Consider the following 242268-nt stretch of genomic DNA (forward strand, 5'->3'; position numbering starts at 1 on the left):
TGAGGTAGATAGGGCCCCTACGTGTCCCTGGGGCCAGGAGCTGGAATGAGTGACTGGGTGCCAGCAGCTGGAGAGCCCCGGGGGAGTGACCAGGATTACTGTCCCCTAGGGCAGAGCAGCAGCCAGAAGCCCTCATGTCAGTGGTGCCAGGAGGGAGTGAGAGTGACAGCGTTAGTTACAATCCAGCTGGACTTCGTTGTGGGAAGGTCCTGTGCCCTGAGAGCCAGGGAGGGGGAGAGGATGGCTCATCTCTAATGGGAAAAGCACAGCAGGAGCTGGGTTAGGCTGGGAATACATTCTTGACCTCCCTTCACTTGGACCTGGGAGCGTGGAGTTGCATCAGCCTCGCCTCTCCCTGGGCTGATGGATCTGGCCTGATTCCTCCAACATAAACACCAAATATTTCCCTTTATGGGGGAGTGCTGTAGCCCCAGACCAGCAGGTAAGTGGGGAACAGCAGATGCAGTCACTGCCATGCTTTGTAGAATAACTTTTTAAGATTATAGCCTTGAACCCTGAATTTATGAAAATACATTACTGGCAGAAAAGTTCCAGATAGTTTTTCTGTCCCTATTTTGAGATACTGGCAAACTCCATGCATTGATAGAAAAGCACAGGCTGGCAGAGGAGTTCTCTGGACCATTTATCCTGATTTTGTAAATTCTGGAGCTGCATTTCCAAAGCCAGGTACAGAGGACTTAAAGTGTTGGCATATCAATTAACTAAATTAAGTGCTTAAAAGAAACAACAACAACCAAAAAAAAAACCCCAAGTAATATATAAATACTGGCACAACACTTGTTGTTATCTGCTGGAAGGGCTCCACTGGTACAAATGTTATTTTCAAATCAGTGTAAATGGTCCAGAAAAGTCCTTTGCCTGCTAAGTTAAACAGCAGACAAATGAAGATTTAAAACATGAGTTTGTTCAGAGGGAATGGGCTCTCCTCAGGGCCCTGGGGAAGAATACTGATGCTATGATGCTCTGAAGATGATCTGTTCCCTGTTTTTTTTTTAATCTGACCCCCACCCCACAGAGGAAAATCCTTTCTCTCTCTACTGCTTATGAATTTTATTTTCCAACCACACCTCTAGCCCTAGGAGGGCTATCACTGGAGCCTTGTGTTTTTCAAACAGTTGATGCACACATTATCTGAATTTCTTTAAAAGGAAGGGCTGCTGAAGGGTGAGTCCCAAAGCTGCACATGAGAGGAAAGAATATGATGTGAAGAAAAATAAAACACAAGTGCACAGATGCACTCCTAGCAACAACTCTTACAGTAATATAACAGTAAACACTTGCCTTTCTGCCTGAAAGAACTAGGCTCTGTGCAGATGTTTATATTTACAAGATACAAGTCATTTCTTGCAGTCTTTCCTCAGAGACTTAGCATTAATGTATCTGGAACTAGACTGGAATAGAAATTATTTTCCACAGCAGTAAAAGTGGCTTTAAAAATGCTTACCTTGAGGTAACATCATAATTTTCTACATTTTTAACAATGTGATTGATTCCTCCTATATGTTTAACAGCAAATTTCCTTAGTAGAACACAAACCAAGCTGTTTGACAAGATTTGAGCACGACAGAACTGCCTCCAGAACAAGCCAGCATTTTTTAACCCTCAGAGAAACCAGCCACCAGGGAGATGCAAGAGCAATCTGGTCTGAGCTTACCTTTCAGTAATTCTAGCATTGGCAAACATAATAAGCTAAGTCAAAGGTTTGAGCCTGAACCTTTTTTGGAGCTGAGCAGACTGATAAAACATGAAAAAAAGTGGCTAGATTGAGGAAAAGAGGCAGATCTTTCCAGTGATTTGGAAATGCATAGATGTGTTTCATTGCTGCTTTTATCCTCATGTCTAAGTTTATAGCAAATTCAAGAGGATTCTGGGATGGAGAATTGCAAAGAATCTTCCATGTCAGTGCTGCACCATTTATTTTCATGGAGACAGTCTGGATAACTCCACTGAAGATGGCTGCATGAGAAGCACATGGATGCTGAAGGAGATTCCCCAAAAGACAGGGGAACAGCAAGGAATGTGGGAGACATCACATGCCCTGGCCAAGGAAAATCAGGCCAGAGTTAATCAGGGCCTATGCCAATATTGCCACTCCAGTAACCCTGTCTGATGTCAAATGTAGGGTCCTCTGTTCCAGGCAACCAGATTTCTGCAAACTGATTAAACATCATTTTAAAGCCAATTGTGATTATTGACCTGCTGTGATTATTGCCCTGCTAGCTTCTCTTTATTTATTTACGTTTTTTTACTATGGCCAGTGAAGATCATTTGATTTTTGAGAGATCAATAGAAAGCTTCAGGCAGGAAGCAACTCTGTGCCACTTATCAAGATGATGCAGATCAGATTACTTCCAGCTTTTGTTTCATCTGAACTGTGGTTCCTTCAGTGAAGGAAGTGTCAATTATGTCAATGAGATACGATGGGAAAAAACCCCAACAACCACAAAAAGCAACCCAAAACCACAAAAAGAGAGTCTGAACAGCAGCCTCAGTTTTGTGTAACATGAGCTCCCAAATAATTTTTAATAAAGAAATTTGCCCTTCCAAGTGCACACATGCCCACTCATCTCCTACATTTTCCTGCCATATATCTCAAACTAAACCCAGGGCTCTCAGCTGAAGTTGGTTTCTTCTTTTTTCTCTTCTCCTTCCTGAACCTGGTGCAAACTCATGTTCCCATGGGGTATTTCTTACCCTTCAGCACCCAAAGAACATTAAAAAAAAAATAAGAAGAGCAGCCATGCCACACTGTCATCAGGACCTGCTGTGAGGTTGCTATCCAGAAAATTCAGATTCATCTATTTGGTGTGCAACAAGCCAGTAATTGTACACTTGAGAGGGACATTGATTATTTACTTATTTTGGAGTTGCACAAGCCTGGGTGCCTGGTGGTATTTCACAAATCAAGCACAGCCCACTGGACTTTCCATGCCATTATTTACACACCGAAATGTTGTGTTAGTAACCTCCCAAGTGTGATTTGTAATAATTACCATACAACTGCATAGTCCCACCAGGCTCCTTCAGGGGAAGGATCTTCACCTAGACAGGGATCTTTTCTGACCTGGAGGTGTGATTCTTAATATTGCAATGAAGGTAGTTCAAGTATATCCAGGTGTGTTTAAGAGGCACCTGGATCTGACCCTTCATGATGTGCTTTTGTGGTTTAGGGGTTACAGTGATAGTGCCAAGTTAGACTGGTTCATCTTAAAAGGTCTCTTCCAACCCTGATTTTAGGATTCTACAGGATGCTTTAAGGCTTTAAACCTTTTGCCAAGTTGGCAATATATACATCAACACCTTGATTTACTTCATTCATAGAGCGTGTTTGCTACAGGACGTCCTTGATAAGGGGTGCTAACCACTTACCGGGTTCTACTGACACACATTCATTTTAATGCCAACTGTGATTATTGACCTGCTGTGACCCTGTCTCTTGTTTTATTTTATGAAAGACGGGAAACCTAGGTTGGATATTAGCAAGGAATTCCCCGCTGTGAGCACGGCGAGGCACAGGAACAGGCTGCCCAGGGAAGCTGCCCATGCCTGGAAAGCGCTCAAGGCCAGGCTGGACGGAGCTCTGACTACACCATCTCTAAGGCCCCCGTAACGTTCTGTGACCCTTGGGGCTTGCTGCCCGCCATCTGTCCCACCGATAACACCCGGGTAAGGAGCAGGGGAAGCCCACACAAGGGAACAGAGCCCCGGAGGGCGCTGCCGCGGCCGCCCCGCCCTCGCCGCCGAAGGCGCGGGCGCCGCCCCGCCCGCCGCTCATGAGGGGCCGCGTGTGGGCAGCGCCCTTCGGCGAGGCCATGGCGCGGCGCGGCGGCTACCGCAGCGCCTTCTCCTGCTTCGTGCACGACCAGCTGCCCGAGCTGGAGCGGCGCGGGCTGCCCGTGGCCCGTGTGGCGGACGCCGTCCCCTACTGCTCGCAGGCGTGGGAGGTGAGGGCGGGATGCCGGCGGCGCCTTCCCGGGAGGGTGGGCTCGGCGCCATTTCGGTGCCGTGCTGCCCTCAGCTCTGGTCCGTGTGCTGGAGGGGTGGCGGTGCTGGCATCCCCGGCCGGCAGGAATGGTTGCAGGAGGTCGCTTGTTTGTGGCTTGCCCTCACTCGGAGGCGCTTCACCCTCGCCTTGCTGGGTGTTTGTAATCATACTTATTAGGAAAAAAAGCGCCTGGGAGTGTTTGAGTGAGTCTTGGCAGCCATCAGTAATGTCCTTTGGAAGTGCAGGAGTAATTTCTTACACGTGGGGTTTGTTGGTTTGTGGGACTACTAGAAAAAGGTAGAAACCTATTTATAACAGCTAATTTTCCTTCAAGTCCCTGACAGAGGAAGAGAAGACGGTGTATACAGAGAAGGCGCGTAAATGGAATAGCAAGAAGCACTCTCAGAAGGCCGTAAAGGAGGTAAATGCTGACAATGGAAGGCCCTCAGTAAGAAGGAGGAGTAATCGGTATCTGGCTCTGTGCTCAGTTCCTTAGGATGCTGTGCAGTTTCCACCTGCTCTCCACATCCTCCAGCCTCTGGAGGGTAGGGCTGCATTAGTAATACCTGTAATTACATGATTTATGCAGGTAATTGTTCTGGCTTCAATTGAAGGTGAGGATACTTGATACCTCTTTAAGCCATCACAGCTTGTTCCTTTCGTCCGTTTTACCAAGTAAAATGTAGTTCTCTAACACTCTAGCTTTATGTTTAACAGTATTTTGCAGTGCCTGACTCAATTTTAAAATATTTTTAAAATTTATACTGTAAATTGCTGTTACTTCTTGTTATAAGTTCATGTTGGTTTTGCTTTTTGGGTGTCATTGGTTTAGGTAGTTCTTGTCTGATGGCCTGAAAGCACATCTTAGAAGCAGCTGATTTGTTGGTCTGGAGGAGCTGTGTGGTGAGCCAGGTCAATGAAATGTGGCCTGTGCACAAATAGAATAATTACACCCTGGCATTATTTTTAGGTTGGTTGGATGTGGGAGGAGAGTAGTAATATTGTTGTGGAGAACAATGTAGAAGTAGGCAGTTTGAGTGTTTATGCTTGTGTCTGAAATGGTGCTAAACAGATAATTTCTGCTATTTACTGCCTTGAAAAGGTGTTTGTCCCATTTGTTTCTCTTTTCCTCTCCCAGCACTTCTCTGAAGCAGAGTTACTTAAGAGTTTGAACTATGTGCGGTGTCAGCTTATTTTATTTCGTTGTAGTCTTTGTTGGTAGTGTAAGAACTTGTGTGTCCGAGGAAAGAAAGTCACATTTACTGTCTGAGTAAATGAATAATACTGCATTTACTTCTTAATGCTCTCTTACTACATAATGACTGTGAACTGTGAATTAATGGCGAGGATAAATTCCAGGGCTTCAAAACACTTACACGGTGATAGAGGGAATGACAGGATGGTCGTAGTTTGGAGTAACTAGTGAAAAATGGATTCATTAAATTAGTCAGTCTAGACTAGAAGGGAGGTGTTAGGCACTGTTTTCTGGTTTTGGGGGCCCGCATGTCTGGGAAAAAGCTGTTTAAAATGTGATCATCCTTGTGTTGTGTGGCAGGCTGAGTGTGTGTAATTAATGAAACTCCATTTTTATGTGTCAGGGAGAACTAAGTGAAATGGCAGACAAATCACAAATGGAGCCTTCTGTGTTTCCTTCCACAAGTTGCAGCATTTTAGAAGATTGTAATCAGGGAGAGGAATGAATAATTGCTTTACCAGAGTAAAGATCACCATCTTTAATGTGTCTGGAAATAGGCAAATATGGATATGTGAGATTGTGTGCTCTTGTTTTATTAATCCCACTCCTGTACACAGACAACCACGGTCACTTGGTGTGGTGGAAGCCCATGTTCCTCTTTTGGAGGTGGCCAAGATGGGAATAATTCCTCATTTTGTTTTAGACAGTTCAAACTGATAACCAATTAACTTTGGCTGAGATGGTCATCTGCAATCAGTGTACCTGGGTGTGGATGTTATTCCCAATTTGTTTGAGGGATCAGATTCTGTAAGGCTGCCAGGTTTCTTTTCCCATCCTATTAAAAGCTTATTGTTCATGAATGGATTTTCAGAGCAGTCCAATGACTTCCTTAAGGCTTTATCAGCTTTTCATGAACCTGTTTCCTAGTCAAAGACAACTAACATATGTGCCAGGTGCTTTTTTCATAAAACTTATGGAGAAAAGTTTTAAATTCTAGTTTGAAGAGTGCTTTGCCTGTGGCAAGCGGTTGAATTTAAGAAAATACTTATTTTTCTTTTTTTTTTTAAATTACATTTTGTAAATTTATCTGTAGTTCTTTAAAGCAGTAATGGGTTGACAAAGGTACTGAAGAGAAATCTTGCTTTCCTGGCCTGCAAGTGTACAGGGACTTTAATATATTAAACTTTTGTATCTAAGCACAACTTTTACTGGATATTGCATTTTCTTCTCCTATAAGGAGCTGAAGGACTTTATATGGGGTGAGAAGACTTCTGTTGTTGTTGTTTTTTTTTTAACTTTCTCATCTTTTCCAGACTTGTAACGTGCCTGATCCAGTTCCTGCTCCTCTGCCCACAAAGATGCCCAGTGTTACTCCTTTGCCAGATGCCTCTGCTCTGTCTTGGAAGAATGATCAGGGTATGGTGATTTTAAAGCAGTTGGTCCTGGCAGATGAGAGCTTGCCCTTTGAGGATATTCTCAGTGGTACCTGTGCAAGGACTGTTTACATTTTGCTAAAAGCCATCTGTGTCAGGTGTTTTACACTACTGGGCTACTGCTGTAAAAGGCAGAGGGACATCATGGAAAATACCATTCCCCCCAACCTCCAAGAATTGTCTTCTGGTTTTTAGCTCAATGGGAGTATAGCCACTAAAAGTTTCTTAGCAGTTATTTCAGGGTTTTTAAGGAAAAGGTAGTTGTTCGAGTCCTACATTGATGATTTGACAAGACCTAATCCAAGTTCAGCATAAAAGAATATTTGTATTGATTTCAAAGGGTTAAGAATTGCTACAGATCAATGTTCAAAATTGGTGTGATAGAGGTATTAAATAAAATAAGGGCCTGGCCTCACTGGGACAATAGAAGAGGGAATATGCACTCTTTATAACATCCTGACTTGCTTTCTTGTTGAAAGAACTCTTGAAAACAAAACATTTCTAACCTGTACCTGTCTCCAAATGGTTGTTCTAATTAGAGCTGGGTAGTGACCACATTTGTAATCTTCTACCCAATGAATATTATGTTATTCTGAAAAATGATGAAAGGTGCTGCTTACAAGGTATGTCAAGAAGCCAGTTCATGTGAGCTGTATCTGCTGTGTGGTTAAGTCTCATCTCCAGCTTTTTACCTCAGTCTCTTGAACTGTTTTCATGTTGTCATGGTTATGGGGGAGCAAGAAACAGTAGCTGCATAAAAAGTGAAATGCTTATTAGTGCCCTCTTTGCCAGGGGTCATGCCCCCCTGTCATTGTGATGCAGATTTGATTGGGCTGATCATGCTGGCTGGCTTGAGTTGGCACAGTTCATCTTCTAGCTGAATGGGAGGCATAATGATAAAGGATAATTGAGATACATTTCATGATGCTGCTCTTAATATTTCTCAGTTAAAGTTCTGTATGGTTCCCTGGAGCTATATCCATTTTTTCATAAGGAAGGAGAGGTGTCTTTCCTATGACCCCTGAGCTCATACAGTTTAAGACCTGCATAAGGGAGCATGACCATTCAGGCTTAGGGCAGCTGGTGTTAAATGTCCTAAAGACTGGCATACAAAATTATTTGTGTGTGAAGACAGTTACACATCTCTAGTAGAGCAAGTAGGACTTTTTTGATGAGGGGCAGTAGTAAAGAGTAAGGATTAAATAGCTGTGTTAAACTTTACTGAGGACATTGTGATGGTCGTGAAGAGAAAGGATTAAGGTGTATTGTAAAATATTTGTCATAGCTGGATACTTTTTAATTAGTGAATGATAAATCTGTTCCTTAACATTTGTGTTGGGTATTCTTGCCACTTTCTTTGGGAGCTCATTTGATGGAGAAGCAATGCTTTCAGTTAGCAGACTTCTCATCTTCTTGCCCCACAGGATTACTACCAACTCGTTTAAGTGGTGTAGGCTGTCAAATTTAGCTCATGAGGCTGTTTTGCAGCTACTGATTTGGCTTTTCCCTAACCTTATTTTATGAAAGGGCAAAGAGACCTATCCTTAAAAAAATAGTCGTTCCTGTTGGATTGCAGGCCTCTTAACATCACGTGGGTTTGGAGGTTGGCTTTTTTTTTTAGTTGCTTGTATTTGGGGTTTTTGCCCCATTTCTGCACACAGCAGGATCTCTGGAAAGTGTATCAGCACTACCAATGTGCCTGACTTCTGCATAAGTGTTATGTTTTCATCTTGGATACAGAGAAAGCTCTGTGTGTTTTGCTTGGTTGTTACCCTTCTTCACTCAGTCATAGGAGAAAGCTCACCAAAGCTTTCCCTGGATGAGGGGAGACCAGCATGGCTTCTGTAACCTCTGGTGGCTTGCCTGAAGATGGTTTTGTTCTTTTTCTTTCAGATGTGGTTGCAGACATCTTCTACTTCCTGGACATTTACAGCTACGGGAAGCTGCCACCGCACTGCGAGCAGCGCTTCCTTCCCTGTGAGATTGGGTGTGTCAGGTACTCCCTGCAAGATGGCATCGTGGCTGATTTCCACCACTTCATAGATCCAGGTGAGTTCCAGGAAAGTCAGAGAAGTGCTGGATTGAGAGGGAAGCTTTCTGGGGGTCAGTGCTGCCCGGGTTACACTTCTGGTATTAAGACAAGTTCATTTCTTTGATTAGAGATGGTCAGACCTCTTAAAATATCAGAGCTTGTTTCTGAAGAGAATTAGTGTCAGAGCTTCATGTAACTCCCAAGAGGGTAGGCTAAACCCAGGAGGACCTGCACGTGTTTGTGCTTTGTGTTTCATGTCAATGAATGTTTCTCTTGGTTGGACCTAAACACACCCTACAATGCACTTTGTTTTCTAAAATGCATAGAACTGAAAATAACTTTTCCAAAAATAGCTGAGACATGTTCACAAGGCCTCAAGGGAAGATGAAGCTGTTCCTTTCTGTGTGTGAAGGTGTGGTGTGTAGTGGGGAGTTAAGGATCTCTCCTTGGTGGTGTTGGATGATGATTGTGCTTTCTCCTGTTTTTTGCAGAAGTACCACCGCGTGGTTTTCGGTACCACTGCCAGGCTGCTGGTGAGTATTAATGGAGAAGAAGAATGGTGTGCAAAGGTGTGCAGTTTTAGACTCAGCTTATCTGACCTCTGTCCAAATGTTTTGTAAGTCTTGGTGGTCCTTGTGTGTCTTGGTGGTCCTTGTGTGTATCTTCAGCATGAAGTGCTCATTAACAACAGGGTAACTCAAAGATACTACTTTATATTTAAAAGTTATGTTTAGCAGCTTGGCATATATTAACAAAATTAAAATATCTCCGCCATTGTTGTGTCTGGCTTGGCCTGCCTCTGTTTCCTTTGTGACTCTCAGTAATGTTTATAGACTCCAGTTTGTTTCTATTAGGACACTTCCTCCCCTTGTGTACAGAGGGAACAGACTTGGCCTGTGTACATCTAATACTTGGATAATGGCCTTGTAAAAGGGGCAGGAGGGTGAGTGTTTGCTCACTGCCCAGAGCTGCTGACAGAAGCAAGGTTTTGGTAGCTTAAACACAGACCCTGTCTGTGGAGAGGAGCGTGTGTGTGTTTGAGTGCACATATATATATATATATATATATATATACAGAAAGATAAAAAGGAGGAGGGAACTGTATCTCTTAAGGAAACTGTACTTCTCACAATTTTGTCTTTTTTTGTTGTTTTGTTGGTTTTTTTCTCCTGTCCCCCTTCCCCCCTCCATTAGGTGATGAAACCCATAAGATCCCAATATCTGGATTTCACCTTCCTCGTTCTTGTTACGCAGTTGTGCTTCGGGAACTTGCTGAGTTTGCCCAGCCAGCCAGAGGTGCTCAGCCTCGCTTCTTCTGCAGGGTATGGCCAAGGTCAAAGCTCTAAATCCCCACTTCTGCTCTCACTCCTCTTGGGTGACTAAGGACATACTTCACTCTGAAACCTAACCAGTGTGCATATAAGTGGGGAAAGACACTTTTTCCAGAGTGTCCCAGTTCCATGCAGGAAGAAATGGCCTCTAGAAGCCAGCCTTTTTATAAAGCAGAGACCTAATTTTCTGCCTTTTTATTTTCAGCCTGCACTTCTGGCTCTAATCTACTGATGAACAGGGTCTTTTGTTCTCTGACATTGTTATGACTTTGGTTAAGGGCTCCTAAGATTTGACTTAAATTGGATGTGCTCAATAATAGTCATAAATCCTGCTTTTTTGAAAGGATATTTTTACGTTTTCGTGACTCTTTTCCCCATGAGAGTAACACGTGTCTTAAATTTTTGCTCAAGTTTCATTTTCCAGGCAACAGAACAAAATGTTAGGATTCAGAGGTGTTTAAGTTTCATAACAGGTCTATTATGTTTCAATTCAAACCTAATGTTAATCCTTAAAAAGTAGGGAGGGACACGATACTGGGTTCATCCATAAACACAGGGCTCTGAAGAAGTACGCATGAAATTTGGGTCCTCTTCAAGATAGTCATCAGGTTGATTGTGCATTCAGTGCCACAAAAAATTTTGGTTTGGAGGTGCCTTTTTCAGACCTGGACAGAAGTCATGGAAGTGTCAGAATTCTGTACTGTACTCCCTTGAGATGACAGAAATCTTTTTTCCTCCAGTCTAATGACAGATTCCGAATTAACTGGTGTCTTGGTCGAATGGCCAGCATAACAGGTAGGGAATGGATAATTTTTATCCATCCTTTTCCCCTCCTACCCCCAGAAATAAGGGATGTGTATTCATGGACAGCTGCATTTGTCTGAAAAGCATGTCTCAGTTTTCATAAAACCTGGTTCTGATAGCTAGAACTCCTTTGCATGCTCTTTCCTCCTCCTTTCCCCCACCACTTTCTAGGAAGCCAGGTTTTATTATAACTGCTGGTGGAATATCTTTGAGCTTTGATGCTGTGATAAGAGGCTGGGCAGTGAACAGGGACTGACTGAGAAATGAGCTGAGCAGGATATTCAGTGACTCCTGTTCTCCTGGCCTGGATTTTCACTGAACTGTAGGCATTGAGAGCCACTGGGAGCTTTTTGCAGTAGAAGACCTGATAATGAAACTGTACCAGAAGAAACACCAAAAGGAGCCATCCAAGATCTGGGTGTATAGAAAACTGGATGTCTGTCTGTGGGATTTCTCCAGTAATACCAGGTGTGTTGGGTGGTTCTTTGTGTAAATGTGCCTGCTTTCAGGTTCTTCTGTGTTGGTGCAAAAAGTGATATTTGCTTGCAGTGCTGCAGGAGCATATGCAGTTAATTTAGAAATAGACTCTAGTGCTTCCTCTGCAAATAATTTAAGAAAATAACCAATAATATTATCTTAAATTTCAGTAGATTTTAAAAAAACTATGTAAATTATTCTAGGAAGTGTGCTTGGAATATGGATTTTAAGATCCATTGGGTTCATCATTGTAATTTTGTCTTTTTATAGTCAGGCAGTTTTGTGTTCCTATGAGTGTCCTCACCCTAGGGGAGGACCTTAAGGAGGATGGAAGAATGTACTCTAAAAGACAGGTTTGGAGAGGAAAGTGAGGATGTTTATGCTAGGAGGAGCTATTTCACATTAATGGGAAGCTTGAAATGGTTCAAATGGTTTAAATTCCATTTGTCTCTTAGGGTTCTCTTTTCTCCCTGCCCCCCACCTCAGCATGAAGTAGATTGCCTGATAAGCAGACCTCTAAACTCTGCATAAACTACTTAGGGCAAAGCTGTTGAACTCTGTGAAATTTTAAAGGTACTGCATGATCACTGCAACAAAAAGTTACCATTTTTAACATTTGTTCTGTACATCTGGCCAGATCAACTGTTCTTGTTGCTTAACAATGTAGGTGCTTCTGAAATAAGCCTGAACTTTGTTTGATGTAGGTGCAAGTGGCATGAGGAGAATGATATAATCTGCTGTGCTCTGGCATCCTGTAAGAAAATGGGGTGAGTGTTGCTTGAGGAGCTGACTCCAGAATTATGGCTTTTATTTTGTTAGCATTGCAATGGTGAGAAAAGTGTTCATCACATTAGAATTCACTGTTTGATTTCAGAGGTATTCTCATTATGCTCTGGCATATCTCTGCTTTGGAGACTTCTATACTGCCTGACATATAATGTAGATACATAAGGTTCTGTGATCTTTTTGGTGGGGAGAAAGGAAAAGTAAATAGTTTGGAAACGAAGAAATACCATGATCTCTCTTGGCAGCAGTAGTGGCACTTAGAGAGACAATAATAAATAGGCTTTCATTGAAAAAACTCATCATGGACTGCTATGCCCCCCCCAAAAAAAAAAAGTTGCTTTTCACACTTCTACGTGCTACATTTGATAATGTGGGGAAGCAGTTTGTTTTTATTTTGTGTGTAGTTGTTCAGCAGACTGGTGGTCTTGGAAGGAAGCAGGGATGCTGGCAGAAAGTCCTTCTGCCCTCTGGTATCTGTTCTGTGCATCTCAGGCTTTGGCTGCTTTTGTTTGCCAGCTGAAGAACATAAAATGCTGTGCTTCCATACATCAGCATTCCAGCCCTCTTAGCCAAACCTTTCTTGTTTTCCTTTTGTTCTTGGTCCAGTTACTGCATCAGTAAATCCTTTGCTAGTGTGTATGGAGTCCCACTAACAGCAGCTCACCTCCCTCTGCAAGACTCTGATTGTGATCAAAGCACAACTACCAGGACTGTAAAACTGGATGCTGGACATACCCAGGTCAGATTTTTTCAATTGATACCCTGATTTATTTCCAGTTGCCAATTTCACATGAGCTGTTTTGTCTTTGGATGCTGTCCTTTGTGACATATGTTGGGCAGACTGATGAGCTTGCAGGGTTTTGACCACGATTCATAGGTTTGATGAATAGTGGTGTATGTTTCATGTTAGCAGATACATGTACCTTATTTTGAATATTTATTTTTTTTTAATACAGAAAATGAAAGCTGAGAGTTCTGGATACAACAAACCTATGGGTTCTCCAAGACAGGATCAAGAGTTTGTCCCTTCTAATTGTGAGTTTGAAACGTCCACATTTTTTTAGTGGAAAGAGCTCTTTAAACTTAATCCAGTTGTTACTTTTTCAAATTTCTGGGCTTAGATGTTGCCTGGAAGTGGTGCACAGCTCACACACTGAAGACTCGAGCAGGAAGAGCTGGGCTTTTCTTACTGGACAGAATCTTAGGGTCAAAAACATCTCTCAAAATTCAGTTTTTCTTAGAAATGTTGCTCTCTGATTTATGCTTTTCTGTTACCTGAAGCCATGCCCAGGTGCTTTGAGGCAGGGCAATGTTTAAAATAGTCTCCATGCTCTTTTTTCATTGTATGTACAGACTGAGCTGGTCCTTGTTGCAGATGTTCTTTTTTTAAAGTCTCTTTTTGCAGAAGGGCCTCTGAGCTCAGTTCATCTGGGCATTTCATGGCTAACCTTCAGAGGAACAGTTTGCAAAATAAATAAGAATTCTGAGTTTGCAGCTTGATATTTTATGCATAAGATCCATGCTGAATTAAACTTTGTTTCACCTGGAAATCATGATCTTATGGTCTTGGTGTTTGTGGAGGACACGACCTGCCTGGCTTTTTGTATCAGAGCTGTTGAATAGGTTCAGCTTCACAGCATGAACAGCAATTCCATTAATTTATGCAAGCTTTAAAGGCTGATTTGATGTGCAAACTGTATTTAATTTATTAGGTGATTCTCCATGTGGTGTGAAGACCTCCTCTTGTGGAGCAAGTGTTGTACAAGGAAGAGGAGTTATTCGATTGCTGAGAAGTGCATCTGATCTATCCAAGTCTTTCAGTATTTGAAAATCTCTTTCACATCCAGGACAGCTGTAAATTCTAATTTTCTTTGTTTCCCTAAGATAAACTGCACTCTGGAGAAACTACTAGTTTTCATCTTCTGTGCAAACCTTGACAGTTGAAGTTCTTGTTAGAATGATAAAACTATTGAGGGGATTTAAGAATCTTGTTCATTATCTACAGGAAGACTTACTTTGAAGGGACCTGACAGTCACATCTTTAAAACTGCATGCTGTACTGCTTGTATTTCTTAATGAATAGAGTGCAAATTCAAGATTGATTAATCAATATAATTGAATTAGAAGAACTCTTTATCGACCAGAGTGTAAACAATTTAAACCTTCTGCTTCATTTCTTTTTTCAATAGCCTTCCCATCTCCTGCATGTGGAAGATGGAATTTCAGTGTGCAACAGTCTTGCTTCAAAAACTGATACAGGGGAGAAAGCATTGAAGGTGTGAAGGGCTGCCCTAGGGGAATTAATTTAAAGTCAGGAGTCCCAAAAGTTTGCTGTAATATATCAGTTTTAGCCATGAAAAATTTGAGTGGTCTTTCAAGGCAAAAAAGCAGATTTTATATAAAATGTCTTGAAAGAAATACTGTGGCAAATTTATCTGTTAATATTCTTAGAGGGACAGGCTGTATTATGTACATCAGGGACAAGTACAGCATAGATTTTTTTTTTTTAATTTGCATCAGTTTGCTTTTTAAGAAATGCATGTCCCTCAAACTTAGAGACTGAAGAAAAGTGTTATGGGGCTGGTTTGTTAGGTTTTTTGTTTGTTTGGGTTTTTTTTGGAAAGAGTATCAAATTCAAACTGATATATTTCACAGGAGTTTAGTCAGGCTGGGTAGATACCAGTCATAATTATTTAGGGGCATAAAAAAAAGTGGGACACTGTCTTGACATTTTCTAGGGAAGTTAGATGTTCCTTTTATGGAGCCAGTGCTTGGAGTAATCCCCAAAAAGTTGTCTGTCTGTGCATTGTGCTTAGTCCATGTGTCTTCTAAGCAAGTGATTCTGAGAAATAAGAGCTTATTTTGTTAAGTTGTTCCTAGATTTTGTACCAACAGATGTCCAGTTTTGAAATACTATTTCCATAGCAACTAACTGTGTGAAGATTTCATTCCTTGTAGGTACTGAAACTCAAGATGAGGTGGCTCGTTCCCTTCAATAAGGAAAAAAACCAACAAAACAAATGCAAGCAAAACCCAAAATGCAGTCCAAAAAAGAGGTTTATTTGAGCATGCTGATCAGTGTGTCACAAAAGGCCAAGTGCTGGTTTAGTTGGAAACCTGTTACAGTTGCTGTAAGGCCAATTGAACCCTTTCTTCCAGTGTTTTAGGATCACTGAAACATTTCTATTCTTACATAACTGTTCACCTTTATCACTGAGTTTCCTCAATTGATTCTGTATTTCCTTCCTTGGAGGCTGCTGTCCTGCCTGCTGATTTTCACTAAATAAGGAGCATTAAAGCTGTAAGGCTGAAATTTACCAAAGAAGCACCTGGGAATGTTGTAACTGACAGTGACTGGCAGTGTCTGTCAAGTAGTGCTAAAGGCCTTTCTGCATTTGTATGGACTTGTCCAAGTTCCTTAACTGACAGCCACAATGTACAGAACTATTGTTTTTGAAGTATTTTCAGAGTTCACTGTTGCAATAAAAGTTGTTTCAGTTCTTATGTAGACGAGAATTAATTAAAAAATATTGTTAAAACACTTATTCAGTGTTAAGTGCATAAGCCTAAGAACATTTTTTTTTTACTAAACTTAATGTATTACATATCAAGAGTGAGATAAAGAATGTGAGCAGAAGTGGGAAAATGCTATTAGGATTCCATGGCATATCTGTACCTTGCCACCTGTAAATTAAAATAGCACATAAAATGTAGAAGATCTAATTATGTGCTGTAGGCAGTAGGCTGTTAACTGGGGCAGTAACTAGAGGGTTTTTGTAGTGAAAATCATAATATCTGTGCCATTAGAATGAGTACACTAACTTAAAGTAGCCTATTTCATACTGTTATTCTGCATTTATTGAGGGGGAGCCCTAACAGCTGTTGAAGGATGATAGAAAATTCTTTCATTTTGGAGCTCTGCTTCCCTGGCTGTTCTGCAGCTTGCAACTCTTGACTTCTGGAAAAATAAATTCTGAAAACCAAGCACAATAAAGTAATGCTTCTCTCCTTTAAGTAAAGATGCAAGGAGTAGTACTGGTAAGGCACAAACTGTGTCAAAATCAGGCCAAACTTCTCTCCACTTGCATAACCAAATTCTCAAGGGGACACAAAACCAAGACAGGGCAGAATGGCTCTTGCGCAGAGTTTGAGTGGTGCAGACCTTCCACAGGATGAAACGTAATGGTGACAACACTCTGCATGTGGGTGTTTGGTAGCACATCTGTTGAACTGGCTGAAGAGCTGGTTTTGTGAAGGAGACATCTGGTAGATTCTATCAGACCTGGCTTTCTGCCCTCCTGTTAGAGCAGCTGACTCTCTCCAGTGACAGCAATGAGTAAAAAGTCATCCTGGTTTAACACACACATTGCAAAGTTATTGGGTATTTTTGCTCTTGTTATAATAGTAGTAGACAAGTGGTTAATTGTACATTGCTGCTCTAAAGGTTTTGGACAGAACAGTTGTCTGAGGATCATGAAAGTAATAGCTGTAGTGACAGCTCTGCTGATGTAGTCTACATCAGCACATTGACCTCTAATCATGTTCTTTTACATTCTATTTAGAGTATGTTTAACATAGAGTAAGCAGCAGTTGCTGCTGCTTCTGATTTAACTGTTACTGCTGGCTTGTCCACCTTCTCCTTCCAGTGAACTGCGGGAACCAGGGACATGGCAGAAGTTCCATTCTCTCAGAAGCACACATACCTACTGTAGATACAGCAAAACCTGGTTTTGACATCTTTAATTTGAATGTTGCTTTGGAAGGCTGATCTTACCATTAAAGCTTGAGGTGAATGTGGCCTTAGCCTGCCCCTTCCCACTCAGGTGCACCCACAGCAATCCTTTTTTGCCCTCTATGTGTTTTGCCAGATGCAGCTTTGAGTGTGCTTTGGCTTTCCTGTCCCTATACCTGCACACACACAGCACCTCTGTGTTTGTGTTTCTCCCCAGGCACTTGTCCCTGCTGCTCTCTCCTGTGTGTTTCCTTTTCAGGGGTGAGTTCTGTCAGGAGCTCTTTGGTCAACCCTACTTGCTTTGCTGTTTGTCTGGGAGGAGGTGATACTTGAGAAATCCCCAGGCTCACCTGGACCTCTTTCCAGCCCTGTGTGCCACAGGAGTCTTCCAAGCAGATTTCTGAACAAGGCCAAGGACTGCTCTCCTGAACTCCAGGGCTGTGATGCTGCTTTTTGCTGTTTTCCTGCCTCTTTGGATCCATGACTCCACTATCTCATGGTTACTGAAGCTAAATTTCTGGCCTTCACATCCCTGACCAGTTATTGTCCATAAGGATGAGATCCAGCAGGGGCCACCTTGGCTCCTTGGTCACTTCTGAGTGTCAGGCTCCTCACAGGTGTCTGAAGAATGCCTTGAGAGCTTCCCTATGGCAGGGCTATCTGCAGCAGACATCCCCTGGAATGTCACCCCTGTTGGCCTGTCCTCTGTGTCCAACCCAAGAGCTTCAACTGGCTCATTGTTCCCGGGTGGAGCTCTGCATTCCACCTGCTTTCTCACCTCCCAAGTGTGAGAAAAGAAGCTGGACAGTGTGTGATGTGTGGGAAGGGAAGCCACACTCCCTCTTGATTCTTGATGCCTGTATCAATTCTGAGATCTGCATTATAACTGTTAAGTTATCAGAGAGGGTTTGGCGTGTCTAAGGTAAAATAAATCTTTATTGCATCCTTAGCAATGTGTCACTGATCCAAATCCTAAAAGATAGAAACTAGGCAGCAGTTTGGTGGGGATTTTCTGTGTGGGGGATCTGCCAGGAGTCAGGCTGGAGGAAGCAGTGCTGTGATCCTGGATAACAGCAACAGCTGATACTCTTCCATGGGGTGTGTCCTGTGCCAGCTGCCTACAGTGAGGTCCATGCTGAGTCATTCTCCATGAGGAAGCTTGCTGCCATTTCAGGGATTCTGGATCTCGAGCTGTCACAGTCAAGTGGTGGTGTGCTGAAGGTCAGATTCTTCTGAACAAGTCTGGGTTGAATGAAAGCCTCTATTCTACGAAACCCTGTTTGGATTTTCTTGTAAAATAGTTGTATTTTTCTTTTTTGATAAGTTTTAAAAAAACCTGCATAATTCTCATAGAGGGGCTATGCTTTTGGACCTGTTAGTTTAATTAAAAAGTTCTAACCCTTCCTGCTAGCAAGGATTTCAGACTTTGCCCAAAAGTGAAGTCACTCAAGTGTATGTGTGAAACTGGGTTTATTTTCTGGTTGATAGATAGAAGTGGCTGCAGCTGACTGCAAAGACTTTAACAACATCATTCCTTTTGGCAGAGTAAATGTTCTGTGGTGGAGCAGGAGAAAAACAAGTTTGTTATCTGGTTTCTGCCCTCCTGATGACTTCTGCAGGATTATCGTCCCTCACTGTCACCCCACAGTGGCCAGCCAATACATTTTATTGCAATGATTTAGTAAAATGAAGAAATTGGCAAACACTTCTATTAATCTAACCCTGCATTATCTCTGCTCCCTCACTTTTCTGTGGTTCTGTCTTAGAGGTTCCCATTAAACTTCTCTGCCATTTTGAAATAATTCCCTTCAATCCCTAGTGAACAGGTGAAGTGCAGCAGAAGTTACAAATTCCCTGATGTTGGGCTGCAATAATTTTAGTAGAGCTGCAACGCATCCAGAATTAATCTTGGAGGTTTGATCATTGTATTGTGAACTTCATCAGCCAGAACATTGCCACGGTGTCTTTCCTGGAACACTTGGTACATATAAACAGAAAAGGAGTGCAGTTGCTCTAGCAACAAGGATGCTGAGATAATTAACTCCTGTCTTCCTGACAAGTTGTGAATTGTGCACTGTACTGAATCTTGAAGTGGCTGTGGCAGCACCAGCTTTTGTGTGTCTGTAATACTGGAAATACTTCCCAAGATCCTGAGAAGAGTGGGGAAGGCAGTGAGAGCAGATCTTGGTGGTTGTGTAGGAAATGGGGAGGGGTGGAATCCCTGGTGCCAGCTCTGTGGGGTAAAGGAGCATTAAGGTTGGCAGTTCATTGAGGACAGTGTCTCCCAAACACAAGAGCAATTCAGGAATGCAGGGAGATTGATTGGGAAGACTCTCTTGCCTTCACTGGGATCTTGTGGCTGCATCCTGGTGCAGTGTAAGGAAGGGAGAAGCAGGTGTGGACTCCAAAGGAAGAATCCCTAAACACTGGCCAGGGCAGTAGGGATATTGTTTGGAAAGCAGATCTGTTCTCAAGAAGGGCTCAGGGATGAGAACAGCAGCACTGGGAGTTCCAGACCCATGCAGTCCCACCAGGCAGATGTGCTGCATCCCAGGATGCTGAGGAAGCTGGCACCTTTTTGAGGCTGTTCTCTCACCTTTGAAGGTCACAGAGAGCACAGGCAATCCACACAAATACTGCAACCAGCTGTCAAAAGGGTGATCTAGGAAAGCCTGGGCTGCTCAGTTCCAGTACACTCCTTGGAAAAACCGTGGAGCAAGCCCTCTTGGAATGTGTTCTTGGGTACATAGAAGTAGGGGACTGGAGTGAGTCAGCATGGATTTGCTGATTCTAAATCATGCCTGACCAGCCTGTCTGCTTCTGTGATAAGTTTGTGAATAAAGTTGAACATAACTAAACAGTAGTTTACTGTAGATTGCTATGTAAAAAAAAGAATTAAGTAGGAATTTACTTTTCTACCTGGTCATACATTTTCTCCCTCCTTCCTGCCTTTTGAGGGAAGTCGTTATTGAAGTTCAGTATACATACATTACATCTTTTCAATTAGTTAAGTATCACTAGCTTAATTTATCTTCCCTCCAAATTGATTAGTGCTGGTTTAATTTTGCATAAGGTTTTGGCTATGCTAGAGGTAACTCTTGGAGTTACTCCTTTTTCAAAAGACATACAAGACAGGCAGGACATTAATTCAGTCACAGGAAAACCCTGGAAGAAGGCATGAGTTTCAATATGTGTATTCCTGGCTGACGGAGTAGAACAAATTGGTTGAGGAAAAACACATAAAGCATTCTAATAAATGCACTACTTCCAAGGTATTTTCAAAAAGGTAAAAAATGATGCAGCACTGAATTACCTCAGCCATATCTCCATGTGATATCACTTAGTTGATTTCTCAGTGCAGAAGTGAGCTTAGCATTGCAGAACTTGAAGTAGTTCTGTTTTAAATGTTGTCATGTTGGACTCTTGTTTGTCCTCTGCTAGTTCTTATGGAATCTGCTTGCAGAGAATTAAATTCATGGATTTGGGGGTCATTTTGTAAACACCTCTGTATTTTGTGGCTGGTTTCTTTAGACAACTTAGTGCAGTTGCTTACTGCTATTTTCCTTCATGCCTAAACTGACCACTGTGCATGTGTCAATTGAAGACTTCACCTGACAAACAGCAATTAAGCTTCACCTATCCTCAAAGTGAAGAGTGTGGGACAGGTAGCAGAGTACCACCAGGGTTTAGTGGCCACTGCCAGTTTCTGGCTATATTCTGGCATTATTCTGGTGATAAATTTCAAGTCCTTTCACTGGACTTTCCGTTTATGATCTTTGAGAATCCACACTGTTATCCCTCACTGTTATTCCTGGTGGAGGAAACAGGTTGTGCTGACTGATGTCTGTAACATTTATAAAAGAAATAGCTTTTGTTTCACAGTAGAAATATGTTACAATGGTAATTAGATAATTCACACTATCCTTGCTTGTTACAATGAGACTGGAATACATACCAGCTCTGCTTCTGAGCTATGCACCAATTTTTTTTATCTGTCTTCAGCTTCTCTGTGAAATGTTCTTTTTTAGCCATCCATTTTTGCAAAGTTTTCTCCTGTATCATGAGAAGAGGTTCTTAGAATGTCTTGCATTTCAGGTTATCCATTGCCAGAGAGATTTGGGTTTGTGTGTTCTTTGTAAAGAACTCCTGTTGTTGGTCTTTGCAGTTGTTATTACTACAAATGAGTAATTGTATTTTAAGTATTATGTAAAACAAAGGCAGTCAGAAAGCAAGCCAGAATTACAGTTCTGGTAGGGTGGCTTTCATAGTTTGAAATCTAGAAAATACTGGTCCTATGTGGGAGGATGGCTGGTTCTTCTTTGAAGTTAAATTTTAGATTTTTATTACAGTAACTGTTTGGGGGTAAAGGGTATGTGGGAGGCATTGCTGAAACTCCCAAAGTTGAAGATTCAGTAAGGAGTTTTGAAAGGATAAATATTTTACTGCAAAAGTATCTTAAAAAAAAAAGCTTTTAATTAGCTTTAATACCTATTAAACTGTCCTTGGGGATGGACAGTCCATTCTCTTCCAAAGATACCAGTGGTAGGATTTCCCTCCATGTTTGCACACATCTTGCACATAAAATGCAGTGCTTCTGACTAAATTGTTACAGTTTTGAACAAAAAAGTTATTTTTCCTTTTTCCTTCCACTCCCCCCCCACTTTTTTTTTAATTAAGGATGTAGTTGCCATGTACATGCTCTCACATTGTCATTTTTTCAGAAGCAGCAGGAGCAATGGACTCTTTCTGACTTGCCCATGCAACAATCAGCAGGAAAAAGTAATGTACTGAAAATTAGGAGCTCTGGGAGCTTGAACTCAGAAATTCAAGAGTCTTGGCAGTAAATAAGCTGCTGGAGTGTTTCTAGTTCTTATCAGCTGCCTATCTAAGTTCTTACCTTATCTGTGACATTATTATGCACTGTTGTCCCAAATAGGAGACTCACTGGTCATGAATGTTTGGGGTTTTTTTCCATATATTTATTTATATGTGCATGTATAATGCATACAAAAAAATACATTTAACAAAATGTCTTTAAAAATCATCTTGCTTCAACCTCCTTAAAAACAGTTCCTGTGTTGAACAGTGGTGGAAGCTGTGACATTTGCATGACTCAGTAAACAAGACCACCCTTCCTTGATGAAATGCAATTGGTGACCTTCAAACCTTTCTTGGATCTGGAGATACATCAGCAGCTTTGTTTCTCTGTTCTCCAAATAGACCTGATAGTTTCTTTTTTCAGAAAGTTGGAAGTCTGGTTATTTTTGGATGACTGGGTGCAGCAGTGCTCCACATGCATTTTTCTGCTATGAGAGTGTGTGTTATTGTTCACTGTACATCAAGCACTTATTTCCAGGGAAGCAAGAATGTTCTCTCCCAGAACTTGAAGGCAGAGTCTTTGGCTTTCATTTTATAATTCAACTTCTTGCAGTAAGAAAGAGGGGTTGATTTCTTTTCTACAGTGATGTCTGTGCCTCAGCAGATCCTGGAGATGGCAGTGGTTTCTTCGTTCATTCATTCTCCACATCCTCCCCTACGCTCTCATGCCTTGTTGGCATCTGCCTGGAGGGTTCGTTTCTGTCCTCTTGCGCCCTAAAACATTGTTTGGGAGTAGAGATGTTAAAACCAGCCAGAAATCTTGCTGAAGAGATTTCGTGTTAGGATACTTTTAAACTGCTCTAAGCTGATCTAGAACTGCACCCAGCTGAAGTCCACAACTTCAGTCTTGCTGGTGATGCAAGAGATGTGGGAGCTACTTGTTTATTTTTCATAGCATGTGGGCTAATTCACATCCAAGGTTTGAATAATTTGGTTCTGTCCAGAGACACAAAGGTGTCTGGGATTCCTGGGCATCTCCCATGAGGAGAGATGGGAGCCACTGGGGTGGACACTGAAAAAGGAAAGCAGCGTATGCTTTCCCAGATTTCTTTCTCCCTAGATTTCCACTCCCACCTGTTGATGCTGAAGGGAGAAGGAGAACCCTTCATGTGTGCCATTCACTGCTGTAGGGAGAGGTACTCACGTCATCTCATAGTCAGTGTCCTTGCTCTCCCGGCAGCAGCAGCAATAGGCAATGATCCCAATCACCACAATGGCAGCAACAACTCCCCCAATGATGCCAGCATACAGAGCTATGTTCATGGATGCTGTGTGGGAAGGGAGGAGTTAGCAGGGGCAATGATGTCAAAGGGGATCAGCACAATCTGCACTTCAAACCCCCCCACCAGACCCAGGCTGAGTGGAAGCCACATTTGTTTGACTACAGGAAAGGGAAATAATTCTGTACTGGGTAGTACAGGAGCAGTTGGCTACTGACAGGGAGGAGCCCCTGGATCTGAACAACTGCTCTTCTTTGTCTATAAAGTTTTGTTTCAGACAATGCAAATTCAGTGCTGTCTGACTCTACGAGCTTTGTCACTTTTTGAACTAACCCAATGCGTTGGTGAGTGCTCTACCAGCATGTAAACCAGTGGAGAGGGTCTCTCTTAAAGGTATTCAGAAACCAGATGATAACATTCCCCTCCTTGAATGCTTTGACTCTGAGCTAAGATGTTCTCCCTGGTGCTTCTCCTCCCCAAGGCAGCCCCATCTCTTACGTGGCACAACGCTGACTGTCATGTTGCAAAATTCCGTTCCCACAATATTTGTTGAAGTGCAGATGTAAAAGCCAGAGGTGTCTGCTGAGATGTTCTTCAGAGTTATTAGTTGCCCTGTTGTGAGACACAGATCAGGCAAAAAAAGATAAGAATAAAAGCAGGGAAGGAAGTAGCAACATCAGCCCTCCAGTTCCAGCCCAGGGTGGCTGGAGTGATGAGAGGTTATTAAAGCTGATGGATTGCTCTGTCTTGCTTGGGAGCTGCCATGCTCATCCTTAGGCTTTAGAGTGATTTGTGGGAGGATAAACAGAAGTGTGCTGTTTTGATTACAGGGAGCATGTGCTATTTGAACATTCCTTTTAGCAGGAAAATTGTAGGTGGAGGGTAGAGAAGTGTCTGTGCTTAGAGAAAGCTTTTTTTTTTTTCTTCTGGATTTTGAGAAATGTCAGATGCCCAAATCAGGACCTGGCTCTGAGAACTGGCCATTTTGATGAATTAACTTGTTCAACAAGAGAAAGCTCTTCAGTCCTGCAGCTCTTAGGATTTCAGATATGAATTATTTAGCAGTGGGGAGAAAAGTTTTCTGGTCTGTGAGAAGCCATGCAGGCTGTGTAAATAAGCAAAGAACTCTAGTGCCAGGATTGCAGTGATGCTGATGCTTTCTGTCCAGCCTCACACAGCTCAGAAGCACAGGTGGAGCTCAGCTCTGTCTGCTCAGGCAGTTTGTTACATCTCCAGCTGATATGGGTATGTGTAGTCCGTGCTTTTTCCTAGTGAGAGAGGTCCAGATCCCTGCTCTGAAAGAAGACTGAATACTTTTTCATGACTTTCCTGTTTCCCTGGGATCTCACTTTTTTATATTTAGGATTTGCTGGCACCTAGTGCCAGATAGTAGAAGAGCATGCAAACTGAGAAATGACAGGCGAGATGCTTGCTTGATTGATTTTTAATTTTAATTTTCTTTTAGTCTCTACATACTCCTTGTATTTACTTGTCTCTCCCTTTTTTTTTTTTTTTTTTTGGTGGGGGGGTGTGTGTATGACGTTTGTAGCTCTCAAAGTCTCAGTCTAGAAGTAGAATTTAAATGCTCCTAATAAATCAAAAGTGATGGAGTGAAATGGGGAAAAATGGGGTCAGGTACTGTGAGCTCTGAAGTGTCTCCTGAGGGGTTCTGCACACTTTGCAGCAGTGGGACTTGCTTAGCACAGAAGGCAATTACCTGTAGTGACAACAGGGCACCCAGCCAGCCTGGAGCACCTGGGGACAATCGGCACAGGGCTTGGCCATGGGAGCTCCGATGACAGCAGGAATGGGGTGGGAATGGGCCAGCAGAGACTCCTGTCCCGGGAAGAACAGGGTGATAGCAGAAGCTGCTGCTGTGACAGGTCCCCCTGTGCTCAGGGCTGTGCGCGATGCACTGGCACCACTTAGTGGCCAGTGAAATGAATTAAGTTCCTGCCCCTGGTGATGCGTATTTTGTGCAAGAATGGGCTTGTGGTTGTGGAATGTCCTGTGGAGTCTCATCATCTTTAGTTACTTCCCTCAAACCAGGAAGGGTAGGTACAGACACTTAGTCTTCCTGAAGCTGGGCAGGCCAGGAAAAAACAAAGTTGTTGAATGAAATAAATCTGAGTCTTCTGTCACTATGCACTTAGGAGAGAATTAAACCCTAATTTCTGTATAAATAGTTCTGTCAAGGTCCTGTTGTGAAAATTCAGCTCTTTTTTTCTTCCAGGTTTTGACTTAAAATGAAAGCAAATAAAATATTAGGGCCTGTATGTCAGTCCTAAAGAACCATCATTGCTCAAAGTAGCAATGATGTAACTTTCTCATACCCCCTTCCTCTAGGTGAGGGGTCGTCTCTGGAAGAAAGCTTCCAGAGCCAGCTTTTGTTTCCTTCAGTTTAGAAAAAGATCTGCTCATGGTCAAGCAAGCTGGAATGTAAAGACAGTTAAAAAACTCAGTGTTGTTCCTCGCCTTACTCCCACAAACTGAGAAATAATTATTTCTGGCTGCTTCCAGAGCCATCCAGCTGTCTCACTAGGGGAGAGATGAAGTTAAAGCATTTCTGACCATTCTTACTTCAGGTAAGAGTCCTTTTGCCCATGCTAAGTTACTCCTGAGCATGTCTTGTATCAAAAAGACAACTTTTCAAACTCTGGTTCAGAGAACATCCTAGAATAAGCCTTAAGAATGTTTTTGTATTTGCATTTTAGAATCTTTCTAGCCCTCAACTGCAGAGACCTCAACGCCCTGATGTCTTTGGATTTGTCATACCTTCTGTGTATGGTAGCAAACGGGGCTCATTTTGCACACTGTAGCTTTTCCAGGTGTATTTGGGCGCTGGGGAGCCCTCATGAGAAGCACAGGTCAGGTTGATTGTCTGTCCATATTCTGGTGTCCCCAGAATCTTGCATTCAGGCTTGGATGGTGCAACTGAAGGAAGGAAAGAGGAAGTATATTAATCAGTAGTTTCTTGTTTCAGCCCATCTACATCTGTGGTTTTTATTCTTGCAAGCACAGGCTTGTCTTCAACCTGCCACATTCTTCTTAAAGGAACTCAAAGTGAATTTGGATCTAATTTGTTTCTAATTTGTATTTCCCTTTTTGGCACTGGAAAAAAATTTTTTTTTGGCAAATCCCCTTTTGGCACTTTTTGGCGTTTCTTCCTCTTGCCACTTGGATTTGCTTCTCAGGTGCTTCCACAGTGAGGGCATGAGCAGACACCAGAACTAGGAAGAGAATAAATGCTTTTTGGGATGTGCCTAATAGTGTTAGGTGACCCATCCTTTGGTGACTGGAGTAGGACAGGCCCCAGGGGGGATGAGGAAAGCCCTGTATTGATGGATTATTAGGAAAGTGAGCTGTACAGCTCTAAAGGCTGTATCCTACAGCTGGGTGTCTGAGGGAGTTGCGTGCATCTACACATTCCTGTGGAAGGGCACATACAAGCGCCCTTCCACAGGAGTACAAAAAGACCAAAGTGGAATTGGCGATGACAACTATTTTTTTTTTGCTATTAGAAAATCTGTTTAAGCCAACGTGGACACTAGAGGAGGGGCAGGTGTGTCTAACAGGGCTGTGGCACTGCCTGCGCCGCCTCACCGAGGACGAAGAGATCCAGGAGCGCGGACTCGCGGGGCGGGTCGTCGCGAAGGCGCACGCTGCAGACGTAGGTGCCGTTGTCCTCCATGGTGACAGCACCAATGGTGATGCTGATGTCCCCACTGTCAATGTCGCCACTGAACTGGATGCGGTGGTCGTAGCCCTCCCCGTACTGCACGAGCCCGTCGAAGTAGCGCGTCACAGCGTCAACCTGGCGCACAGGGAGGGGATGGCATCAGTCCCTGTTTCTGCTGCCATCTAACTCTATTAACCTGCCCACTCTTAAAGAGCAGCTTGGAAAAGAGAACCTTCAACTGCAGCAGTTTGGGAAAAAGCCAAGAAAAGTGTAGAAATTCAAAAGGATCTCTGTTTCCAGCTGGAATCCCCTTCTCACACCTTATCTGAAATCGGAGACAACTGATTTCTTTTGCTGGGGCTTATTCGCCTTTCCTCACCACGAGGAGAGGACAGCCCAAGACTTGTCTGAGACCCACGTCAGTCAAACTGCCCTATGGTTACACAAACTCCCCCAGCAAGGATCTCCAGAGAAGAAACCCTTGGCAGTTCTTGTAAGGAGATCTCCAAAGGCCGCTTCCCCTCTCACTAATTCCCAAGCAGTCGAGGAGAACTTTAAAAGTTTCTTACCCTTCCATACTTCAAATGGATGTAGGAGACCTCAAGAATCTCTCCATGTACTGTTATCATCAACTTAAACTTTTTATATTGTGTCACAGATATGTGTGTTAGACATATACACATATATATACATATATTTTTAGTAATTATCTGAGTGTTTCACATGTTTTAATAGATGTAAACCCCACAGTACATATAGTGATGTATCCTCAGTAAACAGTTGTAAGAGGGGTGGGGGCTTGCCTAGTGTTGTGCAGTAGATTTGGGATGAATTGCATCTAGACTCAGCATTTCTGTTTGCACAGTTCTGGGATTAAAAAAAAGTCTGGAGGAAGTATTTTTCTTCCAATATCCATTGCCGCTGACAGCTTCCATCTCCTGCCCCTTCCAGGATGCCCTCTCATCTGTTTCTTTATGCAGCTCAGTTTACCTTGCTATTGATTTTCTTCCAGACAACCAGGTCTCCTCTGTCAATGGCTGCGCTTGTTCTAAAATTACAGCGCAGGGTAGCGTTTCTTCCTCTTGCCACTTGGATTTGCTTCTCAGGTGCTTCCACAGTGAGGGCTTGAGCAGACACCAGAACTAGGAAGAGAATAAATGCTGCACTCAGCAAAAATGACAACATCTGGATTCCGTGGTAGTCTCTTTGGCTTCCTTAGATGCCACAAGAACCCCTCATTCCCTGTCACCCAGGACATTCCCCACTGAGCAGGAGGTGATGTGTGCTGGGGCTGATTGGCTCTGGGAAGCTGCTGCACAGGATGGCTTAGAGCTAAACTCTGCTCTCTGTTCCTTGCTTCCCTCTTCTTCACCTACTCGTATATTGCCATGGAGTTTAGAAAGATGCTTTATTTTTTTCCTGAGCCCACCTTCAGTGTGACTGACACCCTTTGACAGTTCAGAATGTACAGAGGGAGACAGATAAACAGATACTACAAGTGCATCAACAGTCTTAAGGATTCGGGCTAAACTAACAAACTGATATTGTCAAATTTCAAGGATCAGGAAAACTGTCAAATATCTTGCCTCGATCCAAATCCATAGAAAAGTGACATTTTGTGCTAGGGAATCAAAACCTGTTCATGTTTTTCATCCCTGAAAATAGAAAAACCTAGAGAAGCAAAGAGTGGTTGAAAGAAACAAGGGAAGAATAACTCTTAGTTTTTTCTAAAAATGAGTAAGGTAGTAGTCACCTTTGCTCAAGAACTCCAGCTCCTGCCTCTAGAGCATAGGAGTAGCTGAGAGCTGAATAAAACAGAAATCCCTCTGCCCTGGGGAAGCACGCAGGGCACAGGGCAGGTGGTTTTTTTACACTGAATTCCCTCTGACTTGCTCTTAATTCATCATGTCTGATCATTGCCTCGTGGGCAGGTTTTTATTATTCTCAGAATTGAGCTGGACATTTATGTCTGCCCTGCCACAGGTGACCTTCATGCCTGCAGGAATTCATGGTTAAAAACACCTGCTTTCTGCTCACAGTTTGTGTGGGTTCTGTGTTTGGGTTTGTTGCTTTGAGGTTTTGGTTTTGTTTCTTTTTTAACGGCACTGTAATTTTAGAAAACATTTGGGGAAAAGGTAAATGGCAAGGAAGGAAGTGCTGCTCAGAGGTGCTCCCATGGCAAGGAGGAAGGTGGTGCAGTAAGGAGGAAAGAGGAGGAGGGCTTCACCCATGAGGGGCATGCTGCATGTGGTGGTGAAGGTTCCCTGGAGAGGATTCATCTGAGAAGTTGCCACCTAATAAATATTGGGTCCTCATTCTGCCATATCTTTGTCCAGGTTAGATTTATAAGTGTAATGGGAGAGAGCAAAGGATTTCTATTTTGCACCTTGAGTTGCAAACTGGTTGTGAATACCCACTTTTTTTAGACAGGAAGAGCACACAGCCCCCTGCACTAGGTCAGTAAGTGAATGGCATTGGCAAGCTGAGCACTGCCACATCCTTGACTAGCAGTGAACAAGAGTCCCTTAGAAAATGAGTGTTGGGACCCAAAGGGTTGTGTTGTCACTGCATTAAGAACCTGGGGTGACAGTTCAGGTAATTGCGCAGGGTGCCATGGGACAGTTGGCACAGGGATCTGCTTTTAGCCTAAATTCCCATCTTTCTGCATTCTCTCAGTGACCAAGTTCTGTGGGCTCCCACAGTTATTAGCAAGGTGTGTGTGTTCACCTCTTCCTCTGTGAGGTGGCAGGAGTGGCTTCTGTTCTCTTGGGGATTATTTCATTTACAACTGCTGACAGTTATGAGAAGGAAACCAGGGCAAAGTATTTCTAGCATGCTTTTATTGCTGCCACTCCCAGATCTTTCCTGCCCTGGAGCACCCAGGGCAAAGCCCATGTTTGCATAGCCCTGGGGCTCTTTCTGACTGCTGTTTTCATATGCCCTCCGTATGAGAGACACCTGTGAAAGCTTTCTCCTTGCTTGTTGTGACTGGATAGAGATGCTTTCCTGCATTTAGGTGAAAAGCACCACTGTCTGTACTAGGAGATTGAGCAAAACCCATTTCCTGATCTTTTTGTCACTCAGAAACTGGTTCCACTGGACTGGGGTTCACTGACAGGTCATAAACACAGCCCTGAGGCAGAGAAGAAACGACCCAACCCTAAGACTTCTTTTCCTTCTTCCAATTGGATGAGTCAAATCCTACAATAAATGAGATCTTTTCTTCAGACATGTTTGGTGCAGAGTTGGGGAGCAGCTGAACCCAACACTGCATGTGAGGCACAGCCTGTAACACATTTATTCATCTGTTGCTGTCACCCTCATGTCCCACTGCTTCTGGTGCTCTTAATTTGTCACCCACATCTTTTTCTGCATCCCAGAAGGAGCTTCATTCTGGGATGTCACTGACTCAGGCTCATTTCCTCCTTCCCACTTCTCACCATGTTTCACTTCATAGTCAGCACATTTCTTAGTTGTGGTTTACTCTTCGAAGGTTGGGGGATCTTTTTCTGAGCAGAAACAGAATCTATTCAAAATATGGCTGAAGGTAGGGGAAGCAAATTCTAAAAGAACTCCAGAAAAGGAGAGAGGACAAATAGCTTACATACTACTAGAGAGACAGTGTCACCTGATTTAAGCCCTAGAGTTACTTTTTTGTGTGTTATCACTTTGCAATAATGTGTTTATAACATTTTAAAAAATGTGAGAGACATTTTGTATGTTTGTAACATTTTAAAAAATGAGAATGGTTTTCTCTCCCTCTGCTTAGAGATTTGTACTTGTACAAAGGAAGAAGAAAATCAAAGTGACATTTCTACTTCCACATCCCTTACTGAGTAATTGTTAACAGACTGAAGGGCAATTAATACAATTACAGGAATATTTTGTTTGCTGAAATAAATTGAGATCTGATCAAGCAAAAAAAAAAAAGGCATACTTTGCGTAGCATGAAAGATGAGAATAATGAAAAATGAGAGTGAATACAAATGGCATTGCAAAAGTTACATAATGATCATCAAACCATGACCCAAGTCACATTTGTTGCATGTCGAGCCCATCCACTTTTTCTGATTACTTTAAACTTTATGAATTTCCTTTTTGTGGGTCTAATTGTTGAAGTGAGGTTTTCAGGATTTTTAGTTAAAAAACCCCAAGCAATTTCTATGTGTGTAGCTCTTGTCTGAAGCCTGGAATGAGGTGTAGGAACATTGATATAAGAATATGAGACAGGATAAAAAGCAGTGAAACTGAGACTTCCAGAGAAGAAAGTTCCTTTTTCAGGGATAAATATTGTATTAACAGAAACCAAGAAAACTGTTTATGAAAAATACTTTCCAGCTTCATGAAGAACAGCATTTTTTCCCACTCGTAACAGTTTTGGGAGATGCCCGTGTGTGTGGACATTCAGCACAGAGATGGTACACACACTTGTCTGGCCATATGCACAGAGGAACCTTCACTAAACAAAAGAGAGACACACAAAGTGCACTGGAGTCCTTGTGCTTTGAGGTGCTGTTTCCTTCCACCCAGCCCTTGAGGACATAACCAAATTAGTACTCACTTGCACCGAAAATGAACAGCCCAAGTCCTTTCGTTGCCATCCCCCTCATCTCTCCTTTGTTTCACCTCAGGGTGCTCTTCCTTGTAATCTCCAGGAGGCTGGGTAGGTAATGGGCTTTCCCACAGGGCTGCTTTGCAGTGGCATCGCAGGTTCACTTCCTTAGTCTCTTATAAAAGTGCTACTGCCCCAGCCTGCCCCTCCCTTCCCTCAGAATGACAAGCCACATCACCAGTAGGCTTTGACATCACTTGTAAACTCTGTAAACTTGTGAGCTCCTTCCCCAGTTGTGAACTTTCTCCCACAATTAAATGGCCTTTCCCTGTTTCTCCCAACACGCAGGTGCACAGAGCAAGGGACGGGTGTGGTGGGACTACAGGTGGAGTGTGCAGTGCAGCTGAAGTCATGCATGTGATGACAGGCAACTAGGGGAGGATAAACCTCATTTTTCTCCAATATTTATTAAGGAAGATGTAGGAACCCAGGACATCTCTCTGGATGCCCTGGATCTCTCAAAGCCCTGGCAGGGGCTCGGAGACCCTGGCAGGAAGCCAAAGACACCTGGAAATTCGACCTTAATTCATGGAGCAAATTGCCAACCTGATATGAAGAATTACAGGTCACAAAAGTTTAAGTAGCATAGTAGTAGCAATCACATGGTGAAGGGAAAAACTTTGGAGCACTGTACAGGGAGTTTTTGTATGTTGTACAGGGGGGTCTGGAATCCTGTACATGGGGGTCAGGAGTCCCAAGATGGAGGGATTTGGGCATGCCCTGTCCTTCTTCTTTCTTCTCCTTGGCATCCATGTTCAGGATGATGTTGGCATGTGTGGATTGGTTCATGGTGAAGGTACACTTGCCAACAAGGGTGAAAAGTATTGGAAATAGAAGGTAAATATCTAATACGTAGTTTTCACTATAAAAGAGACAACCGCCCCGTGGGCAGGAGAGAGTGCCCTTGGCTGTCTTGCTGATCAGACCTCGGCTGGACAGACAGAAAAACTTTGTAGATAAGGAACAATAAACTCAAGACCGAAAAGCAAGAGTCCAGACTCCTTCTTCAAAGCGCAGCCTGCCCAGAACCACCTTTTCCCATGCAAGGGCAGAGACAACTGACAGCCGACAGCAACAGGAAGAGAGTTAAAAAGGTATTAGAGAGTTTCGCAATCCAGACAGCAGCCCACATCCAGACCACATCCAACTCACTTTCAGGCTGTCAAAGTGTGTCCCCATCTAAATGGGGACATCATGTTCTTAGATATCATTTTGAGATGCAATTAGTCATATAATGCAGTATATTATTGATGAACTTTGTTGAGGATTTTGAAAAAGGCTTCCTCAAAAGTAGTTGTTGACACTGGATAGCCGTGTTTAGTGCAGTAAAGCAGATCTGTATCTTGCTCTCGTGCTGACCTGAGGCTTGTGTGATAAATCTGCCAAAAGCCACATTGAAGATTTGCCTTTTCATCTATAGGGCAGTGGTTCAAAATGTCCAAGACAATGAAACTTAGGAATGACTGGAAATCCAATCCCTCTGATAGTAAGGACCGTCTATCCATACTTCTGTGCTTGATGCATAACCTCAGTTCTCTTCAGACTGTTAGCACAAACCAAAATAAAGCACATAAAAGTACAGAAACTTTATTCTTCAGGAATCTTCCAAATGAGGACAGCTGGTAGGAAAATTCATTCTGTTGTGTCTCATCTTTGACTGGCTGCAGGAGATGGCAAGGACCCTGCAAAGAGAAGGGGAGACATTTTCCAAAAACAGCTTGTTAACTAACCTCAGAATGTTAACTGTAAATTACTTCAGATGTAAACAAAGCTGGAGCAAGGTCAGTAGTCTCCTTTCTTGTCTTTGGAGCCCACAAGGATTAGGTTCCTCACAAGGATGAGTTTCTTAAATGTTTACCTTCCTTAAAGATGGCAGGAAGAGACATGCAGGATCTTTACTCCAGCTTCCGCTTTTGATTTTGCTCCCATTTAATATTGTGAGTCTGATGAACAGAGGTAGTGACAGAAATGCTATCACTGTACACCATCTGCCCACACTTCCAGTGTTAATTCTCAGTTCTTCACATAACCAAAGGAAGTTAGTAAAGTGCAGAGACCAACTTGGTCAGCTTGCTGTTATCCTCTTCACAGGATCATTTATACAACCTCTCTTTCCTCTCTTCTTCCCAGTAACTTCAAAACCCACTTCACTGATTTCAGTTGAATTTGGTGGACAGATGGCAGTCTTAAAGATGGGAAGTTCTTTCTGTCTCTTTCTGTCTCTAAAAATCAGTAATCCCAATCATTTGGGGTAAGAGAGAAATCTAAATGGTACCTCTTAGGCATTAATACTTGTCTTCCGTTCCAGTAATCTGTGGTTTCACAACATGATGGGTCTCACTTTGTGCAGCCAGGCAGTCAGGGAAATGTGGTAGAGTGGGTAGTTACAGAGACTGCCTCGTCTCGTGTTGGTATGAAAGTGATTCACTGCTGGGGAGATTTTTACCCTGCCTCTGTCAGCCACTCTGATGCATCACAAGTAAATAAGTTGGCACTGAGATGGATTATATTCTGTTGTTTTGGAGACTTGGCTAAGACTGGTTTCCTAGGTATTGTGGAGAACGTATGCTTCAGCACCCGATACTTACAGAAATCTGATATTAGGATACTTGTTTTAGATGCTCTGTATTTATAGCTTTTGTTCATTATTTAAGCCTAGATTGGGAAAGGTATCTAGGCACTTTTATCCTATCACTTTTCCCTGACAGCTCTCATTGGGGTCTCAGGAGCAGACTGCTTTAATGTGGGCAATTTTAAGAGATTTTATATTTGTTTCTGGGTTGATTTTCTTTCCCTGTCTGGCATGAGCTGCCGAAGCTCACAAGCATTGGCACCACAGCTAAAAGAGCTGCCACAGGTATCAGCAACACTGCCAAAGCTTTGCATATCAACTTCTTTGTCCCTCACCTGTGGGCAATGCAAACCCTTGAAGTATTATTTTTGCTGATGGCTGCAGCTCTGGGGAATCTTTTTGCTGATATATAGGATTTTTAGGGGATATTATTATGTTATTTAAATAAAACTGCCATTGACATGAAAAGCTTCAGTACGAAACCAGGGTGACTTCATTGGGTTGCCAAAAGTACACACTCTGATAATGCCTGCCTGTGAAAGCCAATGAGGAATATGCACAGGTAGCAGCGTGCTAACACTGTAAATCTTTGTACTTCCTGCCAGAAAAGAGAAGTAGGAACATCTAATCCCACCTTTCCCTCTTAAGAGGACAGCACCTGTTTGTGTTCAGTTCAGGTTCATCTATGAATGAATATATTAATCACCAATGGCAGATGCCCAGCCACTTACAGCTCTTTTTGCTACATTTGCATATACAATCGGTCATTAGCAAAGATTTCTGTCATCTTTGCCTCTGCCTCTGCTCTGTATGGTCACCTCGATCCCAAAACCCAACAACCTGTGGCCAGCAGCAAGGAGGAGCTGCCAGGCTGCCTGCTCTGAGTATTCTCTACAATCTGTAACCTGCAGGGTCCTCTCGACATCTCTGCATCTGAAGGGTTGCAGTGGGCATGGGAGGGCCTTCACCATCCTTGGCTGCACTTGTATCCTAAAGATTCACAAGCAGGATTTTTGGATGCAGCTCAGTGACTTTTAAAAGCATCTGTTCTTGTTGGATATGTTGCCAGTTGTATTTGTGCTCCCACAACATTTAGGTCCTTTAAAAGCTGTGCTCTCCAATATAAAGCAGTCTATAAGCAAATATCTTGAGACCACTTCTCGCCACAATTAGCAGTAATTAACAAGAACACGTGGTCACTGCATTGCAGAAGCAGCTAGAAATTACATTGCCCATAGAAGGAATCTACAGGATTAACACAATTCATCCTCTTTTTGTGCATGAAACTGTTGGGATGTCTTCAAGCCCTAATCAGCCATCCCTTCCTCCCCTTGCTGTGACACCCAAGATTCAGTATACCACCTTCTCTTTTCCCTGCTCACTCACCCCTGTACCTGCATCAACACAAGTCTGGGCTGTGAGCACACCAAGACTTGAGTGGCTGTGTCACAGCTGTTCCTTGCCATGATGTGGCGTCCCTACAGACAGCTCCCATGCCCCCGGGAGGAAGTGGCACTCAAGCAAGAAGGAAGGAGGTGTGCAGGCTCATCATGACACAGCACCAGAAGAAGAGGCAGGTGGGTTTGTGGTAAGACGCAGCTTCCACTTCCTTTCTGGTTTGCTTGTTTTTGCCAAGAGAATGTGGAATGTTTCTGCATGACTCAAAACTGGAGCCCCCAGTACAGATAAACAGACTTTAATCTGATTCTGTCCTGGGCCAGCCTGGCCCATGAGCTTTCCTGAGAGGTCAGGAGGTGGGAACTAGAGGCTTCCTTTTTGAAAAGATGTCAGAAAAGACACAGTGTGGATCAGTCCTAGCTCTTCTAAGAACAAAAATCAGCTGGTCTTACAACCACAGAATCATTTGGGTCTGAAGGGATCTTTAAAGATTATCCAGCTGAAGCTCCCTTCCACAAGCAGGAACATTTTTCACCAGACCAGGTTTCTCAAAACCCCACCCACCCTGGCCTTGGACACTTGAGGGATGGGGCATCCACAATTTCTCTGGGCAATCTGTTCCAGTGCCTCACCATGCTCATGAAGAAGTTCTTCCTTGTATTTAATCTAGATCTACCTTCTTGTTTAAATTCATTGCCCTTTGTTCCATCACTACAGGCCCGGGTAAAATGTCTTTCTCCCTCTTGGTTATAAAATCCTCTTTAAGTACAGAAAGGCTGCATTAAGATCTCCCTAGAACCTTCTCCAGGATGAACAGACATGACTCTCTCAGCCTTTCTCCACAAAAGTGTTCCAGCCTTCTGATCAACTTTTAGCCCTCCTGTGGACCCTCTCCAAGAGGTCTGTGTTTTGTGCTAGGGGCTGCAGAGCTGAATGTTGTACTCCAGGTGGGGTTTCACAGGAGCAGAGTGGGACAATCCCCTCTCCTGACCTGCTGGTCACACTTCTGAAGTACTTCTGATGCATATGGTTGGCATTATGGGCTGCAGGTGCACCTGGGTCATATTCAATTGTTCATCCACCAGTATTCCCAAATCCCTTTCCTCCAGGCTGCTCTGGATCCATTCATCCCCAGCCTGTACTGATATTGAGGACTACCCCAAGCCAGGTTTAGCACTTGGCCCTGTTGAATTTAGTGAGGTTTACATGGGTCCACTTCTCTGTATGGCATCCCTGCCCCTGCTGAATCCAGGGCACCACTCAGCCTGGTGTCCTCTGAGGAATTCCTGAGCGTGACTCAGTCTCACTCTCTGTGTCATTATTAAAGATACTGAGCAGTACTGGTCCCAGTGCTGGATCTTGAGGGACACCACTTGTTGACAATCCCCATTGGGATGCTGAGCCATTGACTGTATTTGGATCCCATCCAGCCACTTCTTTATCCATCAAATACTCCATCAATCAAATCCACCTCTCTCCAAATTAGAGGTAAGACTGTTGTGTTGGACCATGCCAAAGTCAATACAGAAGTCCAGGTAGTTGACAGGTAGCTTACTTTCCCTTAGGTTGGAGTGGGTTCAGCCTGCCCTGCATTTCCCAAGGATATCAGAGGTCATACCTGCATTTCAGTTTGTGCCTGGTGGGATCCCCCTTGCCTGGAGGCTCTCTGCAGGCACAGGTCCAGCCTTGCTGGCTCTGGACTCTTTCCTGCAACTGAGAAACGGTCCAGCCCACGGCAGGGAAGGAGTTAAGTGCTTGACCAGCTGCTGTCTGTGAGGCACTGAATTCCTTCTCCGTGCAATCCAGCAGCCAGTGTCAGGACAGCTATATTTAGAAAGCTGATAAAGGTTTGGTGCCAACAGTTGTCCTGCCCCTCGATGAAGAAGCAGTAGAGAGACTGAGAAGGGGGCAGCTGGTTGCTTTCCCCCCCAGTACCGCTCCTTGCTGTCTTCAGTGGACTCCTTTGCCGTGCTGCCAGCAGGGACCCCCAGTGGAGCCATCAGGCACAGGGGTAAGTTCCCTTTCCTTGCTCACCCTTCTCCCTGCTCACTGCCCTGTGAGTGACCACGCGGCCGCCATCCTCCGGCCTGAGCCCGTGGGAGCTGCCGCCGCTCCTGTGGCACTGAGGCAAGCGTCCCTCTGCCTGGGCCAGGGCAAGTGTTGGCTGCGGTGTTTCCACGTTCCTCACTGAGCTGTGGTGCCCTCACCCAGTGTAAGAACAGCAGCCTCCACACAAATGATTACAAGGACAAAGTCCCAAGCCTCCAAGCTCCTTTGGCCTTAAGCGTTAGGAGCATTTCATTTTGGGGACACGAGGTCTCATGTTTCTTGCCCCTGACCCTCCTTCCAGCCTGGCTCTGGCTGTGTACAGCTCCTTCCAGCCACCACACGCAGTCAGGCGAGTATAGAGTTTCTGCCCTGCCACCCCTTCCTTCCTGGCCTTCCAGCACCCTTACTCATAGGCAAAAGAGCATTGGAGCTCGCTGGGCAGCAGCCAGGGAGCTGCATGAGGCCCTGGGAATGGCAGGAGCCCTGGAAGAGGAGCCAGTGCAGCCCTTGTGGAAAGGGTTCCTCACAGGAGCCAAGTGTGGGAGCCCTTCTGCTGCACCCCCCTGCCCCTTGTGCCCCAGAGCCAGGGAACGGCCTCCTGTGCAGCCCTGTGTAATGGCTCTCCCTGCTGCCCTGCTCCTTGTAGGGGTCCCCAGCGGCCGCCATGGCCAGCGGCAGAGATTCGGACAGCGAGCCGGCGGTGCCCGAGGAGCAGGAGGCGGAGGGCCCGGACGTGAGGGCCGTGCAGGCCCACTACCTGCGCAGCCCCTCGCCCAGCCGGTGAGTCCACAGGCACTGCCACGGCTCCTGGCAGCACGTGGGAGCTGCTGCCCTCCCCTGCTTCCCTTCCTTCCTCTCCTCCACCCTGGCGCTTGGGCCAAGCTGAGCCCGGGGATTCCCTGCCCTCCCTGAGGTGGGGTCAGTGTGCCAGCTCAGACAGAGCCTGCAGAGACAGGATTCCTGCACTAATTAATCCACCCTGCTGGGAGAGTGCACAGCAGGGATAAACTGCAGGAAGGATTACTGTGGGCTGGTGCTGTCCCTCTTCCCTGTCTCACCCTCTCATACCCCTAAGCTGAAACTTCCGATCCAATTTCAACTCTTTGCAAATTCAGCTTCATCTTTATGTCCATTATAAGGACTTGTGGATTTACTGAATGCTGATATTAGGCTTTGCCAGCTGCAGAAAGACCAAGGGTCTTGGGATTTGGGTCTGATTCAGAACCAACTTTAGCTACAGGCTTCAGGCACTGAACAGGAGGCTGTCACAGCACAAGCAGAAATTGAGTTACCTCAAGCAAAACAAGCATGATTGGATGTGTTTTCTCCCAATACAAGGAAAAATACACCCCTTTGTTCTCTTTTCCTATAGCAAAATGCTCTGCAGGGCTTTCTGTAACCTTTGAGATGCTTTAGCTGAAAGCAAGGAGTAGGTATAGAGTTTGATAAGAACCTTCCCCAGTGTCCCTCAACAAGTAGGAGGTTATGAAATGTTTCCTGCTAACTGTGGGACACTGCAGAAAAATTGAGTACTTATTTCATTTAACCACATGTATTTCAAAATTGTTTAGGAAGATCACTGAGCTCACATAAAGTAAAATTATGTATTGTAAAATTATGTATTGAGCTCTCTCCTACTGCTCATCAGTCACTCAAAATGAACAGAAACATCTCTCCAGTTTATTCCCTTCCCTTCCCTTCCCTTCCCTTCCCTTCCCTTCCCTTCCCTTCCCTTCCCTTCCCTTCCCTTCCCTTCCCTTCCCTTCCCTTCCCTTCCCTTCCCTTCCCTTCCCTTCCCTTCCCTTCCCTTCCCTTCCCTTCCCTTCCCTTCCCTTCCCTTCCCTTCCCTTCCCTTCCCTTCCCTTCCCTTCCCTTCCCTTCCCTTCCCTTCCCTTCCCTTCCCTTCCCTTCCCTTCCCTTCCCTTCCCTTCCCTTCCCGTTCCTTTTTTTCTCCCTTTTTTCTTGCTGTCAGTAGCAAAACAGAGTGATGAAAATGGCAAGCTCCTTCCCAGCCAGAAGGGGGTCCTTGAAAGACCCAGGCTTGGGCAGATCTGTGTTTCACAGATGCCCAGGGCAGCTGCAGGTAAAATGTGTTGAGCCTGTGGTGGCAGATTATTGCCAACTGTTACCTTTTTATTGAGCTTGGAGGCAACCTTTACAGCAAAAGGAATCGAAGGCAGGGCATAGCTGCAAATTTGTGTCAGCTCCTGTAAATGAGACTGAGACTCCCCTCGCTCATCTCGTAAACTCCTTTGAAGAACTAGAAAAGGATTACTTTCAGTCACGGTTGACAAGTGCTGGAACTCAACTAAATGACCTGGATGAGCCTGTTAAGTGGTTTCCGATGGCTGTGCCCTCTGTTTGGATTCTGGAGCCTGAAAGCAGTTCAGCTCTCCAGACACTGCTGCACCCTGACTGAATATTAATCACCCTCCCTCTCCTGCTTTAATTAAACAAAAACAAACAGTGTATTGCAAGTCTGCAAGCCTTGCATTGCCAGAGAGCTTCTGTGATGGCAGCAAACTTGTCTAGTGATTTGTACCATCTATTTGGAAGGAAGTGTATAGGGTATATATCAGGGAAAAAGCTCTGTAAAATATTTTGTTAAGGTGGTCTAACTGAGAGACTGAATTTTCTTGGACTGTATAGGTGGACCCAGAAGGAAATATACTTGTTTTTAAGGTTGTGGCCTTTTTTGCTTAACAAAAACTTATTACACTATGTTAAATAACTCACTTCAAAGGTGTTTGTGGGTGTCATAGTGGTTTCTGACCCACAGTTACACAACACTGAGTGAGTGGAGAGACTGACCACAGATTCATGCTCTGAAGTGCCCAAGGTACAAAGTACTGAGGGAGAGATTCATGGGCTTCAGTCTCAGTGTTTGCACTGCAGCTTGTGGTAACTCAAAGGATGCTTGCAGGCAATTAACTGGCAGGAAGAAAACCCAACAGTTATTTAGCACAACCTGTTTTGAATTACTCAATAAATTCTAGTTAGGACCATGTTTATGTCTGTCTGTCTAACTGGGAGTTACTTGTGAGACTATTTTGTGTGATCCATCCCCCTTCCAGCCTCAAACCAGACACTGATCTTCTCTATCCATAAACTCCTCCACCAGGCAATTTGATTGCACTCCCAGCCCACTGCAGCTTCTCCCCATGGGACCTGCCTACGTCCTGCAAACACTGGATGCCAAGGCATCTTTGAAGCCTGCAGTGCCATGCTAGAGATCGGGGTGGGAATGAGATGTGGGAGAAGAGCTGGGACTTCCCTTCTACAGCCAAAGAATCCTCCCTGCTCCAGTTCCCCACTGTACCCCTTTGGAATGGGTGAAGAGGGCTAAAGTCCTGGGGATGGGATCCCAGTGGAGGGCATTTGCCTAACTGGCAGTGTGGTTGGTTGGCAGGTATTCAGTGATATCAGACACTGATACAGAGAGCATCCTCATGGAGCCAATCCATCTGTCATCTGCTGTAGCTGCCAAACAAATCATCAGTGAAGGTAAGAGACTATATAAGTTACAGAGACCTGAAATTGCACTTGTTTTGCCTTTCTCATCTACAGATCATAAATCATAAAAAAGCCCTTATGAGAAAGCTCCATCTGAAGTAGAGAAAGAAAGAATAACTTACAGAAAGGTTTGGTGACTTCCTTTGAAGCTGGGCAATGAATCTGTGGCGGAATTGTGTACTACAGGGGCAAAAGTTTGAGTGCTGGTTGCTTGCTGCAACAAACTAAATTAGAGTAGAATGGAATAGAACAGAACAAAATGGAGTATTTCAGTTTAAAGGACATACGTGATCATCTAAGTCCAACTATCAGGGCTGACCAAAAGTTAAATCATATTATTAAGGCACTGTCCAACATCTCTTAAACACTGTTAAGGATGGGGCATTAACCATCTCCCTTGGAAGCCTGTTCCAGTGTTTGACCACCCTCTCAGAGAAAAAGTGGTTCTCTATGTCCAGTCTGAATCTCCCCATCTCAGCTTTGAACCATTCCCACATGTCTGATCACTGGATACCAGGGAGAGGAGCCCAGCAGCTCCCTCTCCACTTCCCCTCTTCTGGGCCTGGAATAAGGGTGCCCTTGACTCCCAGGCCTTTGGCCAGTGTGGGGCTGAGTGCAATGTGTCCTTCTCATTGCTGATTACCCCGAGGCAGTTCCTAGGTGAACACGTACCTGCCTACACTGCAGACAGAACAGGGGGGTATTTCTGGGGAGCAAAAGCCACAAGGCTTGTCCCAGGCACAGGTAATGATAGCTCATACATTTGCGTTGTTTTTGTGTGCTTTTAGTTACAATGTCAGTTTATTCCAGAGCTGAAGACAAAGGACGTCAGGGTGGACTCGGTGTGTCCCAGGATGTTGGAGTCTGCGCAGCAGCTGATGGTGGAAGACCTGTACAACCGAGTTAAGGAAAAGATTGATGACACCAGCTTGTTTAACACGCCGTGTGTGATGGACTTGCAGAGGGCACTTGTGAAGGACAGGCTGGAGACCCCCAGGGACGCTGTGGATGAAGTCTGGCCTAATGTCTTCATAGCAGAAAAGTGAGTGTCGGCTTCTGTCATCAAGTTGCACAAGATTCCCAGTAAAGGGTCAAATGGAACCATTGAAGGCATAACATGTATTACATGCATCTAATACCTTTCATCCCTAGAGAGCCCTAAAGTGTTTTTCAGACTGTGCTCACAGAAATCTCTATGCACAGGAAAGTAAATACTTCTGGAATAGAATCAGCAGCTTTCCTATGCTGTTTAGATGCTTCAACAGTTTAAGAGAGGCAAAGACAAATAAGCCCAAATCCCACTGTTCTGATTGGAATTTGGCCCTAAAATTGGAACTAAAGTCTTTGGTATGTAAAAGGGAGTTTAAAAGGTAATGCCAAAGCAAATGTCAAGTAAACATGACTAGGTCTCTTGTACCATGGTTCAGCTGTCTGAGGTACCTGTGTATGTGACTAGACAGAATTAGAAGGGGATATAGGGTAAAGCATGGATTATGGAGTGATAAAAATGGATAAATAAGTACATGGCCTGAACCTAGGATGGCAGTATGAGTTTCAAACCAAGCTGAAGTGGAAACAGAGCGTATGGCCCTACAGGTGAATGCAGGCTTCTTGTTTTCTTTTAACAGTGAGTATTGGAAAGAGATACCTGTAGAACTCTCAAAGGACATTAAGGTCTGAGTGGTGCCTCATGCTGAATGAGTTACATGGACAGGGAGTTATGTAGGCCTTGTAGCATGCAGCTGTTTTCCCACCTAAAATAAGGGCACTGATATCTAACATGTTTTTTCCTTTTCTGCAGAAGCGTTGCAGTGAACAAAAGCCGTTTGAAGAGACTGGGGATCACCCATGTCCTGAATGCAGCTCATGGCACAGGTGTCTATACAGGGCCCAGTTTCTACAATGGTCTCAATATCCAGTACCTGGGCATTGAAGTGGATGATTTTCCAGATACAGATATCTCCAAACACTTCCGCCCAGCTGCAGAGTTCCTTGACGAAGCCCTGCTGACTTACAGAGGTAAGAGGAGAAGATTGAAGTGGTTCCAGGTTGCTTGGGAATTAGCAGGGGGAAACCTTACTCTGATAAACTGATATGCCACATTTGTCATGGGGTAAAAGGCAGAGCCTTTGCCCTCTGCATGACAGTGAACACTTCCTGCCTGTTTCTGCCCAGCCTCATGCAAAACAGGAGGGAGCAAACTGGTAAGGGGAGGCAGCCCAGCAGCCCCATGGCTTCAGGTTCAAAGTGGCTGCAAGTCAGCTCCTGCAGCTGATTTGAAAGAACCTAACTATAGCAAAGAGTAGAACCCCTGCTCTAATACATTTTTAAAAATATTGATACTCTATAATACTATATATATAGAGAGATAGATATATTCCTGTACCCTGCACGGTTCAGTTTCAGCATGATGCAAAAAAATTTACTAAAACAATCCAAGTGGCTGAGTTGAGCCTTTGGGTGTCTACACCCAGGCTGCTGTCAGGTTTGCTGGACTTCAATTCCATGTCAACTGTTATTCTGTGGACCTCCAGTGCACACTGGTCATTTTGTTGCAAATTCAGTGGACAGTTAGAAATGTCTTTTTGCAGTTCAGTATTGAAAGAAGCACCAGGGTCTGTGATATCACTGACATTCTTCATAGAAGTTGTCAATTAATCTAATTTCTGTAGAGAGGCAACAGATTACCTCCTAGCAGTAGTGACAGAAGAAAAGGGTAAAGTTTTGTTAGTATGCAAGGAACGTTGAGCCAGTTTTAATAGCTCAACATGAGGAGGATGCACCAAGGCTGACAAGCCTTGGAAGAAATGAAAGGAAGGAGATTTCCCCCTCTTGGTGAGCTGTTAAATTGGCTTAGCTGGCTGGTAAAACACTTGGAAGGCAACCAACACTTTTGATGCTAAGGTATTAAAGAGATTTCAGGATTGTAGGAAGAGGTTCATTAGGTAAACCTCTTGTGGTAACATATCAGCAGTTAGAAAGATGATGCTTAAATTGGCTTCATTAAGTTTCAGTGCAAACAGATTGATTAAACTGGAGTTTATCACACATTTAGAAACAGTAATTTCAGTTGTTTGCCAGCTAGCAAAGCCTCATTTACACTCTCTTCGTATTTACAAGCTTTTCTTTAGCTGTAATTTGCCATACAAGTAACTTAAACCCCAAACAATTTGTCTGTGCCAAAGCTTGGTTTTCTGCAAGAGGTAGTAAATGCTATAAAATAAAGCAGATCCTCAGTTTTGATTCTTGCTTATACAGTTACTGGTGCAGGACAGTGGGTCCCAGTAGTTTGAAGCATCTGGATCAGTTTGTCAGAGTCAAAATCAGCCCTTTTCTGATAGTTGCGTGGTTCTGCTCTTGTAAGTTATAACAGGACTTTGGCCTCCAGTCAGTCTTCAATGCAGTTGTTTGAGGGTACCCTCAAAACCAATCTAGATTCTAGCAAAAATACAATTAAATTAATATATAATTGTTATTTAAGTCCTAGAATGTCCCTTATAGAAAAAATATGTTACTTGCTTATCCTCCTAATACCTTCCTGGAGGCTCATGCTAATATCTCACTTTTTACATATTGAGAAAAAAGCATGGAAAGCTTAAATGTCTGACCCTATGTCAGCCAGCAAGTAAAGAATATCTCACTTGCCTTTCTAATACCTATCATAAGCTTTTTTATGATTTGAGTAAGTGAAGCGTGTAGGCGAAAATACAAACACTATTTAGATTGTTTGGAAATGTGCCTGCCCACAGTTTTTGAGACTAATGTGCTTTTTATTTGTATGTATCCAGATTTTTATTTATGTAAAGCTTGTGAATATTTAGTGTTGGTTTCAGTCTCTGAAGCATATAATGGGTGCAGTCTTTAACACTATTCAGAGAATGCTTTTGAGCTGCCTACCAGAGCATCCTGTCTGTTCTTGGAAATGGCTGATGCCTTTCATGTTCACTGTCTGTAGGCAGAATCCTTGTCAGCAGTGAGATGGGGATCAGCCGCTCCGCTGTGCTGGTGGCTGCCTACCTGATGATCTACCACCACATGACCGTTCTGGAGGCTCTGATGACGCTGAGGAAGAAACGCGCCATCTACCCCAACGACGGCTTCCTGAAGCAGCTGCGGGAGCTCAATGAGCAGCTCTTGGAGGAGCGAGAGCTGGAGCGTGCTGGAGATGAGGACGTGACTCCAAGCCAAAGCCCTCTGGCCTATGCGGGGACTTCTTCACGGCTGTCTGGAGCTGGGGACTCAGGGAGCATCAAGGGAGCCAAAGCTCACTCCATCACAGTAGAAGAAGAGGACACCAGCAGCATTCTGGGTAGTTTTATGAGCTCTTCATCCGTGGAAAAAACTAGCTGGGTTTCCAAACACTCCACCCTGATCACTGAGGAGGAAGAGGAACAATTGTATGAGGAATGGAGGAGGAAACAAGGCCTATCTACAAAGGAAGCAGGAGTTCACCATGAAAGAACATCTCCAAAGCATCTGGATCAGGAAGAGGAACAATCTGATGAGGATGTGGAACGGAGGATCCATGATTGGCAGCGCAGAAATGAGAAATACCAGATGTCAGGTACAGCCAGGGAGGAGGATGGTGAATGCAGCATGGGAGGAAGACCCTACCCATCAGGTGAATTCAGTGATGTTGAGAGTGTGAGCAGTTTTGAGATCCGAACCCTAAAAAAGCAGCTGGAAGCCAGTAGCTTTAGCAGGATGAGGAGGAGCCGCACAGACTCTACATCTTCTGAGAGCACCTGGGACATGTGGAATCAGAGGCTTCTGGAGATTGAGAAAGAAGCTGCTCAGAGGTATCATTCTAGGAATAAAAGCTGTGGGGAGAGACAATCCCCAGAAACGGGAAGAAAGGAGAGGGATGTGGATGAGGAGAGTGTGTTTTCAGACTCCTCCTGTAGCTCCTTCTACAATTTCTGCCAAAAGAACAAGGACAAGTTGACTCCTCTAGAAAGGTGGAAGGTCAAGAGGATCCAGTTTGGCTTTCACAAGAAGGATTTAGAACCATCATCTGCACCATCTCCAGCAGAGGATGGCAGCCAGGCAGGTCAGGAGGAAACAGAAGGGAGGAGTTTGTCAGATATTGATCTGACTGCTTACCAGGCTTGGAAAATGAAGCGGCAGAAGAAGGTAGGCAGTGAAAGCAGCAAGGAGGAATTTGTGGAATTTGCCAAAACTGAGGATTCTGCTTCAGCTAAAAAGAAGCAGAGGCGTATAGAGCTCCTTGAACGTTCAAAGAAAATTTTAGAAGAAAGCCAGTCCATGTGCAGCTGGGAGACAGAGAGTACAATGAGTGGGAGTATTCCCCTCTCAGCTTTCTGGTCTTCAGCGCCTTCTGCAAACGGTGCCGACGATGCAGCTTCTGCCCTGAGCATGCAGACAAATCATTCATCTTTGTCACAGGCCAGGAGTTGTGCTGGAGCAATGCAGATGCCAAATATACCCCTTCCCAATCTCACAGTTGGCCCAGGTGACACGATATCCATGGCAAGCATTCAGAACTGGATCGCTAACGTGGTCAGTGAAACCATTGCTCAAAAGCAAAATGAGATCCTGATGCTGTCCCGGCCATCGTCCGCCATGGCCTCCCTGTCAGGAGACCTTGGCAGGCGTGCAGATGATGACAAGGTTTCTCTTCTCAGTGCTCAGAGTGGCTCATCCCTCGCTGCCTCCCAGCTCCACCAGCAGGACCTGCGCAGGGCTGAGTCTCAGTCTGTGCTGTCTTGCAACACGTCCGTGAGCGCAAGGACAGAAGGGACTACTTCAAACTTGAAGACCCAGACAAGCAAACCACTGTACAGCCTCTTTGCTGATGATGTTGACCTAAAGAAGCTAAGGAGGAAGGAGAAGGAGATGCAAATGGAAATGAGAGAAAAAATGTCAGACTATCAAATTGAAAAGGTGATTAGAGACAATAAACGCAGCACTTTATTCAAAAAAAAGGTGACCAAAGCAGAGGAAAATGAAACAGAAGATGACAGAGAGAGTACAACAAACAGCCACAGGCGTCCCTTGCAAGCAGATTTTGACAGAACTGATGCAGTCTTTGATCTGTCCAGTCAACCTGGAACCTCAGGTGTACCAAAGTCAGAGGTAGATACTGATATTACCAAGTGGCTGAACGGCCTCAAAGCAGAAAGAGAACCACCATCATATTATGATCAGACTGAGAACGCTAGAGAGAAATATAGCAGATCATCCAGAGTTAGACAGATGGATTCTGAGACATCCAGTTACAGATTCTGCAGATCCCAAAGAAAAGAGCTAGATAGCTGTTCTTCCTACGAGTCAACAGGAGATTCACTGAGAACCATGTCAAGATTTTCCTCTGCTTCTGCAAAAGAGGACAAAAAGATGTACAAGTTCACAAGGTCCAGGGTCAGTGAGACAAGTTCCAGAGGAAACAGCCCAGAGCTGCATGTTTTCAACCAGTCACCTGAACCACCCTTTGACTCTGAATCCCCTGAAACATCTACACAGAGCCGAGTTAGAGCTCATCATGTGGAGGCATGTGAAGAGGAGGCCAGGTCAGACGTGTCAGAATGTGGAGCAAAGAGAAAGTTCACCCAGAGCTTTTCAAAGTCTGAAGAGGATGGGAAGAAGGAGGCAAAAGTGGAGCAAAGTGAAGAAAGGTTTGCGTCTAGGCAGGTCTCTCAGTACAGGCGAAGCACACGTAAAGAAGAGGAAGAGGAGATGGATGATGATGCCATTATTGCTGCTTGGAGAAGCCGACTAGAAGAAACTACAGCAAAGCTCCAGCGGAGAAGGGAAGAGTGACCAAGATCAGACTACAGGAACACAAGCAGAGCCACACAGTCCCTGAATCACTCATCATTATACTTTTGATAATCCTTTGTGGTTTGTAGGGCATTTCCTGCAGCTAGTTCTCTTCTTAATCAAAAGCGATGAAGGGAAGAGGTCAAGTTCTGCAAGTGTTTGTGGTTTGTCAGAAAGAAGATGCTGGTATTAAATGATCAATGTAGGTAGGAACACAATGTTAGAAGCCATTAGGAGCCAGACGATGTTTCAGCAGCAAAAGCAGGTAACGGTGACACCTCAAGTCAAAAGACCAATCACATCCCATTTTGGTTATTTCAATTTCCTAGTGTCGTTAAAGACTGGACATGTTTTTTTCTAGGATCTTTTTGATCATAAATGGAAGAAGCCAACAGCCTTTTCTAGGAACTTAAAGACTGTTTTTCTCTTAATCAGTTTTACTTTATACGACTGAGAAGATATTACCAGGTAGGCTCCATTTTCTGCACCAGCCTTACAAATGTCTAGAGAAATAAGACAGTTCAGGGGAATATGTGTTCTGTTTTACTTTACTAAGTAGCAGAAGCAAAATGGAATACTGGAAAAAAGAAGATGCCTCCTGTTTAAAAGTTCAGTGCAGTAATGAATGTATTCATTGTTTTCTATTAGATGGAGTCATCTCTGCTCCAGTATGGTTGGTTCCTCCAAATAACTTAAGGTCAACAAAGGAAAAATGCAGTAATATTAACAGCCATCCAAAAATCATTTTTTGATGTAGTTAAAGAGATAGAGTTAGGATTAGTGTTAGTGTAGGCTGGGTTTCTGAGTGTTGACTTCACTTTGGCTTATGTATGCAGCTCAGCTAAGTTGGTGCTTTTGTATTTATAGTCATTAATTTTCAACATGATTACCTTGAAAGAAAGGAGCAATACACAAACTGACCTCATAATAAAATTGTTTAATTAGACCATAGGTGTAAGGTATCGTGCACCTAAGGAGAAATTGTGTCTGTGAAGGTGGCACCTGGAAGCTTGTTTTTAGGAGGCAGTGGTAGGTTCAAATGGCATCTTACAGCTAAAGTGTTCTTTGTATCCTGAGCTACACAGGAAGAAGCCCAGCCTCCATGGTAACTGAGTACTCCAGGTTAAGAGCCTTGGGTCTTTCCATGCCCTGCAGAGCCTTGTGAGCTTGTGTGAAACAACCCACTAGCTTGCCACAGCATCACTTGTGTGTCTTTGCACACCACAGCACCCAACCCTCACCTGTCAACATCCTCCACCTCTCTCTTACAAGCACATAGGGCAGTTTCTACTGACTTTGACTCTGGAATTATCAGTCCCCTCTTCTGTACAGACTGTATTTTGAACCAACAAAGCCCTCTGGCAGAGCTGAATCTAAAACAACAATGGAGGGATGATGCAGTAGTGCTCTCTCACAGGAAGTTTGTCTTTTTCTTGTAATCTCTTCTCCCTCCCACTGTGATGCTTAGAGCTCACCATTACCATTATGCTAGTACCTCTCCCTATTTTAATTGTGTAATACAGACAGCAAGCTCCACAGGGCAAGGGCCTGCTCTTTGTCCCTGTCTGTATGGAGCTACACACATCAGCAATGCTATCTAAATAATGGTTACTGATAACAAAATGCAGCTGGCAATTTTCCTAAACTTAGAATCATTTCTCTCAACTATAACTCACTGATCAGACATTATCCCTGCTTTTCTGAAGATAAAGATGATTTTTTCTGACAGCCAGGACTGGGGTAAATGATAGCTACTTATTGTCAGGTGAATGGAGTCTCACAATCAGGTGATTAACCAGTAACAAAGGTAGAAAAAATAAGAGAAATCACTTACTTGTGTGAGTTGTTTCGGGGTTTTGGTTTTTTTTTTTTTTAGTAAACTCAGATTACATTTCTGAAATACATAAGGAACATGGTTGTGTTTATGTTTCAGGCATGCAGAGATACTCAATGGTTTATATTGCTCATCTGCTATAAAATAATATATAATACAATGCATCCCTTGTTTCTGCATATTTCTGTGAGTTGTTATTTTTAAAGTAGTGAAATTTCAGGCCTTGGGCCACATTCTGAGAATTTATATTGAATTTCTGCAGTGTGTGTTAGGATAGGCAGTTCCCTATTTTCTTCATCCCTGGTAAAGTTGCTCCGCAGAAAACAGCTCTGCATAGACATATTTGGAGCTTGCTTTAATTTCATCCTAGAAAAGGTCTTAAGTTTTGATGGATCAAAGTGGAAGTGTGCAATACCTTCTGGCACTGAATTTACTTTTTTATCAAAGGCTGATTTCCTCTGAAAAATCCCTCTCCTGCTTCCTGTGCCTGGATGTTCCCAGCAGACAAGCCTGTCCTCTGCAGTACTGCAGGGGGCATCTCGCGCTGTAAAAGACGAGCAGTAGATGATGTAGTAATTGGTTTCATTTTGCACTGTACAGCACAGCCTTTGTTTGGGCAGCATTTTGATTTAAACACTAATCTAGGTCTGCTGCACAAATAAATTATTCAAGACCGAGGGGCAGAATATGGTTCTGTAACAAGTCTGAGCCAGACCGTCCTGATAGCGAGTTTTGACCCTTGTGAGAAAGGGTTAAGTGGGTTCTGCTGACTCATTGAGGTAGGTGGCTTATTAGTTCACTTGTGTAAAAGGGAGATAAAAATGGTTTGCTGGGGAGAGGCCATCTAAGATGCTGGCTGAGCAGCCATGAGGGAGAAGCCTTAGAAATAGCTGAACTTTATTTTCTTATTGCTTATATCCTTGTTAATAAAGCCAAACCCCCAAAGCAATAAGGGGGTGGGGATCATTTTGGACTCCATGCAGTATATGGCCAGTGCTTGAAAGCAAGATGGGAAAGGCTCCAGCTCACAGGTATAAATTACATGAAACAGTGACATAAAGACCTTGCATGGTGAAAATATTAAAGCATTCAGTCATAAGACCAATAACCAGGAGAGACAGAAATGGAGGGGTTGAAGGCAGGCTAGAAAGTCAGGTTTTAAGATGAGAATTTAGAAGGAGATAAGGAATTGCTGAAAGGGGAGAGGTCTGCACAGATTGTTTCAGGTGACCAGAGCTGCAGAGTGAATGGTTTTTCAGCAATGACACCAGTCTGACAGTAGATTAAAAGAGTAAATAAGTACCCAAATTTATCTAGGAAGGATTTTTCAGCAAAGATGTGCTGGGACTGATATATTTTTTTCCCTCTCAGTTTGCTGCTGTAGGGAGGAGGGGTTTTCTGGCATTGTATAGTGGAAGGTGAAAGTGAAAGGAGCATCCATACGGTCAGTTAAGAATATAAACACAAGAACATAAGAAAGGCTGTGTGGGGTCAGACCAAAGGTCCATCTGGCTCAATATCCTGTCTCTGATAGAGAACAACAGCGAATACCTAGGGAAGAATATATACAGTGATAAAAGTGTTATTTCCCCAGCATGATCTTCCAGCTTCTAATCATTAGCAACTCAAGGACTTCCTAAGCCAGGTGTGATATTTTTGTATTTAGTAGCCCTTAATAGGTTTTCCTTCTATGGAAGTGCCTAGTAATTTTTGAGTTATAACCACTATAGCCTCGTACCCGCTAGCCTCTGTGTCCTCTTGTGTCCCACAAGTTACTGCACACAAAATGCTAAGCCATCTTCTTTCTGCCTCTTCTGAGCCCTCTGCCCACTAGCCTTCAATTCCAACACAGTATCTGTTTAGTATTTACATGTCCCACGAGATTCTACTCCCCCCCTGCAGTCGTTCTGTCCCATCCTTAATTCCCTGGTTTTTCACCTGAGTTACTTATTCCTTATATAAGGGCTGCCCCATGTCTCTTCATTGTCCTGGCCAGTCTTCTCTGATCCCTTTCTAGTTCTGCTTTGTCATGTTTGAGATGAGGGACCAAATCCTCACACAGTGTCCGGGGTGCAGGTGTGGCAGGGATTTATCCTATGGCATACTGACCTTTTTTTCCTCTTTTCTATTCCTTCCCTATTGACTGCTAACAGTCTGCACGTTTCTTTGGCTGTCGCTGAGCACCAGAGTGATGTTTTCATAGAACTATTTATTGTGTACACCAAATTTTGTTGGATGGCAATGGTCACCTCTGAGATCATCATTTTATATGTTAAGTTTTCTTATTTGTAATGTTTTACATTTATTAGCCTTGAGTTTCATCTGCCATCTTCTCAGTCTCTCTGTTGCATTAAGTCCTTCTGCATTTTTCCACAGCCATCCTCCCATTTCTACTGCTCTGTTTCCTTAATGTCCTTTGAGCAAGGTAGAAACTCAGAGGACGTGGGAAGCAGAGAAGTTAAGGAGGGATAGATGAGAGAGAAACCCATTTGATGTTGATCTGCTTGAAGTAAGAAATAAGAAAGTGATGAAAGTCAGAGAGCTGGGAGATAAATGTTCAAAAAGAGATCTGAAGACAATAGGCAAATTGAGAAGGGAACCTACAGTGGTCAGAGACAGGAAGATACAAATGTAAGCCAAAGAGGCCAGTGCAAAATATTAATTTGTTTAGATGTATCAATGTCTGGGAAAAGGTTAGGGGCAACATCTGTGGGAAGAAAGGAGATATAAAGGAGTTAAAAGTCTGTAAGAAATGTGAAGGGGACTGGGAGAAATGGAAAGAGTGAGAGACATTGGTGGGACACTGATGATAAAATGACATCGGTGCTGGATTGGGAATTCAGTGTGGTACAAGCAAGTTTGAAGGAAACGGAAATGTGCCAGAAATATGTTATTCCTACTGTAAGAGCTGCATTTTGCATTGTAATACTGATAGCTGTGGGGCCATGGCCCATTTCCCCCATCTAGGAATTCCAGGACAATGTGATTTATTGCGTTCAGCACTAGCTTAGACTGGATAATTTTAAAAGGAGTTTAGCACCATTTCCTTCCTTTACAGCTCCTTGAGAAATGCTTACACATTAGCTGTGGTGGAGGGCTAGGTGAATTATGAGAGAAAAAGTTTTATTTGGGGAGGCTGTGTTGCATTGCCTGCCTTTCCTTAAAGGGTGTAGCTGGAATACATTCAATATAGACATTATAATGTGAAAACACAACATCCATGACCTTCCTAAATTTATAGACAATCCAACAAAGGTACTGAAAGCATGTGATTAATATAGTCTAGGGCTTGGAAACAGACACTGCATACTCATGTAATCCAGCAAAATCTCTTTGAGAGCTACCTACCTATTCTCTGGAATTTCACTTGTCATGTAGAAAAATGAAAGTGGGTCTGATCTCTGGCTGTTCTAATTGTGAAGACATCTTCCAGAATGGGAAGTGTGTGCAAAAAATAAACTGTTCTCTAGAGAGGTGAGAGCATAGGTCTAAATGGTGCGTGAATTGCCCCAGTCATTTCAGCAAGGTTCTAACTTATTTGCCCAGAAGTAATAATTTAAATGCCAATAATATTTTTCACCCTGTACTTCATGTAATAAATTGAAAAAGGTTCAAAGTGCATGTATTTAGCTTGTGTATTGCCAATACCAGCATAATCTGCTTGAATGAGCACCCTGTCATTGTGGTTGGTTTTGTTGTTTTCTGGTTTGTTTTTTTTTCCTTTTGCTTAGGCTGCCTTTTGTTCTTTGGTACATTTCAACATATTCAGGAGCTGATTTCTGTTGTTTCTAGCTATCCTCCTGTTACAACCACTCAGTAGCTTCTGAGCTTGGTGTTTTCATGTGACTGCTGTACCTCTGCCACAGGCTGCACACACACACAAAAACACAGAGATATAAAGAGAAAACATTATTTGTGACTTATAAAAGCAGGCAACAATATGAATTCAGTTCTTCCCAGGACTATCCAAGTGTGGTGATGTGAAAACTGTCTTAGAGAGCTGGAGAAGGGACATCCTGTTTGTGCTTTGAACCTTCCCCTCTGGATTGCATTTCATTTTTATTTGCATGTATCTTTAAAACAGACAATTTTAATCCTTAGACAAGAGCATAACTGCTTCCACATCTGATTCATATCTGCAGGTAGACTGGTTTGCTTTTAGTTAAGATCTGTGTGCCCAGGAGGACACAAATGTGTGTAATAGAAAACTAGCTTAATTGTTAGCTATGAAGAGAACATTGTCTCTACATAATCAATCAATCAATCAATCAATCAATCAATCAATCACTTTTTTTTTTTCCAGTGCACCCTTCATGCCAACATGCCTGAGTGCTTTATGGTCATTAAATTAAATCAAAGAACACACCACAGAATGGACAAGGCCAGATCAATAAATCTTAAAACCTGATTCAAAGTTACCAAGGACTCTGCACAAGTAACCATGACAGGAAGGATGACTCCAGTCAGGAGGGCATGTGTGTGGGCATAAAACTGAAACAAGACTTAGGTGATACTAATTAGAAGACAGAACCATTTAAAGGAACTGTAATTTTTATAGCATCACCCAGCTGCCCACAGCATCAACCTGCAGCTTCATGTTTTAAGGGTATTTTCAGATGTATGAGTGATATAAGAAAATAACAATGGCAGCAAGATCTTTTTACAGTTTTTACAGCTGTATGCTTCAGGGCACCTCTTGCCTAATTTTAAAGATTTGCCTATTTGTGATCTCTTCATTTGATTATTGAAGGGCACCATATTAAAGAAAGATGCAGTAAACACCAGCTGGCAATAACCACAGTGTGACTGCTCTGTCTTCATGGAGCATCCCAGCAATTTCATCTTTGAAATGACTCCATGCTGAACTCAGATCCAGTCAGAAGTCATCCATTAGTTGGGCAGAACATTTCTCCCTCCTTGCTTGAGAGGAGAGCTTTATGAAACTGCAATACCTTTTATGAAACTGCCAATTAATGGGGAGCTTTGTACATTTTGCTCATAGAAATATCCCAGTAGCTGTCACAACCTATGGAGGTTCATTCCCAAAGCACATAAAATGACCACAGGCCTAACTACGTTCAAAACTAAAAGCAAACCCCAGTTCTTCAACTTAAACTTCCCTCCCTCAATAATGTCGAGGCATGTGCTCCTCAGTCTGTGAATTGGATCAAAAATATTGCCTAGAGGCACAGGGTCAGAGGAGATTCCACTTATGAAAAACAGGAGGCCCTCAAAAGGGTGCAACCTCAGTTGCTGAACAGACACCACAAATAGGATGGATAAAAGCCCACATGAGACTGGTATGTGAGCAAGCAGAAGCTGACAGTTGCCCCTCAGGAATAGAGTATAAAGCTTTCAGTTCTGCAGGAGATGTGATCTGAAAGTCTGCTTCCTGGAAGCAATCGCACCTGAACTGTTGCATGGTGCTGCAGTTGCATAATTTAATAGTTGTCATGTTTCATTCCAAGGTGAGTGTTCTTGGTGGTAGTGTACATAAAAAATTTGTATGTCATTAGGGATAAAAGGGTCTATGCCAGACAAGGTCAGATATTATCCTCATGAGTGGTAGAAGAGGTCCATATTAAAACAAAGAAGGTGTTTGATTTCTTTTTGAACGTGGGCAGATGATTCAGACCCACGTGCCCTTCATATGCTCTGTCTCTCCCCTTCCTATCTCCTTTCTTTTGAAACAGATTTAAGTCCATCTACTTTTATATTTTCAAACAAAACCCATAAAAGGGCCATAAATATCATGACTCGCTAAAATGAAAGCTGTTTTCTTCTTCTCCCAGGAGACTCCTGCCTGAGAGAGAGACAGAAAGAGTTCACCTCTTTGAAAATTTCCTCCTCTGTCGAAGTAAAGCTGGTATCTAAAAGCAGCTTTCAAGGCTTTGTTCTTATCATCTTGACCTGGCTTTGTACTGGCTTCTCTCTGTATTGCTTGTGGAAGTGTGAAGGACGGGGCTAGGGGAAGGAGTTTTGGCTATCACTGGCAGAGCAAGGGTCATGCTTGGAAAGGGATTTCATTGTGGTTTCAGAAAACATTATAAAACTCAGTGCAGTGGCAGAAAGAATGAAGAAACTCATTCCCCTCCTGGATCAGACCAGTGATCCACCCTTTGTGTCTCTGATGTTGGCCAGAACCAGATTCACCTCAGAAGATGTAAAGAAAGTTTAAGTGGGTAATTATGGAATAACCTGCCCTGAGTAAAATTTTCTCCCCTTCTGGCCCAAAGCCCTCCTTCATCTCTCCTCCTTGGTTAGAGTTCAACTCTATGCCCTGAAGCATGACGGCTTCTCTCCCTTCCAAACCGCTTTTCATCCTGGCCTGTCTCATGTAACTGCCTATGACAGTGATGGGATGTATAGGTCTTGTCCACTGAGAGTCTGTGACAGATCATAGCCTTATTGGAAAGAGAGGCAGAGAGGCTGAAGAGAAGGCGAGGGAGGAGAGCATAAACTCAGATGAAATATCCATCAGGAAGATGGAAAGAAGAGTGAGTGCCTGGGAAACTAATTGCTGCCTGCTGATCTGGGCTGTGGAGATAGCTTGCAAGTGAGCATTTTTAGTTTTCAGAGATTTCAGCCTGGAGCACACTAGGAACGTCAACTCTTGGTTGAAATTACTAATCATCAATATTTCCCTTTTTATACATATATTTTTAATTTTTTTTAAGCTGTAGAAGTATGAAGTAGTCCTAAGAAAACAATTCCATTATAATCTAAGGGTGCTTTTTCTTCCACTGCAGTTCACTACTCATTTCTGAAAAGGTATTGGCATAATTTGGGGTTCTTAGACACTGAACATGGATTAAAATCAGGCTATTTTTCTACTGCCCAAAAACTATTTAGGAATCCAAAGTTAGATATTCCTGCCTAGGTCCTTATCCCTATCACAGAGAGATGGCTGCTCATAATCCTGAGTAGAGCAAAGCCCAGCTTCCGTGGATTTGTTTGGCCATCGCATAGGGCATCAAAATTTATGTGACATAATGCCAGATGCCCCAAGGTAATGATTAGAATTGTTTAGCACATGAAAGCTCTTGACTTTTTAGATATTGTCAACATTATCGCAGGTGATAATATACCACAAAAAGTATTAACAAACTTCCAAGGATTGCTTAAATGTATTTTCCAGATGGACACTTTCCAGTTGTATGCGGGTTGAATGACAGCTTTCACTTATTTGTCAACAATTCCTAGGGAGAGGGAAAGAAGAGCTAGGTTTTGGATTGTATCCAAGTCTCAGTAATGATTAATTTCACTCCCATAGTATCCATTGTTTCCCATATTCCTTTCCCTCAAAAGTGTGGCGAAGGGATCTGGAGTTTTCCAAGTGATGGGTGTTGAAATCACACCCAGTCTCCTGGATACCACGCTGAGGTGTTCAAAGCATCCTGCTGGTGTTGGCTGAGCACAGGAGATTGTTCATTAAGAAAAATGACTGTATCATTCATACTAGGCACAGCTGCAGTGAGCAGCTCAGTGGCAGTGTTCAAGGCTCTGTAATCTCCTGTTAGTTGCCACTTGCCATTAGATTTTTTTACTGGCCATAAAGGAGAATTGTAGGGGAAATGAGACGTGACGATAATTCCCTGTTCTTCCAGCTCCTTTATCAATTCAGTAACAGGACAAATAGCAGCAGAAGGTAATGTGTATTGTGGAATATTAACTGCCTTACTATGGGGCAAAGGAGCAGCTGTTTGCAACAGATTAGCAGTTAGAAATGCATCTGTAGGAGATAAACTCGGGGACAGAAAGGGCGATGTCCCTCTTTCCCGTTTTCCCCACAACTGACCCTTCAGTACATCCTTGCCCAGTATATTAAGGGCACCCAAAAGTGAGGTCAGGTGGATTGCCTGTCCCTTAGACAGAATCAGCTTTGCCCCGACCAGAGGGTGGTGGGTGGGTTTCCCATTATGGCCTGCCATAGAAACTTGACTGCTTGCAAAGCAGAGGCTGCCCTTTGTAAGTGTCCTTACGTACCGTGGATATCCAGATTCCTGTGTCAGTGAGGAATGTTGTAGGGTAGGGATGGATCATTAATTTGGGAGCATCATCTTGGGACTGAGATCCTCAGCAGTGGGAGTAGCACCCACCTTAATTTCCTAAATATCCAGTCTAGGTTTAGTGCTGGTAGGTTTGGATATATCCCTGAGCTTACAGCACTTGCATGCTCTATCCCTTTGAACCATATGGTGTCACCCCATCTCCAAACACAGATCCCAGAGGGTTATGAGAAGTAAATGAGGAAAACTTGTCTATTGCTACAAAAGGAAAGTTGGCATTTCGGAGACAGCTCTTTCCCTAAACATATTTTCCATCATCTTTTACACTCAGGAGTAACTGACCAGGTTTCTCAATTTCTGCTTTTGTCTTTCACACGGAGGCAGGCTCGGCTCTTTTACATTTTCTCTAGCTGAGGATCTCTCTTGGTTTTTACCCTCTGGGATGTATAGTGGTATATCTGCCAGCCTACACTGAAGGACATCTTGGAGAGTAATACCGTTTAAGCTGTCTTAATGGCCAGTGCTAAAGATTCCCACACCCCCCCAGCTTCCATTAGACACCATCAGAAGTGTGCAGGCTCCCAAATTACCTCCCAAGGATGCAGTTCTGCTGGGAGGGGTTGTCAGGCTCCTGGAGTAAGGGGTGCTGTTCCATCTAATTCAGCTAAAATCACTGTTTTCACCATGGCTGCATAAAGGCCCTTTGGTTCTTCCTGGCCACCTGTCCTGTCTACCTGACTCTGCTTCAATCCAATGCTGCTGCTTGCAGCACACATCAGGCCTTAGCATGAGCTGGGCTGGCCAAACCAGGAGCCTGAGTCCCAGAAAGGCCAGGGTCTTAAGCAAACAAACAAAAACAAACAAAAGGGCTTGGTTTTTTTTTATTATTATTATTATTAATCAGGAAATGTAGTGATAGAAAGTGGGGTAACCATTTTAAACTGAAAAAGTGTAGCTTTATATTAAATAATGGGGTAGATTTATATTAAATATTGGGAAGAAATTCCTTACTGTGAGGGTGGTGAGGCCCTGGCACAGGTTGCCCAGGGAAGTTGTGGATGCCCCGCACCTGGAAGTGTTCAAGGCCAGGTTGGATGGGGCTCTGAGCAACCTGGTCTGATGGAAAGTGTCCCTGCCCATGGCAGGGGGGTGGGAACTGGATGGCCTTTATGGTCACATCCAACCCAAAACATTATATGGTTCTATGACTGTTTTTTCTATTCCACTTACAAAGTGCCACTTTGTAAGGGTGATAAGAATATTAATTCACTGAACTGACCTTATACATGTGTCCACAACTTGGTCTGATGATGCTTACACACTGTAGGATAATCCCTTATTTCTGTGGCAAATCTCTCTTGTGTCGACAATTAAGTACCCTTTATAATTCCATTTTTGGCTATGATTACAGCAACATAGCTATTACAAATGTATAGAAAATGTAAATAACTTACCTGATATTTTTCCTAGCCACCTTTCTCCTTGCCTCTCCTTCAGTTATGAATGCCTTGGAGAAGAGATCATTCTTGCTTAGTGCCTGAAAATGCCTGAGCTTCTAGAGGGAGCTACAGTAAATAAAAAAAAATTATGCTGGATTCTATTTTCACTAAAAGAAAAAAAGAAAGGCATGTTATAACCCTGATTTGGTGTGATTATACTGTAAATAGGCCATAAACAGTCAAAGGGAAAATAACCTACAATATTCACACCTTTGAGAGACTGTGAGGTGGTAATCGCTATTCTTCCCTGCTGTTCAAAATATTTTCCAAGTGTCCTCGAAACTGCATTGGCAGCAGAATGTGGCCCAATTCAAGGGCTTTAATGCTACTGCTAAGTAGAAATGATTTTTGTCCTCGAAATTTTCAGTGGAATAGTCTGTATTTTGCAAAAGAAAAAGCATAGTTATTCACTGCAAAAGCACTAAGAAAAAAGGCAGAGACCATCAGAAACCTTTCTGACAAGACAATTCCATGTTTTTAAAAAAAATATTTGTGCAATTAAGGAAAAAGTACAAATGTTGAATTTCAAAAATAGGCATGTTCCATATGAAGATGACAGAGAATTTCAGTGTTGCTTGCTGAAGTTAATAGGGAGCATAATGTCCACTTTGTACATGGGGAAACAGGAACAGAGATTTGCCTTCAGCTCATTTTTTCACTTTTCCCCAAGAACTGTTGCACTTTCCATGCCACACACAGAACGGGCATTTTAAACGGGTGGTGTAGCTTACCTTTAAGACCACAACCCTTCTTTACAAGCAGCATGGCTACCTCTGCCTGTCACAATGCCACAGAAGAGCTCTGCCAGAGAATCATTCCAAAACCTTGCAGGGAGATGCTGTGCTTTTCCTGCCCTTTGTGGTGAGAATGTTTTTCATCTTACATCCGTGCCCATACTAAACACTTTAAAATCTTTCACCATTATGACCTGTTATTTCTCAGCATCTTTTTGGGCTGATAGATAGCTAACGATATAGATATTTACTGTCACTCCATTAATATCCAGAGGTCTTAACTAGCACCAGGACCCACTGCAGCACATACAGCATGCAGCACAATTCTAGTTGTTCTCACCCTAAAAGACTTGCAAGTTAAATGAATGAAACAGACACAGGCTGGGAGAAAGAGATTGCATCTGTAAGTGTGTTTGAGACCCAGAAACTGAGCCCAGTGTTGTACATGGATACTGCAGCAGCAGAAGTCTGCAGGAAATTTCAAACGATAGGGCTAAATTCATCTTGCTAACAAACATTCTCCATCAGCAATCACTCACCTCTCTGTGGTGCAATTAAACACTCACTGGCCTCCAGAGAGCACAAGAACAACTTTCTAAACTGGTGATTAAGGCCTTTGTCTGTGAGGAGCAGACATATGTTTCAGGCCTTTTTCCACAGAGTGTGTGATGTGAAAGAGTATAGCATTTATCAGTGCAGGCTCTTCCCCTCCCAAGTCATGGCTCCTGGCTGCTACCTTGCAAAGCAGCATTTTTGGCCCAAAGAATACTTAAATAACCATTTCAAAAGGAAATAGTTGATATGAGACTCTTTAACAGAATAATCAACAGCACAGGGAAAGAGCCTGGCACTTCCTTGGATGCATTCAGATTTTCTGAGTGAGTTAAAATGCTGGCTTCTGAGATGGCCTGAACACTGAGCTACTGAGTTGAAAAGGGCCCCCCTCTGCCTTTTGTCACCTGCTGCTTATGGGCTGTGTCTTGTCTGTGGGTAAGGTTGGTGTTACAACTGAAGGTAACTTCAGGTCTGTGAGCACAGGCTGGGGAGAAATTCCTCAGTGCAGTTTCATATTTATCCATCATAACCCAGGGTAATTGCAGACTGTCCCTAAAATATGCTGCTCTGAATTTTGCAGTGCTTCAATCATCTTTTGGATCTGGGTCACACTGATGGTACAGGTGGTTTCAAATATAAATACAGGCCATCACATGATGGGACATACACCCCTGGCAAAACCGGGAGCTTTACCTGTGTTTTTCTGTTTGAGAAGTGATTCAGAAACAATCACATTGGTTCTGGCTCTGTGTGGCAGATTGCACTTGAGCATGCAGCAGCCTCCTAGCCAGCAGAAATCTGGGCTAAATCACCCACTGGAAGTACAAGCCTGCTTTAGCATTTAACACTTCCTTAGCATTTAACAGTGAAACTCAGCAAAACGTCAGCTTTTATTTTTGCGTTGTCCTAGGCTCAAAGGCTCCCAAGGCTCAAAAGATTGCAAATGCCTCTGGAGTATCAAAGCTTCAAATCCAATGTAGCCTGGCTATTATTCCCTTCAGCATGGGCAGTTACAGAGATGGGATGAATGCTCCCCAGCTAGATAATTTAAAACCTGTGTTTAGCATTAATTCTGTCAGTTTGGAAAGCAGCAGCTTATAACACAGGGTGATGCAGTGCCCTGGGCTTCTGCTGGACTTGCACGTGGTAATGGAATGGGAGGGGTTGAGGTGAGATTAGTGAATGGGCAGAAGAACCCGCTCTGAGGGAAAGGTCTTGCCAAGATTCATGCAGGCAGTGGCATCAGAAAGGTGCTGCATGTGGCACGTTACAATGGACACACTGAAAGTCTTCCTATTCCCTTATTCTACCATATGGACTGAGTTACTGTGAAAATCATGTTCCCTGCACAAAGGGGCAGAATAAAATACTGTTTGGCTTAAACCTATTCCTGCTTGTGAATGTAAATTAAATCTGTTCTCCTTCAAATTTCTTTTGTTCTGCTGCTTTTATCTTTGTGGAAATTTTCTTTGGTGACTCCTCTGTTGTTGTCAGCCTCGCCCTTACAGGTGAAAATCATGAACCTTTCTGAAGTTACAAGCTCTAGGAACATGTCCTAGAGGCAACATGGAGTTACAGAACCCCAGCCAGAGTGCACTATTACATTGGCTTTTCCTGCCCTCCTCTGTGCAATTATTTGGGAGAAAGTTCTGTAGGCCAGAGAAACTATATTCATGACATCCACTATTTAAGCCTCTCACTTGGATTTCTTCCTTGACATACTGTCAAAGTTGACAGCACTATGCCAGTTTATTGCACCAGAAGACCTGGCTTTTCCTTTCCTCCCATCTGCAGAGCTTGGCTGCTCCCATTATATGAACCCTTTCTCACTCCTGCCCCTAATAAAATCTCCATGCTTCACATGCTCCCTCAGCCTCCCTTTGATTCGTGCTCCCAGAGTCTTCCTCGCTGCTGACGTCGGGAGCCTGCACAGCTCTGTAATTTCCCGACAGCCCTTTTCAAACACTGCCTTTTAATCAGGTGCTGTGTTTTACCAGCACTTCCTTCTCTCACTGAACGCCTTTGAAGCGAGGCTGCCAGCGCTGGTGGGGTTCCTTCTCCACTGCCCTTTTTTGTTGTTTCCACACAGAATGCTAGGACAGAATTTTGTCGCTTTTTAGATGCTCTGATTTTTTTAATTTTTTTTTCTGTGTTGTGATCCTAATTTCCTGCAGGATTTCTTCTTCCTCTCCTGGGAAATTTGTCTCTATTTCTGGCATCTGTCCTTCCTAACCCTTCCCACGTTTCTTCCCTTCTAAAGACAGGGGAAAAGAATCCATTTAATATTTTTCTGTAGTAACGTCTATCTCATCTGTCAATAAATTACCCTTTGCCATCTCTGGGAGACCCCTTTGTCTCCCTTCACTGACCTTATTCTGTACCTTGCCTTTTTTTTTTTTAAGGGAGGATGCAATATCCCTGGGCTGTCATTCCATGAAGAACAGCTGTCATTCCTCCCATAGTGTATGCGAATGTGTTTGAGGAGGGAGGAGAAAGGGAGGGGGGAATTAGGGGAGGATGGGGTTCTGCTGTTGGGAAATATGACGGTCCTATTCAGAGTGGTAAATATTTTTTCATTCATGATATTCCACTGCAATTCTGTCTTTTTCTTCAGTGGTTTTAGACATTCATTTTCTTATTAATCTAACACTCATCTATCTAGACATATAACTACAAGAATATTTATTAAAGATCTTTTTAAAACTATGTATGCATTTTATAAATGTCTAATTTCTGCAGTCTCTGCAACTGTGAATGCTATCTCACCGTCAGAGCTGCTGTCTAATACTACAGAGGTGGATTCAGAAAGCATTTTCTGTGCCTTAAAAACATGAGTTTGCCATATATTTTCAGTGCTACAAACTGAAATGCTCACTGAGAGGGTTAAAGAACATGGTACAGTCCTGCATGTAACTAGCTAGCTGTGCAGACCTGCAGAAGGAAGAGACAGATTCATGAATCCAGCAATTCCTGCCCTGTTCTTATTCTTCCTTGTGTTTTTGAAGCACTGCAGACTCCCAGATAACTCATCACAGAGCATTCCCTGTGTTTCTCGTGGTCCAAGGGCTTTGTGCATAGCACAGGAACAAGCTCCTTTCTGCCTGCTTGTGCTCCCACACACAATCTAACCACAAATTAGTACAGTTTGAAAAAGCAAATATTAGTTTTGGTCAAATTCTACCAATGTATTTTAAGAAACAAAGGAAGTAAATGCACCAAAGATGCTCTCACCTCTGTACCTTCTGGCAATTACACTACTTAATGCATTTCTTTTCACAATATGGGCGTGAAATAAGGAAATGCAGTTGTTATCTATGGTGTGCATAGAAACACCAAAGCGACCTCAAGGCACAAGACACAGCACATGCAGGGGCCCTTATTCTCTGAGTACCTGCATCAAAAACCTGGTGAAACACACTGTGAGTCTTGTTTGATCCAGCCTTGGGGTTTGCTTTGTTTGGAAACCAGCAAGAGGCACCATGTTTGTGTCACAGGCCAGGTCCAGGCATGGCCTCTGGACCTGTGAGCTCAGGGATGTTCCAAAGGCCCAGATTAGCAACACTAGAGGGAGACTGAAGAATTTAAGTCAAAAAGAATGTCTAGGTACAACATACATGCCAAGCTCCTCACTTCCTTGTCCTGTGCTAGCAGGACATCAGCAGAACATCTTTTCTCTTAAAAGCACTATAGTAGTTGTTTTATAACTGTTTTGTGATTGATGTCCACTCTGGCCCTTTCTCTCTCATCTGATGGCTCTGGCAGTCCCTGCTTGATTTAGCCATCCCAGCTGAAAAGGTAACCCATCTCCACAACTAGAAGTAATAAATTCTTTAGCCACCACAGCAAAATACATTGATATCATCTTGAATTAAATCACTCATGTCTGCAGTCCTCAGTCGAGGATATCACAGTAAATTGGTATCAGCTGAAATAAAATTTACATTAGTAAATGTATCAGGCTCTGAGCTGACCAGTTTGCACTGGCCACACCACTCGTTCAGCCACCTCTTCTTTGGGATAACTCCTTCCATCACCTTAGTAATGCAGCCAGCTGAACAGTGATATCAAACTTCTCCAGGGGGAATCACTGGGGCTTGGGAACCAGAGCCATTACTTCCCTATAAAAAATCTGTGCCTTCAAGGACTAAGGCTCTGTCTGCATATGGAAATCAAGTTTTCAAATGTATTCAAATGTTGGTAATACCAACCCTGCTCCAGCACCAGGAAGAAGGTGTGGAGTCTGCTGAAGAATGGCTCTTGGCTACTGCCATCTTCAGGACTATCCCATGTTAATTATTCAGGTCTCTTGTAAAAAGACACCTGTGGTAACTGGCAGAGTATCTGCACAAGCATTAGCAGCCTTGAGGCTGAGAAACTGTTAAATAGCCTTAGTAATAGAATATTAAAACCTTGATGATGAGCAAGCTAGCGTGGGTGGAATAATTGTCTGCTCAGAAAGAGGTGCCTTTTTCTCATTCTGTTCCTGTTGTTGAATCCTTATCTCCTGGATAAATAAAAACAAACTCCCCAGTTATTGTTCTCGTTCACCTTTTGACTCTTGATTAGATTTACTGCAGATACATCCCTTTGGCAATGAAAATGGAATCAACACATTTCTGATGCACTCCAGTGGAATTCTCAGCCCCTTCTCCACCCTCAGACCACCAAGGTCCTCGTTTTCTGAATGGCAGTTAATTACCTGTCCTTCTAGCACATGCATGAGATACAGCTGTCAGAGAGACCACGTGCCCTGAGTAACAGACTGCTCTGTTTCACTTTGAATCTTTATCTTATTTTTAATCCTCAGCACTTGGAGCCAAACCTGATACCTTTCTGAAGAAAGAAACTCGTGGTGATGCAAGCTGCCTTGCTGGGCTGCTTCCCCTTTCTATATTTTTTAGTGTTTTCCCAGATGAGGCCCCAGGATTATTGCAAACGAGTCCCAGGAAGAAATGCTGCTCAATTAGGCGAAAAGAAACTCGAAGGAAAAAAGGAGTAGAGCCAGCAAATTGCTTGAGATAACAATCTCCCCCCACCCGTGTGTCTCTGTAACTAAGAGGATTAGCTGAACTTTCTGTGTCACACCAAAACTGACAATAAGCAACAGTGACTTCCCCCCGCTGGCACTTGTACCTTCACATGTTTCATTTTCTTGCCCACACTACTGCCTTGCCCCTTGCTGATTGTATGACAAACTTGGGGATGAACATGATGGCTCTTTCCTTTCCTTTAAGATTTATGACTCAAAGCCAAATAAAACCCAACTCAAGTTATTACATGCTCTGTTTCCTCCTAACAACAACTCACTTTTAACAGTGTAAGCTAAGCAAGGAAACATGGAAATATGGTCTCCTTGATCTCACCTGATCCATCTGCTGCTGGAGATGCAAACAGCAGCCTCGGGTCTGCCAACACGGGAGCAGGCATAAAGACGTCCCTTGGGAGCAGGACCAAACGTCTGGAATATATAAAGAAGAAGTCCCATCAAAATTCAAAGTAACTGGGGTACTGTGTAGATACAGCACTGCCAGCAAGGAGCTGGATGTTTATTTCAAGTTAAGATTTATCATTCTTTGGTAGGAGGACTACCTAGGGTAGTCTTGCAGTGAAAAGAAATAAACTTTGTTAAAGGACTCTCACCAGTTACGGAATCAGCCCCATGTTCCTCTGACAGTGGTGTACACCTGATGAAAAGAATATGGCTTGTGGCTGAAGATGATCAAACATCAAATTATTCCAGTTTCTAAAGTAAACTAATTCCTTTTGCTGACCTGTGTAGAACATCACTCCAAACCTGGTGAACAACTCCTTTCCCTGAGCCTGCCAGAGAATGTGTACAGAGAGACGAAGTTCTATGAGACAAGGCAAAGCAGGAGCACCCTCCCAACCCACACGTGCTCCCTCCCTTCTCTTCCCTGAGTTTCCACAAAGACCACAGCAGAAGGTGGTGAAAAATCTGAAAGATGAATGCTTCTGATACCTGAAGGGCTACACACAGGCACACTGACTAACTAAGCACCGGGCCACAGTGAAGAAGGAAGTTGAAAGCAAGAAGGAGGCAAGAGAATTAGAAATGATTTCACACTGATGTAAAGCAGATACCAACACACAAAAAGGGAATGTTGGGATAAAACGAGTTGGGATGTGGGACTCGGGTGATCACCACCAGTGTAAGGATTGAGGGGAAATGATGACACAGCAAAAACTGCAGCAAGTATTAGGGTTGGGTCATAAAATGCACGGGACTTGCCAGTTCTTGTAAAGCATTTTACTGAACTAGGCATCTGTGCTGTGTGCCCTCTCATTGCTACACAACTCCCTGGACCTAAATTAAATCACTATGGCACTTCTGCCATGTTAAACGGTCCGAGCAGGTACTCTCAGGCCACATAAATTCAGTGAAGTAGTGTTTTGGGTGTCCCTGTACAGCTTTATTTGTGATCAAAGGGTATGGTGTTGTGGGGGAGAAATACTTCCAGACAGATTTAGACTTTTACTCCAAAAATCTGTTCAGACTGAGAGGCATTGTAAAAACTGCCCGGTGTATTGCCACGGGGCAAGACAGCCTTGTCACTCTGTAGCAACCCCTGTCTCGCCTACATGGAGCAGCAGTTTTAGTTCAAAGGGATCCAGGTCCATTCTCTTTCCCCATTTACATGAAATGGGACTAGAGTGGAGCGTGGCAGCCTATTAACAGTGCCCCACAGCACTGCAAGAGTTCTGCCTAGAGAGTGAAGGACACCGTGTCCAATTGAAATTACAGAGGAATTTGGGGTAGGCAGAATGTAATTACACAATTGGAATTTAAACTGTGAAATTAAAAGGAAATATTCAAGGATGAAGGGGCAGAGAGAATCCCTAATCTCCAGCCAGGCTAGGCTGTGTGACAGAAAAGTCCCTTTCTGAAGAGGGAATAAGCAAAGAGCTGTCCTGGAAGAAAGGGAGGTAGAGAATAAAGACAATGTTTTCAAAAGCACCCTAACTCCAGCTGTGTGTTTGTTTCATAGGCTATGTCTATTCTACAGAAAACCTTGCGGTTGCTAAAAGGCATCAGATGTGTCCCTCTTGGCCCCCTCTTCACTGAGGTCAAAAACAATTTGGTTCCTCATGTAAGCAGCACCAAAGCATTCCCAAGGTCTACAGCAGAAAGCGTGCTGTACAACTGGTCAGAAAAAGGAGTTCAGCCTTGGTTTTCACATAGGTACAAACCAGAATTTGCCCTTCTACCCAAGTTTGTCACACTGCTGGCAGTCTTGCTTTAGTATCTGAGCTTTTCCCAAGTCTTAGTTAGTAATCATCCCAACAAAAACCAGGTATTTTTGAGAGTTTTGCTGTAGCAAGGGGAGGAAGAGAAAAACGCTGAAAGCAGATCTGTGACAGTTTTGAGTGGCAACTCGAATCAGGCAATTGCAAATCCCACTCCTCAGAGATCTGAATCAAGTTGTAGGACCTCGTTGTTGTCCCTCTCAGAGCAGAGAAACAGGTAAAGATGCAGCCAGCCTTGTGGGTCTCTGGGAGAGGAACAATACTGAATAGGGTCCTTCAATCAAGGCACAAGAGAGAGAACTGGGGGCTCATCTTCCTGCTACACATGCAACCGAAGACAAGTTTCTTAATTTCTCTGCTTTAGTTTACCATTGCTAAAAAAGCACAGCAATAATTTTCTAAATCCTTAAAGCTGGTGATTTGTAAGATGTAACTGGTAAAAATTGGAAGGTTCAGAAGCTGCATTGATGACAACTATTGAAATGCATACAAAAAACTGAGCTAGAGCTAAAGTAAGTGCAGGCAAAGCAGCAGAGAGTGAGAAATAGATTGAAAAACCCACCTGAAAAGATAAGTGTCCTTTTAGTAATTACCTCTCCCTTTCCTGAGGATGTGTGAAGGTTCTGAATTACAGGGCTTTTTTTCAAATATGAAAATGAAAAACATGCTTCTTTTTGTCCCTGCTCCTTATCTCCAAAAAAGCAGTTAGCTGCACTTGGGAGGGGCAGAGTATTATGAGATGGTACAACTTTCCTGCTATAATTTCATTATCTTTAAGAGTCAGAGGAATGGCGACAACTCTGAGAAATAAGAGATTCAGGGTCACCCTTTCTCCAGTCCAGAGACAACAGAATAGGGTCAGAACGAAAGGCAGAAAGCAATCTGGTCAAAGGCAGCCAGAGGAGTGTGCAAGGGGAAAAAAAACCAGCCAATATATGCAGTGGACAGTCTCCATTTCTCTTCTGCTGTTCGTGCTCAGCACTCACAAGGTGCGTAGGAAGGAGATCTGAAGAGGGGGAAAAGTATAATAATGTAAAGACACATTACTGGTGGGTCCCAAGCCTTGGGGATAAGGGTGGACTCTTTTCCATGCTTGGGAACAGGAGGAGGGCGGGGAGCAACGCGGGAGAGAAAGGAAAACCAGCTTTGTGGTTAAAGTACTGAACTGCACAGCCTCCGAGCACCCAGGTGTGAGTCTGTGTCCCACTAATGTCGGCTGTGACACTGGAGGGACTATGCACAGTCCTTACGTTGCTTTTCTTCACTTCTCCTCAATCAAGAAGGTACTAATCCTATTTTTTTCCTCATTTTTTCCCCTGCCAGCTCTCTAAATTGTAAGCTTTTTGAGACGTAGTGTCTTTTGCTATCGACAGCGTGTTCAAAAAATAACACTGTAGCAGGGAGGCTGCCGGTTCCTCTGTCAGGTTGTGTATGACGATGAGAAATAGGAAACAGACAGAAGCACACAGATAAGTTTAATTAAATGTGAGACAATCTGTGCAGTCCCCAAGTAAAAGGAATACAGAGGTTTCTGACGATCTATGTCTGAAAACACAAGGGGCAAAGAATGACTGTTTTGAGGCAGAAGCCTCTAATTATCTGGATGACCAAAGGGAAAGCAGAAGTAAACGTGATTCTAGTAACAGGCCCTTCTATAGGAGAGAAATCTCATGTGAAGAAAACAGGATAGAGAGAAGGGGGACATCGTGTGAGAAAAGCAGCATCTGGGATTCACATCTGAGTGGCACGGTGGAATTGGAGCAGAGCAGATAAGTTTGCTCTTAATTTCCTTATACACTAGAGCTGTTTCATGAAAAGGATAATTTCCCTCCCAATGTGCTTTTTGCTTAAATACTGTGATTTGTGTTTCTTTTGCTCCCTGCCTTCCTGCCTCATGTTTCTTTTGTCCTCTGCCTCCCTACCTTAAAAACAATTGTCTGTGAAACACCACTGAATTAATTCTAGCAGGAGATAGAAAATTCAGAAGGTCACATAGCAATCAAAGAAAATTTGGGGTTATGGGCACAAGTCAAGCAGGCCAATTAGGGTTAGGAATTAAGAGGTATCTGGTTCAACATCTAAACAATGGATGCAGATACGCTGCAGAGCTTTAAAGGATCCTCAGATACCATTTCTTCCCTTTACATGTGGTGTTGATTTTGAACACTGTATTGTTTTTCACCAGAAAATCTTTTTAAAGCAAAATCCCTGTGAGAGGCAATTCTGTGTGGCTGACAAGTCCAGCCAGAGAACAGAATCACAGGGTCCTGCTCGCTGCTTTGGGCTGTGTTTCAGCACATACTTCACCACCAGTGTGAGCCCAGTCTCACTGACTGCAGCTGAACAACCAACTTTCTTATGTCTTTTTGTGAAATGAATCCAGGGTGCTCAGCTCCTCGCAGGACTAAGCCTTGTATCATCTTTGTGTCCAATTATCTCAAATTTCAAGTGTTTCCAGCAAGTTGCTCATGAGTAAGACACCAATCAGGCACTATGTGGCACTCACAATTGAAAGAGAGGTAAAATTTATCTGATAAATTATTCATCACTAATGATTTGGCCAGCTTTCCTGGATATATAGCCACAGGGATGTATGACACCTTGGGGAAGGCATCAGATAGAGATGCATTCAAAGAAAACTAGAGGAGAGGATGCAGACATAGATCCAGACTAATCTTTACAGGGAGAGGGAAAGCACCTATGTGGCTTGAGTGAATTAAGTTCTCTTTATAGGCGGTCAATTAGAAAACACAGAGCAGATTAATAACCCTCAGAAAATGACCAAAAAAAAAGCCCCAAGAAACAAACAAACAAAAAACCCCCACCAAAAATAAAAACACCAAACCACTAGCAACTACTTGTTTTCAGACATCTTTTCTGCGGTAGCTGTGGGTTCCAGCTAAGTGTGCAGAAGCTGAGCGAGAGCAAAGGCTAAATCAGGTGTGGTAATGGGAGCAAATTCTCCCCAGCAAGAAGCTGCTGGGATCAGGGAAGAGGTTACTGGGAAGTGGCATGCCGGACTGAGAGGAGTCTTTGGGTGAGATAGGGAGATAGGGGGAGAGAATATTCAGCGTAGGCAGGATTAGAGCTGTGCAGAGTCTTAATCTAGGCAGCCCTTTCTCTACACGTTTATCTGTCCTGGTGCAGCCCCCACGTGCTGCAGTGCTGGTATAACCTGGCCATAAAACTGGATTAACTGGCCCGCGAGGATCATGGCTGAACTGAAGAGGAGCACGACAATATGCCTTTGTTTACATGTTCGCTCCTGTGAGTGCAACACAGATCTTCAGGAGACAAAGTGCTTAATTGCTGGTTTAGGGTGTCAGCAAATGAATGTGCATGAGTGGGACTGGTGTTAGGGGAAGGTTTTCGCTCTTTCACAGTGCAGTCCATTTCTGCTAGTGTTTTCTGCAATAACAAGAGGTTATTTTATAGGATGGCAAGGAAAAAAAATCCCATTACCAGAGGACCTTATTTTTAAATAAAAATGACAAAATTACCTTTCTGATTCCCCTCTTGGAGATACACCCTGCTGTCTCCCTCATTCAGCCTCCCCTTTTTGGCTCTCTCCTACCAATGAAAAAAAATCTAGTGGCTGTCTCTGATACGACTCCTGATTTCTTCAGCAACAGCATGCAAGAACAGATCCCCGACAGTTCCTCTTACTCCACGATGTTTTGCACCCCAGAAGAAAATCCGGCTTGGACTCTGACCCATCTGAGTTAATGACTCTTGGAAAACGTTAAGACCGAGACCTTAATGAATGCCATTCTACACCAGCCTCCCTTTCTTATTTTCTGGAAGTACATTACAAAGCTCAGGGATAACATGTATTTACGTAATATTAAAATGTGAGTAAGTTTTGTTTTTACGCTGCCAAATCTGTCAGGAATTAACAAAGTTTTGCTGCTCTGGCTAATTGTTCGTCCTGATTTGGAAGCTTTGAATCTAAAGCTAATTTTATTTGTTGGTCCCTCTGGTCTCATATTTACTCCCCTTTAACGAGGGAGGCATGAAACCCGACTCCCCTTCCAGGACAATTTGATGCGGGAAGTGTAAGAGGATAAAGTATTTGAGAAAAGCACCCCAGGAGCATTGGGCTGCCCAGAACGAGGGAATGTTGGGGTGGGGTTTTCTGAACAGAGGAGAATCGCTACTGTGCAATCGCCCTTTTCTGGAGGAAAACCAGACCCTCGCTCAGGCACCTTCCTCCATGGGAACCACAGGTTCTGCGGTTCCATTTTCCCTGGATGCAATTCCTCTTTATTCCTCAGTCCTGCCCTGGCTCGGGCAGTACCTGGGTGCAGGTGCAGTCCAGACAGGTATTTATTTCCACACCACCACTCTCAGACACAGTGGTCGTTCACCGGGAGGCTCCTGACAGGCACCTGTCCCCCATGGATTATTCCCAGCTTTAACCCCCAAAAATCTTCCTACCTTCCTACTGATTACCTCAGTTTACCTCAAAAATCTTCCTTCTCTCCCCTATAGATTACCTCAGATTTTACCTCCAAAATATTAATGTTGTCCCTGATAATTACCTAGATGACCCAGCATGAAAATCCAATGGCTACATTTACTTTACCCCCAAATTGTTCATTCTTTCCCTAAAGATTCAGATTTTTCCTACAAAATACTTCTTCTTCCTTACAGATGACCTCAAGTTTTCCCCCCAGATTTTTCCCTGTCACGAGTGATTACCTCATTTTTACCTCAATATGTCCATTCTCTCCACTAGAGATCATCTCAAGTTTTAGCCCCACAATTTTCCCTTCCCATCCACTACTGACAAACAGCTTTGGTTTTACCTCAATATGTCACTTCCCTCCCCTACAGATTAACTCACATTTTACCCACCAAATTTCCTCTTCCTGTCCACTCCTGACTACCTCAATTTTACCTCAAAATGTCCATTCTCTCCCCTCAAGTTTTATCCCCAAAACCTTCCCTTCCTGCCCACTACAGATAAGCTTGTTTTTTCCCCAACACGTCCATTCTCTCCCTCCCACCTCATTTTTCCCCCCAAAACATTCAATTTGTCCCCTGTAAATTACCTAGATTTTACAACCATTAAAAAAAAAAAAAACTAATGACCACAGGGAGGATCTTTTTTTTTTTTTTTTTTTTTTTTGGGGGGGGGGGGGGTCGGACCGCCCCGTGCCCTGAGGGGGCGCGCGGGGGGCGCCTCAGTGCGCACGCGCCTCCCCCCACCGCCCGCCGGCGGCCTGAGGGGGGAGCGAGACGGTCCCGCCGCGCTGCGCATGCGCGGCGCCGCTCCGCGCCCTGGCCGGGAAAGCGGCCGAGGAGAAGGGAGGGGAGGGGGGAGCGCAGAGCTCGGGGCGCATGCGCGGAGCGGCGGCGGCGGCGCGGGCAGGGAGGGAGGAGAGAGGGAGGGGAAGGGGAGGGGGGAGGGTTTATCGCGCGGCCGATTTTTGGTTAAAATATTCAAAATGGCGGACGGAGGAGCAGCGAGTCAAGATGAGAGTTCGGCGGCGGCGGTGGCGGCGGCGGCAGGTAATCATTACTGCGTTTTACATATTCATATTCATACTCGCGCGCGCGGGGCGCACCCCCCCCCCCCCGCCCGCCCGCCCGGCCCCGCTTAGCATAATTTATTAGTACTCAGGATTATTATAATTAACGGCACAGGAGGGAGCGGGGGGGGGGAAGGAGAAGGAGAAGCAGAGCAGCCTCCCCGCGCTGGGGAGACACACACGCACACGCACACACCGTCCCTCCCGCACACGGAGCCCTCTCGCCGGGGCACCGGCCATGGGGGCGATGGGCGGCGGCGGCGCGGCGAGGCGGAGGGGTCGGGGCGGGAGGGAGGGAAGGAGGGAGGGAGGGAGGGGGGACACACACACGCCGGGAGGGAGGGAGGGGGGAGGCAGCCCCACACCCAAAAGCGTTCGGGGGTGGCTCGGCCGCCACCCGGCCCGCACGCCCACAATAAACCCGCTTTACATATTCATGGGGTGGGGGGGGGATGCTGGAGGAGCGATCCCGGCGGGTCGCCCGAGTGGGGCAGGGTCCCCCCGGCGGCGGGGCGGAGGGGGCCGGGGGTGCCGGCCCCTGGCTGGGGCCTGGGGAGGCGGGTAGGCTCGGTTTCCTTAGCAGTCCCCTCGTTGCCCCCCTTCCCCGCGGCCCAGCCTGCCCCCACCCCCCCCAAGCCGGGGTTTATTTCCCCAGAGCCCGGGCCTTGCGGCGTGGGGTGGGTGGGTGCGGGGAGCGGGGCAGGAGCGGAGCGCGGTTCGGCTTTTTCATTTAAAGCTCCCCCCCTCCCCTCGCCAGGGGCGGGTTCGGCGGGGGGTGACGGCGGGGTGCAGGGGCAGAGCCCCCCCGAGCCTTTCTCCGGCGGCAGAGGCACCCCCCGAGCGCCGGGCTTGCCCCCCAGCCCCGGGGGCCGGATCTGCCCCGGCGGGGTTTGCCCCGCTCCCCCTTTGCCCCAGGGCACGGCCGTGCCGGTCCCGTCCCTCTCTCCCCCGCGCTCTCCCTCTCTTCCCTCTCTCTCCTTCTCATTTGAATAATGTCTAATTCGGGGAGGTTTATATTATTGAAATGGCCGCCCGGCTTTCCCCGCCTCTCATGTTTAGTAATTCAGACCTTTAATAACAGCCACTCAGAGCCCAACGCCGTGTTTATATTTTACATTCGCCCCATGTGCTTTTGTGGTTCAATATGATTCTTCTTTCTCGCTCTCTGGCTTTTTTTTTTTTAAATTTTCTTGGCAAACCCACAGGGCCCCGAGATCAAACCCAGGCTGTGTGAGGAGAGGAGGGGGAGAGCCAGGCCCCGGCTCCTCTGGCAAGCGCCTAGGCCTCACTCTGCTGCTTGATTTATTTACTAATAACCAAAATGACCCCCCCATCTCCACTCCACCCCTGCCAGCAAAAACAAAACCCTCCTGGGGCTTGAGCAGCATCAGATCTGCTCATAGATTCTCAAACACTCATGTCTTTTAAATAAGGAGCTTATTTTTAATTTATAGCAACTCAAGACTGTAAAGCTGTTCCTTTCATATCTGCTTTTCAGAGGCTTGGGCATTTTTGGTCCCTTTGTCCTTGATTCTTTTCCTTAAAGGAGAGTTGCTTCTAATTTACGTTTCCTGGCACTGAGAGGGCTATAGAAGACACACTCAAAATCTAAACAGCTTTCCTCCTCCCTCTGAACACAAACAGAATTGAATACATTGAAGATAATCTTATTCACCTTCTTTTTGCTTAATGTGGATGAGGTCTAACAGTGCACTGTGTCAGATGCTTTTGTCACTGCTTGTATCTTTGACTGTTCTGGGTTGAGGTTTTTTTTTTTTCCCCCTCTCTTTCATTTAGATTTTTCTTTCAAGACAGAAGATACCACTAGGCAGTACAGGGTCTAGAAAGGAAGATAAGTTTTCTGTGATTGTGTCATAAGAACGCCAAGTGAAAATTGAAATTAATCCTCTTAAATTGTCTAGAGTAATTCAGTTTTAAACCAGATATTAGTCCACTTAGAAATAAAACAAATGGACTACTTGATTAGGGGGCAGCAGTAATTTAAAATAAAAAATATTTATGCAGGGATGGGTTTCAAATGAAACTGTGTAGGTTTTCATTAGTGACCATTGTTTTCACCCTGTGGAGAAAAAGGACCGAACAGCAGGGTACTTCAGAGTAGCAGTGCCAGATTAGCATGTAAACATCTTTGAAACACTACTAGGAAGAGCGTTCACGTGCAAGTGCAGATGGCGTATTTCGTAGTTTGGTTCTAAATTTAATTTGTCACAAAATACTGCACTGCAGCTAATGAAAAGCATTTTGATTTAAAAAAATAACGACTCAGATTATTTACCCTTTTTTCTTCACCCTCGGCAAAGACAGGCCTTGAATACAAGAGGAAAAAAAAAAGCTGTAGAAGCTGTAATGAGACTGTTCAGGTGACTGACTGTTTCACAGACCAACAGCACAAGGCTGGCTGGACAAAAAGCAGTAATATGATTTCATGCCTTAAATAGCATATGTTTTTGCACTCGCTTCACAAGATGTGGTCAAGCCGATGATGTCATTGGCCAGAGGACAAGGTGCAGTTAATTTGATTTATTGACCTGGGGTGAGGTGTAGCACTGAAACCTTCTCATAGGGAAACCATTTATCTGAGGACAATTTCCTTTATAGCAGCAATTTAACCACTGCTGAGACTGTAGATATTTTATCCAGCATGATAAAAATGTACATTGCATCTTGCAAGCAAAATTTCTTTGTCACTGGCGTTTTAGTAATTTTTATAGAATGGCGTACTGGACAGTGGCCTTGTGCAGTCTTATGGCTGAGCTGGGGTTTGTAATGCTGAATTCAGATATCTACACGCCAAAATATAGATGTGCTTCTCTCAAACACAAGAGCTGCCTGTTTTGCTGCTTAAAATTTTACTGGAATATGCTGGGGATAGAAATGTGTCCTCACCAGTGAAGCCCATAGGTAACATGTTAGCATAATGCACCTTTTCCCAAACCTTGGCATCACCTTCACTTGTCAGAAGGTGCCCTGACTGCTGTGTGGGTATTACTGCTCAGTCCTGAGCGTTTGTCTGAGTCTCAGACTTCTGTGTTAGTTTGTCACAGGCAGGTGTGAGATTTTAAGCTGCTCCTTGGACCATCTTTGTGTGTGTTTGGTCAGAGAATAAGAGAAACTTTTTTTTCTCTATTGTCTGCCTGGCTGTTATGAGAATGTAGGGTTGTGCTACTGTTACAGTGCTTCCTATTTATTATCCGGAGAATATACTCTATTTTGGCTGTCTTTTCAGCTTTTAGTGTATTAGAGACAGAAGGAAGTGTCCTCCTGTGAAACAGTTCCACCGCCTGATTACATCTACCTGCTTATTAAGGTGATGCTGCATTTTTTATCTTACCTTTTTTTTTCTTCTCTTTTTCAAAACTGACCAAGACGTAGCGGTCTGACAGCTGCTTGGAAAACAGGCCAGGCTATGCCAGTAGCCATGCTGCTGCATGTGAAGCAGAATTGGGAAGGTGTGTGTCGGGATGGTTTTAAAACAGGAGAAACTAGATCTTTCCTCTTGCTTCCCAGAAGGAAGGGGGGAAAATCTAAGCTTCCCACCTTGTTATTTAAATAGGAAAAAAAAAAAATCTCAGGTTTGCTGTCACTATCAATTTCTCCAAGACTAGCCTGCAGCCGTAATTCAAGCAGTAGATGTTCATAGTGGCTCCCTGATGCTGGATGTGGATGCCTTGTGCGTGCTTGTCTTGGTGAGCGGCGGTGGCGATGTCTGGAGGTGCCTCGTTTGACGGGATCGGTGTGGTTGCTTTCACCTTGGTCTGTCTGTTAAGCCCAAGGAAGCACCAGCATACTCTGTGTTGGGAGTCCCTTGTATGTGAAGAACTGCTGTTCCTTCTTTGGCTTGATCATAATAATTTATTGCCCAGAAAAATGAGGTTTGGAATACCATTGTCACTGAAATAGTAGTTGTCAGATTTCAAGCGGTAAATTCCACATTTAGAGTAGCACACTTTTCCTGTTTTTTTATTATCTAGATGAGTGAGGATGCAAAGAGTTCTGGAGTAAATTTTTTTCCCATGCCCTCCATGATGTTTTTGTTGGGTTGATCTGTCATCCAGTTTCTTGCTGTTAAATAGGGTGCAAGTCCCTCTTAGGCAGGTTTGTTTACTCTCCTGGTTCTCTGGCAAATTAGCAGTAGTTTTTTGTAGCATGCACTGAGTTTTCATTTGCTTTCCTTAAATTTTGACTCCTGTGGAGTTCAAGGTTTCAAAACAGGTTGCAGCATCATCTTCTATTCCTCTTAAACTCTTGTTGCCCTCAGGACAATAATCTTGATATTTCTACTTTATACAGCTGACAATTAGGCAGCCCCTGCTCCTTGCACTTACAGCTTTATTATTTTTATCTTGAGAGAATCAGTGACAGTCCTGGCAAATGACTGTCTTTTTTGACATACGTATTTTGAGTCTTGGTGACAAAGCCGTTGTCAAAAGAAGGTGTTGAACAAAATTAAGTATGACTTGAGCGTCCCAAATGTGATGTGCTTGGCTGTGCTTAAGCTGGAATGTGAATGAAAGACTACCTCGTGTTGCTGGATAGACTTACAGTGCTGGCTGTTCACTACTGCAGAGATTTGCTTCTGTGTTAACAAATCTCCCCCTTTTCCAAATGTGCTTCATTGTTATACACAGCAAGTTAAGTGTGGGAATTGTTGGGCTAAGTGTAGGAGATGAATTTAAGGGAAGATACTGGTCTCAGGGTGTATTAAATAATTGCTGGCATTTCACATGAAATGGGTTTACAATGGAAATCTGAAGGAAAAAGGATCTGTAGATATATTTTCCTTTCTGTAGCTCTTTGCATTAAATTTCTTGAATTGTATGAATAGGCCCTCATGCTGCTTCATGTGCACTTATTTTTCTCTACAGAAAAGGAAATAATTACTTAAGATCTCAGTATTATTCCTTTCCCTAGTTTCTTATTTCACAACTATCTAGGAAATACCTACATTTGTTAACTGTATTATATATGTGATCTTTATAGTGCATTAGAAAGTCTTTGCAAAAGGAGTTTTTTATGGACTGCTACTGACTAATTGAATTCGTTTAGGGTTAATAACACAGTTGAGTGATGAAGTGTTGGTTTGGTGTAGAGGATTTACTGGGTTCCAATCCTGAGTTTGTCACCAATTTTGCTTGCTTTGCTGTTCTGGGCTAAATCTGTGCAATGGGAATTATAGGGCACATTTTCACAGGGGTGTTGCTGGGAGAGAAATTAGCTAATGTTTCCTAGTGTCTCTGAGGGTAAGAGAGCTGTGATTCTTCTGCTTTTACACGCAATCATCCAGGCTGGTGCCCAGGTCGAACTTTGCCGAGGATGTTTCAGTGCTGGCACTGTTGGCACACTCCTGTCAGCGATGGAGGCCTCCCGTCGTACAGGCACAGATTACTGTCAGTTCTAACTATGGTGTGATGCAGATCTGCTCCAGGGTATGTGGTTCAGTGACAGCTTAAATCAGCCCCAGCCTGTCCTCATCTCCCTGTGTGTTCCTGCCTCCTTCCCTGCACTGGTGCAGATGCTTGCTGGATTCCTTTGCTGAGCTAGTTCAGGGAATTAAATTGGCAGAAAACAAGCCTCGCCAAAAATAATGAATAGGTTTTTTGATGGTTTAGCTCTTTGAACTGGCTTACAGTGAGATTAGACAAATAGCAGTACCAATCAAGGAAGGGAACAAGAAGCACACGTGTTGACCCAAGTCTTCTCATAATTTCATTCTCTCTGATGGCTTTCCTGTTGGCATAAATGGGCACTCATGCTGTCAGCAATGTGATCCTGCCATTTACTTGGCACCTGTCCTAGGACTTAACTGCATTCCAGGATGCTCCCGGTTAACTTGCTAACCTGGTGGAAAACTAGCCCCAGATCGTTTTACATCTTTGGTTTGTGAAATTGGCTCCAGAAAGACCTTCAAGTGCAAGCAAGGGGGTAGGAAGAGCCATTGAGTGAAAGTGGAGGAAAGGAAAAGAAGGAAGGGGAAGGAAGCTTCCTCCTTTCAAAAGCAGCAGTATTCTGATTAGCTTCGTTATACAGGTTTGCTCTTAGATTGCTATAAACCACTGTGAAAGCACATTTGATTGAGTTGATGAGCTGCACTTGATTTAAAATGGTACTGGCCGAAGGGAAGCGGTGGGAATGGACAGCTGTGGGCACCTTCTCTTCTAGCAGTAGGCTGTATATAGATCATGGAAGCCAGAGATGGAACTGCACTTAAGTAGAATAGGAGCTTTGAAACCAATAGATGCTGAAAATTTGGTGTGGTTTGTACTGTCATAGGTATGATTGCATTAATGGTAGCAAGGGCAGAAACTCCAATAAAAATAGTGGATGAGACCGTTAAGTAGTTCCCATTATTTTAGTGCTGCTTATAGTGCGACACGTCTCTAGAAAGGACTGTGGCTTTAAAGGACATATTGACAAAAGTACTTGGGAAATTACAGACACCATTACTTCTGCTAAATTTTGGTCTGACATCCTTGTAAAGCAACCTTAAAAAAGCCCCCGCCAAACCCAAGCATAAGTGCTTCAGCCATTTAATATGATCACTCCAAGGCAGATTTATCTTTTCTATAAATTGTAATATTGTGACAAGAAACCTTTTGCTCATCATTGCTTTTATTTTTTTCTTCCCAGAAATCTGATTTGGCTGTATAGAGATGAAGTAGCATATATAGCATGTTTGACACTGTATGACAGGGCATGAAGCTTTGGAAAAGGAAGATATGAACATCTGAGTTCTAAAATAGTAAATACAGTTGAAGACTTAAAAATAAGTGTAGAAAAACCTGTTGAATCAGGCTGGAGGTGTAGCTTGCTTCTTTTTCATCCTTTTCGTTGAGGGCTGCTAGGAAGTCACCATCTTTTTTGCAGTGAGCTCCTTCGCTGTTTGTTCTCTTTGTCCTTTCGATGATTCAGTTTTATTTGAAAAATACCACGTGACTTAGTAATTTGTGCCTGACCATACCAGTGTGAAGTTGTGGCTTTATACTACTTGGCTGCAGCAGAGGGAGAGGAGTGTACAGTGAATACAGGTAGAAATGATTCACATTTGAATCACTTGCTTCTACATTATTAGTTAATACAGTCTACTGAATGGAAAATGAGATTCAAGTTTCTTTCAGGAATTCTGTTGGCAAAGATTTGTTTCTAAGTATTCATGATTTTGTTTCTTACCTGCTGATCTTTAGTAGGTTATTGCTTTTATTTGAATTTTCAAATGTAAGTTTAAATAGACACTTGAATTTTTCTAAGGCTGCAGAGAGATGGATACGCCAGTAAATGCTGCCTCCCCTCCCTACCAGCTCCTCTGGGAGCATTTCCCACCCCATCTTCCGATGCATGTACACACACCTGCATGCACATATGCTTTGGAAAAAGCAACAGCAAGCTTGGGCTGGGGACAGCTTCTTCTAGCCCTGGTTGGAGTAGTAGGAGACCTTACTGCTTCTGATTGTTGGTGTTTCCTGTTCCTCTGCACCTGTTAGTAGGTATTTCCATTTGGGTGCTTTTCAATCCATTTCAATTAAAATCAGCTGAGTTGTTAAAGGCTGTGATTTGAATTGCCTAAAGTAGCCCAGATCATTCAGATTGAAACCTATGAGGGATGCTTGGAGTTGCTTTGTCATCACACCTGAGAGTACAGATCATGTTACACTTAGTCCAATTGAAGAGTGGGCTGCTGCCCAAAAGAAGAGGGAACATAAGCATGGTAAGTATTTGGCCATGACTCTGTGGACAGCTGTCCCTTTTGATAGACTCTGTAAAACTCTGTCCTGGCTTCTTGCAGAAGTGTGTTGGGATTGTATGCGGAGATGGGAGGTAGGAGTGCAGAGGGAACAGTATCTTTCCACTAGTAGCATTTGTTTCTGAATGGAGGTATCTGTTGGCAGTGTTGGAAATGTGTGGCCCTTTTAAGGTATTACTGACTTTGCAATGATACTTTGCTGTTTTTTAATGAATTTATGTTGATCTGAACTACACAATTTAAATTGTTTTATTTCCAGTATCCCAAGCGAAGCACGGAACTTAAAAGTAATTTCCCTTAAATGGATTTTATAATAAGAATGTCTTTACCTGCTGTTCCATTTCAGTCCCATTACAGATATTTTAGACAGCTTATGGTAGCAAAGGTAGCTAAACTTGGGAGTTCAGAAGTATCTTTTGGAACAATGGAAAACTTATATATTTATTTAAATATGTCTATTTAGTCTGAACTTTAGTAGCTTCTGAGTTCAAATCAGTCACACATCCTAACTTGAATCTCTTCATCACTGACCTTAATTCAGCTCCTGGTTTCCTGCCAGGATGGCTTTGCTTTGGTTGGATGGGTGTGCCAAGGTAACGAAGAGAAGACATCAGCTGCCAGGCTCTGCTGCTGCCTGTGAACCCTGGGCTACTGCTGCCCTAGACAAGCATGGCCCAGTAGCCATGGCTGTATGGCAGGCTTCCAGTAAAAGTTCTCATGTGAGAACACATCAGGTGGAACAATGTAAACTAGAAACCTGATGGTTTTCCTGGTTGGTTTTACTCAGTTTTGCAGACGGTGAATCTTCTGAAGTTGCAGAAATTTTTCATGTATCTGTTCACGCTTTTTCTTTTTTCAGTTTGTGCAGGGAGGTACAAAGAAGGGCTAAACATGTTGTTCTTTACCTTGGTCTCAGTCATGTGCTGGGCTGCAACTTGGTATTTGGGAATGTAATCCAAGGAGCTATCCCTGTGCTTGTCCTGTTTTTGTAGTCTTTCAGAGTTGCCTGATGTTGGAGGAGGGTCAGGTAGATAGATCTCTGGTCAGAGCCAGGATGGTGATTTTAGTTCTCTTCCGAACAAAAAGAAAATACCTTCCCATTTATTTCCCAGTGCATCCTAAGTTTTGTACCTGACTCCTTTCCTAAATTTTTCAGAGTTTAAGCAAGATGATGTTCCTTGTCTGCACTGCACATTTTTAGCTCTGGGGAACAAGTGTGAGGTTGCTCCAAGGGCTTTCCTAATAATTTTTGATTCCCTACCAGGGAGTTGGAGAACTGATAGCTCCTTTTGCTCTCAAAGTTTGTGCATATAAGAGGGCGTGTGTTAAAAATTCAGTGCCTCTGTTACTACTTCATGTAAGAAAGAGATCCACAACTGAGCAGATCCTTAAGACAAGTTGAGAGTCTTGAGTATGAGAATTATCCTACAGACAAGGACTGGAGAAGTCTGTACATCTTGAGTTATTTTTATTTCCAGACTATTCCTTTACTCATTACACTGGGAGGTAGTGACATTGTAAAGAATATCTCCTCTCAGTTCTAAGAAATTAAAATGCTGTGTTTTATCGTTTTGTGATTAAATTTGTTTTGGAACCCAGTTGCATCTTACATGGTTCAGTTCAGTGGTGCATAAGGGACTGGTTCTAAATATACTAAGGTGTGAATAAAGGCCAGTGCCTCAAAACTTGCTGAGATCATGCTTTAGCCATGCCTGGTTAGGAAAAAAAAATTCATTAATATCATTCTCTGCACAGTTAAAATTGAAAATGAATCTAGGCACATGTTGTAACCCGTTTTAATGGTGTCTAGATCAAACATAACTATTTCTAAACTACCAGCCAAATTAAGTGTATATAGTATTGTATTTAAGTGCTTTTACACCCAAGTTTCTTGTAATTGTGGGTGATGGACTCCCAATAGTGGAAAGAATTTGCTATATGGAAGTTTGAATAAAGGAGTTATAATAGTTGTTTGGCATCTTAAATCCCCTAGCCTTTCCCAACTTGATTTGCCAGGGGAGAGAGGAAGTGGTATTTCTTTGTGTTTTGCTGTCTCTGGTTAGGTTTGCAAGTGGTTTGGGCTTCTCTGCAGATCATAGCAGAACATTTTTAGTTGTTTAGTTATTCTGTAATAATAGTGATACATGATAATAGTGACACAAGAAAAAATACCATGTGCAGAGATGGGCCAGCACCTACATCTTTGCATTCCCCTATCTGGTATTAACATAAAAGTTAGACTTAACAGAAGGACTGTTAGGGAAGACCTAATTTAACAAGTTCATTTCAAAGTCATATAAAAAGCTTTGTAAAGTCTTGATAATCCATAATTTTCTGTGTGCACTCAGAGAAGACACGTTAGTTGCTTAAGGGATCAATTAATCTGTCAATCTTTCAAACAGCAAAATCAGCTGCAGACACGGTGGGGTTTTTATTACTTATTAAGCAATGATTTCATATTGTGTAAGAACTGGAAATGCACTGTGTACTAATGAGGAAGGGAATGTCATTGCCATTTGTCCTGAGTTTATAGCACAGGTAGCTTTGTGAATTGTACGATACGGACACTTGAGTTTATATTCAGTTGCAGAGAAGAGGATTCTGCATTTGTCGTGCACCTTGCTTGAGGTTTTATCAACTTCCTTAGTTTTCTGCATTCGTGGCAGTTGTTTTAACTGAATTTGTTGTATTAAGATGTATGGTTGGAATCACAGTTGTATTCACCAAAGGCAGCATCTGTTCCTAAGACTTAAAAATCTATGAAAGACTGTTCATTTCCTTACATTTCTGTGGGAGGGAGTACATTGGCACACTCCATGATTTCCTTAGAATGTGTTGTCAACTCTAATATTACCAAGTACACTTCATATAGTGGAACATGAGTTAAACTTGGGATTTGTTGTGGTGTCATCATTCTTGGTTGTGTGAATAATATTAAGGGAACACTGAGGACAGAGGCATATGGGATACAGCTGTCTACTAATCCTCAGTATCTGAAACTCCTGATTTTATTTGTATTCTCTTTGTCCAGTGCTCATTTGTTGAGACAGTCCTTATAAAGAGGCTGGAGAGAGCAGGTTGCTGCAGTAATTCTGTCCTTTTTTTTTGGTGTCATCAGTGTATTTGATACCAGTAGAGAAACTGTCCTACAAAGGCACCAAGCCAGTGTGGAAATGTGCTGTTCATTGGTAACTGGGGCAGTTTTGTTTTCTTAGAAGCTGAGAAAACCATCAGTGTGTACTGAAACTGTTTAGACACACTAATTGCATGTAGTTATGTGTAAGTGTTCTTTGGTCTGGTGATAATTTATAGATTGCTCTTTAAGAACCATTGAGGTAGCAAATAAGTATACTTTACTATATAGTGTGGTCTATTTGTTAAAATTTGTTTTGAAACAGTTTCTTTGGGGCTAATCAACCATAAGGTTGAACTGTGAAACACTGTCTGCTATTACTGACCTGCAGCTCTTGACTTTTGTATTCAGCAGGTTAATTTGAAGAAGTTAATTTTCAGATGTGCTTTCCTTCGTGTGCCTTTTTAATACTGATTTATTCCTACGGATATTTCAGCTTGCAACATCAAATGGGGCACTTGCACATTTTATATGTAAGTGCTACTCAAAAACATAATTGTGACCTGATAAATTGGCAACCGCATCTTTTTAGTTTTTGGAGCTTTTATATTTGTGAATGAGGAGGAGCTGGAAATAGCAGGTCTGCCTCATGTGAAATAGGATTGCTCAGAGGAAAAGGGTTGAGGTTTTTTATTTACAAGGAAGCTGTTGTGGGAGCCCTGCAGATTTGAAGCTCTGTGTTTAGTCAGTGCGTGAAAAACCGCGACTGGGGTTTGAAGGCGCTGCTGGTGCACTCCTTAAACAAAGGGAACCATGGGCTCCAAAGGTGGAATATGCTCTTTATTGGTTAGTTCTGCTGCTATGTGACAGTTCCAGTTTGACTATTTCTGGCGTGTTGAAATAAGAAATGGAAAATGTTGTTTACTGGAGGATTTTTGATTCTTTTTTCCCTCTGTTTTATGTCTAAAAAGAGTTTTGTTGTATATGACTGCAGTCATATGCATAGGAGAGGGAAACACAAGAAGAACTAGTGTTCTAGAAAAATTGAGGAACACTGGAAGAAAACCATAGTTTTTTCAATTAGACTCTTTTTATCATGTATATCAGACCTCTTTATATGTGCCACCGTATTACAAAAGTCTCACACCAGGTGAACAAAACAAGAGGTAGAGAAAAAGCAGTCTGCTTGCAGTAATATCTTATTTCCTGTGTTGTTGACTGGATTTTTGTTCAAATAAGAACATTTATTTTTGTGGCAGCACGGGTACTCCTTGATTCTGCAGTGAAGGCAGTATTCTGTGCTTGATACTAGCTAGTTGCCATGGCAACAATTATGATGTCATGAATTCACTACAGTGACTTCACTGCAGTGTATTTTATCTCTATTCTCAGTTTTCTTCAGATCTTTCTAGCAAACCAAAAAGCACCTACCTGTCATAGTGTGACTTGTTTATAATGTGATTCAGCCCAAAAAGTTTGCTGATAGGCAGGAAGAGGAAAATACGTTTTTTAATCACTCCAATGTGATTTCTTACTCAGAGAAATGTATTTTTAAAACTGAAAACGTGAGAGAAGCAGTGTCTCTTCTACCAGAATTACTTGTTCAATCCTGGCTTGCCTTTCTTATTCCTGTATTCTATAGAAACAGGTGAAATGTTTTCTTAGTCTCTTTTCATGGGTTTGTTGACCAGCAAATTGTAGCTGGAAACTTCCTGCCCATCAGCTTTTGGAAATGGTCAGCTGCTTTCAGCCTTCTGAGCACTTCCATTTATCACCAGGTTGTGCACCTCCATTTCACAGGTAGCAGAGCTAGCTGTTGAGTGTGTATTCTGTCCTCTATTGCTTTCTGATAGTCAAAGAGAAGTATTTAGCATTTTTTCCTACTTCTGAAAATGGTACAATTTCCAAATTTAGCTCCACTAAAAATGCCAGTAAAAACACTGAGTTTGACTAGCCTGCATTTCTTTTGTTGACATAACTGTGTGTCTGTTTAGAGCTGGCTTATTGGCTTAACTCAAAGGTTGCCTGAGACTTTTGGGCCATCTGACTTCACATTATCAGTGAATAATGCACAGTGTGTTAAAGTGGTATGCCAGGTATTTTTTGTATGGGGTTTTTTTCCCCCTTTGGTATGTAAAAAGTTCTTCACCTTTGGCTTAGTTTGACAAAGATAGTTTCTTCATAGAGATGAGGTCTCACTATGTTATAAGTGCCCTGGAAAGCCTTTCTTGTAACAGGAGAAAATGTGGGATGTGCTGATTTCTTCCTATGGCTTCTTGCTGTAGCGCTAATTTGCATTAAATTATATTGAGCATAAACGTGTTAAGCCAAGGTTAGAATTAAATGGCCTTTTCACATTTTTCTTCCTCTGAAGAAAGATGAAGATTTGACAAGCACCCAGTAGAAAGGATACTTCCACTGGGAGGGTGACATGGACAGCACAGGAGGAAGATGAAAAACATAATGAGAAAAACAAAGTTGCAGTTGTTTTTCTGCAGAAGAGAAATAGTACCTTGGATAGCCTGTCATTTGTGATAAACATATCATGGGAGTTGAGTTGTGACATGCTGCAGCTGCAGTTAAGAATATGTGATTGAGATGTTTTTGTTAACGAGCTACTGACAGAGCAAACTACAAAGAAGTGTCACAGGTACTGTTGTTCTCATCACCTCAGTGCAGAGGTCTTGTACTTGAAGATTTGCTGGTTTTTGTTGCTAACAGCTGTGCTTGGTAGCTTTTCTTTAATCAGCAAAAATGTGCTGGTGATGGGGTAACTTGTGCTAAAGTCTCTAAATGCTTTTTAGAAATTATTATCTTGTTATAATATCTGTGCGCATGGAGGGGTTTGTTTACACAGAGAATATACCATGAGTTGATTTGTTGAAGTTTTTTGTCTTTAGACTCCTTAGTCTACCCTTTGTCATTTAGGTATTGGAGGTTTTTTTCGGTTGTTTCTTTCTGTTAATTTTTTTTCTAAACATGTATGTTTTCAAGATGTGATTGGACATGGAACTAGAGAATCTTATCTAGGCTTTCCTTCCCACAAAAGGTTGGACCAGGTGATTTCTTGATATTGCTTCCAGGCTGGGCTAGTCTAGGATTCTAGGATTGAACTGATGGAAGGAAGAACATCTTTCTTTATGGCAAACTGACATAACCATGTGTGAAAAAATTGCTAACTCAAAACTAACTTTTTAGTCATGAGATGGAGATGAGATCATTCAGTTCTCGGCAGCATTTGCATGAATGAATGTTGCATTTAGAAATAGTATTATGGCAGTTAATAACAGACTGAGTTTATATGGAATTTAAAGCTCTGGACTGTTGGCAATGGCAGTTTCTCTGAAGGGAAGTGTAAGGGCAAGGGAAATGTAAAAGTTTTAGGAGTACTTGGGAAAAGTGATCACATCTACAGTGCTTCAGTATGTGAAAATGAAAGGAAACCTGGAATGGAAAAAGCAAAACCAAGGTTTACTGCATGAATTCCCTGTTCTGTTTTGTGAATGGGTGGGCACATGGCCTGCCCATTCTAGATGGAGCAGAAAGGAGCCCACTGCATTTTCTCAAACTCAGCATTTAAGAGACTGGGATGATGATGTGATGGGGAATGAGGACAACAAAACATCCACCCCACCACTATCTTTTAGAATTATTAAATGTAACAATGTAAACTTACAGTGCTCTCTTTTATTCCACTCCAAATGCTTCAGTGAGAACCAGTCATATTCTTGCCCACTGGGACTCAGAAAATAAATAAGCAAATTGGAATTGCCTCAGTTAGTGCTCTGCTTCTACTTAAACATACAACATAAACCTGGTGTAGAGCATTGGCTCCAATTTCACATTGCAGGCTTTTACATGTTCTGTTTATACAGGGATGCTGAAACCAACCTTTTCAGTTATTACCAGTACTGCTAGTGCATGGAAAAATGGCAATATTTGTGAAAGTATGGGAAAGTATTTGTCTTGCATTTCAGGATGCAGTGACAGATAGTGGCTTGAGTTTGTGTTTAATCAGTCTCTAATGTTTTTAGTTTGGCACTTTTTTGGTTGCAGCTTTGATGACCTTTCCTCCAGGTCAGTGAGGAGGAAACCTTTCCTCAGTTTCAAAAGGATTTCAGTGAAAAGCATTAAAATGCTTGGATGGATCATCTTCTTCATAGTCCATAGCCAAATTTGGTTCAGAGTTGGAGTTTGAAAGATTAATCAGCTGAAGAAGGTGGGGACTTGAAGGGCTGCTTGCTGCTGTAAATAAGTTAGGAGGCTGGAAGAGCCAGAAAGGTCTTTGAGAGCCAGTACCTGGTGAAAAGCTGAGTTTTTAAACTTTGTCCTGCTCAGGGGTCCCTTGTGACCTGTTCACCTGTCCATGGGTTCATCTGCCATCTTTCTGGATATCGGGTGACCTCACTCACCAATTCTTTGCTGCTTGCAGTCTCCTGAGGAAGGCTGTGAACAGCATCACAGGCAGATGTGTCCTGTCTTCTAACGAAAACTCTGTCCTCTTTAGAGGATGGGTTTTTACTGAGTTCGTAAATTGCTGCATCTCTTTCAAAGACTTACATAGAAAATTCTACATATCACCTTTAAAGCAGGTTCAAAATTTATTGTTTTGAAAGCATTTGGGATAATCTTCATCAGTACAGAGGGGCTGGTCTTTGCAAGCATTTGTTAAAATCATTATAGGTGAGCTTTGAATTAAAAATTAGTGTTAATTGGGAGCGATGTGAAAACCTCCATGACAAATTTATAAATGGAGATGGGTGCTTCCCCCACAGCCAGGTCTGTGACTGGGAGTGCAGTGGGATGGGGGTGACATAGTTATCTTGGCCTCAGCAGGCTGCCTGGTTCCCTTTTGCTGCAGCTCTGATTCCGATTACCCAGCAGTCCCCGTGCTTTGCTATGATCAAACGATACAGCCCTCATGGAAAAATGTGCTACTCAAAGCTCTGTGTGGCTCCTGTAGCCAACTTGATCTATACAATGGGAAATAGGAAAGCCTTCTTTATCTGATTAAACAGCCGACTTTGGCATGAAATCTCCTTTTTAAAATCAACTTGCTGGAAGTGCTATGACAATAAAAATGCCATTTTTTTCCCTCTTGTTGTGAAAGCAAAAAAATTGACTGACGCTTCCTCGTTTTATGTATTACAGCCAGAGCGTTCCCTGACATTCTTTGAGTTTAATCATCAGATGTGATACCCTGGTTGTACTTAAGCACAAAACTTTTCAGTGCTCTATGAACTGCCAGTATCTGTGCTGCAAGAGAGTTTCTTCATGGTGACCTCAACTATTGTTTCTTCTTGCTTGCTATATTGGTGTTAGATGGATCAATAATAAAATCAATTATGTCTCAACGGTAATCATTAAATTACAGACATCACCTCAAATATAAATGGTGTCAGGACAAACATTTTGAGTCCTGAATTTCTCTTTAAAACAAATGTAAATTTTGGGAGATAACTTTTAACACACAAATTACATTTTAAATGTAAAATATATACATGGTTAACAAGAAAAAGCTTCTTAAAGTTGACTGTTTATGTAAGAAAAAAGGGACAAGTTAATTGTGCATCTTGTTTTTTAGAGAGCTCCATGAATGTGTGTACCTAATTTGAACCTACTGGGTCTTGCCTGCTGAAGCTCCCTCTGCAGTCAGTGTAGCTATGATTTGGATGCTGAAGTTGGTCTTTAGATCAAAATAACCAGGAAACAGTGCTCCTTGTGTATCCAGATCACCCTGCATAATAAGTATTCATGATCTTTCAAAGATTAGCCTGGTTTCTGCTTCTGGTCTGGTTTCTAGTTTTGGTTGCTCCAGATAATTTTGATTACTGGGGACTCAGGAAAGGTGATATTGTTTGGACACTTTTCTTTTTGATGTCTTGCATAAGGTTCTCTCCTTGCTTACCAAATACACACGTTCTTGCTTCTCTGCAGTGGTAGAGGGAAGATTTGGGGGAAAGGGAGAGGAAGCATAAAGGCAGAGAAATAAGCCTTTGGAAATGGTTTGGAGGAAGATATAAGAGGAAGAAGACAGCTCTGCAGGAAAAGAATACTCTGCATATTCTTTATAAATAATGCATCATGTGGGTGAGCTTCATGTCTGCATCTGTGGTGTAGCAAATAGAGATACTTGCCTGGTTGTAAATGCCAAGTGTTGTTGGAGTAAATGAGAGAAAAGTCACAAACTGTGAAGAAGTCTTAGGATCAGTGAACTTTTTCCTTTGTCATTCAGTTACCTATTAGTAACTGTAATTAAAAAAGAAGAGTTGGAGTAAGAGCAGTGTTCAAGTCATGCAACCTCAAGATTTTAGGCAGAGATTGGCATTTCATCTGGCTCCCCAGATCTGTGGAGTTTGCATTGGCTTCTGCTTCTCAGATAGCATTAATTCAGTAGGAAAAAAAAAAAAAGATGTTTACAATAAACACAGTCTTTCATACAGTGTTTGTGAGCAGTATCATTAATTCTAGGCACAATTAAGTATAGGATAAGGATAATAAACAAAGTTAATGATAAATAAGGTTGGTATCTAGTCAGGCTGGAGAAGAGTTTCATTGAGATGTTATCTTGATAAAAGCAGTTGTCCACGCTCTTACAGCAGAGAGGGCAGCATTCTTTGGGCTCTGAGGGGATCACAAGGTTCCATGTGGGATTTCTAGGGATAATTTCAGTTTTGAGAGCTTGTAGAGCATTATATGTGGGACATACCTCTTCCAAGCTTGCAGGAATTTACCATCATGTTTTACTAAATACACATACATTATAATAGTTTTGTTCTTTGACCCAGAATTAAATTAAAATCTAGAGACTATAAAACTCAACTGGTTGTGCTCTGTTGGTGGGTTTGTATTTTAATTTGGGCAGTGTCTACAGTGGGGAGAAGACATACAGACTTCTTAGGAAGAACATGGATGTTTGATATTTCCTGTTCCAGAACCTTTGCTTGAGAAGCTGCATTGGATTTATTTCCCTTTTAGATTTATAAAAGCTATCCTGAACACTCAGCTGTTTAAATACTGGTGTGATGTGCCACTGCAGAGGCGTTTTACTTTCATATTGCTTTCATTCAATAAGATGCGCATTTTTTCTGTATAAATGAACTCATATTCAGTAGTGCAATTGATGAATTCTCCTCCTCTTTTTTCCTGCTGTAACACTGGCAAACAGTTCAGTTCATCCAGGTGTCAGTGCTTTTAGTTGTGTGATCAGAATTTTCTAATGAGGGGAGGAAACAGTAAGAGCTGGTTTGAAATCACTTTTCAAGGTCCAAAAAGAGAAAAGAAAGCAAAGCCATCTTAAAATTAACAGCTGGAGTATTATTCTTTATGGCCTTTCAGAAGGGAAAGAATAGAGGTGGGTTTTTTTTTGGCTCATATAAGTGCAACCTTACACAGTTTTCCTCTCATTTTTCTCTCATGTTCACCCCTCATCTTTGTCCTAGAAATGTAATTCCTCTTCTGATGTCTTTCCTCTGAGGTTTGTCCTCTGTGACGCAGACTTAGTTCAGTTGACACAATCTCTGATTCTGTTCAGTTCTGCTCTTTTTTTTTTTCATCACGTCTCACGTTATTTTTGGTCAATTAATTTTAATGATATTTTTAGAGAAATTCTTTCTTTTATTTCAGGGTGGGTTTTTTTCTGACGCCCAAGTAAATTGAAAGCAAAAATAAAGCCATTCCAAGTGGTTTCAGGGTGCTTAGGACAGAGTAGTGTCTGCACAAGGGCACTCCACCCTATCTTGTAAATAAAAAACTTGAGTGAGACACCTATCTCTAGGCTCCAGTTTCTGTTTTCGCTTGACAATGGAGATGGGATTAACCACATTTAAATAATATTTTGAATATTTGGGGGTAGACTCCTTTTTTTTTTCTGTGAAGGTGTTTGTACAAGGAGAGTCAATAATTTTTTTTTCCTATCCCCAAACCCACAAGACAGAAATGGGGGAAGTCCTTCACTATTCAGACTTGCCAGATCATAGATGAAATACTGTTTCTGGCTTTTGACTGGCTTCTGACCTTGCTCAGTGGACTTAAGAGCTTTTTGTCCCTTGATGCAGGATATTTGTATCCTGTTTGGAATGACATCCTAGGCTTTATTGGGGTCCACTTGGCCAACACTGGAATATAATGTTTCTGCTAGGCAGCTCTTGATTTTTATGCAGTTGAGTGGTTGAGGCAGATGATGTCTTTCATTTAACTAGTTTCTTCTTCCTAAAGCCACTGGTTTTGATGACTTTGAGCAGCAGCACTGATGAGTATTTTACCTATAACTGAGTAAGAGGTATTTTGAAGTGGGAATTGGGGCAGAAAGCTGCATAACAATCAGGTGTGATTTCTAGACACACGCACGAGTTCTGCAGACACAGGTTGGTCAGATGAGGATATTTGGTACTGTTATAGACTCAAGTGTGGGAGGAAAAGTGTTATTCAGGCTGCTTTGTAGCATTGATGCTTCCAGTGAGTGGAAACAAATGTTTGGCATACAAACTCCTGTGACTCTGATTTCAAAAGATAGTCCAAGTTTACAGTAATAAAAGCCTATTTTATATTTATAGTGTTTTAGGAAGGAAGTTTTTTTGCCCTTAGAAAGTCCCTGTAGGACTAGAGAGTCTGTAAATGCATTACAAGTTGTGTCTGTAAACTGTGCACAGTGCAAAGCTGCAGTTGAGTGCCAGAACTTGCATTTGTAGTAGAAACAGATTTTCATAGGCCTTTGCTGCAAAATGGCATGTTCTGATATTTAAAACTGTTGCTTTAAAGTGCCTTCCCTGGATTTTCAGAGGATGGCAGTTGTATCACTTTTCAATTGAGTAGCAATTTGAAGGCACCCTCTTCTTCCTGAAGTCTTGAATGAGAAGTTAATGCTGCAAGAATGTGCTCTGCTTGTTAGAGTAGTCTTATCAGTAGGCTGGGCTTTAATTCAAGGTAAAAGTGAATGGACAAATACTCAGGAATCATATGACACTTCCAGGCTTTCTTCCTGAGAAGCCAGCTCTTGGTGCCTGCTATTCTGTCTCAAGGCTGCCATAATCCACGTTCTTCACATTCAGAGAAGAAATGAGGACTCTCCCTGGACTTTCTCATTTGGTGGAGTTTCAGCTGTTTCATGGAAAGACTGCTTGCTCTTAACAGATATCTTACTAATTGTGCTGTTTAACGACTGAGGGGAAATTATATGGCAGGGTGAAGGCTGGTCCTTTTATGAAGAAGCAAGAGTTTCAGTTACTTTGTTTCATTTTAGAATAAGGATCTTGTCATTATAAAATCTAGGATTAGCTTTGGCTTCCTTCAGCACCATGCTATGAATATGTCTAATCCTGCAGAAATGTGGAGTACACACTTGATTTTCATCTAAGAGGAGAAACTATTTCTAGCTATAGTAGCTCTAATTAATTTAATGACATCGTGCCAGTAGCAGAGGGTCTAGGAATGCTATTATAATTCAGTCCTATAATTCATGCTATTATAATTCAGTGATAGTTAAGAACTCATTTTTGCATGTAGATCTTGGGGCACAACATGTCCATTCATCAGGATTCTGGTAAAACTTGAAGATCTGTAAGGATGGAAGAATAAGAGCTGGTGGAGGGATGAATAGGGATATTTAGAAATTCCTTTGTTGCGCTGTACAGCAGTTCTAGCCAGAAAAATAGGCTGGATGTTACCTTCTTCAAACAAGAAATTTGGTGTGCTTGTGGAAATATGTTGTAAAGTTCAGCTTTTAAAAGGGACATAATAAACCAAAGGTCTCAGCATTGTCTTTCTGCATTTCAAGTCAGAGACTTCCAGGTCTCTGAGCTTTGATCTTGGAGCCAGCAGTGAGAGGCGCTGCCTATTGTAGGATCATTGCAACTCTTGGCACCATCACCAATTTTAATTTTATTGTTGGTTAGGGATTCTTTTGTCTCAACTGCAATTCCTTGAGGGGTGTTGTTTCATAAGTATTAACAGATCTTCCCTGTTTCCCTTGAGCATAATTCTGCCCTGAGGTGTTGCTGTTTCTTCCCTACATTAAGGTCGTGTGCATTTACTTTTAACATATTCAGCTCAAGATATTTCATATCCATAATGTACTTCCTATTTAAGGTTTTGGATGCTGTGAGATAGGAAACAGGTCTACCTAGGAAATAATGCTGTTAACTGAGGAGCAAAGAAATCAGATAAAGAATATGTAGTAAAATAAAGGGTTTGCAGTACTGCTTTGGCAATGAACTTGTGTCTTGACAGAGAAACTTGGAGGTACTAGGTTCCATAACAAAGCAAAACAAAATGAAATACAATCCTTAAAATAAAGGTTGATTGCCAAGTCAAATATTAGGATGCTGCTTTTCAATACGCTGCTGTGGGTGAATTCAGACAACTGAGACTGGGACTTGATTTTCACTGGTTTATACTGCCTCCAAATGGTATCTTAAGCAAGTTTCCCTGCTTACATGTTCCTCAGTTTCTCAAGTTACAGTGTTTTTGATTTGCTTCTGTTTCTTTCAAGTTAAAAAAGACCCAAACAAACAAAATGTCAAACAAATAGAAACCAAGCAAAACACCACCCCCAAACCAAAGTCCTAAATAACTTTCCTTGTTGGGTGCCTGAGGTTTTAACATTTGGGATGTATTTTGTGGCGCTTGGGTAAAAGATGCATTCCCTTCTTCCCACTTTCATTTCAGTATTGCTGGAGTAAATAATCCCTAATGTTATCCCACTGATAAAAGATACTTCAGACTAGATAGGGTGCCGCAGACAAGATGTTTTTTACTTTTCCTGCCCAAGAAATGGGAAGTGGCATGATTGCAATTTTCAGGTGCTTTTCCCTTGAAATCCTGTCTGCTTTATGTTATTCAATATTCAGTTTGTAGTTTTCACAGAGTGTTATTCAAGCTACGACCCTTTGCAGCAGTTGGCTTATTTTGCACTGTGTTCAGCTTTTAGTCTTCTGTTTGCTGTCAAATATCTGCATTGTGCTATTTGGTTAGTTTTGGGATAGGTCTCTTGGATATTTTGGAGCTCGCTTACACTTAAAAAGTCATAGATGTAGTAAACTAGCACTGATCAAAAATTTTTTATTTGCATTTTCAAAAATAAGAATTTGTAAGAATAGAAAAGTATGGTTTTCAAGGAAGCTTTGGCTCTGTTACATCAGATTCTGAAAAGGACAAGCCATACAGATAGAAAAGCAATTGTAGCTGTCTTTCTGATTGAATTAGTAGTGAATGCTCTTCTAAAAGCAGCCTTCATTATTAACCCAAGTCAGTTACTAATACATGGGGACAGCTGAGTGAGGAGTCACCAACAGTGCACTGAAGAAGGTAATTGTAAGGAAGACTTAAGGAATGCTCTTCCTCACTGGCATGGTACGAGCTGCTGCTGTGGTGAAGCAGTCACCAGGTACCTGTGATACCTTAACCAACTGCTGTTAAAATGAAGGTGATGTCAAGTATTTGCTGTTGGCATTTCAGTATGGTGAAAGAAGGTTGAATAAATTGAGAGGAAATGAGCCAATCTTTGCTTAAAACTCCCGTGTGTGGTGCACGAAGCCTTGTCATGAGGGAAGTTATTTCCTCTACTCTGGTTTCCTTTATGAGTCTCCCAGCTTCTCTGAGAGAAGCATGATGGCTGGTTTTAGTTACCGTGGAAGTTGGGTTGTGCCAAGGCAAGAGGAAGAACTCTTCTGGCAGAGTAATTTTAGTCAAGATACAAGGGAGATAATGTTATTTTGGTGCAAAACATAGACTGTGGTGTTGTCAAGATGTAGTAAATAAACACAGAGTTGTTAGAGCACCATTTAACTTAACTGAAGCCTTTGAATTACACTGAAGCCTTAGGTCTCAGAGCTACTGCTTTTATAAGCTTTATTTGACTGTGATAAGGTGTGGTTACTTGGTTTTACCAAGCAAACCAGATCTGGGAAGCTTATGATACCAAAATCGGCCAGGAAATAAACTAACACAATCTGAAATATTAGAAAGCAGGCATTCTTTATTATGGACACATCCAGAGGATATCTCCTATAATCAGATGTGTATGATGAGGTTTTCCAACAGGGTATTTACTCCATCCTGATCAAACACTCATCACAACGTATTTCCTCACTAATACATAAACGTTGTTTTCTCCTAGCACTAATTTCCATGCATGTGCCTCCATGGGCAGTCCTTTCATGGTCCTGGAGGATTGTCTAAAGGGGTCTCTGGTGGTTGTACTCATTGAGTTCTTCAATATTAAAGGTGACCTTTCCTTGAACTTCTTTGGGCATGTGCTGTTGCTTCTTGTTACAAAACTTGCCAAAACCCCCACTATATTCCTCATTATCTGTTTACCCACTGGTTCCAGTTATGTTTATCATCCTATGTGCATACTTTTACCTTCTCTTTTTTTTCTATTTGGTCTTTAAGATCTATCTAGCAACCTCAGGGGAACTGAAAATGTCTGTTCTCTGTCTTACTTAATCACTTGCACAAACTCCTTCTCAGAGCATGAGACTACTTCACAAGTTGTACTCTGTATGGACCAAACCTTACTTATTTGGGAGACAAGCTCTGTCCATTTCTGTATATGTGTAAGCAGTAGTGTGTCCATCTCCATCATTCAAACAATAGCTTCTCTTTTCCCAGCAGCCACAGCTGCTGTTGAGAGAAGGATGCTGAGGCCAAATAAAAGGGCATGCTTACAGCTCTCACAAATCTGAGGATGTGTGGCAGTCTTGGCTTAGGGAAAAATCATGCAGCAATTCCACAGTGTTTTCCTACTTCCTTGGTGTCAGGAACAAGTCTGTCTCAGGGTAAGACTATTCAGACCAGAAAAGCTAAGCTGCCTGGACAGTGTTTTCTTCTTTAAGAAACATTCTTGCAACAGTGGGAATAGCTTTTGAGCACTTGCTCCACCACACTGGCTTTATGTTGACTTTTGACTAAAATAACTAAACTGGTTTAATATTGCTGCAGAACCTTATGATCATTCAGGACTTGCTAACTCACAGTGTCAGGGACAGAATTTGTTATGTTAAAGGGTCTTGTACCAACCAAATTGAGGGGTTTCTATTTTGGAATTTGATGACGATGTTGTCTTTTTTTCCTCTTGATACTCTTTACTTACTATGCTCCTATGATCATGTTGGCTTCAAATTCTGAATAAAACTCTAGTGCAGTTTCATGTTAGTTTATCTGATATCTGGCCCTCGATGAAGCTGATCCCCTTTCCTTTTTGACTCTTAGTTTTTATACCTTTCCACCCTGAATGCTTTATTTTGTAATTGAACAGTAGAGATGTAGCGGTTTAATTTGTTAATTAAGTGAAAATCTGTCCCTCATTTCAGGGTTGATTTTTCCCTGTATCAGGTGGAGGAACCAATTCTCATGGTACCTCATAGTAACTGCTGGACAGAGGGAAGCAGTGGGAGCATTTGCTCTTTGGGATAATCTTTCACTTTGGTGCAGCCAACTCCCTCCCTGGCTTACCTGTTTTGGGGAACTGGGCACCAGTGTGATGCCCAGCTCTGTGTGGTGTGTTTTTTTGTAATGCTGACAGGAGAGTGGATTGCTGCTGGACAGAAAGGAGCTCATGTTTTCATACCCTTCCAGCATTCCTGTTATTTGTATTGCCACACTCCCATTGCCAGGCTTCTGCTAGGCAAATTCCTGCTGCCACTGGGAGGCAAGTGCAGTGCTGAGGTCAAGTGTGCAGAGACCCAGGGAGGATGGAAAGTCAGGAACTCTGTGTAATAACCCATTTGTACTTCAGTTTAGAATGGTGCTGTTTCTGGCCTGCGTGAGGCTCTCTTTAAAGAAGCAATCTGATACAAGTAAAGTCTCTTTGCAACAAAGAAATGCTTTTGCCTGATTGCTTTCAGTTCTGGTTTGATTTTGTAGTCTTGCTTTTTCTACAGACACCTATAGGAAATGGGGCTGTGGTTTGACTAGGGAGGAATGCCAGAAAATAAAAAGAGGTTGAGAATGTGGAGGGATGATGATTGTTATGATTATTATTAAGTTTATTTTTGCTTCTTGCTGTGGGTCTAGTATAGCCCTAAAATCTGATGTGTCTTAAAGTAAAATAAAAAAGTGAGAGCAATTACCTGGTTTTGGTAGCATGGCAACATTTCTGGAGAGATTCTCTGAAGTATTCCCAGTGGATATGCACAATTAAGGGAAGTAAGTAGTCTGGGATAGAATGTATAATCTACATAGTGACTTCTAGAATAGAAAGCCTCTAAGTAGACAGGTGATTACTGTGTGCATCACAGGAGAAGGAGGACTGTATGAAAGCTATTTATGCAATATACATATTCCCTGTCTGAAAGCTAAGTGAGCTTATGCCTGGGAGCTACAATAACAAAACAAACAGATGAGATTTCTTTTTAACTTTAAAATAATACAACTGCTGCCTCCAGTCAGTGTGAGGATGAATGACTTCTCTTTTGTGATCTGTATGCTGGATTAATGCAGTATATTTTATTTGGGTTGCTTTGTGAACTGTTTCTTGATGACTGGCTCAAGTGTGGTATATGACTATACTCTGCTTGTTACCACAAATATGAAGGGATAGCTGTACTCTGGAAGTCTTTTCTTAAGAAGCTGTGCTTAACATGTTGTTTTCCTGTGTACATGTGAAAAAATTATTCAGGACCTGTCTACTGAAGGAGTGGTGACTCTTATGTCAGTCAGTACCATCATGATAAGTGTTGCTTGCCAAGTATTTGGTATTTTCTTTCCATGTACTTGAAATCTTCTGCTGCCTAAGTCTTGTTTTTCAGTCTTTTGGTTGAGAATTACCAGAAGTCAGTTTTTGGAACTATTAGACTTCAGCCGGAGGAAAGGTTTTGTACAAATAAAATTTCTTTTTACAGGAAACAATTAATTTTCTACTTTAGAAAATTAGCAGTGTTGTGTGTTTCCAGTTCCTGATTAACTTTCTAATTTTGGTTGATTTGGAGCAATTTGTCAAAAAGGCAGATGTACTTTTTCTGTAAGTTCCATGAAACTGAGCTGGGGCAGGAGGGGGATCTTAGGAATGCTAAGAGAAGACAGTGAAATGTACTCATGTTACAGGCATGGAAGAGTTAACACTAATAAATCTATCTTTAAAAATGTCCCAAAGATAAGCTGTGGTCAAATGTAATATATGAAAATCTAGCATTTGAGCCAGCATTCTCAGGATGAGATGTTGAGGTGGTCAAAGCTCTGGATTTTGGCAAAATAAAAGTAATTTTAACAGGTTTCTGTGGGGATTAAAAAAAAAAAGAGAATTCTCCTTAGCTGCAGTAAGCCTCTGTAGTTATTCATGTGTTTGCTTTGCTAGCTGTAGGAGCTTAGGTGCTGTCCAGTATCACCAGGGACTGGTGTTTGCATTTCTGTTCAGGTAGGTGTTCCAAGAGAAGCCAGTAGAATCTTTGAATTCAACTATTCTATGCAAAGTTATGTTAGTGGTTGTCTCAAGTATTTTACATTTTAATGTAAAATAAAATGTAGTACCTCAGAAATACTCCATTGCTGTCTGCTTCATATGGCTGTAACACTGTCAGTATTCAAAGTGTTTCATAAATTTAATTAATCTCAAAGACACTCCTGTACACAAAACAGATGGAGATTTTTTCCAGTTATTTGAATTGCTGTGTAAGTTCTCTACTTCCATCTTTTTTTGCTTCTGTTCATTATCTATAATGTGAAATACATTGTCTTGTTGGTAAAACTGACATAATAGGTGCAGGTTCTGTAGTCCTTTCTAGTGGAATTCCCCCAATTTATTATTACTAAAAACCCAAACAAAACTCACATAATTATTCAGAAACACAGTTCTTAATCATGCTAAACAAGCCCTTGAAAAAGGAAGGGTTTTGGCAATTTTATTTCACAGCGTTTCCCAGGCTACATTACAGGTGGTGTAACAGAATATAAATATGCTGCCAACGTGAGACAGAAACCTTCCTTAAAAACACAACAACTGAAATCTGCTGTGTCAGTGGAGATGTATTTGTCTGTCACTTTCTGACCTTGCATTTTTTGGTAGAATTTTCGTAGTCTAATTGTGCATTGGACTTTTAAAGGAAATTAACCTTGTGCAGGCTAATGAAGATCCATACCCTTAAACTGTGTGTACTTTATATCCCTGTTTGGAAAAGAAAGAGAAATTAAGTTACAGAATTAATTTAAAACTTTTGATTTTGGGTACTGTTTTTGTTCAAATGAAGAAAAGATCTGTCATCAGAATAGTCAAGAGAGCATTATCAAGCAGAAAAGTTAGATTATTTAATGTTCCTTTTTGCATTCTGGAAATAGTATGCTCTAGGTAGATGCTTATGGTTGTCAGAAGGTGTAAATCAGGATGGAGATGGGTTAATTGTTGATAAGGGACAACTTAAGATCATTATGCATTAAAAATCTATTATTGAATTAAGTTAAAACTATTCATTATTAATAATTTATCGTGGTATCGACACAAATCTGTACATTTTCCAATCTCATGCTTTATTACAAATACTATTGGCAAATATTTTCAGCATATACATCATAGCTAAAAACCCACAAAGGAATATATAAATTATGTGTAAGAGTTGAAGCACAGTATGAAGGGGAGGAAGTGGTCTAGAGGACAAAAAAATGCTCGAGAGAAGCACAGTCTGCAGTTATGAATTATTTCATATAAATATTGCCTATGGCATGGATATTTAAAGGGGGCGAAAAGCCGAATATATTACACGGAGCTCATATCACCCGCTGTGGGGAGCGGTTCCGAGGGGAGGGACGCAACTTGGGAGCCTCAGAGCGACCCGAATGTTTTGTCCTCAGCGGCCCAGGTGCCCAGGGCTCCCTGGTGGTGAGGAAGGAAGGCGTGTGCTCCCGGCGGTGCGGGGCCGGGGCCGCGGGCACGGCTCGGCTCGGCACGGCTCGGCTCGGCTCGGCACGGCTCGGCGCAGCCCCGCAGATGGCGCTGGCCCCGGCCGGCCGGGCCGCGCTCGCTGTGCCGGGAATGCTGATGGGCTCCGTGCGCAGCGCCTGCCTTTCAGGTGACTGCTGGCAACCAGATGTTTTTGATAAGATTTTGATAAATGTGTTGGGATCCACTGAGAATAAGGTTTAACATGGAAATAAATAAAAAGCACCCATGGGAGTAATTCTATTTTATTTATATTCCTTAGCTTGGATAGATTTATTTTTTAAAATTTTTGTTCTCGTTCCTTTCTTCTAGCCCTCTTAATAAGAGCATTGGACAATTTATCCCCACGATGAAATTATATGAAATGTTTTTTGCCCTTTTTTTTTTGAATCTAAAACCTTCAGCAATGCATAAGCACAACTGAATTTTCAAAAGAAAACTCTTTGAAGTCCTTTTTTCTTTTTTCTTTCTTTGTGTCTCTGTCTCCCCCTTTCTCCATCTCTCCCCCCTCCTTCTCTCTGTCTGTCAAGTTCAAGAGCAGCTCAGATGCCATGAATTAAGTGAAGCACAAAAGGGGAAAAGGAGACCCTTTTGAAGAACAAAGGCCTCCCATTAGGCTGCCGTGTTCTTTCTCTGACCAAAATTGCTCCCTACATGGTTTTTATTGCTGTCCACATGCTTGGCACATAAGGTAAATACAGTAGGACCCTCGTTACCTCACACTCTCTCTTCCTCTTCCCCCTTCAATAAATGTTTTGTCTCTTTGATGTCCCTAGTAATTCTTATACTGATTGTTCCCACCCTCATAAAAGCCCCAGGGGTAGTCATGGTGGTGGATAGCATTAGATACTGTGTAAATGCTTCCAGAAAAGAAGACAAACTGCAGCCAAAGAATTTATTTCAGGTGGAAGAGAATGGGAAGGAAATACAGATGTTTTCTTTTCAACATGTTGCCTCTTTGCCCCAGCTACGCTTATATTTCCCAGGGAAGTTCATAATTTCTTCCTGTGTGCTTCAAAAACAAACAAGGAAATAGGGCTAAGTCAGAATGATGAGAAAATGCATGCCACAAGAATTTAAAGTGATAGGAAACTTCTCTTAAGCCTTCTTGATTATTTATTTTTTCTTTGGTTTGGACAGCTCTCTGTTTCAGAGCTCTGGTGAAAAGTACCTGCTAAGGTTCAGACTGTGGTGTATTTCAAAATATGAACTGTGCAGTGCATGCCTTTTAAAAATAAATCAGTCAGGCCCTTCCTACTGAAGAGAAATTTAAAAATAGCACTGAAATGTATGCATGCATATGAAAAACTTGAACCAGTTTAATACGCTATCTTAAACCTAAAATTGCAACGGAATATTTTAGTACTTGAATGACAAAATTTGCTAATGGTTTCAAAGACATCTTTTGGTGAGTTAATTTTTATGGCAGAATCCTGAAAGGTGAGAATAATTGATGTGAGATAGCATAACGCATGCTGAAGTTGTCTGGAAATCATAAAGTATACAAGTATTTCTTGGAATTTGAAATTATGTTCTTCACAAATAAATTGCATTCCGAGATATTTATTTTGTTATTTGTACTTGTTTTCATCTTCTGGTTCTGCATTTTCAGTGGCATGAAGCAGTTTCATTAGGTTGTGTAACACAATTTAATATGTAATGATTAACAGAACATGTAACTGTTTTTATTTTTGGCACTGCTTCTTACTGCTACCACCTCATCTCCTGGAGTGTATGCTTTTATGAGCATCTGCTGTTATGAACATAGTAATTCCAGAGAAAATGTCAACAAGGCTGCTTAAAGAAATAACAATGACTCTTATCAGTCTATTTTGTAGATTACAAGGCAGGGAAAATCCACCTTGAAATCTGACTTTTCATGGGAAGTCTCTTTTTTTTTAAGCTTCTTTTTTTTCCCCCATGCTGCATAATAAATTTTAAATAAATTATTGGTTGTAATCAGTTGAATATTTCCTCACTCTGTGTGAGCAAGTTTTTGCATACACATCTCTGCAAAGGAATTAAATTTGCTTCCCCATCCTCTTGTAATTGGCCTACTTAGCTTCCTGCTGTGTGTGTGGGGCGAGGGAGGTGATGCTGGCACTTACTGAACTTTCAGTACGTAATTGGCATATTTTGATCCATATTTCATGCAAGGATGGGTCGTCTAAAGTGGCATCTGCACCTTCAGGTGTTCTGGTAGAACGCCCCATAGGTAGCAGTGGTGCATCTGCTCGTGGTGGATGTGGGTGCTGTGATTAATGGCAGTGGCTACAGCTGCCTGAGTATGGAAGATGAACCTTTGTTCTACCTTCCCCCTCCCTCTTGCCATGCCCCATTTGTCATGTAGCCTCTCCTGTTGTCGTTTAACCTATGTCCCCTTGCTCCGTGGAGCTGTACCTGCACTCATCTTCCCCAGCCTCACAAATCTGTGCCAGACCCTCCCTTCCCCTCTGCCTGCGGGCATGGTTCTGTTCACAGGTCAGAGCAGATGCTCACCCTGGTCCTGGGCAGCAGATGCAGGACCAGGCTGTGCCAGGGTGCTCATGGCTGGAAGCTGAGCCAAAGGAGAGGAGGCACAGCTGCTGCAGCCACAGTTTAGCCACAGCAGTGGCTGGTTTGTGTTACCTACCCTCCAAGAGCACTGGGATGCTTTTGTGGGGGACTGGGACAAGTCTGGGAGCCACTGGATTCAAAAGCTGCATGTTGGGCAGAGTAAGAGGAGGACTTTGTGAGGGAGGTGGGGCTGTGTTGCACAGAATCACAGAATTAATGAGGTTGGAAAAACCTTTGAGATCCGTGAGTCCCACCTATGGCCTAACCAGCCCCACGGCACTGAATGCCACATCCAGTCTTTTCTGGAGCACCTCCAGGGATGGTGACTCCAACAGCCCACTCCAATGCCCTGTCCCTCTTTCTGTCAGGAACTCTGTTGTGTCCAGCCTAAACTCCCCCTGGTGCAGCTCAAGGCTGTGTCTGTCCCCTAGTCTGGTTGCTGGTTTTCTGGGAGAAGAGAACAATGTCATGCAATTAAGTAACATGATTTTAATACTACTTGGAATTTCTAGGAGGATGAATAAGAACTAAAATATAAATCAACTTTACCGACACAATAAAAAGTGAGTGTCAGCTTTGAGTATTCCTTTCAGCAGTAGTAAAATGATTTTCCTGGGCATGTCTTGTAGGTAACTTTTATTGAATTCCATCAGATTATTCTTCCTTATACTTTTTCTTTAAGAATATGTAATATTCACCTGAAAGAGAACATTGGGAATTTTCAATTGTATGTCTGCACAAAACAGACTCACAGCCTGAATTTTGAGCTTTACTTGACAATTTCTGTATAAAGACTAGTGACATAGTAGACATAAAAATCTGGTGGCTTCCATTGAAGACTTGTTGAAATAAGTAATGAAAGAATGTTTTAGCAAGAGGCTTAGTTTTAATTATTCAAAAGTCTGTTCCTTTCTTACATAGGAACTGCAAATTTGTGAGAATGGTACCTAGTGCCTTGGAAACACTGCACAATGAAAAACACTTAGATTGCTACTCTCGAAATAAGCTGAACATTTTAAAGAAATGATGATGTCTTCAGAATGATTTTATTTCTTTGGCACTGATGCTGCTGGAATTTTCTCAGGTTTGTCTTAATTTTGAACTCCTAGATGTTGAGGAAAGGCTTAGCAGAGCTCTGAAATGTGAGGTTGGTTATTGTAATCATTGAATAGTCATATTCACAGTGTAAATCCAGGATAAGAGGTTCAGTACATCATCTGTTTATTCCCCAAGGACTAATATTTCTTACTAGATTCCTAGTAGAGCCTTGAAGCTGTGTAACTACTCTCATCTTCATCATACAAAATGTAAAATCTCTTGAGGTAAATAAAATTTTCTGCTCTTATATTCTTTCATTTGCAGACAACAGTAAGCAAGACTCTTTGTACTTCAGGTTGTGGTGTGCATTCTGAGTTCTCTGCCACTGGCACATGCTCTTTTTTACTAGCTTGCTTTAGGTTATAATACAGAGATTATTCTTTTTATGTTTTCATTGCTTGTTTCTTGTATTTAGCATTTTTTTCAGGCAGCAACATAAAATGGAAACTTGTGCAAAAAAGGTTGTGTTGTATGTTGAATTTTGAACACTGAGTAAAACTTTGAAAATGTATTACCCTTCCTCTCAGTAGGAGATTTTGCATACTGACAATTGATGTTTTCCTTTCTAGGGGCTAAATAAAATGTTAAATAAATCAGAAATTGTTGTGGCAAAATCCATTCAACCACATTCAGTAAAGAGTGTTCTCTTTTGGGTTAATTTCTCAGGCTGTAGTGGTTTAGGAAATGATGACCTGTTTTGCCATGATGGTGTGGCCTACCCTGACTGGCCATTAGAGGAGAGGAGACAGGAATTTACATGCAAGTGACCTTATGGTAACCACTTGCTCTGAAGGACATTAAATTATTCTGAAGGCTAATCTAAATTATTCTGAATTATTTTGTACAGCTGCAAGCGCACAGCACAGGCGACTGACACACCGTAACTTGTGCTGCTGGAGACCTGGCCTTTTTTTTTTTTTGTATATAATTTTTGGATAAGGAGTCTGTTGCGTTGATTTTTGGATATGTGTGTAGCATTCAAACTGGGGAAGATCCAGTCTCAGGTGAAGATTTTAGATATCGAGGACTTCATAAATGTAGCCCTGAGATGTGAGGTATCTACACTTTCTCCATGGTTTAGATTTAGGGACCACTCCCCTGACTTTTTTCTGAGATACCTACAGACTTATATGAGCATATATTGTAATATTGTGTAGAAACAACTGTGATTATTCTTGGTGAGGTCTAGACAGTTGTGTAAATGGCTTTTTCACTTCAGAGCTATGAAATTTGCCATCTAGGATTAAGCCCTCTGATCCCAGATTCTGTTTCTGGGCAGAGTACCCACACAGGAGGAGAGCAGCCCTGCAGTACTCAATTTTACATTAAAGTCTCATGGATATCTTCCATATCCATACTTGGAGAGCTTAATTAACAGAACTAATTACTGTTCCAGATAGATCTACATGTCCCAGTGCAAATTAACATGGATTTTAAGAAAGTAAAAGGGAAATGAAGCTGTCATGTGTGTGGCTGCTTATCAGCTCTTGAGTCTGTTTTAGGAGTGCACGCTGAAGGCTCGTGTGATCCTTGGCAGCTGAAAAGCGGTGTCCAAGGTTGTGCTTGGCATTAGGAGAAGCACAGAAGCCCTTCCTGAGGCCAGGCTGCTTTTCCTTTTTCCTGCCTCATAGCCAGAGTGCGGCTTTGCTTTGTCTTCCTCGGGAAAATTGCTGCTGCTGCTGTTGGCTGTGCGGGTTTGTTCTGCGGACACGGGCTGGGAGTCTCCGGAGGAGAGAGACTCGCAGTTGTAATCTCTCCTTGCCTTGCCTCTGGTCAGGCAGCCGATTGTTTTTCTGGTTTGGTTCCTCCGGGTGGCATCTGTCTTCAGGAAAAATTTCCTTACAGCCAAGTGTGGGCTGCTGAACTGTGGCTGTCTCAGCGCCACTGTTTCTGACTGCTACGCTGAATTAATTATGTGAGCAGTTATGGTGTAGGTGCTGGAAATATTTGTGGCTGTTCAGAATGGAGGAGCTGCTCTTAAATTGATTTCTTTGTCATCCTCTTGAGCCTTTATTGTTTTTTTTTTTTTACTATACTCCTTAAAAAAAAAACAACTGAAAGATAATATTTCATATGTATAAAAGTTGGGTTTGTGCCACTTAGAATGCCTTTCCTATCCTGTGATTTTATTTTCAATATTATAAGTGGTTCATATGCCTACACAACATTTCACTCCCATCTCCTAAACTTTACCTTATTGTATCTTTACAGGTGTAAATGCTTGTTTAATACTAATCAACTGTTTCTTTGTTGTTCAATGTATTATAGTTTAACTGTGTGTTATTGACGCAGTATTACTTGAAGGTTTCTCTTAAATGCCTGTTTTAAAGATCTGGAAAACAGTGTTCTTTTAAAGATTGGGTTAAAATTACTTGTACAGAATTAAAAATATGTGAACAGTGTGGCTGTACACAGCCAGATGTTGCAAGATCAGCATGAACCTGACAAAGCCTAGAAGGGATTCTGCTCCTGCTAGGCAAAGACTTGAACAAATACATGGGACCTGCAGTGTTCCCCCAAAGGCCAAAAGAAATGAATTCTCTCGAATCAGAATGTGATTTCTCTGGAAAAGTTTGCTCCACTGAGAACACCTTCTCAGCATCTCCTGGGACTTGAGCCATAAAGGTCTTGGGTTCAAAGCAAGCTGGAGTTTGCACAAGGCAAGTGTAGAGAAATAATTAATCTAGTGAAGGCTGGGGTACTCAGTTCTCTTGTTTCATGGAGAAAATGTCGTTGTGTTTTTGCTATATGAGTTATTCAGTTGTTTTCTGTTGCAGTATTTTCATTAAGAAGGGGAGAGCTTTAAATGTTCACGTTTTTTTTCATGTTTAATTTTTAAGAAATCAAGGGCTTTTTGGCTGTCATTGTGATTTATGCCATTCATAGCTGTAAAACTGAAGTTCTTTGTTGTACAAGAATCAAATTCATGTAATGGCAAACGATTTTCCAAATACAAACCAACTGTGTATTATACAGTGGTTGTATTGCTTTGGTACCAGTCAGCTGTGAGGTGCCTCTGCTGCTGAACAGCTTTACTGGTCTGAGTAAAGTTAATAGGACTTGCAGGTAGCAGAACCTCTTTAGGTGTTACACCAGAAAGCAGCATCACGTTCATGTTCTTGTTTTTCTTCCTAGGGAAGCCACGACTAAAGACACAAGGTAAAAGTATGGAAATGGCAAAATGCTATTAAAATAGCAAAAATGTTTTTTAACATTTATCAGTGCGTAAAATATGCAGTGCAATGTCTGCTCTCGGAGATAACAACTGTATTTTTATGGTGAAAATGGAACACAACTGAACACAATTGTTCAGCAGATACTTAAAGCATTACTAGGACAGCTTTGCCTACTCTATGCCTGCTATAAATTTATGTAAACTGTACCAAAATCTGTATTTTAAGAAAATGTGTGCTCAAGTTTCCAGTATTGTTTTTTCAGATGTTTTGAGCTTATGTGCATAGAAGTTCCAAATGCCAGTGCTGCTTTAAAGTTAAAATAAATCTATTGCATTTCAGCATGTGCTATTTTAAAAGAGTATAGTTCCAAATAAAAGGAGGGAACTCCCTTATTCTATTTCAGAGTGTTCCTTGAGGAGGAACCTGTAAAAAATGCTGCTTGTGTGAATTTTCTCCTCTTCATGGGCGAGCTGGGGAAGTAGAGACGAGCAGCAGTTGGAACTTGAAAATGGATATTTCCGTATAACTAATAAAATTACTCTTCAGGTCACCAGGGCTGCAGAGTCAGCTGTTGTGTCCAGTGGATTTTGATTAAATTGGAGCGCAACATTTTCTTTTCCCCTTTGTGTGAATCTGGCTCTTTGAGGCATGCCCTCCTAGAGCATGTACTGTTTCAGTCCTTATTTCAAGCATTTCCACTCTTTGTACCTGCTTTGAGCCCTAGGATTTTTTGCCTTATACCTTGACCTTGGTGTACCGTGCATTTGTGAAGCTAATAAGGTGGATTTAAGAGAATAGCCTGTCCCTCAAGTTAAGGGTGAGAGGCTAGGAAATAAACACAGCGTGCTACAGAATGGAAGAGAACAGAAAGGGATATTTAAGAGGAGATTAAATACACCTTTACATACTTTCTAGGTGGCAGGGAAAAAGATGATGTACTGACAAAAGGCCATATTTTCTTTGTTTGGTAATATATTTTTGTTGTTTGTTAACCTATTTACAAGCTCTGAATTAAATTTTTATACAAAAAGTCTCTGAGCTTTATTAAACCTCAAAGGGCGGCAGGAGTTTTTGGGCAGGGGGATGTTTAATCCTGTTTTCCAAAAAACATTGAGATTATTAGGTTGAGCTGACTGTTAATTCCATTTTTTCTCATTTTTTGCATCCACTGTCCAGTTGGTTACATTTTTCAGAGGTGTGGAAGTCTCAAGGAGACTGCTTTCTTAGGGATTCCCCAGTAAATGGGCAGGTACACGAAACTGCTACCATTCACATGAAAGGAAAGAATTCAGTAAGAACTGCGTCCCTCAATTGTTGGAAAATTAATGCAGAGAATTGCTCTTTATAAACATGTTTATTTCAGAAGTTCAGTAAATCAGAGAAACCTGTCTTTAATCTATCCTATATATATATATAAATAAAATAACCTTAAGATAGACAAGTCTTTTGTATGGTGAACTGTACTGTTACTTTTAATCTCTGTCAATTCTTTGACTGTTTGTGGGACGCTGTACAAATGATTGTACTGGTGAAACTGAGGGTGTAGGGTAGGGCTGGAACAGGGCAGACACAGGATTGGGTTCAGAGGACATGGTTGCCAAAAGAAGTGCTTGCCAAAAAAGTAGATTTGCTGCCATGTCAATTCTTGTTCTGAGGTAACACAGATTTTTAGCTTTTCTGGAAATGACTGTCCAGAACAGCTTTTTGTAGCTTGAGTCTCTGATGTACCTACCAAAAGGGCCAAACTCTTGCTTTAATAATCTGGTTTAAAAATCTCCAAAATACAACAATTGCAAGATTCAAACAATTCAGGAAAGAACCTTTAGTGGTTTTGATGCCCAGTGAATTACATTGCCACTATCTGTATTCTATTAACATTCATATCTTGTGTTGCTTGGAGAGGAAAAAAATCTTTGACTAACTCCTAACTGAGATATGAAAACAGTATCAATTCACCATGTTTTCTTGGAAGTTTCTGTTCTGAGAAAGAAGGTAGTGTCTAAATAGATTGAGATATTAAAGAAAACTAAAATTGAGCAGTGCGATGACAGCTTTTTTCTGTAAATTTCCTCTATTAGACTATTACACATATCACATACTAGTTCAGTCCAAAATAAATTTGTTTAGTTTGGGCTCTGTCTTGTTCTTCATTACCAGGGCAAGTATTAGAAGCACCTGGAAAAAATTGAGGGTTTATGGGTATCTTTTAATTTTCTGTTGCTGGTAAGACAGTTGATAGAATTCAGCTTTGGTATTTTTAAGTCACAGCAGTCTGTTCACTAGTTTTTAACATGCTTAACTAGGAACTGTTGGACAAAATGTAACTAGTAATTCTAAGAGATGAGTATTGCATCGGATGTCTTGAGTCACTGTTGACTCAAAACATGTCCTGATTTTGAGGCTATGGCTTCAGTTGGTTTCTCTTGACATTGCCTGATGCATTGCAGTTTGTACATTGCTTTGTATTTGAAGGAAGCTGAGAAAATAAAGGTGCAAATGTAGGCAGTGAAAGACTTTTGAATGCTTTTTTTAAGGGGAAAGCTAATATGTTACACTCACTAACGTACTGGAGAAGAGCAGTAATGATGATGACTTGAGTGACTCCTCTATGTGTGTATCTGATTACAACTATTTTTTAGGCACTTTACAGTATAAAAATACATCTCTTTCTGAAACAGAAATATCTATATTAAGTTGTGGTTCCAAGCTTGGCTAAGCCAACGTAACAGCTTACTGAAGCTGAAATGGGACTCCCCTTGCTTCTTACCTTCAGATTCATTATCATGTATTTACTCTTCTTCCTTTGGAAAGTCTTCTACTGTTCTAACCAGTTATATACCCTTCTGGAGGGGTGTAGTGACAAAGCCAGCACAGTGTAGCCAAAAATGGTGGGAAATCCAAGTGTGGAGTGTGGCCTCCTTCCAACATAACATCGCTGTACCCTGGCTCTTCATGCTGAAGCTGTGGCAAATCTCTTTAAGTTTCCTGCCACTGGAAGGACAGAGCAGCTCTCCTTCCTTTCCCACTCCTTCATGATTCAGCCTCTGTCCTTGTATCTGTTTTCAGTCTTTGGCTACCACATGTAGCTTATTTAACTTGAAAGGAAACAAATTTCCATTAGTTTTTTATGAAGTTAGTTTTCTTCTGGACTGCCAACTAAAATTGTTTCCCCCTCTGGTTAGGCAGTGTGAGGGAAGAGGGAGAGCCAGCTTGTGACTGGGGGATAAAAAGAAAATGAAGCTTTTCTTTTTCAGTGCTGGACAGTCATAAGAATGTTATAAAATCTAAAAGTATTGTGAGGCTGTGGTTTAAACATTCAAACCAAACTAGATTGATTCTGCTTGGTCCCACCCTCAATGGTATTTGCTCTGCTGGGCTTGCCTGATTTTGCAGGCATCCAGGTTGGGAGCTGAGCTGCCAGAATTGTTTTTCAGAAGGGTTAATTTTCTGATGCCCAGTTCTGTGGGCTAATCATGCCAGCCATGGGGTGAGTTGAATGCTGGTGTGACCCCATGGGAGGGATGGCCAGGGGAAAAGGGGATTGCCCTACAACTTTGTCAGCTTTGGTTCTTTTCACTATCACATTAATAAAATGTTTCAGCTACTTCTATATCTACCTGTGTAGATGTTTTGTAGATGGAATAATTGACAAACAAGAGGGAGATGTTATGTGAGTAAGACAATGTTTCTGCAGCCCTGAGGAAGATTGAGTTACAGTGAGAATAATCAGGGGTTTGTGAAAAATATGAATCAACAAAGGAGATAAAGGAGGCTCTGATGGATAGAAGGTACTTGACTGGGACTTCTGGGAGTCAATATGAGACGTTCTTGGTATGTTCCTGGCAATCATGTTCCCATGGTGATAGGAAAGCACTCAGTTATCTGTGTCTTGTTCTGGACTTGTATTGGACAGATGGAAATCAAAATACAGATCTTATACTTCTTGCATAATTAACATTTGCATCTCACTGCTGTGAGATGTAACGGAGGCCAAAAGATTAACAGGATCAGGAAAGAAAAGGGATTATTCATTTACAGTACATTATGCTAGGTTAAATGAAAGCTTTGTAAAGCCTTTGTAAAGAATTGAAAAACCATTATACAACAGGGAACAAATAAAGTGCTAACCAAAGGGGATTAGGAAGAAACTTCTCTGGTAAGTGGGCTATTCCATGGGTGTCCACTGTGAGGTTTCTTGTACCTCATATTAATCGTACATCAGGCAAGTTTTAGGGTCAGCAGTTCATCTCTTTGCAACAATTCTTATGACCACTTAAACAGATGCTATCTGTTGATTTGAATAGAAGTGTGTAGTTGGAAAGACTGTCTAGGGAAGCAAAGTTTAAATTTAGTTGTGCACGAGATGTCTTTCCAGGAGAGAGAGCCTCTGGAGAAAGGCCAGGGTCTGCCACCATGAAAGTGTAACCAGAAACCTGACAAAGAAATAGCAAGGGTGATTATTTGCAGTAGGGGTGTGTGGTGAAATTTGTGAGGAGCATAGTGGACATCAAATTGGTGTTGGGGAGGTTTAAAAATTTGGCTAAAATAGTGGGCACATGATTGAGAACTGGATGTAGGTCTGATTTCAAGTGTGATAATTAAAAAAAAAGTTATTAATAAAAATTGGTGCTCAAACCAAATAAGGTGATCTCAGCAGCAATAAAAAGGGCCTTTATAGTGTGATACATATGTTTCTGTAATTAGCAGAACAAAACCCCTAATAAATTAATCATTAATTTGATTGTTAATTTAATAGGCAAACTGATGATTCACTGCACACACAGGGTAGATTAGTTGTCAACTGAAGTAATACTGTAGACTTTGAACTTCCATAGTGAAGTAAAATATGGAATAGGAATTATGAGGAATGCTGTTTGAAGAGACTTCCTGATGTTGTAGTCTGCCTGTTGACTCTTGCAGCCAAATAATCTCCAAGAGAACAACTTATGGTAAATGGACAAGTACTGATGGCTAGTATTTAAATACAAAAATGAGGGAAATGAAAGAATAAACTCAGATGACTTATCTAAAATTGTACCTCTGCTACTGGGTATCTGCTATCCATCAGCAAAAGCATACATCAGCATACTCATGCTGTCTGTACTCTGCTACTGAAGAATAATCATAATAAATACCTTAAACAGCTTCCCTGCTCCTGATGAGGCAAAGAGGGGTCGAAATGGAGGTCTGGCTAAGGAGGATTCCAGCTCCAGCTTTGTCAGTTTGCTCTCTGTACTCTCCTTCTGAAATAGCAGTCTGGTTTTTTCTCTCCACAGTGGTCATGTCCTGGTTAGCAAATAAGGAGGAGAGGCAGTGGCGTGGCTTGGGAAGCACTGTCTGATGTAGTCATGTGGAATTACCTTTCTCAAGCTAATGGAATAGAAGTACACGAGGAATTGCTTGGAATACCCTGGTCTCTTTTTCCTGATGGTGTTTAGCAAGCTGATAAAGCTCAAGTAATACCAGTGAATGCCTTTATTTCAAAATTTGCATACAAGACTTGCTGAGATTGCATGATGGAGAATGAATGTCTCTGCAGGTAGAGAGAGCCAAAGTGAGCCACCATAGCAGCACCTCTCCCTCCCCCTTCTCCCCCTTCTCCCCATTTATCAGCTTCTGCACTACTTAGACACCTCTCTGGCACGATAAAGTAGTGCCAAAAAGCCACACCAAGCCCCCAAAATAGAGGAAATAATGGAATTTCCATTTCCCTCTTTGGTGAGAGACAGTTGTTAGGCTGACTGACCAGCCTATGGAGTTGTAGTCCTTGAACACTTTCTGAAATGTGCAGAAGGGTGAGGACCTCTGTTCTTACGCAGATCACGACCTGCTCACCTGCTTTTGAGTGTTTCCTAAAAATGGGGAGAAAATGCCATTCTCAAAGTTAAGTGGGAGTGGGGAGGAAGAGGAATGCTAGAGAGACTGTAAGAGTTGGATTTCTAAAATCTGTGAAACAAGGCAGCTTGCATTTAGTAGTTTAGACTGACTGGGAAAAAACCTCTCTAATTTGTTGATTTTAAGTGTTTGTTGATGTTGGTAAATCTTAAGTCACTAAGGAAGCTGCAGAGAGGGGGTGGAAAAATGAGTGAGTCAATAATGTCAAAAAATGGGGCAGTTTTATTTTAAAAGCTGGAGGTCAGTTGCACTCGCTTGAGTAACTAGATAATTTTATTTGCTGATAGACAATTTTTGGTCAATAAAAATAATCTAATGTCAATTCATACAATTTTCTGTGGTAGGAGAGAAAGTCTTTTCAGATGAATTTGCTGTAAGCCTTTTCAGTTCTTGTTAAGATTAAAGCTCTGTTTTGTAATTGTATTGATAAAATGCACTCTTTTATAATGTATCTGATTTAGAATGGCTTACTTCATTGATTACCAAATTAAAGTGATACAAAATCAATAGTAACACGTACTAAAAGGATTAAGGACAGGACAACTGAAAAATTTCAATACAGTTGTTAATGGAAAGTCAAAATCTACTGGCTGTGTCTTTTTTTTTCAGCAAGCGCTTTCTGTATCTGCCAGTGATCAGGAAGAAGCATGGAAGCTTTAGTGGTGAAGTTTTCATTGGATGCAAATACTGGTGGAGTTGCTGCTATCAGGTCCATTACCCCAAAGGGGTCTAAGTCACCAATTTTTTTTTCTGGGAACTTACCCATGTATTTTAAATCTAAATAGAGTGTCTGCTAAACACCTAGCAAAAAAAGATGTAGGTTTCACTTTTGGTAGAGGAGCTTGTGCTCTGAAACACGTGCACTCTAAAAATGAGCTGAATCGTGATGAATTAGAGTCAGGAAGTGGCTTTTGGAGTGAGGCAATACCTATGATAACACAATACTTGAGTTACAAATATGGTTGAGTCTGACCTTATGGTGCTGCTAGGAAATTTGTACCATCAGGAGAGTTGCTAACAAAGCCAAAGATCTGATGGATTCAGAATGTGAAAAGCCTGTCAAACTGAATTTAAAATTCAGAATTTTTGGTTACAAGTCAAACTTAGTGAACGGTGACTTGCTCACTGAGTGTAAGGGGTCTTATGGTTAAGGGAGCCTCTTGAACCAGCCCAAGGTGCACAGTAAGATCCTGTTACTGGAAACTGATGCTGGTGATTTCAGTCCTAGGGCATACCTTATATAAATGAACTGCCAGTTAACAGCTGAAGCTAAGAAAATGGTTTATAGCTTTGTCTATTAGAGTGTGTTAATGAGACTGTTCTTAATCCCATCCATCACCTGTAAGTTGAGGCTGAAGTTACACAGGAGGTGCTCAATGGTCTCCTTTTATTACAGAAATGTTGTGTTTGTCTCCAGATCTCATCAGAAAGCAAAACTTTCACTCTTCCCTATTACCTTCTCTCTTCCTCTCCATCCCCTGTTTAAGCTGTTCATGGCCAGTACCATGGAGGGTTGCTCAAATGACATTTGAATTGCATATGGGCAATTTCAGTGCAAGTTTGTCCTCAGCATGCAGCTAATATCATGAAAGAAACCACAGCAGAGATAAGAGCTGTAGAGGACAGAATCAATATGTACTTAAATCTTCTATATTTTTGAGATGTATAAAACTTGCCTCTTTGTTGCTGTAAGGGATACGTATGAGTGAGAGCAGAGAGCACACATGTGTGTGTGTGCTTGGGTAAATTTGCATTTAGAGTGTCTCCTCCTTAACACCTGACATTAAATATTTATTTGTTATACCAGTATTAGCTGGTATTACTACTAATTCTTTCAAAATTGCATGTTCACTTGCAGTGTAAAATCTCTCAATTTTTTAGCCTCTCAGGTTCCAGACTCTGCCAGTTGTATGCCCCTTTTATTTCTTCCTGTAAAATGTGCAAATTTACTGGATTGAAATACAGACTGAATGCCTTCAGTTTTTAAGTCTTTGGATTTTATTAATGTGCAGTGGACTGTCAATGTTAATATGGTGTGGTTCTTAAAGTGCAAATTATGCCAGGTGTATAGGGGAATACTATTTTTTCCTTCCTTCTAATGAATTGTGATTTTTTCTTTTTCCCCCAGCTGAGTGGGCTTACAGTCATCATTTTTAACACTAAATGGCATGTTTCTCTTGCTCAGTGGTTGTGCCCTGCTAAAGCTTTGTGTGTTTCTCTGGTCATTTTAATGCCACCAGCTCAGCTGTTTCTTTGAAGTGCTGCTGATTAGAAAAAGAAAAGAAGTCTGGAAGGCAGAAAAGGTAGAGAAGAAAACTGAAAGTACTTAAGCAAATGAGCAGCTTTCAAGTTAGTGATGGATTCAAGTTAGTTCCCACAGGTGGAATAATGGGAAGAGCTCACATTTGTACAGTGTCTTGTATGTGTTATGGAGGAATAAAATTTATAGCTAATGTCCAATATGCACATTGAACTGCTCCTGTTTATATTTACCCTTTCCTAGATAAATATACATTCTCATATGGGACAACTGGCATAATGGTGGCCTCTTGTGAAGTTACAGGCTGAATGTTCCTGGGTAAGCTTGCCATGTCCTCCTTGAAGAATAGGGATCACTGAGAGATGGTTATGCCAGGTACAAGGACAGGCATTTTGTAAGGTCAGCACAAACAGGAGTGACTGATACTGAGGCTGTTTCTTATCAACCTCCTGCTCTTTTGAGGACTGATAAGCATCATGTTGTTATTTTTACCTAACCAGATTTCCAAAGGAAAGAGAGGTTTGTGTTATGTCTTTCTGACTTTTCCTTTCTACTCTCCTTCAAAAACAGTTGTCCAATTTTAACCAAATTGAACAGATGTTTCAATGATACTAAGTTCCTGTTGAACAAGAGATAAGGTCCTGAGTTTATGTGCAGTTAATATAGGGATTCCTAATGCTTCATGTATGAGATCTTTTATGTTACAATTTTTCATGGAAATAGCTGCTGTATTGTCATGCTCAACAAGTAGTCAAAAAGCCAATCAAATGCTAGGACTTAACAAGGAAAGATCAGAGTGCAAAGCAATATAAGAAGAAATAGCATTGTGCCACAATCCATTAGTGCTTCTTTCTCTTAGGTACTAGACTGTGCAGCTCTTCTCCTTAGACATTAAAAAATATGTAGAAAAGCAGCATTAGGAATTATTTTATGGAATCCATTCACACTTAATGGACAGCTGTGTAGACTGTTATCATCCTAGAACATAGAGCTAAGGGGGGATATGGCAGAAGTCAGTGAAGTGTCATGGAGGGGGAATAGAAGCTTACAGTTCATGTATTCTTATTGTGCAAGAAGTAGGGGACATTAAAATGGTACTGCAGAAAAAGACAGATTCAAAGCAAAATAGAAAAGAATGTTTATTGTATGTCTAGGCTGTAGGACTCCTTGCTGCAGGCTGATTCCTCAAAGTTTGCAGGGCTTCAATGGGATGTTAGTGCAGATTCATGGCAGAGAAAAATCTGTTGAGGTTACTTCATGTTTAGCAACATCCTCTGCCCCAAAAAGTCTTTGATTTGTAATTGGGGGTGGGAGAGGGTGGGCAGTGTCTTAGGTACCATCTGTGTTCCTGCTTCCCAAGAGCCATAGGATATTAGCAGGGATACTTGGGTCCATCCTTCCCCCTAACCCTTGTTCTTACCTGAAACCTCAGTCTGAGGAAAGGAGAGATTTCTTCTTTGTGGCTGTGCGAAAGGAAAAGCAGGGAAAGCCTGGTCCTTATCTGTCTGGCTTTTCTGGTGGGTTGACCATCCAGTACATACGTGTGGCCAGACAGTCCTCCCCTGGTTCCAAACCAGCCCCAGTGCCTTCTCCCTGGTTGTTTAGCCAGCTGGTATGGATTTGGTGAGAAATGGTTTGGAAACAGTGAGAAGGCTGGGGTGAAGAGCTGCAGGCTAAAGTAGAGAGCTGTGCGTGCAGGATGCAGAAAGGCATGGAATTAATAGAAGGAGGGATCTGTGTTTGTAAGTAAGGAACAAAGGGCAGGTTTTGTGTGGAATGAACAGCTGTTTGTCAGTCACAGTAACTTGGGACTTTTACACTGAGACTTCAAAAGCTGATACAGAAAGAGTACAGTAAAAATTGGAAATATTACAAAGCACTTGTCAGAGAGTACTGTCTTGTGAAAGTCTTATAACTTGTCCAGAAGGATTTGAGTTTCTGACTTTTCTCTTCCAGCTATGTTTTTTTTTGATGGCGCGGTACAGAATGACAGGCATTTTCCAAATGCTGTAGTGTTTCTTGAACTTCAGTTCCTTGCAGCAGAAAAGAGAAACCATTTCCTTCACAGGCATCACCTCTTCTAAATAACAAATACTCACTTTACATGCTGAGCAATTGCTGGACTAGGAACACATCCAGAGGTTTATTTTCCTGTGTTAATCAAGGAAAAATGGATGTGCTTTTTAGTAGATGTTTCCTTTACAAGATGCAGTAATTGGTGTTTCACTTGCTGAGTGTTTAAACTCTGTAGCCAATATGAAGCAGATACAACCTCTTTCTCGTGGCCAGCTGTGCAAGTTGCTATGGGAACTCGGTGGGGACTATCTGCAGATTACTGCTCTGGGGACCACACCTGGCTTATTTGCATTCAATTTAACTTGGGGAAAATTCAAAAGAAGAAAAGAGGAGTGTAGACTCGCTGGTAGGCAGGCAAAAAAGGGCTTGTCATTTTGAGACTGTGACATTGGATGGAAAAGATGCTCGTATTCACGCTTCTTGCAGGCTCATGCAGGGCTCTGAATTTTGTAGCCTTTTTACATGCATTTCACCAGTGTTGTGAGGCTTGTTGGAAATGGAATGTAACAGAGGATTTTTTTTTAATTGCCTCTGACTTAGTTAAATCCCATAGAATTTGCTAACTTTCTCTGCATTTTTAATGAGTAATCTCTCTGTGATGGTGAGGGATTGTGAAAGCAATGTGGAATACAGGTCCTTCTTTTAAAATGGCATGTTAGATCAACTCAGTGCAGTATTAAAATGTCAGTGCAATATTGAGTGTTGCTGGAGAGCTTAGCTTGAGGGGCTTTTTCTGAATACTGAATTGCTCTTCTTTCAGTGGTGACTGACTTCCTAAGAAGGCTGTGGAGTGATTTTCATTCAAGTCAGCAGCAGTGGTCAGTTGGCAGCTCTTGGGCTGTTCGTGGCTGGATTTTTGGGGATGATGGTATCCTGGCACTTAGGGGCTTTACTTTTTTCCTTGCTTGTTCATTCTCACTACAGCAACTTGCCTTTTGATCAAGACCGGACAAAAGTGATGAAAACAGCACTGTATGCTGACTTGCTCTTTATGTTATTTCTTCCACTGGGTTGGCACTGTTGTGGTGCCTTTCTGCAGGAAAACAACATGTAAACTGTTTTCAGAGGAGTAGGCTTAGAAGCTTTGAAAAATCTGAGAACACTACCTTATTTTAAAAAACCCTAATATAAATATATTACGTATATTTTTATAATATAGTATACATGTTCTATATAAAATGTAAAATATGTGTAAGTGAAAAAGTATATATATGTTTATATATAATATATATATGTGTGTGTGTATATGTATTTAAAACATTCTGAGGATTATTGTGTGGTTGCTTGTAAACAGCTTCAGTTCTGATCTGTTGTTAATGTCACCAGAGCTGTGATGTCCCTTGAGAATTCCAGTTTTCAGCCAGGCTTGATGCTCTAGATCAGCCTACAGTGGTTTTATACAGAGACCTCAGACATTTATGAGGTGTACTTGTTTAATTTCTGTAGATTGGTCTACTATGATATCTTAGCGTCATTAGTAGTTATTTTAAAATTTTTATGTGAGCAGTTCCTTGAATTTGGGGTTTAGTGCTCTAAGCTGGGTCTGTGCTAAACTACTTATTTGTATAATTGTATTTGTTACTCTGCTGCTGCTTCTGTCAGTCAACAACTCATTTTCTTTACTTTCAAAACCTTGCAATTCTAATGCCTTCTTCAATGCAGCTGATGAAAATAAGTAATTCTGTAGTTAAATTTTATGGTGTAGGAATCACATTTCCATTTTTGAGCATGGAAATGGCCTGTGTGAGACCAGAAATCAGAGTATTCTCCGGAGTGGCATTGGTGGGGTATGTGCATATGTGAATGTACTTGATAAAAGTTGTCAGCATTAGTGCTGAGAGTCAGTGTCCCAAAGAGGAAATAAACAGTTGTTGTGGGATTTTAATTTTTAATTTTTTCTGTTTGTCACACAATTTTCATGACAAAATTAATAAGATGGATGTGTAACACAGGAGTGGATTGAAGCTGTAGACAGTGAAAGTTATAAGGCAATATTCCTGCTGGAACCATCTCTCCCATTTGTTTGTTTCTGTGTCCTTGCTGCCTTTGTGTTTCACCAGGGTAAACATTTCTCCCTCTTGGGTTAAAAAGCAGATTTGGGTTAGTATTTCTCCTTGCAGTTGGAGTGGTTTTAAGGCAGAGCAGCTCCTGTGTAGCTGTGTAGGAGGCGGCAGGGCAGCAATGCTGCTTTTTGCTGCCTCAGCATTGATGGCCCATGGTTGTGGTACTGACAGAGCCCTAAATTAAGTGTCCTGGTTTTAATTTTTGATTTCTCTGTGGAAAAAAGAAAAACAAAAGAAATATACATATGTGAGACTTATGTTTTATTGAGGAATTGGAAACTAAGAATTTGAGTATTTTAAGCATCACTTTTGAAAATTTTTGGTTAGGCCTTTTGACCTAATTTTTTCAATTGTCTTCTTTTACTCTGTAATTTTTAAGTAGATCAAGATTTTTCTTTTCTTCTGAGAGCATTCTGCCCCTGTCAAGCTAATAGCTCCAATCAAAATAAGTTACAAAAAACGAGGCAGTGTACAAAAGTTTATCTCTTCTGTGATTTGCTGGAGAAATAAACAAGACATTCCTCTCTTCAGTGGTGTGTCCATGGGCCTGCAAATCCAACGTGCATGTCTTCTTAGCAAATCCTCTGCAAACACTGCCACAGGTGTCAGTCATGCTGCCCTTCATTGTTTCTAGTACAACCCTCCTTGTGGTTATTTCTTGGAAAAGCTGATCAATGCCTTTTCTGCTTTAGCACAGCATAGGTGCTAAAATGGGCAAAACAGGGTTTGTGAGCATCTCGTGGAAAAGCTCACGTAGATCGTGCTTTATATGTGTAGTTATCCCGTGGTTCTCACTTTCTGCTGTTCCTAAATTATTGTAAATTAAAGACCCAGATGCCCAAGCACTCTGTATTATTTTTTTTTTCCTGGCTGATAGCAAATACAGTCTTGTGTTAGCTCTGAGCAGGCAAAATGATAGATTCTTGGATATGTGTGCTGATGGATGGAATCAGTGTCTGCAGTGTGAATAACTGTTTCTTTCTTCAGATCTTGCATCTGGCAATTTTTTGTTCAATTTGTAACATACAAAGCAGCTTGTCTGGAATTTGGCCTTTTCCTCTTTTGAGATCAAATAATTTAAGCTTCAGAAAGAAGCATTCTCATGACATGTCTTGTGGTTCCTACAGGTGTTAATAGTGTCTGGATCAGTGTGCTGAGGGCATTAAAGCAATATCCTTCCTTGGATTTGAGATAGTTATTAAGGAAGAGAGAGCAAAAGCAGTTCCTGCAAAGCGTGAGCACAACAGCCGTGCAACTTCAATTCATAGGATGAACTGCGGAGATTTTGCATGTGCTTTTTGCTATTAATTTGTTTGTCAAACACTCTAATTAGCTAACTAGAGCTAAATACTATCAGGGCTGTTGATATTGATGAATCCAGTTGGCTCCAGCAGGACTCATTGTAAGCTTAAACCCGTGACTTTGATTTATGTATTTTGAGAGTGACCTGTAGTGTAGTTAATGACAAGTGGTGTGGAGGCTCTGGGATTTGAGCAGTGCTGTGTGGTTAGGTCATACACTGAATTAGTCTCTTCTTTGTAGAGCCCCTGTTCATCAAGCTAGACTAGTAATTGCTACTTGGGCAAAGTGGAGAACAGGGAAACAGCGTGTTGGCATAAGGCATTATGTTTTGATTTACAGGTGAGTTTGAAAATAGTGTTTTTAAGCTTTGAGGGCCCGTCCCCGTTATGTGAGTGGACACAGGGAGGCAAAATTAATGCTGTTGGAATGCACATGCAGTGATGCTTCCAGGCTGTAATAATTCATACAGCTGTTAAAATAAATATTTCTGCGCAATATTTGAGCTTGGCATAAATACTCTTCTGTGTCAAGGCAAGTCAATTGTGTTGTGATTTGCGTATTAGATAATATTTATTTTTCTGAAATATTTGGTATTTTTACTGTATATTGCAATAACAATTTGAAACTACCTTCATTGCTTGGTGTTTTGGCAGTATGAACTGCATTTACCTTTCCCATTCAAATGTGTGTGCATGATTTCAGTAGAATAGTGAGGAAGACACGTTCCCACAAATGTCATCTGTGGGAACAAATGACCCCACCTTAGGTCCAGGAGGTACATTAGGATTGGCTGGTGTTCCCTGCCAGGGGAAATTTGGGGTCACCCCATTCCTTACAGGGCTGGTGCCTGATGGTGCTCCAGGTTCTCCAGCTGCCCCAAGATGCAGCATCCAAAAAAGCTTGCAAGCTTTTAATGAGGTTGGTTTTGGGTTTTGTTTGGTGGAGGGGGGAAGCTGGGGAAGAGGGGGAAGTAATATGGCCTCTTTTTTTTCCTGAGTACTACTATAACATAGACATGCACCCTTAAATCCTTTTTTTTCTAATTCTGAAAAATGTTGAAGTTTGACTGATCTTGTTCTCCAGCCCTCCCTTGTGTTTTGTTCATGTAACTTCACATCAATCTTTTCAGACTTTTTGTCCTGCAGTCCTTTTTTGAAAAGCAATGTGAGGCATGCAAATCCTGTAATAAAATACAAGAGATGTTAACTAATAGACAAAATACATCTACACAAGGTGCTCAGTACTTGTCAGTGTGAAGTGGTTTGGACATTACAAATCAATAATTTTAAAGGACCACATAAGTGGACAAAAAATTCAAAACAGGTGTTTCCCATACAATAGTCACATTTTAAGAAATTTTTGTGTGTGCTTTAAAAAAAATCCTGCTTAAGTTTGCATATTGCTTTCCATATACAAGTTTACTAGAACAATGAATATGTAGTGGTATTGCACCATACCAGAAGTGTGGTGGAATCAGCATGATTTGTTAATTTTCTATACTAACTTCAAGTTAAATTGGAAGGAGGTGAATGCCCTGAAGACAATAAAATGTGCTAATGTGCAACAGCTCTGTGGCAGGTGGAACATGGTAGTTAAACACAAATTGGTTTTCAAAGGCGTGACACTTCAGGTTGGTTTTTGAATTAAGCTCCTGGAATCGGTGCTTATGATGCATGTAAATAAACAAAAAACCACTAAAAACAACATGAAAGAAAAAGTCTCAAGCCATTATGAAATAGTCATGAAAACCATAAAAACATAATGAGTGGAACAGGAGAGCTTAATTCAGGACATGTAAAGACCTGATGTTTACTGCTCTTCAAAATATTCCATCATTTCTAAGTAAATGTTATGACAATAACATTTACTTAGATAACAGGGGTTGACTGCACTGAATTTGTATCCTTTGCTATTGAAAAGAAAACATTCAACAGGATGGAAGAAAAACTTTAATGTAAATATAATATGGATGCTTTCTTATGTGCCATGGCTTGTAGGCAGTGAGGGTAGGGCAAAGTGTTCAGATGATACACCTGAGTGACAGAACTAGCTGTGAGTTTCAAATAAGGTTGTTTGCTTGTGGACATTATAATTCTGTATTTTTTGAATGAGGATATTTATTTTATTTCTCTCATTGTATCACTGCCCCCCTTTTTTCTTCCCTCCTTGTGTGGTGGTATTGTAAATTGTCATCAACACAGTTTTCTTTCTATGAAAAAAAAAGACTTAATCCATGGTAGTTGCTACCTTCTGTGGGCAAAAATAAGTTGCATAAAAAACAAAGCCACAAACAAACCCTTTTATATTAATGTATCAGGTGCTTACAAGTATCCGCTGTCCTGCACTGATAAGATAAATTAGCATTCCTGCTTAGCTCTCCACATGCTTAATTTCCTTCAAAAATGTACACAAAGGAATTTTGAAAGGCATTTTGTGTGGTTGAAAGTTTTAAAGGATAGTTATGATTTGAGTTTGTGAGAAGTAAAATTAGATGTAGACTAAAATTCCAATTCATAGCAATTGCCTAATGGCTGGTAAGTCTAAACCAGGCCAATTTTATTTGCCTTTTCCAGACAACTGCTCTTTTTGGCTTTCAGAGCAAACTTACCAATTTTCAAATAAAATCAATTCTCTTAGCCACAGTCAAAGGTGGTGGCTAAAATTAGAGTTAGCTTGCAGCCCTAGCTATGAACAGGCTGCTGTCTGTCCATAATTACTCTAAGAGGATTGTGCCAACTTTAATAATAGTTTATTTTGTTGAAGTATGTGATTTTTACAGTTTTTTAAATAACACATTGGAGTTCTGTTTGTTGAAAATTTTGTTAGGTTTTGTTTGGGTTGTGGGATGGAGACTTGAAATGTCTTGAGTTACAATGTAGTACCTTCAAGGTAAAATGTCCTAAGCATTGATACACTAATGAAAGCAGCATGCTAATGTTGCAGTTAATACTGTGTTTCCTTTCCCTGCATTTTGTACTCCATTTGTATGTATTCCTGTGCACTCTAGTCCAAGTACACTGTTTAAAAGGGAAATAATGAGTTGGCTTATTGGGTAATCTCATCAGAAAGTCAGCCCTGAAGTTTGCAAAGGTCATGCTTGTCACCGAGCTGGATAGGAGTAGAAATTTCTTAGCTGTCATGGAGGGCATGTAGTAAATGACATTTTAGTAATATATGGAAACACATCAATATAAAAAAAAAACCAAAAAAACAAGAGTTGCATAGTCTACAAGTAAAAATTATGTACCCTTTCCAAAAACAGAGTTATTAAGGAATCAGGTATTGTCATTATAACTAAATAAAAAAAATTACATACTTGTGGGGCAGACTGCAAAAGGAAGACATTCATTTGAAGTGGTGTGGTGTGGAAAAACATAGAAAGTGACAAAAAAATGTAAATGAGATAGAGTCTCCTGATATGTTGTCTGCAGGTTCTGAAGTGTCTGGCTGAAGAAAATCCGCCCATGTCATACCTGGCTCTGTGTTACTTCCTTTGGTTTTAAGGAAGAGTTTGGATATGGGGTGAAAATCATGAATGTAAAAACTGTAGACTTCGCTGAAGAGGAGAGAGACATTTTTTAGATATCTGTAGTTTTATGGGATGTGGCGAGCTTTTTAGTTATCACAAGGTCCAGCATTTTCTCTTCTGAGTGGTGCCTTTGGAGAAAAAAATGAAACTGTGAGCAAAGCTCAGAGTGCTGTTTTGCTTAAACATGAGTACCAGAGGTATATCCTTAGTTCAGGGTGTTAAGTAACTTTTAATAAGCAGCCATAAAGAAAAGAATGGGCAGTGTTGTGGCAGAACCTAAAGAGAACATTAAACTAATGTATTCCACCTCTGGTTTTGTAGCAGAGTGATAGGCACCATTCCTCCCCATACATTTTTTTTCTCTACTAGAGCAGAGATTAAAAGACTGTCAATGGTAAATCTAAAAAAAAAAAAAAAAAAAAAAAAACCAACAAAAAACCCACCCAAAAAAATCCCCAAAAAACCCCAGAACAAAACAAAAAGTGGATGCCCCATCCCTGGAAGCGTTCATGACCAGGCTGGATGGGGCTTTGAGCACCTGGTCTAGTGGAAGGTGTCCCTGCCCAGGGCAGGGGGCTGGAGCTGCCTGATCATTAAGGTCCCTTCCAACCCAAACCATTCTATGATTCTATGAACTTAGATAAAAGGTAAGATAATGAAATTGTCAAAGAATCAAGTGGTCACTGAAAGAACCATCTGGTTTGGGTTTTTTGTGGTGTTTGATTTTGGTTGGCTGGTTGGTTTGTGGAGGGCTTTTGTTTATTTGTCTTCTTTTTTTTTTGGCCAGTTGTTAGTTTGACAGGTCAACACAACAATATTTTTTCAGTTCAATTAGGCTGTTAGTGGGTGTTACAGCTCCAGTGAAGGTTTGTGTGGGGGTTGATGTTTGTGAGGCAGATCAGCCATGGCCACACGCGTGCCCGATTCCAACGGTCACTTCCTGCGCCCTCGCGGCTGCACCTGTGTTCCACCAGCACAGCACCCTCTGTTTGAGGAGAGCTCTGCTGTCCTGCTCTGCTGCTGCCTCAGCTCAGCCACTTGCTTTGTCAAGCGCCTGGTTTGTTACACCATTGGTGTCCAGGCTCTTCTGATAAAGCAAACGGATTATCTCCCAGTGCACTCCAAAAATATGTATGGAGGAGTGAAGTTTGCTGAAGGTCTGTGAACCATGAATGTGTGCCTCAGAGGTCTCAGTGGGACACGTGAGTGAGTAGAAAACCAGGTTGGAAACAAGGTATTAGGAAAACCTATTCAGCACGTGCAGTTGTCTCCCTGTAGTAGGGATCACCTTCTACCTCTCTTCTTGCAATCTTTTTCAAGTGTAGATCACTCATGTTAAATATATAGCTGGGAACATCTTGTGTTAAGTAGAGATATGAACCTGAACAGAAGAAGAGGTCAAGCATGGAAATAAATTCCAGTCAGTACTGGATGATTGAGAAGTCCCTTTTCTTTCACTCCCTCTTGTTTGTAGAGGTGGTGCTTGAATTCACTTGAGAAATGAGGAGAAGAAAAGTACAGCTACAATATTTTTAAAGGAAAAAAAAAAAGAGAAAAACTACTTACTCTTTGAATTCACATTAGCACCTGGAAGTGGGTGGCTCAACCCTGTAATCATCTGCATCATCATACTACCTTTTCCTGATCAGAATATGGAGTAATAAATTTTGTGATGGCTGCATCATGAACTTTCATATAAATGTTCTTGCTGTTTAGGACACGAGTTTTTGAGTGGCAAACAAACTGTTTGCAGTGGTTTAATAGAGCCTCATAGCTAGTCCACTTACTTCTGTGGACCACTTTTGGAAAAGAAGATTGATTTCTCTACAGACCAAAGCCTCTCCTCAGTTCTCCAGTGCTCCAGTGTACTTTGTGGTCGCAGCAGCAAGCGCGTTCTGGTTATCACTGAGTGGTTCAAAGATGCAACGTGGGTGTGACGTGCCCCTTTGAAAAACCATAGCTCTGCAAATAAGCTTTCTTTAGCCATATTGTGTACATGCTTGAAGGGATTAGTAATAGATTTTTGGTTTTTTTCTTGGAAGTCATTGGAAAGCAAAAGACTAAATCTATTTTGATTTCACTCGGGATAGATTAATGGGTGTCAAATGTTACACAATACTTGACATATCCACTGCTGCTAAGTTGGCCGTGGCAAAGGGATTACCCGATAATGAATCACCAAGCTCTTTAGCCTTTTAAAGGGAATCGTGCCACTTCCTTGCCCTGGCAGGACTCTCCTCCCTGCCTGGGACCTTGCTGAGACAGTGCGTGTTCGTGTGTGGAAAACTCCACGCAGATGTGCAAGCACCAGCTTGACAGCTTTGTGTTCAGCTTCTACCTTGCTAATTGTTTTCGTGGGATTATTTGGATTGTGTGGAAAGCTTTTTCCAAATCCCCTTTATTACTGATGTTATTGTTGCCAGCAGGAATAAGATTAAAGGTGCTTAAGTCTGTAGAGTTGTTTCTAATTTGTACGTGTCATTTCAGTGGCATTTAAACAGAACTCTGTCTCTTCCCCTCCCTGATCCCCTGTGGTACTGTGCTTGAGTCAGGGCTGAGAAGCCAAGCTATTGGAAGAAAATTCATTTTGTTCCCTAATTATTATGCTGGCACTCGGGAGATAATTTTTCCCTTCATGCACTGCCAATTAATATGCAAATGAGCTGATAAATATTTATACCGTGATTTAAATTATGCAGGGAGCGCTTTCAGTGTACTCTGCAAATGAATTGTTCATGGACTTCAAAGTGCTGGCTGCTGTGCTAACGAGAGGAGATTTGCATAAGGCCCTAATCAGGCGCATACTGATTAAGCTTCATTATGGAAACTGCCAGCTGCAATCTTTGTTTCTATTTTATTACAAAAAGGGGAACTTTTCACGCTTCAGTCGCCTTGACAATGTCAGACACAGCTAGTAGGAGAGACTAAAACTCCACACAGCAACTGAAGTTTCCCTGTTCAGTTGAAGATTGCTATGGTGTAACTGAAGTTGTATTTCTCCCCCCACCTCCCCACTCCCTTTCATGTTCAGTGAGAGCAGTAGTGTAGATTTGATAGAAATTGCCATTCTCCCGTTCCTTGGACTATCTGAACCTGTAGAGGATACCACAGCAATGCTGGACTGCAGCGACTACGTTCTAGGTGGGTACCAGCTCAGCTCTTTCTTATGGACACCGAGGCTGGGAGATTGACTATGCATAGTGGCTTAATCACATATGCAGAAGGTATTTGTGGGGCTGAAGCTCACCAGTGAATCGGCAGCAAAATAGCTGCCTGCTAGATGGATAGCTCGATCTGTACCAGGGAAATACATGCTTTGGTTGGTTTGTTTGTTTGTTTGTTTGTTTTCCCTCTTTTTCCCTCGCTCCTCTGCACAGACTTGGGTGATATTAATACAGACCTTTTGCTTTTAGGATTTAAGTCTGAGAAGCATTTGCCTTCTAACACAGGGCTTGACTTGCATATATGTGTGTTATGCATGTTAAAGCATTAAAATTAATGACAGGGAGCCTGAGTGTTGAAGGAATTTAGGAACTGTATTGAGCCATTCCACAAGAGCATGTATGTTATGTCTGTGTATTTTTAATATAGCAAGGTTCTTCGTGTGTAATAGAAAATAAGGGGGAGTGCACAGTGGTTGCCATTGATACCGTTGCAAGCTGTGCTTAAGGTTACTGGGAAAATATATTTCCTGCGCTGAGTTTCCATCAGGACTGCAGAACAGACATGCCGTAATTCCTTCTTCGTGTCTCTTTAAGTTATTTATAGTAATGGATCATCTCAATTTTACAATAGGCTTTATTTATTTTCAAGGCTTTTCCCCGCAAACCTCAATGTGTGTATATATATATATATATATATATATATATAATTTTTTTTTTATTATTCTTTTCATTCTATCATATAAGTTCATGTAAGAACTTATATCTCTAAGTAAAAGAATATTTTTTTGAATGGTAAATTTTAAAGCAGACGTTTGAGTATGTTTGTTTCTGAATATGATGTGGTTTTTGAAAATTAATTTCTAAATAATTCTTGTCATGTCTTCACTCACATTAAACTTTGTTTTTCCCATGCACATAAATGAATCTTTTTTGCTGGTGCAAATGGAGTATCAGGCAATTCCACTTTAATAGGTGGAAGGAAACAGTTAATGGTCTATACCATGTTATGATTTTCTTTGCTTTGCCAGCTGTGTGCAGTCTTTATAATGCTTCAGGTTGGTCCGGTGTCCACTGCTTCTTTCTCCTGAATGCCTTTGGAAATGTTCCTGAGGGTGTGTGAAAGGCTGGCACAGCACTGCCTGGCGACACCTCAGCCCTGCTAGCAGAGTAGCAGCATGGAATGTATTCACTCCTGAGAGTTTGATTTCAATCATGCACCTGCTGCTTTCGATCCTTCCTTCTGGGGAGTTTGTTTTTAGACAATGTTGGCAGAAGTTGTAGCCCAGGGCCTTTATTTAAAACCCAAGGAAGATCTAAAGGAAGAAAAAAAGGTGAAGGCATTAAGGCTCGGGGTTTTTTTAGCCCACTTCATTTGTTTATTCTTTTAAGTTTGAAGCAGAAATTGCACGAGCACGTATAAACCAAGCAGCCTTTTTATTCGACATAGAATGAATCGGTAGGTTGAGTATCCCGCGGATACGAGCCTGTTTTGCTGGTAGCAGTTTTGTGCTTCAGATGGATGTCATACCATTTGCAATGGAAATAGCTGCATTGTTCTTGATGCTTTACATGCAGAAGGCCCACAGATTGAACAAGAAATAGTCAGCTGGTGAAATAATGGATGCTATCCTTCGCTTGAACCTGAGCACTACCAGAAAGATGTTTCTTCTTCTAACTTGCTGCTTTTCTCAATAGCAATGTTTGAGGTCTTTGTTAAGGATGGATCTTGACAATAAAATATTCTTCATTTAGACAGGCTTTTGGTAGTTAAGTAAACTTTGTGTATGTCTAGTACTAAAAAACCTATTCTAGAAGAATGTATTTTGCAGCATAGCCTGACAGAAAAACGTGTCCTGGCTTGCTTTTTGGAAAGAGGTCTGTACAGTTATAACTTTGTGTGACTGAGCAAACTTGCTCATCATGTAGGAAGGCTTCTTGTGTGAGCTTCCTCATGGGATGGAACAGTGACTGCCCTGCTTGAGTTCTCTGCACAGGACAGCTGTGTCCCACCTCTGGATTTAGTTTGCTTTGCTTTATTCTATCATGAGTAGCCTGCACCTTGGCTCTAATACTTCAATTCCTGCAACAAACTAGCAACAGGAGGCCCTCTGTTGTTTTTCTAAGATGAATTTTCTGAAGTGGTTCAGCAAATGAATTCCATGTTTCTGAGAGACAACTTTCTCAGCCTGTGCTCTTCCCATTCGTGGTCAGTTGTATCTTCAAGCTATTCTTCTACCTTGGGCTTAAAAATTACATCCTATGTCCAGTAGCCTCATGAGTTAGCCTGGTTTCCACCAAATGTATTTGACTTGTAAGAACTCTCTGCTCTTTTTCCCGTTGGATAAAGACTCTTCGTATTTGTGTCCAAAGCAAAGGACTGCCATTCAGTGTTCTCTAAAGTGAAATTTCAGAAGCCATTTGTGTGTAAAGGAATGAAGTAATGCTGATTATCAAATGCATGTTGCCTATAATCACTCTAAACAAATGTGCTGTTGTCACAACAATAAACTCAATTTAAGACAGATGCAATGTCTAGATAGAAACATGGATCTCTCAGCAGAGAGGGCCAAGTCCAGAGCAGACATTTCTGTATAGTCAGTGGAACCCATGTTCTCTTTCTAGAGTGTGAATCATGCTATGCAGAAGTGGAAAATGACAACATTAGGAGCCTGGAAGCAATAGGTTCTGTACCTGCAACCTTAGCAGAACTTGTTTTTCAAGACTCTGAATTTGTATCTTGAATGTACTAAGCAGAGGTTGTGAAAAACGGGGCAAAACTTGCTGAAGTGTGGGCCAACAGCACTCTGCTGCAGTTTCTCCTCATCCCTTCCCCCTTTCAAAGAGCAGTTTAACACATCTGCCTTTATACTAAGGGTAACACTGGTAGTCCAGATCTCTTTTACACGTGGCTGAACATTTGAAAGATTTAAGAATTGGCATAGGAACTTTCTGAGAAGAGTTGAGGCTCTGGAGAGGTTGTATTAGCTTGTCAGGGGAAGTTTTGTGGTTGTTACAGTCCTCTGGATTTTCAAGGCTCTGTTGGGTTCAACTGCCACAGTTGTTCATGTAAAAAATTATATTCGTTTTAAAAATATTGATCACAGAATCATAGAATGATCTGGTTTGGGAGGGACCATAAAGATTATCCAGTTTCAACCCTCCAACCCCCCTGCCATGGGCAGGGATACCTTGCTATATATCAGGTTGCTTAGAACCCCATCCAAACTGGCCTTAAATCTTTCAGGATGGGGCATCCACCACATCTCTGGGCAGCCTGTTCCAGTGTCTCACCACCCTCCCAGTAAGAATTTATTCCTAATATCCAGTCCAAACTTGCCTTCTTTCAGTTTAAAGCCATTCTCCCCTGTCACTTCATGCCCTTCTCAAAATTCCCTCTCCAGCTCTCTTGTAGGCTTCTTAAGGTACTGGGAGGCTGCTGTAAAGCCTTCATGGAGTCTTCTCCAGGCTCCACAACCCCAGCTTTCTCAGCCTTTCCCCATGGCTGAGGTGCTGCAGCCCTCTGATCATCTTGGTGGCCTCTGAACTCACTCCAACAGGTCCCTGTCTTTCCTGTGCACTGGTAGTAGCAGGTGATGGCACATGGCAATAGTCCATCTTCTCATTTCCAGCTTTCATGGACTGCCAGGCAGTCTGGAGATTCTTGGAACTGTCTGGGGGAAAGATGCAGCTCAGTTAATGCTGCTCCTGTATTCTTCTTCAGCCTATTGATATTTTGGAAATCACTGCTTTGATGAAAGTACATGACAGAGGTAACCTTTTAAGCACCTAGCGAGAGAATATCCTGGAGTAAAGGGTTCATTTTAAGCTCATTGAACTTGCTTTTAGCTCATTATGGGAATGGAAGAGTGTGCTCAAGGATTTGCTTACACTTCATTTTATGAGCTGTTCTGTCTTGAGATTCTTTTTGTAATTTTGGTTTGTGATAATGTGGCACACTGGGGTCGGTGGCAAGGAATGAGGAGGTAATAACTGGAAAGCTGATGCTGTACACAGAACATCTGTATAGATTCCTATATAAGGAAGCTATATTCTCTGTCTGCCATCTGGAGAGGCCCTCTGCATTGCACTGTATTCAGCTGACAGGCTTTGAAACCAGGAACAGACTTTTCAATACATTCATCCAGAGGGAGAAAGAAGAGGAATTATTTTATATTTGTATGGTTTTGCCTGAATATATAGGAAATATAAAATAACTTAATGTCACTGACATTCCAGTAAAATAGAAATGCAGTATTAGGAAAATGACATCCATTTAATTATAATGACTGAATTTCCTTTCTTTTGTTGGGGTGGGGCAGGGGGAACAAACACGAGAATGATGTAGGCCATGATGGTCAGACTTAATGTTTTTGAATCTTGGTGTAATCATTGTTCCTTCTTCCCCCCCTCCTTTTTTTTCCTTCTATGACTTTCATTGTATTGAAAATTAAGTTCCTACCTATCACTGCCCTCCAGCATGCTGTCTTTTATTCCCTTAATACCATGTTTTCACATATGAGAATAATGTCATAGAAAATTTTGAAATAATATTTATCTGGAAGATTCAGTATTGTGTTTTGGTTGTTGGGTTTTTTTTGTGTTATAAATCTAAATTAGGGTAAAGTACATAGCAAATTTCTGCTGTTGTGTAATTCCCTTGAACAAAAAGGTATGAACAGATTTGGGGATTTTTTGCTGTATTGTTTTATCTTTCTTTCTGTTTTAATGCAGACTCAAGAATGAACAATCCGTCAGAAACCAGTAAACCATCGATGGAGAGTGGGGACGGGAACACAGGTAGGAAATGATCAATTGGTGCAGATATATTCTGGTGGAATTGAATGGATATTAAATGCAATATTTCTTTACCTATTTAGTGGGATTTTAAAAACCCACAAAACCAAACAAATAAAAAGCTACACCCTTTGATTTTAGAGACCTGGGAATACTTTTGTCATTAACCCTACTCCATACAGGGCATTATTCATACCTGCTTTATTGGAGCACCATCCACACTTTTTATGTAAGATTTCCCTTCCCCACTTTTTCTCTCTGTAATGTTTCTGATACTACTGAAGCTCTGGTGGCACTAGCTCTCCATAAATAGTCTATTTTTTTCCTGGCAGAGCATACCTTTGGCACTTCTAGCTTCATAATTTATTTTTGGGTTGAAGTTTTCCCTGGCAGATGTGGGCCACTGCCTGATCCTGTTTCCGTTTTAGATTTCATTCAAGCTGTCACAACAGTTCTCAAGAGCAAGTCAAATGGAGAAAGCATAATATATCAAAATTGTAAAAAAATTTAGCTAGCTTTTCTGTAATTTCTTAGTGTGTTAGAACAGAACTTTGAAATTTGGTGGGGAAGTACAGATTTTGTGTCAGGGCCAATCTGCCTTTTGGCACACTCTTAAGATGTGACCAAATTCTAAGCCATTGAAGAAGCTCATTGAGCCACTATAACTTAATCATGCTATCTCTTGCTTTAGTTTCTTTCTGGAGGTAATATAATGCTCATTCTGAAAGCAAGAGAAATGACAGTTCTGAATGGGAAGTAAGTAGTTTAACCTAGCTTAGAATTTTTTCTCAGCTCAGAATAGTGTTTGGGAGGATAAAATTCTGATGAGAGGGAACTTGTTGCTTTGAGAGAAGTCTGGTTACCTTGTATGAGGAAAACAAATATTCTTCTTCATGGTTTGATAATAAGAGTTTTATTTTAAACTCTGGAGTTGTGATGAAGTTAACACTATTTAATTTTCTTTTTCTGAGAGGTTGGATTTTTTATGCCAATATATGGGTTCAATGAAAAGGAATTTTGCCTGCTTATTAATGTGTTTTGTTGCTGGCAACTCAGGTTTTATAATTGTCATTGTATTTTAATGGGAGAGGTATCAATTCTTTTTATGCACAGAAGTGTTTTATTATGTATTTAAGGGTTTAAGATTATATAAAACATTATTTCAAAAACATATGGGCCGTAAATATTTCATGATCATAAGCAGCATCAAGGGAACAATGGTTTTAAATATCCCCATGGACTCCTTGTAGCTGGAGGATGTGTGTAAACTTCTGAGAAAATTCAGATTTCCTCCCCTGTGTGACCACAGTTCCTTGCATGTGCTTTCTCCAGAGTGCATTCCCAACTTCTCCCAGTGCAACTTTAGCAGTTTCACCTCAGCTGAGCTGGTAAGGAGGAGGGTTTGTTTTATTCAAAGGTAATCAGTCAGTTATCACAGGAGCATTGCATCTGCTTCAGCAGAGCTCTGGTCTCTTAGGCAAATATTTCATCATTGTGAAGGTGGGGGTCATGACATAAAATGGATGGATTGTAAAGCTGCATGTAGGTCCTTTCATGTTAAAAGGGGATACAATGACTGTGTTTTTTATAATATATAACTTTAACATTATATATTTATATATTATATTTTATAGTGTATAACTCTAACATTTTATAATATATAACTCTAACATTAAAGTTAGTTATTATAAAAGTTGACTCTGACTGGTATTTAAAACTTCTGAAATTTTGCTTCTTTAAATGCTTCCAGTCTTTACTTCCAGTTTTGTATCCTGATTTTTAAATTATATGAACTAAAGTAATCTAGAATTTTTGAGGACTCTCTGTTCTGCAGTCATTGCTTTGTTTTAAAACGTAGTGCTCCTAAACCCCTGGAGATAGTGATTGATGGCATTTGTGATGTTCTTTGGGAGCTCAAGCATCAGTTGTATTAGTCAACTTGGCAGATGTTAGGCTCTGAAAGGAATACTCAAAGAATGTAATTTTAGGCTTCTGATCGGGGTACTTAGATTATGGTTCTGGGCTCAGTGCATACTTGAGTGAAAAGAAGCCAGCTTTCAGCTCAGATGCTGAGGAACTGGAAGTGCCATTGATTTTCTGTCAGTGCCTGTGCTCCCCAGATAATGCCTGATGATGATTTTTATAAACACTCAGAGTTCTTATTTTTGTAACTTTCTCTAACTGTCTGCTTTCCAGTGACATTTGTAAATCACTTGAGTCTGCTGTGTAAACACTAATAGTCTATTTTTTAAACTTCAGTGGTTGCTTGTTTGGGTCATTCCTGTTTTAAACTGTAGTGAGATAATGCGACTTGAAAATATTGAGAGAAATTACTGTGGAGCATGAATTTACATGTTCATGGTGTTCTCAGGAAAAAAAACAAAAAACAACAGTTACCACTGGTTAAAGATGACAACATCAGTAGTTCTCTGGGATATGAGCTAAGTTTCATGGAAGTTAAGAAACCTGGGTTTTTATTTTGAGCTCTGACTATTTAAGAAACATTGTAAAGTCCCCTAATTGTATTGGTCACCATACAGTGCCTGAAATATATTACGACTTTAAATTTTTTGTGCTAACTGGACTTCCCTTTTAAGGGGAAAAATCCAACCCATATTTCAGACCAATTAGAAACAACAACCAAAACATATGAGAACAGGAGCTGTTGGGTGGCTGTTTTTTTAAGAACATGTATTGACCAACTGGCCATCAGTATTGCACAGTTAGAGGAATCTTTTCCAGCTTGTGGACAGACAGTCTACATAGTATCTGCTGGAGAAAGGAGAAGTAAAAAAAAAATCTTACCTTACAATAAATGGACAGCCCTTTTGATCCCCTTTTCATAGGCAGCATAAAATTTTCCAAAACATCTCAACCTTTTTGTTTGTTGAATGCATCTTCTCTTGTAAGAGCTGTGTGAATGCAGGACTGTGAAAGCCAAGGTTATAATGACTATGGAAACTGTACTATTATGACATTTGTCGACACAGCAGCAAAATAATAATTATTGTAAGTGTAGTATTTGGAGGGATTCTAAGGATACTTGTTTGCATTGCTTCATTTCCAAAGATTGATTTTTCAGTTTCCATAAGAAGGAAATCTATAGGATAGAGACCTTGAACTATTTGTCAACTGCTAAAATCAGGCAATTTTCAATGCTGAACTTGGTATTAGGAAATGTGGCTAGGGAAACAACAATTTCTGAGTGTTGGGGGTATCTCTGTCTTTCAGCAGAGGTGGGGACAGAGAGGTGACCTGGGAAAATATGGTGGTGGTACTGGGAGATGTCTCCCAGAGCACAGTGCAGATACCCACTCCAGCTGGTTTTGAAGTCTCCTTGGCTGCCTTCCCTTCCTGAATTGTTTCTTGCATCTTATTCCACATCTCCCCTGATCTGGAGCTCCTCACTCCTCTTCCTTTCTAATGCAATTTACAAACTCAGGCTGAAGTCTGATGATTATGATCTGGAATTTTGAGAGTAAATTGTTTTCCTGACTGCAGATGCAATGTTACCTTGCCTGCTCTGCTATGGTCATGCCTTTACCCTCTGCAGGTACAATTCCAAAATGCCATAAAAATAATCCATGTTCAATATCTACTGTTCTGTTCCATTCCCTGGAGTAGCACTGTATTAGTCTTCATCCAAACCAACTCTTTGAAGTAGCTGAGCACATGGCTGAATTTAAACATGCTTGGGTTACATTGGACCTTGACTGTAAGGGTGAAATTCCATCCCATAGCTGGCTGGAGGTGGAGCACCCAGACCAAAACAAACGGTACTGGTGAACTACCAGAAGGGGCAGGACAGGGAGCTGTCCAAGATGTAGCTGGAACCAAGAAGAAAGGAGAGATGGGACGTGGAGAATTCCCACTCTTTTTAGACTGTTTTTGGTGTTGGCGAGCTCTATCAGTTAGAGAAGTTGGGATGAAGACGGAAAATGCATTAATACCCCAGACTGTTAAAATCATGATGCATGTGATTGTATCTGCCATGTCTGTTAATCATCACAGGGTTGGTATTTAACTCTGACCTTGAGCAAAAGTGGCTTTCTAGTCCTTTCGTGTTCTTACAGCGTGCTGACCTGCTTCTGACAGCACCATTTTCCAGATCCTGATCAGATTTCTTAGATCCCATGGGAGTGGTGCCACATCCTACTGAGCACCTTAAAAGCAAGGTCTCTCATATGCTGGACTCAATTCATTTTCCTTGTACTTCTTCAAAAGACATGGGCATTCTGTGATAAATGCAAGCAGCCGGGGTAGCATTCCTTCCAAAATTAAGGCTGCATCCAGAGGGGAAGATACATTGTGCTTCCAAATACCAGAGAGAGTTTAAGATGCAAGTAGTAGAACAGAGAGTGAGCAGGAGTGATGTGGATTTTTTTGAGTTTGGTTTTGGGAGGCCTGGGGAAAGGGAGTTGGTGTCTTTCAAGACTGAATTTAAAGAAAATGTTGTTTTCTCTCAGTGCCTAAGTTGTTTGTTGGGAGCCATGAGGATTTTAAGCAAAGTTTTGGAGCTTGCTTTGTTCTAAACTATCACCTAGGAGGCTTTTTTCAGATTTCCATATTAAGAGTCAACAGACCTGCTAACTGGAACATTTCTTCTGCACACTTACAGAGCAGTGCTTTTTTAACATGGTATCATGATTTTTGAGGCTCCTTTTGGAAGATAGTTAAGTGGAACAGCTTCACCTATTTACCTAAGGTGAGGCCTGCAGCTGGTTCTCTCAGAAACAGATAATTTTTTTAACCCCCACAAGTTTCCTATTGGAATGAGGAGTATTTGCCCTCCAGTAGGTTTTCTTATCTGTATTTTTTTCACTTCCTGACCATTGAAAAGTAATTCAAAACCTTTGATTAAATGAGGAGGTGGTAGGTTGTTTCCTTTGACTTATGGTAGCTATTTGTCAGGAATTATTTTTATATATTTAGCCAACTACTTTTTCATTCCCTTTGTACTTCTGCATGGAGAGAATTCTGAAGTTTACTGGAATGAATGAAGATAGATGAGATTCTTCTGGCTCTTTCCAGCAGACCGTCTTATATACCATTCTTTGGAGAAAGGCAACCAAGTTGCATTCCTACAGGAGCAATTCAGACCAGTGAGAGTCCCTATATTCACTTTGAATTGGAATTTTAGACTAATTAAGCTAAATAATTTGAAGCAGTTTAAAAATTGGAATAATTTTAACACATCTGTGGATCTTTGGCTGCATGTATGTCTCTTAAGATTGTAAACCTTGGCCCAAAGCATAGAACTGAAATCTTGGGAGTCAACCAATCTTCCCACCACAGAACCCCCACCAAAGGGCCACCTTAGGTATACTTTACATGAATGGTAGAAAGTTTGATATGATGTCAGTGTTTAATTGAACAGTGGCCCAGTCTTTGGGATTATGACCTGTGTAAGCTGTTTGCAGGTCAAAATAGCAGTGTAAGGTATTGGACAGTCTATTTTACTAATCACAGTTTATGCCTGCTTGCTTTTGCAGATGTTTCCAAGGAATAGCAAGCACCTGTTGTTGTCCAACAACTGTGATTCTTTTCTGCAGTAGATAACCTAGGTTTTTATGGCAAAGAATGTAGATGATGGAAGGAATTTTGAAGTAGGAGTTACTATGCACACCTGCCTGTGGGCACTGAACAAAATCTGATTGTCATGATGAATAAACATGCCAGTCTAAAGCTGGTTTAGCTCCATTTCAGTCATGCAATTTTAAAGATTGCATCATCTGTTCTAGAAATTCCCTGCAGCCCAACACACTTGGAGTTGCCCTTCCTGTGGATAGTAACAAAAAAACCAACCAACCAAACAAAAAAATCCCACAAAAAAACCCCACCACTTGTTTTTTTCTTTTTTTCTTTTTCTTCTCACACCCAAATTATTTTGTGATAACTGGGAGGCTTTCATATCTTCCGAGCAGTTTAGGAAAAGATTGCAAAAATGTAGGAAAATAACCAGGTTTTAGTTACATGAGAGTAAGTGAAGAAGCAGAAGCAAGTCAAGGCAGTTATCTTATCTAATGAGAGCTCTGAACAAACTATAACAGAAATGTGGAGGAGTCATTTCTGGAAAGAGTAAAACTGTGGCCCATAACTGCTGTATATAGATGGGACTTCTGTTTTCATCAAGTGCTATTTTACCTGTCTTTTAGGAAAGGTGGCTTTTATATGAACCTTGCTGTTGGCACTTCCTGAACTTGAAGTTAGTCTTCAGCTGTTGGATTGAAGGTGCATGGAGAGTGGAAACACAGTTTAATCATAGCAGCAAGCACCAATTTGATTCTCAAACTGTGTAGAGAGTGATGGGATAGTAGTGTACATAGAAACACAAGTCTTAGAACTGTTTAGGTTGGAGAAGACCTTTAAGATCATCAAGCCCAACTGTTAATGCTGCCAAGTCCCCCTTTAAAACATGTCCCTAAGTGCCACGTCTTTTAAATATCTTCAGGGGACACAAATAGATGCTGGAAGCTAAAGAAAATATGAAGCTGATTTTGTTCAGCTGACAAATGCTCTGTTACTGAAGCCTCGGCTCTGCTTCCCACCCTGCTTTCACTAAAAAAAAAAGCAATTCTTGTTACTCTCAGAGTATTTTTTACTATATAATGTTGAGAAAATAGCAGGAAAGTTGGAGTGTTAATTCTTATTCCACTTGCTAAAAGTAGTAGTTAATAGTTTACAATGTCTCTCTTTCTCCAGGCACGCAAACAAATGGCCTGGACTTTCAAAAGCAGCCTGTGCCTGTCGGAGGAGCAATCTCTACAGCCCAGGCCTTCCTTGGGCACCTTCATCAGGTAAGAGAAGAGACATTTCAAACAGAGGAGACTCAGCTGCCCTGGTGTGTTCCATGTTCTCTGTTTCTGTGAATGATGGCGAGTCATTTATTAGAACATAAATCTGGGTACACCACCTGGTTAATGAGCGTGGATGGGAAAAAGTCCTAATGGTGGCATTCCCTTCATTACAGTAGGCTGCAGAACATGTCAAGATAGGGTGAGACCTCTTGGGGAGAACTACAAATCACATTTTTGGGGACTTGAAAATGCCTAAATGTTGTGGTATGGTTTTGAGTAGGTTTTTTGTTTGTTGGCTTTGTTGTTGTTGTTTTAACCTTAATAGAGATACCACGTTGAAAGGCAAGAAAAAATTTAAATTTTTTAGGAAAGGATTGTATTGGCCCAATGGCTCCCAAGGGTCCAAAACTGTCACTTGTCTAGTTAAAAACACTCTTGCACATTAACTAGAAAGAAAGTTGATTGTACTTACTAAGCATATATGGCTTGTGAGGTTTTATTTTTTTACAAAAAAGTTATTTCAGTGACCTGTTTGTCAGATGATATTCATCCTTCTAATACTATCCTTCTGTTCTGCTGCTGCTGTGTTTAGGGAATCAAAGCTGAACTTCAGATGCAGGCTGAAGCAAAATGGGGCATCCCTAGGTGAAGAGAAGTATAAGGGGCATTTTTTTGTAGTTTTATCTGTTCGCACTTGATGTATGAAAACAAATGTCCTAATTTCTTTCCCTTCCTCTGCACCAAGTTAAACTTTAAAATACTGTACCTAATTGGATGACCTTGAATGTTTGAGGTCTGAGGTTGCACAGTTATTGTGGTATAATTGAAGTACTGAAGCTTTTATGCCCTCTTTTAAGAGCTCTGAACTGCCGTTTTATTGTATGGAACATTCCACACGTCTTGTCACATAATTGCAATTTTCCTAGCAGATTGGTTTATATAGGACTAAGGGAGTGCCACTGTTTGAATTTGCTGAACCAATAGGCTGTTGTAGGCTGCCTTTATGTGGAGAGAAGCTGACTAGTTTTTATGGCTTGCCAGTGTGTGTTTAACATGGAGACAGATGCAGCTGTTCTGCAGAATTCTGTGTGTTTGTTTTAGTCTTCGTTTTGTTCTATAGATTGACCCAGGACAGTAATTGGGTTTTGCACAGTGCTTTAATCGTGCTTTGGAAATTTATTTATTTAAACAGTTGTCAAGATCTTTATAACTTCATGTTTGATAAAGTGTGATTCATTTCTTGAAACTGGTTCAAAGGAAAATCTCAGGTATTCTTTTATTCACCTGCAGGTGTGTGGGAATCTATTGTCAAACTGTCCTCTGCTAGTGAGGCTGCTGTTAGTGGGGTGTTATTCAACCTTAACACGCAGTGCTTTGCTCTAGACTAATGCAAAATACTGGGCTGTAGGCAGCATTCAGCATTTCTAATTTGGAAATGTTGGCTGTCTGGTGAAAGGCATGCCTAAATGGCATTCACAGAGATTTTCAGCAATGTGCTGGCTGTACCTGAGCAATCATTATGTATTTGTAGTCTTTTATGTGGTGTTTGTGTAATTTGAAAGTATTATTTTGAGTATATCGTTTGGATGTCGGGGTGGTGTTATTTAGGCTATTCTCTGCTGTTAATCCATGGTAAAAGCACAGACTCCATCGACTGTGTCAAACTGTATTTTGCTTCTCATGAGGAGGGGATTTTCTAGGAGTGTTTACTTTGATGTAGATCATGCTTAGTATGTCTAGTACCTTCATCTAAAGCAGTAGGAAATATTTCCAAGGTGACTCTTCCAAGGTTGCCTGTTCAAAATATTCAGTTATTAATTTCATGTACTGCAGTTTTTCCTGTGCCTGAAAATATGTGGACTTTTCTGTGTGGGGGCCATATAGAAGTCCTTCATCCAGAGGCAAGAGTGCTGCATTTTGCTTTGCTTTATTGTATCTTTACGTGTCATCTGATTTTCAAATGAGTAGTGGTTTTCAAGCATGTCCAGAGATGGAATTCTCTACAGGCTGTTGCTCTGACTTTTGAAAGTGTTGCTAATTAATTACAGAGCATTCCTTCTTTATAACTAGGAGTGCTGGTAGAAACAAGGCGAGACTGATGCAAATGGGTTTCAGGAAATGAAAAGAGAGCATTGTTTCTACAGAGGAACTCCCCATTAGAGATGAAAAAGCACCCCAAAAATTTCACTTTCTGAATCATCCATTTTTCCTTGCTGCTCACCCACATGACCACCTCTGGGCCTGTTAATTACAAACATCGAATTCAGGTTTTAAGTATACCTGAATCAATACAGCCTTTGTAAAGTGTCTCCAGTGCTCCGTGTTGAGATCTTCTTTTCAGTGGCTGAGGGCTGCAAATACTTGAATGGGTTAATTTGAGAGAATGGTCATGCTCTGGGTTCTGTGCTGTGTATGTGCTTGCTCATATCAGAAAGCTGGTGAGTGCAGTGTTGGGGTAAGACCCGTTCTGAAATGGGAGTAGGATGTCGATGACTAGAGCTTAATTCCCTGCCCTGGAGCCTGGACTTTTCCAGCAGGAATAGGACTAGTTGACCTGTCCACCCCAATATGCTCTGTTTCAACTCCATCCATGGTAATATCCACATCCTTAGGCAGGGGTGCCTTCAGTAAGAGGTAGATAAAAAACATCATGAAAGGTCTTGCACATCTGTTTCAGCCTGGGGTACAACCCCTGTTCCACTGACTCAGGTGTTAGAGGAGCATGCTCTGTTCTTGGGGGAGTTTTTTTGGAATGCGGGTGGGGAGATTGTTCTTTTTACATTATTAGTTTTCTGTGGATTCTACATTATTTCATTTCCATTTTTGCACTGTTGTAGGTCCAGCTCGCTGGAACAAGTTTACAGGCTGCTGCTCAGTCCTTAAATGTACAGGTAAAGACAGTTACCTTCTGCTGCTCATCCTTCTCTCATCCCAAACAGCATCAGTAGAGATAGTTCTTAACCTATGATACCTTACTCAGTTGTTTCAGTCTGACTGGTTTTGCAAGTGATAGGTTTGAAGGAATAACACTTGTACAACTGTAAATCAGGTTCAGGATTTGTAAGCATTCAGGCTCTGGAGTTCTTTAAAACATGGAGTGACGATAACGTAATGCTGAGTTTTAGTCAGGTGTGGCATCATGTAAACCTTAAAACTCCAGGAATATTTCATGTTCTTCTGCTTATTTTCTTGCTTTAAACATGTAGTGAGTATTTGCAATTTGTCCTTACTTCTTGTAACTGTATATAGGAATATAATGTAGCATTAACTATATAATGTGGCTAGTTCAGACTGCTTGTGTAAATAACACACAGTGATTTCAAAGTCAGAGTAATTGTTGTTTAATAATGTACGTGAGACAGCTGAGCTTTCAAACTTTCCTATGATGCTGAACGCTTCAGTTTATCTGTTAGCATTCTGCTTCCTCTCTGAACTATATTAAGGGGCAAGGGATGCAGTTTTATTGAAAACTGGTTTCAGTATTGCATGTTATTAAAGAATGTAGGTAGTGCATTACATGAAATGCAATAGAATGTGGACCCACTTATACATAATAACAATTTGGAAAGAAGAGGAGGTATAGTGACCTTCCTTTCTAAGAGGAAGGAGGCAGAAAATTGCCTTGGTTGCCATGGTAAACTTCCATCCCTGAGAGAGATGTTGGCAAACAGGCTGTATCTCCAGTGCAGAATGTTTACAGTCCTGTGCTGTAATTATCGCTCAATGACTGGCAGAATTAATCAGAGCCTTTATGTTAATTAGCCCGCTCTGCAGTCCCCAAAACAGGTGGTGGAAAATATGCAAATCTATGCAGAATTGTAATGTTCTGCATAACCAGTTTTAATTATCATAAAACTCTCTCCCCCTCTTCATGCACTTGCATTTCCTCCCTCGTGTCTTCACAATTTCTTCTTTTTAAAAAAATAAACAACCAAACCACAAGAATAAATCAAAATAAACTTGAATCTTTTAGAATAAAGCAGTATGCAATTAAATAAATGCATTGAGTATTTAAAAGCACTGTATATATAATATATCTTGCTGTAGGTATAGAAACCTGTGAGTATTTTTCAAAAAGGTTCTGTATAAGCCAATAGTTTGATGACTTAGAGGTACAGGATGGAGATAGAGAAAATGGAAACACAATCTCCTTTCCCTTGTTCCATTGTTCAGGATTTTAGGCAATGAATAATTTTAACAACCTTCTCTTTCTTCATGGTGAAAGGTAGCGTCAGCTTCAGTTGCATGGTGTAAAATGAAGTGAGACCTGAAAATAATGTCAGAGAGTTACAGGAGACCAGAGAGTCTCTTTGTTTTGTTTAAGCTGCATTACCTACAGACGTGTTTCAGCAATCGTAGCTGAGATGGTGGGCACACAGAGCCATTGCTTAAATACACTCTTAAAATAAACCCAAGGGCTTTTCGTATGCAGATGAAAGATTTTTATTGTGCAGTGTTGAGATAGCAGCGTCATACATTAACATCTGTTTTACACTATAAAGAGTTGTATTTTTTTTTGACTAGTCTAAATCTAATGAAGAATCTGGGGACTCTCAGCAGCCAAGCCAGCCTTCCCAGCAGCCTTCAGTGCAGGCGGCCATACCCCAGACCCAGCTCATGCTGGCCGGAGGACAGATCACCGGGGTAAGAGTTACCCAGGGATGCTGCAGTCCCACACAGGTATCATTGAAAGGCACAACTTCCTTAATGTGGGAGAAATTTCAATAGAAGGGGCAATAGGAAATATTTTGCTAGAAAAAGAAGCAGACTGTAATATTTGGGGTTTGTCGCTAAGTATTTGCTTCTGAACATCAGCAACAAAGAATTCTTTCTCTCTGTTCTCAGTATCCCTTTTGACCTTGCAATGAAATTAAAACCTGTGGTTTGACAACAGTTACAAATGAGACAGTCGCTGATGTCATAAAGAGATTTTTTTTTTAAGATTAAAATGAGGCATGGGAGAACAAGACTGAATCTTATAGCTGGGTAAAGAACAAAAATTATGGGAATTGTTAATTTTTCGTCTTCTTAAACACATTTCTTTTTAAGTAACTCTATTAGTACTTTCCTTAAGCCTGTTGAACCCTTTTGTTTTAACCTGCTGATTTTGAGGGATTTTAAATTGCAATGCTTTGGGAGTATATATGGGATCATTGTTGTTTTAGACTTTCTGGTGTTTCTGAATTGTTGTAAAGGCTTTCAGTCATTTCAAAAATGAGCAAGTTTTGTGAATGGGCTGGTTAAAGAATTTGCTTCCACATAATCAGCTTTGCAGTATGAGAGTTTGCATGTTAATAAGCTTAGGGCAGTTGCTCCAACAATATATTTATGATTTGAAGTGTTAGGTTAGATCATCCCTACACTTGCATGAAATGACTTCTTAATCTCAGGCTCAATTGCTAAATCTTCTCTTATGTTACTATGTAAATAAACATCCTATTTAGTTTTCAGTTAAGCACTGAAAGTTTTAAAAGTGAGACTGTTTCGATGTGTTGTTAAAACCTGGCAAATTTTATTATTTTTTGTATTCTCAGAAAATACTGGTTTGTTTTAATTCATGATTGTCTGCTGTAGTGAAACATTCAAAACTCCAGGCCTATGCAGATATGGGTTGCAGTAAATATGGGCATCAAGATTCATTTACATGTAAAGGAGAGACTGCTGCCACCTGTTCCACAGAGATAATGTGTGCTTGGGAAAGGGAAGGGATGTAAAGTTGCCAACTCTATTCTATTAAAAAAAAAAAAAGGCAGATGGGGAGACTTGGAGAGAAACAAATGGAGCTCATGTTCTTTACTTATATCTTAAGGCATAATGGAAATGATGGAATATGGCAGGGATTCATGCTAATGTGAAGCAGCTGGGGCGTTATCAGTTTGTTCAGTAGCCATAGCCAGCATTCCTGCTTCACATTCATCTGGCTAATCACTTGCTGTTCTGCTGGGTGTAAATTTCCTTTCAAATCCTGGCAATACTGATTCTTTTCTTTTGCTTGCTACTTAATTGCTTTTTCCCTGAAACTCCTGGTAGAGTTGTGAGGAAAACTTAGGAGCAGTGTTAGGTTCTGTAGGTTCCAATAAGTGCAAATGTTGGTGGTGATGCAGTTTAGTTTGTGTCAGGCCTGTGGTAGGTTGGTTCCTACACTGGATCGAGTAGCCAGCTGTCCTTCCTTGGCCAGTCAGTGGAATAGCCCTAGGACAGCCTGGTTACCATAACTAGTACTGAGCTATCTAATGACTTTGTAGCTGAAGTGGCTCTTCCCGTTATTAATGGCTGTGTTTTCTAATTGTTTATAGCTCACGTTGACGCCAGCCCAGCAACAGTTATTGCTCCAACAGGCGCAGGCCCAGTTGCTGGCGGCTGCAGTGCAGCACTCAGCCAGTCAGCAGCACAGCGCTGCTGGTGCCACCATCTCGGCCTCTGCTGCGACGCCGATGACGCAGATCCCTCTATCTCAGCCAATACAGATTGCACAGGTGAGCCTTGAGGCTTGAGAGGGTGGAAAACAAAAGAGGTTTTTGACTGATTGCGCCATTCGAATAAAATTTGTTGTTCCTCGCTCAGTGAGTTGCCAGAGTCCTCGAGTATTGTTAGTCTGTCCTCGTGCATCGTTGGATGATGAGGTTGAAGTTTGATAGTCTTAGCGAGGAATGTGTGCCAGCTGCTCCTCAGTTCCACTGGGCTTCTGAGTTTGTACCAGAATCTGAGTAGATGCTGTGTTTTCTGAATTTTCCTCCTTGTAGTTAGTGTGAGAAAGGAGAAAAAAGGGTATAGAAAGATGCCCACAGAAGTTGCACTTGTTGAGACCTGCATGGATGGGAAGTGATGCCTGTGTATCAAAAAGGATGTTTGTCAGACCCAAATGGTGCTTGTTAGAAGCAGTTTGACTTGACCTGTTTGTGTGCTATTTTGGCTTGGTGTTTAATGCTGTAGCTTCCATGACAAAGAATAGGCACTCCTGTGTGCCTGGAGAGAAACTTGGAGAATGAGTCTGGTGTTGGAATCTGTCCAGTCTCATGGTCTGGTACTAAAGACTTGTCAGTTCTGAAGAACTGCTCTGTGTGGGTGTTCTGCTTACTAGAAGCAGTAAGGAACCTCCTGGGTCTTCCAGTGCTGACTTAATTCAGTGTGGAGATTGCAGTGGCGCTAACTCTGTGCTTAGTGTATGCAGTGTGGAAAATCCTTAGAGCTGTGGACAAGATAATCAAATGTGCAGCTTAGACATCTTAAGTACTATGAGTAGGTCATTGTCTTGCTCATGCTGAGGTCCCTCTTTCCATAGATTAAAGCTCTTGGTACGTAATAAGTTTTCTTAGTCTAGCTGTGCAAAGTGTGTGGGGTATATAATCTTCAAAGTTGTTGCTTCATAGAATGACCAAGTTCTTTAAGACTGATGCTTTCTGTTCAGGCTATTTTCTCTTGCGTTCAACAGGATGAAGTGTCCAAAAAGTGAACATAAGGTCTGATTTAGTACAAGAATGGAAATGTTGCAATTGTCTGTGAAGTCCGGTGGTGAAATGTTCAGTCCTTTACTGTGCTGGTCCACTAGCTGAGTAACAACAGCCTGGCTGTGCTATCAGGTTTTCATTAGCTGAAGTGACAGACTTTTGTGGTGCTGGTCTAGAAGTTCTGACCTCTCTGGCTGTCCTTGGAGAGGCCAGAGTGGTGCCATTCTGGTTTTAAAAGGCGAGGGCTGATGTTGCTGTGTTGATGAGATTCCTCCCACTGAAGCTCTTGTTGCACTGTGAGAAGTCACGTCACCAAATAACACCTTTATAAGCGAAAGATTCCACTTCACTGGCATGATGTAGAGATGACTGAAGGATGTAGCATTCAAAGAAACTTGTAGTTCTCAAGATCATATCTCCATTTTGTTTAGACTGTCTGTAGGCAATAATACAGGCAGATATCAAGAAGAGAATGGGCAGTGTCCTAGTTGAGAAAGTTGTTGGTTATAGCTTCTGACATCTTCTTTCCATGCATCTGTCACAGGGTTCCCATTTGATGGGATGTGAGTCTTTTAACATGTATGTGAGCAATCCACAGGTGTGCCTCTCCTCTTCCAGGTGTGCAGCTTAAGATAGCAAGGTCTGCTTCACTGAAGTGTGGTGGCCTAAAATTTCCTATTAACAAAATCTGTGCCTTGAACTGTCTGGCATTAAGTTTGTCAAACAGGCCACCAAAGCAGTGGATACCAGTGGTGATGCATGTGAGACGTTTCTAATCTTGCTCTCCCACCTCAGTGCAAATTTCACTCTGAAAATGTGTGAAGCTTTTACAATTACTAGTTTTGTACTGGCTTTTTCTTCAGAACTTAGAAAATCTTCAGAAAAGTGTTTGAGAGGAATTGAAAATATCAGGCATGTGCTATCAAATAAGAATTTCTGAAGGCAGCATTGTCTGATTCGTGCACAGAGTGAGCTAAAGGCTCTATGAAAAATAACGTGATCTTGTAGTTGCCACATGAAGAACAAATTAAAGTTGTACTTGTTTTCTGACGTTTCTAATTACTGAAATGTTTGACTTTACAATTAATGTCTTTTAGGATAGGTTATTTGATATATAAATGAGCTTGGTTGAATCTTGTTAACTGCTCCTTATGATGAAAGTGCAGGGCATAAATTGTGCAGGTGTTGGATATAATTTTGATGTACTTATGGAAATCATCTACCATCTAGGTTCATAGGTAGATAGCACCATGCTTTTTGATCCATCTTGGCAAGGATTTGTAAGCAGTGCTCAGCTTTGTTTGTGTTGCTATTGTAAATATATAGCTGATTATACAAATAGCTGAATGTTTGTTTTAATTGATGGTTTTTGAATAATTGATTAACTGGCAGGTCTCTGCAGCAGGGGGATTACCATATTTATTTTAATTAACTAATTGCAAAAGCCTGACTTCTTTAATGTGCACTGCAGTTCATGTAAGGTATCTGCTGCAGCAGCCTGGTGAGGAGCTCGTGCTGCTCTGGAATGACACTAAACAGTTGTGTGTCAACTTTTGGGGTTTTTTATAAACTTCCCTGTTTTAAGGATCTATGCTCTGTATTTATGTGATATAAATCTCAAAATGAGTCAGATGCTTAAGTTTGTTCTGAAGCTGTAATTGGAAATAATGGCATTGAATTTAGAAATTTAGGCAATCTTTTTTTAAAAAAAACAGAAATCTTCCTCACAGCAAGACATAGCACTTGACAGATTATTCTGCTGAGGTAGGATTTGGATTGTTTTGATCTTTCTAAATTGCTAGGCAGCACCAGAAGACATGCATGTCTCCCTGAAAAGTCTTTCCATCCCTTTCCATGTGCTTGTGCTAGCATACAGATTTTAACACTGAGGAAAAAAGATCAGTATAAAAAAAAAGATCAGTGTCAGGTTTGTTTGTGTGTTTGCTGTTGGGAGATTTATTGTAATGGCATAATTAACTAAATAAAAAAAACTTTCCCAAGGTGGAAATAAAGTTGGTTTTCAAATGCATTTGAGGGGCTGGTAGGGCTATTTAGAAGTGATTAGCCTTGGAGGTATAATTTTCATTTTGCGTTGCAGAATTATATTTCTGTATTTAAACAAGACTTAGCCAACATACCATTTACCAAGGCAGATGCACAGAATAAGATTGCTTATATCAGTTCTCCCTGAGGCCTCAATTTAAAAACAGTTTTCTCATATTAAAGTGTAAGAGCCTGATGATAAGAGCTGTCATGTCTTGGCTGGGTAGCCAGTGTTATGAATACTATAGTCTTAAACAAAAAGCTCTCCTCCTTTGATCTTACAGATACACTGCCACTATTTCTTTGTATTCTTTCTTGCATGTAACTCCATCTCCTGTGGGGGTGTTTCAAATCGTCGGAGATCTCCTTGGTCATCTGGGGTGATTTCATTTGTTTGCTTTTGTTTGGGAGAGGTCCTTAACCTATCTGTTTTTCCATTGATACTTTTTTCTTCCACAGTGTCTTCCCAACTCTTCCTTTGGTGTTTATGGGGTTGTTTTTTTCTCTTATCTACCTGTATTTTCATTCTGGAGCCTCTCTTTATTTCCTTTTCTTCTGCCCAGTGTCCACAACCTGAGTCAGCTTGCCCAGCTCTTTCCATTTCTGTTTTCAACTCTGCATCCAGTCCTCACATCCATTCCAGTATGAGCCCCCTCTGAGCTGGAGGGTCAGCACAATCTGCAGAGGCAACCAGCTGAGCATTGAAAATTGGTGAATAAATGAGTGGAGGTGTTGTATGAGCTCAAGAAGTAAGAGGTTTTGGTAGCAGTTCTGACCAATGTGATACTGGGATATAAAGTAATAAGAAACATGGAGTTGCAGGGTAGAACTGGAGTAATTATTGCTCTCTTTCAAGAAGGAAATTTGCCTTGATTTCATAGGAATGGTTGCATTATTTCTGCAATTTTCTGAAAGCACACAGTACTATTGACTTTAAAACCACTTTTTTGCTCATGGGCACTTTTTCAAATTTTACCATTGTCTTATAAAATGGAAGTTTCCATTTCTTAAAGAGCATTGCTTGATCAATCCATCTGGTGTCTGTCTACCATATTATTACACTGCATGCTTTTGACTTAACAGGGCTAAGTAGCCCAAGTGATTGATGACCAGTGTCTGTGTAATGCAGGTTAAGTAGTCGTTTTCTTATAAAGCCTGTCTATAGTCTCATAAATCAGTGGACTCCCTATTTTTTCCTCTCCCTACTCTTCCTTTCTGTTCCTTTCTGACATTCCCCACCCCTCATCTCCAGAAGGAGATTGTTGCAAGTTTCAAGTTACAGTTTTAACAGATTTAAAACAATATATTGTCACAAATAACAGCATTGTGTAAGAAAGAAGTTCTCCTTGTCAGTCTGTCTTGACTTCCCATCTCCAAATCCACTGCTGGCAGTGAATGGCCTGTCCCATCCCCTGGCTGAGCAGGTTCTGGGAGTGCTCAGTAACCTGCATCAGCCCAAGGAGCAGCTTAGGGAGCAGCTCTTTGTTCCTCTGGCTCACCTGAACTCAGGTGTGTTTGGGGCTGTGGGAAGGTGAGCAGCCCCAACAGCCACACAGGCACTGCTGCAGCTGAACAGTTTCTCTGCAAACAGGGACCTGAAGGATTTCCCTGAAACAGAGCCTTGGGGGAGTGTTCTTGTCTTCTTGCTTTGGTTTGTGTAATGGGCGGTTGCAAGTGTGGGAACTATTTCATTCAGGCTTTTTTTCCACCTCTTTGGTGAGTATTTTGAAATAGATTCTTCCTGGAAGGATGGAAAAATCCAATAAGTGTGTTTAGATAGTTTTCATGGATTACCACTGTTATGTTCGTTGACTTCACAGTGTTTTTTAAATTTCAGTTGCTCTTGATATTTTGTTGTTTGGAGATGAAAAGAAAAAGGTTATTTAGGGGGAACGATTTTGAAGCAGTTCTCTATGTTTTCATTCTCCAGCTAAATGCCAAGTTGAAGCATTTTTCTTGAAAACTCAGTTTCTCAGAGATTAACATTTTACATTGAGACCTGTCATTTAATTATAGAAAATTAATAGTCCTGAATGGTTTAAATACATAAAAGTAAGTTTCTTTAATAATGCAGTGTTTTGGATTATTCCTTTTAACCTTTCATTATAGTCATATCTATTAAGCTTATTGTAATTTGCTTCAGAACAAATGAAATATATTTACTAATTGAGTTAGCTACTTTCTGAAATTTGAACTGAACAACCAGAGTGCAAACAAGGAATCTAATATTTTGCTCTCTTGTTGTTGATTCAAATGGTAATTGCAGATTGTTGTTACAAAAAAAAAAAAAAAAAAGCTCCCAGCTAATATGCTTGATTTGTAGCAGAGTTCCATCCTCAAAAAATAAGTTTGAGAGATCTTTGTGTTGTTAAGTTTAATGTATTTGAAAACTCCTGAATTTATGGGGGAAGGGAGATTGATTTGATTGGTTTTTTTTGTTTTTTTGTTTTTAAAGCAGAACAGCTCTGGATATACTTTGCTGGGTTATTTAGTAAATAATTTTGGTTTTATGAATGAAAGTGAAATTCAAATTGCCATTTTAAAGGATATTCAGTAGCAGGACTTCTGCTGTGTTTGACATCTACTTATTCTCTAAATGTTAGAGTGTAGCTGGCTGATAGGAAATCTTATATTGGGAATTATTGCTGACTTACATGTCTAACACACAGCTCTTCCTTTTCTTTTTTCTTTTTCCTTTTTCTTTTTCCTTTTTTCTTTTTTTGTCTTCCCTCTTTTTTTTTTCTTTTTTTTTTCTGGATTTTTTGTCTTCTTTTTTTTTTTTTCCCCTTCCCATTTCCTTAAGGATTTGCAGCACTTGCAGCAGCTTCAGCAGCAGAATCTCAACCTGCAACAGTTTGTGTTGGTGCATCCAACAACCAACTTGCAGCCAGCACAGTTCATCATCTCACAAACGCCGCAGGGGCAGCAGGGTAAGTGCTCCTTGCCACAAAACCAAACCATACATGACATTTTTTAGGGGAGAAAGTGAAACTCAGGTTGTTCATACCAATGCCCAGCCTTGTCCCAGGCAGTGGCTCCCAGCTGGCTTTTCCCCCCCTAGGTTTATATCCTGAATATGAGACAGGGTGGTGTGGAATATCCCTTTGGCCAGTTTGGGTCAGCTGTCATGGCTCTGTACCCCCACAGCTTCTTGTCTTTCCCAGCCTGCTTGCTGGTGGGATGTGTGAGAAGCTGAAAATTCCTCCTTGACTCTAAATACTGCTTGACAATAACTAGAACATCAGTGTGTTATCAGGATTGTTCTCATCCCAAATCCAAATCACAGCGCTGTAACAGTGATTAAGAAGAAAATTAACTCCATCTCAGTCAAAGGCAGGACAGACTGGAAAAAGATTGCAAAATCAGAAGTCCTTGTGGGAGTCTGGAAAAGTACTTAAGCCTAAAGAGGGTATGAATTTTGTCATAAACTGAACTAATAATTAACACCTTGGGAAAAGAGCTGGAATGGTGGATTTGTGTAGCAGCTCTTATAATAATATTTTGGCAATGCACTGGGTGTGACTTACATGCCAAAGACAGACAAGGCAGTGGTAGGTGGTGCTGTGTCAGAGCAGTTAAGTTGGTGCACAGTAGCTTTGTTCTGAGGACTGATGTGTTCAGGCTGCAATGCATCACCGTGCTGATTGCACCCCATTTGTTGATGCCCACGGAAAACTGCATTTAGCCATGGCTTCTTATGCTGATATACTCCAATGGCCTTTTTTCCCCCCTTTCTCTTCTACATGAACTCTACTCAGTTGTTCAGGTCTGGTAATCCAAAGATTCTTGCTCAGAAGGCAAATCCTGTTATGCTTGAAGAGTCCTGCAGAGCCTGGCTGTCCTATAAAGCAGCTCTTTGCACCTCATTTTTTCTGTTCCTTTCAATTTTTTCATGCATCATTCCTTCTTACATACTATGACTTGGATAGAACTGGCTTTCCATTACGCTGAAGGGCTCTTGCTGTCTGAATGCTCTCACATTTGAATACAGGGTTAGTCAAAATTACCTTCCTTTTAATAGGACTTGATTTAGGAGAGATTTTATACCAGCACTGGAAGAAAATGGCTGAAAGGCTATTCATGAAAGCATTTAGTGAGGTACTGCTTTCTTAAAATGAAGCAGAACTTGTAAACTTAACATACTGTACTAGAATTAATCAAACCACTAAAATTTAGTTCAAGAATTCTTCAAAATAGGTACTTGGGTTTTTGGTTTATTTTTTTTTTAATAAATTCTTTTAAGAAAACAGCAAGCACAAAAGCATTATTTTGAAAAACTCATTGGTATTGATGTCTTGCCTACATTTTTCAGCTAAATTCTGCTGGTTTTATAAAATACCTTTGAAGATGCTTTACAAAAAGGAAAACTAAGAGAAGCACATTGTATTCATCCCCAAAATGAGTTGTTTACATTATAGAAGGGAAGGCTTTCTTGTTTGCTTAAAATCTTCTGAAGTAGAATAAGTACTAGATGAGATTTTCATAGTACCTTTTCCAGAGGCCATCCCTGAAAAATCATTTCTTCACTGCAATTTAAGACCTGCATATTGCTGTCATCAGTGACGCAGTGTAGGTAGAGACATCATGTTTTACTAGTAATGTGCAGCCTGGACAACTGAATAGCTCAAAAATGTAGGGAGATTTATACGCTGAATTCTGACCATAGGCCATTAGTGTGTGACAACCTTCCAAACTGAAATGCTTGAATAGGTCTCATTTTCTTTATGAGCACTCAATGATAAAGCAACATGTATGTCATAATACCCCTTATATCACTTTTTGATATGGTTTTTTTTGCAGTGTTTCATGGTTATTGTTAGAAGATCTCAAACAGTACATTATTATTTATGAGAAAGATTGAGAAAGTGTGTATTTTTATTTTGTTATTTGCTGTTGCATCTGACTTTTTCATGTTGTTCATGTCCTATTGCTCCATTAGTCAACTTCATAAAATAAATATTCTGAAGAAACTAGCATAGAGTTTTCTTCAAAACCAATGGCTTTTTTTTATGCTTCATTGGTACTGCATGGAGCTTTATATATGTACACATTTAGTAATGAACATAAAAATTTGGATTTGTGTATAGATTATGTATTTTGGAAGAAATTTCTTGCTTTACACAGTCATTTTTGTGTATGCCATGTAGTCATGTAAATGAGAAACACTGTTTTTAAAGAAGAAGAGCTTTGAGAGAAATAAGTGAAGAATAGTGAATCTAAACAAAGGTGTAGAAGATGTAAACATTTGGTGAAGAAAAATGTTTTACTTGAAGAGGCAAAGAGAAACAGAGTCATCAGCAATTGTATTTAGATTCTTGAACATCATGAGCCAAGATCTAACTTTTGAAAAAAATTAGGAAATTGAATACCTAAAATATTAATCAGTAATCAGAATGTTATTCTACTATCTTTCTTCAACACACACACTGTAGCTCCCAGCAGCAGATTGGAAATTTTCCCCATAAATCCACTGCCGTATGTCTAATGTAGTCACCTTCCTTTTCCACACGATTTCTGGCTGTTTAGGGGCTTATATGAAACAAATTTTTAAGTTCCCATTTTTCATGGCTGATAATTGATAACATCATAACTGAAAGAATTGTTTCAAGCCTCAGCAGATATAAAGAAGATGGAATGGAAATAGAAATTTGGAACATTTTCTTATTCAGCGCAACTGTTGTTCATATTATTGTTAAAGTCACCGGGAGGAATGTAGCACCTTGTAATCCCTTTATATCTCTTGTATCTGTTCTAGTATCTAATAGAGCTGTCTCTAAAATAATCAATTTAACAACCCTTACTACAATTAGAGCTGCTTCTTAAAAATATTACCCTCATCAGGTGACTGTTCACCTTTTTACTCATGAGATGTTGCTAATACAAATCGTATCAGTGGAAATCTGAACGGAGGGGTAAATGGTGCTGTGTTTAATATGAATTAGTGTTCAAACAGGAGTTGTTGAGATCTAGGCAAAGACTGTATCACAGTGAGATTTAGAAATTGTACTTACAAAGAAAATATCCAGAAAGGAAAATGTGGAAGACAAGCTACTAATTGACTATAAACATTGAAACTGGATCTACCTAGTCTCAAGTTATTGCTATTTATTAATAAAGACTGTATTTATGATTTTTTTTTTTAATTGTAAAATTGGGCCAAATCCTATCCTATTTTCTTCTTTCATACCTGTTATACAGACTTTGAGGCCTCACTCGTATGGAAGTCCTTGTAATGGCTTTGTCTTGCAAGCTAACTTCCAGTGAGAGGATGAACAGCTTTGGCAGAGATAAAGCAGTCAAGTTCTTACATGAAAAACTTCACTCTTTTGGGAGATCAGTTTGGGATGAATTATGCATTATGCTTCTGGGCCAACTTTTTAAAAATTATGCTGAAAAAGTCTGTGCTTGAATGTTTGTTTTATCTTTTGTTTAATTTTAGATAGAACTGAACACCAGATCAGTCCTAAGGGACTCTTGGCTGGCAGGAAGAATTTTTTGGCTTGGACCATTATTCATGCTACTCTTAGACATTACAGGAAAAATCCTGAATTACAATAGATCTATTTACTATAACTATAAAACAAAAAAAAAATACTCTAAACTATCATACTTCTGCATAGATCTTTATCTGCCTCTATGCAGTCATTCTTTTAGAGTGCCACATAGGTGATTTGTGTGCCATATTTAATGCAATAACACCACTAGACTCTTAAAACACAGGGCAGAGGGTTAGGAATACGACCTCTGTAAACTATACAAGTACAATGGCAGCTTTTATAGGTTCAAAAAAATCATGTGGGTTGGAAGAGACCTCTAGAGACCAGGTAGAATTGTTCAAAGCAGGTCCAATTACAGCGGCTATTCAGCACCTCAGCCAGTTAAATTGAACATGTCCAAGAACGGAGTTTCTGCAACATTCTCAAGTACCTGCCCCAAGAGTTGACTGCTATCATGTTAAAAAATAAAAATTGTTTTCCTATATCTAGTTGGAGTTTTCCATGTTCTGATAGCCATTGAATCTCATTACAGTGTACCCTCAAGCAGAGTCCATTTCTGTCTTTGAAGAAAGCAGTAGGATCTCACCTCATCAGGCTAAAACAAACAGCTCACTTGCCTGTTCCATCCTGTTAGCCACCCTGGTGGGCCTTGGGTGTACAAAATCCAGGATGGCCTTGTGCCTTGTACTGGGAAGCCCAAGGCTGACAGCAGGACTCCAGCTGTGGTGTCACCGATGCCACGTGAAGGGGAAGAAGCACAAGCCTTGACCTGCTGGCTGCACTCCTGTGAGTGCAGCCCAGGATGTGGCTGGCTGTCTCAAAAGGGCACGCTGCCAGTTCATGTTCATCAGATTGTCCTCCAGGAAGCCCAGGACTTTTTCCTGTGGGGCTGCATTCCAGCCAGCCAGTGCCCACCCTGTATTGCTGCACAGGGTTATTTCAGCCCCCATGCAGAACATTGTATTTTCCTGCATTGTTCTTCCTCAGGTTTAGTTTATCCAGCTAGTCTAGACCCTGGCTTCTGGCCTGTTGACCACTTCCCCATCTTTGGTATTGTCCACAGACCTGCTGAGAATATATTTTATCCCATCAGCCTACTTGGTAATAAAGATGTGAAGCAGTATTGGTGGCAGTATGAGTCTTTAAGAAAACAGCGGTGTTTGAAATGCCAGGATCTCAGTGGGTGCCTAAAGGATGTGTGTTTACTTAGAAAAGGCAGTGCTATGTGCTCTGTAAGTTCAGTCACTGAAGTTACTTTGGACCTCAGTGATTTCTTCTCAGAAAAGTAATGAAGGAGAAGCTTCGACTGGTTCAAGTCATATCTTAAAAGAGCACAACTGCAGCTGCCCACCTATGACAGCCAAAGGAGTGCCCAAAGTGTGTGCATGGCAACTGCCTGGAAAGGCTGTGATCAGGAGGAGAGACATGTTTCCAGAATGGTCCAGCTGCTTTCCCCATCCCTTTCAGTCAGCTGCAGGTTCAATCGACTTGTTCTGTCTCCAGTTTATGCTTGTGACACTTTGTGTCAGCACCTCTTACATAAGATAAAATTGTGTAAAAACAGAGTAGATTAAATGTGTTCAGGTTATTTTATACTGATCATTCCATTATAATTACTTCAGACCATGTGCATGAGAACAAAATTAGGAAGAGTGTAGTCATCCTGTGCTCTTTAGCAAAATTGTTAACGCCAGAAAAACATCCTCTGGGATTTCTCTGGGGACAGAAAGTCACAAAAGGCCAGTCCTAATTACTCTGATTGCAGTCATAAGACAAGTCAGTAACTTGTAATCGATGGTGTTACCAGTGGACTAGAACTCAAATGTCATCACTGTTGGCTGCTGGTTTTCATTTGTTTGTTTGCAGCCACTCTGTAGTGACAGTGTGATGGGTTTGCCCCTTTCACTTTCAAGCTGTCAGTTCAAAATTCACTGAATTAAGGTAAAAAACTCTGCACCTAGAGGTGACTGTTTGCTAATTAACATTTAGATTTGGGCAGCTAAAATAATCTTTCAAGTGAACAAATATTTGCATTGTAAAAAGCAGTGTGTAGCTGTAGTAGGTGGCTGTCTTGGAAGTTCCTTGAGCAGCTCTTTTCCCTCACTGTGGCTTTTCAAAAACACAGCTGGAACATGTTGATTATGTGGTGCAAAACAAACTTACATTGTTGTCTGTGGTGTGCTCTTATGTTAGATAAGCAGCTGTCTGTATTCTGTAGGTCCTGAGCATCTTGATAGCAACAAGATTGTTTAAAATACATATTCAGCTCTTCGTTAAACAAAAATCAAGTGTTGCTGTCAGATGATAATTCTTCTATGCCTGTGTATCCCTTACTGAGGATACATTTTCTCCTTCTTCACCATAGTAATCCCTCTCTCCATGTCTTGTATGGCCTTAACCTTGGATAAAACATCCAGTTCCTCACTCAGTATTTATCAAGTCCTAAATTCTGTTTCCCCTGCCTTTATTCTGCTAAGAGGCAGATCAGGCATCTGATGATGTTGAATTTAAATGGTACATAGCTGTTGGTGGCATAGCAGTCCATCCATCTGTTGTTCCCCCCACATTTTAGGGACTAGGTATATTGAAGTGTAAGTTTAATTAGTTGGGTTCTTAATTATTATTGTGGAAATTTATAGTTGTAGCCAGGAGGTACCTAAAAAATAATAGTTAACATTTTTCACAGTAAAATTGAGGGATTTGACTAACTGTAGGTATATTTTTGTTAAGATTCTGTCCCTTAAAAATAGATATGTTTTTGCATTAGAAATGAAAAAAAAATTGGTAGTTTCTAGTTAAAATATTTAGATGCAGGCATGTATCTCAATTTCCTCAGAGATTTAATAAACTGTGCAAATAGTGGACTGTAAGGGAATTTATTTGTAGATTGACAGCATATTATACATACTGGTTCTATCAGTTGCAACTGTTCTTTGATGTTGTCACCTTTTCATAGTAGCAGGGTTTTCCTATATTCAGTGTAGTGTTTATTCTATTTGTTAAAATGGAGCAGTGTTCAGTATCTTACCTAAACTTTAATTCCAATTACTCTTCCAAAAGATTCCTACTTTATTTGACCCAGGAGGGGGTTATCTAGGCTTGTTGTGTCTTCTGGTGTGGTCTGCTTAAGTCTGTCAGAAAGCTTCCTTCTTGTTAAGCAGCTGGTATAGGGTGGTTTGGAGAGGAAGGAGGGTGATCAAGAAGCCAAATTTGTGGTTTTGATTAGCATTCAGTTGTTGAATTTGACCTCATTAGTGCTCAGTATTTGATATGGCTCCACAAATCTTGGTCAGCTCTTGGTTACCAGAAGAGGTGTATCCAAACTCTGAATGCTGAAAGGGGCAGTAAATGATTCCTGCACATGGAACTGGGATGACCTAGATCATTACCAACTCTTTCTGGAGAGGACACACACACTTCTCCCTCTTTCCCTTCCATCACCATTTACACTTCAGGGAGATACAAGGGGATTTTGGGCTGAAAACTCTGAACTCTGAACATACCTATGCAAGGATGAAACAGAAGCTCACATCTCAATTTTTTTTAACTTTCCATCATTTGGCAAGAGCATTGTTTTACCTCGTTTCATGTTTTAGTGTTTTTGAATGACAAACCAAACACACTTTTGTCTCTCCAGGTCTCCTGCAAGCGCAGAATCTCTTAACGCAACTACCTCAGCAAAGCCAAGCCAACCTCCTGCAGTCTCAGCCAAGCATCACCCTTGCCTCGCAGGTCAGCCTTTTCCCTACACTTCATGACTTGCTTTGAGGGGATTTAAACTATGGCAAGTGAATGGACCCTTTGTATTAGTTACTTGAATAGATGTTGTAGCTATAATAATGAATTTGTCTTTCTAGATAGTTCAGGTTTGTAGCTCCCACCCCAGTGTGCCTCTTTCCAGGCTTTAATGTTCTAAAGTGGGTTTTTAGCTGGAAATTTTCATGATTGATACCTTGAGTTAATAGCACTAGAGCATTGTTTGATTTTCTGTAAGGTTTTCTTGAAAATTCAGAGGAGCAAGATGTGAGCTCCCTCAAAAGCTCCAAAAGGGGTTCACTGACAAGCCTCTTGCTGAAGATTGCAGTGGTAATCTGTCGTTATTTTAGTGTAGTTATTTTGCAATCACTGCTAAGTCATTGCCAGTCTTACCAGTTAGCATCTGTGAAACTGGAGAGATTGTTAGAAATGAAATATTCTGATAGATGTATATTAAAATATTTGAGCTCTGTGATTAAGTTTTCAGACTATAAGAAAAGCAATTTTTTAAGGTTGCATGTGCCTGCAGATGTAGTTGTGCTTGGCTCTGGGTTTTACTGTGCAGTTTAGTTTCATAGCTGCATGCTGTTTCTCAAATACCATGTAATATCACACAGTATCTTCCTGCCACCTCGGTTACATATAGGAATTTTCTAGTCTGCAATAAGGTGGCTGAGTCTATCAGAGTCTTAGAAAACTACATTTTCTATTATACCACCTCTAGTATTTTTCATGCACCATGTGGAAAATGGAATTTGTCTCACCTCTAGTTCATACCTCAGCTAGCAGCATGATTCCACTCTAAAGGTTATTCTTGGATTAAAAAAAAAATTAAAACTACTAAGAAAGAATAAATTATGTAAAGTGGGTGAAATCATTGAAGACATATTGCATTAATTACCCACTATGATTAATGTAAATTAAAAATATTAAAAACCTTTAAGTGTGACACATATATCTGCAATCCTAGAAAGATCATATATGATTACATTATTTCTCAAGTAATGGAATTATAGATCTTGACCTCCCTCTACCATCTGCTGTGCACTGCAAAACACTGCACTAACCCAGGAGGAAAACAACATAAGGAGTTATGTAAAGACTGAGCTATATGTCGGCCAGTTCTTTTAGAAGAGCCTTTTCTGAACCTTTGCATAGACTTTGCATAATACACTAGTGTTGCCTGGACTTGAGGCTGTTCTTGTTTGCCCTGAAGGAATCCAGAGTTTCAGAAGTGGGTGTAGGACACAGAGGCATGAAATCACCTTTACTGAAGAGCCCCAGCTAAAGTGACTAGAATTTAACAGGAGTAGATGATTTGTCTCTGCATCTCAGCTGATCATGGCATGTAAGGAGGTAGAACTATGCAATCAAAACGTTTCCAGTGTTCTTGTTGCACATAAAGCCTGAACTGGGCAATACCAGATCTAAATATATTTTGTTCACCTGTGAACATTTTCCAAGATGCTAATTTTTTTCAGATATTTATTGTAGTTGCATCGCAAAATGCTTCAGTATGCCAGTGTTCAGGAATAGTGAACCTTTCACAGACTTCCTAGAAAATTATCCTTTATGTAGAAGAAAAGTGTGACCTGAAATGAATAATTTTCTGCAGATTGCCTTTGCTTAATTTTATTCAATTTTAATTTTTTTTTTCAAAAGGGATGAATACCAAGGTGTCTATAAGTAATAGAAGTGTGTTCAGTCTTTCTTCGAGCAGATTCTGCAGCAAATAAAAGTTGTTGGTTACCATTGAACATCTCTTACTTTTCTTTAACTGGTTACAACAGAACCGTTAAAAGCCTGTCATACTGTCATAGTTTTCTGGATTGTGTTTGCTTGTTCTGGAGAGGAATGTTAATAAATGGAGGAACTTCCAGATTTCAGGAAATGTCCAATCCACTGACCTCTCTCACAAGAACATCACATAGCTTTTAGGATTTTAATTTCTGTTGATTATCCTCTTAAGTCTGATTTTCATCCTTTGCTTGCTGTCTCAATAGCCAGCAACCCCAACACGCACAATAGCAGCGACCCCCATTCAGCCACTTCCACAGAGCCAGTCAACACCAAAGCGAATCGACACTCCCAGCTTGGAGGAGCCCAGTGACCTTGAGGAGCTTGAGCAGTTTGCCAAGACTTTCAAACAAAGACGGATCAAACTTGGATTCACTCAGGTGAGACTGCGTACCTTAGTGCCTGCCAGTGTGGAACCTGAGGTCTCATCTTTCAAGTCTGGGGGGAGACTACAATTCCATCATTCCCTAGGAGAACCTGCTTAAATAGGGTTATGCTCTGGCCTTTATGTGGGGGATTTCTAAGAAATAACAGAACAAGCCATACATCCATCTTACTTCCCTGTTGGTTTTAAAGCATAGCCATTTTCCCAGCAGGGGAAAACGTGCATTTACCAGCTCCAGATGTCATTGCATGTGCACTATTCATTCCATGGGATGTGACATGAATGGGACAAAGCACTTTAAAGCTGCCTTTAGAAGTACAAAGTTCCAAAAATCATACAGTACAATTAACTGCTCTATGTGTTTAAAAAGTGTATCACATCTGTGCAGTTGCTTTGGATGTCAAAGGGTTTTTATCTCTCAAGCGTATTTTCCTATTAAACATCAATGATTTCTGTATTTAATGCTTTTGCTAAGGTTCCTAAACAAAACCTGAAAGGACTGTCACCTTTGAAGTTTTCTCCTTACAAGGGTGAACTGGAGTTGTGGTTTGTTTTGGTTTGTTTAAAAGCTCAGAAATACCCGTAGAGCAGAAGAAAACTAATCGTGAACATAGTGAAGGTGGTTGAATGAAGACCACAATTAAAAGTACAAAGTGCATTTGTATGTTCCATTATTCTTTTGAAAGGAACTTGGTTCCAGGAGTCCTTTCTTATTAAAATCAAAATTATTTTTTTCCCCCTGCAAAATTAAAATACCTCCCCAGGTAAACAATTCATTTTGGCAGGAGTCTGTGGTTAAGCATAAGCATAATTTTACTAGAAGAAAGAGCATGCAAAAATCAAAGTATTTAAAAGTCCGAGCTCAGAGCAGTCAGTCCAACATATGTGACGGAATAGAATAAGTAAATCTTCTCTAGCTGAAAGTATGTGCTGAAGTCAGATTTATTTTTCTGGCAAAGTCCTAAATTGAAAAATCAAAGCTCATAATGAGAGTTCCTGGCAGCATCTTAATTATAAGTCAAGAACAGAATGTTCTTAGTCAAATGAAGTGCATTTTGCTGGCATGTGTGTCTCCTTCCCTCCCTTCTTTCCACTAGAGGGAGGCACGGAAATACAAGTGATGGACACACACAAAAGCTCGAATAGAGCAGCACAGAATAGGGTAAAATACAATAGCTTCCCTATAGCCTGACAGAGGAGGTTCGTGTAGATCTCTCATTATTATGTTTAATCTGCCCTGCTGTGAGATGATTATAAAAGCTCAACTAGACTTTTTAAGCTATGTGTTAACCTTTCTTTATTGACCTGGTTATGAATTTTCATGGTGAGGAAAAATGAACACAACTGCTCAGGCTTACATTTCAGTATTTGCTTTTCAGATTAAAAAAGGGGAATCTTGAGAATGTGATAAAATTTCATTTGGTCATTCCTGTCCTACTCTGAGTTTGTATGTGTGTAATTAGGCTGTTCTAATAACTTTAACCTAATTGCATAATTGGATGATAATTAGAGACCCTGATTACTTTGGTTTCCTATAGTTGGATAAATAGACTGCCTTTCAGAGGATAAAAGAAATTTATTTCCAGCAGTACTGTAAGCTTTTTCAGACTCACCCCACCCCTGCCTTTCAAAAATAATTGTAAGATTTAGTTTGCATTGCAAACTAATCACTTACTACATTCTGTCGTGTGAACAATAAAACAGGTTTTGAATTTCAGCAGTTCTGCTTCTTCTCCCACCCTGAAATGGGGGTGATGCATTTAAATCCCTTTGTTTGTTTTCCTTAAAAATACCTCCATGTTTGACACACAGGCACACAATGAGCAAACTGCACCTTAGCATCATTGCAGGCCTGGGACTAATTGCTCAGTATAGATTCAAGAGACGGGAGTTATTTTTCAAGAGACAATGTTATTTTTATTCTGTGAAAGGTATTGCCTCTGCTAGACCATCTGAGCTTCTTAACAGACCAGTACACACAACAATGGTGTACCTTATAATCAGTTGCAGTTCATTACCAGAGCTTCAGTCAACCTACAGAGTAGATCAGATGTGTATACAGTGCCTTTATACTCTCTTCCATCCTATCTGTGGGCCATCCCAATATATAAAATTCTCATCCTGATATGTAAATTCCTTTGCCTACAGCTGAAATGCTGCCACCTTTTGGCATTGACAAAGAAATGGTTGACTATTCATTTTAAATCAGATGGCAAATGTTTGTAAGAACAACATAAATCCAGAATTAAATTTAGTTGGGGGACTGGAGCAAATTTCATAACTCTTTCCTGCCAAGACATAAATCAACTTATCTCTAAAATGGTTTACATAGCCAGGTTTTCTTCTTCATAAACCCAGAAGAGCATCCACGCTACTCCTCTTGGAATGATTTATGAGTTTTAAAATGCACAGAATCCTGGCATATGAGTAGAGGCATAAATGTGAGTTCCCACGTGTTTCCTCTGATTGAAGGGCACACAAACCAATTGTTCTGGTCCTCTTCTAGGAAAGAAATTGTTTTCTTTGCTCAACCTGCACAATTTACTAAGCTTCCCAAAGGTTGTTTTCTTCCTGGCTTGTGTGTGGCCACTCTGCATGCTGTCAGTTACTCACACCCAGCTGTGGTTGTGGAGCTGACCTCAGAGAAGAGCGAGCTTTATGCCCAGTCCAACTAACCCATTTGCAATTAAACTCCACTAACTGTGCTCCAGCTTTTCAGCCTCTTCTTCCACACTTCTCATACTTTGTTTTGTGCTTAAAAAAATAAAAATCTAAATAAAGCTGCTTTAGATCGAATAGTATACTTTAAATATAAGTGCTTTTTTTTTTTTTCAAAAGGCAGGACTTTCCAGCTTTAAAGCAAAGCATGAAAATATTATGGTGTTTTTAATGGCCACAATCAAGAATGGATTGATTTTTTTTTTTAAACACTACTTTCCAAGTGTGTACTTACATAGCTATATAATACATACATAAATATTAGGATAAGCAGAATGTCTGCTAGCAGAATAGCTAGCTAAAACTGAGTTTAAAAAGCAATAACAGATGTAAAGAGATGATAATCTGCCTGTAAATCTCCTGGATAGCTTTCTGGCAGATGGGTAATGATAGTCAAGCCTGCAGTTAATCATTACTAGAAATGGTTCAACTTCTTGTCTGCTTTAAAATTTGTATCTATTGGGGAGAAATTTGGTTTGAACCTCAGAAGACACTAGCAGTTCAGATAAGAATATTTCTGCATCTATTTAAATGTGATGTATGTTTGCAGACATCTTGTCCTGAGTATTTTCTACAAATTTGGGAAAGTAAATTCATAACATTTCTGCTTATTTGAACTTTCAGTCTGAAATAGGCATAAAAACTCAAATCTGCTCCCAAAGAGAGCTTGGCCTTTACTTATTTTAAAAAACTAAGAAAAAATTACGAGTTAACATTCAGTGGAATGTGCTGCTCAGTGATAATGCTAAGAAGACAAAGCATCAGGGATTTCCTGGAAAGAGTTGCAAGGTTAAACTGACTGAGGTTTGACATTTCTTTATGATTATTGCTTTAGCATGAATCTTGGTAGCGCTGAGAAAGCCTCTGTGAAACTGAAATCCCACGCAGCAGTGGAGTCACTAAGAGAACACCAGAATGTGACAGGATTCCTTGCTTTGGAAGTGCCTATGTCAGTGAATCCCTTTTTTCTCTTTCTTTGTCCAGGGTGATGTTGGGCTCGCTATGGGCAAACTCTATGGAAATGACTTCAGCCAAACTACCATCTCTCGCTTTGAAGCCTTGAACCTCAGCTTTAAGAACATGTGCAAGTTAAAGCCACTTCTGGAAAAGTGGCTCAATGATGCAGGTGAATGAGTCTGTGTATTTCTTCACCAGCCTACCAAAATCAGTAGGATTCTGAAAAGCTGCTTCGTTTGTGCCCTTATGGTTTTATGAAGCTACCAGCCTTTGTAGCTGCCCGTGGGACAAATGAGGGTGTAGAAATAAGGGTCCATAGTTCCCTTTCCATGTGCCTGTATGCATCTAAAATAGTTCCAGTATGAACTTTCAGAAATGTGTTCTCTAGACAGCTGAACCATTGCATGGGATGAGGTACAATATGTGTCATGGTTTTCCTCCTTTGTGTATGTTAATGCATATAACGTCTAATCCTCTTCTAGCTTTCTTTTTCAGATGTGTAGTAGAGAGAGGGTTGCATGATTTGTTTTTCAGTAGTCAGAGCTTATTGCATCCATTTCCTTCCATACCCTGTGTGCATTCCTTTTATCTCTCTCCAAGTGTTCAGATAAATAATATTTTTCCCTGTAGGAAGAATTCTTTGTGGGTTAGGTTTTGCTTTTTCCCCCCCCCGTATTAATTTTTTTCTGGGATACAAGTTATTCACTATGCCAATGTTGGTAGTGATTTTTTTTTTTTTTATTATTTCCACCAGCAAAAGGATCTTGTGTGGTGGGGCTAGGTGTTAGGAGGAAAGTGTTTGAGAGTGCTGTCAGCCAGTTTTTTTCTTCCAAGTATGCAATTGTACTAGTATAAAGCTGATGGATATGTTAAACAGATGGCAGGGATGGTGTGTGCCTTCCTATTTTTATCCTACTTTAAAATGGAGAGAGCTCTATGCTGGCACCTACAGCATTCTCTGAAATTTTGAAAGTAATTTCATGCGGTGTTGAAAATTTGTCCTGCATTGAGAAAAGGAAGTGTCATTCTGTTGTGCTGACAGGAGTTATCATTAGGTGTTGTAGGTCTGTGATAGAAAACATAAATACCTCCACAATGAGTGCTCAAGTTTACAGGACAGCCGTCCCCAAACCTTCCAGCAGCATTGGATGGATCCAGTGCTGCAAGGAGTGTCATAGGGGCTTTCTTTCCTGCTAGCCTGAAGAAAGATTTGTCTCTGTAAAGTTGAGTGAATGGTGTCATGGTTCTTCACATCCTGCAAGCCATTGCCTTTGGCTCTGACTCAGTTCCATGAAAATCTTTGGAAGAAAGATTCTGGTGACTTTAGAAGGTTCTGTTTTACTTTTAGGTAAAAGTAGGGAGGAGAAGCATATTGATGGTTCCAGAATTTATTGCCATGGAACACAGCTGGTTGTCAGTGGAGTTTTCAGACTGAGGAAGGGTTTCCATATATTTACAGGTGCCTTTACTGTTAAAAAAAACCAGAAAATACTTGCCCATTTGAGTCTACCAGAATAATGGTGGGCATTGTGAACTTTGACACCAGCTTATCACCCACAAAGCCCAGTGCAATGAAGGAACTCCGGCCACAATTAATGATTTTGTTAAATTCCCAAAATTGCCATTTGGTTAGATTGCTCTTCCTGCTGCAAAGTGGGGTTAAATGTTCTCCCTTTGCTCCTCTGTGAAGCCAGAAGGACAGGATTAGGGGTTAAGAGCCCTGGTGAAGTTAAGAAGGGGCAGCTGCTTGCTGTGTGGAGTGGTTGGTAGCCCTGAGTATCTGCTAAGATGTCCAGAGAGAGCAGACTGAGCACTGTGGAGCCAGTTATGAACTTCTCTTCCTCAAGTGTTTTGTAGAGTGGGTAAAAGAAATTTCAGGCTGCTCAGATTTTTTTTTCATTACTGCCTGTGACTTTCAGCTATGGCTCATGGGTATCAAGTACTCCTTTTTCCTTTAAACTGGGGGCTTGCAGTGAGTCAGTGGGGAGTAGACTGAGATATGGGAGACAAACTCTGCATAGGTACTAAAAAAGGGATACTGTGGTAGCATACAGGAGCAGAGGACATCCCCTGGGCTTATTTGTAGCTTTTATGTTTCAGGTATATGTTGTATTTTGTAAATACAGTGATTAATACATGTGATCTTCATAAACCTCTATATGTTTGGAATAGATACAGAGCAGGTCTTAACATACCTTGCACAGGTGAAGAACACATGCATTAGACTGCTGTGCATTCAGATTAAATCTCCTGATTTGTATTACTTTCTTCTTTTTTAGAAAACCTCTCATCTGATTCAACTCTCTCCAGCCCAAGTGCCCTGAATTCTCCAGGGCAAGGGATCGAAGGCTTGAACCGTAGGAGGAAGAAACGCACCAGCATAGAGACCAACATACGTGTGGCCTTAGAGAAGAGTTTCCTGGAGGTTAGTGGTCCTGGTGCTCTGCTCAGCCTATGAAAAAATGGAGAAACTTCATTAACAATTCTATTTGTTAGAGTGAACCCATTACTGTGCTATTTAGGAAGGTGCTAGTACTAAGCAAGGGGAATACAAAAGCCATGCCAAGAAACATGCATCAGCATCTGTTTCACTTTAAAAATAAACACAAACCCCCTCAGAAATACTCACTCTTGAAGTTCACTGACTTTGTGATTTTGCATTCCAGTATACTCAGACATAGGCTTAAACACTACTCTTCATGAGGGTGGATAAATGAGGCAATAGTCTAAGCACACATAATTTGAGGTTTTTAGATGGAGGGCAGAAGCATCTACTGTGGTTTGTCTCTACAGTACCACTGACCAGATTCTGGATCTAAATCACCAATTCAGATTTCTGCCTACCGGAGGAGAAGCTGTGTTGCAAAACTTCAGGAGGTAATTTCAGAGCTTTTCAAATACCATTTTCTTTTGTCAGAACCAAAAGCCTACCTCGGATGAGATCGCCATGATAGCTGACCAGCTAAACATGGAGAAGGAGGTGATCCGCGTTTGGTTCTGTAACCGGCGCCAGAAGGAGAAAAGGATCAACCCACCCAGCAGTGGTGGAACCAGCAGCTCGCCCATCAAAGCAATTTTCCCTTGTCCAACCTCACTGGTAAGGGTCAAGAACTGTGTTGACAAAGATCACTGCTGGAGGTAGTTCTGCTGTGCTCACTGTGGAGGCGTTACACGTGCTGCACCTTCTTTGTACAGCAGACTTGTTCTCACATATTTGTGTTTTACTGGCATTTGGAGTGTTCCACCTGGATACTGTCTAAGAGATAATGCTTACAAATCAGGCACTAGTCAGGCCTTCAGTGAGAATGTTTTATTTAGTCATTTCACAAACAAATATTGCACTTGGGGTTATTACTTTGAACTTACTTCAGATAATGCCTTGAGTTTATATCTGGACTTTCCTTCTTCTACCCAATTTTTAAAAAATAAAATAGTAGTTTTTGGGGTTTTTTTAGTGCTTAATAGCTCTCCCTGCTACCTCTTATTTTACTTTGGTCAGTAAATGAGCAGCAGTAAAATGTGTCATGCACTGGAGCAGGTTGCCCAGAGAGGCTGTGGAGTCTCCCTCACTGGAGATACTCAAGAACCATCTGGACTCAATTCTGTGCCATATGCTCTAGGAGTGACCCTGCAGGGAGGTTGGACACAAGGACCCATTGTGGTCCCTTCCAATCTTACCCATCCTTTGATTCTGTATCATTTGGAGACTTAGGTCACACAAATCCAATGATACCATTGTTACTTCTAGTCAGAAATTATTTATATAAAGGAAAGGCATGGAACAGAAGAACAGTTCAGCTAATACTCATGTAATTAATTTCCTACACTTGTATTTACCTCAGGTAAACACAAACTTCATGAAAATAAGAGTAACAAAACACATGCATCAAGGTTCCTTCAGCACCTTTGCTACCAATGTCCGTGGAGGTCTGTTTTCATAAATAGAAACAGTAGCTATTAGATTTCATAGTAGCTATGCTAATAGGAATGTGGTGGAATTTATGTAGCCTGTAGCTGTCCTTTTGTAGTATTTATTCCACCCTCATCACCGTAGTAGCTAATATCTTCCAGTACTTCATTAAACCATTAATTTTGGTGACGTGTTATTCTCTCCCCTCATCGTTGTCTCAGGGTGTGTGCATGCAACCTTTAGTTTCAGGGGAAGGACTGTGTTAAGTGTACTTAGTATTTTTTATTATTATTGTTGTTTTGGTTTGGTTTTTGGGTTGTTTTTTTTTTTTTTTTGCCCAGTTGCAAAGCAAGGTTGCATGCCTTGCTACCAAAGCCGAATATAGTGAGATTTATGATAGTATGTTTTAGTAACTGTGCAAGTTCCCTCAGACTGCAACTTAAAGGAGCTTTCCTAGGGAAATTTTCCTGTTGCTATAATCTGCCTTCGTATATAAGAAATTGAGGTGTTAACCACAGTCTCCCTTTCATCAGTGAAGTTTCACTAGTGTTTTCACTCATTCTAAGTTTTTCTTAAGACTGTGCTGCTACTCAGATGGGTGTTCCAGCCCTGCTGCCACCAGCCTTCACTGACTCTGTGCTTTGTTGATTCCTTGTGTCAGCTCTGGAGATTGTGCCCATAGGATGCTTGGGCTTACTTGAGCAGTTTGACTGCAATTAGCCATGTGAGGAGCAATGGTGAATTTTCAGTGTGGTTAGATAACCTGTGTGACTTGCAGCCTGGCTGCACGAGGGCGAGGGCTCTGCAGTAGCATTGGAGGGGAAGGCTCCTTTTGGGGGCAGCCTCCTTTGCATTGGCTGGAGTCACTCACTGGAACCACGGGGGTGAGCTGGATTAATTCCAGGTCATTCTCTGCCCTGAAATAGGGATGGTGACCTTGGCCTTAACTGCTTGCTGGACAGATGACAGATGTGGTGGCTGGGCTGCATTAGTGGGAGGTGTACTGTGCATCCAGCTCCTCTTAATTTCATACACTATTTGAGATGGGCAGAAAGCTTTCAGATCTGTCCCAGTTGCCCCAGTCTTGTTTAAAATGCGTGAAGCATTTGACTCCCTCTAAGAGGCAGGAGAGATATTTCTCTGATAATAGACTTATGGTAAGAGAGTGGAAAGGAGGAATGTTTAGCCTATATCCTTGGCTATGTTCTCTTGGGCAATTCTAAAGGATTCATTTCTCTCATTGATGTATAACAGTCTTCAGATATTACTGTTGGACACCATTTCTTGTCCATAAAAAGTCCTTTCCTTATATTTCATTTTTCCTCATAAGCTAGTTTCTCCAGTCTTAAATCTTTGGTGTTTATCTGTAATGTCTTCAGTTTATTTTAGCTTTCTTGTAATAAACCATCCACAGTGAAAACTCCATTTGTATGTTTTAAAATTCAGAGATCCTTCCTCTGGCACAAGGAAGCTTATCAAAGTAAAGTTTATAGTTTCATTGAATAAAAGTGAAATGTTATTCTGTTTCTCCTTATAAACACATTACTCTAAATACCTTTGTTAATGCTGGGGCATTTACATAATTTTATCAGAAAGAGATCTGGAGCTGAAAAGTTGTTTAAAAAAGAAAAAGAAAAGTAGAAATAATATATTTTGTAGTTCTTTCTGTAAGAGTGTCTGTATTAAAACAAGGTGTTGTCGTTGTGGGGTGGCAGAGGGTTAACTTGCAGTCTTGAGACAATAGGGATAGGGGTGTATCTGCTTTCAAATACTGACTTATTAGGAATAAAGATATTGCTGGTAATTAGAGAAGATGCTATGGATGTTTCATTGAGTGATAAAGTAAGCAAATTACAAAAAAAAATAGTTTATATGCAGTGTTTTGTTGATAACTTCCTCAGCTGAGGGTGGAAAAAAAGAAATCCAGGTCTAGTGTCACTCTGAGCAGCTGAGCAGTTTTATTCGGTTTTGACCTCCAGGTGGCAACCACGCCAAGCCTTGTGACTAGCAGTGCAGCTACAACCCTGACTGTCAACCCCGTGCTCCCTCTGGCCAGTCCTGCTGTCACCAGTCTGTCAGTCACAGGTAAGGGCTGATCTCTGCTGCCACCACATCAACCCCTACCGTTTGTCCCTTTTGAATTCTTAAAAGAGTCATTCACTGTTGGTCACTGGTATCCCAGGACATTCTTGTCATCGTTCCTTGTTGCTGCACTAAGAAGCTTCAGTTTTTGTGCCCACTGAGTTGACTTTTCCTGGAATAAAATCACAGGTGGTGCTGAAACAAAATATACTGTATTTCATTGCTGCTTCTGGAGCTCCTCAGCCCCACACTGGGAAGTGTCATTTCATTCTTCATTTGAACTCTTGGTGCTTCTTGGTACTACAGAAATGTGTTCTTGTACCCCTTTCAGCTGGACGTGCAGTTGAGATCAGGTGGGCAGGGGTTTCTGTTGTCTGGCATCCGTGTTTTGTACGATCTGACCAGAACCATTCTTCCAGGCACAACAGAAACCACCTCCAACAACACGGCAACAGTGATTTCAACAGCACCTCCAGCTTCTTCAGCAGTGACATCACCCTCCCCGAGCCCTTCCCCCTCTGCCTCAGCCTCCGCTTCAGAGGCCTCCAGTGCCAGTGAGACCAGCACAACACAGACAACCTCCACTCCCTTGTCCTCCCCTCTCGGGACCAGCCAGGTGATGGTAACGGCATCAGGGTTGCAAACGGCGGCAGCGGCCGCGTTACAAGGAGCTGCACAGTTGCCTGCAAATGCAAGTCTTGCTGCCATGGCTGCTGCAGCAGGGCTAAACCCAGGCTTGATGGCATCCTCGCAGTTTGCAGCTGGGTAAGGATCAATTTTGCACGCCCTTTTAGGTGAGGTGACAGAAAAGTGAAGGAAAATTTTGGGGATAAATTGCTTTTATGTATCGCCGTCATTTGTCTCAGATTCTGAAGGTTTACTCATAGATGGCAATGGACCATTTCCATCACAGTACACGAATACTGTGTTCATTTTAAAGGTGAAAAAGCTGCGTTGCTGTGATGTTGTTGTTTGATAAATCATTCATCCCACTGCAGAGCTTGACTTACAAACTGCAACTTACCACTGAACCATAGAATCTGTCATATTAATTGCAAAATGGACAGATAGCCTAGACCCACTTCACACCTCTGTATTCATTTCTCCATCATGAGCAAGAAGCTCTCAAAGATGAAAAATCATGTATTGTTGAAGTTATACTTTAAGAAATTTTGCTCAGACAGATGTTTCTTTAATTCCTCTTGATTTACATATTTCTTATCTGCATTTGGGACAGGATGATTGTTCTCTAACAATTAACAGTCTTTCCAAAATACTTTACAAGAATATTTCACACCAACAATCAATGCAAGTCATGTATTTACAGTGCTTGTATTTCGGGCATGTCTTGAACCCCTCATGGAGTTAAAAGTAAAATAATCCATAAATAGCCCTTGATCTCTGGTCTTTCCTCCCTCCCTGCCCTTCCCCCTTTTTTAAAAATATGATGGTGTACCTTAAAACAGTGACAAACGTTTCTTAAAAGTAACACTCTTTCTTTTTTCCACTTCTTCCATGATCTTGCTGCAGAGGTGCCTTACTCAGTCTCAATCCAGGGACATTAGGTGGTGCTCTCAGCCCGGCCCTGATGAGCAACAGTACACTGGCAACTATTCAAGGTCAGTAATGCATCTTTTAATGCATCTCCGTCACACAACTTCAGTTTATGAGCTCTGATTTTGTCTACCAGAGAGCACTGACTCCTCAGCACTGAGCATAAATTGTGTAGGAGTAAAGGCTTAAATTAAATGTGCAAATACATTTTGTTGGTCACAGAGATAAGAGCAGGTACAACTTCAGACAGGGAATCAGTGCTATGTATGATTTAAGGGAGGCATTTAAGATACTGAATATAATCTGGAATTTATTTTGTTGTCCTTGCCTCATTGGCCTGTATCTTTAGCAGGTTAGAGATTTGCTTTTTATAGCTCTTCTATAGTCTGCTTGAGCAGACTTGCACCATTCTGAGGTCTCTTGGAAGGGCAGTTCTGAGCAAATCTTGATCCTGAATTCATCTTCATGTGTATTAGAAAAGAACCTGCAACAAACATCCTGCCTCCTAAAATCCTTATGTAGAACTTGAAATACATAAATCCACATTCAGAAGAGTAGGTATTTATTTGTTTTGGAAGTAGCACAAAGCCAGAAGTTACCACTGGCTTCAGCAAGAGTTGTTCTGGGTTCATAGTTTGCCACCTGTAAAAACTGGGTGGTACAAGTGTCTAAAGAGCTAGGTAAAACCTGTGTGTTCAAATATCCTCTAAACTAGCTGAACAAATCTTGTTCCTAGGTTGCAAGAAAGAACCATTTCATAAAGTGTCACAGATAAATTTAGGAGATCATAATCTCAGGCAGACTGAACGCTGTAGACCCGTGAGAGTAAGTTGTAACAGTGGTTGGTTATATGTCAACATTTAAAATGTTACACTCAAAGTTACATGACCTTCTCCATCTTTCGATAGCTGTCATTTCACGTGAACCCTCATCTCAGCCCTTCCCAGTGCAAGTTGCCTGGATGCACAGGCTCTCTGTGCCAGAAAACATAGACCAGTATTGTGCTAAAAGAGCTGAAGAAAGGCACAGAGGAATTAGTTTAGCAGCAAATGAAAGATGTGTTTTAGTGTCTGCAAGATCCAACCAAGCAATCTAGAGAGCGCACATATCAGAGAAAGGCAAATGCAGAGACCTCTTGCTTTTAGGCACAATTTGCATTGTTGCTTACTGCTAATGTTATCTCCTCCCTGCTCACCTTTCCCTATTTTTAGCTCTTGCATCCGGTGGCTCTCTTCCAATAACATCACTGGATGCAACTGGAAACTTGGTGTTTGCCAATGCTGGAGGTACCCCTAACATCGTCACTGCCCCTCTGTTCCTGAACCCTCAGAACCTTTCTCTGCTCACCAGCAACCCAGTTAGCTTGGTCTCTGCAGCTGCAGCCTCCGCAGGGGCCTCTGGACCAGTCGCCAGCCTTCACGCCACCTCCACCTCAGCCGAGTCCATCCAGAACTCTCTCCTCACAGTGGCCTCTGCCAGCGGGGCCACGTCCACCACCACTACTGCCTCCAAGGCACAGTGAGCCGGGCTGGGCTCTGCTCCAGCAGCCTGGGTCACTGTGCGCTGGGATCGGCTGCCAGCCCGGCCGATGAACTGAAAATGCCGTGGGCATCCTCTCGCCGTGTTGCTGGGGACAAGAGAGAGAGAGAAAGAGAGAGAGAGAAAGAGAGAAGGAAAAAGTATTTAAAAAAACAAAACAAAAAAAACCAAAAAAAAAAAGGAGAAAAAAAAAAACAAAAGCAAAACAGGAAGGATTTAAAGCTGGGACAGACATTTGCCTAATTTTATAATAAACACTGTCTTTTCAGGATCGCTTCATGGATCGGAGAACTTTCTAACCAAAAATGTAAAAAAAAAAAAAAAAACACAAAAAAACTAAAAACCGCAAAAACACAAAAAAAGTGAAAGGACTACTTATCATTTCCAGCAGTCACAATGACAAGTTAAGGTGGGTTATCAGTTCAAACATAGGAAGGGGATTTCTTGGTTTTTTTGGTCTAAATATCTTTCTTTTTTAATTATCATTTTATAGGTCTGTTGTACAGGCCATTATGTCATACAAGGTGTTTATAATCGTATCAATCATGTTGGGGGTTCCTTTCTTAACTGGTACAATTTAGGCAGGCCTGTATTACTGGTGTATCTCTATTATTATTATTATGATTATTATTATTATTATTTTTATATATATAGTTTGGACGCGTTTGTCTTTTGCTCCTGGATTATTTTCAGCGAGCTCCCACACCGTGGGGGGAGGGTGGGGGGGTGGAGAGGAAGAATGGAGCACAAATAGACTTTCTATCCTAATCTTCTGGAAATGTTCTGAACAGTTTCCTCATCCTTGAATTTGTCTAATGCCTACTTGTAGGGGTCAGAAGAATTTACATTCATCATTTGTGCAGGAAGCTCATTGCAGCAGCAGAGATCATTGTGTGCAAACTTCCAGGCTGGTCTCTGCTTTGTAAGCAGAGGTAGGAATTTGCTCCAAACTGCCATTCTTCTCCTCTCAAATATTTAGACAAAACAGCCAAATTCTGCTCTTAGCTTCGTGTGCTTGGTTCCTTTTACTTCAGAGAGCAGGATGTGACCTCCCGAGTGTGGATTGTGTGACAATACTGATGGCTCTTCTGTTCCAGTGATTTCGTTTTGCTGTGCAAAAGCACACACAAATATTTAAAAAACATCATGACCCAGGCTAATTGGCAGCATGTAAAGCAGCATCTAGAGTCCTAGACACCCTCTAGGTGAGTTGGTACCGGATTTCAGAAGGTCACATTCTCCCCATTCATAGCAATATTCCTTTTCTGATGCTTCCAACACTATTTAGAAGAGCTTCCTAGTAAAAAAAAAAAAAACAAGTGCTTCTGGCTGCAAAAGACAGAAGCCAGGACTATGGGAACAGAAGGTGCCATTGTTAATGCCAACACAGCAGAGGCACTCTGGGGCTTTGCACACCCCAGGCTGATCTCGCGTGAGCCCGGCACTGCAACTCACTTGTTAAGTTTGATTCTGATCTGTGGAGCAGAGGATATTTTTGTGGATGAGGAAGGAGTAATGAACTGTACGGAAGTTAGACCCGTATATTCTTAAATATACAATCCAGTATCTGAACCAAAAAAGAAAAAAGATTTTTAAAGAGAGAAGACTGGATCACTGCAATGCAGTTCACGTTAAACTTTCCATTCCTGATGGATTTAAAGGTTTCTGCCATGTGTAAAAAACTAAATTACTTTTAGCTAGTGAGGGTATTAGAAGAGTCCCTTTCCCACCCACCCCCTTTTCTTTTGTCACCAGAGTGTCCTAAAATAATGAGCTGATGCAGCTATGTTCGTTTTGTTGATGATTCAGGGGGATCCTGGAGCTTCTCATCCAAGATCCGGAAGGCAGCAACTTTAAACTCCACTCATGCTTTGGTTTGTGGCCCAAGCATGTGGGAGTTGTGTTTGCACTCAAGTGGCAGAACCCCTTATCTCTCCCCCCACCACCATGGTTTTGCTCTGTTCATCTCTAACTCTCCACCTTCCTGTTTTACTGATATTTAAACCAATTACCCCTAAAATGTCAAAACTAGTGAACTGCAAGCAGGGAAACTAACAAATGTCCGTCCACCGTTTCTTATGTGTTTTTGATTTTTTTATGTTTTATTTTTTTAAAACTAAGCTTGAACCAAAGTCAATTTCTAGCAAGCTGCTGTACTAATGGACTAGTTTGTGTAAGTGCAGTTCAGATGCAGAGAGGCGATAGATGCTACTGACAATTTCTTTTTCATTTGTCTTTTGTTTTTATTAATTTTATATAAAAGTTGCTGCTTGTTTTTAATCTTTTTTTTTTTTTTTGGTTGGTAATTTGTGTTATCCTTGGGGCAGACTCTTAACTTGATTTTAATTTGTTTTCTTTTATTTGATGTGTAAATAGAATGGCAATGTCAGAGGATTGTTAATCCAAGAGGTCTCACCTTTATCCCCCCAGTATGGATGAATCTCTGTATTTTTGATATGTCTCTACGTCTTCAGGCTGTGCAGGAGACTTTTAGGGCTATGAATAATACTGCAAAAATGGCAGTGGCCCACAGTAAAAGCTTCAGAGCAGCAACAGGTACAGCTGGGTGAGCTTCAGGGAGGTAGGGAAAAAGTAGAAGAGAAGATGCTGGTACCCACTGTGCTGGTCTGGAGGCCACAGCACGGTCTGTAGTTTCTACCAAAGGAATGCAAGTCCTTGGACTTGTTTTGAGTGAAGTAAGAGGATGGGGAAAACCGCAGCTGTAGCGTTTCTTCCTGACTCTGAAAGTCCCTGCTTACTTTCACGCCTGTGCAAAAGTACAATTTATCAGGAAGCTTTTTTTGGTAGGGGGGGACCACCGGGCTCGTCTCTGGTGGATCCCCTCCTCCCCAAGGGTTTTGTGGTGGGGTGGGGGGCGTGGTCCTTGCAGATATCTAGGAAACACAAAGAAAGGTGGGCCTTAAATCAGTGGAAAATCCTCTCTCCACAGTTCCAGGAGACTGTGCCATTAGCTGTCTGAATGAGTTTTCATGTCCCATTCTTGCTGGTTTGTGGTTGGGAGAGGGTCTTGTTGAGTACATATCTGGAACACTAATGCAGCTTGGATGGTTTATTTATTATAAAAATCTGCTTTTTTTTCTGACTACCTTTGCATTGGTCACATGGCTTTGGTGTGAGCACCTTATACCCCTTTCTTTGCCCTCCTCTTCTCTACCCCTTCACCCTATCTGGGGCCCAGATTCCAGGGAATTTCTTAGCGAGTTTTTTTTCTGAGAGAAACTGGAAACTCAGAGTAGTCACATATCCAAAAAAACTTGGTTTTGTTTGCAGAAACTGACATAATACCCAAACAGCACATATCCCATGGCATCCATTGCCAGTGTGCTCTGATTCTTTGTCCCCTAAAACATCCCTGTGACTGACTGACTGTTGTTCCTGGAGCCTACCTGTCATCCCTATCAGTGTTTTTCCTCATGGATGCTGGCTACCTCCAGTGTTTAGGTGAAAGACAGAAATCAGACTGGCAGTGGGTGTACATCTGCCAAGTTAGAGTGCATGTGCTCCTTCAGAGAATGAAAAGAATATAAGATCATGCACCAGAATTTAGCAGAAGTTTCTTTTTTAAATCATAGTCGTGCTGGCAGCAGAAATTGATGCATCTGAAAAGAAACAATAACAATTGTGTACAGACCCAGTAAATATGATCACAGAAAGTTTGGTGGTGTTTTAGAAAAGGATAATAGCATCTCTTTTTCAGACTTCCATGTCTCTGTATTTAAAGGTGAGAGGGTTGCTTTTCATAGTTACAAGCAAGTACCTAGGCAAGAAAAGATAAGGTGAAAAGCTCTCCCTGCAGACAGGGGTAGTTCAAAAAGCAAGAGATTTCCAGGAACACAAACACAGATATGCCCGGAAGGTCAAAAACAATTTAGAGAATGGCTTCAGGAGTTGGTCTTGTACCTTGGTGATGACATTTTTTTTCTGATCTTAAGAAAAACACGTTTGGCTTTAGCACACTTTGGCTTTAGCACACTTGGTCACCTTAGAACCCACTCCACAGTCACCGTGGAAGGATTCACAAACAGCCCAAAGAAAGTACACACAGGTGTGGCTGCTTACAATTGTTACATCTGCTTACATTTCCTACAGAGCATTTATTTTGTTTCTGAGTTGCTCTACAACACCTGTTAGTTGAAGTATGTTTTTATCAATCACTGTGAGGTGGTGTGGATGTGACATCTCCTAGAACTGTGACCTAATGTTCAAATGCCACCTCTGTAAGCCTCACACAGGGTGCTTTGACACATTTCTGCAGTTGAGTTAGTGAAGGACACAGGAGAGTTAATTCCTTAACTCTGTGCACATTCCTGCAAAGCAGTGTTCCTTAAAATGGGAATTCCCTCTTTTTTTGTTGTTGTTGCAAATTGAGCAGCACAACCATTACAGCTGGAGCCATACCACAGATACTAAACCAAAGCAACATCTAATTTACCTTAAATATTAAGTCATATTTTCTTAGATAAAGAAATATATAAAGATACAAAATTATCTTAAGACAGGTAGCTTCTCATGGTCATTAGAGTGTTTTAGGACAGATAAAATGCATGGTCCAAACTTCCAATGATTCTTGGTTTTAAACTGGAAGTTGAAAATGTAGATGTTTTTATTGCCACATTAACTTTACAAAGAGTCACTGTTCCCTATTCCTGTTCTGCCTGAAATGCTTAAATGCTGTTTCTCCACACCCTGTACCCCAGCAGGGCTGTCTGTCCCTGTTGGATATTGCCTAGGGTGGAGTATTACCAAAGGAATAAGCTGGCCTGCTGTTCCCCAATGCATTTATGGTTGTCTGTTCTCACACAGCCAGCTCAAATCCCTTTCTATTTTTGCAACCAGGACATCTTCCCTCTCCCTCCAAAGTACTATAGCAATATAGAATTCAAGATACCTACCTTGCACATGTCCTGCCCTTCTCACTCATTACATCTCTTGTTGCTGCTTGTGAGTTTCTCTCTTCCTTCCAGAGGGGAGTCCCCTAAAATACATTAAAGATATTTGACAGGGAAGATTTTGTCAAGAAGTTGTTGGTTCACCGTTCACAGTTTCTTAAGATGCTCATATCTTTGTCTCCACGATGTGAGTGGTACCTGGCTCCCTCTGTGTCAGTGCAAGCAGTTTCAGTGCTTTTGGAACGATGAAAAGCAATTCCTCTATTTGCATATCTTCACACATGGACACAGTAATGCACAGAAGAAACCTTGATTTTTTTCAACTTACCTGTCTGCATTTGATCTGTCTGCCACTTCTCCCAGGATACTCCAAGTGAGGACGTGCTCTGAATTTTTACCCCTGTTGGGATGCTGTTAGGAGGGCGTTAGGGAGATTGCACTGAAATTACAAATAGTTTAACTGTGGGAGAAAAGGCATCTTTTATTCACACAGACAAATAAGGTCAGCATGTAGAACGCATCAGGTACTTCTTTTCTGACCAAATTCCTGAACATGAAGCAGCTACTGAGCTTTGTCTTGGGGCTGCTTTTAGGTCCATCAGTGATGCCCTGCTAAGAACCGTCCATAACTGGAATAATCTGGGCCCCCTTTCTCCCTCCCTGTCTCTGTCCCTCTGCCTCTTTCCCTCCTTGATCCTTCCCCGTCTTCCCTCAGCGAAAGGTAGCACCATACAGCTCTGAGAACAATACTTGTGGGTAGCAGCTGGCTTCTGGCACCTTCATAAAATACCTCAGCATAGCTTAGCATTGTCGCAGAACTGGTTTTAAACTGAAAAAATCAGAAGAGAAAAGCAAACTTTATAAATAGTGGAGATAATTCTAGCTGTAGAGTTTAGTTGAACTGATGGTTTATTATGATTGATAAACATGATTATGCTGTATGTATTTGAGATCCTGTTTATAGGTTACAACTTTATAGGGTCGGGTGGGGGTGGGTGGATGTTGGGGGCAGAGAAGGGGGTTTGACTGTGTTAGAAGGAAAATGTTTGCTCATAAATTTTTTTCCTTGTATCTGTCTTGCCAAAGGAAACATTTTGTCGCTCCTGGGTTTGGGATTGTTGTTTGGTTGGTTTATCTGTGGTCTAATCTGCAGCACAGCACGTGGTGGCATGCAGGTTACTGATGGGGTTGCTGTTCAGGGTCCTTTCGAGTGTGCGCACACTTCCCTCCCTCTTGGCCTTTCCTTGCCCCTCGCTGGGATCTGAAGATGAGGCAACAAATATCGAGGAGGCTCGAGGGAGAGATGGCTGTACTGGGCTGGGATCGACCTCGGGGCTGTAAATCCGTTTCAGTTGAGTTGAGTTGCTCCAGAGCTGAACTGGGTCCGCTGTGTTTAACTCCAGGGAGGGACAAGAATGGTTGTCGCATCTTAATCTATCTGGGAGAGCAAAAGTGAAACAGGTTCCTTTTATCCCCCTTGTCTTGTTACTGAATGTAGGGCTTGTAGTGCTTGATAATAGGTGGAAAACTTTTTAAACACTTCCTTTTCTAATAGCAATGCTAATCCTGTCTAGACCAAAAACTATGAAAGAAAAAACCAAACAGAGAGGTGAAAGCTAACCTACTCCTAACACCTGGCTGGTCTGCCTGAAAGGGTTGAAATACTGTGAGACGGTTGTGGGAGAGGAGCTTTGAGGCGTTGTTGGCGAGGGACCAGGTCGTTCTCCTGGCCGATGTCTCGGTGTTGTGGTGGCAGTAGCAGAAGAGCGAGTGGTTCTTGCCTTGGGGGGTGTTGCAGCCAGCTCCGTGTGGGCTCCAAGGCTCCCTGCCCGTTTCCCCCGAGGCTGCTGGAGCGGGGGAGGAGGGCAGGGTGTGCGTGGGTGGGTGCGTGTGCGAGTGCGTGTGAGCGCCAGCCGGCGCCGGCTGCGTGCGGGAGCGAGAGCTGGCTTTCTAAAGGAGCTCGACTCCGCTGGGGAGGGACAATTCCCGGTGGCCTCGTAGGGAACCAAAGGCACTGATAAGTTGTCAGCTCTGCTGTTCTCAGAGCGGGTAAGAGGAAAAGCTGGGTGGGGGTTTTTTGAGCTTTGGGTCAGTGTCCCTTCCTCTAAGGACCTCATCTCTTGCGGGTACTCCCACCTTTTCTGCATGGAGTTGCATCGGCTCTGTGAAGACAAACGGTGTCTGGGGCTTGCCCAGCGCTGCAGGTCTTAGGCTGATGTTGGGATACAGTCAGGGAAAACTGTTTCTTTCCTTCAAATGTGGAAGCAGTGTAGTCCAAGGTCAGAGTCTGTTCAACAGCTTCTGCAGATGGTCTTTCTCTTAAGGGAGGGACCTTGAAGACTCCTTTCTTTGCTCCCCAAAGTAGCCTTGTACATGTTCATGTGTCGTGCTATTGGGCTGAGCTGTTTTATGAGTGAACTTGGTGAGCTCTTGTGAAGAAAGGGAGGGAGGAAGGGGGAGAGCGGGTTGTCCAGCTACTCTTCCTCCGGACACCAATCGGGTTGCAGAACTTCACTGAAAGCTTTACTAATAGAATTGTTGTTCTGACATTATGTAAAAGTGGTATTAATATTGTGTGACTTTTCAAAGAGCTAGTTAGATTTATAGATAGGTAATAGGGATATTGAAGAAATGACTTCTCAAAGAAAAGAGCACTTGGAACAAAAGAAGTGGAAAACAAGGTGTGCTTTATGGAAAACAAATCTGAGGAAGGAAATGAAACAGCTTGTGGGAGGCGAGGGAAGATGATACCTTCGGCGTTCCTTAGTGCTGCTGAGGCTCAGCCCCAGAACTGGAACATACCCCCTCTGCCTTATTTCATCTCTCTACCAAACAGGACATTGTCTAGTAGCTCAGACCAAAATGCTGATCTGTCTTAAAACTGTGTCGGTCTGCTGGGGAATATTCTCTGGCAGAGCTTTACATGATGCCGTAAGATACTTAATTTATCACGTTAGCTTCCCCTTCCCTCCCAAAATTGTCTTATCTGTTGTAGGCCCCACTTCAGGATTCACACTGCCTTTGGGGAATTCTGTGGCAGCAGCTACAGAAGCCCTATTCCCTGAATGTCATAACTTCGTGTGCGTTCCAAGCCGGCACGTTGCGGTGCTATAAAACCCTGCAGTTATTGAACAGTAGGAATCCTAAGCCCTTAGGGAATGCCATGCCAAGGGGCAACTCGTGGAGATCGCACAACCCCCTTGAGAAACGATTTAGGAACACGAGCACCCGTGACAGTGTCCTGAGAACAAGGCAGTTGAGACAAAACCTTGAGTTCTTCCCCCATTCACTCTCCGTGTGTCGGCCTCTGTGACCCTGGGGCTCCCTGTGAGTCCGAGGGGAAAACGCAAAGAGAAAGACTTGGAGCTCGGGGCCGCGAGTTCCCGGGGAGCCGGGCAGCGCTGCGGGGCCGCTTGGGGAGGGCTGGAGCAGCCCCGGCCCCGCGTGCCCCCCGTGTGCCCCCCGTGTGCCCAGGGCCCGGGCAGGAGCTCCTTCGTCCCCGCCAGTGCCGTTGTTCCATTTCCTTCCTCTGTGGTAGTATCTAAGGCTAGGTGTGAGTAGGTGTGGGGTGTTTATCCGCCACAGGTACAGGAGCTGTCGTATACCTCATTTCTAACTCGTAACTGAGTAACTTGCTTTAACTTTCTCCAAACCCCACAGAGTTGCCAAGTCTGCCCTCCCTCCTTTGATTAACACTGAACTCTGGCCTATAGCACCCCGTGACCTGCAACCTGGGGAGTGACCCCCTAACGCCTCTGAATGTCGCTGCTTAAAAGCTACTGCAAAGTGAGGGCAAATTGCAATCTTATCTTATTTCCTTTGGTTACAAGGGGTCCTCTTGATTAGTCTGTGAATATCCACCCCCTCCCCTCCACTCTCCATGGAAAAGGTCCACCCACGCTGCCTTTTCCCACCCCAGAGCCACGCTGAGCTCCAGGGCCTGGAGGCACTCTCAGCCCAGTGCTGCATACATGCTACTCACTTTTTAACATGACCAAAAAAGAAAAGAAAAAAAAAAGGAAAAAAAAAATAGAAATCTCCAAATACTTAATTTTCTTCTTTATTATTTGACAATCCTGTATCCCTTCCCCACTCCCCAACTGGCCAGAAGCTGCATCCTTAACCCGGTCCATCTTTATTTGAATGTAGTTCCCCTACCCCCATGGGAAAGAGAAGCTTTGTCAGGTCACGGTGGCTGCTATAAGTCGGGAGGGGGCGGTTTCTTTGTTTTGTTTTGTTCTTTTAAAATTTCCAGCCAAAACCAAAGATTTCCTAATGATTGTATAAACTCAAAACAAACAAACAAACCAAAGACAAAGGGCGTCTTCAGCACCAAGCCCACCTGTGAGGCCGGGCTGGCCTGGGGCCGGCCCGGGGCTCCAGAAGGCCCCGGGCAGCAGCTCCCGGCCCCAGGGTGAAATCCAATCCGGGGCACAGGGCTGGGAAGGGAGCCGGGGCTTCGCAGGTGGGTTGAGGAGCTGAAGACTTGGGTGCAGGATTGGCTGCTCTGCTGGGTGCTTTAACCCTCTGGGGGCTGGGTGATGTTGATTAATACACGCTGAGGTGCACTTCTGAGCTTCCCCCCCCTTCACTGCTTGGAAGAGGCTGTCCTGTTGTGAGAAATCCCTGAAAGAAGAAGAAGCAGCTTTTCATTTCTCCTCTAGTTCCTTTTTTCTAGATTTCTTTTATTTTTGCAGCACCACTGTGCAACTATGCATTGTATTTCTCAACCTTTTATGCTAGGTAGATGCCTGTGACTTTTTAACTTTTGGGGGGGGATTGCAAATGGAGGAACTTTTTACATGGATCTTTTTAATCTCAGTTGATTGGGGGGTGTTTGGTTCTAGGGTCAGACAAGCTCTATCCCAAAGCAAAATCCAAATGTTAATATTATTAGCCTGATGCAGATACCAAAGATAATTTCTTTCCTGCAGAACCTTAGACTTGTGTATTAAGTACGATTACCCAGCACTTGCATTAGTCTAACCTCAGTAATTCCAAAGCTTAGATGTATATTTTGGTATATTTCTGGGATATTAAAAAATTGTCGTTTAAATTCTTGTTTGTTTCAGTGTAATGCTCTTAAAGTCATAGCATGGAGATAACTGAACTTGTCCTATTCTTAGTAGTTTGAAATAATAGTATTTTTGTATGTTTTGGGTGTGTCTATGTATGTATTAACATAACGGTTTTCACTGCCTAGGTGTTCATAAATAATAATAAAAGAAAAACCAACTACAAAGGGTTTTTAAACTGTACATAATATTCCGTGAGGAATTTCCACCAGACCGCCAATTTGGATTGCATTTTCACTGATGGCCGCTCCAAACTGGGATTCTTTCTTTCTTTTTAAAGAGACAGCATGTTCTTTTGTTTTCCCCACTGACCTGAGGTTCTTTCTCAGTGCAAAGGGGGTTTCACTGTTTTTACGGGGTGGGCCAAAGAGGAAGTAGCTTAAATTTTGTTTTAAAAAAAGTATTTAACATGTTAGTTTGAAAACTACCCCTTTGTATGAAGAATTGGGAGTGGAAAACCAAGCCCTTTCTTCTAAATCTGATCATAATTTTCAAAGAAATGAGGATTTGTGAATGTCTGTAGTGTCTGGGCAGTCCCTTTTTTGCTTTTTTTCTAAATAAGACAAGTTTTTGGTCCTAATGGTTTCACTGCTCTGTGCAACTGCCTGCTTACACTGGCTGGGAGGTTTTTTTTTCTCTTGGCCTTCCTCATACACTGCATTTCTACACTTGAGGTCAGCAGAACACTTGAAATCAAGGGCCATTGTGGGAGTACCCTACCCAAACGCAACCCAAGCTTTTCTTGAGACTGAAATGTGAGAGTCCCACACATTTCAAAACCTTGCTGATCACACTAAGGGTGAGGAGGAAGGCGAAATGCTGTCTCTTTAAAGATGCCCTTTATTATTATTATATTATTATTATTATTATTTTCCCAGTGGTTGCCTACAGATAGCTGTGGGCATTGAGAGATTGTGTAGATTACAGTAAATCAGAATGAAAAGGTAGATTTTGTGTAGATGCATTTGTCTGCTGTAATTTTTTATATATATTAAACTTACTGTAATTGTACAGTTCATTTCTGTTGTAAACATCATTAAACCATTTTCCAAGTGTTTTAACATGTATGCACTTGTTTGTAGTTTTTAAATGTGTCAGGGGAGGCTGCTTCCCCTTCCTCTATGCATCAAACTGGGCCAGAAGATTGATCTGTGGTGCCTTTTGTCTTGTCAAACTGGAGGAAAGCCCGGGTTTTATGCACTCTGCTTGAGGCTTTTGTTCTAATTCTGTATTTATCAGCTCCTCTCCCAAAAGCAGAAACAGCTTCAGTTGCTTCCTGAAGACAAAGAGGAGACTCAGCTCAACCCCACGGTGAGTGGCCCCAAAACCAGCGTTGGATGCTTTTTGAAGTCAAGGTATCCATTGATACATAAAGAGCATAAAGGTGATTTCCCCCTCCCCCAAAAAATTTAATTCCTGTTGTTTGGTGGTTGGCATTCACGCTGCCAAAGCTTGTGACTTCTACATCTTGCAGATACAGTTATGGTGATTTAAAAAGAGAGAGCTGTTTTCAGCACTCTTTGTTCTTGCAAAAGTGTGCTGAAAATCGAGTGCTTTGCAGCATAACTTTACTGTAATTTTCAGCTCAGCTGTCTCAGTTATCACCCAGTTCTCTCAATTTTTCTTGTCACTGCAGAGAACAGTAAAGGATTTAGGAATTTTTTTTTGTGAGAAGCATTCATTACCATGTCTCAGTTTACTTTTTTTTTTGCTTTAATTTATTGCAAATATTCTTTAAAAGCTACAAGCACCTACTGCAGGTACAGTTTTACTGCTTAAAGAAGTAAAACTGCCTTGGAACTTGCATAGCACCCATTTCAGCAAGTTTTTCTGCTGCTAACCCGCCCAGTCCCTGGAAAGAAGACATAACCTCATTTGGCCAGCAGAGCAGCAGCTCTTGTTCCCACAGCCCTGCTTTAGCTCTGCTTCTTCTGTGAGGATGGTGAGATGGCTTGGTCAGCTCCTGAGTCGAGGTGAAACTCCCCTGATGTTGCTGGGCTGGATTTGTCCTTGCTGAATTCCTCCAGGCTTCCCTGTGCAGCCTTGTGAGGCACGGGCAAAGCTGAGGCTGCAGCAGCACGAGGTGAGTGTCCCTTTGGTACCTGGGTTTGGAGCGTTTTCCCAACAGCCCATCCCAGCTTCTGGGACGTGTGTAGGTGCTCCTGCTGGAATCCTGTCCTCCTCAGCTTCCCTGGGAGATGCTGCTGCTGGGTGCAGGCTGGTTCAGATGGGCTGAATGCCTCAGGTAAGGAGCTCATGTCATTCCCACTGCTGCTCCCTACACACACACACGGGACTGTGGCACTATTTTATTCATTCATCAAAAACACACGACATTATTGAACTGGTACCTCCTTGGAATGATTCCTGCACCTTTTAGAGGCAGCCTCATGAGAGACTGGCTTGGAAACTGCATTTATGTTGGCTTTTGTACAGTTTGTTGTCTGGAAATGATAATAGGGGAACCCATCTCCTTGTTTTCTTTGTTTTTCTGCCTTCAAAGAAGTCTCTCACTCAGCTTACCTGGCTCACATTTATGGATGAGTGGCAGTGCCATTGCTTGATCTCTTTTTGGATATTGGTGCTCATTTTCTTCCTACTGGAAAGTTGGCATTCAGCCTCTCTGCTTCACTACTGTAACATCATGTCACTCTTTATAATTAAAGAAAAATGTTGCCCTCCACTGAAGCAGTTTTTTAAAGGCACATTTAAAGCAAAAAGGGTGAAATAGTCTTAAGATAAATACTACAGGAAGTAATACAGTAAATCTTTGCAAATTGTTTAAATGTAATACAGCCATAATTCCATGTCTTAATACTCTGGAAGACAAGGAAGACCTATGGAAATAACCGTGTTTGTTAGAAGATATAGTCTGGTACCAACAACACAAACCTGACCAAAAAAAAAAATCAGCCTAATACCCACTATATTTGGACACAACTTTACAGATATGTACATTCTAACAGCAGAAGCAGTTACACAATTCAGGAGGAGAGAAGGAAAAGGCCAGGTCCAGATTCTGTGCACCAGCCCATGGCGGCTCTTGCACACAGAAAACACACAGTGCTTGTGTTGGATGGAAACGACTTTTCCCCCTCTCCTCCCCAAGGCAGGTGGGCATCTCTCACTCCTGCCCATCCCCTCTGAGGCTCCCCCTTAGCGGGGGGGCAAAGGCTGCATTTGGAGAGCATCGTAAGTGTCCTTGGTTGCTGCACTGAGCCCCTGAAAAAGAGGAACCAGAGAAACAGGTGAGGGATGAGCGTGAGTGCTTCCTTCTTCCTGGCAGCAGCAGGATGGCAGGGGCTCAGTCAGGAGTGTAAGTCTGATTTTTTTTCCCCCTGCAGAGGTTTTTACTCCTGAGTGATCCTTTAGTCTTTGTGTGGTGCAAATAGCTCTTACATGAAGGCAAGGTACATCCTGAATAATGGTTATGAAGATATTGACCACAGTAAATCATCCTAACTGGTTCTGCAGATCTTTGGAGTACATTTTGTTTGTGTGTTATTAAGAGCTAACTGATGCTAGAATGAGCATTGATAATTAAATGAACAGACATCAAATCATGAATTTTGTTCTCTGGCATTCTCTTCGATTCGGAAGGGAAATAGGTGCATCAGGAGGCAACCCCTGACAGCCCCTCCAGTGATGCCCAGTCCTTTCCCTGGCAGCCTGCTCGGGTGGGGCAGCTGTGCCCTGTGTTGTGGAACTCAGAGCAGGGTTAGCTGGGGCTTCCAGGAGGGAGCAGTTAGTGTGACACCTGGTGCCTGCCTGGGAAACTTCCTTTCACTTCTCCGTGCCTCCCCGACAGTGCCATGGGATATCCCACCACAGGTGAGGGAGCAGCCGTGGGAGGTGGTGCCTACCTGGTAGAGACCTTCATTGCCTTTGCCTCGCCGCCTCTGCTGCTTCGGGAAAATAAAACAAGCATGGACTGATTAATGATTATGCAAAAAGAAAGAAGCCCCTGAGTTCCCCCATGCTGTGCTGAGGGTGTACAGGATGTACCAGCTGTGCATGGCCTGGACTCTGCACAGGAAAGCACCTGGTAAGTCTGGACCAGCCCAGACATGCTGCAAGGGCTGTTCAGGAGAAAATAGAGGGGATAGGAAATAAAAACAAATTGGTTACATTTGCTGACATATTTTCCTGTCATACTGTTAGAATGTTGCTATTTCTTTGATTCACTGTATGTATAGAGATTTGGCAGCATTTCTGTAGACACTGATTATTTAGTATTAGATTGTATCACAAATGTGTCAAGGAGTAGTGCTTGTTACAGTTAAAGTTGAAGCAAGCTATTAAATGATCATATATTTGGCATGGGACAAGGGCTTTGGTGCTCTTGTCCCTCCAGAAACAGAAACATTCAAAAAACACAGTGAAACTTTATAGCCCCATAGCTCATAGACACAGCTTGACTCTGGCAGAGGAGCATTAGAATAAAAAAGAGGAAGAGATTAAATGTTGGTGTTGCTTCAGCATTTCTCAACACTAAACTCTTTTGAAATGCCCCTTTTTTGTGTGTCAGAAGGAAATGAAAGGTTATATATATATATATATATGACACTTTGACATAAAATAGAACCTGTGTAGGTCAGAGCAATTTTTCATTTTGCCATTAACAAGCGTCCCCAGATGGTTTGTTTCTGACACAAGCCCTCCTCCCCCAGCAGTTTGTGCACAGAGCTAAAAATTCTCCCTCTGCTGTAGCTGGAGATGTGAGTGATGTGTGCCTGCTTAAACATTTGAAGGAGGACATTTCCCCTGTTCCCTGTCTGAAGGCAGGCACAAGGAGGGGCTGGCACTGCTCTCCAGATCCTGGAACACCAGCCAGTCTCAGCAGCCCGTGGAGGGGAAACCATAAACCTGCAGCTCCGAACTGCTCTGGAGAAACATGCCCCAAAATCTCCCAGTGCTGCTGGACCATTGCAGCACTTGGCACCAGACCTTCCTTCAGCTGTTCTCACCCATCTCATGTCCTCAGCCCCCCAGCCAGGGCAGCTGTCAGGGATTTTCTGGCCAAAAGCTGAAATATTTTCTGTTGCCGTGTTTTCACCAGGAAGGAAAGTAAGACTCACCTCTCCCTTCATTCCAATCTCACTGTATGCCTCACCCATCTTGTCCTTCTGCAGTGACTGCAGGCAGAGAGGGGGAAAGAGTCAGTGTGACAACAGAAAAACCAAGGCAGCCCCTGGGTAGCCACATTTAGAACCGGCTGAACTCAGAGTGTCTCGTTCAAGAGCAGTAAAGGTCTTGGAAAGACCAAAGCTTGGAAAGCACCAAAGACCCAGAAAGACCCAAGTTAAGACATGAGAATTAATATTCCTGTATCTGTGCTTTGGAGCACAGACCACCACATTTAGCCAGAGTCAAATCAATTCTATCAAGAGGTTCCCAAGCAGCACTGGTATTTGGCCTTTGCCAGAGAGCAGGCACAGGGGCTGGAGTCCATGCACAGGAAACACTGCAGCAGCAATCACATGGGATCAAGGCTGGTTAGTCACTAGCATTAGGCATTAGCAGGTATCTTGATCCACATTCTTTTCCACATTTCCCCAGTGTTTTGCTCCTGTCACTCAGAAGTGAGCAGAAATTTTCAAGCAAAAACAGAGGGTCTGCTGGGAAGAGTTGGGTGGAAGGACAGAGAAGTCTTAAAAAGCAGCTGTTGAGTTTTGAACCAGAGCTGAAATTGGGTTGCGGGGGGAAAAGTCTCTGTGAAACAGAATCTCCTGTTCCCAGCCATCCCTCCCTCCCTCTCTGCTCCCTCCAGAGTGCTCTACTCACAGTGTAGACAGTGTCCTGAGGGTTCTTTCTCCTTTGCTGTAAAACAGAAGAAAAAAGTTGCCCATACATTGCACTGCCAGCAGCCCCCACCACCTTGTGTGTGCTTATGCATTTGCTCCAGGGCACAGCTGGGGCTCTATGGACTTCCCCTGCCCATTCCAGTCCCTCCTGCCTCCACCTGTAAGGCTCTGTTCAGACAACTTGTTCTGGGGAAAATTAATTTCACTTTGGCAATTGGTAAAACTTGGTTCTTCTCTTCTCCCCCACTACAGCTGTCACCTACTGATGCAGGAGGTTTTCCCTCCCTTTTCCTTTGAAAGTGATGGGCTGTGCAGCAGAAGGAGTTGTTTTGGCTGCTGCTCTGCTTTGTGGGCGCTTGTTTGATGGCATCAGACGCAGCGAGCTCTGTGAAACACCCACGGCTGCCGGGCCTCCTCCGCATCCGCCCGGGTGTCACTTCCCACCCCGGCTGGCTGCGAGCTCCCGGCCCAGCCAGGGGACAGAGATCAAAGGGCAGGGGGAGCTTCGCTGCTGCCCCCCCGGGCTACGACACGAATCGCGTCGTGCCCTCCCCAGGAAGGCGCTGGGGTGGCTGCCGGTGCCAGCAGCGCCGTGACACGGCGTGGGAGGCCCCAGATCAAAGGGCAGAGGCGCACATGTGCGTGGAGGTTACCTGGTGTCTCCCGCCCAGCTCGGGGTCTGCTCCTCGCTTTCCTCCCAGCACATCGTAATCGTCTCGGTGCCCGCGGGAGAGTTTCTGAAAGGGAGAACAAAAGCACCGGGTGGGCACCGTGGTAATGAGATAATAATAGATCTCAACTCGGAAAAGAAGGGAATCCCAAGGACTATCACTGAACTAGAAATTCCTTATACTCCCTAATGCAACTGTCAACAGCAATGTCTGCATTTAAGCCATGGAAATGACACAAAACTGCAAGCTGTTGCATCAAGAACCTTTCCTAAGTGGAAATGAGTTGAAAACTAGAGAGCATGAGGGGGAGGGACTCTGACTTTCATGCTTTCTCTCCCACTGGAGACCAAAGATCCACAAGCTTAATTTTTCTTGCAGAGCTGCTTATCTAAATTTGCATCAAGGAACTACAGAAATTTTATGCCCAACACAATTCTTAGCTGGAAAAGGTTACCTTGGACAAGGGCAAAGGAGAGATTTCAGGTCAAAATAACACAGCTGACAGAGTGACAGTGCTTGAAAAGTGATGGGCTACACTTAAACTGAAAAGAAATTGCATTAGTGTTCAGACTTTACAGAGTTAAACAGAACTCATCACAGGATGTGGCTATGGTCAAAAGCGTGAGAAAAAAAAAATTAAAAGACAGCTAGACATAGCAAAAATAGCTAGAGTTTAATGCTGCCATGAGTGGGCAATTCAGTGAGGAAGCTCAGGCAGGATCTTGTCTTTGTCCTCTTTCACTGCCTAAAGATGCTGCCCACAGTCAGGGCACAGGACAAGGCACTTCTCTGGTATGATCTGGTACAAGAGGCCTTGCTGTGGGGCAACTGGAAAGCTCGGGAATGGAGGCACAGGGGCTGTGGTGGCTCAGGCTCCACACACTTGAGAGTGGAAGAGCTGCAGGTGCAGTCAGCTCCACAGCATTCCTTGGCATTTGCCCTTTGCCCAGCCCACATCAAACAGCAGCAGCAACGGGGGCAGTGGCTGCACACACCCCCAGAGCTCTCACAGGCCTGTTTGTTCCATGGGGCAGCACAACAAACAGCCTGGGCTCCTGCCAACCTGGAACTCGGTGGGCCAGATCAGGAACCAACAGCCCAAAGAGCTCTCCAGCATCTGGCCAGAGTGGTGACAGCAGAAGCTGTCCCTGTGAGGTTTTACCTTTCCTCCTTACAGCTGCCATGCTGCTCACATCTACAGCCTGCTCGTTAGCTGGCTCATCCAAAGCTGCTCTGAGCAGCAGGCAGTTCACTGTCTCTGTGCCCCAAAAGCTCTGTCTGGGTGGTGGATCAGAACACAAAGACCAGAGTTACTCACGTTGTACACGTCATCCTGGCCTGCTCGCAGCTGTGGTTCAGAGGCCTGGCTGAGCTGGAAGAGAGACCATTCCATGAGCAGAGACACACTGGCTCCCCTGAGTCCTTCCATTCCCTCTCTTTTACCAGTTACTCTTATCAGAAACAGGGCAACGTGTAGCCATGATATTTTATGAGAAATCCTTTGCTAGGATTTTTCTCCTGAGGAGCCTCAGGAAAGAAATGTAAACAATAACTGTCTGCTGCTGTGGAATGCAACAGGTGCAGCTGTGACTGGTGCATGTTGGGTGTTTCTAATTAATGGCCAATCACAGTCAGCTGGCTCTGACTCTCAGCGTCAGGAGCCTTTGTTATTCATTCCATTCCTGCTCTTTCCAGCTTTCTGATGAATCCTTTTCTCTCTATTCTTTTAGTATAGTTTTAGTATATCATTTTAATATAATAAATATAATAATATAATAAATCATTTCCTTTGGAAACATGGAGTCAAGATTCAGATCTCCTTACTCGTCCCGGGAGCCCCCGTTGGACCAAGCACAGCAACCCACAAACAGCTCCCTGTGTGGCTACAGGCAATGCAAACCCCTGCTGCAGCAGCACTTTTATCCACACAGCAGCCTGCCCTCAGCAGCCAAGTCATTTTATTTCACATAACACCAGCTCACAAACATCTGAGTTTGTTCCCCACACACCTGCCCTCTCTGCGTTCTCTTCCTGCCATAATCTTGTGCCTCCCTGGGGCTTTGGTTCTCCAGCTGCTTGCAAAGTTATTGGGCTTCCTGCAGGGAATCCCTGCATCCCTCAGAAACAGCACTTGGCTTGCAGGGCTCTGGTGCCACCCCAATAAGTTGATGTGAGTGGCAGCTAACAAAGAGGTAAAGGATTATCTCTTCTGTAGCTGCTCTTTGGCTCAGCCGCTCACAATACTTACAAGAAATCAATTGCTAAGCCAAAATTTCAGGTAAAGAGGGGCAGTCTTGGATCAATGAGAGCAGCTGATTTGTGTTGTAGTGTTTAAACAAAAACCCTGTCAAACTATATTCTGTATTGATTTACTCTTTTTGAGTTATTATCACATTCAATTCTTTATTAAATGTAACCCTCTAGCTCAGTCTATATTAGGCATAGAATCATGTTTGTAGCAAATACCCAAGTCCTCTCCTGTGGATGTTTGGGTTCTTGCATCATCACACTCATACTATCAAAGATGTCTGAATTGTTGAGACATTTCAATACATCCTTCACAAGCTTGCCATTTTCCCTGAATTTTCTCTGTATCCCCTCCTCTCTTTCCAGTGACAAATCAGGAGAAAAAAAAATCCACGTTACTCTTGACCAGTCGCTCCCCATCTACAAAATCCAGAATCTGATGTATCCATAAGTGTAACATCAAAACACTCTCATATACTCATTCCCCCCTCCATTCTTTGGAAAGAACTGCTTTAGGTTGCTCAAGTGGACACCAGAAACAGAGGAGGAAAAAAAAGAAAAAAGAGAGAGAGAAAGAAAGCAAAGGAATAAAAAAGTCTCATTCTAAGAGATGGTTCCCCCTCCACTCCCACTTTCCAGCCCAGCTCAACTGCCTTGCACCACCAAATCCAAATGCATCTGTGTTGGGTTGCACTGACCTTTGCCTTCACAAAAAGGGCTGTCATGATCACTGCATAAATGAAGAGGAAACCATCCAGCACGTAGCAGAGCCTGGGATCTGTGAGGCCAAGAACTGATGCAGCATCTGCACAAAAAGATCAGATACATCAGCAAACAAAGTCGTTTTTGTCACTGGGTGCTTGGCAGCATAAATGTGACAGTGCTGCACAGCACTCCATGGAAAAATAATAGCCAACACTGCCCCTTGGCAAAGGAGATGGAATTCTGAATATGAGAATTATAGGATTAATCTGGTCTGAAAGGACCATGGCAAGTTCAGCCTTCCCTCTAAACAACTTCAGTTAAACCAGACTGTTCAGGACCTCAGCCTGCTGAGAGAATCTCCATGGACAGAAGCATTTGCAAGCTCCCCCAACCAACACAGGATGTTTATTTTCTGGGAAAACACAGCAGCAGCTCCTGCAGGGATTCATGACTGGGCCTGGTTAAGGCTTCCTTCATCAAGTGAGAGTGAGAAAATACATTGTTTGAACAAAATTTTAGGGGAGGGCTTAATTCTGTATTAAATGTAAAGAAAGATTGACACCATCACATTCAGTGCTGTAAGAGTAACTTGAACCCATTGCCACTCATGTTTTCCATGTGACTCCTAAAAAGGAAGTCTCCATCTCTTCAGCCACCATTTAAATATTTATACACTGACCGCATCCAGCAGGACACCTTAAGATTGTTGAGTTTCAGCAGATAAACCTGATAAAACTGCCTCTGTATCAGTTAATAATGATGTAGAAAGTTCACAAAATATAGCTAAAAAAATCAAAGGCTAAGTAACTATGGATCCAATATGCAGCTCCAGGTCCATCCCCAAGGAAAAGCTGTATATAAAGTTATATAAAAAACCAGTTATATAAAAAACCAGTTATATAAAAAACCAACCAAACAAACGCCTTAAAATTAATTTGAGTTGTGCTTTGTGCAGATTTGGAGGGAGTTCAAAAGAGAAAGACAAAAATTATCAATAACCTGAAAAACCCTTTGATGAAGATAAACAATCACTGTTCCCACTGACAGCCTCACACACGCAGAAAAAATACCACAGAGTAGATTTGTTTGTTTGTCTGAACTAGGAGCTTGCATTCATTTTTTTTTCCTAAATCATGCATTTAGAAACAAATCCATTAAAATAAATTGAGATCCTAGATGGTTTTCTTTCTTCCCTCTCTGTCATTTAAAAAATATGTTTCAAGCACTTTATGAGAAATACCCTTCACCACATTTCCTCAGGACTATAAAATTTCATATATATGGGGCAAACAGAGACAGAAAGATTACATTATTTACCCAACATTGTATATAAAACCAACAAACAAGCTGAGATTACCTTCCCAGGGATTTTCTCCTAAACAGTTCACAGGACAATATTTACACCAGCCTGGAGGCAACTGAGATGCTGCTGAAGGCAGCATTTTTGGGTACTCTTTCGGTGTCCTGGCCTGAATCCTCTCTTCTTGTACCAAAGCCAGGCACATTCTTACAATCATCTCAAGTCCAATATTTCTCCAGCACGAATAAAATCCCCAGACCAGGAGGAGATAAGCAGGAGACATAGAGGACTGTGGAGATGTCAAGAGTGCAGAGGATTTTGCTGTGGCCCTGTGCCAACCATTGTCAACCTTGGCTGACTCTGCAGAGTGGGGCAGCCTGGCCTCCAGCATCCCAGATAATGGATTAAACTGGTCAGTGAGGGAAGGCTGCTACTCTGGCTGCGATTGTTCCTGGAAAAACACGTTTTGAGACTATGACAACGTCCAATGTTTAGGAAAAAACCCAATAAAATTAATAGAATTATTAGGGTGGGGAAAGACCTCCGATATCATCAAGCTGAACCTTCAGCCAAATACCACCGTGCCCACTAAACCATATTGTGAAGTGTCACATCTATTGATTTTCTGAACACTTCCAGGGATGGTGACTCCACCATTTCCCTGGGGAGCCTGTTTCAATGCTTAACTACTCTTTCAGTGCAGAAAATTTTCCTCATCCTTTCCAACCTTGAAGCTGGCGCAGCTTGAAGCTACTTCCCCTTGTCTTATCTGTTCATGTTATTTCCTTCCTTAATACGTTTGATTTCTGTATTCTTAACCAAAGCAAAATGTACAAAGCATTTTCTAAATAATAACATTTGAAACAGGGTTCTGAATTAGAAAGAGAGAAAAAGACAGAAGGTACAAAGCCTGTTGAAAGAAAGGTCAAAGAGATAGGAAGCACAATGAACAAGTGGCAGTTGGAGCAGTTACCATCCGTTCAGGTGAACAGGAGCAGTTCAAGCTTTTAAATCGCCAGAGGAGGGGTTATTACCTCTTCCAAACAGAAGGCCAGTCCCTTAGGCACCACCAGAATGCACTTTCTGTCCCTCATCAGCCATGGCCTGGGGGCTGAGGCCAAGGTCACAGCAGATGAGCTGATGATGGGAGCTGGGCAGAGCAATCACACTCAGCTGCCTCACACAGAGCAAAGCACAAGCTGTAAACAAATAGCAAAGCACAAATAGCAAATATTTCACTGATGATTCCTACTCTGCTAACCTCGCAGGTTACCCAGTGCCTACTGGGAATTGCACAGTGCCTTTCAATACTCACATACCAGAGGAGAGAGGAGTCAGTCACTGAGCAGAGCAGTGCTCAGGTTTCCAGCCCTCCTCAATCCCAATTCCCTACACCTGCAGCTCTGTCAGCAGCTGTGCTTCTGCTCCTGAGAAGTTTCTTCCCAGCACCTCCTCCTTCCAAAGCGTGGACTTTTGTTCCCCCTTTTCTCTGCTCCCACCCAGCAATGCAGCCCTGCTCTCCTCAGTGCCTGGGCACTCTCTCCTGCTGCTGCAGGTCCTGCACTCGCACATCTGGACACCAGGCTGGCATCTCCCCAGAGCAGCTCTGCCAACAACACCCTGTGGCCTTTTACTTTCTGAAGCATGGGTGAAGAAAAAAAGAGAAAGAAAAAGTTAAAAAAGGCGATTCAGAGCTGCTGTGGACAAGCAAGTGAGAAAAAGCCAGTGGTGAGAGGCCAGGAGCCGAGGCAGAGGAAGCCTGGGGTGGCGAGAGAGGCTGCGCTGCGGCGCCCGCCTCGAGAGCCCTGCGTGGTTTCACAGTTTCAGGCCCAGCTCCAGCTCTCCTGCACAGGGCAGCAAGCTCAGCTTCAGCCACCTGCCCGCACTGCCTGCTGCTCCAGCCCTGGAGAGACACAGCGAGTCCCAGAACCACATCCAGACACGGTCACTGTTCCAAAACGTGAGGGAGGGATGCTGCGCCCCAAAGCTGGCTGGGGTCCAATCCACAGGGCACCCAGTACCAGTGGGGACCAGCTGAACTGAGTCACTGGAACGTGGCCTGGGCACTTGAAACATGCCAGAACATTTCTTTTTAATAGGATTTTCCTCCCCAATGTTTTTAGTGTGCATCTGGATTGGGTTAGACCATGATTCCTGATAATAGTTTGAGAAATACAGACCGTAAAAGCTGAATTACTTGTAAATCCAGATCACATCTGTCTACCATAATTTTTTTTCTCTCCCATGGGCCTTATTAAGTGATTCATTTAAGGGTTTTACTTTTAGGGGTTACCAAAATTCAGTAACACATCTATAAATGAAGCATTTTATCTTCCTGGAAACTGAGTTTCCCAGTGAAGCCCAGGGAAACCAATCTCAGCACAAGAGATTTATTGATACAACTGTGGTTGTATCAATACGAAGGTGTTTAAAGGCAGATCCTGCAGGGCCTTCTCCCAACAGCCCAGAGCTGCTTGCTGGGCAGCTTTTCTCAGACATCACCATCTTCCACTGGCAGTGATCCCTGTGACTCTGGATGATCTGGGTCTTGCCTCACTGCTGCTGTCTGAGAGCAGAATTCTGAACCCAAGAGAGCTCCCTGAGCTCAGGGCAGAAGGAGACAGAGGAGACAGATGAGTACCCTGCACGGTGCTTCACTTCAGGTGTACACAGACCTGCAGCTGAAAGGACAGCCCAGACTAAACGCCTACAAGTTAGCCAGCTAAAATTATTACAGATAATCCTGTTCGTAAAGAATGTATCTGTCATGGTGTTTGTTTATATTTGTAGACTTCTATGGGGTTTAGTCATAGATAGAAACAACAAACAAACCTGTGACCCTCCAGGGCTGAAGAAGCAGAGGCCAATTCTCCTTCACTTGCAGAAGGCAGAGGCTCAATTAATTTGTCATCAATATTTCATCAGATATTTGTGAAACACAGCATGGCCCAAAGCAAAGCTTGAAGCCCTTGAAGTTCAGCATTAGAGTTCGTTGTTGTTGTCGGGGGAAACTGCTGATACGATCAGGATTCAGGTTACAAGAACAAATGTTGGGCAGCCCAAATAATTACATTTAAAAAGGAAAGCATTTAAGGCTATTAGCTTCCAATTTTTTACACCAAAGAATGTTCACCCTATGGAATGTCAAGGTAAAGCACTTTAGGATTCTTGTGAGCCTTTCATACTCCTTTTAGGATCCCTTTCAGAGAGGCACTAACACAGAGTTCAAAGAATCCAGGTTTTCCTCTGATTTAGTTGGAAGAAATAGAGTCAAAAGAAGGAAAACATTATAGTGCCACAAAGGGTTAAATATTGGTGTTCCTGACCATGGCAGGGGGTTTGAAACTAGATGATGTTTAAGGTCCTTTCCAACCCAAATTTTTCTATGATTCTACGACTTTCTAGCACATCATGGAATAAAGATTCTAATAAAAAAGTCCAGGGTACTGTAACAGGAGCAAGACAAGAAGATCTCCAGCTGCTGTTTGATATGTGGGAAGAGGAAACTATCTACCTTTCCAGTCTGAAGGTGGAGAAAATTAACTTTGCATATATAATTAAATAAAGCAGCCTTTCACCCTCCAAATCCTTCCAGAGCCTCGTCAGAAACAGAAAGGAGGGGAGTGCCTTGCTCATCTCTGGAAGGGGACTCCTTGCTTCATCAAAACAGTCAGTCATTCTCAGATAAAGCAACTGCTTTCACTTCTCACTTCAGCAAGGACCCGGTGCAAAGGGCTTTCCTGAAGCAAGCCTGCTGTTCCCTCCTAGAGACAGCAAACCATGCACAGGGCAACTGCAGACATGGATATCCACCAAGCTGGGCTGACAGCTGCAGCTGTGCAGCTCTTTCAGCTTTTGTAGGGGGTTTAGATTAGGCACAAGTGCTTTTACTAGACCCATCTTCATCAGGGACAGCAAAAGTTTAATCCAGTTAATGCAAAAGGTGTTCCCCGCTGTAAATTTTCTAGTTTCTAATTCAATCTGGTGTTAAGTGTACAAAGAGGCAAGAATTATTATTCAAATGCTTCTAGGTCACTTAGCCTTTCCCTTGCCCTACAACCCTGTCCCACAGCAGTAACTCACCCCAGACTGATTTACTGTCAGGTGGCCTTTTCATTCCAGCTCCTACAACCCCGTGCACATGATGGAAGACCACAGTAAAGAACCGAGCCTCCTTGTCTCCCTGGGAATCCCAAAGAGACTTCACAGCGGCGAGGCTGAAGGAAGAGGCACTGAGTCAGGCACAAGGTGCTGCTGATCACAATCAGATGTGTTCCTCTGCCCAGTGAGCACTTCTCAGAGTGGCAGACAATTCCCCAAGTACTTTAAATTAGCATTTTAAAGTTAGATTTTACAACTAGCTCACAGCTAATGAAATCTAAGTAATGAGATTTAAGTAAGGCTCTAGATCTAAGTAAGGCTCCAGTAATGAAATCTACTGATAACATGAAGAACAATTCCCAACCAGGAGATTTTTAAGGCATTCCCACTCCCTTTTATCCTAATTTCAAACTTCCAAAAGTCATTAAGCCCAGGTGGGCTGTCCCACCTGGTGGGAAATGGTGGGAACTGAATGCAGAGATGCTCAGGCCCAGCAAAAGCCTCACCAGGGCTGGTGTGTCAGCCCAAGCTTGATTGCAACTGCCTTGATTTGCTGCCAGCAGAGCAGTAAAAAATGCCTCACAAGAACACAAGCTAAGGGTGGAGGCGCTGGAGGGAGAACTGCAGCGACAAGGAGCCATTTACAGAGAGCAGTCAGCCCATGAGCAATTCCTTGCCCTGCAGCCAACATGCACCACAGCTGGGACAGTGACAGGAGCCATCCCTGATGGATGGTCAAAGCCATGCCTGGACACTCCTCACTGCTAATCCTACTGGAATCTAATCAAGGTTTGGGGTTTTTTTCTTTTTTCTGGGATCAATTTCCACCTGAACTCACCGACAGCACCAGATCTAAGCAGTGCCAAAAGAGCCAGAGTAGGGAAGGACACCAAACCCCCAGTAATGAAACCATCCACTTTTTTAGGTTAATTTCATAGCAACACTTTTCAAAACCCAGGTAGCTGTCACTCAAGACTTTCAAAACATTTCTCATACAAGGTTTTACGGCAGATAAATGACTGAATCACAAGGAAGGTAGGCACACAAGGTGGGAAAATGATGGGAAGGCTGCAAGATTTACTTTAACAGGAAAACTAGGAGCAGACTGTTTTAAGGCTAACAAAGCCTCAAGGTGTTTTCACTGCAACATCCACTTGCAACGAGGCTTCAGAGGGTGAAGAAATTCCTGGTGAAGCTTGGTGTCAAGGAGGGAAATAGTTAAACCACCTGCAGATGCAGTGGGCAGGAAGGAGGTTACACCAACGGCTGAGGCTCTAAGCCCTGCAGTAGCTGCACACACCGGGAGGGAGAGGTTTCAGAGCAGTGCCCTGCCACTGACCCACTTAGGGGAGAGAGGTGTGTGTCATGTCCTGCCCCTACCGGAGGATGCACAGGCAAAAAAACCTCTCCTGGGCAGCAGCAAGTTGTGTACAGAGTAGAGAGAAAGGTTGATTAAGGATTTGGGTTAATATTAATTCCCTGCATCTATTTCTTGCAGCATTGCTCAACAAAACTTAGCAATAATAGTATTAAGACCACTGGGGAATATTCCACTCTGAAAGGAGCTCATGAAGCATTTCAGAGGCCTCAAAAAACCAGAGCCAATGGATGAGCTCTCAAAAAATGGAAATATCACAACAAACTTTGCCTGGGTCCTCGATGGACTCCTTCAGCAAAGGGGTTCAGAACAAACCCTAACTGCTTGGAATCACACATTCCACATGAAAAAAAAAAAGGAATTGCTTCTTCCACCTCTAAAATGCCCTTTTTCTGATTTGGGAGCATTCACATTTCCAAAGCATGTAGCAACTATGCAGCTGAAATTTTATGGCAGAACAAAGCACTGATAAAGAGAAAGGCTTTGTCATGGATCTGCAGGTGGGGCAGGGATTTATTTATCCCTGTTAACATCTCACTGCTGAGGCTGTGCTCCTCTGTCAGGTGACAAAACTGTGGCTGGTACGTCTCCACTGCTGCATTTTGTAAGGGCTACCTGAAGGACTACACCCAACTTTAGAAAACCTTATCTCAGATGGCATTACAGGATAAGGGGAAAGCAAAGAGCTGTATTTTGAAACACACCATCTCACACAAAGGTAGGAAACTGCAAGAATGAAGAGCTTATATATAAATTTTGACTGGAATAAAGACTGTTAGAAAGCAGTAGTTCTGGTGTGGGGTGGGAGAAATAGGAGGAAAGAATTTCCTTATCATTAATGACTTTATGTAACACTTTTATTTCACCAACTATAAGATAAAACTAATACATTAACTGTCAAAAATACTGAAGTGCTCTTAAAAGCCCAGGCACTGGAAGCTGGTACCTTCTTAATTGCTTCTCTATGGAGACAGACTTCTAGCAAAAAAAAATCCAAAAACCCAAGGAAAAGGACCCCAATCTCTCATCACAAAGAAAATCTCCTGTTTATTTATACTATGAATTTAAACTGTTCTTTGGCAGTATTTGGAACCGAGATGGATTAATTATGATTTACCCATTGCATTCAACTAATATTAAAATTTTTCAAGTCAATTCCAATAATTACTTGGCAATACACTGAAAATCTGGAACGGTGAGCTACCATGAGTAATTTAAATTCATTTCATCCACAGCATTAAATTTACTCTCTTGGCTTTTCTTCAAGATTTTTTGTTAAAATATTTTCCAGAAATTTAGCAAAGAGAAATCCTATTCTGTTGCTTGTGACTAGATTTAGTTTTGTTTTCCTGGAGGAGCAGCACAGCTGTTTCAGAGGATTTAGATACCTTTTATTCTTTCCATCTTAACATAGACAAGCAGCTCTCAGCCACTTACCAGATATATTTTACAGAACAATTCTGCTCATACCTTCAAGTTTCAGAGCACCTCTCTGAAGCAGCCACTTGAGATGGGATATTATGTTGTCTCTGATTTTTCTCACTCCAACTAATTTTGTGAGTGTAGAATCACGCACTTGTACTGCCAGTGCATTCATCTATCTAATTGCTTGTCAGCCTCATAAAACATGTTCCTTTTAAGATCTTTAATGCTGCCTCTAAAATGGATGAAAATTTTGAAATTGTGTTTACTTTAAACAGGCCCTCTCTCCCACAAAAAGCCAGATTGGGAAGCCTCTGGGATATGGAGAGAGATAAAAAGGCTGTGTGGAAACTGTACTTGTTTGCTTTCTGTGTGCAGCTGAGATGGATTTAGAATGCAAAGGAAATTTATATGAGCTCCATTTTTCATAGCACTGGGAGCTTAGGTCAGCTTTATTGAAAGCACAGTTTGGGAAAGTGCAGTCACAGAACTGCTGGATGGAGTGAAAAATTGCCAAGTGATCAAATGCCCACAGAAAATAAATTTTCTCCTAAAAGGATCCTTAGTGTTTAATTTACTTTTTGTACTCTGTAAGAAAAATCTTTCTTCTACTTCTATCCATTACAAGTTTTTCTTGCCACGGAACCCTTTATTGTGTATCGTATTGTCTAAAATACCTAACAAAAAAATGGGGAGCCAGAAAACGCATGGGCTTGTACAGGACAAAACTCTCCTCCCTTAATACAAATGCTTTTCTGAGATTAGTTGTGATGAATCCATAGTTCATTCACATCTGGACTTGGTGTGTATTCCTAATAGGACAGGGAGGAAGAGGGAAGGTACCAGGGACCTTATTCAAATGCTTTGCAGTGGCCTCATCCGTGGCGCCGGGAGTTTCTGGCATGTGCAAGCCTGGAATTAATCCCATTAAGCAAAGTGTTATCCCACAGAATTAGCCATTAGATATGCATTAATTATTTCAATCTATCCCCTGAAATCCATTTGGAGAAGTTGCCCTGTTCTTACAGACAAAAAAAGTGAAGCTGTGGAAGCCGATAGCACTCACGAGGATTGTGCTGGGTTTTATCACATCCAAATGGAGGAAGAAATTCAAGTGAATGTAAAATGTCCTGGTTTTCTTCCCAATAAAGAGCAGATTCCAAAATGGGTGGATTCATTCCCCACACCATTGATTTCAAATTAGCAAAGGCCATTTAATTCAATGAGAACAGGTTTAGCCGCAGAGCAGACACATGTACACCTTCAAAGGTGCACAAGAAACACGGAGTGTGCATCTATAATTGAAAGAGAAATGCAAATGTTTTTTCTAACACACTGCAGCAAAAAAATATTTACTCAATCTAACAAATTTAAGTTTGTTGAGTATGACCCTACACAATTTTTTTTTCTGGAAAATAAACTTTTTCATTACTCTCTAAATTCTCTGTATTCGACCCTGCTTTTGGAGTAACCTAACTGTTCTTCTGCAATTCATCTTCACATGCCTACACATTAGAAATCAGAAAAAAAAAAAAAACAACTAAACAAAAATATTGCCTCTGAACCTTTTAATTTAAAAAGTATTATTTTCCTATAAATATATCCCAAAGCTGTATTTCTGTTTTATCAACAAAAATTATCAGTGGTTTACTCCAGGTCCATTGCAAGAACTACATTATAAATAGCAGCATAAGACTGTCACTCAATTCCTGCATCTAAAGAGTACATAATAATTTTGCATAGGATTTCATAAGTATTTTTTCACTTTTTATGCTGCCACCATTATGATAGTGTTAGAAGTGGGACAGGGAAAAGAGAAGAAATTGCTTTTATTGTTGTGAACTACGTCTGAAAATCGTGGTGTCTGGATCACTTACTGCAAGGCAAAAGAGCAGGAAGGGCTGGATGTTTCAGCTCATTGCACAGCACCAAATATATATTTTTAACTCTCAAAACATTTCTGCATTTCCACTGAAAAAGAGCACAGCACATGCACAAAATACAAAGTCTGTGCACATAAAGCAAAAGAAGTCTGGCTTTGTAGCCTGCTCTACCTACTACTGTTTAGGATATACAATTGGTTCACCAAAAATGCTGGAAAAATAAAGTCACAATGTATTTCTTCTGCCAGTTGATATTCTGCGTGGACAAGACAAAAAAAGTAATTTCTTAACAGATTCCACACACCTGAAATTTATTGAACACAACGGCATCCACTGTCACATAGTGGGTTTTTAGCTAAATTAAATTACATAGGGATGTAGATAGAGCTGCAGAGCAAACATTAGCTTAATTAATTCATTTCATTAAGATACATTTAATTGCATATGCTGGGAAAAAACAATGAAACCTAAACAGTGAAATCATAAGCAAATCTGCTTAGACCCTAGACAACATTATTTTACCAAACTAGTGCCTGAAGACAAATTTCCCTGCTAGCAAGACCCATCCTCCTCCAGTGTCCCACTGTTAAATATCTCACTCTTGTAAGTTTATGACCATTAAAAAAGTCCCTAAAAGAGAAAAAGTCTGACCAGCGGGACAGAGAAAAATCTGTTCAGTTATTTTATTACCATGCTAACAGTTGGTGATCCAAACACTATGGTTTTCAGATGTAGTTTACAACAATAAAAGCAATTTCTTCTCTGTTCCCTGTCCCACTTCTAACACTATCATAATGGTGGCAGCATAAAAAGTGAAAAAAATACTTATAAAATCCTATGCAAAATATTGTGTACTCTTTAGAAGTAGCAATTGAGTGACAGTTTTATGCTGCTATTTATAATCTAGGTAAAGCTAAATAAAGTATAACACTGAACATACTTAAAATTCTCAGCTGACTACAACACAGAAATACCCTTCTGGTGGGCTGTTCAGAGATTAGTATTTCTGCAGCTTTTAAGAGATTAAATTCTGCAGCTGATTATGCTGTCTGCAGAATAACCTGATATCAGATATTGAGCATAGTTAGAAGCCATGCAAAACCAATTTGTAATTCAAGACACAACTGTATAATTAAGATTTTTCAAAAATCATATTTCAAAATTAGTTGTACTTTCAGTTTTTTGGGAAGTGTCAGTAAGTCATGTTTTAAAAACAAAATAAACTCTGCCATTTGAATTTCTCTTAGCAGAATACCACAATTGGAGTGAAGAGGGTACATTGGTCTGTTTGCATACAGTCTTGCTTCCATTCAGAAACATCTTCTGCAAACTCAGAAAGATCAAGCTCCAACTGGCAGATGGACAGCTTAAATGTTACCATCCAGAAAGTTACCCAGCAGTGCTGAAATCAATAATAAAAACTCTAAATAATGCTATTGACACATGTGGATCAACTTGTGAACTCTTGACTCCCTGGCTGACCACCGATTTCCACAGAAATGTTTTGTGCTTATTCTGTTGTGGTGGAGTCTGATGGCAGCAGCATTTTCATGGAAATAATGCATAGTCATTTTGCTCAATGACTACTCACTTTACAACTGAAGAAGCAAAATTTATGTCCTTATCTTCAGTCAATATTTGTATTTTATTTTAATTACTGAGCAGAAGTGTAAAAATGAAAAGGCCAGTTCCACATGCTGCTTGCAATATTACAGACAATTTGGCATTCATCTCCCAGTTGTTTTTGTCCAAGTTCCTCAAACCACAAATGCACCACTAGGTCAAAAGAGAACCGCAGCAGTTTCTGCAAAACTATGCCTGACTTTATTTTAAAATATCCTTTTTAACCTTATTAGGTCATGTAGGAATCAAAATCTATAGCACAAGCATGGAGATGATCATAAGGTGTTGAATTCAAATTATTCCACTCAAACAACTTCTACACAAACTTCCCCAGTACTTGTCAAAAGGCCAAGAAAGTGCATTTTTATGCAGACAATCTTAATGGTGGGAAACGACAGAAAACAAAGTGATGTCATCAAATTATTTTCTACAGTTACCAGAGTGTTCCATCCTGTCCTATTTGAAAAATCACTCTGTGCTGTAAAAAGTTAGACAAAATAGGTCTTAGTGCACGAAAAAGTACTTGCAGTGTAATGGTGTTCTCAATGCTTGTCAGGAAAGTTCAGGGAGGAACAGAAAACCTGGAGCCATCACATCAGCCAAGGACACTTTTATGTTTGCTGCCCCCCTGGGCATTGCACAGCAGACACTCTCCAGGATGGTTTTAATAATAGCTTTATAGCCACAGTTAAGCAGAGAATGACTGCTTTATTATCCTTCACAGACAGATAAATCACATTTCTTACACCTACCCCACTGGCTCACCTCTGTGTTACAGCTTTCCATCCTGAGCACTAATTGTCCTTTGATCAGGTTTTGTTAATGATGCACTCCTCTTTGGACAGACCATACCACAGATACCATATGACTTACCTTTGCCTTTCTTTTACATTCTGGATGTGCTGTACTTTGGTCAGAAAAGAGCAGGTCTGTGTTTCAGCATGGACCATACAAATCAGGGCTTGATGCCACGCTCTCAGAAAAACAAATGCATTTTCTTGCTCCAACACCTTGCTGCTGCATCCTGGTGCAGCCCCAGAAAATCCCCCATCATTTACCACAGAGCAGCTGCACAAAACCAGCCAGGCCATTTCAAGAACTGCTCAGGAGCTGTTTGCCCAGCAGCTCACCTGTGATTTTTCTGGCTTATTCTGGCTTGCCAAGGGGCAGGACATGGGCTCAGTGGGGGAAGAAGCCTTCTCCCTGTATGCTCCCCTCCAAGCTGGCTCTGGGCCCCACTGCCACAACACAAGGTGGCTTCTTCTGTCAGAAATCTCCATCTTTTTTGTCTCTTCAATCAGGTTAATATCACTAATCATGTTTATTTATTCCTTCAACCTTTCTGATTTCTGGGAGACCTTTGAGTATTTTGAAGATCTGGCTACGAAGCTGATTATGAAATGGCTTGAACACTTCACACAGATTTGTTCCCCTGCTGAAACTCTCTTGGGGGCTGTGCTTGCCTGCCTGACAGCAACCACAAGATCCATGCCCACGGAGTCCCTTTCACTTGTAAACTGTGGCAACAAAGCCAAGCTCCTGGTCCCTCACTCATGCACACCCTGGCCCCCTCAAACATCAAAGCGCGATGTGACGCTTCCCTCCGACAGATACGGATCTACCCCCCACACACCGCCCCGGCAAAAACACATCTGAGACTCTCCTCAGCTCAGACAGCCAACGCCAGCTGTGTCTGGGAAAGCACTTGCTCAGAGCAGCTGAAAACTCCTCCAACTGAGATAGAAATTGTTACCTCAAAATAAAGTAAGTGTAGGAGCAGGCTTTATAATTTTAGTGCTCTTCAGCCTCTCTCTTTTTGCATCAGGAATAAAAAAGCTCCAACCAAACGAACAAAAAAAAGAACAGCACCATAAGTCTGGGTCACAGGTATCATTTTCCCAAACTTGGGAGCTTAAGGGGACTGAGTAAGCAAACAATCCTCTGATAAACACAGGAGCAGCCAGGCAGGTGACCCCATGGATGCAAGAAGAGGCAGCAACATCTGGGATCAGTGTCCCAGCTCTGCTCCGTGTCAGACCCTGCAGAAACACTGCACAGGCTTTCAACCACCACAGAGGTGTCACACCAACCCCACTACGCAGCACGAGCAGGGACTGCTTTTCCTTTGAAGTACCTGGCTCCAAAGAAAGCCCTTTTGACACCCTCCAGGCAATATGTGTATGACACCATCTTACACAGCAACACTTTTTTTTTTTTTTTTTTAAGTTACAGGGTGGTGAAAAAGGCTGTTTGTTTGTTTTCAAAACATGACTGTCTTTGCAGGAGTTACTGCATTCATCCATGGAATGGGACATGCCTGCAGAGCTCAGCAGAGAGGACCCAATGCCTCAACACAGAATGTCCTGTACCTCTGCTGCCTGAGCTGGAAAATTTGGCTCTCAGCATATCCTGGGAGCTTGGAGAAACAATAAAAAGACAACACTAAATGATCTTGTGTTGTAGTGCTAGATCAAGGCTGAACAGGAGAGTGTGAGTCCAAACGCTGCCAGACAGCCAGACATGCTAAGGCAGAAAGGGAAGGTGACAAATTGTTTTTCCTTCTTCCATATTTTTTAAAAAGGCAAATTACCTTTTTTTTTTTTTTCAGCAGAGAGCTTTGACTCTGGATTCAAAATTGCCAGACACAAAACCAAATTCACATCCATATGGAATAACCACTGATACACAAACTCTCCTCTTTTATCAGCGGGACCATGAATTGCAGCATGAATTTTTTGAATATTTCTTGCCAACTCCCACTCCTTCATAATGAGCAACTGGAAAGTTTCAATCTGAATAATTGACTTTATAGATTTAGGGAAAAACAAGTCAATTTACTATGACAAAGGGCAAAAAAAGCCCTGTTTGTGCTCTCTGGAATATACTGTATTGGCTCCTGTGAGCAAGCAACAAAACAGTTTGTCATTCAGAAGTTTAAACCCATGTTTTATGATGTTAGACTATATCTTTCTCATAAGAAATACAAATTCTAGGTAATCACAAAATACAGTGCTGCTCAGAGGTGTGGTATTTTAGAATTTCTGATATTAGCTGCTGCCGGACATGCAAAAGCATCAAAGTATCTGTATATGAAGGTTTTCTTCTTATTCAAGAACATTTCGCCCCTTCATTCCAAACACGTGCTGGAGTTGAAATAATCAAAATAAAAATCTATACTGAACTTTTGATAAACATCTTCAATTTGACAATGCTGGTATTGCCTTTGCCCCATTATTTTGCATTTATGTAGCCTCAGAGCATTCTCCTCCTGAAGTGACTATTGATAAGCCAGTGACAGATACACTGAAAGAAATACAGAGATATAACAGGATTCCCTTCCTGCCACCTTCCAGAGCTGCAGGACTTGGCTAAATCAGTGATGCTCCTCAGTTTAAGTGAGCACCTCAGACTTTTGGGTTCACCCATTGCCATTTTCTCTCACTTTGGTGCAACGTGCTCACTGTCTTTCCCTTCCATGTAAGCATAGGTGCAATACCACAGACCAAGGGTGTATGTACATTTATTCATGGATACACCACATAACCCTCACACATATTTTTATATGTGTGCCTGTATCTACGTGCACTCACCCAAACCATTTCTTCTGTCTGTGGAAAAGAAGAGTAAGCAGCTTTGAATGGATTCATAAAAACAGACAATAACATATTTTCCACTCGAGCGGAGAGGAACTACAGATTCATTTATAATTTTACTCCTCTATTTAAAGGAAGAGACCTAAACAATACAGACAAAACAGTGGAAAATTAAAACATTTCATCTGTTCAGCATTTTCTGTCCTGTTCATGCTAGTGGTAAACAGCCCTACCAGTGGGCAAGCCCTGCTTCAGCTCAGGAAGCATCCCTGAACACGCTTGTATAGCCAGGGAACAGCTGATGTCCCAGGCACACAGCAAGGATACATCTTGCAAAGACAGACAGGCCTGTTCTCCCTGGCCAAAATCTGTTTTTCTGGATGAGAGTGAGATGTTTTCCTGCACAAAGTCTGGGCTTTGCCAGCACTCATAAGCTGCCAACTCAACTACATCAGGGACAGTGCTGAAGCTTAAAACAACATGCACTTGTTAGTACTCACATCCACGTGCTAGCTCTGCCAAAGTCACTAATATTTCAACAATTTATTATCTGTGTCATCTGTTATCACAGGCAATCAAAAATTACTACATTCATTCACACCTGACATCCCAAGATCATGACAAAAGAGCTGCATCCTCTGTTTTCTTTCTAAGCAGGTTCTTTGCCATACACACTTCCACATTTTTCTACATTGAGAAGTTAAAAAAGGGGTATATTTATTTTTTGAAGAAAAATCCCTAAAGACCTGGTCAACCACATGAACCCCAGCAGTCAAGTTTTGAAGAAAAATTATCCCCTTTTTGAGACAGGTGAGAAATTAATGGCAGGTCAGAGATGTGGTCTTTGGAGGATAAAAAAATCAGGGTAATAAATGAACGCAGCACAAGGTATCTTAGATTATTGGAGAGTTTGTGTGGTGCTTTACAGTGTGTCCTTAACTGCATGGACAAAAGAGCCATGAAATCAGATGGTTGCTTATTTCTCTGTTTATTTACAGAGAAAATAGCTGTTCCTAGCTACTGGGTACTTGTCAAAACCCAGTCACCAGTCATAGAAGATAAACAGGTAATCAGTAAGCTGAAAGCAGTGTCTGTGGCACAGCATGCTGCATCTCTCCTTCAAAATACTGCACTAGGAGGGCCTAAAAGACAGCAGAGCCACAAATATCAAGAGTGACAGGGCACCAGAAAGCAAGATGATAAAGTACACAAACTACATTAATTAGAGCCTGTTAATGTTTGTAATAAAAAGGACTAAATTGTTAACAGAAAGAGAAAGGACTTTAAAATAATAGTACTTTAAAAAATTAACACATTATTTCTTGCTTGCTTTTGACCATAAAGTCTTCAATTGTGAGCACATATTATGTTGTGCTTGGTATTTAGACCACGTTACAAGAGCATTTTTCTTTGCAAAAGTAAGAACACATTAAATTTCATGCTTGACGTGTTCATTTGTGCTAAAGGAGAAGTAACTGCCCAGGGCCCAGATTACATCCGCCTCAAAGCAGCAAACCAAAGCTTTAACTTAAACTGGTAGGTTAATTGCCTGCTTGAACATCCTTTTCAACCTTGAGATGAACCTGATAATTCACCCAAAAAAGCTGAAAAGCTTGATTTATTTTTGTCCCAGTGTAGAAATTGGTATGTGTGCTCCAAGACATTCCAGTGATGGAAATTCATGTCTTCTGGTGCCCCAGAGTGTTAGCTGAGTTTACTAAAAAGTTAAAAGTTCAAGTTACATTTATCAATTTGCTATAAATAAAAATGGTGTTTTCATTGCAAACATTCATGTTGATTTTCTTCTAAAGAAACAAGATCTTGTGGCACTAAAGAGTGGCAAAAATGCAGTTTTAATACTTCATGCTGCTGACTTGCATCCATCATAATATCAAAAAAGAAGGAACGCTCTGTCTTTGCTGAAAGGCCCATAACAGAGCACAACAGCTCAGAGCACCTCTTCGGAGGAGATTACAATTTGCAAGCATTTTCTTTCTGAAAAATTGGAACTTTGAATTTTTGGGGTTGCTTTTCTAAAATATCAAAGGGAAGATAAAACCATGTACATTTTCATGTGATATTTCATTTTTAATTCTCATGAAGTCTCATTTTTAAATATCAAACAATATGTCTTTTCTAAATCAAAGAATCTTCTGGTTGTTATAAGAAAACTCTTCAAAAAACCCACAATTAAACAGGTAAAAGGTTTTCACTTGACTCTGGAAAAGAGTTTTTAAGCCTCTCTGGTTTGGGATGTAAGTTCTGGTATGATTTAGTAATGTCTCTTTGCCAAGCTGGTATTGAAAGGTTGCAATTTATCTATTTAATTTACTACAATTGTACAAGAAACTTAGTGGCATCCTGAACTTAATTTAGCCTACACCGTTTCAGATGGAGAAAATTCAACAACGGAATGGCAAAAACCCATTTATTTAAAACATTCCCTTTTTTAGTGCCCCGGGATCCCCTCTGGGATATTTCCCACCTCCATCTCTGTTGCACAGACCCATATCCCCAGCCTGCACTCCAGAGGGCGGGTGGCACAGGCCCCCCAGAGTGCAGTTTGACCCGGCTGGTTCAGCACAAAGTCAGCAGTGAGCAGAGTGAGGCTCAGCTCTGCCTGGCAAGCCCCAGCCCAGCTGCTTGCTCTGTTTACGATAAAAGGTGACCCCACGGGAGGCAGCCTCACCCACGGAAACACCCCAGTTCACAGAAGTCATCTCTCTCTCGCTCTCCGTGGGGTTTTCTGCTGCTTGGTTTCAGTCCCCACAGTGCCAGGATGATTTTCCAGCTGTGCCCCAGAGTCACAGCTGGGGGCTGCTCTGGCTCTTGGTGGAATTTACAGAACCTTCTCCCACCCAAGTCCATCTCCTTGCCACTACACCCATTCCTACTGCAGAAACCTTTCCAGTTCATCTCCACATCTGCAAATTTCAGACCGATATCCACAAGGTGCAGTGAGCTCAAAAATTTGAGACAGAGCACTCAGAAGCATTCAGCAACTCCCAAAGCTACAAACACAGCAAGGGCTCCTGTGCCGGCCACAGAAGGACAGAGAAAAATGTGTAGAGGCAGGCAAACACGTGCCTACTGAAAAGGTAATAGCAAATTTAGATAGGATGTGGTGGAAACAGCAGAGGCACTGAACTGCCAACCCTACATGCTTTAAAAAAGAAAAAAAAAAACAGGGTTCTATAAATAATTAGTTTGCATTCAAAAGTAAATGAAAACAAAAGCACAGGATACTTGAGAAAAATATGACACATTGGCAATTCTGTAACAGACAGAACCGAGCAAATGTTTCATGCGACTGTTTGGACTGTTTAGTTATGCAGCAAGGCAGGGATTAATGCCCATTTTGGATACTTTCAAAAAAGACAAGTCACCATCTTTCATCTACCACCTTCCTTCCAAGAGCTACATTTCCCTGAAAACTTGTTATGGTTTCAGCACTGACTAAAAATACAGGGGGGAAAAAAGTTGGATTAGACTAAGATGCTCATCCTGCTCCCTCCAAATTTCACAGTACACTGAAGGAATGGGATCCAATGTTTATATATTAACGACAATTAAGTATTTAATATTTGGTACAGAGTTTCTTTTTGCTAGGCACTGAAACATATTGAAGGTAAATGTATGTGTGATACACCCACTAAAAATCACTAGGGGAAACACTGAGCAGGGCACGGAAATCCAGGTTAAACTGGCAACAGGCTTGAAGTGGGGGAAACACTACAACACATTTCTCTGTTTTTGTTTTAAAGAGGAAACAGAGATCTCCTCTTGTTTACTGAGGCAGAAGGCAGCACAGCAGCAAACATGAGATCTCTGACATATCTGAATTACACTGATCTGATGCCTTGTTATTGAGTAAACATAGCTAAGGAGACAAAGCACTGCAATACTTGTATTCAATTTTTTAAAAAAGTTTAAAAATTATGTAATTGACACAGCAGTCAGTGAATTCTATCATTAAACTGGCTCAAATTTTGGCTGAACTTCAGATACCAACTTACATCAAATTTTTTCTTGTACTTTGACAGGAGGGAAGGGAACCCATGAGCTAAGCAGTTTAGCACTTTTTGGTTAACTATAAAGACATAATCTGCAGGGAAATAAAGTGGTCATATTCTGGAATTTTTAAAACAAAGATAAATGGCACACATTGGATGAGTTATTGTGTGTCTATCACATGTCCATGAAATTCTGTCTAATATTGCAGACTGCTTCTGTTTTAAGAGGTGTTCCTAGCCTGTGTCATCTAAGTTTTATTCACATACTCCTACATTTTTCTGCCATTGTTATTAAACATGATATTAAATAGTAATATTCATATCAGTTCTTACAGATCCTCACTAATCATCTCTTCAGACCCAGATTTTCACCTGTACATCATACTGGACCAATATTACAATAGTTACAGGATCAGAATTCTATCAGATGCAATACCTCCCCTCCTCTCTGTTCTGTGTAGCACCAGGAAAAATGATTCAGATAAATCCGTCATCCATTCCTTTGTGGAAATAATTAATAACAATTTACCGAGTAATCATTTTAGTTATCCTCATAATCTTTGATAAAGCTACTTTGCATTTTATCCTTCTTTCCACATTCCCCTCTTGTGTATTTCCCAAATAATATATCCTGAAACATTTCAGCCCAGTGAGATGCAGCATGAACAGATTTGTAACTGATCCCTGCTCTTCCTGTTCCTGGGGAATTAGCAGCACACTTGCTGGTTTTGTGTCATGCACAGAACTGACCCTGTAATGGTTCAATCCCAATTTTACCAGCCAGTGAGGGAACTGTAAGGATTATTTATGTGCAAACAATGAATAACTGAAATATCTGAGGACACAAAGTGTTAAAAGGTAGGAAAACAAACTCTGGTGTTGACAGTTCAGGTGGACAACACGTATGTTTAGTCAAACCTACGTACTCACCTGCAAGGAAGGCAGTGCTATCACAGCTTCATGCTGTGTGAGATTCAACCCTACAACCCTCACGAGATGAATCCAGAGCTCTCTCTGGGATTCTGAGCTCGGCCTCATCTGTGTAAGCAAAACTTTAGGAAGGTCGTTTCTACCTTTGCCTTAGGGGTCACCATCAAAGCAGCATTTGAATCAATCTTGCCTCTGAATCACAGCTTGGCTTCCCAGGATAATTTCTAACATGAAAAGGGTGATATCAAGGTAAGTTACTGGGCCATCATCCCTACAATTCTCCCCTTAACCCTATGCTTTGCTGCTTACCCTCTGATGCTTCCCCTTTTGTTCTCACCTCGGCTGTCTCTGCGAGAAGCCTAACCCTGACAGAACATTTGCCTCGTTCTCTCCTCCTCTCCTTTTAATCTTACCCTTTCTCCCCACTCCACATGCATCCCACAGCTCCAATTTTAAATCATCTAGTAAAACATTCCAACCAAACCATGTGCAGCCACATAATCCCAGGTAACAACAGAGGGCCTGGCTCTGTGCAAGCACTGAGGTCCCACTTATCCATCCCAAATGGAAGGTCTTGGTCCGTGTCCCTCAATGTACCAGGAAAAAGATTCTCCTGCTCTGCCTTATAAACCTGAACAAATCAGGTACTTGAGTAAAAAATTTAAGAAACTCCTAAAAACTATCCCAGTCTACTTTTGCAGCATTTTGGCCAGCAGAGAGAAATTTTGCTGCAGGTCAGATGACTGATGTTGCTTTTCTATTTGAAAAAACCTCCTTATTTTAATGGTCATAATAATAAAATCTTTCCCCAGAGCCCAACTTTGAGATGCAAGCTGTACATTCTCTTGGAAAGCCTCAGCATTATTAGAATACACTTATTTTTAGCATGCAGCATATTGAGGTATTTTATATATCAATGCTGTATTAAAAGTAACATAAAATAGATGTAACACATAATTATATATATTTATCTTAAATGTTTCTTTATCTATAGTGGGTTGATTAAACCAGGAGGATATAAGAAAACAGGCTGTAATAGGTTGTACTGGTTTAAAGCTTGAGTTACTGAAATTGCTTAGGATATTTGGGTCATTTAAAGTAGCAATGAATAGTTGTAGTATTGCCAGAATTTAGGTAGTTTAAGTTATAAAAAAAAAAAATAGACAAGCACTATTCCCAGTACATGAACATACTATGAAAATGAAATCAAAGTTTTAATGCACCTGTTAACAATTAAATGTTATCATATAAAAAAATCTATCATAGAATATTTACTCAAAATAATTCAAATGCAGATATTTTCTTTCCAGTGGTTGGGACAAAAATAAATCTAAATCTAATTATTCTATTTTCCCTTAGCTATTCAGGGAGCAGCTGTCTCCCAGGAGTCCAGGTTGGCTTTTTACAAATAATAGCACAGTACATAATGAAAAATTTAAAAATACTCTTTATTTCCACTTTGCCTACCACTTACTATAGCTGAGCCCGCCAGTGTCAGACTCCAAGCCGAATTCCCACTTCTGAGAGATAAGGCACTGAAAAGCATTGCCCTAACACTACAGAACCAAGAAGAAGAAAAATAAGTTTATCATCCAGAGACACAAGATGACAAAACCAAAATGTATTTGGTGTTATACTGTTGCAGTGTGAAATAGGTTACACTAGCTGAGTCCACATCACCTGTTCTTACATATTTGCTTTTTTTAACCAAAAACCTGGAATAAGAATTTGTAACAAATTTTGTTGAATATATCCCAATTAAAACATCAAGAACTGTTAAAAACAAACAAACAAAAAACAAAACCAAACCCAGCAACACTAAAAAGCAGTTTCATGTGAAAGAAGGATACAAGAGGAATTTGGAAAACAAAAGTCTCCAGACAAGTCCAAAATTAGGGTGTACAGGAAGCAGAAGGAGATGCGAACTGCTGTATAATTTCATTTAAACAAACTCTTAATTTGACAAAACACATTATCCCCTTGAACTGCAGGCCTACTAATTCATGTCCCCATTTGTTTTCTCTTTCAGCTGAGTCTGCAGCTCCCAGAATAAAGCTGTCACTTGAGCCAGCAGGTGCCTCCATCCCGCCTCCGACCTACAACAGTTATGACACGAGATTAAGAAAAACAGCCGCCCCTGGCAGCCGGGCTGGCACGTAATGAACAGTTTAACCCTGGATAAACCTAATGACAAGTGTGGGTGGCTTTGATTGAAATGACAAGGCAGTTTGTCACCCGTTGCTCTGTCACAGAGATCAGCAGTGCTAGCTGAGTTTTCTGCTGAGTTGAGGGGAAAGCAGCCCGGCACTTGCGCATTTCAGGAGCGTGAAAAAATATTGAAAACAAAAGGAGTCACGGTCTCGGTGTTGAAGCAGCTCTCTGACCCTAAACAAGTCAGCAGTGGAAGAGGTGCAGCCTCTAAGATGCTCTTGTGAGAGAAATCAACACTGTCTCTGGAGACTGATGGAAAATTTTGAACAAAAAACCCAAACCAAACCCACAAAGCTCTCTTAGATTAAATTACCCAGAGGCTTTTGACAGAGGTACTCAGCCATCCAGTTGACCTCCACGTGCAACTCCCAACAGCAACCTCCTTTGCTGTAGGGGTTGTATTTCTCATTGATGAATGTTCAGTGCCCATAAAACGATAACAGCAAGAGTTGATTGCCATTGTAAATCATTAAATAGTCTTGAGGCCCAGCCATCAATCACTGCAGTTTTAGATGATACTGTTTGTGGTGCTACACATGCACCTGCTTAAATACAGCAGCTGTCCTCAAAAGACTGCACGTGCCTCAGCCCTGCAAAGACTTGTGTTTCTGGTTAACCCTAGCTTCAATTAGTGCATTAATTAATACACTACGAGGTGCAACACAACCAGAACCCAAGTGAACAAGTAACAATGGCATACAGGCACAGAAACAGGCAATGGCCATTTGACATTCCTGTGGCAGATGAGAGTCAGTCCTGGATCCAAAGGGACCACAAATGGGAAAGGCACGTGCCAGCATCAAGTGACAACCAGCGCTGTGAGAGGCACTGTGGTTTTCCTGTACAAGAGGAAAATGAATATCACAGCCTCAGACCCTGTGACATTATTGAACTTATTCTCTGTATTAATTTGAAGACGGTAGCCTTACCATGCTTTCGTTTTCTAAACCCACACATGGCTTTCCTGAAAGCCCCTCTGATTCTGGTCCTCAGCTTAAGGCAAGCCCGAAGGGGAAGAATTCAAAACATTTTCAGCCTCTGTATCTGAAGAAAATTTATGATGGCTCCTCTGCCACCTACTCTCCCCATTCCTTTTCAACACCTTGGAAAACCCCCGCTGTTTTAAATTTAGAAACCTTTCCAGTTACAGATGCCAACATTTTGAGGCAGTCAAATGCTCATCATCCTGCTGCTCTGCTAAGATCAGTAGCAGCCCACCTGAGGGCTGGCTACCCAGCAGTAATCCTAGAACAGACATCTGGGTTGGGGCAGACACACAATCCAGTCTCACAGCAATCCCCTGAGAACACAAGATTTTATTCCTGCTTTCCACGTGTATTTTGCTCAGAAACAAAGTACTTCTCTATTTACATGTTGCTAGAAATAAGAAAAAAATCAAGAAGGTTGATGGATGCACTTTTTCCACTGAAGCCTCTAATTTAATGCAGCAGTTGCAGTATTGCCTTTTCAAGAGAAAAATAGACTCATAGCAAGATTTCCCTCCTGGCCAGAACACCCTTCTGTCATTCACTACAGAACAACACATCCATGGCAGTTTTTTTTTGAGGTTATTTTCATCTTCATCCCCTTCCAATGTCAGCTGTTGATGTCCAGCTCCTCCAAGGTTAAGCCAGCTTCATTGTTTCCATCCAACAGATGGTTGCTTAAGCTAAATCCTGCTGCCTTGTGGTTTTCAGCACATCTTTAGCATTGCCAGTAACAAGAACTTGAGAGTACATTTTAACACCACACTCAAAATATCAGGTAAGGCTTTTCCAGTGCCCTTTCTATCTTAACCTAAATCCTCACTGATGTATCTCATTTACTCCTTATCTTCTTTGCACGTGTTCTTTTGGACTCTACTATTTAGTAAAATTTCAGCATTCCCAGCATCCTGTTATGAGTCACCAAATGGATTTTAGTCATATTCTGTGTCACACTGCTACGTCTGGGCTTTTCCAGGCTGGACATGACACTTAGACATATCTAAGTGCTGCCAATCAGGTTGGCTTTGGTTGATGATTGAAAAATTTCTTTCAATTTGGTGGTTGTAAAGGTACGCAGAGTATCTTACAACTCACCTACTACATGTGTCAGCACTGCATTTATCTTCCATTCATTTTCATTCTGGTTGCAACAGCTTCTGTGGAGATACTTTTCTTATCTTAATATGAGTTTCTACTTATGTAGCAGTTTTTGTGCAAACCAGCAACATGAAACAACTTCCCTTTGCTTTAGCTGAAAGCTCATGAGCGAAGTTCCGGAGATATACTTTTACATAAAAAGTTTCTTTCCTGCTCTAGTCTGGTTTTCCATTCTATTAGTTCATCATGAAAAGATCATGAAAATTCAAGCATGAAAAGATTAAATGTGGTTATTTAATGGATACAGCTATTGGGGTTCTGTTGCTGACTTTGACAGAGACTTTCTGAAAAACAATTAACCATTCTGCACTTTGATTTACCCCATTAGACCAGAAATTACAAGACCATACTACTTCAGGGGAAGAAGGTGAGGACCTATTATGGGTTATGAAGTATTTCAAATTCCTAAGGAATCCTTAGATTAATGAAAGCAATGAGATGAGTAGCAAGTGCTGATTCATTAAAAGATTAAAAATAGTCTTCAGTGCAGGAGGATAAGGTACTCATCAGATAATTGCTCAGACATGCTGGGAACATAATTTATTCTGCAGCGTAGATGGTGTCAAGCCACATTCCCAAATCACGTTACAGCCCAGCCTAAACCAAAGGCTATCACATAATTCAGGGATGAGGTAAAGACACAAATCACAGTCCTGTCTGCTTTGCAAAACCAAAATGTGTTAGACTCACTAATGTCAACTATCAAGAAGCTAATTTTAGCATAGTTTGACTAATTTGCACCATGGCTTCTCTCTGTCTGCTTTCACAAGAGTCCATTTGTGGCGACACTTTTTTAAAAGACGTTCCGTTCATAGTGCAACACTGATACCTGCTGAGGAGCTGAAAAGGGCCACAAGTCTGGTGCAGCCAACCTAGACCACCTTCAGCACTCACACAGCAACTTTTTGATGCACAATGCTGGGCACGGAGGTGACATCTCACATATTGAACAGGGCACTGAGGCCTCTGTCCTTCCATGAGTCCACACACCAGCAGTGCCTCTCTTGGAGAAGAAGGAACATGACCACAACAATGACCTACACCTTGGGATAAACAGCATGAGCAGGCTTCTCTGACCAAAAAGGTGTGTTTCCTTATAGCAGAGCATCACCCCTACTCTTCCCTGATGAGAGGGCACAGACACTTAGACTTGCTTGCTCCTTGCTCTCCAGAATGTCTCACTCTCATACACACAGCCACCTAGATGTATGTTTAATTTAAAAAAAAATGGTTTGCTCTCTTGACTTATTTCTCCCCTAAGAGAACAAGCCATCAACATCTTTCTGGAGCTGACAGAACTGCCATGGCTATGATCAGCTCTCTAGGTATCTCATGTCATGAACTCAGACATTTGATTGAAGAAGAATCTAAATAAAAGATTATGTTATTTCTTAAATTTCGAGTTCAATAGGCAAGCTGTCTGTATTTAATGGTAACTGCACAGGCAGTTACTACCATGCCAGAAGCTTCAGACCCGTTATTCAGAAAACTGGGGCTTGATGTAAATTTAGAACCTGCATGTTACAGAACTGCATTATGTTTATACCTGTAAGCTGGCTAAGAAGGTCATCAGCAGCAAAAATTCAGGAATTAAACATATTCATGTCCATAATTGTTTGAATAACCCAAGCAAGAAGGCTGCTGAAAAGCCCTTTCTTTAAACTTAGTTGCAACAACCATTGCTCTTCCCGCACTGCTGACAGTTCAGAGATATGAAAGGATTACACAGGGGGGAAAAAAAACAACTTGTGTCTCACAATTTCATTAAAAGGATCTGTACTATTCCTTTCTCCACTCACAGTTTTAAATTCTCTTGAAGCAGCAGGAGTTTTAACCAAATCTTTCTTGCAGCAGGAGGTTATACATCTCTCAAATACTATCAAAGGTGTTACTCCTGTCATTCAACAAATTCAGTATTTTAAAGACAGGAAATTTGCCAGCCCTAAAGTTCCAATAATGTAATTCTAAAAGATGACAGGCACACACACAGAGACTTTTTTTCTTACACAGGAAATGTGTGTAGGAGAACATCCAGGGATATACATGTAGTGTGGTCAGAGAAAGACAAACATAATGAAAGTTAAAAATATGAATTCACATTTCTGGATTTCCCAACTTCTGTTTGCATTTTTCAAACCATTTACTATTACAGAAATTATAATAAAACTCCGATGGTGGGGAGGTAAATAACTAGGAAGACATACCCACATCATTTGATTACAAAACACAAAATCCAGGTAGTGGAAAAGGAAGAAGTAGCCGAAAAACAGAGGAGGTTCCAGCAGCAATAGCCCTCACTGCCTTTGAAACAGTAATGCTAAGCTTAAAAAAAAGAAATATTCCATTATTCCTGGCACCTGCTGAGAAAACATTATTCCTTCCACCTTGGGCTGCATGTCTCTAATAGTAGAACTTCACTCACAGAAAACTGCTGTTTATCTGATAAAAGATGAAAGGTGATCAATAGATTTTGTGATTTTAATATGTCTGTAGGCTGCAGTAAACAAATGCTAAAGATCATCTTTGATGCTCATGAAATCTACCATTTAAAAATGGTTTTGATAATAGACATGGAACACATTTTCATGCTGATACACCAAAGAGCACACATGAACTTAGCCATTAAATTAACATAAATATGTCTATAATGGGACTGATCAAACATTGCTCCTCTTATGCACCTCTCAAATGCACAAATCAGAAAAAAATAGGACTGAGGAAGGTCTCCCTGGCAAACTTTGGCTCCTACAGCCAACCTGAAAAAGTCCATTCCATAAACTCAGCCAATGGTTCCCAAGTAAGGATTTGAGATGATACCCCCTTTGCCCTGTGCCAAAGCTATTTGGACAGTGTGAATCCTTCTTCTAGCCCTCCTGAAGTAATTCAGCAATCGGTTTATAGCTTTTTTAAAAAATAACACATATTCTCTTTTTCATTTCATCTTCTCTCACCCGGTGTATTTTAGGCAGCAATCATCCCCTGCATGAATTCTCAAGTGGATGTTCTTCTACATGCTACACACAGATGTTGAAGAAGCAGTGTTTTGACTAATTATATGTAATTCAAAGTGCCACTTGGCTTAGGGGCTCTATCATCAAATATTTCACACTTTTCCTTCTCACCTCAAAACACCAAGGCTTGGGGGAAAAAAAAAACCAAACCCTGAAGTAGCTTTCAGTCAAACTCATGCCTGTCTGGTTCACACTCATGGTACAGAAAACAGGGAAATGCCAGGTGTGGAGCATTTTCCCAGCCCCGTTACAGGTATCAGCCTGGATAAGCCAAAGCCGGCAGAACAAGAGCTCTGCTGAAATACAGCTCCCCTCAGGCGACTTCACTCCTCAGCAGCCCCAGACCAGCGAGTTCAAGACCAAGGTGCTCTGTTTGGTGCCTGAGGCAACAGAGCTCTACACACTCTGAGCAAATAAACTGCGGCCAATCCCCAAAGGAGGGCCTTGCCTTGATGCCTGGTTAATAGTTAATGCATAGGGCAAATCCTCGGCAGCCAGGGGCTCCCTGGGAGGAAAGCAGCAGGCAGGGGGAGGCAGGCAGGCGGCTGAGAGCCGAGCTCCAACATCCGCTGCAAGAACAGCAAGAGCTACTCCCATCCAAAGTATCTCGTTTTAATTAGCCTAAATGAGATATTTAGACATCGCAATCATCAGGTCTTCGCACAGATACTCCTGTAGGAGTAAGCAGTAGGTAGCTAGAATAATTGGTTTTGTATTTTGTGATCCCAGAAAGGTTGTCTCTGAACAACAACACTTGGTTGCCAACCAGGCTAAACATAAACACCATCACGCTAAGAGCTGTGACAGATGCATGTGTTGTGTGGAGAGCAATAAATGTTCTTCAGCTCTCAAGCACATTTCCTAAAGAGCTCCAGCTTCTTTGTATCTGTGAAATAACACACAGATATTATTTTTTCCCCTCTATCCCCACTTGAGGAAGACTAACAGCATGCCCATAACTAATCTTTACTTTTTTAATCTTTATTTTACTTTTTACTCTCATCAGTTCAATTGAGTTTTGAATTACAAAGGGTTTTTAAAGAGTCGGAAAGGACAACGTTGGCTGTTTTCCCAAGGCAACTAAAGGCTGTCCTTGTAAGCAGTACTTGTCACTGTGTGTGTGAATGTAGCAGCAAATGACATGCAGGCACGATTTAAATTTCCTACATACATAATTTTCTCATTTAATTTCCTATATATATAGCACATTGCTCTGGAGGATCCAAAAGATGCTTGATAGATCTCAGCTTTCAAAACACCATAATGAAATAGGCAAATAAACCTCTGTGTTGGTTAATCAAATTCTAAAGTACCATATAGTCTTCAGGACCACATGTGTTAACACTAAGTGTTCTTTGTGTATTGTCAATCAGATAAGTAATGCGCAGTTAACAAAAAAAGCCAAACTGTGGCCCATTTTGATTAAGCTGGAATTTATTGATCCAGTTCCAGTTTATTGGAAAGCCTACACACATTCCAGTGGATTTCTAAAGGTTGCAGAGTAAATCATCAACCACAACTGAAAGTACAAAACCTGCAATTCCATTTTTCTATTTTCTTGCTTTATCTAAAAAACAGCACTGTTTCATTAAGGGGAGAAAGACCATTGGGGATGATTGTAATTGCCAGAATTATCTACAAATCCTTCAAAAAAGATTCCAAAGTTCAAACTGCCCGATTTAAAAATGTTACATTTCATTCATATTGATTTTTCTTAGTATCTTAATAGCTATCTTCCTAATCAGATGGATTAAAAAGCACCAGAAGATACTTTCAAAATAATCAGAACCACAACAAAACAAGATAATGAGTTAAAGATGAAAACCTCAAAACAAAACTGCTTTAGGAATTATACCTTTTAAAACGGCAGATCTCATTAAAACTGCTTCGTAAAATCATTTATACATGCAAATTGAGAAATAAATGCTAGATAATATAACTACTTATAGGCACTCATTTCCTTGTGTATAAGATACCTTCTAACTATGGACGAGGCTGAACACTATCCTGTTTTTATTATAGTGTGACCCTAAAGCTTCAAAAGAGGTGAAGACCCCACTGAAGCCAAAGGCACAGTATGAGAAACTTTCTCCTTTCCAAGTGGTTGGCATGTACTGCAGTATTTCTAGAGGTGGCAGCAGCTCACAAAAACGTCATTAAATTGGTTTCCAACTATCTGATAACAGCACCTTTCCTTCAGCACAGATCTTTGTGTGAGCTGCAAAAGTCTGGCTGAGCAGCTGGGTAAATGCCCAAGCAGTTTTTCTGAAGTAAAACTCCTGCTAACACCATTGGGCAGCTGCCTAAGCAAGATAGCCAAATTAGTTTTAAATTAGCTATGCTTAAATAAGTGGCACTTAGTAAAACACTGACATGAACTAATTAGGAGGGGAAAGTTTGACAGAAATTAATTACCATCCCCACATTACAGTCACAGCACATCTAGAGGTGATACTGCTTGCCAGATCTTTTTAAATACCTGAAGCCCTCCAGATAATCCTTCTGTTCAGGAAAGGTCAGCGCATGTGCTGGGCTTTCTCAGACTGCCTCTGCTGATCAAATTTCGTGTTGCTGAATCCCTCAGAACCCTGCATATCTAAGATTTGCCAGCCACCTTCTAAATCTTTCAGTCCTGTATAATTTCACGTGGTTTCAGCAGTGGCAGAACCACCCATATATAAGTATATAACATCGGTCCTCATAATAATGATATTTTTATATACCCAGGCATGAGGGAACAGCCCCACCTCTGTGCACCATTTTACAGAGTCTCTCACACAGGAACCTGCTCAGTGATCCTGGCTGTGCTGGAATAGAGATGCCACTAAAGAGGGCACAACAATTTTTGCCAGGGTGGATGGGGAAACTCGTAGAGACACATACCCCATTAATCGACATCAAAGGATTAAACTGATTCTGTGAAATTCTACAGCAGAGGTTGAGATTTTTTCAGTAGGTTTGTCAAGTTTATCAGGAGCAAATTCTGATGACCAATTAACTAAGGAATTTTTCTGGACTCTGCTAGAATTTCTCACCAAAATCAGCAAGAGTCTCTCAAATGGCTTAACATGTGGGAGCCCCATTCAAGCACCTGCTCCAAATCATTCAGAATAAAGACCTGAATCTGCATTTCCTTCTTCTCAATGCAGAACACAAATTGCTCACTGACTTTTTGGTGTCTCACAGAAACACTTTGGAAGAGTTCTGATTAACCTAATGGAAAACAGAGGGGGAGGGGATAAGTGTTAAGGTATTTTGAAGTTTTGCAGAAATTGTTTCCCTTCAAGCTCTGCTGTAAACTTGATATTTGTACTACAACCATTATGTCTAACAAATAAACATTTGGCTCAGGATGTAAAAGTAAGAGCAAGAGAGAAAGGGGGCAAACTTGTTAGCTACTTCTTTGCAGCTGAGAAAGATAAAATCAGAGAAAAACACTTTGGAAAAGATGTTACCACAAGATAGGGCTGAAGGTTCATATCTGTAACTTCTTTAAGAGAGTTATAAAAAGAAGAAAAAAAATTGTCTCTAGCCTGAAAATAAGCAGTGCTGCTTTTCCATCAGGAGAGACATAGCTAACAGCAGCAACAAATGCATTGTAGTGTAGCTGGGGTTTGAGTCAAGTAGTGAAATAACATCTGAGTTATTAGGAAAAATGAGATTACTTTAGTTGCATGAAGAGGAGAGGGAAAATAATACTTCTGCCTAGTTCACATTAATACTAGAGACATCTGAAATTTAAGAGAGAATTCAAAACTAGATAAATTAAAGCTGCTTCTTCTAGAAAGAAGTAATTTTGTAAGAGAATATTGGGTTTTTTAAACGTTTGAGCCAAGGAGAAACACTTGGAGATGTGATCAGAATGGATCACATTTTGGAAATAAAAAAAAAAAGTCAATTAATGACCCCAGTAGGCACAACATTGAATATTTAATTATGTTTTAGGTAAACCACTTTGGAAAAAGAAAAGCAAAACTCTTGAAGATCTGTAGTTCTTTCCAAACTTTTGGGAGCAGATCATAATTCTGAAGTTACAAACATTCTTCATCAGAACTTTAGATCACAACAAGAGAGCCTCAAAAACATTACTCTCTCTTGCAAACTTGCTGTATAAAAAAAAAAAAAGCAGAAAATAGAAAATGTTGTGCTATTTCCAATAAAATGAGGAATAATTTTCTGGAGAAAAAGAAATATGGATTGTCAGCAAACTGTACTGAGCCTGATTTTTCAGCAGAAAACAGGGGCCATCTGCCAAAATTGGGGATGGTTTGGGCTTTCAGATCAGAGCATTTTACAACTCATCAGCAGTGAACGGCCACCCATCTGGGCCTGATCCACATGGAGCAGGATGCAGCTCTGTGCCATGGGAATCTGCACTCCCTGCACCACTCTGCCCATCTAGAACACGGGGTGTGGGTAGGCAAAGCTTCCACCACCTCCCTGCCCCAATGAAAATGAGAATGGGTCCTACTGAAAGCATAATTAAAACTAATTTTATCCAAGAGATTTTAGAGATATTATTTTCTTTCCTTTTTAGATGTGTATTCTGAGTGGCAAAATTCTAGGAAGCCTTTCTGGACAAATATAAGAAGCTCATTTTTTCTAAGTAACTGGAATGGTGTTTGACTTTCTGCTTGAAATCCAGATGGGTTAACCTTGTTTATCTTCTCTGGCTTGCTGGCTATAGTTATGCTCATAACACATGAACACTCAGCTTTACATTTAAAAGATCAATAGTTTCAAGAAGTTAAAAATTAGGCAATAAGTGAAGGGGTGTAGTGATTTCCCTTCCCTTCTCTGAAAGGTTTTCTCATTTGTTTTCACAAATTCTCTTTGAGATTACCACCTGCAAATATTTCGTTCTTCCATATCACTCATCAGAGAAACCCCTCAAAAAATTTAGGCAGAGAATTTACATGTCCTGAAAGAGACTGAAAGAACCAGAAGCCCTTTAGTAATGAAGATGTGACTGATAAATAAGTAGGAAAAAATCCTTCCCTCGTGTAAGCCTCCAGTTAATTGTCACATGGGTTACTTTGGTTGCATTGCATTTGTAACTCTTCAAATTCCAACAGACTATTAAGTGCTGAACCAATATTAATAGCAAGAAGTTTTTTCATTTCTGAGAAATATGAAAATTAAAAGTCATAACAAAAAAAATCAAAAAAGTACGCTTGCATTACTTCATACAGCACTGCCTCCCTATACTTTTCTTGAAAATTTTTTTATTACAAATTGCCTTAAGAGTTTCTAGTCCATGACTTAGACTTTCAGAATGAGTTCCCCTCTGGACACTAACTCAGGTATTTTACCTCTAGGCAAAAAATCATAAAACAACATAAAACAACAAATGAATCCTGAACATTAGCAGCAAGTTGTTAGAAAGAAATACATAGAATTTAAACAGCATTCTTCCAAAAACTATCTAAAGATTCTAATTTGATAGATGGATGACATTTTATGAACAGAGCAACCATTCTTGTAGTAATTCACAAGAATTATTTGTTTGCTTCTTAGAAACTGTCTTTAGGTAGAATTTTTTTTTTACCAGATACCAACAATATAGTATTCATCTCTGTCTGTATCCCATTCTCCTTCCCTTAGAGGATGATTATTAATCCAACTTGTAAGACTTATTCTATTTTTGCCATCTCCATAAATGCACCTGCATGCGTGCACATAGTGCTGCTGAAATTACTTTACTTACATTAAAGCCCAAAGTGATGGCATTATACAAATCTGCATCATGGAGAGAAAAAGGTCCATGAGAAAGAAGGAGAGGGTGAGGACTCCAAACTCCAGTAACACTTTCTTTCCTGGAGCTGGCTTCACATGGCTGGATGGGAAACTACATAAATGGCAACAACATAGAGTGGATAAAAACAGAAATAATTTCTGCTCCCAAAGACTTGATGTGGGGTTCCCTGACTGAAGCTTGCTGATATAAAAGTGAAGAAATTACCAAATGTGCAGCAATTTTATTTTATGTCTCAAAAATTATGATACGCACCACAATTTTCCTTTGCAAAGGTTTAAAATTCTGCTGTATTAATTGTGAGCCGCAAGATCCCAGCTCTCAGGGAATCCAATTTTCTTTTTTTTTTAAGCAGTAGTTTAAAAGTTTCAGCTATTTCTGAGTGACAAAATGAATATTTGATACCTAGGCATGCACAATATCCACCATTAGGAAGTTGAGTTTGCTGAGAGTATTTAAAAAGTGACATTATCAGCCTAGACCAAACTCTTACTTCAGACTGATCTGCTCAGAAGTAAAATACTGGATGTTCAATTTTTGTTTGAGCTGAATTTCTAGATGAATTAATTCAAAATAAATGTTTTGAAAACAAAGTACCTCATTAGTTTGAGTCCTGCTCCAAAATCCACATGCTCACATAACGAGCCCCGATTTGCTCCCACCCATCCAGTGGTCAGCACCTGGAGATTTTTCTGTTCTGTTTCCCCCAGGTCTCAGTTTGCTTTGTGAGGAGATGCACACCATGTGGAATGGGAATGGATTTACAACACACGCTGATGCGTTAAATATCTGGGAAGCATTTTTATAAATATTTGGCTCTGTTTATTTCACGTTTGGCTGTCACACAGACAACAGCAACACTCTAAGTGAAATTAATGCAAAACGCCCATGCTCTTGTCTGGAAGAAACTCACTATGAAATTTGGATGAACAACCAGGAAAAGGGATTTTTAGTTAGGTTAGTCTTCATTCAATGCCCAGCATATACTTACTTGAAATAAAACACCACCCAAATTAGTATTCCCTCATTAATTTCCTGGGTACTGCACCTTATCCTATTAGAAAAGTGTTTCAGACCATTACTCTGATGTAAATAATAAAATCTATTAATACATTTTTGTTATACAAACTTGGAGGGGTATTAGGAAAGCTTCTCCAAGTGTTCTCTGGGTCAAAGTGTTTCATGTGCTTTTCTTTTTCACGAGGAAACTATTTTTAGTGTTTGCAGCCACGAGGATTGCAGCATGTTATCACCGCCCCCAAAAAATAGCAATTGCCTTAAAAAAAAAGAAAAGACAATTCTATAGCTAGTTTTCTCTTTTATTTTTTCTGGAGCCATGCAGGCTTGCATTTCAATGTTAACTTGCAAGCTAGAAAATGTTACCAGGAAACTAGAAAAGTTTATTTGTGGTGAAAGTTAAGATTTTCACCTAAGACAGCAGCTTGAATTGCAGATAAATCATATACCGTGAGATTTCCTAAGAAAACCAAACAAAACAAAATAGCCCACAGGTATTGACAACTGCCCACCCTCTAGCCTTATTCAGTGTGTTCTGCTGCTGTTTATTCTATCATTTGTTGAAAATTTTCCAATTTTTTTCCCCTGTCAGCTTCCATTGAATTCTAATTCAGTATATATTTCAACTCCGCATTATCTGAGTTTTCAGAGGATTGTATTATCATTGTGGATTCTCCTTCACTTAAAAAATACAACAAACTGAAAAGAATGGTTTGCCAGTCGGACAGAGTCAGGATAAAGGTGAAGTTTTCACTACGGATAGATCTCACAAAAGAAATAGGCCAGATAGTACAGGCATTTCCTCAGGCTCCACAAGCACATATTTAACATACTGCCATATACCAAAGCACAGAACGATGGAAAAGTCCAGAGCTGCTGTTCTTGTAAGACTTAACAGATATATATATAATAAATGATTGAGAACAAAATACACAACGGGCTTCTAAAGGTTGATGGTTTATTCCTAGGGAACTTGTAGGACTTTAAATATTTCCAATCTACATGGTTCAAAAATTGAGGTGGCTTCTATCACTTAAGCAGAACTTGCACACACCAGTGCTTGTGACCTCTGAGGCTGAGAAACTAGTTGGTTTCTACTTCTATTTTTCATAGTTATATTGGCAAAGGACTGAAAAAAATCTAGCTTCCACAAAGATGGATGTACCCACTGTCTGCGGCTGAACACAAGTATTTTTCTGTTTTCCAAGGCTTGTGTGTTTGGGTGAATGGATCGAAGAACTGCAAACCAAGATTTTCATTTGCCTGCACATTTTATCTGTTACATTTGAAGTTATAAATCAAAGGACAGAGTGGAGATAAATGTTTTCATTGCTTTTCTGAAAAAAAAAAACCAAACAAAAACCAAAAATTTGCTTTGGACTGTCATAACTTAAAAGCTAAAAATACTATATACTTAAAGGACCAGAGCTTAAGTTAATTAAGAAAAAAATATTCACTCTCAGTCTCAAATATTACCTTAGACAACATCACAAATCAGAAAAATCTGCAAAATTTCATCTTCTCATAGACTTAGAATAGCATAAATTGTTCTCTTAACACTACAAAAATCAGCGATGAAACTTAAATTTATCTGTTGACCAAAGTCAGCAGAAGAGTGAAAAGTCAACAATACGCTTATGAGTTTAACACACACACACGGAGAAAGTAAATACCTTTAGCAGAATACACATTTTAAATATTTTTAAGAAGTTGCATCTTCCATTCATGCCATCTAAAAATATCCTCTCTTTTCTTGCCAGAATAGCTGGTGCATCATAAATGCGTACATACAATATAGACACCCAGATAGATGATTAGCTAGAAAAGGGGAGGAGAAGTCGATGGTTGTCTGCAATTGTGAAAAAAAAAATTTTTTTTTTCTTTATTTTTGAAAGGGAATTTGGTTAGAATTTGGAAATAGTTCGGAAATTACCCATATTTCCTAATGTAAATATGCAAGGAAAAAAAAAAATTTACTTCTCATGCTAGTCACCATTCAAAGTCTGTGTGAACAACAGAAAATGGTTGTCAAAAACATTCCTCACATGAACATTCATTTACACATCAAATTCTTGTCCCTTTAAGCTGCTAGTGAACCTCCCTTTTTAACTCCACTTCGGCTTTTTATCCACATGGTCTTAAGAAGGACACACAGAGGAAAAATATAAATATATTTTGCAGATAGCCTTCTGTATTTTGTATATTCTTCCCATCTAGTGCACATGAAAAAACCAAAAGGAATGCGATCATTAATTTGTTACTTCACTGATTAGGAATTCTGCTTGGAAGGGTTAAGCTAGAAAGCACTTACTCTGTAACAAGCATTACAGAATTGAACACAGCACTGCAAGGGCTCGACAAATGTCCCTTCACAAAGAAAGGCTACATTGCCTACATTTTGTTCCATGCTGCCAGTTCATAGGGTTTTTTCCATGAATTATTAATGAATCATTGTGAACAGGCAGGAGAAATAAAAGAAATAAAACATGTAAAATTAAGCCTTTAAATTTTTTCCCCCTAGGTGTAACAAGAACGCAGCTCGGAGAACTTGACAGCGCATAAGGACACGGGGATGGTATCAAAAATATCTGAATATACTTGTAAACAACTCCTGGTTTACAAATCTTGTCATTTGCAGAGCAGCTAAATCATCTGATGAGAGGGAAGGAAAGAATTAATGCTAAGACCTATTACCTGTCTAAAAAAAGCTGATGGCATCATGGCAGCCCAACGGGCCAGAGATAGAGATATGCAGAGCAGAAAAACAGTGTGGAAATGAGTTGTGCAAGTAACATCTGCTAAGACCAACACTGCTGTAGTTTCCACAGAGTTAGCTAAAAACGGGGCACTGTCCAGTTCCATTTAATAGACAATTCTGAGAAAAGTGTCTCCGTATAGAAGTGTAGAACAGGGGAGGGCTGTTCTTAAATTCTTGCACATGCATTTACATACGCGCATGTAGCACGTGTTTGTATAAATCAAATCATCATCTTGTCAGCCTTAAAAAAAATAGGGGGGCAACTCTACAGTATTGCTCACAGGACTATTTTATTGCTATCAAATACTGTCATACTTCTGAGCAAAGGCTGTGCCAACTGTATGAAGGTTTTTGCTATTTTAGTTGTGGTATTCAGGTACGAGTCTTCTAATATTCTTGTCTCAACAAAAAACATGACTAACAAAGTCATCTGCTCAGAATTAAAATTATTACTTTTCATGGACTTTTTAACAGAGGCGTTATAGGAGGACCTCAGCTAGATTTCCAGATGTGCACTTCTGTGCCTTTGAAGAGGGAAAATAAAGAAAATTAAACCTGTACCATGTATAAATGTGTATTTGAAAATGTGAGATGCTTCCCTCTGTAACTGCTCAAAGGCCAAATTTGAGCATTCTGAAATTTGCAGTTTGGTGTCAATAAATTCCAAGTCTGCATCAGAATTCATGGCCCATCTCTAGAATTACTTTAAAACATTTTTTTCCTCATACCTGATATATTTACTTCAGAACTCAAAGATCAAAAAGAAAAGCCTTGCAAGTTCCTCAGTGCTAATCTGGGTGGCATCTTTCAGCTGCCCTTTTAAAGAATAAGCACTAACACTTTATAGTGAAGTGAAATTAACTCACTGTGAAGAGGTATGCAGCTTACTGAACCTGTACTGAATCTGTCTGAGCTTGTTTCATGAAAAAATTAAAAGTTCATTACCCTAGAAATCCTTCTAGAAGTGAACTCTGGAAAAGCTTGAGAACACTCCAGGCAACAAAATATTTCTGCTCACAGCTCTGAGCTGAAAAACCCAACTGCTTGGTCTCATCATTGAACAAAATTCATGACAGATCTTACATTTTCGGTTTTGACTATTCGGTATCCATAATGTGGCAACAATTCCACAAGTTGTGATTGATATTTCTTCTATTTTACCTACACTCGTTGGCTAAATGCTTCTATACTTGAAATTATTACAGGTATCCAATCAAAAATACTTCCCCTGAAATCCACAGGCAGCCACCTCCAAATCAGTGACAACAATATCCAGTTCAAAACTTGAACCATTTATTCTTTGTGAGTGTGAACACCCTAAGAGCTTTGCATCAGAGACCTCTGCAAGTTGCATCTCATATTTTTCAAAGTTTTTCTGCTGAAAATGCACAAATAGGAGCCTGAACTACAGACATTGTGTGACAGGTTAAAAGGGAGGAAATGTAAAAAGACAGTTTTGCAGATGGATTTTGACTTAAAGTAACTTCCATACTTTTGCAGCTTTACATGCATCTGTGGATACAGAGCAAGGCACAAAATACGAGAAGTATACTAAAGTAGAGGATCATTTTTGGGTATCAGAAAGTGACAGAGGCCCCAGGGGCTGAAGGGAGGACAAACACAAATCGTAGCCTGCCACAGAGCATAAAACCTCCCTCAAAACCCTCCTGAAAGAAAAACCTCACAAATCACCAGGACTGGTTCCATAGCATTAGAAAGCAGTAAAACTCTCCTCTCATCCCCAGAAAACTTTCTAACAAAAATGTCTGTGGCAGTCACCCAAGCTCTTGAGGAGGCTGGGTTTAAGTACAGCCAGGATACTCATGGAGGGAAAGAAATCTTCCAGAGGATTTGGCTCTAATGCGTGCTCAAATGTGGCCTGTAGTACATTCAGACCTCGCCTGAGGCCTTTTCCAGACGTAAATTTTGTTGCCCTTTTGATCTACTATGCTCCTAAAAAGTAAGCTCCTCCTTCTCAAACTTAACGTGAATTTGGAAGATCTGTACACAGCAAAGCTGCTCTGCTCGGTGCCCAGGCCTGGGCACCATGCAAATAAATAACATAGGAAGAAATGACTTCATTTTGTGCTGGGTCTGGTGCAGAGGAGCAGAAGGCAGGGACGTGAGGGGAAGGGCTCTGTCTTTTTGTCACCACCTGTGCCCCATTTCCCGCCTGCCGGCTCTGCTGTGGGCCACAAACCCGCAGCCCAACGCCATGAGAAGCCTCTCCCATGCAGGTTACTCCGAGTGACAACTTTCCCATCACTGCCTCAAACCTCCCCTTTGGAATCGCAGGGAAAGCGGCCCAGGAGAGGCCTCAGAGCTTTGTTTAGTTACTGTTCAGCTGTGGCTGAACAGTAGGAGAAGGGCCCCTCCTCCCATCCTTCCAGAGGGGCTCTTTACCCCAGGCCAGTTCAACACAGCAAGTCCCTCTCCTCCTTCAGAGGGGGCAGACATGGCTGAGGTGCTCACACAGACACCGCCTGCGACCAAAATGGTGGCGAATCCACCACAGAAACGCCGCACCCTTTCCTCAAAAGAGCTTCAGAGGAACCCCTCGCAAACCCAAAGCCCGCCTTTACCTGTGGCTGGGAGCTGGGCCTGCAGGCTGGCAAGGATGGCGATCCTCCTCCACTTCATCTTGCCAGGCCAGACAGCGCTGGGGATGGGAGAGAGGAAGAAGAAGAAGGAGAAGAAGAAGAGGCAGCTCCTCCACAGGCTGTGCTGGTGTGTGGCCGCCACAGGAAGAGGCTCGCCTCCTATGAGGGCTTTCGGAGTCCACCTGCCGGCTTCCTCTGCCTTCACAGCCTCCGAGTGAGGGCTGGGGTTTGCCTTCTTGGTATTGATGTTTGGGGTTTCCTTTGTTATTCATCCTCTTCCTCTCTGCAAGATGGTTTTCAGTGAGTTGGGGTTTTTTTCCACTTTGTCTGGTGGTTCCTAGATCATCCCCACTCGGCGGCTGCTGGTCTCTGTTTCTGGTATCAAATTTGACCTGACTTCAAAAAGGGGTTTATGCAGCTATTCCCAGTGTGCAGCACAGGGCATAAATAGAAATTTAAAACTCTAAGTTATAGTCACTTTTGAACAACATAGTTGTCTAAACTCATAACTATATAAATCTCATTTCTAACTCCCGCTTTGCAAGAAATCTCACATTATTGTACTCTTTTTGAGTGCGGGCAAATAAAAATTTTCACTTTTTAATTAATAAAAGAAAGCTCACTTTAGACAACTGTGAATTAGAAAAACTTGAAAACATAGCTTAGATTAACCTAATGGCTTAAAGTTCAGCCTCATCAAAATACATCTGGCTCAACAGATCACTGAATGTTTAATGTTTACAACAGTAATACTAATAATGCACTTGAGGATCAGAGCTCAGGCTGGGAGGAAGTACAAGCATCTCAATGCAAATTTTTTTTTCTCCTGTCTGTAATTATTAGAAAATAAACAGGAATGTGCATCCCCAGGAGGTTCAGAAACAGGTGATAAAAGTTTCCCTAAAATATGGTGGGATGAGAGTTATTGTGCACACAAAAAGCAAGGCTTTTGAAGGCAAAGTAAATTGAAGTTCTTGGAAGAAATTCTTCACCTTGCTGTCTGGAGTAATAAAGGCTAATACATGGAAAAAACTGTCTTTTCCTTTAATTGAATAATTATATATTGTGCCAGTCAATACCAAAAGTACTAGACACTAGTAGTAGTGTAGCACCAGGTGCAATAGTGCAGCATCCCCTTCTGAGGTACCCAGGCAGTGCTTCTGAGTCTCTGCTCTCTCCCAGCCCTGGGAAGGGTTTTCTTTGTGGCTCTTCTACCCCAAAACCTCCAAGAAAAGGCTGGAGATGGGCTCTGACACCACCAGGCAGAGAGCAGAGCACAGCCCAGGAGAGCTGCCATGCACTGAGCCTGAACGAGGTGTCATTAGCCCCAGAAATGGCTGTGCTCAGGTACATGTTCTATATTCCAGTGGAAGCTGGATAAAGCCTTTTCTGTCCACATCTCTGTGTGACAGAAGATTGGCTGAAACAAGGAATTAGTGAGCAGAAAAAAGACCCCTGCTCTCACTGCTGGCTGCCTCAATCTCACTGATGCCTTATCCAAAAGCTGAAATATCATCCTAGTTATTGATATTTTTGGGTAACGGTGTTTCCAGAGAAGCAGATGGCACTGCTCATCACTATTCGACTGACCTCTGTCTCCTCCTGTTATTGATCATAGCTTCTCCCTCCGGCAGAAAGGCAGCAAATTATCACTTTGAATAAAGAGCTGAGGCCAAAGGTAAGGAAAAGAAATGAAGAGCTGTGTGAGAAAGAGAGATTAATAGCAACAGTAGGCACACTGGGAGAACAGCAGTTGGGCCAGTGTGTTTTGATGTCTAGATAGGGAAAGGTCAGAGAAATTGAGTATATGGACTTCACTTGGAAGAGTGGGTAGAGTTGGAAAAAGGCTTTGCATGACAGTGCCCCTAGAAATTCCCACCTCCCCATCCCTCAGCTTTTGAACCAAGGCAAGCTTATCATTATCCAAATATAATCAAAGTATACAGAAGAGCACTCATGTTTGTATTATAGATTATTCTCACAACAAGCGTGGTGTGGGAGAGATGCAAATCACATGCAGACAAGCAGTAGAGGAAAAGATAAAGGGGAAGTGGTCTCCTCTCTAGGAAAATGTTTTTCAGTGTTCATAAGGTTTGCAATTCTACCACGAGGAATGGTTTGTTTAGCGTGTCACCTTCTTTTCAGCCTTTCTAGTCTTTGTACCTCCAGGAGCTACACAGCACTGTAAAAACTTCAGCACCTCCTGCCCACGTTGTGCATTGGCCAATGTTGCAAATGCACTTCTACCAACAGTTTAAACCATACTGATGTTTCAGTTTACTCACTTCAGTCAGATTGTCAGGACTTTGTTAACCCTGGACTAGAAATGAATGCCAACCCTCGTTCAGCTGAACCAGCAGCAATTCTTCTCAATACAGACAAGGCCACAGCGGAAATATAAAACCCTTCCTGCTGTGTTAAGAAAAGCTCTCAGCTAAACTTGACTCTTCATCTAAACATATGGGTGGAGGGAAGTACATTTTCAAGAATTACCTGCACTGGGAAGACTGTAATATTTGATCTGTGGTTCCTGAAACAGAATGGGTCAGGGAACTGAAGTGGTCCCCAAGTACAACTCAGTGTGTTTAATGCTGGTTAAGGTGCAGCTCATTATCCGTAAGGATAAGGTCTTTCATAAAGTAGTCAAGGCATACATTCAACTGGTTCTGTGCATCCATATGCCATCCTTTCTCTGGACACAAAAAATCCTGGAACAGCTCTAATGCAAGGGGCTGATTCATTCCCAGAAGCATTCCCTTTTCACGCTTACTGGTTATGCTTTGACTGTACTATAAAAAAAAAAAAGCAGCGGGGTTTGCAGTTTTACAGGAAATAAATGAAAACTAAAAAAAAAAAAAAAAAAAAAAAAACAAACCCACACCACAGTCAAGCTGAGGATTAAAAAAATATATATAACTACACACTGCCCTCTGGCTCCTGTATTGCTACCACAGAGATATGCCTGTAATCATCACTGCAGACTGCTGGGATTGAGAACAGGTCGGTTATCAGGAGCTCTCCTAAGCCTATTTGATACAGTTAACACTTGCAGGCAAAATTAATTCCTACATCACCTGATGGAGGAGCTGGCCGACTTCAGAGATGTGAGAATCCAGACAGACTGCAGAGCCTTGCCCCTGGTCCAGCAGGGAGTGACGCTTGCAGTGCCATAATTAACTCAACAAGTATTAAAAACGTTTCTGAGATGTTCACACAAAGATAATGGGTGTTAAAAAAAGCAACAATTTTCACTGGTGAGCAAGCTGTAGCTTCCAGCCAGGCATGCCACTCAGACTAAGACAGTGAAAAGAAATGGTCTGCTGTTTATAGTGTATAAGCCCACAATTTTTATTGATAAAATGCTGGAGACTGACAGTCCTACACTGCTTCACTGCATCTCAATGCACTGTAGTGCCTTACAGTGCAGCTTCGATTTGCTATAATTGGGTTCAACTGTGCTAATCCCCTTGGAATGCAGCAATTAATACTTATTTAGTGGTAATGGCTGCATTCCAAGAGGATTAGTCCCTGCCCTGCACTTTTGCCAGCAAATGGAGAGCTGGAAAGAAGACAGTGTCTAACCACAGGTCTTGCTTTGCAGCTCCCAACAGGGAAGGAGAAGGAGTTGTTCTTGCTACAACTGCTCCCCTTTGTGTATGAAAATACTGCTTTTCCAAGGAAAGCCCACCTGACTGCCACTACTCCTTGCAGCTGCATCGAGCAAATAGAAACCCTGACACGTGCAACAAGAAAAAAAAACCCTAACCAAACATAAAAAGGGACACCTGTGCAGGACCACAAAGACAAATACAGCCAGAAGGGCATGTTTCCTATGGGAGATTATAAACAGGCCCTGGTACAATGCAAAAACATATTTCTATTCATTATTTCAGGGATTTTGTGACTGGCAGTTTCCTTTTTCCTGCTACGGTCTTAAAATCTTCAGTGCAACAGGGCTTATGGAAACCTATAAAGGAGTTGTTAGGTGAAAGTTAAAATGCACCCTCTTTGAATGCTCAATTTTGAGACTACTGAATCTGTAATACCCAATTTTTCCCTCCCCAGTGACACCTTTATGATCTGCTCTGGATTTTGTTGTTGTTAATGCACTCAAGAGACCACTGCTTATATCATATTTTAAGGAGAAGGAACAGTGCTTCTTTTCTTTTCAGTTACTCAAGCTACTCTCTCTGGCATCATCAACAACCCTGTTAATTGCAGGTGAATTTCCCCAATTACATTGCAGCATATGTAGAGAAATTCTGTGACTTTTTCGCTACCCACATGCTTGAAATGCTCTTTTTAATTATAGAACACCTTCAGTATTTTCTTGCATGGCTGTACAGAACATAACTTATCAGGTTATGTCTTTTATAAATATAAAAATATTGTGAGGTTTTTTAAGGTCTGTGGCAAGTATCTACTTCTCCTTTATTCTCCTCCCCTCTTTACCCCTAGCACACACCTCTTCTGCATGTTTGAAATGCTCACCTGAGGAAAAACTTAATTAACTGAAATTCACTTAAGCATTTAAAACAAATAAAAAATCCAATTCATACTTGATTAGCAACCGTTTTTTGGCTAAAAGACAACAGGAAATTAGTGTGCAATGTTCCTATAATCATACAATGCAGGGTTTGTGCAACTATTTCTCTTTCTTATCTCTAAACAATTGCCACCTTTCAATCTAGAAAGTTACCTGTTAACACTGGAAGATGTTTAACAGGTTCCATTGGCATAAAAACATTATAGAAACAAAAATGATCTTCAATGTTTTCACATAAATATATATGCTTAGATATTAAATTACATGCTATTTCTTGACTCTTTGTGTCCCTTTGCACACACACTCCCTCTGTTTGGTTTTGTCAAATTACTCTCTGCTTGTAGCAATCACAGATTTATTAAAAAAGCCTTAAAATTAATTACTCACGGATTAAAAACAAGTAATCTTATTCTTCAAATAAAGCATTCCTGTCATCTAAGGGTATCAAGATGAGTTACAAATATTTTACATGAGTGCTACAAACTGGTATCTATATTTTTATAGGTAAGGGGAAGGGAAAAGTAATCACGCAAAGTAAATTTACAATCTGAGTCAGTGACAGCAGCAAAAATAACATGAAGTGGTTCTAGACCTGTGTGGATACACTGACAATACTACCGAGGTCAAGGCAGAGACTCTCCTCTTTCCACAAGACCCACAGCAGCTGTTGGGCCCACCACCAGAAATGTGGCATCTCTTTTGTTTAAACTGGAGAAATTCTATGCAAAACTAAGCCAAGCAGCTGCAGGAATCAGAAGCAAATAGTAATGGGGAATTTCTGAGGCTTTTAAATGTAGGATTTTAAGAGCTAGAGGAAGAAAATAACTCAGAATCATCATTACAGCAACCAGGTTCTTTGATTAAAGCCTACCATCCCCTAAACAATACAGAATTGCAGCCTTTCTGGTACTAACTGCATACCTGGTCACACTCAACCAGAATACTCCAGCTCTACAATCAGCACAACTAATGAAGCTCAAATTTTCAAAACATGGCTGTTGTACCTTTCATATACATGAACTGGGGCTTGTTTCCTCACCCCAGCTCACAGTTGTCACGACATTTATAGGAGCTTGCTAGCTTTGAGGTCAGACTTCCCATTTCGAATCTGAATCCAACAAAGTAAAAACAAATCTGACAAACCCAGAAATGTTACCTAAGCTTCATTTCCACAGAAAACCAAGCTGTGAAGAACATTAACCCCTACACCCAGAATTAATACAGCCTAATCTTTTTACACAGCAATTCAACCTAGAAACTCTGAGGAAGCCTCTAGACACAGAAGTTAAGTCAAAAAGCCCTGAGAAGAACTGCAAGAGGTTTGCATAAGAAACTCAAGGGCTTAGCTCCCTAGCAGAGAAAATACAATTATTAGAGAGAACCAAGGATGCTCCACCCAAGCAGAGGAGCTGGCAAGGAGGGCAGGGCAGTGCTCTCAACCCCAAAATAAGCAGCCCTACAGTACCTGGTGAAGAACAGATGTTGGGTGACAGCAACCAGAGTCAGCCACACTCCAGTCAGGTTTAAGGCCAAGACAGTGGGACTGAGCAAGCAATAAGAGCCTGATCTCTAACACAGCCCTCGTGGAAAAAGAGGCTTCAGGCTTTTCCCAGCTCTGCCTCATCACCCAAACACCTGCACATCACCGGGGCAGCCCAAACCAGTGGAGAGCAGCCTGGGGCACCTGAAGAACCCAAGATTAATTAGCTGTTGGAAATTACAAATCAGAGTCAAGTGGTTTAATTCAACTCATAACAAGCCTAAGCAGAAGCATGGTCACACTAATGTATCCCCTCTCTCTGGATTTGACAGAAATAAACATTGTTGAGTCTGGAGCCGGCTGCTCCCAGTCGATGTTCTGAGGCATTCTATACCTGTCTCCATTTCCTTTACTAGAGTTACTTAATTTAAAAACCTTTAAATCATTTTCATGGATATTACTTCTGAGGTCTCCATAGCACAAAATGATTACAAAACACAAAAAAATGATGAATGCTCCTTTTTTTTTTGCGGCCAGCAGGCTGCTGTGTTTATGGAGGGAAGCATTCATAATGTAAAGCACTGTAGAAAAAGAATTTGTTCATATTATGCCCCCGTCGTTTGCTTTTCCAGCATCTTTGAGTTATGATGAATTCAATAACCACTTTTAAGTATTAAACATTTAACACTCCAGCCGAATGTAAGTCTGTGGCACCCTCTTGTGTTCAACAACAATATATCACTTTATTGGGTTTTATCTCGGTTCAATGTTTTTGCTCAGGAAAAACCTTTGGCAAACAAATTAATCCATTAAGTTACAAGTAACACTTTTTGTGTCAGTCTGATACTCTGATTGACCTACTTCTAATTTTATACTGAAGGTCACAAGCACAATATTAAACAGCTAAGAAATTAATTCCAGAGAAAACTGAATAAAGGATTAATCATTTATAATATACATACCTGATATATTTAATATTGTAATGGTGTTGCGTGTTGCAAGAGCCTACTGGGCACAAGCCCTCCATTTAAAACACAAGAAACAAATTGAAAATCAAGCAGTAGAAACACAAACATGTCAATAAGCAAGATCAATAGAAGGAAGAACATGTAGTAGGAAGTAGAACTTGACAGGTGGTGATTACCCTTATTGGATTCCCAGCTAACAAACATCCCGTGGCTTAGTGAGGTGCCTGCAGTTATCCTGTGTCAGATTCCCGTGGGTGCAGGTGCCTCCCAGGTGGGAAGGCTGACTTCACTGCTGTTGAGAATATGCTCAGGTACTTCAAGCATGCCCTGGCAGAGGACACACACAGAAATCAAAACACTGATTCATTTCTTACAGCTGTATCAATTGATTATACTCAGCCTCTTCTGTTCCAAGTCACAGAGTTCTATTACTCCTGGGTGTCAGGAAAAAAGGAAACATGCTCACAAACGAATTCCTGAATGAGCTGAACAGAACAAAGGTGAGCACAGGGAAAAGAGGTGAGGAAAAATAGGACCAGCTGATGATTTTCTTGGGTTGGTGACGTAAACATTTACACACCTATTACTAAGGGAGAAGATTGATAACCTGAACTGCTTTATATTCCACTACTTCATAGTAATAAAACAAAAAAATATTCAGTGAGATGCACAGATACAGCTCCAGAGCTCTTCTCTAATTGACCCTCAAATCCAGGTCTGTAAGTGTAGCTTAACCAATCTTCTGTTCATTATTTTCCCCAAAGAAACATTGGCTGGGGTCCTCCCAAAGTTCAAAGGTGAAGAGATGTGGATGATCTACAGTTGGTGCAGTAGCATTACAAAACTGCTTTAAGGTCTTACTGTTACCAAAAAAAGGCACTCCCACTTCCAAAGAGGAAATACTGGGGATCTGATAGTTAAAGGAGAAGAAAACCAGAAACAAAGCCAGCCTTATTCTGCCTCAAACCCTCAAGTGAAAGTATTGCTTTTCAAAGTGGTGTACTGGTTTTGGCTGGGATGGAGATTTGGGTTTTGTGGTTGGGGTTTTTTTGCCTTACCTTGCTTGGGGCTATGTTTTGAATTTGTGCTTAAAACAGCCTTGAAAACACACCAATATTTTATTGTTTATGCAATGTCAAGACCTTTCCTGCTTCTCACCCTGTCCCACCAGCCATGGAATCTGGGGGTGCAGAAGCAGCTGGTGGAAGAAGGAAGTTGGGGATGTGTGGAATGATGGCATTTGTCTTTGGAATTTTTCATTTCATGGCATTAGATGCAGGAAAGCAAGTGAAGTACAAAGACATGGATTTAATCCAAGGAGGGGAAGGCAGGTGTACATAGAGACATTTCCCCATTAATTCTAGCAAGAATGAAAGACATAAGAGAAACAGTAAAACAAGAACACTGAAAAGAGAGTGCTTGTATGAAAGAGAACAGGAGGGAGAGAATAATTCTTGGACATGTAATAAATAATGCTTGACACCACTCGTCAAAAAAAATATTTTAATTTTAACAAAAGCTGAGCATCATCAGTCTCACACATCAGAAGTTACAGGGTTACATGTAATGCATTCAGAAAGTATTGAGTCCATGACAGAGATTCAGTTGAGTTTTCACAACTATCATACCTTATATAATTTTTTTTTTCAATTTCACATTAAGTATCAGTGTTACCCATTCAACATAAATGGTTTCTATATTATAATTTTTTTATCCTAAATTAGTTTTAAAATAGTAGAACAGAACAGTAGAACAGCACCAAATAGCTTTCTTCCCCTTATGAAGAAAGAACTCTTAATAAGTTACATAAAAAATACTCTCACAAATCATCCCAGTATCTGAGAAAAGGAGTGATGTAACAACAACAATAAGATATAGGGATCTTACATGACAAATCCCACAGTTCTATATATCAACCTCCTCTAAGGAGTCTAAATTCTTTACTCTAGGTCAACTAGGTAATATTTTCTCACTGTAAAATCAACTTGTTTTTTTCATAAATAGTTTTCAGTGCTGGTGAACTCAGCACACAGCAGATTGGAGAGGATGTTAAAAAAGGGTTTTTTTGTGGTTGGGTGTAACTCACTTTAACACAGAATT

General features: G+C 41.5%; 5 protein-coding genes and 1 long non-coding RNA gene across 33 annotated transcripts; 3 read left to right on the forward strand and 3 right to left on the reverse strand.

Moving 5' to 3' along the window:
• The first annotated feature begins 3787 nt into the window (after nucleotides 1-3787).
• MAEL (maelstrom spermatogenic transposon silencer) lies at nucleotides 3788-15609 on the forward strand. Of its 2 annotated transcripts, none has more exons than XM_064411043.1 (12): nucleotides 3788-3965; nucleotides 4341-4427; nucleotides 6515-6617; nucleotides 8528-8683; nucleotides 9158-9199; nucleotides 9861-9988; nucleotides 10738-10792; nucleotides 11128-11269; nucleotides 11983-12045; nucleotides 12671-12803; nucleotides 13021-13099; nucleotides 13777-15609. In XM_064411043.1, exons 1-12 carry the CDS (start codon nucleotides 3795-3797, stop codon nucleotides 13890-13892), a joined length of 1275 nt encoding a protein of 424 aa, XP_064267113.1. In that variant the 5' UTR covers nucleotides 3788-3794; the 3' UTR covers nucleotides 13893-15609. The 2 variants fall into 2 exon arrangements, with proteins under 2 accessions (XP_064267113.1, XP_064267112.1); XM_064411042.1 differs by lacking the exon at nucleotides 13777-15609 and adding an exon at nucleotides 13186-13614.
• A 5748-nt stretch (nucleotides 15610-21357) lies between these two features.
• GPA33 (glycoprotein A33) lies at nucleotides 21358-31319 on the reverse strand. The gene is made up of 7 exons (XM_064411045.1): nucleotides 31135-31319; nucleotides 27564-27715; nucleotides 26498-26708; nucleotides 25670-25828; nucleotides 23393-23506; nucleotides 22819-22942; nucleotides 21358-22388 (listed from the first exon to the last, which is right to left on the reverse strand). Exons 1-7 carry the CDS (start codon nucleotides 31181-31183, stop codon nucleotides 22307-22309), a joined length of 891 nt encoding a protein of 296 aa, XP_064267115.1. The 5' UTR covers nucleotides 31184-31319; the 3' UTR covers nucleotides 21358-22306.
• A 3991-nt stretch (nucleotides 31320-35310) lies between these two features.
• On the forward strand, nucleotides 35311-58860 carry STYXL2 (serine/threonine/tyrosine interacting like 2). Of its 4 annotated transcripts, XR_010357067.1 has the most exons (7): nucleotides 35311-37984; nucleotides 40614-40708; nucleotides 41528-41759; nucleotides 42519-42736; nucleotides 44673-47762; nucleotides 47859-47965; nucleotides 53635-58860. XR_010357067.1 is itself a non-coding variant. In XM_064411044.1 (5 exons), the coding sequence occupies exons 1-5, from the start codon at nucleotides 37869-37871 to the stop codon at nucleotides 47495-47497; spliced, it is 3486 nt and encodes a 1161-aa protein (XP_064267114.1). In that variant the 5' UTR covers nucleotides 35311-37868; the 3' UTR covers nucleotides 47498-52812. The 4 variants fall into 4 exon arrangements, 1 of the variants encoding a protein (XP_064267114.1); XR_010357065.1 differs by having other exon boundaries at nucleotides 44673-47965; XR_010357066.1 differs by lacking the exon at nucleotides 53635-58860 and having other exon boundaries at nucleotides 47859-52812.
• On the reverse strand, nucleotides 43065-72500 carry LOC135295023 (uncharacterized). Of its 4 annotated transcripts, none has more exons than XR_010357071.1 (4): nucleotides 72449-72500; nucleotides 65492-65586; nucleotides 58795-58905; nucleotides 43065-44155 (listed from the first exon to the last, which is right to left on the reverse strand). It is a non-coding gene; the product is annotated as an uncharacterized LOC135295023 (long non-coding RNA). The 4 variants fall into 4 exon arrangements; XR_010357069.1 differs by having other exon boundaries at nucleotides 58795-59215; XR_010357068.1 differs by lacking the exon at nucleotides 72449-72500 and adding an exon at nucleotides 70895-71036 and having other exon boundaries at nucleotides 58795-59215.
• Nucleotides 72501-72773: 273 nt separating this feature from the next.
• Nucleotides 72774-185069, forward strand: POU2F1 (POU class 2 homeobox 1). 11 transcript variants are annotated; one of them, XM_064411054.1, is made up of 17 exons: nucleotides 127483-127723; nucleotides 132478-132543; nucleotides 139243-139337; nucleotides 142175-142228; nucleotides 143862-144017; nucleotides 145634-145813; nucleotides 151632-151758; nucleotides 158963-159057; nucleotides 161085-161258; nucleotides 164966-165107; nucleotides 167218-167363; nucleotides 167856-168035; nucleotides 170828-170933; nucleotides 171350-171695; nucleotides 172461-172549; nucleotides 173221-173309; nucleotides 173696-173862. In XM_064411054.1, exons 1-17 carry the CDS (start codon nucleotides 127606-127608, stop codon nucleotides 173723-173725), a joined length of 2193 nt encoding a protein of 730 aa, XP_064267124.1. In that variant the 5' UTR covers nucleotides 127483-127605; the 3' UTR covers nucleotides 173726-173862. The 11 variants fall into 11 exon arrangements, with proteins under 11 accessions (XP_064267120.1, XP_064267121.1, XP_064267124.1 ...); XM_064411050.1 differs by lacking the exons at nucleotides 127483-127723; nucleotides 173221-173309 and adding an exon at nucleotides 72774-72908 and having other exon boundaries at nucleotides 173696-185069; XM_064411051.1 differs by lacking the exons at nucleotides 127483-127723; nucleotides 173221-173309 and adding an exon at nucleotides 76188-76256 and having other exon boundaries at nucleotides 173696-185069.
• Nucleotides 185070-185393: 324 nt separating this feature from the next.
• Nucleotides 185394-239377, reverse strand: CD247 (CD247 molecule). Of its 11 annotated transcripts, none has more exons than XM_064411066.1 (10): nucleotides 198819-199170; nucleotides 197568-197746; nucleotides 195709-195934; nucleotides 193429-193535; nucleotides 191802-191855; nucleotides 190466-190549; nucleotides 189793-189828; nucleotides 189087-189143; nucleotides 187872-187913; nucleotides 185394-187230 (listed from the first exon to the last, which is right to left on the reverse strand). In XM_064411066.1, exons 4-10 carry the CDS (start codon nucleotides 193453-193455, stop codon nucleotides 187165-187167), a joined length of 366 nt encoding a protein of 121 aa, XP_064267136.1. In that variant the 5' UTR covers nucleotides 193456-193535; nucleotides 195709-195934; nucleotides 197568-197746; nucleotides 198819-199170; the 3' UTR covers nucleotides 185394-187164. The 11 variants fall into 11 exon arrangements, with proteins under 11 accessions (XP_064267136.1, XP_064267133.1, XP_064267135.1 ...); XM_064411063.1 differs by having other exon boundaries at nucleotides 195770-195934; nucleotides 198819-199169; XM_064411065.1 differs by having other exon boundaries at nucleotides 195770-195934; nucleotides 197568-197749; nucleotides 198819-199169.
• Between the last annotated feature and the right edge of the window lie 2891 nt (nucleotides 239378-242268).

Source organism: Passer domesticus, chromosome 2 (genome assembly GCF_036417665.1).
Source record: "Passer domesticus isolate bPasDom1 chromosome 2, bPasDom1.hap1, whole genome shotgun sequence".
NCBI classification, from domain to species: domain Eukaryota; kingdom Metazoa; phylum Chordata; class Aves; order Passeriformes; family Passeridae; genus Passer; species Passer domesticus.

Bases quoted from the DNA above. Each gene is read 5' to 3' on its own strand.
- MAEL (XM_064411042.1), top strand. From the start codon at position 3,795: ATGAGGGGCCGCGTGTGGGCAGCGCCCTTCGGCGAGGCCATGGCGCGG. The intron at 3,966-4,340 runs GTGAGGGCGGGA...TTTTCCTTCAAG, and splicing joins ACTGCTCGCAGGCGTGGGAG to TCCCTGACAGAGGAAGAGAA. The intron at 8,684-9,157 runs GTGAGTTCCAGG...TGTTTTTTGCAG, and splicing joins CCACCACTTCATAGATCCAG to AAGTACCACCGCGTGGTTTT.
- GPA33 (XM_064411045.1), bottom strand. From the start codon at position 31,183: ATGAGGGGGATGGCAACGAAAGGACTTGGGCTGTTCATTTTCGGTGCA. The intron at 27,716-31,134 runs GTGAGTACTAAT...TTCTCTTCCTAG, and splicing joins GCTGTTCATTTTCGGTGCAA to TTCTGGTGTCTGCTCAAGCC. The intron at 25,829-26,497 runs GTGAGGCGGCGC...TCCTTCCTTCAG, and splicing joins CCTGGATCTCTTCGTCCTCG to TTGCACCATCCAAGCCTGAA.
- STYXL2 (XM_064411044.1), top strand. From the start codon at position 37,869: ATGGCCAGCGGCAGAGATTCGGACAGCGAGCCGGCGGTGCCCGAGGAG. The intron at 37,985-40,613 runs GTGAGTCCACAG...GTTGGTTGGCAG, and splicing joins CGCAGCCCCTCGCCCAGCCG to GTATTCAGTGATATCAGACA. The intron at 41,760-42,518 runs GTGAGTGTCGGC...CCTTTTCTGCAG, and splicing joins AATGTCTTCATAGCAGAAAA to AAGCGTTGCAGTGAACAAAA.
- POU2F1 (XM_064411046.1), top strand. From the start codon at position 127,606: ATGTTCAGTGAGAGCAGTAGTGTAGATTTGATAGAAATTGCCATTCTC. The intron at 168,036-170,827 runs GTAAGGGTCAAG...TTTGACCTCCAG, and splicing joins TCCCTTGTCCAACCTCACTG to GTGGCAACCACGCCAAGCCT. The intron at 170,934-171,349 runs GTAAGGGCTGAT...CCATTCTTCCAG, and splicing joins CACCAGTCTGTCAGTCACAG to GCACAACAGAAACCACCTCC.
- CD247 (XM_064411058.1), bottom strand. From the start codon at position 195,126: ATGCTGGAGGCCAGGCTGCCCCACTCTGCAGAGTCAGCCAAGGTTGAC. The intron at 191,856-193,428 runs GTCAGTGCAACC...TCTCTCTTCCAG, and splicing joins CCCTTTTTGTGAAGGCAAAG to CTCAGCCAGGCCTCTGAACC. The intron at 189,829-190,465 runs GTAACCTCCACG...TCTGTTTTACAG, and splicing joins AGCTGGGCGGGAGACACCAG to CAAAGGAGAAAGAACCCTCA.